Genomic DNA, 288358 nt, shown 5'->3' on the forward strand with positions numbered 1-288358 from the left:
CTCTTTTCCTATGCTCTTTTATTGCTCTTCAAACTCCGTCAACCACTATAACCTCTTCAACTATCTCTTTTTAAAGCTGAACTTCCTACAGTAAAAATATCTGAATAGTGAAGTTATCCTTCTTGAATACTTCCAAGTCCACAACTTATATTGGCTCTGCTTCTCCAGTTTAATTGATCAAGGAGGCAGGCTTGTTTAGGTGTAGTCAGCAGCAATATCCAAGAATGGCTAAAGATGATATCTCACATTGCTCACTCTGCCTGTACTACAGCTCGAAACAAATCATCAATCTTCCCACCAGAATACCTGACAACCCCCTTCACTCCAATTTGCCAACACACTTCACCTCTTCCTAACAAGTTCCCCATCCTGGTATACTGTGGTTAGCAGTTATTCTCTTGGAACTTGTCGCTACATGGGTGCTATCTGGTAGGATCTCCATCAATTCTATTCCTCCCTCTCTCCCCCTGTCCATTAACTGCTTCAGTTCTTCTGATCAAAACAGCTGCTCCGACCAGATAAGAGAAATCATCCACACAGAAATGAGGGATTTCATCTTTTATTCCACTCCAAATTCTCAGCCTCATGAAAGCCTTGGTTGCTCAAAAAAGTGTGTCAATGCTGTAAAAGAAAAACCTGTGCTTACCACGAATGGCTCAAAACGAAATCTCCTGTTGACACTGTGCCCGGACTACAGCTCTCAACAGTTGCAAAAGAATCATCACCAAGTGCAAGTCAGAATTTGAAAGGGCCAAATGCTACAAACTAGCGTTCTGCACAAATGGCAGTCCCTTCGTTTGATCCCTTGCTAAGGACATTGGGCCCAACTTCTAGCCACCGAGGTTTCTTCTACACTCACATTCGGATGGCACTGAAGTTAGTTTTTCTGATGACAACATGAAATTACTGGCATCGTGTCGAAGTGGTAACCGTATCGCGATATTTGGTAACATCGCTTCATGCCACTTCCCTGATAAGAAATGCACAAATTAACTTTAAAACAGTTCAATCACGAATGAGTACGAAAAATGATTTCATTAATTGCGACGCACTGGGACATATACATCTTCATGGATCAACGTGTGTGTGTTTCGTTGTTTTATTTGAATTTTTATGGCCCAAAGACATCGAGAGCCATGCTGGACGACGACACAGGTCACAGCAGTACATATGGTAATTGGAAAGAAAGACGATCAGAAACATCCACACAGAAGAAAGACTAGTGGGAACCTTTGATAAACTGTTCGTAGGGATAGAGAAACACTGCACACACCCCAGTCCTCTTTGGTATTTATTTGAATACCGATTTCTTCTGCATACAAGAAATGGATTATTCACCTCAATTTAGGTACCAACCATCCGAGTGGCAAAAATTCCTCTATTCACATTATAGTCAGCTTATTATGCAATTTGATCACATGAAGCACGTTGTTAAGCAAATTTGAAAAACGATGGTGGATTGAGTCCTACAGTTGGAAAAGGCTAAAGTCCATTTTCGTCTTGACGAGAAGAATCTTTATATGGATGTTTTCAAATAATATGAGTTAGTCGATCTTTTCAAATAATATGAGTTAGTAGATACTTGTAAACCAACAAAACAATGAAGAGAATAGAGAAAAATACAGAGCACTAAAAAATAAAGTTGACATGACATGACATGACTCAATCCTATGCAAAAAAGCCAAAGAAAAATGGTTAGAAGAAAAAGCCAAAGAAAAATGGTTAGAAGAAAAAGCTAAGAAATGCCAAGAAGAATACCAACAAAACAACGTGAAAGTCTTCCATGATACTGTAAGAGAAATTACAAAGGAATTCTCAGCAAAAGCAGTAACAATGATAAACAACAAGATGACTGAAACCAGGAATATTGAACATATAAGAAAAATCTGGTCAAACCATTTTAAGACTATCTTCCTCCAAGGAAACAAAACTACAATGCCAACAATAGAAGAAAATAATGATCACCCAAAAATTTTACAAGAAGAAGTTAGATGCGCAATAAAACAGATGAAAAACAATAAAGCACCAGGCACTGATACTATCCCTACTGAACTGTGGTCATATGGAGGCAGCATATCAATAGAATATTTAACAACCCTATTCAATAAAATACTACAAACAGGAGAGATCCCAGATAACTGGAGAACTGAGAGATCCCAGATGACTGGATCATCCCAATATACAAGAAAGTAGACAAAAGAGACTGCAGAAATTACAGACCAATCAATTTACTCCCTCACACCTATAAAATATTCATAAGAATTATACAAAATAGACTAAAAAACACCTACGAAGAAATGAAACAAGCTGGTTTCCGAGGAAACTATTCAACAATAGACCAAATTTTCACATTGCACCAACTAGCAGAGCTCAGCTGGGAAGACCATAAAGAACTATATTGTTGTTTTGTGGACTTTAAACAAGCTTTCGATAACATCAACAGAGAAATCCTTCTTAAAATTTTACTAGAAAAAGCAATAGACAAATATATAATACATTTTCTGATAAAATATTACTCTAAGACAAATGCATTAATTAAAAAGGACACACTCACAACAGAACCCATAGAGGTCCAAAAAGGAGTAATGCAAGGATGCCCATTATCCCCATGCCTATTCAACATATATCTAGAAGAAGTTGTAAAGAAAGCAATAGACAATGTTCCTGGAATCAATCTCAACGGTTTAAACATAAATAATATCAAATATACAGATGATCTCGTCCTTCTTACAAGAACTATAAATGAACTACAAAAGTTGATCAACAAGCTAAACGAAACCTGTAAAACATATGACATGACAATAAATATACAAAAGACAAAAGTGATGAAAATAGGGAGAAACAAAACTACCATCTCAGCCACCCTAAACGGAGAACAAATAGAACAAGTAGACAACTTCATATACCTTGGATCAAAACTAACAGAAGAAATAGATGAACTCAAAACAATCAAACACAGAATAGCGATAGGATGGACCACCATGGAAAAATTACAGAAAATCTGGAAAACAAACAAACAAGATCTAAACTAGCCAAAATCAAATTATATGAAGCAATAATTATACCAACAGTCATCTATGGAGCAGAAGCGTGGACAGCTAAAAAAATAGAGGAGAAAAAACTGCTGGCATTTGAAATGAAATGCTTAAGAAAAATAAATAGAACAAGTTGGATAGAAAAGAAAACAAACACCACAGTCAGACAAGAACTATTGTATAAAAAGACAATAATAGAAAAAATTAGAAAACAACAACTGAGATGGTTTGGACACACTGTACGCATGGACGCTGATAGACTTCCTAACGTCCTAATCAATACTTTTCCAACTGAAAAAAGAAGACCTGGAAGACCAAGAATTATCTGGCTGAAATTAATAAAGAACATCTCGGGATGCAGAACATATAAGGAACTTTTTCGAACAGCAAGGAATAGAGAAGACTGGAAGATCCTGCTCAAGAGAAGACTCAACCCGTCTTAGACGGAAGAGAAGACCGATCTTATACTCAGGTAGCAGGGTGTTTTCTCAGCGAAACTCTTGCATTTCAGTGTCCAAATCGGTCTTGAAAACAGTCGCAATTTAGAGACAAAAATACTAGTGGCGGTGCCCAGTAGATGATGTATGTGTAGATTATGATCGTAGTAGCGGGTCTGTGTAGTGTGAAGTCTAAATGTTGGAGATGGAGATTTGTAGAGTAGATTTCCCTGCATCGTTGTCCCTTTGGACTCTTTGGAGGTGTCATGTTCTATTACTACTATTATTAGTAATATTAATGAATCATATAAACGTCCGAGCACCACCAAACAGTTACACTGCATCAGTCATAAAGTGCAAAGTAGCAGACCATTACTTCACCGCTCTAAACCTGTGCACCAAGACAATATCCATGTAATATCCCACAGAAGAAAAGCGACAGAAAACAATAATAGACGAATAAATAGTCAACCACGAAATAAGAAAACAGACTGGGAACACTTGGCATCAGATTCAGCAGATATCTTATACAACAACATTAAACGTACACTGGAGGAAATATATAAGAAAGCTACAAAGAAAGTCAGAATTCGTTCAAAAACAACACAAAATCTTTGGATAACACAAAATTTAATCCTAGAAATACACAGAAAGGACGCTTTATGGAAAGAATTAAAGCGATATCCAAATAACACAGCTTTAAAAACTGAATATAAGATAAGAAGGAAACTCCTTACAACACAAATCAGAAATGCAAAAAGAAGCTACTAAGAAACAAACAAACCTCTGCACAATACAACATGAAACAAACCTGGCATCTGATCAATGAGATGCTAGATTTTGTTCCCAACACCACCGCCTCCGAAACCATAAAACACAGCTTCATGAAAGACGCAACACCTATCCAACAACTAGCAAATGACTTTAACCAATACTTTGAAGACTCCATTCAAGAACTGCACAGAAATATTTCCCCAATCACAAAGCGTGACCCTCCACTTGGACCACAATCTAAACAGACATCATGGTTCCCAACCATAAAAGAAGCAGAACTTCTATCTGCAATACATCAAATGAAACCAAACAAAGGCCCAAGAATAGATGGTATCAGACCTAAAGATATAAAGCAACATGCAACTAGTTTAAGTCCTATTCTACTAAAATTAATAAATAAAATATTTAAAACAGGACAGATACCAAGTATGCTAAAGACCGCCATAATCAAACCCATATTCAAACATAGAAAAAGAAATTTAATCAGCAATTACAGACCCATAGCAATATTACCAATTATCAATCAAATTATGGAGCAGATCATACTGAAGAAACTCACAGCATACACTGAGATCTTTCATATTATCCCCAAAACACAATATGGTTTTCAGAAAAATAAGGGAACAACATCTCTCTTGGAAGACTTTACATACATAATTAATACTGCCTTAGACAAAAACAAAATTGCCATGGTAGTCTTTATTGATCTAACTAAATCATTCGATGCACTTACACATCAAACCTTGTTAGAAAAGCTGAGGCATGTTGGAATAGACAGGCCTCTTCACAGGTGGTTTACATACTACCTTCAAAATAGAAAGCATATCACACGTATTGGGTCAAACCGAAGCAGAGAGCTACCAGTAACCTTTGGAATACCACAGGGAGCTGTATTCTCCCCAACTCTATTCAACATTTACACCACAATATTAATCAGCTACCACTCAAAGGTAAGATATTCCAATACGCAGACGATACAGCAATAATATCCATCCATAATAACGCAAGCATAGCCAAAACAAATATGCAACATGACATAAATCTGATTATACTGGCTCACGAAAAACTCCATACACCTAAACTCAGAAAAGACAAAAATTAATGATATTCAGAAATCCACTGACTCGACCAGTTGATAACAAATATATAACCATCCAACATCCACTTTCCAACAAAAAAAAAAAAAAAGAACAGCTAAACCACTACAATCACTCAGGTTGAAACAATACGATACCTTGGAATTTACTTCGATGGAGATATGAACTGGAATAGCCACACAAACCATGCACACAACAAACTCCGAACAATAAGTGGCAAACTCTACAGGTTAAAAGAAATAGTTCCCATACGCCTAAAAACACTAATATACACAAAGCACTATGCCAAAATATACTAAGATACGCTATAACAGCGTATGCTTTCTGTGCACCCTACAAATTAAATAGATTAATGTTGCTACAGTACAAAATGATAAAACTGATCTTTTGGGAACAAAGAGAAAATAACGACCTTATATACATTGCAATATCAGAACACAAAATACTGACAGCAAAACATTTATGTCACTATGCAGCTGTGCTGAAACATTATTTCGATGCCAACTACAGGACAGTCAGTAATACATACCTATAACAAGACCTCAGACTACTAATTATATCACATATAAATACAATAATCACTACGGAAAGGCCACGCGAAAATTCTACATCCCAGACATGATAAACAAATTACCTTTTGAATACAGAAACCTTACAAACTACAATAGCCTGAAAAGAGCTCTAAGGACATACTATGAACAAGAAACACGCACCCAAAATACCATACAAACTTAATGAAACACAATATATTCGCTCAGGTTTCCAGTTCAGCGACGCATCAATACATTCCAAGTTATTGTGTGTGTGTGTGTGTGTGTGTGTGTGTGTGTGTGTGTGTGTGTGTGTGTGTGTGTGTGTGTGTGTGTGTGTGTGTGTGTGTGTGTGTGTGTGTGTGTGTGTGTGTGTGTGTGTGTGTGTGTGTGTGTGTGCGTGCGTGCGTGCGCGCGTGCACGCGAGCGCGCGAATTTCTCAATCATAGATTTCGTAGCTTACCAACACAGCAAAAAAAAACCAATAAATAATAACCAACTGGCATCATCCTCATATAAGCTTACATATAAGCTTCGAGGATGAAAGCAGAGAAATTAGTTCTCATTCAAGATGTATCATATGTAACCAAGTCATGTAATGTACGTATCACATGTAAACCCAAGTATTTAATGTATGTATTATATGTAAACAAATATATGTAAAGTAAGTATCATATGTAAACAAATGTAAGTAATGTATTATAGATAATCAAATGTATGTAATAACTGTAACAAAAGTATGCAATATAGAGTGATTATATCCATTGATATTGTATACATTGAGTGTAAAATTGCAAAGAAAATCGGTGATAATCATCATTATGAATATTATAATAATATATGTTGTAAACAGTTATTGATATTATTATTATTAAAAACAAAAAAACTTTATGTACCAGAAAGTATTTATTAGGCATAATTGTATTCATATAATGTATGTAATTTATCTCAGAAATAATAATAAAAAAATAATAAAAAAAATTATTATTATTATTATTATTATTATTATTAAAGAGAAACCTGCCGGAAGTAAGGAGTCATCGTGGGAGGCCATATACTACACAAACCAGCTATCATTCTTATTCTTGAATTCATTCAGACTGCTTACACATGACACATCCAATGGCAATGCATTCCAATCTTTATGAGACAAAAATCTAGCCCTCATCCCCCTTTTTATCGGTCTTAATTCTCAACTTCCAAGGATGCCCTCTCGTCCTTTCCCCACCCTCCATAAATTGAAAAATTCCATCAATTGAAATACTTTATGATCCGTTCAGAAGTTTGTAAGTCTCAATCACATCTCCCCTCTTTCTACTGTTTGCTATTATGGGCACTGTAAAAATTCTCAATCTCTCTTCATAAGCAGTGTTCCACAATCCTAATATCATTTTTAACACTCTCATTTGTACTCTCTCCAATATATCAGAATCACAACGGAAACCAGGAGACCAGACCTGCGCTCAATAGTCCAAGTGAGGTCTTATCAAAACCTTGTAAAGAGGCAAAATTAATCTTTGTCATTACACGTGAACGTTCTTTTCAGCATTGCAATAATCTTTTTAATCTTAATATTTTAATCTTTTTAATCTTATTTGCAATCTTTGCTACTTGGCCTCTGAACTTCAACTTCCTATCTATTAACACTCCGAGATCCCTAACCTCATCACTTTCTTCTAGCGTAGTGTTTCTCAACCTGTGCTCCGCAGGATGACATAAATTAATTATATATATATATATATATAATTAATTTATATATATATATAAAGGATTTGGGAACTACTCTTTCACCACTCTGTGCATTAGGTCTAAATTCAAGAAGTAATTTATTTGTAACAGTAAATAATCATCTTGCATAATATCTAACGAATGACATAAATAATAATAATAATAATAATAATAATAATGGACATATAGTTCCTTGTGGAACCACAAGGAACTATCTGCTTTAGGAAGTTATTTGTTGTTGTTCTTGATGTGTGCGCCTTCATTTTGTAGTAAATAAAAAAGTTTTCTGTCTTAGATAATTGCGTGCTGCTAGTGTTCGTTATTTTGATGAGTGTTTAATTTGATTGTTCCATTATACGGAAATCGACGGCTAATATACAACCCACGACATCCATAATAGTATGACGTTGCTGTCTGCGTGCGGCGGATACAGTGTGGTCGTCCGAATTCCATCTGTCCCCCAACAACGACAGTACGTAAACAGTAAGAAATACAGGGGGGCTTGAATTGTAGGCTAGATTTGTGGTAGCAACACGAAACGAGAAGCCAGGGTCGCCTCGACACAGTAAGCTGACAATGTGTCGCATCGAGGCGCTTTCTTCAAGGATGCCAAAGCGAGTAGAAAAAAATAAATCACCTAAAAAAATTAGGTAACACTTTTTTATTCCCATATAGGGAGTAGGCGAGGCCGTTTCTGCCCTATCTAACTTAACAAGCAAACGCAAAAAAATCTTAATATTAGCGTTTATTAAATATAGATATGCACTAAATAGAAATAAATAAATACTCCAACTTTTAGCTGGTGGAAGCCCTAGACGAGCCGGGAGATCGTTTCAGGGGATGCCTTTACACTACCGACTTTATGTGACGTCTCTTATGTTCTTAAAGACGTAAATAGATCGATTTTTTCGTGTAGCCATAATAAGGTTTATTGCAGTTGCACTAAATTCGGTAAACGCCGGAATATTTCAGGGCCTACTTAGCAAGGAACAGAGTTTCAGAAGAGGAGTCAAAGAAGTCCAAATGTTGAATTTTTTAAGAACTTTGACCAATTTCGACCAAACGGAGCTACGGTTGGGATATGTAGCCTTTATCATTATTTCTATCTTCAGTATGGCAAGGAGGTGGATTGAAATGTAACTTATTAACTGTTTGTTTCGAATAAGCATTTTGCTGAAAGGTAGTAAGAAGAAACTGAAGCTCCTTGTTAGTATCTTCTTCACACACAAGTGAGCGAACACATTTACCTAGCGTAGAGATAATACCAAGTTTTTGAGGCGGATAGTGATGGGACTGTGCGTTGAGATATCTGATGGTGTCAGTTGATTTTCAGTAAATTGAGATTTTTAATTTCTCAGAAATGTGAGTAAGTCTCACATCCAGAAATGGGAGAGAGCCACCAATCTCCAATTCATCAGTAAATTTGATTTTTGGGTGTTGACTGTTAGGGTGGTCACGGAAGTTTTCTAGAGATTCAAGATGGTGGCTCCAGATTAAGAAGATGGCATCGATATATCTCTTCCACAATTTTGGTTTCAAAGGAAAGGAGGAGGTAGCATTTTCTTTAAAAGTTTTCAAATATAGATTACCTAGTATGGGAGATAACGAGTTACCCATGGATAAACCTGCTTTCTGTTGGTTTAGACAAAAAAAAAAAAGAAGAAGAATTTCTTCTTACTACCTTTCAGCAAAATGCTTATTACGTCGTGAAGAACATAAGAGACGTCATATACGGCAAAACAAGAGCTAGTGCTCTGTCGAATAATGTCTGAATTTTGCTCACACCAATGAGGAAATCACCATTCCTCCAGTCTTATGGGACAAATCTGAAAATATCTTTCGCTGCTATGATGAACTAGAAAAAAGACTTCTGGAATCCAAAGAAAATCGTCCTCAATCAAATCAATCTTAACATCAACCTCCGTTGTAATCTCTTAGACTGTCATTGCGCTGCCATCCAACTTTGTTCACGAGACGTTGAACACCAAAAATGAGGAGATACCCAGAACAGCTTCAAATAATAATACGCTGACGCTTTAATGTATACATTTTTTCCCGCAATTTTTTGTTGGTTGTTCCCTCTGAAGTCTTCAACAAATATGAAATTAATCTTGCTTAATTAAACAATATTTTTTACTTTTTATCTCTCGCTTTTCAGTCATTTAATGTCATGTCATCTTCCTTATACCCTCTTTTACCTTGCGGTATTGAGGGTCCATTAATCATCCGACCTCACTCCGTTTACAGGATAAGGTGGTCAGGCCTTATTCCCCGGTGTATCCTATGGCCTGTAGTGTTGAGTTCTGAAGGCCAGTTTTCCTGCTTTGTGGGATGAAAAACCCTAGAATAAACTGGGGAAAAAACCCTGCTGTCCACGCCCAAGACTGGCTAACTTGGCTATGGCTGAGGAAGATACTTCAACTCCTCACGTCACCGACGGGAATCGAACCAAGGACACGCCTTCCCCAAGCATATGGTTGCGAAGCGCATAGCCACTAGGCTAACCGACCGCGCGGACTCAGTCATTTAATCTTTTTAAAAAATATCTCTCAGCCGATAAAATCCGTTATGCCACACACACACACACACATACACACATCGTAGTAGTGCAAGATAAAGATAAAATAATGTTTCGAACTTATTATTTATTTCAATAAATTTTGCTTGATAGCAATTTTTCCTCTGGAATATTTTAAAACAATTGTTAACACAAGCGCGGAAATTAGCAGGAATAGTATTTCCAGACGTGTTACCCAATGTTTTATGTAACATGGCTTCTAAAGTGAATATATATATATATATACATTTAGTATATATTTATCTAGTAAAAAACACACAAGTACATTTACATTTAAAAGAGAGGAATGCGTGCTTGAGTTCCAAGTGACGTTGACTACATGCGAGAGCTAATATGAGATGAATCAAGCGATATTTCTCTAGATTCAATTATTTTTCTTTCAAGTTCATCATAGCACACATGGATATTAGAAGTTAGTGGCCAGTCTACGAGGTGTTGGCGGCCCTCATCGGAGTTGATAGAGAAGAGAACGTGGCTAGAGAGAGCGCTGGCTCTGATTCTGTTGTAGGAAATGTCTCTTTTGTGTTCTTCCACGCGTAAAAGGATGGATTTAGCTGTCTGGCTGTAGAAAATCAATTTCACCTATGAACTTGAATCCTACGATTGTCTCCCTTTTCTGGACTTAAAACGTACGAGATGCGCTGAAAATATCAAAATCTCCACTTTTAGGAAACCCACTCACACTGACAGATACCTTCATGCTTCTTCTCATCACTACCCTCCACAAAAGTTTGGTATCATTTCAACCCTGGCACTTACATGTGAAAGAGAAATTGATTACGAACTGAATTTTCTCAAAAGGGCTTTTGGTAACAATGGATTCTCTCTTAAGAAGATTAATAAATTTCTCTCTGTCCGCCGCTCAACTGCTGCTAAAGATTCTTCTCCACCAAGAGCTTTCATTTCGTTACCATACATCAGCTCTCTCTCCCCAAAACTTGCTAAAATGCTCCAGAAATTCAACATCAGAACTTGATTCACTACGTTTCCTAAACTTCGTTCCATACTCAGTAGACCTAAAATGAAACATCTCCCTACTCAGTATCCGGGAGTCTACAAGATTCTGTGTGATTGTGGCAGACCATACTACCGCCAGACAGCTAAATCCATCCTTTTACGCGTGGAAGAACACAAAAGAGACATTTCCTACAACAGAACCAGAGCCAGCGCTCTCTCTAGCCACGTTCTCTTCTCTATCAACTTAGATGAGGGCCGCCAACACCTCGTAGACTTGCCACTAACTTCTAATATCCATGTGTGCTATGATGAACTTGTAAGAAAAATACTTGAATCTAGAGAAATATCGCTTGATATTTCTCTAGATTCAAGTATTAACATTAAGATTCAAGTATTCATCTCGTATTAACAACAGCCTTAGCTATAATATCTCTGACGCACACGTTTCCACTATCCAATACTGGCGCACTCATGCTAGCTCTCGCACGTAGTCAACGTCAGTTGGAACTCAAGCACGCATTCCACTCTTTTAAATGTAAATGTACTTGTGTGTTTTTTACTAGATCTGTTAATGTATTTTATCATGTCTCTGTTATTTTTTATTTAATTCTTTGCCTGTGATACCTAAAGAAGTTGATGTATTCAACTTCTTCATTCTATATATACAGTATATATATATATACATATAAAGAAATTCAGCAGAATGTATATGTATATATATGCAAGTATATCGGGCTCTATGTGTGTAAATCATCAAATTGCTGACTGCTAAACATACTATGAATGTGTAGTGGTAGTGTGTTTAGCACCATGTATGTGTATTTTTTCCTCACGGAGGTAAGTATATACAAAATTTAACCTATGAATTTACAAATCAAAGAAGAATTATGCATTTCTGTAAGTATTTATTATAATTTTTTATTTATATTTATTTTTTATCTTGCCAAATTTTTGGTTCAATAATTTTTTTATTTCAGAAACCTACTTCTGGAACTGAATTATAAATAACTACTATATCCAATTTTCTACTGGTTTGAAAGTTTTCTGAGACAGTATTAATATCAATTACTTTATTTTACTGTTTGATAAAAGAAGTAAGCCAGCCAGTGTTATTGTTGCACATCCCTGGAAGCAGATACTTCTAATTTCTGACTTGTTATTTTGCAATCTCTGCAATCATTTCTTCAGCTGTTTTTGACGTTATTTTAAGTTTTTAAAAATTCTATTCTATAATTTCACCATTTCAAAACCGCTTATCTATCTATGCAACAAAAAAAAGAAAGCTGCAGTGTTAGTTCAAAAAATGATGACTTTTACTGTTGATGGAAATCCAACAAATAAATTATTTGTTGGATTCTGATTATGTACAGATTAGAGTAATTATTATTTGGTTCAGAATCCAGCATGATCTTCCATCACAAAGGCTAGACTTGTAAATATTATTTAATGTAAACAACTTATTTTACAATTTAATATTCATATAACTACTTTAATTTTGTCTAATATCTAATTATTTAATCAAAGATAAATGTATTAATAATGAAAAGACTGTATTAAATATTATTAAGCTATTTTAATTATTACTATGTTAATATTATAAGAACTTGTAATTGATAATTCAACTGCGCATTAATTGAAATGTTAATATTCTCTATTTATTCCTATTTGTAGAAGTTTAACGTTATGCAATAGCTCAATTTTATTATGTTTTGTTTTGTTGTCATGGAGACGTATGTAAGTAAGCGGGCGCGAGTTTGGAACACTACGTGAGGAGAAGGTTTATTGAAAAGAGTTTTAGAAAGAGATCACGAGAACAATTTAGGCGGGAAGAACGGATATAAAAAGGAAGAACGCTGAAAATATTTATTAGCTATTAGAGAGAGGAAAAAACACAGAGAGAGAGGATTGGCATTGGGTTGGAATCGGAGCATTGGGCATTCGGGAATCAGAGTGTAATAACAGCAAGTCGGTGAGTTACTCAAGCAGCTAATTTAAGTCTACTAGTTGAGAAGCAGTTGGCTAATAAGTTGTAGAATAACAATTATAGCAACGGAAAACAGCTGAGAGACTATTAAATAGACTAGCGATACTTGAGTTGAGATTTAAATTCAGCGCCGACCTTTCAAGGACATACGGAACCTTGAAGGAAATCACGAAGTTACTAGAGAATATAGAGCTGTAAAGTTGAAGTTTACCGTTAGCTGTGTTTGGAATTATAGTGCCTAAAGAATTATTTGAATGCAGGAGGAATGAACAACTGTGCATATAAAACCTAAAGTTAAGGAATTATTGTGTGTTGCCTTAATACATGAGTGATCAGTAGTACTTCATGCAAGAACGTTTATTTATGTGTGTAGTGACCGATGATTAATTCAGTTATTGCTTAGAAGATTTATTTAATGAGTGCCGTATACTGTTTAAGTGTTTACGTATAAGTAGATGAAGAAAGAAGATTATAGGTAAGATTATTCCAACCATTAATATTCCTATACAGAGAAGTGTGTGAGTTTCATCCTAGAATTTCCCTATACTATCAGTAACTATTGCGGAGAATTAGCTGAAGTGTAAAATTAAAAGTGTTTGTTTGTGAAGTGGTATTACTGCAATTTATATTGTATTTTGGAACTTAAGGAACTGTGAGAAGACTGTATTATAGAGATAACAGATTTACCTTTGTCTGAGTCTGTATGATTGAACTTATCAGGGAAGCTAAAATGTTTGTGATATCTTAATTACTGATTTGAACTTAAGTTATATGATTTGTGACTCTAAATTAAATGTTTGTTTTTGTTAATCTAAAGTTGTGTTTTGCCTGAATCTCTTTTACTGCACCATTCATAAAATCTTCGAACCAAGGCAGGAAAGATAAGTTAAATATACTCGGCCAGTATATAAAATAACAACATATAAGGGAAAGGTTGTTAACAGTTGGTTTATCTTCAATTCTTGAACTAATTCAGGCATAAAGTGGTGCAGTCTTTAAATATAAATTTTCTTTATATTTGAATTAGAAATCAACTTGCAACCTATCAATTAGTTAAAAACATCGTAATAGTAATCATGTCGAATCCAAAGTATAGATTGAGAAGAAGTAGGATTCAACAATATTCTTAATCATATGAAAAAACATTTCATACATCGCATGAAAAGATATTTTCATACGATGTATGAAAATATGCATGTCACGTTCTTATGCTAACGGATTGAGATCTACTGCTGTTGGTTGAGAACATTTATGTTCTTTGAGAACTTTCTGCTTTTATGAACAAGACGTTAAACTGCATTACATTCTTATTTCAAGGCTAATTTTAAAACATCTCAAAATCATATTCAGTAGTATTTCAAATGAACTTGTAAAATGAAACAAACTGTTATATTATTGTAATTGCTCATTTCAATAATAATAATGCTCTTTCTTTTATCGTTGTAAAATAATCCTCCGTGGGTAGAGGCAACATAAATAAACATGTATGTGATGAAGTTATCTGAGAAATGTTCTATACGTAATTGATTAATTTTTTGTTTGTTTTGAAGTATTCTAAAGCCCCATCTTCCCGCTGCCACGACCGCTCATAGTAACTGAATTATAAATGTCTTATTGTTAGGTTCCATCCACTCGTTTTCGACTACTGGACATTCAATGAACATACATTCTCCATTCAGATCTGTTCCTGTCCATATCTTTCAGAATTTCCAAGCGCATTCAGTTGTTTCTTTAACTCCATCCACCCATCTAATTCTTGGTCTTCCTCTTCTCCTGCTTCCATCAATTTTAGCAAGCATCATCATCTTCCCCAAACTGTTATTGCTCGCATAATATGTCCAAAATATGACAATTTTTGCTTGATCATCATACCTTTGAGGAAGCAATCTGGCTTTAGTCTGTCTATCACAGATTTGTTGGTTTGCTTTGTTGTCCATGGTATTCTTAGAACGTTTCCGAACCCATAAATGAAATGCATCAATCTTCCTCCTTTCACTCATTCTCAGGGTTCAACTTTCACATCCATACAGTACCAATCCCATTGTTTACATGATTCTGATTTTTGTTGCGAGGCTAATATCTTTATCTTTAAAGATCTTGCTTAAATTTGTCATTGCTTTCTTTCCGAGTAATAATCTTCTAACTTCTTCAGTACAACAACCATTCTTTATTAATTCGGGATCCTAGAACAAAAAATTGTTAGCTGCTTCCATTTTCTCCGCATCTACTTCGAAATCATTAAGTTCACATGCTGCCATAAATTTTGGCTTTTTGGGGGTTGTTTAAGACCATATTTATCACTTTCTTCTTTAACTTTCATAATAAGTTCCTCCATATCTTTTTTGCAGTCTGCTAGCAAGGTGGTATCATCTGCATACCTCAAATTATTACTATTTCTTCCACCAATTTTAATTCAAACTGAAGATTGACTCCTCCAGCCCTGCCATTTTTAAAATGTAATCGCTGTACAAGTTAAACAGGTACGGAGGTAAAATACGTTCTTGTTGCACTCCTTTATCTATTGTTAAACACTCAGTTTCTTCAAGATCTGTTTGGACAGTAGCTTCTTGTTCATAATAAACACTCCTCAAAATGACAATGAAATGCTCTGGTACACCCATTGTTCTTAACGCATTCCACAGTTTCACATGATCTACAGAGTCAAAAGCCTTACTATAGTCAAGGAAACAAAGGTAAACATTCTTGTGATATTCCTGTGCTCTTTCCATTATCCATCTCACATTGGCGATTTGATCTCTTGTTCCTCTGCCTTTTCGAAATCCTGCCTGTTCATCTGCCATTTCTCTCTTCATGAATGGTTCCAGTCTTTCTGAATGATCTTAAGTAACACTTTACTTGCATGAGAAATTACCACTATAGTTCTGTAATTTTCGCACTCTCTGGAATCGCCTTTCTTCATTAAAGTTATATAAACTGATTTTTTCCATTTCCTAGGCCATGGAGTTCTGATATAAATTCGCTGACATAGAGCTGTTAAAATTTTAACTGATTCTTCTCCCTTGGCTTTGAGAAGCTCAATAGGCATTCCATCTACCTCCTGGTGTTTTCTTACTGGATAGCTGTAGAAGTGCCCACCTCACTTCACTCTCCAGTGATATGAGCTCTTTGATGTCTGCAGCTTCTGTGAGATATCCTTTCCATTTACTTTTCAATATTATTACCTTGGCACTAAACTTCCCTGTTAGTTCTCTGATCTTTTTGAAAAGATCTCTTGTTTTTCCTTTCTTTTTTTCGTCTTCTATTTGTTGGCATTCCTCGTTACAGTATTTTTCCTTATCTCTTCTGGCTTGTCATTGAAACTCTGCTTCAAATGAATACAAAGTTACAGACATCACTGGTGTCATTGATGCTCAATTTCTTTGGATGAATGCTCAAGTTTATTTCCTAAAGAAATTTGTATTTCTGATGGATTTATTGTAAGATATGCATTGACAACAACACCATGTAGTTGGAAAGAATTACCTGAAAAAGTTAAGAAGCAGAATTCATGGTTAATTATATATAATCATCAACTGAAATAAGACAATGGTTCACAATCTGTGGACAAACTTAAAGATTCGATAATAGAATCAACATTCAAATACCAAATATTACTCGCCAATGGAAGAGAATAATCAAAAACATTAACGTTGTTAATAAGCAGACCTGTTCTTGATTTAAATGATATTGTTTGCCCAAAACGTGCATGGAAACATAAACAAAGTGCTTGTGCTAAGGAACAAGAACCATGCATTTTCCGGTTATTTACAGCAATTTGTTCTTTCAGGCCTTGTGCATGTCTGTGTTGTGCTGTTTTGTGTATCCCGTAAAGTAAAAAAAAATAAAAATAAAATGAGCGAACCCAAATCCCTTTGGAATTTTTCTTTCTTCAGGAAAATAGCAAGAGAGACAAATCTTGTGTAATATTTCTAGGTAATTATAATTACATGTTCTAAATTTCATTGTGAATAATATTTCAGTCAAATAAATGTGTATTTGTAAACTTAAATGGACAATTAAGGTATCGTTGGTGTGTTCTCCATATTTAAGAATATTTATTCTGCTTAGAATTTCTAACTGACATCCAGTGATTAATTATTTTAGAAAATGTGAACTTGAAAAAAAAAATTGTGTGTGTGTGTGTGTGTGTGTGTGTGTGTGTGTGTGTGTGTGTGTGTGTGTGTGTGTGTGTGTGTGTGTGTGTGTGTGTGTGTGTGTGTGTGTGTGTGTGTGTGTGTGTGTGTGTGTGTGTGTGTGTGTGTGTGTGTGTGTGTGTGTGTGTGTGTGTGTGTGTGTGTGTTGTACTGTACTGTTTCTTGAATCCCATAAAGTAAAAAAAAAACTCATTTCACTTGTCAGCATTCCATACTTTAACCATCACCCAGAATTCCAAACACAGGAAGTTGCACATACCCACAACAAAAATGCATTTTCACTTCAACTTTTCTGTCACTTTGGACAGAAACCTATAAGGAACAATAATCGAGTGCACTTTCAGTTTTATTTACGTTGCGATAAATAAAACTGAAAGTGCACTCGATTATTGTTCTTTCACCCCGCAAATTGTCTTGTGTGTGTGTGTGCGGGTTTGTTTGTGTTTGTTTGTTTGTTGTACTGTGAATATACGGTAATAATTCAATTATTTTGGAATATCTATTTGCATTCAGTAGTTCGTTAGTTCCAAGAAGGGCCATTCTGGAGATAAAGTAAGTAAATGTTTCTTTTGTGTAGCTTAAACATTGAGATTTTTTTTTGTTATGTACCCCCAAGACACGCAATATTTGTTGAGTGCAGTTACTTTATATAATATGTGTAATTTCAAATGATCACTACTCGTATGATTTTGGAAGTGCATTTCTAATTCTAATACTGAATACTTTTTTGCAAGGTTAATCATAGGGTAGATACATTAGAGACTTTCAGCATGTGCTACATAGCGAATTTTCATGTCTAAGTTACTAATATATGGAAAAAAGTTCATGTGCTTGTTTGGTGGGGTGAGGGGACACCAATGATAGTCTGTATATAATTGTTAAGAATATGTCTAAATGCTGATGCCATCTCTTGACTCTAAACTAAAAATTCCAATAGCCAAAAACTTTCTAATAAAGATAACATTTAATAGAAAGAAGTAATGAATTTTAGTATCTTAAAATTTTAGACAAATCAAAATATTCGGATGAGTTATGTGTATGGAAAAAAAAAAGAAACTGTGTGTGCTTGGGGGGTACAACAATGATATCCTGTAAATGTTAACAATATGTCTAAATGCACTCTAAACTAAAAATTCCCATTGTCAATAACGGGAACGAAATACCACACGTTAATATTGGAAAATTCGTGCTTCCACCCATAGACAAATATTTCCAAACACTTCCACAATCGAACTAAAAACCCTAACACTGGAACAAATATCCCCCAGAATTCCATACTCTAAACATCACTTGAACCAAAGACAAAACGTGATATCACTGATACATATATATCCCCAGGGAAATTCCAAGGATTCCATGCTCTATCTTATCTCTAACCATTACTCACAATTCCATACCCAAACCATTACCCAGAATACCATATGCGAACCAAGCACACGACGTGACGTCATGACAGATGTGTACCCCAGTGAAATTCCAAACATTCCATACTCTATTTTATCTCAAACCATCACCCACAATTCCATACTAACACCATTATCCATAACCAACCACTGAAAACAAGCAAAAACAAGACTCACAAAAATCTGTCACCCATGAAACACAGGAAGTCATTCCTGTGTTTCGTGGGTGACAGATTTTTGTCACCCACGAAACACACTTCCCACTTTTATAATTCCTTCCCACTGCTATAACCTCCTTTTCCACTTCAACTAGATGATGTCACTTATTTACACCTAACAAATTAGGTCACTTATCTACATCTGATAACAACACACACACACACACCCAAGATACTGACCTCACTTCCCCGCATTTACCCCTACCTCTATTTGGTTTAAACTGGCTGACCAATCGCGGCACGAATCCTTATAGGGGTAGGGGTAAATGTCTGACCAATGATGGCACATGTCCTGCGTCATATCCCGTACATTTACTCTACCCCTATTTGGTTCACAGTGTCTGACCAGTGACGTCATGAGTATGGAATATTTGGAATTTCTCTGGGCGAACAGCTGGCAGTGACTTCACATTTCCGCTGTCACTTTCCCTACCATTTACCCTACTCCTATTTGGTCGCTAGTGATCGATCTCCTACTAGCACCATATCGTCCTTTCTCATTTTTGGAAATGAGAATGTTCTTGGCAATGTACAGAGGCGGTAAGCCATTACCTTCCTCTGGAATATTTTTCGACTTTGCTTTCTAGATCCACACTGTTCTGTGAAAACTGGGGCACCTCTGGAAGGATGTGACTCTTTGCCAAGCAGTACAGTCTTGGTAAAGAAAAGGCTGTCTCTTTATTTGAGATGTATTGCGCATATCTTTACCCTGCAATAATTCCCAGTAAAAAAATTATCATTTACCCCCAAAAATAATTATCTATATAAATGTGTAAATATCTACTTTGCTATACTTTCGTATTTCATACTTTTCACAGTACAGTAGAGTAATCCCTCGATTAGTGCATTTTCGATTAGTGTCAATTTTTTTCGATACCTAAATTCGATTAGTGTGCTTATATACATCTTAAAAATAAATGTTACAGATTTTAAAACTTTTCTATCTATACATTTTTATGGCTAACTATTTTAAAAAATCACTCACCAGAATGAAATAATTTAGTTACTGATTTAAAACATTTTACAGAGTTATTTTATGTCACTAAATTTTGGTGAGTGATTTAAAAATCACTCACCAAAATTTATGTTGTCTGCTAAGGATCTCGAATCTCTGGGCATATTTCATATGCCCAGAGATTCGAGATCCTTCGACACTTCTGCGCATGTCACAAAAATGAGAATCCATTCCGATAAGAGGGTAATCAATCCGCTTCTGCGATGCTGTTTATTATTACACGTCGGAAAATTAACTTCTCTTTTATGATCATTGTAGTTTTTAAAGTGATAACTATTTTGCTTGTATAACAGTTGGGAAATTTTATCTACAAGCACGTGATTTCGCGTGTTGGCGACCAATTCGTATGCCCTTCACCCCTTCAGTGATAAAGTCCAATAGTTAATTAAATCTCATTCTGAAGAATTAAGTGATTCCGACCTCCTAAATTTAGATGCACAGCAGGAAGTTCCTGAAGAATATGAAGAAAATTTAACCACTGATAGTCAGCCAAGAGAGATTTCACGGAAAAAATGTGAAAATATTTTTCGTACAATCGAAGTTTTTAAGCAGCAATGCTTGTAGGCCGACTCTGATGAAGAGGGAAGGAAGCAGTAAAATTTTCAGACGAGTAGAAGAGGCAGTAGGGCCCTACCATACCGTCGGTTCTATGAAAAAAAAGAAAAAAATGCCTGCCAAACTACGTTAGCTCAATTCTTTGATAAGAAGTAGAATAATAAATTTGCATTCTGAATATGTTTTATTGTCTCTCAGCTTCGAGGTTTTCCTTTAACTAGACCCTGAGACATACCCTAATTCTTTTATAAAAAATTTAGGGATCGAAAAAGAAATTTGAAGAACGGATTATACATTTTCCCATAGCTTATTATATTCGATTAGTGCGTTTTCGAATAATGCGCCTGTTTTTAAGAACGTATTAGGCGCACTAATCGAGGGATTGCTGTATGTTCACTCACATTTGATATGATTAAAGATTTTCATATCATTAACTATAAAGCAAAGTTGTCAAAGTGAGCCCTTCAGCCATCTGTGATGTATTCTACGAAATTCAAAATTTCGTAGAATGCTTCAAACAAAATAACGTAATCTGGAACGACGAGAGCCTGATTTTTTCCCCCTAAATGTTTTAAATAATTATCTTGAATTAGTTCTTAGAGAACAAATAAAATGTATTGTCGCCTAGACAAAATTAGCACAAAAAATTAAAAATGACAGTTTTCCAAGTTAATGCAATATTCAAGTGAATAAAGCATGCAAGGATCTCTTATTTTGTCCTGACATTAAAAATTGTACAATAAAAGGAGAAGAAAATTTCTATTCAAATTAAGCGAATATTGAATTCAGCAACGCGGACCTTGTTGAACCTGGCGACGTACGAGCCACCATGGTATTCTGTGTTAAATCCTTCGAAATGAACGTTTAATGGGGTAAATTAAGGCAGATTTCACCCATCTCTTCTGTCTTCACCTGCTACATTCAGCTGAGCGTAGTGGGAGGGCCTTCACGCCTTGAACAGCCCTACCAGGAATAAGAATACTCCCGACGTGCTTCGCTTATCCTGCCCAGGGCATTTTCATTTCATTTCTATAATACCAGTACTAATATTTTATAATGCAGTCATTGTAATGTTAATAAATGAAATAATGCCTGAAATTTTAATAATTGACCCTAAAACACTTGGCAATTACAGTCGACTGTAAATGTTTCCAAAATAGAAAACAATATGAATTTTTCAAACGTTCTCTTGAATCTCATCAGATACCTTTTGCCAATGTAAGTTTTTAATAATGGCGAACACTTCTTCGAATGGTCTACTGCACTTCTAGAAATAGGTTGGATGATGTACAAAATCTTGTGGGTATGGTGTCATTTCAAACGAAACTAAACAACAGAGGAAGAAAAATTTGCGTAACGATAGAGCATCGTAAGAGATATGAAAAGGAAACAAAATTTGAAGTGATTATAAATGGGATTAGAAATTAGGTAAATCGCTCATAATTATAAATCGGTCTTTAAATTAACCAATCAGAATACTCTAATCGGTTCATTTAGGTGAAGTTGCCTCAAGGAATTTGCCAGTTAAAGTAGAGAAACGACTGTGTGCGTGATTAATTGATCTCATTTGCTCTTTTAGAATTGAGTTTCAGTTATATCCCCAAAGACACATTGTCATATAAGAAAAATATTTATTATAATATTTAAAAAAGCTTATACATTAAAAAGAGTATTTGTTAGAAGCAGTTATGTTATTAAAATATTCTCACAACTTTACAAAAAGGACTGCATTTTATTAAATTTCCGAAAGTGAACCACTTCAGGAGAAATTGCTTACCAAATAGAATTTGTAATTCACATTTAACGCGTAATAAATTGTCTGCAAAGCAGATGAATACAATTCTCATTTCACACTAAACTATAAAAAAAAGGTGAAACGTATGAAATGGTAGTGAAAATAAAAATAAAACTAACTAACTAAAATTTTATTCATTCAAAAAGTCACTGATAAAGTCCTCTTTGATATTTATGATGAAAAACATCTAAAACGCGTACACTGAAGTTGCACACTGCCCTATACTCGCTGCTGCTGTTTCCCAAATTTCATTACTTTCGTGTTTTTACCTAGTCTGACGGTCTTTAAACATTTGATCTTCAAAGGAGGATGGGTAGTGTGGATACACATTGAAAAGGTTTGGCAGAAACTTGTCACGGTTACTAGATATTAGCATGTGTTATACAGAATTCACCAGAGTTCTCGCCAAAAAACAGAAAAATAATCAGAGTGATCAGAAATATTTTTCATCTTCCTAGTATGAGAAGAACCAAGCTCTTCAAACACTTCTTTGAAACAGCTTTTTTGTTCTCGTTTCATCGTCAAGTGCGAAGCCATCGATTTAATTTAAACAACATGCGAGGATCCGACCAAATACCATCAAAAAAAGGAAAAGAAAATCGCAGTTAGTCGGTTAGGGTAACAGTGTATCCATTCCTTCAAGATAATTTTATTTCTAAATTGTAGCAAAAATTAAGCAAAAAAATAGTGAACCCTTGAAGTGACTTCCGAAAATCCCTGCTTGGTGTCAGCAGGTTCCCGTTACCGCATCTTTATTCAACGCAGAGCACAAAGCAACGTATACAAGAGTTCAATTTTTGTGTGATATTAAAACAGATTCAGTTCGCACTGTTTTGATAAATTTACGATGAATTTTCATTCAGTCCACGAAAATATGATATTTTGAAAATTCAAGTGTCACATGGAAAAGGAGTGCTATTCACTAATGCGTTTACTTATTTTCGAAATAAATAAACCTATTCACAAGGAATACTTCTAATTTGTGCTTAAAAGGGCGACTTAGATAAATGCAATAATATAATTGTATATATCAAGGATAGACGTTCACAAACCACTCATTGGCTATGTTGAATTCTCCAGTGGGTCACAAGATGTTCCTTTTGCGAAAATGTATTCCCCACGTTGAACAAGAGAAAGGATTCTCATCGATATGTATTCTTAGATGTCATTTCAGACTCGAACTGTCTGAAAACTTCTTGCAAATCTCATATGAGAAAAGTTTCTCTAGTGTGTAAATTTTCGTGTTGTCATTTCAGGTGATACGAGTCGAAAAATTTCTTGTGAGAGATTTTGCATGTAAAGGAGTAATCTGTGATATGCCTTTTCATGTGATTTTTAAGATAATCTTATTCTAAAAATTGTTTCTCACATACTTTACACCAAACAAAACTTTTCTTTTCACAGATGGTAGCGTTTTTGGTGCTTTTTAAGGGACTGTACAGCCGAAAACATAGAGCTGCATACGGGACAAGTGAAAGGTTTCTCACCTGTATGAACTAATAGATGTCTTTTCAGGCTCGAACTGTCTGAAAACCTCTTGTTGCAAATTTCGCATAGAAAAGGTTTCTCACCAGTATGAACTTTCAGATGACTTTTCAGACTCCAACTGACCGAAAACGTTTTGTTGCAAATTTCGCATAGAAAAGGTTTCTCACCAGTATGAACTCTTAGATGACTTTTCAGACTCCAACTGTCTGAAAATTTCTTGTTGCAAATTTCGCACAGGAAAGGTTTCTCACCAGCATGAACTCTCAGATGGCTTTCCAGACTCGAACTCTGTGAAAACCTCTTGTTGCAAATTTCGAATGGAAACTGTTTCTCTCTGGTGTGAACTCTTTCGTGTCTTTTCTGGTTAAACGAGTCGAGGAATTTCTCGTGACAGATTTCGCATTCAAAGGAGCAATCTGTCGTGTGCCTTTTCATGTGTTTTTTAGGATAGCCTGATTCAGAAAATTGTTTGTCACATATTTTACCCGTAGAAAACTTTTCCTCAATCAGATGGTAGCGTTCTTGGTGCTTTTTAAGGGATTCTATAGCCGAAAAACTAGAGCTACACACGGGACAAGTGAAAGGATTCGTACCAGTATGCACTCTTAGATGACTTTTCAGAGTCGAACTGCATGAAAACTTCTTGTTGCAAATTTCGCATAGAAAACATTTCTCGCCATTATGAACTCTTAGATGTGTTTTCAGATCCCAACTGTTTGAAAACTTATTGCTGCAAATTTCGCATAGAAAAGGTTTCTCGCCAGTATGCACTTTTAAATGACTTTTCAGAGTCGAACTGCGTGAAAATTTCTTGTTGCAAATTTCACATAGAAAAGGTTTCTCACCAGTATGCAACCTTAGATGACTTTTCAGACTAGAACTGCGTGAAAACTTCTTGTTGCAAATTTCACATAGAAACGATTTCTCACCAGTATGCATTCTTTGATGACTTTTCAGGCTCGAACTGACTGAAAACTTCGTGTTGCAAATTTCGCATAGAAATGGTTTCTCACCAGTATGCATTCTTAGATGACTTTTCAGACTCGAACTGCCTGAAAAGGTTTTGTTGCAAATTTCGCATAAAAAAGGTTTCTCACCAGTATGCACTCTTAGATGACTTTTCAGACTCGAACTGCCAGAAAACGTCCTGTTGCAAATTTCGCAATGAAATGGTTTCTCACCAGTATGCATTCTTAGATGACTTTTCAGAGTCGAACTGCGTGAAAATTTCTTGTTGCAAATTTCACATAGAAAAGGTTTCTCACCAGTATGCACGCTTAGATGGCTTTTCAGACTCGAACTGACTGAAAACATCTTGTTGCAAATTTCGCAGAGAAAAGGTTTCTCACCAGTATGTGCTCTTAGATGACTTTTCAGAGTCGAACTGCGTGAAAACGTCTTGTTGCAAATTTTGCATAGAAAAGGTTGCTCACCCGTATGCACTCTTAGATGGCTTTTCAGACTCGGACTGTCTGAAACCATCATGTTGAAAATTTCACATGGAAACGGTTTCTCTCTGAAGTGAACTCTTATCCCACTGATTACTGTGCGTTTTCTGATTTCGGTTCATATTACTTTGGTATACCAACTGCGTCTTGGATGACATACAAACGAAATACTTTTCCCTATTTTCATCTCAGTTAAGATATTTCAATAGGAAATGTGATTGAGCTTAACTGTTGGAGGATGAGATTTACTCGTTTTTTGAATTTGGGTCGTCAATTCCATTCTCATTTTGATGCTTTTCCGTTATGCCACTAGAAGTCCAACCTCCTTGGAATTATTTCATTTTTATTTCGCAAATCCAGCATGAAATATATCCTATACTTAATAGTCTTCATACATTTCTGCTTATCAGCTTGGTTTTAATGCATTAGTAGGCAAAATGTCTCATGGCAGTAACCCTATTCACAATCTGTAAAGAAAAACGATGTAATTAATGCTAAATTAAAACTCCATTTAGTAAATAAAATATTCTGAACATATTAACTAAATATTTGTAATGAATAGTGGAAACAAAAATAACGGTGAAACTTTCAATGGAAAATAACATAGTATTATCACTCTTAAAATGATTATTGTGACCTGATTTCGTTTGCCAAACGCATCATGACACAATAATAAGCTAAGCAGAGAGCCATGGGACCGTATTTTATTCTGAAGTTGAACATGTCCTCAGCAATAACTCTGAGGACGAAGTTAGATATGAACATATTCCTTGAACATGGAAACAGTAAAATAACGGTCAAAGTTTAAAAATAGCTTTTCAATCCTGGAGTGAATTTCTAAAAAAATACCACTTTATTCAGTTGGTTGTGTGTCAATTATTACTAGACGAGCCACTGTGATTTACAGCTGTAGGTAGCATGAACAGCCATTCTTCTGTTGATATTATTCTCTGTTCTTATTTCTTTGGATTTCCTTCTCTACATCATTCTAAGAGATAATCCCTGTGGAAATGCAGACATCTCTCCTCCAGATTACCCATTTCTGGCATTCCTCTTCCGAATAATGTAAACACTTCCTCTAAGAACGTGTATTTCGGCTATCCTCTTCTTCTTTTCTCAGGATTCTCTCTCCTTCCAACACGTCAATAATCCATTCATTGCTCTCATGTGTGCCAGAAGATGATTGTCTCCAATACCCCACTTTTATTTCTTGCAAAATTTATTCGTTAGTTTTATTTTCTTCGTTTTTACTAATCTTACTTGTATTAAATGATATATTTTTTCTTTAATACTTACTTTGCCATAGTAATTCTTCTTCGTATTTTCAGCATACATCTTTAATCATTTTCGATAATTCCTCCAAGATATGAGTGATAATATTATTTGGTCATTATTTTTACCCATAAATCACAGTTATTTTATATTCCTTTTTATATTATTATTTTTTTTGACATTGTCACCATCATTTTAGTTTTTGTATTTTTTGTAGAGTTACTGATTAGATGAAACCTCATCCACTCTATTTAAAGACTGTTTTAAATCCTGTTGATTCTCAGCTAATACAGCTACAACTTTCCTAGAAATCAAATACTTATACTACCCCACAGATTCCAGACCCATTCGACACTTCTGCGCATGTCACAAAAAGGAGAATCCATTCCGATAATAAGGTAATCAATCCGTCTTCTGGGGTGAGTTTGTTTATTATTACAGGTGGGAAAATTTAGCTTTTCTTTTACGAACATTGTAGTTTTCAAAGTGGAAACTATTTTGTTTGTATAACAGTTGGAAAAATGTACGTAGAGTATTAAGAAAATTAAAAGAGGTATAGCATAAAACCAAAAATTAACGAAATTTATTTTTAAGAAAGTTTTGTATAAAATAAAAATAATTATACAGAAAAACAGATTTTTTTTCCAAATGAACTTAGATATTCTAAACCGATTAATTATTTATGACTTGTTGTGACTCTTTTAATATACCCATGCAAAAAAAGGTTGAAAAAAAATACCATTATCAAATCCTTTTAATCTTTATAGTCATCTGAATCGGTGTCCGAATCGCCATCACTTTCACTTAAACTGATCACCAAAGGTTCGCATAATTCTTCGATAATTCCGTCTCTGTCACAATATATATTTTCCAATGAGGTGACAGGAGAGCAATATTTTCCCCAATTTTGAACTATAATACTTTCAATCGCTTGTTCTGAAAGCTTAAAGAGTTTCGACATGTCAATATCTCCAGTTACGTTGCGACAGCGAATGAAACTTCACTTCTGCCCCAACATGCTCAATAGCATTAATATCGCAATGATATGGTGGTAGCCTCAAAGCTAGAAATCCATGCTCTTTGAGCATCGTGTCGAATTTAAATAGTTTAGTTGTGGGCGAGTTTCTTTTGACCAAATTAAGCAATTCAATTTTTCGCATATCTTGGGAATGAGAAATGTTATTTGCAGAGAGCCAATCCATAAGAACTTGATTCTTATTCGACCAATTTGGAACTTTCTTTAATCGAATAGAGTGATATGAAGTTATCAATTATAACAACAGCATTTTAGGAAGGTTCGGAATCAGTTTTTCTTCTGCCTACTTTTCGAAGATTGTAGAATTCACATGCCCATGGTAATCTCCAGTAGTTAAATTGGCTTTGTATAGTAAGTTTGAATTCGAAAAAAAAAAATAATAATAATAATTTCTCCACCCGTACACAAAATTATTATGCGCCGGGCGGCATTTCCAGTTTGTAGCACTCCACATTCTTCTTTAGATTGCCAACATTTTCCAAAAATTAAATTACTATCAATCTAAGTTTAATCTAGATACACAGTCTGTATTTTCTCCTCTCTGAAACGTCTTATTGCTCTCAAATACTGCGTTCTAGATAAAACAATGTCACTTCGCTCCATGATAAGTTTCCTTTTATTCGGGGACTTTTTAAAACAAAATCCGATTTCATGAAGTATTTTCCTTAAAGTTTCTCTTTTCGAAGGAAAATTATTTTTTCTTTAAGCACAGGAATCAATCTCGGAACAGTTGGCACTCTTTTCTCGACCACGTAAAATTCGTGAATAGCTCTTCTTATAAGTGTACATCAAAATCATTCAAAGATACGGTTTCGATGGTTTTCTTTCTCTGGCGCTTTTTCTTAGGAGATTTAAATTTTACCTTCACCTTTTGATTCCCTAAGAATTCTTATAACAGTCGACCCCGATACGTCCGCAATTGCACTTGCACGTTTTATGACTTGAGAAAGGGGATCAAGGAGACTGCCTTTTAACGATTCTTTTTCATAGAATGTCAGCACATTATTCAATATTCTTTTGCAAGAGCTACTGAAACGTTTAACAACAGAACTTGTTGACTGTACTGGATCCATCATACAAATTAATAATAAAAAAAACTAATACAAAAAAGAGACAACAAAAATCAAGCGTACTAGTACAGCGACAGACAAGAAAGCACGTGATTTCGCATATTGGCGACCAATTCGTACATCCTTCATTTCTTTCTCCCCTTCAGCATGAATCGACTATTCTTGGCAGAAATCCAAGCGAAGCTCTACAAAGTGTGGGCGTAGTATATTAACCATAATCTAACAAGCGGGAATCTGGGAAGACGAAATCCGCAGACAAAAAACAACAATTCTTACAATTTCAGCAGGTGTTTCATCTGTTGCCGATCGGTTTTCCAGATAGGAAATTCCTTGATCGTCCTTTACATTTCTTCGTGCAGTATCCCTGATCCACGATTTCTTGTTCGGTAAGTTCAGTATTCATGTGTCCTTCACGGTATAAGTCTTCAAGATATTCTCTCTTTTTCTCTTTCTACTATCTCTCTGTTACCAGTAACTTTTTTTTTTTTAAATCTTATCTCCTTTACTTTTTTGTTTCGGGACGGACTGGAGGTGTGAGCAGCAATTATTCGATACTCCTCATCAGCACGTTTTCACATTTTAGTGTATATTTAACTTCTTTATGTTACTTGATCCAATTCTCTGCTATTTTCTTGAAGCCTTCTTTAATTTTGCTTCGTAGTCTTCGATAGTATTCCATGCGTTTTACAATTTTCTTTTACTTGCCCTTTTCTCATTCTTCTATTTACTGAAGTAACTTATTTGTAGTAATACAAGGGTTTCGCAGTGGTAATTTTGTAAATCTTAACACTTTGTGTGCTCATCTTTTTATTTATTTCCATAAGTTTTGAATAACCTGCAAGAGAAAACTAGATATAATTTATTATTTCTTTATATTTCTCTCAATATGCCATAAGCTTCGTTCAGGCAGAACACAGAAAAACTGGTAACAACATTTAAATTCTGAATACAAGAATGATTCATATAAAACATGCGTATAATATCACATGTGTGGGTCGCAGCTATCCAGTAGAAGGAAACACTATTAGAGTTCAGAGGCGTAGGAATTGATATATATATAATTAATTAATTAAGAAATAATAATAAATTCATTTAGAAATAATTACATAAAACATTAAAAATTACAACCAATTAACAGAAATCATTTCTCACAACTTACAAACAGGCATACAGTCTTTCCAATTAAGATTAGGACGGTGGCATAGAGCTTCACTTGATTAAAAAAAAATAGACAACCAAATTTCAACCTACTGTTGTAGCATCTTTTTACGGTTCTAGTGAACTCTATATCTAGTGTCAATTGCATGAGAAGCGAGGCCTGGACCTTCAAAATCATCTTATATAATCATGACGTTCTTCGATTCTAATAGTACCAAAACGGTCAATCTGTCCATAGCACTAAATATGAGAAGAACAGGATGTTTCATAGACACCAGGCAAGGATAAAGGTGATAATGAATCTTTGATAGGTGGTACAAAAGGTGACAACTTCTTGGCTGGCTGGTTTGAAGGTGGTGCACAAATTATGACCGAGAAAGTTCCTTTATATTTGTTCAGATGTTCCTCTAAGAAAGAGAATGAGAATCCTTTTAAGATTAGATTGTAATCTGGAAAGGGGCGATAACTATCAAATAATTTCTCTATCAAGGGCTCGCTGTATCTATTAAGTAATAGTGTTTCCTCCTAGTGGATAGATGCGATCGACACACGTGATATTATACGCAAGCTGCACGACTCATACTTGTATTCAGAATTTAAATGTTGTTACTAGTTTTTCTTTATTCTCCCTGAACGAAGCTCATGATATATTGAGCGAAATATACGAATAGGAGTAATAAATTGAAATTACTTTTCTCTTATGTCAGAAGCCGGTATATATAAAAAAAATGTATAACAGAATATTTAACACGTATGTTTCTATTAAACAATTTTCACGTTAATTTTATTAATTTCCTTGTTGACGTCGTCTTGTCCACTGTTATTTGCATGCAATCTCTTTGTTAAATTCATTTTTTATGAGTGTTGCAGTATTTCAATATTCAATTTTATTCTCCGCTTATTCAATGTATTTTCTCATTTTCTTGATATTTTGCAATAACGAATGTTTAGTCACTCTCTATTTCATCTCCGGTGACTGTAGTATGATTTGAGTTCGTTTTTGTATCAATTCTTGGCTAGTATGTAATTAATCTGTTTTCGTGGAAAACAGATTAATTACATCTCTTGGCGATTTCCGTGTAGAGCGTCTTCGTTTCGGTATTTCAAAAAGCGTATTGCCAACTATAAGATCATAGTATTTATAGAAATATAAAAGTCATTCTCCTCTTGCATTCTTCCAAATCCTTCTTTTATTTCACATTCAATGTCCTTTCCAACCACTGCATTAAAGCCATAACAACCAACAATTGCAGTGTACTGACATATAAATAAGCATGTAGCGAGGACCACATACAATCTCTAAAATTATCAAGCATTCTAAGATTCGAAGATCTAATACGAATCCAAGCATGAATCATTGCACAATGACCGTAAACTGTAACTGCAAAAACGTTTCGTTAGAAACCTTTATATATGAAATGAAATTAAATGCTTTTGGCTTTAGAGCGACTCGTAGTTTATGTTTACTGGAATAAAATACAAAATTTTCTCCAAAACAGGTTTTCGAGATCCACGCGGGTCTCGAATACCTCTTGATAAGGGTTATTAACATTTATAATATAAAGCAAACATTTTATCTTTAAAGATAATCTGTGTTCATTATCAGTGGGCTGCATGTGGTGATGCAATTATATTCCCCTTCCCCCATGCTGTTTATCATGTTGCTCCTACCTACGAAAACCTGGACAGAAGACAATTTGAAGTGGAACAGAAATAAATGCTTGTATACGGAATAACAAGTGCTCTAATGCTTGAATCCTACTAGAGACATGAGGTCTAGACACCATAAAGATGGTCGATTTAGCATTACACGTAGATCAGGATCTTCGTGAATGTTGCTCAATGGGAGAAGATTCACAACTCGATTGTGGTTTGAATGCTTACAGGACGAGCAACTTCAATAATACAGTTAGGTTTACTAGTGAGGAAGAGAAATGCCTGCTGTTCGGATATTCATGTGAACCACAGCAAGCATTGCAGAGCTATGGGAAGGGTATTTGCATTCAATGCGCAAGACTGCCCGAGGCAAGGAAAAGTTTGATTCCAGTCACCGACCAGAATTGAACTGATGACGGTAGGTTATGAAATGCTCTGTATGACATAGCTGTATTAGCTGTGATTGAACAGATTTAAGGTCGATGCTCTTTAAGATCAATGATGTCTATGTTTACGGAATTAAGATAAACACAACAACAAAAACGTGTGGACAGACTTATGTGTTCGTCGAACATGTTGTTTATTATTTTAACGGTATAATAGAACACAGAAACTAAGTAAATAATTAATTTATTAACTTGATGCTGATATTTCGCTGGTATTATAACCAGCATCTTCAGAGCACAAAAACACTGTTTGTCACAATACGCGAGACTAAAACAACATGGTGTACATTAACAAAATTGTAGCAGCAACACAAAGACTAGAGTCCTGAGTTTGGCGCCCTCTATCTGAAAAAAAAAAAAAAAAAAAACGCTATCATACATTGCTAGAGTCCTAGAAAAGTGCTAGTTTTTCCTTAATATGACTGTCTCCCAGATCTTCGGCAAGTTAATACAGCCATATTTGTTGAGATTTGGGGTATGTTTTAGTGCTTCTGTCGCCTCTAAGAATAATCTCTCTGATTTATATGGGTTTCTGTGTAGTACTTTTGTGTTTTTCCAGTTGATCCTGTGTGCAGGGGTATCCAGAGCATGGTCTGCTAGGCCCGACTTCCCATAATGATATTTCCGGACGTATCGTTTATGTTCGCTGATGCGGATATTCACAGTTCTTCCTGTTTGACCGTAGTAGGCTTGATTGCATGAGCAGGGTACTTGGTAGACTCCTGGATGTAATAAAGGAGGAATGCTGTCCTTGGGTGAGCGGATGAGGGTGGATAGATGAGGATTTCCATAAAATACATTATCAGAATCGATATTATTTCCTCCTGATATATTATAAAATAATAAATTCACCCCTGGTATGAACCAAAAATGCGAACAGACCTCGAAATATCTAAAAAAAATCGCTAAGTAATGTACACAATATAAAACCACAGACATAAGTATATCCAGAGAAACGTTGTTCAGAACCAAAAGGTATGACAAACATTTTCTAAAGTCAGATCGAATCATTAAGAGAAGAGCGCCATAATAAAAAAAAAGGAAATAACAAATTTTATTGACGCAGATGGTGACATAGCAGCTTCACTATTACCCTCTTTCACTTTTGCGTGGCCTCTGTCACCAATCATTGCCCTCTTAGATTGGTATAATGAACCACACCCATTGTGTAGACGAAATGAAGGTTTTAAAGTCAGCACTCCATCCTCCCTTCCCAGAAAAATCTCCCTAGAAATGAATATATTATTTCAAATTATAAAGACCAATTTGATTATTAAAATGAAAATATCCCAGTTCTTGTTTAATGCGAACATAATCCGCTTACTGATTTTTGGGGAGATTTCAGAATATGGTAGTGCTGTTATTTGAAATTAGTGTGTAATAACAAAAATAAGAAAAATTTTGTATTTAAAATGAAAATGTTTGATCTTTTTTCCTCTGAGAACTCAATTTTTCATTTAAAAAAGATATTTTATTTAAAGAAAAAATAATAAAAGAAAAAAGGGCGAGTTCATTCAAACGATGGCATTCTGGCGAGTTTCGTTTCGATTTGCCATTTGTTAGAAGAAAGCAATCGTGTTATTTTTAGCATATGCCAACCACGCATGCCTGTGCAGGGCGCAACTTGTAAGCTACGTAATACGATGCTTTTTCTCAATATTTGACAGTGAAAATATACTTACTGCTGATTTGCTAAATGCGTACTCGATTAAAACTGACTGTATTTTTCGGTAATATGTCTCTCAAGTGTCAGCGTTGTGTAGCCGTGTCCTCTCAGTTTGAGAAAGCCTTTTAGAGAGTTGTTGAAGGGCTATTTTTAATTAGTAAAATCACAAGAATGGGAAAACGATTACTACTGAATAATAAATTCAGTACAATAAACCTCACTCAATTTTAAAATGCAAAAATAGATGTTACTTGCATATGATTTGATATTTTTTTAAAAAAAAATAAAACTCCATATAATATTAAAGGTAACAATTCAAATACCCTCAAAAAGTATTAGGAACCATTTTAAATAGTATAATTTAAAACCATTAAATAATAAATAATAATAAATCCCCTGGGTGTGATAATACTCCGGCTGAGCTGCTGAGAGCTTTGACTGGCAATAATAACAACTATTTAGTGGAATCCATTCAGGACATCTATAAAACAATACAATTACCTGAAGTTTTTACAACATCTATCTGCATACCAATTCCAAAGAAATATAATGCACAAAATTGTGAGGATTACAGAACTGTGAGCATAATATCCCATGCATCTAAAATTATTTTAACCTTTGTTAACAAACAAATTGAAAGAGCCATAAGCAGTGAATTGAGTGGACAACAGAAAGGCGTCAGAAGAGGAATCGGAACCATTAATGCTATCCTGAAACTAAAAATACTAATAGAAAGATCACTTAAAAGAAATAGGAACATTTACATAATAATAATATGCTTCATAGATTTTCAGAAGGCTTTTGACCGGGTAAAACATAATAAAATGTTCAATACATTAGATAAATTAGACATAGAAGGTCATGTACTTAAGATTATAAAAATGATCTACACCAAACAGAAAATGCAGCTGTTTAACTCTGAGACTTCTGAAGTGAAAATAAAAAGAGGAGTTAGACAAAGGTTGTATCCTTTCACCAAATCTATTTAATATCTACAGTGAGACAGTGATGAAAAAGATTGAAAAACAAAAAACGGGAATTAGTATCAATGGTATAAAATACAACAATCTTAGATATGCTGATGATATCATTCTAATAGCAGAAAACAGAAACAAATTAATCAAATTACTGCAGCTGCTAATTGAAGAAGGTAAAGAATTTGGATTAGATATTAATGCAAAAAAAAATTATGAAAATCTCAAAAGAAAGCAGATCCGAGCAGGAAATATTCATAAACAATATGAAAATTGAACATACAACAGAATAGAAATATTTAGGCACCTACTTTACTGCAGATGGAAAGCAAGATAAAGAAATAAAAATAATAACAGCCATAGCTAAAGATGCATTCTGGAAAAATAAAGATCTGCTCAGAAGTTCTGTGAGTATCAAGACAAAGAAAAGAATGATAAGAACATTAGTGTGGCCAATTTTCACAAATGGAAATGAGACCTGGATATTCAAAAAGAGAGTAGGCAACCCATAATGGCCTTTGAAATGTGGTGCAATAGGAGAGCTCTGAAAATCCCATGGACAGAACATGTGACAAATACCTATGTCCTACAGAGAATGAGAACACGGAGATCTTTATTACAGGAAATGAACCAGAGAAAGATGAGATTGGCAGGACATGTACTGAGAGGTTCAGCAGGACAGAGGTTATTAACAGTTTTAGAAGGAAGGAAAAATTATGGGAAAAGGATCAAGAGGCAAAAAACGAAGGATATGGCTTAAAGATATAAGATCATGGACAGGATCACGTGGCTATGCAGAAATAAAAAGGAAAGTCATCAATAGAGAGAACTGGGAGGACATGGTGCTGCACCCTCTCACTGAGGAAGCTACATGAAGCAGAAGAAAACCATTAAAACGCATTACGCTGGAATCTTTCATTAGATTAGTGGCAGTCCTCCGGGGAAAGGGAGAGAGAATTGAGTTCGAATCTTGCAGAGAACATGGATTTGAACCCGAATGTTTGGAAGATGAATTTCATTTGCCGATACAAGACCGCTGGAGAGCTAACTGGGGGACCTGATGTAGCTCCAAAAATTTTTATCTCTGCTATCTAGAACACCGTTTCAGGGCTACAAAAATCCATCAAAAGCCTACAGAATAATATTAATAAACAACAGGAAAAGATAATTAGGCAACGCAAGGTAAGAAACTACTAGAAGTTTACAAAACCTTTTACGTAGCGGGAGCAAGATAAGAAAAAAAAAAAAAACACTGTGAATACTTTAAAATCCGTGAATCATAAATTGGAAGGAGGAAATAGCAGGATATATTCATTATATATATATATATATATATATATATATATGGGAATAAATTTTTAACTTGGGTATATTGTATATTAGGATAACCAAGCAATTAAAACAATTAAAATAACCAAGCATATAAAATTGCTTGGTTATCCTAATATATATATATATATATATATATATATGGAATAAATCAAAAGATAGTGGCGAATATTTAATTATTTCTACATAATGATTCTGCTGGATTTTGTTAGGGTTTGGAGAGGATACCCCATGGAATACTTGTACGCAAATTAGAACAAATGGGGGGATGGATATTAAACTGGTGATATGGTAAGAGAAGGGCTCATGGACAGATACCAAAAAAGTAGTGTATGGAGAAGCATAATCAGGATGAAGCAGATGACCAGTGGTGTGTCTCAAGGCTCTGTGCTCGAGCCATTATTGTTTAATTTGTACATAAATGACATAGGAAATGTCTTGAAGAAAGATATTCAGTTGCTTGCTGATGATGCAAAGTTAGGTAATGCAATAATTAATCAAGCTGATGTAGAGAGTGTGAAAGGATGATTTAAATAACCTGGCAAATGGACAAACGATAATGGATAACAGTTCAGTGTGGATGTAAAAAAATGTAAAGTTATGCATCTTGGGATTAAAATATTATAAGCAGTTTAACTGACGGAACTGTACCCCGAGGGATTGATGAGGCTAGGGAGTTGAGGGTGTTGGACAGAGAGTTGAAGTTCAGAGGTCATCGTAAACTCTTCTGGTGTTATCTGAAATAGTGCGAGTTCTACAGTCAGTTTTCCTTACAGAACTTCCTTTAAGGAAAAAATCCCACTTGCCTGTGCTGGAGGTCGATCATCTGGAGAACTACCTTCAAAAAAGTCCAGAACACCCTACTCAGCTGTTAGAATCATCCAGAATCATACAGCCTGCCGGCTCTAGAGTTTCTGGCACGCCGATGCAATTTTAAGTTGTGCGCCCCGTGCCTTTTTCTAATGTACTTAACATTTAGCGGTTAAATACTTCAAACATATATATTTATGTAACATTGTGTACTGCACTTTGAAAAATACATATATTGTCCTCCAACCTGACCAGGACGTCTATATTCGTCCAGCAAAATTAGACACGATGCATACCGTCTGCTGAAAGAACATGGATAAATTTGGTAGTCATGTTTATTTGAATGTGCGATAATCCTTGACACTGAAGAAAAAATTTAAAACCAAATTATCTCGTGATCATAGCTGTCTGTCTTAGTTGCCGATAACAAGAAACGCATTCCTTGTTCTATGCTGGGTAACTGGACTATTAGTTATATTGGATAGACTAGAAATATAGGAATTATTTTATTTGTTTTTCTCCTTTTATTTTCTACAATTTTTAAGGCCAGAACAAAATCAGTGATCCATGAATACTTTCTTCACTTAAATACAGCATCACCTTGGAGAACCAATGTCATTTTTAATTATTTCTTCTAATTTTGCCTGATCACTTACTCGGTAATACATTTCATTGTTCACGTTCTAGATTTTGTTATTTTTATTTTTGTTCAAAATTAAATTTCGTAGAATACTTCACAGATTGCCTGAAACGCTCGCTTTGACGACTTTTCTTTATTGATAATAATATGAAAATCTTTAATCATATCAATAAAAAGGTGTGAAATGTGAAATTAGAAGAAAGTAGATAATTATAATTCATTTACTATGAGTGGTTTTATTATTATTATTATAAAAACCTCCATGGAGTCAAAGACTCATCGTGGGAGGTCCACTGTTATACACACAGTTTATCATACCGCGCCTTAAATATATTCACTGTCTCTGCGCTCACCACACTCTCAGACAATGCATTCCAATCACTCACCACATTCCATGCAAAAAACCTGCTCCTCCTCACTCCCTTGCTCACACTCTCCTTATACAGCTTCCAAATTCCTTTATACTGCATATCACCATTCAGACCTCTCCAAATATCATTTACATACAAATTAAACAGCAATGGACCCAAAAACAGACCCTTGATGCACACCACTACTAACTTTCCTCTTCTGGTATGTCGCTCCTCCATAGACAACTCGCTGATACCTATCAGACAGCCAATCTCCAATCCAGTAAACCAATCTACTGTTCAGCCCCATCCGTTCCAATTTAATTACCAGCTTGTCATGTGGCAATTTATCAAACTCCTCTGCAAAATCTAAATATACCACTCCATATGCAATATCCTTATCTAATGCATTTGTCACTTTATTATGAAAAGTAAGCAGATTGCTAAGGCATGATCTTCCTTTAGTAAATACATGATAGCCGCCAAATAGTATTTTTCTGTTGTCAACCCAATTCTGAATCTTAGTCCTAACTAACTTCTCTAATACCTTGACCACAACTCCAGACACACAGACTGGTCTATAATTCAAAGCCTTACTCTTTTCACCTCCCTTATGAATTGGAACAATTTTACCCTCTTTCCATTCATTTGTAACTTGACCCAGTGAGAGACTCATGCTGAAAAGATATGCAAAAGCTGTTGTTAACTCTGGCATATTCTCTCAAGACGTGGTTAAATAGCATCAAGTCCCACAGCCTTATTTACATCAAGTCTATTCAATTCCTCATATACCTCCTGTTCACTTACTAACAGTTCCTCCTCCTCCTTCTTTCCCGCTGCTTTCAAGTTCTGCATGATGCCACATTCACAAGAATGAAATACCTTTAGAAATTGCTCACTAAATATTTAAACTATATCCTCCGTAGCGGTTATCATTCCTCCGTTTCCACCAATCCATCCCATCCTACCATAATCATTCTTTCTTCAACTGGCCACATATCGAAAAAACTCCTTAGGATTTTTTTTTTTGGCCGCTTTAGCTAACTGCTGCTCATACTGCATTTTTGCTACCCTTATCAAGCTATCACCTTCCTCGCCTGCTCTTTGTACTTCTCATGCAACTGGTTGTTATAAATGCTCATTTTATGTTTCTTCCATAGTACCTTCTTCTTCCATAATGCATACCTTATCTCTTGATTCATCCATTTTACACCCACTCTATTTACCCTCCTGACCCTTGGAATACACTCTGATACTGCCTCCACCAAACAGTTCTTCAGTATGGTCCAAACAGCATTGATATCCTTTCCATCCAGTTCCTCTTTCCAATTCATTATCGCAAACTGTTTCCTGAGCTTTTCGTAATTACAAGTCTTATAATTTCACATATATCCCTTTCTAACAGACGTTTGCGAATGACTAGTCACCCTGCATGTGATCACCTCGTGGTCACTCTCACCAACTGGTGGAAGATTTGACACCTCATTTACAATAACATCATCTGATGAGATGATCAAATCCAATACTCTTGATCCTCGTGTACCCTCCGTTACGTGCTGCCTAAGGAAATTATCTTTCAAAAACTCCAAAAATTTATTTTCTTTACGCCCAGATGCAGTCTCTTGCTTCCAGCTTATATTATACCATAATTAAAGTCACCCATAATGATAACTCGTTTCTTGCTAGCTAGGCCAATTTGCGTATACATTTCCTTCTCATTACCTACCATATTACCAGGTCTATAGCAACACCCAACTAAATATTTCATCCTGTTTACTTCTACCTCGCACCATACTGCCTCAAAACCGTGACCACTATTTGTGCCTTGCAAATCCACCTTAGACGGGCACAACGCATCTGCTACAATTAACAGTACTCCTCCTCCTCCCTTTCTTCCCTGTCTATCTTCACCAAAAATATCATATCCGTTCATCTCGGGTCCTGTCAGGATGTCATCCTCATCTAACCATGTCTCAATTATACCAACAATTTTGGGGCGAACAGACTCAAGCAAAGCAATAATTTCATTCTCCTTATTTCAAATACTTCTAGCATTAGTGAATAAACAAGAAATCATTACTGCCTCTACAAGGTATACGAACGCCATTCCTACGATGTGACTCTTCAATACCTTCCCAAGTCACTTCCTGTATATTACCACCAATTCTACAACTTTTCTCACACCTAAACTCTCCCCCACCCATCCCAGACCATTTCAATTTGTGTTTGCCCGCTTACACATTCACCTCTGAATCTAGCATCCGCATGTTTCATAAAGTGTCTCCTCGTCCACCCAGACTCCCCCCGTTTCCCTGTTTGTGTTGTACCTCCAATCTCTCATTTACTTCACTCATAATATTCACCTCCCCATTTGCAAATCAGCAAATATCTCTCCCTACCCTACTTTTTTGCTCTTTCATATCACTTCGCACCACCTCAGATGTATTCGTTACCTCTCCTGCCAGTAACAATCTCTCCAGTAGACTCACACCAGAGCTATTTAAATGCAGCCAATCTTCTTTATACAATTTTATCCGTCCCTCAAATTCCTCCCATACATTCACAAAATGCACTCCATTCTGCTCACATAACCACGCTAACATATCATTCATAATCTTTGCTCGCCTCCTCAATTCATCACTATCACACCTTGGCAACACACTGACTACCTTTCCTACCACACTGTTATCTTTTACTCTCCTTAATAATCTCCTTATATCCAATCTGGCATTTTCCGTGTTCCAATTCAAATCGTTTGTTCCTACTACAACCACCAACTCTAGTGCTTTCTTATTCCTCATGTAAAACGCTTCAATCACTCTCTCTCCATTCTACCACCAGGAATACAAACCTTATGCATCTTCTCATTCACCACACCTCTAATAATGGAATCTCCATAGAGAGCTACTCTCGAATCATTCGATATATCTTTTGCAATGGCCATCTTTCCTTCTGCTCTTTTTCACTCTTCCATGTACGTCTGTAATTCTTTCATTTCATTTCGCATGCAGTTCATCTCTTGCCTCATCATCATCAACTCTGCTTTCATGTCCGCATCCAATATATATTCCTGTCTGATATTTTTATGTAGTTTCATATTATGTCTTTGGATATTTTTGGTCGCGCAGCATCTACAGCAGTCCTCACACTGATGTTCTGACGAGGATATCCAATGATAATTAACTGACCCACTTTCCTTTTCCTGAGCTACATTCTGATCCTGTAGTGGAAGCTGCTGATCATGTATTTTACGAATGTTTGGAATAACAGCATTAGGTCCCAATGTATTCCAAGATATCGTCATCATGTGAAGAACTGGCACAAGGTGAAACTGCAGCTCCAGGTAAAAGAGTGAGACACCAGGTTCGATATCTTTTATCATACTTTGTTCAACTTGAAAAGAAGTAGATAATTCAGGTGATACAGAAGAAGGAACTAATATTTGGCTATCTGTACTTAGCCCTGATTCTATGTTATTTGAGTGAGTTTCAATTAACTTAACTGTATTAAGAATAGGCATCATATTGATTACTGTGATTGATGTTGGATCTTGGAGCAAACTGTCAAAAGATGTCACCGCCTGTGATTCCTCAATTTCTATTACTGTATCTTCACTTTGTTGTGATCCTTTTACCAACACTGAACTCTGCATAGATGGAAATGAGTTCTGAGTTGGACTAGGATATATATTTGAATTAGAAAATTAGAAACAGAAATCTCATTTAATGGATAATCAGTTCCTGACAGCTCTAACCTTCCTTCACTTGTGAGCGACTTTATTGACTTCTTGGTATCTTCTAGTGTGTCTAATTCATTTTCTTTTGATGACACATTGGCCTTCATGCCTTTACTGTTAGAACCACGATGATATCTATTTCGAGGTCTTCCTCTTTTCTTCTTACTTACCGGGAAATTCTGTGCTGCGTTTTTTCGGTTGCACTTCAGCAAGTAACAAGGCCTGGTTACTTGAGTCATGTTCACTCTACTCCTGAATATCAATACTGGAAGTATCCCGCTGTGCAACTTCTGTACAGATCTCAACATTCAGACTTTTAGTAGCACTAAGCAGGACCAACTTTACCCTTGTACATAAAATCTATTATCATTTTTAAATCCGTGTATTTTATATCTTTGAGAATAACAACTGCATATTTATAAGAGTTTTCAAGAAATATGCCATAAGAGAAAGAACTGCAGGCCGACAACACTATTTTGTGTGCTTTTACCTCCACCTACTAAAGTCACATCTACAAAAGTTTCAGTAAAAAGTAATTTATTAAAAGTAGTTAGTACATTGACATGGTGATTATTCCTTCTTAAACAGATCTGCTGAGCCTCCATCTTCATATCTAGTAACATTTTTTTTTAAGTTAACCAATAACAAGTTGGAAAAATGAAACTAGCATCTAAAATGTTATGTCTTTACCAGCAATACAATGGTAGTCATACAGGCGTAGAAAATTATCCGACATTAACTAATACGCCACCTGTGATTAGGGGGATTGGAATACTTCAAAACAAACATTAAATTTTAATCAATTCCGTATAGGACATGTCTCAGATAATTTCATCTTACATATATTAACAGCGTGGCAGGCATATTTCCGTACATCGTAGTATAGTATGCCCACGCTTTTGAGATCTCCACTTGGAAACTTGCCAAGAATAGTCGATTCATGCTGAAGGGGAGAAAGAAATGAAAGACGTACGAATTGGTCGCCAACACGCGAAATCACGTGCTTTATAGGTAAAATTTTCCAACTGTTATACAAGCAAAATCGTTACCACTTTAAAAACTACAATGATCATAAAACAGAAGTTAATTTTCCGACGTGTAATAATAAACAACCCATCCCTCAATAAGGATTGATTACCCTATTATCGGAATGGATTCTCCTTTTTGTGACATGCGCAGAAGTGTCGAAGGGTCTCTAATCTGTGGCGACCTTTTTTTATAGTGCAAGTTAAAATAAAAAGTAATATTCAAACCTTATTTATTGCAATACATTTTGCTTCACAGCATTTTTTTTTTTTTCAGAATATTTTAAAACAACTCTTTAATACAAGCAGGGAATATGGCAGGTAGTACCCCTCCAAATAAAAAAAAAAGGAAAAGAAAAAGAAAACACATGCACTATTATTTTTCAAGGAGTAACATTCGGACATTAAAAAAAAAATAATGAACCAAAAATTTGGTAAGACATAAAAGATAAATATAAATAAAAAAAAAAAAAATACTTAACGAAATGCAAATGAATATACATTCTTCTTTGATTTGTAAAGTCATAGGCTCAATTTTGAATATATTTACCTCTGTAAGAAAGAACTACACATTCGTGATGTCTTTATCAATCACCATTGATTTACAAACACACGTGCGCACCTGACATCTTAACTAACGAATGCGTGCTGCAGATATAAAAAGAAATTCAGTAGTGTAGTAAGGGCGCCCCCCTCTAAACCGTCGCTGCGGGCGAAAGCTCGGCCTGTCTAGTGTTTCCGCATACTACACAAACCTGAAAAAATGAAATATTCCATCGCTTAAAGAATTTGGTGCAACTGCAATAAACCTTATTTGGGTCAAAGGGAAAAACCCACCGAATCATGTCCTGAAGAACATAAAAGAGACGTCACATACCGTAGTGTAAGAGTTAGTGCTTTGTCGAACCATGCATGTTGAATGAGCTTTGCATGTAAAAAAAAAAAATTTTTTTTTTTTAAAGTCGGTAGTGTAAGGAGGCCCTTTGAAACGAATCACCCTAGATGAGCGCCTGGCCCGTCTAGTGCTTTCGCCAGCTCTATACTATGCACAGCGAAAAACAACTTGCAGTTTTTGCAAAATGTTATTAAAAGTCGCAGTATTTGTTACAATATATATAGTGCATATCCACATTTAATAAATGTAAATATTAAATGTGGTTTTATTTTCTTTTTCTACTCACTTCAGCGCTCTTTGAAGAAGACGCCCTGATGTGAAGCATCGCCTGAATAACGTGTAAACCGGATCTGTACTTAGTTATGTGCAACATCTATATACAGTGGACCGTCACAGAAAGAAATGCGATCTCAAAAACTTCACCCACAAAAATAATTCAAACCTTGTTAAAAAAAAAATATATATATATACAAGCATAAAAAATGAATATAAAAAATCCAACTAAACAACATATAAACACTATTACCAAAAAAAAAAAAAAGGAAAGAAAAGTTTCACATCTGCTTCACCAAACATCCATGGCCTAAACAGCAATATAAACTACGTGTACCGCAATCTAGTGTCGTCTGAACACTTATTACTGTTCCTGTTAAAACCTCAACTGCCTCGACTACCCATTACACAGCTCTTTTCATCACAAGGGCAGCAACTGCATTTAACAGAACTGACATCCCATGCCGGACTGGAAATCCTTGATTGACTACTGTTTGATCTGCCGTGGCTCAAAATTTCTCTATCAAATCAAAATGCACTTTTCATATGCTCCCTCTATTGCTCTTCAAGGTGTGTCAACCGCTCTGTCTAGAGCTGTAACTTATGGGGGTCGAAAACCGCAATAGTGAGGCCATTCTTCTTGGAGACTTAAAATCCACAAATTGAATTGGCTCCCGTTTCTCCGGTGTTTTGAATCAAGCAGGTAGAGATGCTGATATGTTTACCATCAGCAATGACCCATCTCATTGTGACCAATCCTTGGTGCTCAAAGAAGTGAATAAATGCTGTAAAAAAATACCTCTGCATATCATGAATGGGTCAAGACGAAATCTTCTGTTGCCCACTCTGCCTGTACCACAGCTCGCAACAGTCATAAAAGAATCATCACCAAATCGAAGTCAGATTTTGAAAGGCCCAAATGCTGCAAACTCGCCTCCTGCCAAATGGCAGTCGGTCTTTCTGGTCTGTTGCCAAGAGCAACTTCAGATACCCAGGGTTCCCATCACTCTCATATTCTGATGGTACATCAGTTACCTCACCTAAAAACAAGTTACTGGCATCACTCACCTGTTCAAATTTCTTCACTGGTGGTGGTAAGGGACATGGAGAGAGATCCCTTGCCTCCACCAACAAAGACACGATTCATGACATCCATAATGTTCTGACAAAACGAATCTCAAGATTCCTTACTAACCTGAACAAAAAGAAAGCTTCTGGCCTTGTTTGTATCCCGCCTACTGTGTTAAAAATTATGCCTCAGAACGAAGACCTTCACTGAGTTGCTACATCAGTCTATTATATTCAGCTGCCATCTACTTTACAACATGGAAACAGGAGACTTATCAACTAATGCTAACCAACGCTATGGATTCTACTACTCTCAATCTACAGCTGAATTTCTTTCTTTCACCATCCACCTCTAGACCCAAGCCATAAAAAAATTTGGAGAAGCTCACATGGTTTCTCTCGACATTTCAAATGCATTTTTAAAGAATTATCTAAGGAGCTTACTTAACAAACTGTCATCCTAATTTCTGCCTTACTCACTCTGCAACTGGATCACTAACTTCCTCACTGGTTCAACCTCATCAGATTTACTCACGCATGTAGGAGTTCCCCAGGATTCTGTTCTTTCACTTCCTCTCGTATATAAATGATCTGGTCTTTTTCAAACCTATCCGTAGCTTTACTGATGATGACGGGACACCCATTCCTCCTCTTCATTCGAAAAGCCTTGTAGTACTCAATTATTTGAATCCTCAATGTCTACTATGAGCAGTGACCTGATCTCCGAACTCATAGCTATATTCCAGCAGGGCAAGATCAACCTTATAAGCTTTAATGCCACCAAAACTCAGAAATGTCTGATCTCTCACAGGAAAGAGCTTGCATCATTCCATCTTACCTTCAATAATAATGAGATATCCAAACATGATCAGATTTTTCTTCTTGGACTGAATTGTACGTCCAATCTTTCCTGACACAACCACATTTCAATTACAGCTTCTTCAGCCTCCAAAATCGTTAGTGTATTTTTTTTTTTTTTTTTTTGCACAAGACACTACTTTACAACCACTTAAATCGTTCTCTCATAAACGTTCATTTTTTGCCCTGTGCCACTACTACAGATACTTTCATGCACAGTTTATGCTGTATTGACACAATTATTCCAGTCTACTTCAAAATCATTAGAACAACAGCCACTGCTAATAAATATTCTTTTAAAGTCTATCTTGACGCTCACCAAACCAACTTCCCTGCCTCTTCTTTCATTCCATCTGCTTCTGTCCTTTGGAACAATCTCGCTCATTATGGCTTCCCCAAAGAAAAGAGGAAATTGTTCACAACATGTGAACAATTTCCTCTTTTCTTCTATTCCTCTTGCCGACACAGGGGCGCTAATGTTGTGTCTTGTGGCATTTCGTTTGTGGATCGTATATAAAAAATTCTATCGGATTTAAATGTAATTAGTGGTTCTAATTGACAACCACTTCACGCATCCGATTCCATTCATTTGCCACTCGTGGCAAAACAATCTAAACCTTAAGTCTCTACTAACTATACTGTTACTCAACTTCTAACGGTGATCTCTTGCTCCTCTGTCTTAGGAATTTCTTCCACAGACCTAAAAGCATCTCCAGAGGAATTGCCATCGAATGCTCTCAACCACTTCTACATCTTGAAGAAATCCACTTACCAAATCTGAACACAAAATTCCATATTTGCATGCATCAAAGCTTATAAAGGGATAATAATTACTTATTCGTCCTAGTCAAAATGCTTTTAAGCACCCAATTGATTTGATGTGAGGTTTTCTCAATTTTTCTAAGATTATCTCTGAAAGTTGTAATCACATCAGACATGATCTCCATATCCTCTTCGAATTGATGAGGATATCCATGCTCACATTAATTACCAGAATTGAAATTTCATCAGTGCAATATGCAGATTGAAACTACATACATTAAAACCCGCTCTCCTTTGCCCACAATATCAGTGTATTCAGTAATCGTGGATGATTTTTATGCCTATTTTATTTGTCAGCATTGCTATAACTGAATATCTCCGCTATTATTAATGTAGTAAATAAAAAGCAATAGAATAATGAAGGAGAACACTGGATACACCACTGTATCCACTGCTTAATATTTGATGTATACTATTCTTTGATTTCAGCCACAAATTCTTCACCATTCGCGTAAGTTTACTTAATATATTAGCATTCGATATCCTATCCCCCCACACATCCAACCAAATGCTTTAGCAGTCCCGCAATACTTACTGTAGTTTATGCTTTCACTTTTATCTAACTTGGCCGTCACTCCAGTACAAGCCATGTTTCATCCATAAAGTACCACATCATTATCAGTCCATTTCAAATTCTGATTTAACCAACTTATTCTAAAACCATAATCACTACAACAGTATTAGCACTCCCTTACTTTCACTTAGTTAGGACTCTTTACCAGAGCTGAAGTTAAGTTAAACAGCGTGAAGAAAGTAAGAATATTTTTCATGCGTATTCATGTAATATACGCCCCCAGATCCAATCTATTTCCATGAAGTTTCCTATTGAGATTTTTTAACACCTCAAGCACCTCCATTTTATCTACCTCATAGTGACGTCCATGCCTGCCTCATGAGGTTCTGATTTACCTGCAGCTTGATGAAGAACATTGGAAAAATAATTACTCACTAATTTAATTCTTTCCTTAAGTTTTTTCTACCATCATACCAAGCAGAATTTTTAAGATCTACTTTTCATTAGAGACTTCCCTCTTACTCTGATTTTTTGGCGATAGAATGCTTTGGGGTTTTCATTCATCCTTGCAGCTGATTTCATCTCATAGTTTGTTTTTAATTTCCTTAACACGTATTAAGAAATTTGTTTTCTTCAAATGCCAACTGATTATTTCCTTTTCATTGCCAGCGTCTTTCTCTTGTACGGAAATGAAGTAATTGTGTACTCAGAACTGATCGTGCTTCAGATCCAACAAGATAATATTCCTTTTCAAAGTATCAGAGTTGTACAGCCGTGTCCTTTTCATTTCAGAATCTCATGTCGTCTTTCAGAGTGTTAACAAGGAATCATCTGTTGTTAAAATTACAATAATACGAATAACTTTTCTCGCCTAGTGAAGAATGAATTTAATAGAATGAACTTCTGTTTTTTTTTTTGTTTTGTTTTTTTTTGTAGTCAAACCTTATCTATTGGCATAACAGTTTTCTTTCTTTCTTTTTATTTTAAAAAAATATGAGCATTTAAAATTAAGGGGTCGATCAAAAAACCTAAAAAAAAAAAATAGGAATCATTTTAAATTATTTGTAATTAACATAGATTTCCTTTAAGACAATCTGCTGTTTAATTTCCTTATCTTGCATTGAATTATGTTCTGCATTCCATGTTGAGTAAAGAAATCTGTGCTACTTTTTTTTTAAGCTGTGCTTGTCTTTTCGTATTTTAATTTTCTTCAAATTGCATAAAACGAAGCAGTTGCCCACCCCATAACAGCACAGTACAGTGCAACGGACAATACAAAATTCCCTGCGACTGACATCTTAATAAAATATAATTTGTTAGAAGTCCGATGGAAAATTCGTTCCCCAGAGATGTTCTTCGAGAAGTGAGAATGTTTGTAACTGCCTCTGATTTATTTCATCCACCATACCTCTTTGCTTATCGATCGTTTCTCCAGACATCGGAACAAAAATGTTATTTTATTGGCTTCAAATTTATATATAATTCTTCAAATAAGATTTTCTCTTATAATTTTATTCTTAGGCTTGTTAGTTATTCAACATTAAAGAGATATTTTTATTTTTTCAGAGCAATCGGATTTCACAGTACCATCACAGGATTATGTAGTTGTGGGCATTCAATGAAATGTTCACTTCTATCCACATTCCTTTTCGTGGACGAAGAGATCATTCCCGAATTTCAACTACCTGAATCAAGTTCGTTCTTTTACTGACTAGAATACAACACAGGATATAAGACCTAATTCTTTCACGAAAGAAAGCGCATATTTAAATTCGTAATACTCGTTGTATCCCAGGAAAAATAATATTATCAAAGAATAGAATAATTTATTTTCGAACAGTATGCATTCAAATTCATTGCTTCACTGAATTTCATTATTTAGGGAGTTGAACAAAAGGGGAGAGGCAAAGTATGCTCTTTCTATTGAAGGTGTCTAACACGTGCTTGGATTCGAAAGGCACCGATTGGGAGCCCAATATTTCGATCTTTAGCGTGACATTTAGTAAACAGAAATAAAGGACATCGGATCTGAATACCACTTTTTAATATATTTTCTCAATTCTGTTGGATTGAAGAAAAACTGGGTATATAAATAAGCCAGTTAATTCTTATTTATAAACAAGGTATCTTTTGAAATCTTCCACATGAATTATTTTCTATTTCTTAACAAAATTAAGCACCAATATTTTGAAAATTATTAATATTATATAATAATAAAAATAAATATCAATCAGAGAGGGACCTTTGCAGGCATACGAATCGGCACACGTTGATATCGCTGCTCCAGTTTCTTCAGTTTTAAAATGGTTCTAATTCTAGTTTTTAATTTAAAACTGTTGCAGAGGAGTAATTCTACTTGTTACGCCGCTGAAGACATTGATATATAAATCATCAAAATCGGCTAAGCAGAATCCAAATGTTGAATGCTGTAATTGGAACACAGCGTGGATCGTGTGTTCACCAAGGAGCGAAGAACAAAGTGCCTGAAGGATCTATCGTCCGACGGAAATCTATATATATACAGTGGTGCCTCGCAATTCGCAGATGAATTTCGTGGGCCGGCATATGCGCTTGCATGGAATTGTGCGATGCCATTTGTTATTTGTCATTTCTTGTTGGGCTGCATTGGTGTTTGCTCGTGTTGTTTGTGCTTGTTTTCAATTCTGCATTTTTCAGAAAGGAAAAATTTTGTGCATCTGTAATTATTATTATTTTTTTTTTTGAGTGAAATTTAAGAATGGGTCCAAAGAGCAGTGAACAGAGAAATAATTCAGAAAAGAAGCACACTTGGTTGAGCATAGAGAAGAAGAAACTGTAGATAAAGTGCAGAAAGGTAGTACAATACAGATGTAACTCAAGAGTATGGCATTCCTAGCTCAAACAACTTTTTGGCAACAGAGAGAGAAGATTATGGGTGCTAGGGTGTCTGCTGCTGCAATGAAGATATCTGACAAGAATAGATCTTCAATCAATGAAGAGACTGTGGTAAGTTGCTTATCACCTGGATTAGAGAATGACAAATCAATGGAGATCCAGTAACTCAGGCAATGATCTGTGAGAAGTCTAGGTTAATTTTTGAAGAACTGCAGGAGAAAACGCCAGGATATATCCAAAATCAAATTGAGAATTCAAAGCAAGTTGAGGCTGGTTTCACAGATTCCAAGGTAAAACAGGCATCCATAGTGTTCTCAGACGGGGGGGGGGGAGCTGCTAGTGCAGATAAAGAGGCTGCAGAAAAGTTTGTTGGAAAATACGAAGATTTAATGAAGAAGGAAGGCTACCTGCTACAGAAATTTTTAACGGGGATTAAACTGGGTTCTTTTGGAAGTGCTTGCCAAATCGAACTTATATCACGCAAGAAGAAGTGAAGCTCCCAGAACATAAGCCTATGAAAGATACACTTACCTTGTTATGGATAGCAAACGCAAGCAAACCTTAAACTAAAGCCACTTCTAGTCTACCACTCAGAAATTCCTAGGTGCTTTCGGAAGAAAATCATTAAGTACAATCTGCCAGTGATGTGGAAATCCAATACAAAAGCCTGGGTAACCCATCAAGTTTTCAAATATTGTCTTTGAAAGCATCGCTGATCAAGATTTAGAGGACATTCCTGCAATTGACTTTGACTTCATTAAAGTTCAGTTCTTGCCTCCAAACACGGTGTCACTGTTCCAACCCATGTATTAGGAAGTGATTGCATGTTTTAAAAAACTAAGACTTTGTTCTCACGGTTTTAGACGTGATTCACTCCTCTGACAGGCACTGAAGGACTTCTGGAAGACCGAGTTCAACATTCTCCACGCCATTTCCTTTATTAAAACTGCCTGGGATGGAGTGACCGAGAACCCATCGTGCATCGTGCAAGAAACTCATTCCTAATTTTTCTCAGAATGACAACAGTGAAGAACAAGCAGCTGGAGAATCAGAAGCAGCTGCAGTTGTGTGAGAGATCATTTCGGCGGAAGAGAATTTCGACATAGAAGAGGTTGATGAGGCTGATGTAGAAGAGCTTGCGGAGGATTACGATGACGAACTGATCGTGGAAGAACTCAGAGCCCTCAGCGAACAGCAAACAAAGGAGAGAGATAGAGGAAGGCAGGGAAAAATGGCCGATGCCAACAGCTGCCATTAAAGAAGTTTTATTCGATTGGGAGAAGGTGCAGTTTGCTTGTTTGGAATGGCACCCCAACACTGCTGATGTGAGTAGAATGACAGACTTGTTCAACAACACCATCCTGCATCACTTCAAAACCATCTTGAAAAAGAGGGAGAGACAGTCCACCAGAGGAGACGAGAAGAGTTAGAACAGAATAAAGAAGACTCCCTTCCAACATCTAAGGTTCAACAGATTATAGGCATTGGGTATAGAATAGTGTATTTTGTAATTTAGTGTAATAATACTGCAGGAATAACAAAGAAACGCTGCCAAACACAACTCAGCCGATTATATCACAGGCAGAACCAAACCATAAATTGAAGAGGCAAAAAAAAAAAAAATAAATAAATAAAATAATACAGATAAGTCCTTTAATTTGAATTCTTTAAATATACTGACAGAATACGATCGAGAGACTATAAAAGCCAGCTTCAGATCTTGTCCAAGAACTCTTTGATAAGCAGAACGAACAAATAACAAACAAACAAAAAAAAAACGAATATGAGGATTAGTTTTAAAAAAATAATTCAGCAGTTGAAGCTTGCAAACGGTAAAAGACATCAAAATTAGTGTTAATGTAATGATAGGCAAACGCAATTTGATGAGAGACATCCGAACTCTCTCAAGAACTGAATTCCCTAAAACTACAATACGAACTTTTAAATCAGCAACAACATAAAGAAGATCTTGTCATAGAAAGTCTTCCTGAAACTGCACCTACAGAATACTTCAGAGACATCGTTATAAAATTAGGCCATGCAATTGACATCCTCCTACAGCATAACGACATTCAAAAAGTAAATCGGATTCCCTGTAAGAACAAGGCTTGCAAAGACCAGCAGCACCAGCCATAGTTCCTCTTACAAGAAATCAACAAGAGGCCATCTCATAAAAGCCAGCTGACTGGAAAAAAAACTAGCTGCCTAGAACTTGAACGCGTCGGAAGACACACACCAATCTTTCTATCTGAGTATTTAAGAATCTGTTGGCCAAGCAAGAAAAGAAAAACAGAAACAAATTGCCGATTTTTGTGAATTAGAAATAACAAGATATTCATAAAGAAGTCACAAAGATCAAAGTGGAAACCAATCAAAAGCTCGGAAGACATAGATGAGCTGCTACATGAAAGCAATACTCCTAATTAAATTGAAAAGAAGACCTCAACACAGCAAAAATGAAGGTGAACCATCAGACAAATATAATAACACCAGAATACATCAGCAATTGTATTTTTAACTCGCTCGTGCATGGAAACAAACGAGAGGACTCTCCATCCTGCATATTAATATCCGAAACATTAAAAGACATTGGTTAACGTCTTATCTGAAGAATTACCCCACTGTTATTGAAATATTCGTCCTAACAGAAGAATTCGTTACTAATGATGAAACAACAGCTTTCCAAATTCCAGGCTTCCAACAACATAGTGCCGCTAAACAAAAAGATGGATGGAATATTAATATTTATCCTACATAAATTAATAGCAAAAGAAATTGCTTTTTAGTATGAACATGCTGAAACCTTTTCATTCGAAATCATTAACGCCAGCAATCTATGCTCTTTACAGGCCACCAAACTTAAATGTCATCAAATTCTTGCACGAAAATTCAATGGCTGGCTTTCAAGCCAAGAATTATGGTGAACTGAATAATCAATGATAATCGAATAAAATATAAATATTGTAAACGACAACAATAACAACACTGAAATACCAAGATACGCTATCCATGTATAACCTAACACTAACCATAACATCATGCAAAAGAAGAAATAGTAGGAAATCAATCACTGCTTGCTTAGATCATATAAACATTCGGGTACTCCAAAATAGTGCCAAGTGGCAGACCATTATTTCACTGCTCTAAACCTACACAATAAAACAGCATCATGCAATGCTGCACATATGAAATGCAACACAAAATAGTAATAGACAAAGAAATAGTCAACCATGAAATAACCAAAATCAACTGGAAACACATGGCGAACAACCCAAAACCTTGGATAACAAAAAAAACATAATCCTACATATTCACAGAAAATACATTCCACGGAAACAATTAAAGCGATATCCAAATAACGCAACTTTAAAGACCGAATATAAGATAAAAAAGAATCGCCTTACAACGCAAATGAGAACTGCAAAAAAGAAAGTACTACAGAGACAAATTAACCTCTGCACAAACAACATGAAGAACACCTTGCAACTGATTAACGAGATGCTAGATTGTGCTCCCAATTCCACCGCCACTGAAATCATAAAACACAGTTTCATGAAAGACGCAAAATCTATCCAACAACTAGCAAATGATTTTAACCAAATGACTTTGTAGACTCCATTCAAGAACTACAGAGAAATATACCTGCAATAACAAAACGTGATCCTCCACGTTCTGTGATAAAACGTACGATAGCGCTGTCTTAACAGCGTACGTACTGGTAATTTTTGTCCACGTGGTGTGAGCCCAGGAAACTATATGCTTTCAGAAGTTATTTATTGTTATTCGTGATGTGTGTGCGTTCATTTTGTAGTAAATAAGAAAGTTTTCTGTCTTGATGCGTGTTTGATTTAAATATTCCATTGTACGAAAACCGACGGCTAATATACAACCCATGACATCCATAATAGTAAGACGCTGTTGTCTGTGTGCAGCGGATACGGTATGGTCGGCCACATTTTCCTGCCAGCGACCTTACGTTACCAGTACAAAATATAGGGGAGCTTGAATTACAGGCTTTGTTTGTGGTGGCAACAAGAAACGGGAAGCCAGGACCGGCTCAACACGGTAAGCAGACAATGCGTCGCATCGGGTCTCCTACAAGGGACGCTAAAGTGAGCAGAAAAAATTAAATCAGCTAAAAATTTGGTTAACAACTTTTTATTCCTGTATAGAAAGCAGGCGAGGCCCTTTATTAAATGTGGATATGCATTAAATATATTGTAATAAATACTGCACCTTTTAATAACATTTAGCAAAACACAAGTTGTTTTTCGCTATGAATAGTATAGAAATGGGGGAAGCACTACACGAGCAGCGTGCTCATCCGGGGCGATCGATTCAGGGGACACCCTTACACCGAGTTTTTTTTTTTTTTTTTTTTACATGTAGGACGCATCAACAGACATGGTTCGACAGAGCACTAGCTCTTGTTCTGCCGCATGTGACGTCCCTTATATATCCTTCAAGACGTAATTCGATAGATTTTTCAGTCTGATTAAAGTCAGGTTTATTGCAGTTGCACCAAATTCGGCGATCACCAAGATATTTTAGGTTGCCATGCTTTTGTTTGGGCGTATACTAAGCAAGGAAGTTTCTGAAGAGGAGCGAAAGATACCGGAAGTTGTATTTTTTAAGCACTTTGGCCAGTTCCGGCGAAACACAGCTGATGTATGGTAGGGATATGTAGCCTTTTTCACTATTTCGATTTTCAGTATGGCAAGAAGGTGGATTGAAAAGTAACTTATTAACTGTTTGTTTCGAATAAATATTTTGCTGAAAGGTGGTAAGTAGAAACTGAAGCCCCTTGTTAATACCGTGTTCCCACAGGAGTGAGCGCCCACATTGGTCTAGGTAAGAGATAATACCATGTTACTGAGGTGAATAATGATGGACTGTGCATGGAAATGTGTGTTCGCGCGAGTTGGTTTTCTGTAAATAAATTGAGATTTCTAATGTCTCAGACATACGAGTGAGTTTGACATCCAGAAATGGGAGGGAGCCATCAATTTCCAATTCAACAGTATATTTGATTTTGGGGTGTTCACTGTTGAGGTAGCCAAGGAAGTTCTGTAGAGATTCAAGATGGCGGCTCCAGATTAAGAAGATAGCATCGATATTTCTCTTCCACAATTTTGGTTTCACAGGAAAGGAGGAGATAGCGTTTTTCAAAAGATTCCAAATATTGATTAGCTAGTATGGACGATAAGGAGATACCCATGGTTAAACCCGATTTTTTTGCTTATACAAACAAAAACAAAACAAAAAAACAAGGAGTTTCAGTTTCTTCTTACTACCTTTCAGCAAAATGGTTATTCAACACAAATAGCTAATAAGTTACTTTGCAATCCACCTCCTCTCCATAATGAAGATGGAAATAGTGCAAAAGGCTGCAATGTCCCCACCATATATCAGCTCCGTTTCGCGTAAACTGGCCAAAATTCTTAAACAATACAACATCCGGACTGCTTTCATTCCTCTTCAGAAACTTCGTTCCTCGCTCACTAGTCCCAAACAAAAACATGGCAACCTGAAATTTCATGCACTGCAGTAAACCTTATTTTGACCAGACGGAAAAATCTATCGAATTACGTCTTGATGAACATAACAGACGTCACATAAGGGAGAACAGGAGCTAGCGCTCTATCAAACCCTGTCCTGAATTCTGCTGACACTAATGAGGAAAACACCATTCATCTAGTCTTATCAGACAAATCTGAAAATATCTTTCGTTGCTATGGTGAACAAGGAAAAATTGTGGAATCCTAAGAAATCATCCTTAATCAAATACATCTTAACATCAACCTGAGTAGTAGGGGAGTCACTTCTGACCAGATAAAGATCAAGATAAGGAATCGTGACGTGATTAGTTGATGACGTCATTGTGTGCGTGGCTTCATGGGTCTGGAATGTTTGGAATTTCCCTGGGCATATGTGTCACTGGCTTCAGTTGTTGTGTTTTGGTTTGCGTATGGGATTATGGGTGATGGCAGAGATAAGGATTCGTGTTGTGATTAGTGGTGCAATTCTGACAAGATGAAGATCAAGATTAGATAAGGAATGGTGACGTGGGTGTGTGTTGTTATGAGATGTAGATAAGTGATGTCATTTGTTAGTTGTAAATAAGTGACGTCATTTGTTATTTGTAAATAAGTGACGTTATTGTTTTGAATGGAAAGGATATTAGTGGATAAGAAATCGTGTCGTGATTGGTGGACACTTCTGACAAGATCAAGATTAGATAAGGAATCGTGACGTGAATGTTTGTTATAAGATGTAGATAAGTGACATCATTTGTTAGTTGTAAATAAATGTCATTTGTTATTTGTAAATAAGTGACATTGTTTTGGATGGGAAGAATGATTTTAGTGGTTAAGTATTCGTGTCGTGATTGGTGGGACACTTCTCACAAGATCAAGCTAAGATTAGGATTCGTGAGGTGAATGTTTGTTGTTGAGTTTGGAATGATAATTTAATTTAATTATATGCTATGTCGCACAACCATACAGTTTTTTTTAATCATGATGGCAACAGTCTTTCGAGGTTTTCTGAATAATTTAATTATATGCTATGTCATTCAAACATACAGTTTTTTTCTTCTATACATGGTTGTACTAATTTTCCAATACATTTGGGGTATTTCTTTCCTGTTAAAGTGTGGGAATTCTTAGAGAAGTCGTGATGGCTCTCGTGTTTCGAGTTTTTCTGAATAATTAATTATATACTTAAAAAACCTGTCCTTAAACAGACACATACATATTAGACATAAAAAATCGCTAATGCATCCATGTTGATACTCTAATATATACCCTATGATTATTCTTATGGAAAAAAAAAACTATTCAGTATTAGAATTACGCTTACCAAAAAACATACGAGCAGCTGTTATGTTTAAGTCAAAAAAGTACTTACAGCTTTCCAGATGACTCTTCTAAATAAGGAATATTCCAAAATAGTTGAATTTTATATCCACAACACAAACACAAAAAATGAAATTTCTGTAAATACTGTAACCTGAAACTAGTTACTTCCTCCTTTAGATTACAGACCATAGATGCTGTGATTTCTTCATTTGCAATATCCCCCAGCGAGCGGTTTTCTTCAAAAGGGATGACATGAGTCACATCGGTAAATTGGGGTATTGTTCAAAAGGTAGCATTTCCTCAAGTTTGGATATTTTTCAAATACTTACATATGACTAAGGGATTAGTATCCACATGTTTGAATGACACATATCCTAAAATTATTCATTCTTCGTTACCGTCAGAATTCATTGGTGTAGTAAATTAATGCTTACATTTAATTTTAATTTAGATTACTATCCGATTGTTTCTCTGTATTAATTCTTTTCCACTGTTGCTCAAGCTCGGTGGGAAAGTCTATGCGCCGTTTTGTTTAGGTTAAGTGTTATTTCTGGTTTCGAATTCCAATTGCTGTTAGAGTATGGAATTCTGACAAGCGAAATTATTATTTTTTTTTCAAATTGAATGGTTATTTTCTGTATTTTACTTTTAAAGGTCATATTCTAACAGAATAACTGAGCAGAATTAATAAATATATAGAGTATGTGAATTTATTTTCCAACACTGAATATTTCTCATTAAGTCTTATCTTAAACTTGCCCAAGCTTGGTGGGAAAGTCTATGCGCCGTTTTGTTTAGGGTAAGTGTTATTTCGGGTTTCGAATTCCGATTGCTATTAGAGTATGGAATTCTGAAAAGTGAAATTATTATTATTAGTTTTATTTTTTTTTTTCAAATTGATTCGTTATTTTCTGTATTTTACTTTTACAGGTCATATTCTAACATAACAACTGAGCAGAATTAATAAATATATAAAGTATATGTGAATTTATTTTCCAACACTGTATATATTTCTCATTAAGTCTTATCTTTAAGGTATCTATCTTATCCAGTCGCCTTTTGTTGTACGTAGGCGAAAAATCGTGTGTTATGGTTCGAACTCTTGGTTTCCATTGGGAAATTACTAATATAACTATTAATTTTACCTTCGATTCCTTGTGCTTTTAACCTATTTCTGTAAGTAGAATTTATTTATTTTATTTATTTTTTCTCTAGCATTAGTAAATTTTAAGTAACTGATGAGACAAACAAGGTTTTGAACTCTCCACAGGTTTTCTACAGCAATCTTTTTAAGAGTTTTTGTAACATGTCATTGGTTTTAAATATCTAATGGCTCTGTAAAATAACCAAACTCTAACAGTATTGTGACTTTTCAGGTGAAATCTTCACCACTAAAATTCTAGCTATTAATTTAATACCCGATTATTTCTTTTGCTTCCAAGATTTGACAGGAGTTTCTTGAAATATTTGAGGGCTTGCATGAACAAATAAGACTTTTAATTCAATGAATCAAAAAAAAAAATTCTCTGGTTACTTTGTGGCATGAAATTTCACAAGGAAAAAAAAATGTTATCTTCCTTCTTAAATTTGTATAACACATCTACGACACCCAATTTGTTCATTTAAATTTACACATTTTATTTGAACGAAATATTATTTACAAATTGTATTTACTGAATCTAACAATACAATAAATAAATAAATTGAAAAATACATCAAAGGTTCTTCCATGCTTGTGGAATTGCCATCGTATGGTTTTGACAATGTGACTCTCATCTGAAAGTTAATTTTCATTTGGTGGGAATTTATTACTGTAGTAAAATTAAGGGTTGCATATTTATATTTTCGAATCCAATACGTATACTTCAGAGAACTATTAAAAGCACAGAATCTTTCGTTATGTTTCGAAAAGCATTTAAAAGTACACGTTATGTTTTCACGTTTTGGGCATCAAATTTCATTTAAATCAAGAACAGGCCTCCCTATTAACTTTGTTAATGTTTTTTATTTTTCTCTTCCTTTGGCAAGTAATATATGATATTTGCATGTTGATTCTATCATCCAATCTCTTAGTTTGTCCAAAGCTAGTGAACCAATTTCCCACTTCAGCTGATGGTTATATTTTATTAACCAAGAATTCTGTTTAACTCTTTCAGGTAATTCTTTCCAACTACAAGGTGATTTTGTCACTGCATATCTTACAATAATTCCATCAGAAATACAAATTTCTTTAGGAAATAAATTTGAACTCTTATTCAAAAGAAATTGTACATCAATTATCCCAGTGATAACTGAAAATTCGTATTTTTCACCCACTGTCGATTTTTCATAATCGTTTTCCTTCATTCTTCTTCTTCGATTACTTCATATGGCACCACAAATAAATAGTTATTTATTATTATTTCACTGATTATTAGCTCTGATTGTATACTTTATGGTAACTTTCGTTTACAAAATTCTAAACAATTAGAACTTTTCACAAAGAAACTTTCAAAGAATTTGTGGCTCACCCATTATTTTTACATTACCAAACACAAATCACAAAACAGCAACTGCAGTGGATGAACGATTACCTTAAGTCCAAAGTCACTCGACTCTATGGTATTTTCTTATAGTACTGTTTACACTTACCTTCCCCTACCCTGACCGTTCCTTCAAAAATGAACCTTTTGCGCAGATGAGGAAGTAACTAGTTCAGGTTACAGTATTTACAGAAATTTCATTCTTTGTGGTTTTTGTGTTTGTGTTGGGTTGTGGATATAAAATTCAACTATTTTGGAATATTCATATTTAGAAGTCATCTGGAAAGCTGTAAGTACTTTTTTTAACTTAAACATAACAACTGCTCGTATGTTTTTTGGTAAGCGTAATTCTAATACTGAATAGTTTTTTTTTCCCATAAGAATAATCATAGGGTATATATTAGAGTATCAACATGGATACATTAGCGATTTTTTATGTCTAATATGTATGTGTGTGTTTAAGGAGTTTTTTTATGTATATAATTAATTATTCAGAAAAACTCGAAACACGAGAGCTATCACGACTTTCTCTAAGAATTCCCACACTTTAACAGGAAAGAAATACCCCAAATGTATTGGAAAATTAGTACAATCATCTATAGAAGAAAAAAACTGTATGTTTGTGTGACATAACATATAATTAAATTAAATTATTATTCCAAACTCAATAACAAACAGTTACGTCACGAATCCTAATCTTATCTTGATCTTGTCAGACCTGTCCCGCCAACCATGATATGATTACTTAACCACTAAATGATTACTTAACCACTAAATAAATAAATGTTGTCATTTGTAAACAAATGACAACATTTATTTACAACTAACAAATGACGTCACTTATCTACATCTTATAACAAACATTCACGTCACGATTCCTTATCTAATCTTGATCTTGTCAGAAGTGTCCACCAATCACGACACGATTTCTTATCCATTAACATCATCCTTTCCATTCAAAACAATAACGTCAATTATTTACAAATAACAAATGATGTCACTTATTTACAACTAACAAATGACATCACTTATCTACATCTCATAACAACACACACCCACGTCACCATTCCTTATCTAATCTTGATCTTCATCTTGCAAGAATTGCACCACCAATCACAACACGAATCCTTATCTCTACCATCACCCATAATCCCATACGCGAACCAAAACACAACAACTGAAGCCAGTGACACATGCCCACAGGGAAATTCCAAACATTCCAGACCCATGAAGCCACGCACACAATGACGTCATCACCAATCACGTCACGATTCCTTATCTTATCTTGTTCTGGTCAGAAGTGGCTCCCCTACTACTAACCTGAGTAATAATCTCTCACACTGCCATTCAAACTGGTGTTCACGAGGTGTTAAATGCATCCTCACACCCAACAAAGAGATACCCAGAACTGCTTCAAATGTCTTGAAGAACGTATATGCATACGTTAAAGCGTCAGTATACATTTTTATTCTTTCGTAATTTTTTGCTGGTTGTTCCCTCTGATTGTGAAAGAAGTTATTATGAAGAGAAATTATTCCTGCTTAATTAAACAGTATTTTTTACTTTTTATGTCTCTAGTTTTCGGTCACCTTAAAATCTTTTTAAAAATGTTTCTCAGCCGAGTAAATCTGTTATGCCATATATATAATGCCTACTGTATGCACAAAAAGAAATTTATATATGTTAAAGATACCAAGCTATTTTAAACCAGGTTTAAAATAGCTTGGTATCATTAACATATATTATACCCAAGATAAAAAACTTTTTACATCTATCTCTCATCCTGAGAATTTTATTTAATCAGGTCAAAGCACCGTATGGTAACTTGTTTTGGTAAAATACTTATAAGCTCTGTATTACTTAACCTTGGTATTACTAATCCTGGCTCCCACTGATGAGACCTCAATAAAGGTCAAAACCAATCTGGGTAGTGGCCTCTTGCCTTTAATGCATAGCATCATGCATCTGCTCAAGGAGATGTGCTTTGCATTAAGGGTAAATATTAAGAATAGTGATCAGAGCTTATTCCACCTTTACCACGAGTTGCCTAAGACTTGCACTACTTTGTGGGTCACCCATACTTGCACTACTTCCAGGTGCAAACTTGATTTACTTGTCTGTTTGCTTACTTGGGAAATGGATTAAAACCAGGTTTAAAATACCTTGGTATCTTTAACATATATTTATAACTTTCTATATATATATATATATATATATATATTGTTAAAGATACCAAGCAATTTTAAACCTGGTTTTACTCCATTTCCCAAGTAAGCAAACAGACAAAATGTCAAGTTTGCGCCTGCAAGTGATGCAAGTCAAGCTGATCCTACAGGCAGTGCAAGACAAAGGAAACTCGTGGTAGAGGTGGTATAAGCTCTGATCACTAATCTTAATATTTACCCTTAATGCCAAAACACATCTCCTAGAACAGATGTATGATGTTTTGTATTAAAGGCAAGGGGGCCACTACCCAGACCGGTTTCAACCTTTATTGAGGTCTCATCAGTGGGAGCCAGGCTAGAAATACTAAGATTTTAGTAATACAGAGCTTATAAGTATTTTACCAGAACAAGTTACCATCTTTTATACCACCTCTACCACGAGTTGCCTTGGTCTTGAACTACCTGTAGGATCAGCTAGACTTGCATCACTTGCAGGTGCAAACTCGACATTTTGTCTGTTTGCTTACTTGGGAAATGGAGTAAAACCAGGTTTAAAATTGCTTGGTATCTTTAACATTATTATACCCAAGGTAAAATACTTTCTACATTTATATCTCCTCCTGAGATTTTTATTTAATAAGGTTAAGAGCCTGTGTAGCTCAGTGGATGTGGCGTTTGCCAACCACGGCGCTTGGCCGCACGAAGGAAGACTTGGTTTCGAGTCTAGTCGGCGACTAGAGGAAATTTTTCTAAGCCTTTTTTCGACCGGTTCCCGAGTTAGTCGATCTCTGGCACGGGCAAGCAGGTTTTTCCTCCTGGAAACTCGGGTTTTTCGTCCTGTAAACTCAAGAAAATCGACCGTAGAACCCACATTATTTCAGACATTAAATATATTTTGTTAGGGTTAGGGATCACAAGATGGCAGCACATTTGAGCCGTCTCTCTTCACTGAGTACCGCTTAATTAGTGACAGCCATGGGCCATCTATCTCTGATTGGTACCAGTGGAGATTGAACTGCCCACTCAGTCTACAAAAGTTAGACAGGGCTAAATGGCCTCGCCTACTCCCCGTATACGGGAATAAAAAGGCGTTAGCTGATTTTTTTTTTTTTTTAAGGTTAAAACACCTTTTGGTAACTTGTTCTGGTAAAATACTTATAAGCTCTGTATTATTAAATCTTGGTATTTCTAGCCTGGCTCCCACTGATGGGAGGCGGATGCTAGAGATGAGATTCGAGAGTTTTTGAGTTCGCTCTCTTAAGGTTTTTGCCTTAAGGGAGCAATTTGAGTCGTTGGGGAAAGTGTTCTCCGGCACGGCACGATGAGGGGCTTTGTCGGTGAATGCTTTTCTTCGGAATTTGAGCGGTTCTGCTTGGCGGAGGGCCATCACTGAGTGGAGCCAACGCTGAGATGGACGGTCTTTCGCCAACAATTGAGTGACCTAGGGATCGTCCAAATTTTTAGAGACGGCTTTGCATAAGTAAAGCCGTCTGAGTAGTGGCCCCCTTGCCTTTAATACAAAACATCATACATCTCCTCTAGGAGATGTGTTTTGGCATTAAGGGTAAATATTAAGATTAGTGATCAGAGCTTATGCCACCTCTACCACTAGTTGCCTTGGTCTTGCAGTACCTGTAGGATTAGCTAGACTTGCATCACTTGCAGGTGCAAACTTGACATTTTGTCTGTTTGTTTACTTGGGAAATGGAGTAAAACCAGGTTTAAAATTGCTTGGTATCTTTATTATACCCAAGGTAAAATACTTTCTACATATATATATATATATATATATATATATATATATATATATATATATATATATATATATTCATCCCCCGACTTACGTCCCTGATCCCATAATGGAATAAATAACATTTTCAACTATACTTTCGAACAAGATGCAAGCGAGCGTAAAGTAAAAATATTTCTATTTAGCAACAATGAATCATGCAGTGGCAACAACAGAGCATTCAGCGGCAACCTACCTCGGCATTCAGCACGTCTTCACGAGTTCCTCCTTGATTATTTGTGTATTTATCATTAAATATTTTGCGATATTTTGTGCAACATGTCCCCTACACGCCCAATTGAAAAAGCTGGTGAAGAGTCACAGAGAAAGAGGCGAGCAATTGATTTTGAAAGGAAGTTCCAAGTTCAACGATAGTGACGAAGCTACGACAAGGTCCTATCGCTGATTGGAAAAGCTACTTCCATCGTGCGTAGAGGACCTGAACAAAAAGTGCATACATCTTAACACTATGGCCATAACTGCAAAGGTGGTAAGTCTCTTCAACATGTTGAAGGAGAAAGCAGGATCCGATTACGACTATGAATTCAATGCTTTTTCCTGTTGATTCATGAGATTCAAGCAGCCATTTGCACTGTGTAATATGAAAACGTATGGTGAATCTGCAAGTGCCGATGAGAAGGCTGCCAATGAGCTTGTGGACAAATTGGATAAAATTATTACGGAAGAAATTTATTTGTTACAGCAAATATATAATATGGAAAAGACCTTGTTTTGGAAAAAAATGCCCGAGCGGACAATTCATCCACAAAAACCTAAAATCTATGTCTGGTTTTTCAAAGCTCTTAAAGACCGTGTTACGATTCTGTTAGGGGGTAATGTGGCTGGATATAAACTGAACGCATTTGTGATATGGCACAGTGAGAATCCACGAGCCTACAAAAACGTTAGGAGGGATATGCTTCCGGTTCATTAGGGAATATAAGACGTCGTGGATGACTCAAAATTTGATTGCGGATCCCTTAATCCACTGTAAAGCGAGTAAAATAGAACGCGATTGTGTGAAAGAAAATGTAGAATTTAAAATTTTATTAATTCATATTCCTGGTCATCCGTCTTATATCGATGATCTTCACCAAGTTCAAGGTCATGTTTCTCCTTCGAAACCCTACTTCATTGATCCAACTGATGGATCAGGAAGTTCTTTTTTGTGTTTGAAAATTTTCACACACTATATTCAATGACTTCATTTTACTGTTTGATAAAAAAAAGTAAGCCAGTAATATTGATGTACCCGCCGAAGCGATACTTCTAATTCCGAACTTTTTATTTTGCACTCTACAATCATTTGTTCAGCTTTTTGTTGACATTATTCTAAGTTTTAGAAATTCTTTTCTATATTTTCAACATTTTAAAACCGTTTACATCTATGCAACAACAACCACAACAGAAAAAGGAAAGTCAGGAGTGGTAGTTTTTTTTTCCCCTTAAAAAATTCCAAATAGGACAACTTTTACTGCAGCTGGAAATAACTGTTGTCTTAACAATATTCACCTCAACTGCAGGTAAAGGCAAAAAGCTGCTGCAAAGGGAAGACCACTCCATTCGAAGTGACACTAAACAGCCTCAAGCAGTGTTGCGTAATATCAATATTTCAGCAGTGTCAATTCTTTCCTAAATAGGAAATACTGATATTTCTTTTACAGTCTGATACAATATTTATTTCAAAATAATTTTTTTAATTTGTGATAATCACAATTTCAATTTTATTATCGGAAACTTATAAATTATTTGATGCAGTTATTTAAGAAAGAAAGAAATATTTCAATTAAGAAAAAAAATTGTGCATGTGTTGCAGAAGCGTTCATTTTTTTTTTTTTCTTTTTTCGGGAGGAAGGGGGGGGGAGATGTGAGAGGACCTGCCCTATTCCATGCTTGTGTAACACAATTGTTTTAAAATATTTTGGAAAAAAAATGTTATCGAGGCAATAAATTAGTTCTAAACGTTACTTTTTATTTTATCTTGCATTATTACGATGTATGAAAATATGCATGTCACGCTCTTATGCTTACAAATTGAGATCTACTGCTGCTGGTTGAAAACAACTCTTTCTCCTTTTATGAAGAAGACGTTAAACTGCATTACATTCTTATTTCATGGCTAATTTTAAAATATCGCAAAATTGTATTCAGTAGTATTTCAAATGAACTTATAAAACGAAACAAATTGTTATTATTGTTAATTGTAGTGCTCGTTTCAATAACAATAACGCCGTTTCTTTACCACTGTAAAAAACCTTTTGTAATTGAAAGCAACATAAATATGTATATGAAGAAATTATCTGAGACATATGCATCCTATATCTACTCTTATATAGATCACGTTCGAACAACCTGATATCTGATTACGGACAAATAAACAACTAAAAAAAATAATTCACAACTAAAAACTTTATTTGTGTATTTAAAAATTTATTCATCACTTTTAATTATTTTAATACAATAAAAAATAAATAAAATAAATTGGAAAAAATATTTATTTATTTCTCTATCTTGGAAAACCAAAGTTAGAAAAAACAACAGATTGATTACAAACTCACAAATTACAGGAAATGCTGGTTGATTAAAAAGAAAAAAAGTTAATGTGAAATTTGGCATTGTTTGGACCTCGCAATATTTTCATAGTCAAGTTGACATGAAGAAGTGGCCAATCGCAGACAATCATCCAAATAATCATTTGTAATTTGGTTTCTTAATTGATTTTTTATGACGGTGATAAATATCACCGTCATAAAAAATTTGAAAAAGCGGATTCTGACAAGTATGTCGATCCGAAACACGACAGAATTTTTTGAGCACTAATTTTATTTGAAATTTCTGTGATGTTCAAGTTTTCTTGAAATGGATTATTAATAAAAGATACAATCATTTCAGTTTTATTAAAATCTTTAAATCTTGAATTTATTCCTTCCTCAACTAATTCTATTTCACGAATAAATTCTTTTAAATCATAGCTAAGCATTTCTTGATTTTGTTCAATTTTGTTTCTTGATGTCTAAATTCGCGGTCATTTATATTTTTCTTTAATAAAAGTAAGTATTGTTGGAAAGTTTTTATTGAACTTAACATGTCAATTAAATTTTTATAACTCTAAATTAAATTGCTTAATTTCGTACAGAAATCTACTAAAAATGATAAGTGTAACAACCATCTTTTATCACTCAATTGTGGGTAAATATCTCCTTTTAAATCAAGAAAAAATTTTATATCGTTAATTAATACAAGAAATCTTTCTAAAAATTGACTTCTGCTGAGCCAGCGAACATTATTGTACAACAGAAGTTCCCTATCATCATCTGCCTGTAATTTAAATAATCGCCTTTGCAGGGCTTTTCCTCGAACAGAATTTACAATTTTAAATGTAATATCCACAACATCTTTTGTGTTTAATCTTTTACTACACAGTACTTGTTGGTGAATAATAGAGTGGTACGTCAAAAAATCTGGAATTTGTCATCGTTTTTACGTAATGAAATGAAGCCTGATTTAGTACCTATCATTGCAGGAACACCATCAGTAGTAATAGACACAAGTTTAAAAAGCGGAAGTTCGTGTTGTTTCACAAATTCATCAAATGCCGAAAAAATGTCTTCTCCCCTAGTCCTTCCCAATAATGGTATAATTTTCAAAAGTTCTTCTTTACTTGAATAATCTTGAAATACCTGCGAATAAATACCATTAACTGAGCAATATCAGTGAAGTCGTTTGATTCATCAAATTGTAATGAAAACGCAACACACTTGTGAATGTCTGACATCAACTGAGTATTCAGATCGGCACTTAAAATTTCAACTCTTCTCATAACCGTTGTTCTTGGAAGTTGTAAATCTTTAATATTCGAAATGATTTCAATTTTATTTTTAAAATCAGGAGATAAAGATTCTGCTGCTGCAAGAAACGATTCTTTTATTAACTCTCCATCAGTAAAAGGCTTTTTTGCTTTCGCTAATAAATGACACACTTTCAAAGATGCAATAGTGACTGATATTGATTTATTTATTACTTTCGAAATCATATTTTGTTGTCCAGAAAGTCCTGCTTTTAAATATATAATTTTTGATTTACGTATTTTGGAATTTTCGAGATCTTCATCATATTTTGCATGTAGCGATCGAAAATGTCTCTCAATATTACATTTTTTTGGAATTGCTACAAATGAATTACAAATCAAACAACAACACTTTCCATTTACCATTGTAAATAAAAAAATCCGTTTCCCATGCCTTGTGAAAATGATACGTCTTCGATTTCTTTGATACACTCTTGATTGTCCTCAAATTAAACAAAACGCATACGATGTGCTTTTGTTATACGTTTACTTTTGCTATCCAGTCGTTACTGCGACATTGTAAACTTTTATTATTATTTAACTTTGTATACTTGTAATTTCTATTAATTACTTGTGATGTCTTTTACTCCATACTTTATTCTCCGTTATTCTAATTCACTGTGCGCGCTTTCTCTATCTCAGAATCTTTCTCTTGTTTATCTTATTATGTGCTATGTTTATCTACCTTTCGCATTACGAGTCTTATGCCTAAGATATTAGAAAATTTATTTAAAATGAGACTGCGCACTAATATCTTTGATTAGCAAAAAGAACCATTTATACGGCTGGTAGATTTCCCTCTCTCTTTCTCTAACACAAATTCCTACAATAAAAACTTTCCCAAACAGTCGTGGTCTATTCATTTTCTTAATTTCATGCTTTGGCTACCTCACTTAGATTCCCGCTCAACAAGTCCCATTTATTTTAGAAAAAGTGCAGTTGTAAATAAATAAACAAGCAGGCAGCACTCTTTTAACAAGAAAGTCAAATGACAATTATTTACATTGCTATGAAATATACACAATTTTAACGTTAGGGGGATTGCTCTCTCTATCCATCTATAAAAACTCTTTAGCAAAAATTAGAACCTTCTTTCTTCAACATTAAATACTTTTTTTTCACACATAAGGTTACCTGCTCTCAGTTTACAAATTTTTACTTATTAATCTCTAAACTTACTCGTAAAGAGGTTACCTAAATCTGTGTTAAGTTATCTCTACACATTTGATATTAACCTCTAACATGCCAATTGATTCTCTTATGGACATTTCTTAACACTATTAAACATATATCTTAAAAGGCTTTCCTGTGTCAACTACAACAGGAATTATATAAAAGTTCTGAACCTGCAAAGGCTCTGTATCTCACGTTCAGTCAAGTCTTTCACTAAAAGTTCTATGGCAATTCTTTAATCTCAGCTCTTCTTCAGGAAATTTTGGCTCGGCTGCATCTCATCGGGAACGTAGCGGGCTGTGGGCTCATTCAGCTCCGGCAAAAGGTTACTCTCCCTCGACGAAAAGAAAAACTTATGAGCGAAGGTGCTTTGGGAAATCTGCTTGCCTTTTCTCCTCTGCTTGGGCTCGCCGAAAATGCCTGGATGTCTGCCTTCATTTTCTGCTTTTTCAACAGCTAGAACTGCTGCCAACAGTTAACTGGATCCCTCTCTGGCCTGGAAACTTTTCTCTGGCAATTGGAATTCTTCCTTTCGGCAATTTGAAACCTCGTCTGTGGCCTAGAAGTAGTCTCTCTCTGTAGCGACGTCTCGAACCGAGAAGCTCCTTTCTGGAAGCAGGAAACTCCTCTCTCAAGCAACGTGGATCCGAGCAGCCTCTCTGACGGAGACTCTGGACCGGGCCGCCTCCTTTCTGACAGCAATTCTGGGACCGGGACCCCTTCTGCTTGCTTTAGTCCCTTTTTATTAGGCCTCCTCAGAGACCTCGCATGAAGTTTGGCAACTCCAAAGAATCGTTATGAGTCTTTCATCTTAAGTTTCAAGTTCAGCACGTCTTTGGTTCTCCTCTGCTTTCTTTTGATTGTAAGTTGCCGGCCATCGGAAACTGGTTTGATCTCTTTTTGACTGACTTCGGAGATGTTTACACTTAGAGCCTGCAAGCCTTTCTCATACAAGTTTCAATAACAATCTTTCTAATGTCGCCATGTACAGCTTCGGCGACAAAAACATTGCCTTTGTTTTTAACACTCTAACATATTCTCATTAAAGCAGTATATACAGTTAGCTTCAAAAGAATTATTTACAAAAACATCTAATACAAACTATACTGAGACAAACAAAGTTTATTTTTTTATAATATTCACATGGGATATCATGTGCTTCACATGTGATAATCGATGCCATGTGCTTTGGAATATTTAATATTTAAGCTACAATCGAGTTTTTACACTTTGCTTATAACTCGTATTCACTCGGCTCGCTGTTTGACTTCCACTGATCCAAATTAATTCATTTACCCGGACTTATTAAGAAAATTACTGATTTGACAATTTTAACCAAAAAATAAATAAATAATAGCAATACACTTAAAGTGAATTAAAAATAATATAAAATAATGATCTGCAACGACCGCTCATAGTAAATGTATTATAAATATCTACTTTCCTCTAATTTCACATTATATACTTTTCACAGAATGTTCACATTTAATATGATTAAAGATTTTCTTATTATTATCCACAAAGCGAAGTCGTCAAAGTGCGTCCTTCAGGCAATCTACGAAATTTGACTTTGAATAAAAATTAAAATAACATAATCTGCGAAGTCGACAGCCAACCCCCCCCCCCGAAAAAAAATTGAACGTAATTCAATTATCTTGAATTACGTTCTTTCAGAACAAATAAAATGTATTGTCGACTATATAAAATTAGTACATAAAATTAAAAATAACATTAGTTTTCTAAGGTAATAACAATATTCAAGTGAATAAAGTATGCAAGGTTCTCTTATTTGTCCTGGCATTCAAAATTGTACAATAAAAGGAATAAACAAAAATAATTATTTTTTTTGTCTATCCCATATATAAGTAAAAGTCCAGTAACCCAGCATGGAACAAGGAACTGCGTTTCTCGTTATTGGCAAATGTCATGCAGGGATAATCGCGATTTCTATTGAGCGTGAAGGTTCATCGCACGTTCAAATGAACATGACCTCCACACTGCAATTCTTGTCACTGTGCTTTCAACAGAGCATGCATCGTATCCAGATTTTGCTCGACGTATATAAATAGACGTTCTGGCCTGTTGGGAGGTTAACATATGTATTTTTCCAAGTACACATTTTTTCATTAAAAAATATATATAAAATACAAGTGTTCTCACCTTACGAATTCCCGCTTAACGAATTTTTATCTTTACGCATTTTTTGAATTGGAATTTTTATTTTAAATTGCAACCAAGACAAATATGAATCGGATGGGAAAATTGGATATCGAATGGAAAAGGAAGTGAACACGATACAGCAACATGGAATGTAGGAGCAATTAATGGGAAAGAGGAAGAACTTATTCAAGAAATAACGAAAAGAAACATTAAAATATGCAGCATAACAGAAACAAAAAAAAAAAAAAAAAAAAAGGAAATGAGATAATGAACACACAAGGCTATATATTTATATACAACTGAGTAAAAAAAAACAAAACTAAATAGAGCTGAAGCTGGAGTAGGAATAGTAATACATAAAGAGTTAAGATTAATAGTCAGGATAAAAACGGATAGATAAAATAAATATAATTACAGTATATATATTCCAGAAGAAGGAAGAAAGGAAAAAAAAACAGAAGCTTTTTATGAGGACCTACAACAAATAGTACAAGAAATAAAACCAAATTAAAAATTAATTATAATGAGAGACTTTAATGCGAGAATAGGAAATATACCAGTAAATGGAATTATGCAAAGATTTAATGAAGAAACAATAATCCAGGAGCACTGATACAATTCTGTGCAAATAAAAGATAAAAACAATACATTTTATCATGTTGAAAGTTTAATGCATAACATTAGACATATCTGCATGGAGATGTGTTTTGCATTATGGGAGATACTGAGACTGGAGTGATAGTATCTTGCTCCACCTTTGCAAGGAGTCGCCCTGGTGTTGCACCGCCTTACCCCAATCCTGAAGATACTTTCAGGCACAACTTTGTTTGCTCACACTTGGATAAAGGATTAAACTAAATTTATTATTTTATTAATACATTTTATCAGCATAAAAAAACATCATAAAATAGCATTTATTTGGAAACACAAGAGTTCAGGATTCAATAATAGATTATATTATATTATAGAATACCCATCAGAAATAGAAGATGTTAGAGTGCTATCATAAGCAGAAATTGGAAATGACCATAACCTGTTAATATGTAAACTATGACTTTATTAGAAATGGGTGAAAATAAAATTTAAAGAAAATCAACACAATGGCAAAATAAAATTTTAAGTGGAATTATTAAAAGAAGAAAGGATAAAAAAAAACAACAACATTATACCACAACAGATTAGAATAAAAGTTCCAAGAAAATTCACTAAGCAGCGAACAGCATGTAGATAATTGGAAGATTTTTAATACAAATTTAACTGAAACAAGAATTAGGGGTAAAAAAAAAATAAATTAAGAATATAGTTTCCATGGTTTAACGAAGAAATAAAAATATTAAAGAAAGAAAAATATCTACAAATGAAAACAACAGATAATTGGAACGAATATAAGGAAATAAAAAAATAAATTTAATCAAAAGAAAAAAGAAAGTAAAAATCAATTTTGGAAATCCTATACAAAAGAACCTGAATATCATTTTGTATTGTATACAGAAACAAATGTGGAGATTTATTAACACACAAAAGAAAGAAGAAGCAGAATATATTCCAATATTAAAAGTAGAAATAGAAGAATTAGAAAATTATTTTAAAAACCTTTATAAATAAATAGCTGAAATACAAGTAGAACTAGGTAAATACACAAACCAAGAAGAAATAAATACAACAGAGATAAAAATTGAAAAAAAAAACAAAAAAAAAAAACATTAAATTGAAAATGCAATTAAAAAACTCAAGAGCAGGAAATCACCAGGTCTGGAAAATATCAATAATGAATCATTAAAAATGGTACAGAAGTTATAACTCAAGAGTTTATATATACTATTCAATCAAATAATAAAAACAAATGAGATTCCTTTAGAATGGAAAAAAGAAAGTAAAATAATACCAATATTTAAGAAAGGAGATTAAAAAAAAAAAAAAAACTTATCTTCTTCTGCTCATGGCAGGTTGAGTTCCTTAGAGATGAATCTTTGCCATTTCTTTCTGTCTGCTGTCTTTTTATAAAGTTCTATTATGGAATTTAAGTGGGTGCTTTCTTTAATGATGCCAATCCATTTATTTCTTGGTCTTCCTCTGCTGGACTTCCTTCTACCCATTTAATAATATGTTTGGTAGTCTTTCTGGGTTCATTTTAGAAACCAGAAAGTTTCCTGTCCTTTTAGTACAGTAATTGTTTCTTTAAAGTTAAGTTCTTCTCTGACTTTTTCATTTTTCTTTCTGTCCAGTTTGTTTTATTGATTTTTTCTTAAGCATTTCATTTCAGAAGCATTGAGTTTATCCATTTCTTTTTTTCTTAAGATCGAGCATTCTGAGCCATAGAGTGCTGTGGGAATTATCATTGTTTTATATATCTTTAATTTGAGTTATTTCCTTAACCTTTTATAGTTCCACATTTTTGCAGTGTGCTCATTGTTATCCATCCATTACTGATTTGGTGTTTTATGGTTTTGAAATAGTCTAGATCTTCAGTGATCATTGATCCTAGGTAATTGAACTGCTTTAATTGTTCTACATTATTGTTTCCTATTTTCATTTGGATTGCTTTCCTTTTTCTTCCTTTACCATTAGTTTTGTTTTACTAAAATTGATTTTCATATCATATTTGTTACTTGTTTGATGTAGCTTAGTCAGGATATTTTCTAATTTTTCTTGGCTGTCTGTAGTGATAACTATATCGTCAGCATACTTTAAATGTGTTTCACACATCTGCAGTCCATAATCTATTACTTTTAGGTGCAGGTTGAATAAATATGATGACACTTCTTTTTTAATTGTTATTTGATCTGTTTATATGTAATTCACTATTGCTTGTGTTTCTGAATAGTAATTCTTGATACAATTTAATAGATATTTGTCGAACCCTGTGTTTTTAGAATTTAATATGTTTGCTTTTATTTATTTAGTCAAAAGCTTGTTTCAAGTCTATAAAACAGCAGTAGAGTTTTTATTTTTGTCTCTCATAAGATTTGCTAATCTGTTTAATGTGAAAATTGCATCAATTGTGCTTCTGCTATTTATAATCCCATTTACTCTTCTTCAAGAATCCTGATGAATATTTTATAGCAGTAGTTTAAAAGTGTGGTAAGTCTACAGTTATTACAGAATCTGATGTCTCTTTTTTTTTGTGGATGGGTATGATCTGGCCTGTTCTCCATTCTGTTGGTAAATTTCTTTTCTTTAGTATTTTCTTGAACAGTTTCATTAGGTAATTTATTATGCTTTCTCCTATTTTTCATTGTTTCATTTTTCAAGTATCATTTGTTCAATTGTTCTATGCATTTTTTCATTTAGGATGTCTTTTGTGTCAGAAGTTTCTTCAGGGTTGAAGGTATATCTTGATCTATGTTTTCTTGAACTGCAAATCTTTCTTTAAAATGATTACTCCATATTTCATTTATTACTTCACTGCTACTTGTTGTAGTTCCATCTTGTTGCAATATTGAAACTGGGTTGGGTGAGTATATGTTCTACTTATCTCTTTAACTATTTCATTAAATGATCTTGGGTCATGTTTCACACATTCTTGCTTTTTCCTCTAAATATGTGATGATTTTTGCTAAGCTGCAGTTTTTGTCAATTATTTTTTTTCAAATTTTTATATAATATTCTATCTTCTTTTGAGAGGTTAGTTTTAGATAATCTTTTTCTCTCCCATAAGTACAAAATCTCAGGTGTAAGCCAATCTTTATTTACTCTTGTCTGGTAGCCCCTGTGTTTTGTTGCTGTTCATTACTGTTTTCCAAAACTCCATGACTGTATCTAAAATAAGATTATTTAATTTTTCTTTCAATCATCTCTGATAGTTAGATCTGGTCAAGCTATCATTCAGTTTTGAGATATCTACCTTCTTTTGTGTTTGGTAGCTTTTTCTCTTTCTTTTGAAACTGAATTTTAATTTGGCTGATAGTAGTTCATGATGTGCATTCATGTCAATCTTTTATAATGTTTTGATGTTTTGGAAGGAATGTTTCCATTTCTTATCAATGATTATATAGTCTATACAGTTTCTAATTCCATTGTTTGGCGATGTCCAGATGTATTTTTGTAATGGCCTGTGGTTGAATAAGGTATTTGTGATTAACATTTGATTTATTTTGCAAAAATTAATCAAGTTCTCTCCTCTTTCATTCATCTCTCCATGACCAAATTTTCCCATTACGTCTACTTTATCTTCAGTGTACTGAAGAATCTTTGTATTAAAATCTCCCATAATAATTGGGATATCTCTTATAATTATTTGCCTGATTTCTTCTTGCATTGTTCAAGAAATTGACTATATTCAGCCAATTAATGTGATTGGTCTAGGGCATAAACTTCTATTATTTTTATGAATATTCCTCTTTCTTTTGCTTTGGATCTTACAGAGATGATTCTAGAGGAAATTGCTCTTACCTGAACTACTGAGTTTAGGAACCATTCCTTAATAATTAGTGCTACACTTCTGTGATGGCTATCCTTTCCTTTCTGAGTAAAATATGGTTGCATTTTTTATGTTGATTTTTCCCTCGCCTGTTCAATGGGTCTCTGCAACTCCCACTATTTCCCATTTGAACAGTTCGTGTTCTCTTTCTATCAGTTTTAATTTGCCAGGTTTGTAAAATGTTCTGATTTTGATGGTTGAAATATTAGATATCCTGTTTATGTTCCACATAGCCATCTTCTTGCCTACTCTATGTAAACTTGAGTTAGGTGCGTCGGCTCTGCCATACACATTAGCATTATTTCTGCTTCTATTTGCTGGCCAATTCATCTTTAAAGATTTTAGGCAATGAATGCAGGCAGCTTGCCATTCCTCTGCTGGATATCTGTTGGTCTGCAGGACCAATAGATATGCAGAAAATTATAGAGGGGCAAGACAAAATTATGGAGGGATAAATTTATTAAATACTTTGTTAAAAGTACTAACAAGAATTCTAAATAATAAAATAACAAAGGAAATTAATCTACAAGATGACCAACAAGGATTTTGAGAAGATAGATTATGTACAGATGCAATATTTATTATTAGACAATTGATAGAGAAAACAATAGAATACAATAGGAAATTATTTATATATTTATAGATCTGGAAACCATTTTACAGAATATTAATTCCAGATGTAATAGAAATATTGCAGGGAAGAAAAGAATCAGAAAATCTGTAAAATGGTTTCCAGATATTTATAGATCTGGAAACCATTTTACAGAATATTAATTCCAGATGTAATAGAAATATTGCAGGGAAGAAAAGAATCAGAAAACATAACACAAATAATTAAAGAAATATATGATAACAATAGTTGTATAATAAAAACACAAGGAAAAACGAGCAAAGAAATACAAATTAATAATGGTATTAGACAAGGAGACTCCTTAAGTCAAACAATATTTAATATAATAAGGAATGGAATAATACAAAAACTTAATAAAATACAAAATATGGGAGTGGAAATAAAAATAGAATAATAAGAACTATATGTTATGCAGATGATGTAATATTAATTGCAGAAAATGAAACAGTTAAAAATATTATGACTTGCATTTAATAAAGCAGCAAAATTATTTAATATGAAGATATCAAAAACTAAAACAAAATGTATGACAATATCACAAGAACCAGAAATATGTAAATTTGAACTGGAAGGTACTATTATACAGCAAATAACACATTACAACTATTTAGGTATACAACTGAACTGGGAAGGAAGACCATATCTAGAAGTCAGAGAACAAGTTGAAAAAGCTGCAAGAATATCAGGATGCTTGAAAAGGAATTTATAAAGCAGTAACAGGCCTATTATGACATATAATGCAGAAACAAGACAAATGTTAAACACTGGTGAAATGAATATATTAAGAAAAATAGTAAACTAAACTATACTAGACAAAATAAAAGATACAGATGTAAGAAAACAATGTGAAATACAAACAATAAGCAATTGGCTTTCGACCCGAAGAATAAAATGGATTGAACATGTACAGAGAAGAAGTGAAGAAAGAATAATAAAGCAAGTCTACAGTTGGAAACCAAAGAACAAAAGAAAAACAGAAAGACCTAGAAAAATATACCATAAAAGAAGATGAAGTGTTGGTCACAACAGATATACCTAATAATACGTGAAGAAGATAACGACGTAATGAACGAACCTGTCACTCACGAGGCTTGGCGACGAGAGTGTGTTATTCTTAGTTTTCTTCAATTACACCTGATTTTTTTTTATTTTGTTTTCTTTTTAACGATAATCCTTTCGCTCTTTCCAACAATGTCAAAAAGAAGCAACAGTGCAAAACCAGAAAATGAGCAAAAGAAACAAAGATAAACAGAAACTCCAGAGAAAAAATGCGAAATTATCACCAGTCATCAAGCGGGTATATAGCATTGTTAAAGCTCTTTTTAAGAAATTTCTCTCCCGCTTCTACAGTTTGCACCATTTTAAAGGATAAAGGAAAATATTTGAAAGAGTTAAAACTGCGAAATCTATGCCGTCCACATGGTTCATAATAAAGAAAAAGGTAGTATAATTTTTCATAAGGAAAATTAACTCCTGGCACTCGACTACTGAGCCCTTATCCTCCTCCTCTGTCAAAACGGTGCGTCACCTAATCCTTGAATGCGAAACTTCCATTTCGTCCCTTCTTACCCAGGCGTGACATCCGATTGCCAACGGAGACGAAGTACCCGTTCACGCAGTTATGCGTCCGCTTCGATCTCCAATAGACTCCCTTGTTAGAAATGAACGTTTGGAAGAAAAGAGTCCGATTTTAGGTGATCGTTTTTGAAAAATGATAGTTTTTGTTACAATTACAGTCAACGCTCCTTATAAAGTCTTATTATCATCGGCTATATCCTCGCATACTTTGCAGCGTATCGCCATTTCCTAAGATTAGCACCCGCCATGTACGTAGGCCAGGTTACTATTAAGGGCACATACATTTTCAGTTATATCGCATTGTAGTCGATAAGGTACATGACACACCAAAATTTACTTACTAATTCGCAGTTAACCACCTTAAGAATAAGTAAATTGGGAGGCTTCTTACAAATACTTCGTCACCTAGTGTTCAAATTGAAGACTTCGCTCCATTACCACAACAAATGACATCGACTTGTTTATTCCACTGCAATGCGCGACATCTATCGGAGTTAAATTTAATCAGATGAAGAACAGTAATATAATATAAAATTATATATTTTATACATAGGGTGAAGCGATTAATTCCGTGGTCTTGGAAATGTCAATATTTGAAATGTCTTGAAGAAAATAATTGCGCTTTCATTTTTACTCTCTTCCGGATAGTCCGAAACTCCATTTGCCAGTGCATATCCAGTGGGTAGGATACAGAACAAGAAATTATTTCCTACATTACTCGACCCATAGCGAAACAGACAATCAAAATTAGTCAAAACTCAGGAAAACAAGAGCACACAATTGTAAGTTGTTTATGCAAATTATTTACATAAATGATCCTTACATAATTTGTGATAAAGTGTTGTTCGAAATTGATGAAATTCACGCCAACCTACAAGCAAAAAATCACATCAGCTTGTTTATTATATTATTATGCACAACATTTATTCAATGGACCACAACCCAAAGAAATGCGATTTTACTGCGGATCTCAAAAATTCTTCCACAAATATACTTCAAAAACACATAAAAACAAAAAATCCAAACATAAAAAAATACATCAAAAATCCAAGCAAATAACCCAACACTAATTGTTATAAAAAAAATTTTCCACATTAACTTCACCAAACATCAATTGCCCAGTATAGACGATATACAGTGGCACCTATGGTCATGGAAATGAGAATAACTCTTCCTAAGAGAACCCCCTGGCAAACTATTCATTGCACAGTCTTTTCCCCCCAATAGCGGCACTTTTGCATTTACCAGAACCAACATACCATGCCACACTATAAATCCTTGAATATCAACTAATTGAACTGCACTTGCTCAAAATTTCTCTACTAAATCAATATGCACTTTTCATCTGCTCTCTTATTGCTCTCCAAACTCCATGAAGCACTTTAACCTCCTCAGCGATCTCTATCTAAAACTGAACTTTCTGCAGTCGAAATACTGCAATAGTAAGGTAAACCTTCTTGGGGACTTCAAATCCCAAATTTCATATTGGTTCTGTTTCACTAGTTTCATCGAATAATCAGGAAGGGACGTTGAAGTCTGTTCATCAGCAATGTCCTACATCAGATCGTCAATCCTACCAGAATATCTGACAACTCCCTCCAGTTTGCAAACACACCTGATTTCTTCATAACATGCTCCCCATTCAGGTATAATGTGGTTATCGGTTCTTTTCTTGGTAACTAAATAATAAAAGGGTGCCATTTAGGAGGATCTCAGTCGATATTCCTCCGACCGATTGTCCATCTATTGCTTCAGTTCTTCTCATCCAAAACCCCACCCAGACTGAATAACCCAAATCATCTTAACAAGAATGAAGAGTTTCATCTCTTATTCTGCTTGAAATTCTCAGCCACTATCAAAGCCGTGGTTCACAAAAAGTGCATCAATGCTGTAATAGAAAAATACCTCTGCATACTATGGATTGGTCAAGGTGAAGTCTTCTGTTGCTCACTCTCCCTATTCTAAAGCTTGCAACAGTCGTAAAAGAATCATCACCAAATCGAAGTCAGACTTTGAACGGGCCAAATTCTGTAAACTTGCCTCATCCCCAAATGGCAGTCGGTCCTTTTTGTCCATTTCCAAGGTCATTGGGAGCACTTCTGCCACCCAGGTTCCTATCACTCTCATATCCTGTTGGTACAGAAGTTATATCACATAAAGAGGAAGGCAACTTACTGGAGTCAGTTTTCTCTTCCAATTATTGCATTAATGATTTGGAGAAAGGGCACTTACTTGCGACGACATGGCCGTCCTTCATGGCTTCCAGAGTCTTCTGACAAAGAGAAATCCGAAGAATCCTTAATAATCTGAACGCGAACAAAGCGTCTGGTATTGATACTGTCCTACCTATTGTGCTAAAAATTATGCCTTAGAACACCTCTACTATGTAGCCACTTGAATCTATCCTGTTCAGCTCTCATCTACCTTGCAACATGGAAACAGGATCACATCCAGCCCATCCCCAAAGTAAAATTATTAACGCCAACCAACGATGTGCAATTCAATTAGTCTCACTGCTATTGTCTCTGAAAAAATGGAGGTTATCAACAACCAACTCTTGAACCATCTAGAGACATATCAACTAATCATGGCCAATAATATGAATTCGTCTACTCTCCATCTACAGCTGAACTCCTTGCGTTCACCAATCATCTCTGGACTCCGACCACAGATAAATTTGCAGAAATTGACATGGTTGCTCTCGACATTTTAAAGGCATTTGATTGGGTTTGATTAAGAAGCCTACGTAACAAACATCCATCTTATGGTCTGCCTTACTCACTCTGCAACTGGATCACTAACTTTCCCACTGGTTGCTGACTGCATATCATAGCAGATGGTTTATGCTCATCGTGTTACCAAACAGTGTAGAATTACCCCAGGGTTCTGTGCTTTCCCCTTTCTCTTCTTTGTATATAAATGATCTGGTCTTTTCCAATCCTATCCATAGCTCTGCAGATGACAGTACACTTCAATCCTCCTTTTCATTCGATTAGCCTTCAAGTATTAGAAAATCCTCAATATCTATCATGACCAGTGAACTGAAATCCGTTCCAATAGTTTTTCTAGTGAGGCAAGGACAACATTGTCATTGTCAATGCCACAAAAACTTAGATCTGTCTGATGTCTCACAAGAAAGAGCTTACATTTCTTCTCTCTTGCCTTCAGTAATATTGAGAAATCCAAACGTGATCAGATTTCTCTTCGTTCACTGATCGGTACGTTCGATCTTTCCTGGTACAACCACATTTCAACTATAGCTTCTGCATCCTCCAAAATACTGGTAATTTTTCGCAATAGACAGTACTTAAGACCTCCACAGATCCTTACACTATACAAATCCAGTATCCAGTTAGCCAGGGAATATTGCTTCTATATTTGGAGTGGTGCTCCTCTCTAAGATTGCTCGATTCTATCCAGAAGAGGAAAATCTAACTAATTAATTATCATTTTTCGAATACCCACTTCAAACCCTCTCTCATAGATGTTCAGTTTCTGCATTGTGCCTCATCTACAGATTCTTTCGTGCAACGTATAATGCTGACTCGACACTATTATTCCTCCAGCCTACTTCAGAATCATTAGAACAAGGAAACTGCTAACAAATATTATAGAACATCTGGACGCTCACCGAACTAATTTCATTGCCTCCTCTTTTATTCCATCTGCTTCTGTCCTTTGGAGCAATCTCGCTCATTATGATTTCTCAAAGAATAAAACCTCAGCTGTTCAAACAACATTGAACAGATTCCTTCTTTCTTCTATTCCTCTTGCCCATACACGGCATTAATAATACCTGTATGTCTTGTGGCCATTCGTTTCTGGACAGATATAAAAAATTATATCGAAGTTAAATTTATTTGGCGGTTCTTATTCGCAACCACTTCACTCATCCGCTTCCACTCATTCGCCACTCTGGTAGCAAACAATCTGAACCTTACATCCTACTAACTACACTGTTAATAAATTTCCAACGGTGATCTCTTGCTCCTTTCCTAGAAATTTCTTTCACAAACCTGAACGCATCTCCAATGGGATTGTCATTGAATGATCTCAACCACTTCTACATCCTGAAGAAACCCAGTGACCAAATCTGATCACGAAATTCTAGATTTGGATTCATCAAAGCTTTATTATGATGATGGAAACCATCTCTTCGCTACTAGGTGGCATGCTTTGAAGTACCCAATTCCAAATTGATCTGATGTGCGGTTTTGCCAAGTTTTCTAAGAGGATCTGTGAAATTCGAAGCCATGTCAGCCATGATCTCCATATCCTCATCCAATCGATGAGGATATGGAGATCGTAACTGCTTCTGATTTACTTTTAACCAACAAACCTCTTTCTCACTTGCTCGTTTCTTCTGAATTAAGTTTGTTCTTTTACTGACTAAAGCACAACACAGGAAATGAGCCCTAATTCTTTCACGAAAGAAAGCACATATTTAAATTACTAATATTCGTTTTTTCCAGTCCTGATAATATGAATTTCATCTGAAAATCATATTATCAAAGAAGAGAATGATTTATTTTTGAACAGTATGCATTCAAATTTTATTGTCTTATTGAATTCCATTATTTAGGAAGTTGAACATAGGGGAGGGACAAAGTCTGTTCCTTTGCCCCATCCCTTTGAATATGTCTAAAACGTTCTTGGATTCGAAAGGCACCAATGGGGACACCTGATATTTCTATCTTTAGCATGACATTTAGTAAATAGAGGTAATGGACATCAGATCTAAATTCCACTTTCTAATGTACTTTTACAAGTAGTATCATTCATAAATGGTATCGCACTTTTTTGCCGAAATTCTGATATTCCTTGTGGGACGGAAGAAAAACTGTGTATATAAATAAGCTAGTTAATCCTTGTTTATAAATATCATTTGAAATCATGCAGATGAATTATTTTATATTTTTAAACAAAATTATGCACTGATATTTTGAAGATTATTATTATTATTATTATTTAAAAGCGTTGCACTGTAATTCTACTTGTCACGCTGAAGACAGTGATATATAAATCACCGAAATCGCCTTTGTAGAATTCAAGTGGATTGCTGAAATTTGAACACAGTGTGGACCCTGGTCACTCACAAGCGAATAATAAAGCAACAGTTTCTCAAGGGAAGAGAGGTGAGTCATGAAGTGAAAGAAGTTCCTCAAGGATCTATCTTCCGACTGAAGTTCATATAGCCTGTGGGAAATGCATTAGGAATCTTCACTTCATGTTCCCACCTTTCAAAAACAACCTTACAACGTAAATCCAATTCAAAAATCGAGGAATGGGAGTGCCTATACTCAAGAGAGAACAAAGAAACGCTGCCACCTACGATGGTGGGATTCCTGAAACTGCACCTACACAAAACTTTACAGACGAAGTTATAAAATTAGGTCTCGCAATTGACATCCCCCTACAGCATAACGATGATGAGGCTGTAAATCGGATTCCCAGGAAGGGCAAAAAACAAGACTTGCAACGACAATCATCAGTCATAGTTCGTTTTAAAAGCAAATCTATAAGAGACAACCTCACAAAAAATCCAGCAAACTGAAAAAAATAAATGTCAAGGATGTGTACGAATTACAAAACAATACACCAGTCTTACTACTTAAATGTTCAACACTGTTCAACCAAAATCTGTTCTACCAAGTGAGAAAAGCGAAAACAGAAAAAAAAGTATCGATTATTCTGGATTAGAGATGCTAAGATATTCCTGTGGAGGTCACAACCTTTAAATTCGATACAAATCAAAATCTGAAGACATAGACAGGCTGCCACAGTAAAACAATAAATTTCTAATTAGATCAAAAACAAGACTTCAGCACAAAAACAATAACAACAAAAATGAACGTGAACATTCAGGCAGATGTAAATAAACCAGAATACATCAGCAATTGTACTTTTCAATACCACGATGCATGGAAACAACACAGTTTAAACGAGAGGCATCTCCCCCCTGTATATTAATATTAGACGCATCCGAAAATTGTTAATGCTGCAGGCTTATCTGAAGAATGCAACTATGTTATTGATTTGTTGGTCCTAACAGAAGTATTCGTTACTAATGATGAAGCAACAGCTTTTCAAATTCCAGGCTTTCAACAACATAGATTCTATCGCCAAACAAAATGAGTGGAGGAATATTAATATTTCTTGAACATAAATTAATAGCAAAAGAAACTGTTTATCAGTTTGAGTATGCTGACATCCTTTACATTGAATTAATTAATACAACCAATCGACAACACCCCTTAATACTAATTATTATTTGCAGGCCACCAAACTAAAACGTGATAAAATTCTGTGCGATCTCAATTTCGGGCTTTCACGCTGAGAATTATGCAGAACTGAATACCCAATGATAATCGGTGATATATAGATAAATATCACAAACGAAAAAGATATCATCGTACAATACCTAGAGATGCTATCTATGTATAACTTAATACTAAACCTAACATCAAGTACTAGAGAAGAGATAGTCAGAAATCTCTCACTGTTTCTTGCTTATATCATAAATATTCGGGCACTACCAAATAGTGCAGCAGTCATAAAATGCGATACAGCAGGCCAGCTCTTCACGACTCTAAACCTGCATACTAAGACAATATGCATGCAATGCACCAATATGAAACGCAACAAAAACAATAATAGAGGAAGAAATAGTCAACTACGAAATAATAAAAATTGACAAGAAACATATGGCGTCACCAGATTCAATACGTATGTTATACAACAACATAACATTTTCACTGTATGAAATATAAAAAAAAAAAGCTGCGAAGAAAGTCAGAATTCGTTAAAAACAAGCCAAAATCCGTGGATAACGCAAAACATAATCCGAGATATATACAGAAATGACATCATGAAATAACTGTGGGAACATTTAAAGCGGTATTCAAATAACGCAGCTTTAAAAACCATACCAATCGCCTTACAACGCAAATAAGAAACACAGAAGGAAACTCTTACAAAGACAAATTAAGCTTAATTAATTAATATTTAAAACCGGACAAACACCAAGTGTGCTGAAGACGGCCATAATCTAACGAAAGGTTGCAGCATAATGCGACATATGATGGTAAGATGGTAAAAATCTGAAATTCCGAACCCTGAGAAAAGACTGAGAACCCAACAATCACTACCCTCTGAAATGGTCAAGCGGAACATCGTGTAAGTCTCCATTTAAGACTGGCTAATGGATAGGAGTCAGGTATATCTGAGCAATTTAACTTGGAAAATTTTCGTTCTTTCAGCAAAGTCTGAAGCGTTGAAAGTTATATTATACGCGTTTTAGTGTCGCGATTGAATTCTCCAAACAGTACAACACTCAGCAGGAAAGATGAAGGCAGGGAAGTTTTGAAGAGTTGTATATGCTATTTAATGCTGATTGAAATGGATGTCATATAAACAGGGACGGCTCGTGCATAGGCAGTGCGGAACTGCAGCTACCCCGATTTTTATCGATATATAAATATATTTATTACTTTATATTTGCTTGTAATATTTAATTTTATCATCAACAATCCTATACAATTCTCTTATTTTGTATTAAAAATAATAAAAATCCATCTTGTAGCACTTTGTATGCATAGGACGCTAGCAGCACTGTGTTTACTACAGTGTCATATTGCTACGACATCAAGCATATGCATGTCATAGTGAGATGCGTTATGTGTAATGAGACACTGTCCGTCGTGCAGTTCCACTGTTGTTTATATGCAGTTTGCAGCAGTAGTAGAGTGTTCCTAGTGCTTATCGTGTTTAATCCGTCTGATTAAATATTTGGACATTCAGGGCCGCATTTATACTTTTTGAGGCCCAAAAGAACCAGTCTATTTCAGTTAATGAAATTCACACGTATTTTTTTTTTTTTTTAGTTTATTGAAAATAAAAGTAGACATTTCCATAAGAACTAATTTTAATAAACTAAAAATAACAACATTGGTATATAAATCGGTTCAAATTTAAATTAAAAAAGAAAAAATAATAACTAAAACATATTTTTCTGGCTTTTGTTTTAGCAAATATATCTATAATTTCATCATAAATGATCGAGTCCATTACATCTGATTCAATGCATAATAACGACAGGTCATTTGTTTTATTTTGCAAGTTGCTTCTTAAATTATTTATTCGTTTTAACACTAAAAATGAGCGTTCAGCACTTGTATTTGAAATAGGCATCGTCAAAAATGTTTTTAAAATTGTTTCTACGTTCGGAAAAGCAGACCTTAACCCATCGTTTATAAATTTGTACATATTTTAATTGAAAATTTTCTTCCTTTATCATTATTAAAAATTGCTTAATTTCACCAATAAATTTTTCTGAATCAATATCAGCCCCATAAGATTGTAAAATTTTGTTAATACTAGTCTTGAGCTATATCTTTATTAAAAATAAAAATGCCAAACATATCTGTCTAAATAGCTTTTTGCTCTTTCATTCATTTCCAAAATTAGCTTATCGCAAAGACATTAAAAGTATTAACAATGAAATTTTCTTTCCCATATGTAATATACGAGTAATCTCATCGTTCGAGTGTGAAATTTCGTGAGACATTTTTTCCCCCGTTTTTTAACTCTTTCCTTTTCATCTTTAAATTTTGTCTCATCTGTTAATAAATTCGCTTCTTAATTTACAGCAGCAAAACTATTTCTTATATCTAAAATAAAATCAACTAAAGACTGTAACAAATCATTACCTAAAAACAAATCCATATCGGCATCTTGTAGATATTTACTAGCAGCATTTATTCGTTGTAAAATTTTGTCCCACACAACCGTTAAAATTGCTGTTTCTTAATTGTCAAAATGATATCAGCCAATGATGAGCTCTAATTTAGAAATAGGTTTTTCATGAGGAGAAATGGATACTTCAAGTAATGCCTCTTTGATTTGTTTATATCCACGGTTTCAAAGCAATACAGTGTCAGCTCTTGTGGTCCACTTCGTTTCGCTTAATCTTTTAACTGTTAAAGATTTTTTTTTTTTCTAAATGTTTAAGGAGTATACTCCATCTTCTTGTTGAAGATGAAAAGTAATTATATACGTTTTGAATAAAACAAAAATACTGCACTGCTTCCGGACAAGATTCGGAGGCATAGTTGCCAATTCAATTTTATTGGATCAAAATTTCATCCACATTCTACTTTTTATCATGCAATTACCCCATTCGCCGTTAATCCCTGAAAGGCGATTTTAGAGCCATTAAGGGATTAATTGTAGTGGAACAACCTTTGACTTTAAGTGTACTGTGTTCCTTGGAATTTCCTTTACTATTCTACCATATTTGATTTTTTTTTTTTTTTCCTGCACAATTATTGTCTTTTCCCAAAAATAAAAATGAATAAAGAATAAATTCATTACTATTTCACATGTTGCAAAATACCGTTATATGGATCATAACAATTCAATTTTAGGAACGTGTTTTTTTTTTTTTTTTTTTTTTGTAAACAAATGATGTTTAACTGCATTACTCGGCGTTTCCGATTGTGAGTCTTTTTAATATAAAAAAAATTATATCCAATAGTATTTTATCAGGGACTCTTCGCCTTTGTCTTTTGATTAAAACTGCAACAGATTTTTTTTTTTTTTTTTTAGGATCCACATTACTATAATATCCAGTGTAACCACTGTAGATATGCTGAAAATATAACATGAAGGATATCCTATACGAAATAATTCAAAATTTATGTCATTTTGAAGATTTTCTACTGCATCTACCTCCCTTCTCCTCTCCTGGAACTCAATTACATAACTACTTTAAATTTCTAATGGTTTGAGAGCTTTCAGACAGGATTCAAAATCTGTTACTTCATTTTACTTTTGACAAAAAAAAATAAAATAAAATAAATAAATAAATAAATAAAATAAAGCAATAATATTCTTGTGCCGTCGAAGCTTCTAATTCTGTACTATTGTTTTGCAATCTGAAATCAGTTGTTCAGATTCAAATAACACTACTGAAATTTCAGTAGTGTTATTTTTTTTTTCTTAATTCTAAATATTACTACGTCTTCGAAATACTCCATAATAATCCTCTGAGCTGGAGGAAAAGCTAAACTTAGATTATCTCACTGCTATTGAGAAAGACAAGAGAGAAAGTTTCCCAAAAAAACACACTAAATTGCCTAGCTGTAGTGCAGAATACATCAAGAATGTCTTGTTTCGTGTTCCATTCTTGATTACCGACATCCTAACACAGAAATACTGATATCTTTTACAGGCTGATCCAATAATCATACCAAAATGATTTCTTAATTTATAGTGATCAGTTTCATTTCTATTATCAAAAAATTATAAATAATTTGATACAATTATCTTGGGGAAAAAAAAGATTTGAATTATTTAAAAGAAAAGGCGCATGTGTATTACATAATTATTTATGTTTTTTTTTTGGGGGGGGGGGATGATTATAGACCTATTCCTTTCTGCTCGAGTAACAGTCCGTAAGCTAACGAAAATTACTCAGAAAGTGAGAAACGAACAAGTCCAGTAGAAGAATTAAAATGTCCCTAACAATAGCCAGCTGAATACACACAGAAATTTATTTTATTTTATTATTATATTTTTCACCTTTCCGATTGCTTTGTAGATGTTCAAAACATTTTATTCTGATATTGCTTTCATAGGATGAAACTGCTTTTAAACATTAATTTCCCTAATATTACATAATTTAATGATTTATACTTATGAGGAAATAATATGAAAAAATATACAAAATTTGCTCATTTATAATAATTACAATTTAATTTCGGTATATTAAAATTTCTCTGGTACAATTACTTTGGAAAAATAACGAATTCAAACAAAAAGAAAGTGCACATATATTATCTAGCAGTATTGTGTGTGTGTGTGTGTGTGTAGTGATAATTTTGGGTGTGTGGGTGGGGTGGGGGGGGGGGGGAGTTGTATTAAAGGCGAATTCATTCTGTTATGCCCGGGGCAGAGCTGACTACTACCGGGTGCGTCCCCAGGTGGCGGATCGGGGAACAGCCTTCAGATATTGAGGTTAGCTGCGATATAAGCAGAGCAATCTGGCGAATAAGCAGCCGTGGACCAACAGCGACTGAGCTATCAGGGCGTGGGGGAGCAGAAGCGGTAACTCTGTTTCACTTAAAACCTCACAAAGCCCAATGACAACTCGGTGACATGGCGAGTAGTGCCGCCATTAAATAAGTACCTACTGGGTTTACCGCCCCTGACATTGGGAAGCAGCATTGTCAGTACTGACACAAGGTTGAAGCCAAATGATGACGGAAAAGCTTGTGATCAGAGATTTGCAGATGGCAATATGATTATATTGTGTACGTCTGTAATACTGCGGAGCAGAAAGCAAATGGAGAAACTACTGCTCTACCTTATCTCCAGAACAACCACCATGGCGAGCAAACCCTTACAATTGGCCCCAAGTTCCCGGCGTCCCTTAAATGGGACAGGGGTGCGAAGAATCTCCGGGCTCAAAATGGTGTCCACTTTTAAAATAGCAACTTGGAATGTCAGAACTCTGTATGAAGCTGGCAAATTAAGAAATGCCACAAGAGAAATGAAGAGGCTGGGCATCCGGATTTTGGGAATTTGCGAGACAAGATGGCCAGGATCTGGAAAGTGTCAACAAGATAATATGACAATGTATTACTCTGGGAATGATGAGAATAAACATCGACATGGTGTAGCTGTAATAGTAGATGAAGAAATCAATAAATCAGTAATAAATTGGATTCCATTTTCTGAAAGGATAATGCTGTTACAACTTAAGGGAAACCCCGTTAACATAAATATCATCCAAGCTTATGCACCCACAGCTTATAAAAGTGAAGAAGATGTTGAAGAGTTTTATGAACACCTAAAAGAGATTAAAAACCTAACAAAGAAACATGATATAAACATAGTGATGGGTGACTTCAATGCAAAAGTGGGAAGAGGGGGTGATGGAGAAATTGTTGGCGAACATGGCTTAGGCACCAGAAATGACAGAGGAGATCGCCTAGTCCAATTCTGTCAGGAAGAAGATCTAACAATAGCAAATACCTGGTTTAAACTTCCACCCAGAAGACTGTACACTTGGAAATCACCTCAAGATAACCAACATAATATTGTCAGAAATCAAATTGATTATATACTGATAAATAAAAGATTCCACAGTAGTATAAAGAGTGCAAAGACTTATCCTGGAGCAGATATCTCATCAGACCACAATCCCATAGTTGCAGAAATACGTCTTAGATTAAAATCAGCTAAAAAATCACAAAAGAAGAAAAAGAAAATTGATGTAGAAAAACTGAAAGACCCGAACATAAATAAAAACGCCAAGTCACAGCTTAACCTACGATTACAACAGATTAACATAGAAGAAAATAAAAGTGTGGAATCTCTTTGGAATAGCTTAAAGAATGCCATCGTAACAACAAGTATTGAAGAAGTAGGTTATGTGAATAATATAAAACAACAGGAATGGATGACAGATGAGATTCTTTCTCTTATTGATACAAGAAGAATGTATAAAAACAAAGACCTAGCCAGGTATACAGAAACACATAACATCATCAAGAAAAAAATAAAAGAAGCCAAGGAAAATTGGATGAAAAATTTATGTACTGAAATTGAACTGCTTCAGAAACAACATGATAATTTCAATCTGTATAAGAAAATCAACGAAATTTCCGAAAAACTGAGGAAAAAGCAAATAGTGTCTCTAAGAGACGAAAATGGAAAAATAGTTCTAGAAGAAGAGAATAAAGCACAGATTTGGATAAAATATGTAACAGAACTTTTCAATGATACTAGACAGAAGCCTATAAATATAAAAGATAACATTCAAGGACCAGCAATCATGAAATGCGAAATAGAGAATGCTATACAAACAAGTAAAACAGGAAAAGCCAGTGGACCAGATGGTGTGCAAACAGAATTTTTAAAATTAATCGAACCAGATAACATCAAACTTCTTGAAAAACTATTTAATAAAATATATGAAAGTGATGAATTTCCATCAGATTGGCTCAAATCTACATTTATCACTATCCCAAAGAAACCCAAAGCGAATTCCTGTGGTGACTTCAGACTTATTAGTCTAATGAGCCAAACATTAAAAATATTTTTGAAAGTAATTCAGAATCGCATTTATAGAAAAAGTGAAGGAACTCTAAGTGATACACAATTCGGCTTTCGGAATGGTTTTGGTACTAGAGAGGCCCTTTTCTGTACCCAAATATTGATACAAAAATGCATAGAAAAACAGAAATCTGTCTTTATATGTTTCATAGATTTTGAAAAAGCATTCGACAAAGTCAGACACACCAACTTAATAGAAATCCTTCAACAAATAAGGCTAGACGAACAAGACATAAGACTAATAACAAATCTCTATTGGAATCAGTCAGCTACCGTTCAATTAGACAACATTACCACCAGTGATATTAACATCAAAAGAGGAGTGAGACAAGGATGTGTGCTCTCACCACTCCTGTTCAACATATATGCAGAGGTAATCTTTAAAAAAGCATTGGAAGAATGTCCAGAGGGAATCGCAATAAATTGAAAAATTGTTAACAACCTACGATATGCAGATGACACCGTGCTAATTGCAGATAACATTATGGATCTCCAAAAACTCGTTGACAGAGTATACATAGAAAGCCAAAGAATGGGAATAAATATAAACATCAACAAGACAAAATACATGATCATCAGCAAACATCCAGTCTCATCAATGAAACTGACACTCAATGGGAAAAATATTGATCAAGTGTCAAGATATAAATATCTTGGTTGCTGGCATAACGAACGGTGGGATCCAGAAATAGATATAAAGACAAGGATTGAAGTTGCACGGCAGTCCTTCATGAAAATGAGAACACTATTCTGCAATAAAGACCTAAACATGGAAGTCAGATGCCGAATGCTGAAATGCTACGTGTGGTCTATTCTGCTCTATGGAGTTGAAACATGGACATTGAAGGCGACAACCATCAAGAAAATCGAAGCCTTTGAGATGTGGCTATACAGAAGAATGCTAAAGATATCATGGACAGAAAAAATTACCAATGAAGATGTCTTAAAATCCATTGGCAAAGCTAAACATCTTTTACAAATAATCAAGAAACGAAAAACATCATATCTTGGACACATCATGAGAAACAGCAAATACCAACTTCTACAAACTATTTTGGTAGGAAGAATTGATGGCAAAGGAACTAGAGGAAGAAAAAGAATATCATGGTTTGACAACATCAAGACGTGGACAGGAAAGAGCAGTGCACAACTGCTCAGATTAACACAAGATCGCAGTTTGTTCGCCAAGATGGTCGCTGACCTTCGATAGAAGATAGCACAATAAGAAGATTCTGTTATGAAAATTTCGGAAATAAAATTTCATTTTGACGCATGCACCTACACATGTTTCGAAAGATAAACTGCAGGGAAAATATCGCTACTTCAAAACTGTCGCATAATATCGAAATATGTACATAACAGTTGACTTCATAACTGCCGTTTATTTCGAGTGAGTGATTAGGGGGAAACCAAGAAAGTTGAAATGCAAAAACTTACAGATTACGTTATAAAAATTATGCATTACATGATATGATTCAAGATTTATGATTCTCTATAAAACTAAGATTATTCATAATCTTAGTTTTATAGAGAATTTACCTTCGAACTAAGATTATGAATAATTGAAAACTTAATTTGGAACAGATGGAGGTTGTATTCATTTTTAGATTCGGATTTTCATGAATTTATAAAATAATTGTTTGAGAAAAATTATTATCTTCAATCAAGTTCTGGGAGAATTTTAAAATGTATTGGCGATTAAAATAATTAGCCAAAAATTTGACAGTGACATTGATCTTCCAAAGTGATACGATATGAAGTGAAGAAAGTATGAAAGGATTTCTTATTTTGCGCTGGTATTAAAAACTATAATTATACGATAAAAACAAGCAGCAAAAAATGAATATAGCTCATATTTAGTTATAGTTACCTAATATAACTTAGATTCCGGTTACCGAGCAAACGGCAAGCAACTAATCTAGTTAAGTTTTCTTTTTAGCGTGAAGGATTATCGCACCTTCTAATGGACATGACGGTCAAACTACACTTCTTATCCATGTTCTTTCAGCAGGTGGACAGAATATTATCCAGGTTTTCTGAACGTGTATATACGTTCAGCAAAGAAATGGTATGCTTACATACATGAATTTTATAGAATACAGAGTTCCTGTTAGTTTTATATTCTAAGGAAAGAACAATGTATTTCAAATGGAAGCGGGAGGACTCACAAATTTTTCAGCAGCCTCTGGGTTTTATATTATGAATTTAATATTTAAAAATAAGTATTCTATTTTGCAACTATAACTACGGTGTTTATTTATCGTTCTTTGTGAGGAGTAAGGTTTTAAAATGTGCCCCCCTCATAGAGAGTGAGAGCCCCCAGCTTGCGCTTCATGCGCCTAATGGTAAATGCGGCCTTGTTTGTCCTATATTAGTTCAATATTAATTATTGGACAGTGAGTGGTTCATATGCAAATGTTCGAATATATCCAGTTGGTGTTGAATTTAAGGAAAATTATATATGTATCAAGAATTATATTGACACCGTACCATTCAGAACGATTTAAATACGAGTCGTAGACTGGACACGGGGTTGCATTTAAAGTATGAGTTAGTCTAATTCAACATAGATAAATGAAAGCAATATAAACACTCGGTATTCCATTGAAGATACTATGCAGCATCTCGTAACGGACGAAAAATTTTGGTGAAAACAAGGAATGGGGTGTTGTAAATCAAGTAAAAATAACTCCTTAACAAGCAAAAGAATTGATTTCGTTGGCTTGGATTATTTTGGATCAGAACCTTGAAAAAGGTTCGAAAAGAGATAAAGATAGCGGATGTGTAAAATGTTGGCAATAAGGATAGAGTCAGGGAATGGAATTTCCAAATTTCATAATAACCAGAAGGGGTGTTTTAGCCAAAAAATAAATTGTAAGAACAGCTTACCAGAGAGATAATTTTCCAAAAGTTGCAAATAATCAGAAGATAAGCGAAAGAGATTTTCCTTCAAAATTACGTAAAGGTGTTGAGATTAAGAGAGGGAGGCTTATACTGGCCTGGGAAATGTGGGATGAATACAAAGTTTTGTCAGATGAAGTTGCAAGAAGGTGGAGAGTGAATCTTTAAAGTATCACTGGAAATTTGCGTTTTATATCACTCTGTTTTCTTAGTTACCTTCCATGATGGGTCTTTGACTTCAATTTTTATTTATTTATCACATAAATATTGGCATTGCACATTCAGTATAATCCAACAGAGTAACATTCCAACACATACTTTTGCCATCCTCAGCACTGAACTCCTTTTTATCGTTTAAATTACATTTTCTGAAATAACAAACAATTTATGAACCTCTTTCATTAATTAAATGGATGAGCCAAAGCCATGGCACGTCTCACCCAATCTTGGTGCAGAAACATCCGTGAGATCCTTTCCGACAAACTGCATCTCAAAGCGATTGGAAAATATTTCCAAATTTCCAGAGATGGTGTCACGTGCTTTTTTATAGATGATATGTTAAACCATTTACTGAAGAAATGGTTTAACATGTCATCTATAAAATATCTACACGAAATATTTCACTTTCAAATTAACAAGCTACCGTTCGTAGCTTAAATAACAGTTTTTCAAGGTAGGATGCAAACCACTGATTTATTCAAAATAGTACGAGCCGCATGAAGTTAAACCTGTAATAGCTCTATGCTTTCACTGAGGTAAAAGTTAATCGTCAAAAGTGTAAAATACATTGCATATAGAAATACATATCATATATATATAATTATATATAATTTATAATATCATAAACAGATCATTAGACAACTGTAGTATCCAGATGATTTCTCATGTCTTTGTAAATATCATTACTGGCCTTAAAAAAATAATGCGTTAATCTAATCAAAGTTTACCATATTTTTGAAAAGGATAGGTAATCATTCCGATTCAAGTTACGGCGGTGAATTAAGGCTTCAGAACCCTCCTCGAATACGCCTTCGAATTTATATCGCCATGTATGTGGAAGGCGTGTTTCAGACACGACTGTTGTGGTCGGCCTCTATCCGTGTTCCACTACTCCAGATTTATCGGATTTGTCGTGAAGAATATAAGATTGATGTTCTTGTATTCTTTTTTCTATTGAACGATTTTCTTCAGTATATACGGGACCAAAACCCCAAGTTTCTGAGGGAAAGAAACTGCATGCCCGTGCCAGAGATCGACTAACTCGATAACCGGTCGAAGATAGGCTTTAAAAAATTCCTCCAGTTGACGACTAAACTTGAACCTAAGTCCATCTTCAAGCGACCGAGTAAAAGTGCACGCAAGTGCCACTTCTACTCTGCTACACAGACCACAAATGTAGTATAAATGATAAGAAAATTAATTGAAATCATTCACAATATTAGAGTAATTTTTAACGTGGTTAAAAATATCACAATAATGGGGAAAAAACGAAACAAATTACAGTCAAGGGGAAACAAGATGATAAACAGTACTGTGTTGCCTCATCCTCAACTTTTATGACCGTTCGTAAACTTTTGGGTATATTATTTACTAGCAGTTCAATCTTTAATTTTTTTGGATCAAAAGATGCCCATGTGGTCTCCAGACTAGAAACAGGTTCACTTTTGTCTCTTGGGATTACTTCTTGAAGGCGTTTCTTCGTAATTCCGCACAAAATCTCAATGGGGTTTAAATCTGGAAAGTTTGCTGGCCATTGATTTGCCTTTCTTTGAAGTCATCTACAACCACTACTGGAAGTATGACAAGAGGCTGAATCTTGTTGAAAAAGGAAATCCCGCGCTCAAATATTTGAGCGCTTTCTGTTAACGGCAGAAGAATTATGTGATGGGGATTTCCTTTTTCAGCAAGATGGTACACTTTGGAATTGGTTCTTTCGTACAAAACACACAGCCTACCTAGACCCTCTGCGATCATACAAGCCCATACAATGAACAGAGGTTGAAAATTTCACCGAATGTTTCATGCATTCTTTATCAAATGCTTCTTGCTTAAAATGCCAAATGGGTATCCTTTGATGGCCATGGGACACATATTGTGTGTCCCATCTAGTGTCTTATAGTTTTAATTGTAATTTTTCTGTATTTTACGGTACACCACATCCTTTACTCAAAGCACAAAAGAAATTATCAATTTCTAACATAGTGCTATACAACCTCAATGTTTCAGTATTAACTTCAGGAGCATCAGCGATCACCTAATTTAATGCATGTCTTAACGCTCTCGTGTTCTCCCCGTTATCCTATTCTTGTTTCCACGAATTTTTATATCTAAATTTAAATCTTTTAGTCTAAGAAGTGCGAGGATAAACCTTCAGACTTTGATAAATTTAGTTAGCTGTTCTGTTTCTCTTTTTCAAGTGTTTAAAAAATATTTGAAGCTCCATATAATTTTTTTGTCCCCTTTATACCCAAAAATTATTTTAAAGTTAAAAAAAGCATTGAACAAAAATTTGGTAAGACAAAAAAATAAATGTAAATAAAAATAATAATTACTTAAAGAAATGCACAAATTCTCCTTTGATTTGTAAAGCCATCGGTTAAATTTTGAATCCACTTACCTCAGAGTGAATTAACTACACATTCACTGTCTTTAGCAATCAAAATTTTGACGATTTACAAAACCACGCATGAGGTCTATTCTTCAAAGGACGCCTAAATATTACTTTGCAATAGAGATTAAGCTGGATACACGTACGCACTTCAGGTCCTAACTGGCAAATGCATACTGCATGCAAGAAAGAATGTCGGTAGTGTAAGGTTCCCCATGTCACACGATGCCCTGGACCAGCTCGGGACTCATCCATTGTTCTGCCAACTCTATACTACACATAGCAAAAAAATTGCAGTTTTGTAATAAAAAAAATAATAAAATACAAAAATCAGCTAACTCCTTTTTATTCCCGTATATAGGGAGTAAGCAAGGCCGTTTAGCTCTAACTTTTGGAGACTGAGTGGGCAGCTCAATCTCCACTGGTACGCAATCAAAGATTGTTGGCCCAAGGCTATCACTAATTAAGCAGAATGCAGTAAAGAGAGATGGCTGAATAAGTGCCGCCATCTCGTGATCTCTAATCCTAACATTCGTAGTTAATGTCTGAAATAATGTGGGTTCTACGGTCGATTTTTTTGAGTTTACAAGACAAAAAACGCGCTTGCCCGTGCCAGAGATCGACTAACTCGGGAACCGGTCGAAAAAAGGCTTAGAACAATTTCTTCAAGTCGCCGACTAGATTCGAAAGCAAGAAATCTTCCTTGGCGGTCAAGCGCTGTGGGGTGCAAATGCCATATCCACTGAGCTACAAAGGCTTAAATGTTATTAAAATTCGCAGTATTTATTATGATCTATTTAGTGCATATCCACATTTAATATACGCTAATATTAAACATGTTCTTATTTTATATTTTCCAATCACTTCAGCGACCCTTTAAGATGCCGCGATGCGATGCATTGCGTACTTACCATGTTATGCCGACCCTGCACACAAAACGTAATTTCATCGCCTAAAAGTACCTTTTTCCAGTCCTCTTGCCCCTACAAAGTATTTGATTACAGCAGCGCACTCTAGTCACCTTTTGCTCGGAAGTCAAAGTGCATCTTAGGCACACGTGATTTAAAACCTGGTCTGTGAATTTGTCCCAACATCATAGATTTAGACATATTCACAGAGTTCTTTCCATCTCCTATGAAAATACCTCATACTTTGGAAACGGTTTTCCTCAACATTCTTCAATCTCTTGATGTAGTTATTACCTTTCGATCGCTTCAACAGCAATCGAAAGGTAATAACTAATGGTCTGAAATTTCGTTTACTTTTAGTAATAACTGAAGGTAATAACGAAAGGTTTGAAAACTCCGGTGATTAAAATACTGTCTCAATACTCTATTCACGCTTGCTTGACAATGATAATTCCTTGCTAAAATCTGTGGGGTTTGGCCTTCTTTGTGTAGAGACCCTGGGCGAAACTTTTTAGCTTCCAATATGTCACTCTTCGACTAAGACCCATGTTTGGCAAATGATTAACTGAAATCCACACGCAAACGATTTCTCACACATGAGCCATCCCACAGCTTAGGAAATATATCCTATTTCTATGTTCGTCTCAAAACCGATCGAAGACTTTCGTTTCCATAAAACCACTGTTATTATTTTATAATGCAATGATTATATATATATATATATATATATATATATAAAATGCCTGTAATTTTAATAATTGACCTTAAAACAATTGGATTTGCATTCGACTGTAAATGTTTCCAAAATAGAAAATAATATGAACTTTTGGAATGTTCCCTTGAAACTCAGATACCTTTTGCCGATGCAAGTCACAACAGTGGCCAACACTTCTTCGAATGGTTCTGCTGCACTTCTACAAATAGGTTGGATCATCTACAAAATCTTGTGGGTTTGGTCTCATCTGAAATGAAACTAATCCATGGGGGGGGGGGGATTTGCATACCGATAGCGCATCATGAGAGAAATAAATGAGAAAAGGAATGGAATTTAAAGTGATTATAAATGGGATTAGAAATTAGGTAAATCGCCGTCATAAATATAAGAGACTACTCTCATCAGTTCATTTAGGTGAAGTTTCATCAAAGAAGTTGAAAGTAAAATTTCCATGAACAAAAAGTCGAAGAGAGAAGTACAAGTCTTATTTCGAAGTAGAGAAACAAGTGAGTGTGTGTGTGTGTGATTACTTGATCTAATTTGCTTTTTTAGAATTGAATTTCAGTATATCCCTGGGCAGAAATTGCCACATCCGAAACCTTATTATTATATATATAAATTTAAAAAGCTTATATAAAACGAGTATTTGTTAAAAGCAATTATGTTATTAAACTAGTCTCGCAACTTTATAAAAAGAACTGCATTTTATTAAATTTCAGAAAGTGAAATTTAATAAACCATCTCAGCAGAAATTTCTTAGCAATTACAATTTGTAATTCACATTTTACTCATAATAAATGGTCTGCAAAGCAGATGAAAAGAATTCTCATTTCACACTAAATTAAAAAACGAGCATATGAAATGGTAGTATAAAGAAAAATAACATATAAACGAATAATGAATAAAATTAAACTAATTAACTAAAATTTTATTCATCTAAAAAGTCACTGAAAAAAGTCCTCTTTGATATTTAAGATAAAAAAATTCTAAATCTCTTACGTCGAAGTTGCGCATTCTCGTATAGTACGTTCTGCTGTCTTCCCACTTTCATTAATTTTGTGATCTTACAAATTTTGACGGTCTTGAAACATGAACTTCAACGGATGAGGGGTAGTATGGCTACACATTAAAAAGGTTGGTTACTAGATATTAGCATGTACAAAATTCTCACAGAAGTACAGAAGAAAATAATCAGATTGATCTGAAATAATTTTCATCTCACTAGTACGTCGTACGAGAAAAATCAAGCTCTTCAAACACTTCTCTGAAACAGATTTTTTTTCTCTTTTCATCGTCAAGTGTGACGACATCGATTTCATTAAAAAAACACGCGAGGAACCGACCGATTACCATAAAAAAATAAGCTCGCAGGTTCTTTTAGGTCGGTTAGGGAAAGTGTCTCTATTCCTTCAAGAGGATTTTATTTCGAAGGTTGTAGAAAAATTAAGCTAAAAAATAGTGAACCTTGAAGTGACTTCGGAAAGATCCTTGCTTGGCATCAGCAAGTTCCCAGTGCCGTTTAGCACTAAATAGTGTCTACAAGAGTTCAATTTTTGTGTGATATCAAAAACCTTTCCATTCGCACTGTTTTGTTAAATTTGCGATGAAGTTTCCTTTAGTCCACGAAAGTATGATATTTTTTAAAACTCAAGTAACACTTGGAAAGACAGTACTTCTCTATAATGTATAATTTTTTTTCGAAAAACAAAAAATAATAATGAACCCATTCAAAAGGAATACTTTCAAGTTGTGCTCAAAAGGGAGGCTTGGAGAAATGCAAATATAATTTTGCATGTGACAAGGACACACATCCACCCACCATTCATTAGCTGTGTTGAATTCTAGAGTGGTTCACCAGATGTAACTTTCACGAGAATGTTTTCCCGCACGTTGGAAAATCGCAATGTTTCGCATCCGTATTTATTCTAAGTTGTGTTTTGAAATGCGAACTCTGAAACCTCTTGATGCAAATTTCACCTGGAAAAAGTTCTTCCTGGTGTGAACACTTACATGTCTTTTCAGGTGAGACCAGTGAAAATTTCTTGTGACAGATTTTGCATGCAAATGAGTAATCTCTGCTGTGAATTTTCATGTGACTTTTAAGATAGTCTTATTCAGAAAATTGTTTCCCACATATTTCGTGTAAAATTTATCTTTTATCAGATGGTGGAGTTTCTGGTGCTTTTTAAGGGAGTGCTTTTTTTTCTCGTGTCGAACACGAGACAAATGAAAGGTTTCTCATCAGTATGTATTCTCAGTTCTTTACAGACTCGAACTGAGTGAAACCGTTTGTTACAAATTTTGGATAGAAAAGATTTGTGGAGTGAACATCATCCTGTCTTTTCACCTTCGAACTCTGAAAATTTCTTGTTGCAAATTTCGCATAAAAAAGGTTTCTCACAAGTATGAATTCTTCGATCTTGTTTCAAACTCAAATTGCCTGAAAACGTCTTGTTGCAAATTTCGCACAAAAAGGTCTCCACTAGTATGAACGCTTAGCTGACTTTTCGGCTTAGAACTGTTTGAAAACATCTTGTGGCAAATTTCATATAAAAGGTTTCTCACCAGTATGAATTCTTAGATGTCTTTTCAGATTCGAACTCTCTGAAAACTTCTTGTTGCAAATTTCGCATACGAAAGGTTTCTCACCAGTATGAATTCTTTGATGATTTTTCAGACTTGAACTACCTAAAAACGTCTTGTTGCAAATTTCGCAGAGAAACGGTTTCTCACCAGTATGGATTCTTAGATGTCTTTTCAGATTCGAACTCTCTGAAAATTTCTTGTTGCAAATTTCGCATACAAAAGGTTTCTCACCAGTATGAATTCTTTGATGATTTTTCAGACTTGAACTGACTGAAAACCTCTTGTTGCAAATTTCGCATAGAAATGGTTTCTCACCGGTATGGACTCTTACATGACTTTTCAGATTCGAACTCTCTGAAAACTTCTTGTTGCAAATTTTGCATACAAAAGGTTTCTCACGAATATGAATTCTTCGATGTTTTTCCAGACTCGAACTGTCTGAAAACTTTTTGGAGCAAATTTCGCACAGAAAAGCTTTCTCACCACTATGAATTCTGAGATGTCTTTTTAGACTCCAACTGACAGAAAACCTATTGTTGCAAATTTCGCATAGAAAAGGTTTCTCCCCAGTATGAACTCTTAGATGACTTTTGAGATTCGAACTCTCTGAAAACTTCTTGTTGCAAATCTCACATACAAAAGGTTTCTCACGAGTATGAATTCTTCGATGTTTTTCCAGTCTCGAACTGTCTGAAAACTTCTTGGAGCAAATTTCGCATAGAAAAGGTTTCTCACCAGTATGAATTCTCAGATGTTTTTCCAGACTCCAACTGACTGAAAAGTTTTTGTTGCAAATTTGGCATAGAAAAGGTTTTTCACCAGAATGAACTCTTAGATGCAGTTTCAGTCTCGTACTCTTCGAAAACTTCTTGTTGCAAATTTCGCAAAGGAAAGGTTTCTCACCAGTATGTATTCTTCGATGTTTTCCCAGACTCGAACTGCCTGAAAACATGTTGCAAATTTCGAAGAGAAAATGTTTCTTACTGGAATGAACTCATATGTATTTTCCGTCTCGAAATGTTTGAAAACTTCTTGATGCAAATTTCGCATGCAAAAGGTTTTCATGATTAATGATCACATGCAAAATAGTTTTCACTATTTTCATCTTAGTTAATATATTTCAAAAGGAAATGTGATTGATCAAATTCTTCATTCTTGCAGGAGGAGAATTACTCATTGCTTTTTGAATTTGGTCGTCGATTCCATTCTCATTTTGATGATTTTCCCTTACGCCACTAAAAGTGCAACCTCCTCCTAATTATTTGATTTATATTTCGCAAATACAGCATGAAATGTTTCCAACAACTTCACAATCTTCATACATTGCTGGTAATCGGCTTGGTTTCAATGCAATAGTAGGCCAAATATCTCATTTCAGTAACCTATTAACAATCTGTAAAGAAAAACGAGATAATTAATGCTAAATTAAAACTCCATTTAGTAAATAAATATCCTCAACATATTATCTAATATTTAATAGTAATTAACATATGAATTTAAACTAGAAATATATTATTTGCAATGAATAGTGGATAAAAAAATAATGCTAAAACTTTCATTGGACAATAACACAGTATTATCACTCTTTAAAATGGAGTAAGAAAATCTGATTTCGTTTGCCAATGGTATCATGACAAAATAATAAGCTAAACAGAGAGCCATTTGGTCCAATTATAATCGGATGTCGAACATGTCCTCAGGAATTACCTAGGATGAAGTTCGATATGAACGTATTTCTTACAAACATGGAAATTGCAAAATATAGTCAATTCAAAGATGGCTTTTCAATCTGGGAGAGAATTTTTTACGAAATACCATTTTATTCGGTTGGTTGTATTTCAGTTATTACCAGACGATCAATTGTGATTTATAATTGTAGGTAACAAGAACAGCCATTCTGTGGTTGATATTATTCTGTTCTTATTTCTTCGGATTTCCTTCTCTTCATTATACTAAGGGATAATCCCTTTGGATATGCAGAGTTCTCTTCCAGATCACCCTATTTCTGGCTTTACTTTATACCATATTTGATTAATGTAAACACTTCCCTATGAATGTATATTACGGCTGTCCTCTTCTTTTCTCTAGTTTCTCGACTTTCAAGACGTCTATAATCCATTCATTGTCTCCTCATGTGTGCCAGGAAATGACCGTTTTCAATACTCGATTTTATTTCTTACAAGAAATATTTGTTAGTTTTCTTTTCTTCATATCTTTACTAAATTTACTTGTATTAAATGATATTTTTCTTTTCTTTAATATTTCTTTTGCCATAGGAATTCTTGTTCTTATTTTCACCACACATCTTCCATCATCTTGGATAATTCCTCTAAATACATGACTTATTTTACTTCATCATTTCTACCTCTAATTACAATTTTATCTTCTACTTTTTTTTTTTGACACTGTCAGTATTATTTTAGTTTTATTGATTTAAAGCCAATGATCAGATACAACATCATCCATTCTTTTAAAACTTGTTGAATCTCTGCTAATATAGTTAAAACTTTCTTAGAAAAGAAATACTTTCTAATTCTAATCTACCCACAAGGAATCTGAGAAGCCAAAATCAGGAAGATGCAACAATTCTTGCAACTTCAGCAGGTGTTTCATATGTTGCAGATCAGTTTTCCAGATAGCAAATTCATTCTCTTTTTAAATTTCTTCATGCGGTTTCTCTAGCCCAAGATTTCTTGTTTGGTGATTTCACTATTCATGTTTTCTTCACTGTATGGGTCTTCACGATATTCCATCTTTCTCTCTTTCTACTATCTTCCTGTTACCAGTAACTTTCCCTTTTTTTTTTTTTATCTTGTTATTCTTTACTTTTTGGTTTCGGGTCGGAATAGAGGTTAGAGGCCCAATTATTCGATATTCTTTATCACACGTATAATTTATATTTAATTCTTTATGTAATTTTACCCAATTCTCCTTTGCTTTTTTCTTGAAACCTTCTTTATTCTTGCTTCGCAGTCTTCGATAGTGTTCCTTGCTTTTCACAATTTTCTTTTACTTGCCTTTTTTCGTCCTTCTGTTAACTAAAGTAACTTATTTGTAGAATATAAGGGTTTCGCTTTGGTAATTTTGTAAATCTTAACACTTTGTGTGCTGATCTTTTATTTATTTCTATAGATTTTGAATAAACTGCAAGAGAAAACTAAATATAATTCATTACTCCTATATATTTCGCTCAATATGCCATGAGCTTTGTTCAGGAAGAAAACAGAAAAACGGGTAACAACATTTAAATTCTCGATTTAAGAATGATTCATACAGCATGCGTATAATATCACATGTGTGGGTAGCAGCTCTCCAGTAAAAGGAAACACTATTAGAGTTCTGAGACGTAGGAATATATATATAATTAATTAAGAAATAATAAATTCATTTAGAAATAATTACATAATATATTAAATTACTACCAATTAACAGAAATCACTTCTCGCAACTTAGAAACACACATGCAGTCTTTCCAATTAAGATTAAGATGGTGGCATAGAGCTTCACTTGAATAAAAAAAATAGGCAATCAAATATGAACGTACTGTAGTGTAGCATATTTTTACGGTTCTGGTGAACTCTGTGTTTTGTGTCGATGGCATGAAAAGCAAAGACTGAATCTTCAAAATCCTAACATCTTATATAATCATGATGCTCTTCGATTCTAATAGTATCAAAACGATCGATCTGTCCATAGCACCAAATATAAGAACAGGGTGTTTGATAAATGCCATTCAAGGATAAGGGCGATAATGTATCTTTGATATGTGGCTGGCTGGTTTGAAGGTGATGCACAAATTATATTATAACTGAGAAAGTTCCTTGATATTTGTTCAGATGTTCCTTTAGGGAAGGATTTGTTGATTTAACTTCAGATTGCAAGCTGGAAGAGGGACCATAACTATCAAATAATTTCACTATCAAGGACTCGCTGTATCTATTAAGTAAGTGTGTCCTCCTACTGGACAAATGCGATCCACACACGTGATATTATACGCATGCTGCACGACTCATACTTGTATTGGGAATTTAAATATTACCAGCTTTTCTGTCTTCTCCCTGAAAGCTCATGATATGTTGGGCGAAATATATAGCAGTAATAAATTAAACTTAGTTTTCTCTTATATATGAATTACTGGTATTTAAAAAAAAAAAAAAAAAAAAAACAGCATATCCCACATGTATGTCTCTATTAAATAATTCGCAAGTCAGTTTTATTTCCTTGATAATGTCCAATTTTCCACCATTATTTGATGCATGCAATCTCTTTTTAAAATCCATTTTTATATGAGGGTTGCAGTATTTCAATATTCTATTTTATTCTCTGCTTATTCAATGTATTTTCTCATTTTTTTATATATATTTTGCAATAGCCAATGTTTAGTCACTCTCTATTTCAGCTCCGGAATGGCTGTAGCATGACTTCATGATTTGAAGGTTTTTTTTTTTTTTTTTTTTTTTTTTACTACTATTGTAATTAGCCTGGTGTCGTGCAACATCTCTTGATGATTTTCTTTTATAGCAGCTTGGTTTGGTACTTCAAAAGGCGTATTACCAACTATAAGGTCATATTATTTTCAGAAATGTAGAAGTCGTTCTCCTCTTATGTTCTTCAAAATTCTTCATTTATTTCACTTTGTGTCCTCTCCAACCACTCCATTAAAGTCGCTACAACCAACAAATGCATTGTACTGATGTATAAATAAGCATGTAGCGAGGGGACCACTCACAATCTGTAAAATGGTCAAGTATTCTGAAATAGATTCGAAGTTCTAATACGAATCCATGCATGAATCCTCGCACTATGACCGAAAACTGTATCTGCAAAAAAGAGTTTCGTTAGAAACCTTTATATGTTAAGAGAAATGAAATGCTTTTGGCCAGTACCGTCAACAGGGTGTAAGATAGAGGCAGCTGCTTCACGGCGCCACTTAATAAGGGCGCTCGTTCAGCGCCCTTATATTTGCGGTAGGCGCCTTATTACGGCAACAAGATATTTTACAAATATACGGCGTTTAGTTTACCAAAAAAAACGGTCCAGTTCCCATTGCAGTTAAATATGTGCTTGTTATATTTTAATAATAATAATAATAAAAACATAGAGTCATACATACTAAACATTTTAGAACCCACTTATTAGATACTAAACGAAACAACCCATAAAGCAGCTTTTCTCAAACTTTTCCTACGACGAAAGACTTCACAAATCCTGAAATTTAAACGGAACATCTTGGTTATTTTGTAGGATTCTCAAAATATATTGCAAAATTACTTTCTTAATGAATTCCATGTTTTCAGGCATTTGAATTACAAGTTTGATTGACCAGACACAATATTAGAAAGTTGAATCAGAGTCACTAATTAAGTCAATTAGATTTTCATAATCACTTGTGCTGAAGCCTGCTGGCTTTGCTGTCGCTGTAAATGGATTCAGAACACTGGAATTTTCATCACCGGATTTTGGAAAATATTGTGGCAAGGATTGATTGTAAGTCATGCAAAGTGTTCTAAAATGTTCGCACACACGACTAGATACCTCCGTACTTCACTCGCGCGCGGAATTGTCGGAACCGCGTGCGGCTGTCAGCCAGCCGCTGAGTCAAAGCCAGCGAGCGCTGGTCTTAAAACACTCGGGAGCTCGCATCGGTAATTTCGCAGCGTACAATGCGGTATATCTAAGAGATACATTCATTATTAGAATGTGCTAAAATGCAAAAAAAACTGCAAATATAATACATGATGGTGCGAATTAAGTGAATATTAAATCCAACATTATTTCATAGCGAATATAGAAACTACAAGTTTCGTGGCGAATATATAGAAACTTAAAGTTTAGGCGAATGCAGGCATAAGTAGGGTCTTATGGGCAACTCGTAGTAAAGGTGGGGCAAGCTCCAGACCATTTTTCTTAGTATTTTCCATAAATGTAAAGCACATCTTCTAGAGGACATGTATGATAAAAATAAGCCTTTGGCTCTAGATATCAGTAATACATGATGGTTTATTCATTTTCAGTTACAATCTAGAATTATTGAAACAAAGAAATATAAAGAATAAAAATTTTTGTTACAAAATAACGCAAACATCGATAATGAAAGAAAATAAAACTAAACAAATGCATTTAACATTAATTAATCAGAATCTTCCATAGTTGGATTTATAAAACTGTCATAACAGTCATCGCAAACAATATTGCTATGCTGAAGGAATAAATACTTTTTACAATGCTCGCAAAAATATTTTGATAAGCAACTCGTTTTGGATGCATAGCACATAAAACATTTTTTTCTTTTTGTGTGTCGAGGGAGCCGTATCTATGTCGTCATTAGAATTTCCTTCAAATTGTGTCTGAAATTGATGAAGTTTCAGGTGTAAAGACATTTTCACACCAGTAGAGAATTCTGAACGTCTTTTTATTTGTTCTCACACTAACTGCATTACAAGATTTCTAATAAATATTCTGCGCCTCACATTGTTGTTCAGAATATGAATAATCTGAGCATTTATTCCTGCAATATTCAAAATTGTGTAGAATATAACCATAGGCCATCTTCTGGTGTTCCTGGCTAAATTATATGCACCAATCATTTTGTCAACAATGTCAACAAGACAGGAGTCTTAGTTTGATTGTAATATTCTATTATATCAGGTTTTTGGGAATCTAAATTCACGGTGTTATCAAAGTGCATACTTGGAGCTAAAATTACGTTTTTTTCCCTTTTTTGGTATATGAGATACAAGGATGCAATCTGCACCAAAAGCAAACATGTTGGATTTTTCGGACCAATTTTTAGGAGACACCAATTCAGGTGGTAGTTGGGATTTATTCTTAGGAGCAGTACCTACCTATGAAAGTCGCTTCTTTTTGAAGTCAGCAATAAGATTTATATCAGTGAACTAATTATCGGCTGTAATGTTACGTCCTGAAGAGTAAATGGGTTCTGCAAGTCTCTTGATTACGTCGACTGGTTTATTACTAATCAAGTAAGGCCCTTTGGTCTGCTTATCTGCATATATTTCAAGCTTTCCTGTATAAAATACTTTCGAATCGACCACAGCAAACATTTTTATTCCGTATTCATAGTTCTTTGATGGAATATATTGTCTAAACTCACATTTGCCTCTAAACCTAGGTTTAAAAGCAAATAACAATATATTCTGTCCCATAGAGTAGCATAATTTACAATTTTCTACAAAGAGTGAGAAAATGTCTCTCACAGCCGCTAATTTGTCAACTTTCAGGCGTGCTAAGCAGGTAAGTTTGTCATCAAACCTGATACAATTGTGAATGAATCTAAATCTCTGTAAGGTCATTGTAAATCTAAAAAAGTTCAATCTCACTACCATCTGTAGCCCATAAATCCTGCAAATTTAGCTGATTGTTGCGATGTAAACCAGCTAGATATAACAGGCCTAAAAATGCTTTGAATTCTGTTTTGTCTATTCTTTTAGCATCGCTTTCTCTTGAATACCGGTTCGAAATAGAATCGATGTATTTATTTGTATATAATAAGATTAGATGTAAAATATCACCAGTGATAAAGCAATTCCAAGTTTCAAGTTCTGTCTTCGCATTTTTTGCGTTTGGCCGAACTAGAGGAAGCTAATGCAAAATATTCTGCGGCTGTCTTCTAATTTTTTTTTTTTTTTATTGGATTTGCCCACCATTTTGATGCTTTATCCTTTACAAGAAAATACTCTTCATTCGTGTTTAATTCATCATCACTTCCTTCACTAGAAATCTTGTTCGGTATCCGAATCTTCTGAACAACCTTTCACATAATCATTATCAAAATCAGTTCTAAATCAGTTTCACTTCCGCATTCGAATCTATCATTCTCATCATCGGAATCAGTAACATTCGCCGAATCTCTTCAACAACTGATGGATTATCCCAGGGGTTCCCAACCCTATGCCCGCGGGAACCATGGAGCCCGTCCACCAATTTGTGTGTGCCGGCTGCTGTTCAACCGTGTGCCGTATAGTTTGAAAAAATCACGCAACAATTCATGGCATGCTATATGACGCATGCGTTAATGACACATGATGAGTATTAAACGCATACAATGTAAAGTAAACGCGCATTCGAAGTTGTTCATTCCAGTTTAAGAACTGGAATATGATCATATTCTCCTAATTATGAAGCACTGGCCAATGAAATGGAATGCCAAAGATCACACTAACTTACATATATATATTTAAATTTTTATATAATGTAAACTTATGTAATAAAACATTTAATTATAATGTAAACTTTGTATGTATTCATTTAACAAACGAATTAAAAAAATTGCTTGAAAAAAATAGGTGGTGCCTGTCACCCTACCAGTACTTTAGAATGTGCTCTAGGAAACAAAAAGGTTGGGAACCCCTGGATTATGATATGCAATTGATATGCACGTATTTTTCCAGCCATTTTCAGCAGTAAATAAAACAACTAAACCAATGCTATACTAACATCGGAGCTCGCGGTATCTCTCAGATACAATTTACTGTCAAATATCACAAGCCTTTACAAAAAAGGTGTTCAACCAAACTGATAGAAAACAAACAAAAAAAAAAAGTGCGAAATATCACTCGTAACATACGCACGCGCAGCTAGTCACGACCTTCAACCTATGCAATAAAAAATCTATGTCAATTAGCAAGTATCTGTCAGATCTCCCGGGACCGGTCAAATATCACAAATCTTTGCATAACACGTGTTAAACCAAACTGACAACAACAAAAATGCGAAATAGCACTTGTAATATACTCATGCACAGCTACTCATGACCTTCAATCTATACAATAGATAGGTTAAAGAATATTCATGTGAACAATTAGCATGTGTCTGTTGCGAGCTCCCGAGTGTAACAGTACAATCCACAAGCCAAGTTAGGAGCGACTGATTTTGAAACATGTTTGAACTTGTCACAGCATTTAAAACCATATAAACTCATTAATTTTGATAATTTTTCACGGAACAATTATTCACTTTCTGAGGTACATAGTTTGGGAAACGCTGCCATAAAGTAGCATGCGATGGGAATTTTATACTTTTATAGTCTATCCAAATATATAGTTAAATTATTATGTTTTTTTTTTTTTTTATTAATGTTTCTCTTGTAACAAAGAAAACAGCAATTGAAGATTTTCTTATAATCCATCAGGGGCGATATTTAATTGTTTGCCTCAGGGCGTGATCTTATCAGGCGAAGGCCCTGCTTTCGGCATTTTAGCAACTCATACTTTATGTTTACTGGAATAAATTACAATTTTTTCTCAAAAACAGGTCTTCGAGACTCACACGGGTCTCGAGTACCTGTTATAAGGTTTATTAACGTTTATGATATAAAGAATTTTATCTTTAAAGTTAATCTGTGTTCATTATCAGTGTGCATGTAGTATAGTAATTATATTCCCTGACCTGCGTGCTGTTTTTCATGTTGCTCCCACCTACAAAAAAAAGCTGAAGAGACGACAGTTTGAAGTTGAACAGAAACAAATGCTTGAATACGAATAACAAGTGTTCGAATACTTGAATCCAACCAGAGACATGAGGTCTACACACCATGAAGATGTTCCATTTAGTATTACAAATGGATGAAGATCTTTGTAAAGGTTGCTCAATGGGAGAAGAATCAAACTCGATTGTGGTTTAAAATGCCTACAGGACAAGCAATTCAATAGTACAGTTAGAAGGTTTACTAGTGAGGAAGAGGACTGCCTGGTATTTCGATATTCATGTGAACACAGCAGGCATTGCAGATCATCTATGGGAAGGGTATTTGCATTCAATGTGCAAGACCACCCGAGGCGAGGAAATGTTTGATTTCAGTCACCGACCAGAATTGAACAGATAACAGTAGGTAGAGTTACAGATATGAAATTAGTCTGTATCACAAAGCTGTGAGCCGATGTTCTTTTTAAGATGATGTTCTGTTTATGGAATTAAGATAAATACAACAACAACAAAAATTGATAAATGGTGACAATGACAACAGAACGAAGAAAGATAGCCAAATAGATAAAGCATGATGGGATTTAACTCAAGTCTGCAAACTTTTACCATCTAAAGATATTATGGGATTCAACAACTTAAATTATAAAGATATATAGGAAGTGCATAATTTTGAACTAATGAAGGATTGCTGTAAGTTGGACTTTTCTTGAAATATTATTTCTGTGAAAGAGTAGTCAAGTCTTTCACAGAATCAACTCCCAAAAAGTATGGTACCAATGTATGGTAATGGTCGTTTTTTTTACTTAGGCACAATATCTCTTTTTTTCTTATTATTATCAACTGTTTTATTATTTGTGCATATGAAACATGAAAAAAAAAAAAAAACGAAAGGTTTTTAATGTGAGATTGGAGAAGATGAAGAGGCACATTTTTCTTAAGAATTATAATAATTCATATCAATGGATAAACATAACATTTTATCATTGCATATATAGGTATATATAAACCTGAATGTTATAATAATAGTTTAGAATATTCTAAGAGTAATGCTGCATACTTCAGTTAGCTATATTAACCCTTTCTGACATGAATTTTTTTTCCAAGTGAAAAAAATTTTTCTTTCTATTTATTTTGTCTTTAGGTCTAAAAAAGCAAGAGTATCAAGTATTTTAATGAAAAATACATTTCAGGATACGAATTCTGATGGACTGATTCCATATGGAATCATTATATTTTAGTAGCAAATATTCAACTTCTGAGCTTATACTCTATAATCCAATATATTCATATTATTCTACTAAGTCATAAAAACTGATATTGGTAAGATTTATACATATAATATATACCTGTTATTATATTAAAGAAATGGAACTATGACGTATGATAATAATTAGAATCATTCGCCACGTAATATGGGCTACCGAAAGCCAAGACAGTTAGCGATTCCAATTGGAATCACCAGGGCAGAAAGGGTTAAGCATTTTATAGTGGAAATATTCTAAAGGAGAATAATATTCCTGAATATGATGAAAATCTCAGAGACAGAACGCCTAATAACATCTGTGTATCGTTAATTTTCACACATCAAAACCTTTCAATATTTAAGAAAGGGAATACCACTGTTTATGACAGGTCATAAAAATTGCCTGCAAGTGGATTATAACAATGGGTAGTGTATCATCTATTCTCCAAACTGAAGGAAATGACATCTATGTAGCAAATGTTAGTGACCAAGCAGCATATTTTTAAACATGGAAAAGTTTGCGAAACACTGTAATGTAATGCTTTTTTATGAAAAAAATTATTTTTATAATAATGCCCAGTTAGAGGTCTTTTGTGATATGGCTGGAAAAAAAATAGTGAATTAATTGATGGAAAAAAAGATTTAAATGAGAAGGAACTGGTACCATTAATAGATGACGTCAAACCAAATGGCAGGGAAAGTTCTCCGAAAGGTTATGACTGTGATGAATCCGTTAAAGAATCGAGTTTAAAGAAATTAGCAGGACTGGACTCAGCAAGAAAATTAGGAAGCTATTTTATGCATAATACTCCCTCATCGGAGCACTCCGGAAAATTCACAAGGCAATTGGATATTTGTTTAACTTCATATTATGAACTTAATAAAAAATTGCAGTATAGTGGTAAGCAAGGTCTTATTATTGATTTTTTGATAACTAAACCTGCAGAAGTATGCAACGAGAATTATACTAATGATGCCCAAGAGATTTCAGGTGAAGACGTCCTGCCGCTCATAAATAATGAACATCTATGAAATGCTCGTTTTGAAGACAGTGATGACGATTAAAATATGCACTTTATTTTATTTTGCCTATAACATTTATGCATTATGTGCAATGAAGTTTATGTACACAATTTTTATAATTTTATACTATGTATTTGTTTCATAGTATATGTTTTCTTAACTTACATGGTTACATGGTTACTTGAATTAAATAAAATTATATTTTTGTTCGATGTCATTGTTGTTTATGTAATAATAATAATAAATGATTTGACAAACAAGTTTTGTCAAAACTGAAGATCCAGAAAAGAAATGGGAACAAGTTAAAGAGAAAATAAAGAAGATTGCAGAAGAAGAAATTGGATACGTAAGAGCTAAAAGAATAAAAAAAAACTTTGAATAACTAATGAGATGATTTCTCTAATGAAAGATAGAAGAAAATGGAAAAATAAAGACACCCCAGAAAGTAAAATACAATATAGAACCCTGAATGACAAATTGAGAAGGGAAACAAAAAGAAGTAGAGAAGATTGGCTTAAAAAACAATGTGAAGAAATGGAATTCGAGCTAGACGTATAGAAAATACGAAAGGAGAAATCATAACTGAAGAAGACAAAATCCTAATGAGATGGATGGAATACATTGAAGATCTATACGACAAGGAAAATAGACCAAATGAGTTGCCATTAGAAGATATAAAGGTAAATGAAGATCATCTAGGCCCAGGGATTTTGAAGACAGAAGTAGAAATGGCCATTAAAGAACTAAAATATGGAAAGGCAGAGAGAATAGATGAAATCCCTGCGAATACCTGAAACTTCAGAAGAAAGGAACTGAAGAAATAAACAAAATAATAAATTTAATTTATAAAAAAATGAGAACTACCAAAAGATTTTATGATCTTAATATTTATACCAATGAAAAGTAATGCAGTGAACTGCAAGGATTTTAGAACAATAAGCCTCATTTGCTATACATCAAAAATACTTATGAGAACCTTAACTTGAAGAATTGTATCTAAAGTGGAAAAATTTTTTGGAGAGGTTCAGTTTAGTTTCAGGAAAAGTAGGGGAACAAGAAATGCGATTGGATCATTAGGAATAGCAAGTAAAAGAAGTCTGAAAGTGAATAAAGAAGCAAATATCTGTTATAAATTTTTTGAAAAAGCTTTTTACTTTGTAAAATGGGATAAGATGGTGGAAGTCATGGAAAAGATTGGTATAGATTGGAAAGAATGAAGGCTAATTATTTCACTATATATGGGACAAACTGCCATGGTGAGAGACATATGTAGTACAGAACCAGGTTTCATTGGACGAAGAGTAAGACATGGCTGTTCTCTGTCACAAGTTTTGTTTAATAACTTTGTATTCTGAAGCAGTGTTTAAAGCACTGAAGAAGGAATAAAGATTGGAGGTAGAGAGATATTTGCAATAAGATACGCAGAAGACAAGGCATTATTATCAACTACTGAAACAGGACTACAACATCTGTTGAACAGATTACTGGAATCCTGTATCAATTATGGAATGAAAATTAATATCAGAAAAACCAAGTTAATGAAAATGGCATGGAAAGAGGCAAATATGGATATTAGAATAAATGGGAAAAATTGAATCAAATAAAGATATTTATACATCTAAGAAATGTTATTAGTAGTGATGGAAGATGTAAAAAGGGACATAAAAGCAACAGTAGTGATGGGAAGAGATGCCTTTAATAGAAAATGGAATTTATTCAGAAGTAAAATGGATAGAAACCTAAAGAAAACACTAATAAAATATTATGTGTGGAGTGTTGCCCTCTATGCAGCTGAAACTTGGACAATGGAGAAAGAAGAAGATTTTGGAAAGCTCTGAGATGTGGATTTGGACAAGGATGGAAAAAAATCAAACGGACAGATAAAGTAACTAATGAAGAGGTCTTAAAAAGAGTAGAAGAAGAAAGAAGTCTGTTAAGCAGGATAAAAGGAAGCAAGAAAAACTGGATCAAACATATTCTGAGAGGGAATGGAATCCATTCCCTCTCAGAAATCATCAGAGATGCTATCGAAGATATAACAGATGAGAAAAAAACCAGAGGAAGAGTAAGGAAAACAATACTAAATGACATGCTATATGGAGACAGGTACACAACCTTGAAAGAGAAGGCTCAGAACAGAAGAGAGTGGAAGGAAAGTTTCTGATACTAAAAGAAGTAAACATTTATGCATTATGTGCAATTAAGTTTACGTGCAATTTGTAATTTTTATACTATGTATTTCTTTCATAGTTTCTTTGTTTTCTTAACTTACACGAATTACCTGAATTAAATAGGAATTAACCTGTTATTTTTATGAATATTCCTCTTTCTTTTGCTTGAGATCTTACAGAGATGATTCTAGAAGAAATTGGTCTTACATAAACTATTGAATTTAGGAACCATTTTTAATTATTAGTGCTACACCTTCCATGTGATGGTTATCTTTCCATCACATGAAATATCGTTAAATTTTTTTCGCTGATTTTTCCCTCACTTGTTCAGTGAGCCTCTGCAACTCCCACTATTTCCCATTTGAACAGTTCGAGTTCTCTCTCTATCAGTTTTAATTTGTCAGGTTTCTACAATGTTCTGATGTTGATGGTTGAAATATTGTATATGCTGTTTGCATTCAACACAGCTGTCTTCTCACCTACTCTATGTGGGCTTGAGTTAGGTGCTTCAGCTCTCCTTTATGGGGTAGCATTATTTGTATTACAGAGGGACAAAAGAAAATTATAGAGGGATAAAGTTATTAAATGCTTCGTTTAGTAGTAACAATAAATCTACATAATAAAATGATGGAAATTAATCTACTAGATGAACAACAAGGATTTAGTAAGGGCAAGTTTTTAAAAGGAGACGTGTGATTTTCCGACCGTCTGTATGTTTTCCTCCATCAGGCATTCCTTACATTTGCAGCCATTCATCTTTTTGAGTTTATAATGATAATTTGATTAAGCATCATGTTACCTGCGTAAAAGAAGGTTTTTAAATAAACCAAATCCGTGAAGACGTATTAAAAAGTTTCAATTGCTGTCGTGGGAACGAGCTCTCTTTTACATACTCATACTCAGCTCCGATATATAAAAAAACCAGGAATTCAGCACTTTTCCATGTGGTTGAAATGGCTTTAGGTATTTTCTTCTGATTTTCTTGAGTCTTCCAAAAAGAAATCACCTGGATAGGAACCTGTAGTCTGTCTTACATAATGCAAGTAAAAGTAGATGGATGAAATAATACAAAATGTTAATATAATACAAGGTACAGGAGTGGAAATAAAAAATAGAATAATAAGAACTACATATTATGCAGACGATGTAATATTAATTGCAGAAAATGAAACCCAGTTACAAATATTACTACATGCATTTAATAAAGCAGCAAAATTATATAATATGAAGATATCAAAAACTGAAACAAAATGTATTGACAATATCACAAGAACCACACAGATGAAAACTCAACACAATAGGTATATACCTATTTAGGTATATACAACTGAACTGAAAAGGAAGCCACATCTATAAGTCAGAGAACAAGTTGAAAAAGCTGCAAAAATATCAGGAGGCTTGAATGAAACAGTATGAAAAAATAAACATCTTAGAGTAGAGACAAAACCAAGAATTTATAAATCAGTAATAAAGCCTATCAGACAAAACCAAGAATTTATAAATCAGTAATAAAGCCTATCACTTGGAGGAGACCACATTCCTACCAGGCTCGTCCCCCGGGTGGCGGATGGGGGAAACCCAAATGGGTTGTTCTGAATAAAGAATAAAGAGCCGTGGACCAAAGGATGTAGCAGAGGCATGGCAAGATGGCTGCATTATTATGCCAGTAACTTTCATGAGCAGGAGAAAGTCTACAAACCGAGATATTTTTAATACAATCGTAAAATTAATATTATCCTCTGCGATATCGTGCTACCTACATCCTGTTAGAACACGACCCTACAAAAACACAAGCTAAGAAATTAAAAATCTTACTTAAAAAAGTAACCTCCTGGGCCCCCAGACGTCACGAAAAAACTTAAACCTTTCCACTCCCCCCCCGAATACACGGTTTACCAAAAATCCACAAACCCAATTCTCCACTCAGGCCTATAGTAGATGCCGCCAATGCACCTTGTTACAGACTGTCTAAACAGCTGGCCAACTCTCTGTCCCCCCTCACCGGAAATTCAGCTTCCTATATAAAAAACTCGACCCACTTTAAAGCCCTCACAGAAAATTTAACCTTGAATAATACAGACATATTAGTAAGCTTTGATATCTCCTCTTTGTTTACCAATATTCCCTTAATTGACACTTTATCTCTCTTAGAAAACGTTTTTCCCTCTGACATCTTAGATCTCTTTTCCTTTGCCATCAACTCTGGGTATTTCTTTTGGAAGAACAAAATCTACAAGCAGATAGAGGGAACTGCCATGGTTTCCCCCCCTCTCACCCCCCCTGCCAATTTCTATACGGAAGATTTCGAAAAACGAGCCATAAACTCAGCCCCACTCAAACCTTCTATCTGGCTAAGATATGTTGATGATGTGTTCTCTATTTGGCCCCATGGCCCAGACACGTTAGACTCCTTCCTCAGTCATCTCAATAGCCTACATCCAAGAATCCAGTTTACTATGGAAAAGGAAAAGAACAATTGTTTACCCTTCCTAGACACCTTAGTCACATGCCTGCCAAATGATATACTTGCCTTCACTGTATACAGAAAACCCATACACACAGACAGATACATTCACAAACTCTCCCACCACCACTCCTCACAACAATATGGCATCATTAAAACTCTTACCAAGAGAGCCCACAATCTTTGTTCCAGTGGAACCGCCCTCACTACTGAGCTTAACCACATACACAGAACTTTCCTCTCCAATGGCTACAGTGAACACAGTATCAAAAAATAATCAATTCCTCCCCCATTCCCCGTCCCTCTCATCAACAAGATTTTAAAAATTCCATCACCATACCCTACATCCGTGGCACTTCGGAAAAAATATCCAAGATACTAAAAAAGTATAACCTACACACAGCATATAAGCCCTACCGCAAACTTGCACCCTTATCCGTTCTACGAAAGATCAGCTCCCTCCTCTCTCTCTGCCTGGAGTTTACAAAGTACCCCGTTCCTGTAAGCTTGTGTACTTTGGACAGACAGGCAGATCAGCATCCATCCGCCTGGAAGAACACAAGTCGTACATTGTTAAACACAACTATGGCCATTCAGGCTTGGCTGACCATGTTTTGGACACCACCCACAGAGTATCATGGAAGAAAACCACCATGCTCCACCACAGCAAATTCAAGAAAGAGAGACTTTTCTTAGAAGCAGCAGCAGCAGCTCTCAGAAACCAACCAAATCTTAATAAATACGGTTGTATTAAGCTTCCGAAGATTTGGGAAACACTCATCACCAGATGTCCCACCTTACATTCCAGGCCACCTACTACCGTCCCTAGAGGGCGCTCCACCTAGATAGGACTTTAGTGTCACCCATGTAGTTAGGCTTAGCATTGTAAGTTTTTGTGTGCATGTTACATTAATTGTTTTTGTAATCCCCGTAGATGTCTTAGTGACTAGGACGATATATAGGAAGTATTAAATTTTATTTTAATTCTTTTTGAGTGTTGTAAAAAACCCATTAAACCTCCAACATAATAATAATAAACCGAGATAGTGCTACTGCGTACAGGACAACCAACATGCCTACTCAAAGACCACATAGAGTAGGTGAGAAATCAGCAATGTGGTCAGCCAAGGATGTGAAACATGTAACCACCCTCAACATAAGATCACTATACCGACCTGGAAAATTATAATTGGTCCAGGAAAATTTAAAAAGACTGAAATGGAGTATTTTAGGTTTATCAGAGACACAATGGTGCAGAGATGGATTCATGGATTTACCAGAAGGAAGACTGTACTTCTCAGGAAGAAAAGATAACATACACAGAGAAGGAGTTGCATTACTAATTGAAAAGAAACTCACACACTCAGTAATTGAAATAAACCCAGTGTCTCCTAGAATAATAACAGCCAAACTTCAAGCAAAAGAAAAAGGTCAAACAATTAAAATAATCCAAATATATGCACCAGACAGTAACCATTCAGAGGAAGAAATAGAAAATTTCTATGAAGAACTACAACAGGAAATAGATAACCCCAAAAATAGAGAACTCATGATAGTGATGGGAGATTTTAATGCTAAAATAGGACAGTTCACAGCAGACGAAAAAGATGCGATGGGGAAATTTGGATACGGAGAGCTTAACGACAGAGGAGAACAATTACTCCACTTCTGTAAAGCAAACGATCTAATGATTACAAACACATTGTTCTATCAATGCCCTAATAATAAATATATAAGGACATCTCCAGTTGGTAATATAAAGAACTGCATAGACTATATCATCATAAACAAACAATGGAAAAGATCAGCAAATAATGTACGAACATTAAGAAGTTTTGATTTTGACACTGACCACGAAATATTAACTGCCAAAAGTGAAGGTAAAATTCAACAGGAAAAATAATATCAGAAAAGAAGAAAACATCAACCTATCAAAACTAAAAGATAGCTCAAGCAGAAGTCGATTTTTAGAACAGATGTGCTTGAAATTAAAACCCTCCATCTTACAGAACAGCTGAAAATACTGGGAAGAAGGAAAAGAAACAGTGTTATCAATTGCAAAAGACACTCTAGGTTCCAAACCCAAAATAAACAAACAGTGGATAACCCAAGAAATCATAGCTACCATAGAAGAGAAAAGAGAGGCCAAGATACTTGTAAACCAACAAAATGAAGAGAATAGAGAAAAATACAGAGCACTAAAAAATAAAGTTGACATCCTAAGCAAAAAAGCCAAAGAAAAATGGTTAGAAGAAAAAGCTAAGAAATGCCAAGAAGAATACCAACAAAACAACCTGAAAGTCTTCCATGATACTGTAAGAGAAATTACAAAGGAATTCTCAGCAAAAGCAGTAACAATGATAAACAACAAGATGACTGAAACCGGGAATATTGAACATATAAGAAAAATCTGGTCAAACCATTTTAAGACTATCTTTCTCCAAGGAAACAAAACTACAATGCCAACAATAGAAGAAAATAATGATCACCCAAAAATTTTACAAGAAGTTAGATATGCAATAAAACAGATGAAAAACAATAAAGCACCAGGCATTGATACTATCCCTACTGAACTGTGGTCATATGGAGGCAGCACATCAATAATATATTTAACAACCCTATTCAATAAAATACTACAAACAGGAGAGATCCCAGATGACTGGAGAACTGGAAAGATCATCCCAGTATACAAGAAAGGAGACAAAAGAGACTGCAGAAATTACAGACCAATCAATTTACTCCCTCACACATATAAAATATTCATAAGATTTATACAAAATAGACTAAAAAAAACACCTACGAAGAAATGAAACAAGCTGGTTTCCGAGGAAATTATTCAACAACAGACCAAATTTTCACATTGCACCAACTAGCAGAGCTCAGCTGGGAAGACCATAAAGAACTATATTGTTGTTTTGTGGACTTTAAACAAGCTTTCGATAACATCAACAGAGAAATCCTTCTTAAAATTCTACTAGAAAAAGCAATAGACAAATATATAATACAGTTTCTGATAAAATATTACTCTAAGACAAATGCAATAATTAAAAAGGACACACTCAAAACAGAACCCATTGAGATCCAAAAAGGAATAATGCAAGGATGCCCATTATCTCCATGCCTATTCAACATATATCTAGAAGAAGTTGTAAAGAAAGCAATAGACAACGAGCCTGGAATCAATGTTAATGGTTTAAACATAAATAATATCAAATATGCAGATGATCTCGTCCTTCTTGCAAGAACCCCAAATGAACTATAAAAGCTGATCAATAAGCTAAACGAAACCTGTAAAACATATGACATGACAATAAATGCACAAAAGACAAAAGTGATGAAAATAGGGAGGAAAAAAACTACCATCTCAGCCACCCTAAACGGAGAACAAATAGAACAAGTAGACAACTTCATATACCTTGGATCAAAACTAACAGAAGCAATAGATGAACTCAAAACAATCAAACACAGAATAGCGATAGGATGGACCACCATGGGAAAATTACAGAAAATCTGGAAAACAAACAAGATATCTAAACAAGCCAAAATCAAATTATATGAAGCAATAATTATACCAACAGTCATCTATGGAGCAGCAGCGTGGACAGTTAAAAAATTAGAGGAGAAAAAACTGCTGGCATTTGAAATGAAATGTTTAAGAAAAATAAATAGAACAAGTTGGATAGAAAAGAAAACAAACATCACAGTCAGACAAAAACTATTGTATAAAAAGACAATAATAGAAAAAATTAGAAAACAACAACTGAGATGGTTTGGACACACTGTACGCATGGATGCAGACAGACTTCCTAACGTCCTAATCAATACTTTTCCAACTGAAAAAAGAAGACCTGGAAGACCAAGAATTACCTGGCTGAAATTAATAAAGAACACCTTGGGATGCAGAACATATAAGGAACTTTTTCGAACAGCAAGGAGTAGAGAAGACTGGAAGATCCTGCTCAAGAGAAGACTCAACCCGTCTTAGACAGAAGAGAAGAAGAGAAAGCCTATCATGACATATAATGCAGAAAAAAGACCAGACTAGTATGAAAACAAGACAAATGTTAAACACAGGTTGCTGTTGTCTTGTCCTTTGAAGAGTCAGATGTTTCCGTATGCTCTTTGAACTGCTTTGGCTATGTTGATGATTTTGTTTGTATAGAGCTGTTGTTCAGGATTAGCATCTATTTCTTGCAAGGCTGCTGTAATTGCTGGACAGGTAAAGATGTGAGTGGGTGACAGCTGTTGCAGTTTCAATATGTTCTCGTATCATTTGTAATGATTTTCATTCCTCTATAATGTCCTGTTCGTAGTCTTTGCTATCGTGGTAGAGGTCTTTCTGTCAGCAGTTAAACACAGGTGAAATGAATATATTAAGAAAAATAGTAAACAAAACTAGACTAGATAAAATAAACAATACAGTTATAAGAAAACAATGTAAAATACAAGCAATAAACAATTTGCTTTCTACAAGAAGAATAAAATTGAATGAACATGTGTGCAGTGAAGTGAAGAAAGAATAATAAAACAAGTCTACAGTTGGAAACCAAAGAATAAAAGATGAATAGGAAGACCTAGAAAAAGATTAAAAGAAGATGAAATCTTGGTCGCAACAGATATTATATCGAAGACGTGAGGAAGAAAATTGATGTAAAGAACGAACCTAAGTCACTCAAGAGTCTTGGCCTCTTCAGGCCAAGACTTTTTCCTCATAAGGAAAAACTCTTAACTCACTGAATCGGCACTCGAGTATAGAGCCGTTATCCTCCTCTCTCTGTGACAGAACTGTGTCATCTAGTCCTTCAATGCGAAACTTCCATTTCGTCCACTTCTACAGGTAACGTCACATCCGGTTGTGAACGGAGACGAGGAGCGCGCTCACGCAGTTATGCGTCCGCTGCCTAAAGAGTCCGATTTTAGAAATGGAATAATTCAAAATGTGCTAATGAGTCGTAATTATCTTTGGTTGCGTTGCGCTATCATAACTAAAAGTTAAGAAAGTGCATAGTATATAAATTTTGAAATTTAATACGAATCCGTAGCTGCACTGGTGTCAGGGCTGAGTGACACATTTGCCAGCGATCGCTATTCAGCAGTGGAATGCATTCCGATTCAGACGAAGGACTTGACCGCTGTTAGCTTGATTGCTCTCTAAATTTTCATGTAATACATTGATCAGTCAGTTTTCTCTCTTCTGATAATTTTTTTGTGCTGACTTTAACTCAGTTTTGCGCAGTAAAAATGATAGTTTTTGTTACAAATAAAGTTTACGCACCTTATAATAGTCTTGTTATCATCGGCTACTTCCTCGCATACTTTGCAGCGAATCGCCATTACCAAAGATTAGCACCCACTATGTATGTAGGTCAGAAGTTTATGGCAGTACTTGGAAATCTTTTTCATTGACTGCTAGGATACTATAAAGGGCACACAATTATCAGTTATATCACTTTGTAGGATAGTTGATAAGGTACATGACACACGAAAATTTACTTACTAATTCGCAGTTAACCACCTTAAAAATGTGTAAATCGGGAGATCCTCTTACTCATACTTTGCCACCTGGCGTTCAACTTGAGGACTTCGGTACACTACTGCAACAAATGACAGCAACATGTTTATTCCAATACTATGCGCGACATCTATTGGAATTAAATTCAATAACACTGTCAAGAACAGTATTATATTACTGTTAAGAACAGTAACATAATATAAAATTATATATTTTATACATAGTGGTGAAGTTATTAATTCCGCGGTCATGGAAGTGTCGATATTTGAAGTGGAAGGTCTTGAAGAAACTGGCGATGAAAATAACTGCACTTTCATTTTCACTGTCTTCGGGGTGGTCTGAAACTACATTATTTGCCAGTGCATATCCAGCAGGTAGGCTGCAGAAAAAGAAATCATTTCCTACATTAATCGAACCGTAGCGAAACGGGCGATCAAAATTCTTCAAAACTCAGGGAATGAAAAGCACTCAATTGAGAGTTGTTTATGTAAAATGTATACATAAATAATCCTTACATAATTTGCGATTACAGTACTGTTCGACATGGGATGAAATTTGCGACATGCATACAAGCAAGAAATCACATCCGCTTGTTTATTACATTGTTATGCACAACATCTATGCAATGGACCTCAACCCAAAGAAATGCGATTTTACTGCAGATCCCAAAAATTATTCCACAAAAATATTTGAAAATCCATAGAAACAAAACAAGAAAAAAAAAATCAAAAATCCAAGCAAATAACCCAACACTAATTCTTACCAAAAAAAAAAACTTTCCACATTAAATTCACCAAATATCGATGGCCTAAAAAGCAGTATAAATGATGTGCAGTGATGTCATGGAAATCAGAATAATTCTTCTTATGAGAGCCCCACATGGAAACTACTTATTGCACATGTCTTTTTGCCCCAAGGGCGGTAGTTTTGCATTTACCAGAACCAACATATCATGCCACAGTGCAAATAGTTGAATATCAACTACTTAAACTGCACTGGCTCAAAATTTCTCTGCCAAATCAACCTGCCCGTTTCATATGCTGTCTTATTGCTCTCCAAACTCCATCAAACACTGTAACCTCTTCAGCTATCTCTGTCTAAAACTGAACTTTTTGCAGTCGAAATACTGCAATAGTAAGTTCGACCTTTGTGGGGAGTTCAAAGTCCAAAATTCATATTGGTTCTGCTTCTCCAGTTTCATCGATCAATCAGGAAGGGATGTTGAGGTGTTTGTCATCAGCAATGAGCTATCTCAGATAGTCAATCTTCTTACCAGAATACCTGACAACCCCCCACTTTGCAAACACACTTGATCTCTTCATAACAAGCTACCTATCCAGGTATACTGTGGTCATCGACTCTCTTCTTGGTAACTAAGTACTATAAGTATAAACTGAGGCTATTGTACTATATTGTAAGTCTGCGCCATTGTAATATGTAGGATTATTCTCATTAATACCTTATGTTTTTATAATATTTGTGTGTGTGGGGGGGGGTGCTACTACACTTTGTAAACGTTTCTGGTTGTTGCTGCTCCATAGTAATATTTTCAATCTGTGCTATATTTTCCTTCTGCACTCTATATAAAATATTTTATTGCTATCCTTTTCTATGTATCTATTTCCCTTCCTTATACTGTATTAATTTTTTGTTCTTCCCATTATCTCTTAATGATAAGTCGCTTGGTGTCGCACGGATTAGATCGTCGGCTTGTCTAGAGCTCCTGAAAAGATCAGTATTATTTTGTGTTAACATTAGATATTTTACTAGAATTTTAAGTAGTATTGTTTGCTTTTTGTTTCTTGGTGTGTCTGTGCAATTTTTGCGTGTTTTCTGTTATTTTAATTATTATTTTTAAGAAAAGATAGCGTACACATGGCACCGATAAAGAAAAAAATGGCGGCCAGGTCGCCATGCTTGTTTAAGAGTTTCGATGTAAAAGAATTTATGCAATGTGCTGTGTGTGAGATGTATGCCTTGCGAAGAGCGGTAGGAGTCTGGTTAGAAAGTGATAGTGGAGTTAATATGTGTAGAAAGTGTAAAGAGAATGAGGACTTAAAGCGTGTTTCGTGTATCGAGACTGATATCGTTAACGGTAGTCAGAATGTAGAAAATGGCGGTGTGATAGAGAATTGCGTGGTAGTGCCAGATATGTGTGAGAGCGTCGCTGCAAGTGTAACTGAAGGTAGAAACACCGAAAGAATGGATGATTTGATCGATAATGAAAATGGTGACATAAATGCGAGTAGCGAAATTGCCCGTTTAAATGGCGCGATACACAGAGCCAAAAGACAACTGGAGCGTATGCAAAAATGTGTGTTGAACGTACCGACAAATAACCGGCGGAAGTCTGTGATGGCAAATAATAGAATGTTCGTAAACGTCAATAAAATGAAGGAGCGATTGCTGTATGGGGATTCGCTATTAAGAGGCGTAATAATTGAGAGTTTAACGAAGTCGTACCAGCCGGGTGCGAACATAAAGGACGTCAGCGAAACTATTCGACTGCAAAAACAGAGGGTGAAAGAGATGATAATCGTGGCAGGAACGAATGATTTGAAAGAGGACAAAATGGAAATGATAGAGGATGTGAGGGAGTTGTTTGAGGTAGCAAAAGAGAAGAGTGAGAGAGTTAGGATGGTGAGTATCTTACCGCGGTATGACAGCGAAGTGTTTAGGAGGGCCATAATTGCCAATGACTTTATGCGTGGGTTATGCATGGAGAGTGGTGTGGAATTTGTGGATATGTGGAATGAGTTTGATGGGCGAAAGGACTTATATAAGATGGATTGGTTACATTTGAATGGAGTTTGTAATGTACGGAGACTTGAAAGAGTGTTGATGAATGATGTGGAAGTGGATGTACAGACTCAGGGAAACTAGATTTATTAAGAGGGGGGGGAGTAGATATGCAGACTTTAGGGGGGGCAGTTAAGTGTATGAATGAGTATATTATGCCAGGGCGAGTACGACGGACAACAAATCAGAATGGGATCGTTAGTATAAGGAATCAAAGTAGGGATGGGACAAATGGGCTTCTGCGATTCATGTACACTAATGCCAGGAGTACTAGGAACAAGAAGGAAGAGTTTTTGGCCATGGTTGGCACTTCCAGGCCACAGGTTGTCGGTATTAGTGAAACATGGCTGACAGAAGATGATAAAGCTAGTGGGATTGAATGCGATGGGTATAGCGTGTTCAGGAGTGACAGGGTGAATAAAAAGGGGGGAGGAGTGTTATTGATGATAGCTGATGAGCTTCAGCCAAGGAGTATAGAAGTTGAACTGCAGGATGGGGAAAAAAGCACATTTGAGGCTGTTTGGTGTGAGATACAATCTAGCAGAACAAAATATACAATTGGGTGCTGCTATAGACCGGGTGATGGAGTGGATGGTGGGAATAGTATGCATAAGCAAATAGAAGAAATGAGTGGAAGGAGGGTAATTATTATGGGTGATTTCAATTATGGTAACATTGACTGGAAAGAGGAGAGGGCACATGGGAGGAAGGAATTGGATTTTATGCAGTTATTAAGGGACAACTATCTACAGCAACATGTATTGGAAAATACCAGGGGGCAGAGAGTGCTGGACCTAGTAATTGCAACTGAGAATGTAGCTGTAACGAACATGACCATGTTGCCACCAATTGGTGAGAGTGACCATAAGGTCATGACTTGGGAGGTGGCTAAAGGAGTCGAATTTACAATTAAGACAGGGTACATGTGGAATTACCGGGCTGGTAAGTACGACAAGCTTAGGTGTGTGCTTGGCTCAATGCCATGGCATGTAAAACTGCAAGGGCTGGATGTTGATAGTGCATGGGAGGTGGTTAAGAACTGTTTTCAGGAGGCAATGGTTGACTGTATACCAAGAGTCCGAATAATAAATCAGGTAGGGGTTAAATGGATGAATAACACTATTAAGCTTGAGCTGCAAAAAAAGAAACAATTGTGGAGGGAATTTAAGGAGAAGGGTGACCATAAGGTGCATGAACAGTATAAAGCTCAGGCCAGGATGGTAACAAGGGTGGTAAGAAAAGCAAAAGCAGATTACGAAAGGAAATTGGCCATGCAGGCTAAAGAGAATCCCAAACAGTTTTTTCAATATGTTGCAAGTAAAAGGAAAAATGCTCATGGTAGAATGATCTTAAAAAATGCTGAGGGTAGGGAGGTAACTGAATCAGTCGATGTTGTGGAATTACTGAGCGAGCACTTTGCAAGAGTATATCATCCAGGTGGTGACTTTGCGGAAATGGAAGAACCAACAGCTTATACTGGAATTGTGATGAACGAGGTAGAGGTAACTAGTCTATTACAGAACCTCAATGTCAATACATCTGTGGGATTGGATGGTATACCAGCTCGAGTCGTACGTGAAGCGGCCAAAGAATTGTCAGTGCCCTTGACCTTTTTGTTTAATTTGAGCCTCAGGACTGGGTCAGTCCTGAGGCTCAAATTAAGAGGGGAAAATAGTTCCACTGCACAAAGGTGGTTCCAAGGCTGCTGTTGAAAATTACCGGCCAATCAGCATAACAGGAATCATTACCAAGGTCTTAGAGAAAATAGTCAAGAGGAAAATACAAGATTGGATAGAAGAAAATGGGATACTGTATCGGGGACAGCATGGTTTTGTGAAGGGTGGGTCATGCCTCAGTAACTTGCTCACGTATTATAACACAGTGACGGCTGAACTGGATAAGGGTAATGGGTTTACAGTGATTCTGCTGGACCTTGCTAAGGCCTTTGACAGGATACCACATGGAATTCTAATCAGTAAATTGCAGCATATGGGAATGGACATAGGGCTGGTGAGATGGATAAGAGGGTGGTTGATGGAGAGATATCAGAGAGTGGTTTACTCAGGAGTAGAGTCCACAAGACGGCCTGTGACTAGTGGTGTACCACAAGGATCTGTTCTTGGACCACTGCTGTTTAATTTGTTCATAAATGATATAGGAAAGGATCTGAGAGGAACAGTTCATTTGTTTGCGGATGATGCGAAGTTGGGTAGGGCAATAGTGAATGCAGATGACGTCAAAATTTTGCAGGATGATTTGGATAGATTGGAGGTCTGGGCTTGGGAGAATGGTTGTCAATTTAATGTGGCAAAATGTAAGGTTATGCATTTTGGGGTGAAAAGATTGGAGGCAGTTTACTGCATTGGTGGAACTGTGCTCCAGGAAATTGATGAGGCACGAGATTTAGGAGTGTTGGTGGATAAGGAATTGAAATTTAGGGGACACATTGCAAAAGTGGCCAAATCAGCTCATCAAATCACTTGGTTGCTGAAGAATACGTTGACAAGCAGAGACAAGCAGGTTATTGTTCCTCTGTATCGAGCCTTGATAAGACCTCATCTCGACTACTGTGCTCAGATTTGATTACCTAGGTTTCTTCTTGATGGGGAGGAGGTGGAGAGGATCCAGAGGCGAGTGACCAAGATGATAGTAGGTCTGTGGAATGAACCGTATGAGAACAGGTTGAAGATTTGTGGGTTGCAAAAATTGGTTGATAGGCAGAGGAGGGGAGATATGATTGAGACATTCAAATTACTGAAGGGTTTCTATAAAATTAATTCAGAAGATATTTTTGAGAACAGGGATGGTTGTGGGAGGACTAGGGGACATCCATGGAAACTGGGCAAAAGTGTGGTTAGTAAAGGTGTTAGAGCTGGGTTCTTTACTTTTAGAGTAGTGAATGAGTGGAATGTGCTCCCTGAGTCTGTGGTGGATGCTGTGACAGTGAATGAGTTTAAGGCGAAGTATGATAGATACTGTATGAATGTCGAATAGTTGTGATGAAAATGATTTGGGGCCTCCCTCGATGAGTCTAATGACTCCCTGGAGTTGCCCGTAATAATAATAATAATAATAATAATGATATTAATTAATCCCATTAATGATATTTTTAGTTAATGACTGCGCCACTAGGAGTCCCGGCTTGGTATAAGAAATTGTACTAATTCCAGGAGGTCTCTAGCTAATACAAATCCTCTCTTAATTAAATTACAGTCGTGGCTTTCAATGCACTTCTTATCTTATCCATCAATTATTTCCAAGCTCAGAGGATCGAATTTATTTGGAAACAGTGCATAGCATATTAAGATCAGGCAGCACTCCTTGGATATAAATTACAAGCATGTTTATTAAACAATAAGTTTGATTATACAATAAATACAAAATAGGTAAATTGCTTATTCTAACTTTAGTCTAAGTTATGCTAAATATGACAAACTCTTATGGCAATTGCCCTCGAATATGCAATAAACTTACAAGAATCACTGTAATAGAATTTATAATTCCTTGTTTAAACTAACCACCATAGAAAAATTACTATGGCAATTCTACAATTAGCAACATAAAACATTAGGATTCCTTACAATTAACAACTAAACTTTTGGTGCAATCACTTCTTAGGAAATAGTTATGCTCTGGTCTACGCACATATTAATTTCATAAATTTGCATCAATTACTCTCAAGCATATATATATATATATCTTAGTACTATAAACTTAGCAGTCCATCTAAGATAGTTCTCTTACATCACATATAATATAACATGTAACAATTAACTCACATTAGATCTTCATCTCTTTAGCGCACTTCTTCTCAGTTCATTTCAGTCTTCTGATTCTTCTCCGTTTTGGGTTTTTGGATTTTCTTTCCTTAGAGGCTCTCGGAGCACCAGAATGTCATTCAGATCTGTTGGAAGGATTTGGAATGCAATTTTCTTGTGTCTTAAAGCTCGAGCGAAGGGTTCAGCGGTCGGAGCATATGTAGACTTCGTCAAAACAGCATGGCATATGGTCCGGCTCGGCTTGACTCCTCCATGGCTAATCGCTTCTGGTGACCATCATTTTTGATCTTGGAATTCTTGCGGTTGATCGACCTCCTTCGCATTTCTGTGTGTACTAGCAAAACTGTCGATGCTGATGGTTGAAGATCATTGCTTTATATTCAGTCTTCCATGCCACCTTGGGTTTAGGATTGAAACCCACGAATATTTCCTCGTGATTCTCTTGATCTAACATTTTGCCGACTTGTCTTTTCTCCCTTTCAGAACATTCTTAATCCGTTTTACCAGACTGTGGAACTACATATGCTTGAATCAGACAGCCCCTTTCTCCAATGACCTTGAATGTCGGCTTAGACTGAACTTATAAAAAAAGAGTTCTCTTACACTACAATGACGACTGTAACATCAAATAACTTTCCGAAGGCAAGGCATTGCCCTTCGATATACCATTTTAACATTGTTTGTTTATGAAATCGAGCAAGCAAATTCCCTTTGGGCCTTTAGTATTCTATTTACAATAACAATTAAAGTTTATCTTTGTGAATTTTGTATGTGACCCCGGTAAAAGTCGATGCAAATAAAAAAATGGAGAAAATTTAAGCTGCATCAAATTTTACACAAGGGTGCCATCTAGAAGAATCTCAGTGGATTATATTTTCCCATCCGATTGTCAATCTATTGCTGTAGTTCTTCTCATATAAATCCCTCCCCAGACTGAAAAACAGAAATCATCTTAATAGAAATGAAGGCTTTCATCTCATATTCAACTCGAAATTCTCAGCCACCATCAAAGCCACGGTTCTCAAAAACAGTGCATCAATGCTGTAAAAGAAAATTACCTATGCATATCATGAATGGGTGAAAAGAAATCTTCTGTTGCCCACACTGCCTATTCTAAACTTCTCAAGAGTCGTAAAAGAATCATCACCAAATCGAAGTCAGACTTTGAAAGGGCTAAATTCTGTAAAATCACTTCATGCACAAATGGCAAGCGGTCCTTTTGGTCCATTGCAATGCCATTGGGAGCAATTTCTGGCACCCAGGTTCCTATCACTGTCATATATCCTGATGATACAGAGATTATCTCACATGAAGACAAAGCTAACTTACTCGAATCACTCTTCTCTTCCATATTCTGCATTAGTGACCTGGAGAAAGGTCATTTATTTCCAACTACATAGGCGCTCTTCATGGCTTCCAGAATCTTCCAACAAAAAGAAATCCGAAGAATGCTTAACCTGAACACAAAAACAGCATCTGGTCTTGATACTATCCTACCTATTGTGCTAAAAAATAATACCCCAGAACTAACACCTCTACTGTGTAGCCACCTGAATCAAACCTATTCAGCTCTCATCTACCTTACAACATGGAAACAGGTTCACATCCAGCCCATTCCCCCAAAAAAATGCTAAAAGCCAACCAACGAAATGTAATTCAATTAGTCTCACTTCTATTGTCTCTGAAAAAAAAATGCAGGTTATCAACAACCAACTCTTGAACCATCTAGAGACATATCAACTAATCATGGCCAATTGTATGAAGTCTTCTGATCTTCATCTACACCTGAACATGTCGCATTCACCAATCACTTCTGGACTCAGACCATAGATAAATTTGCAGAAACTGACATGGCTGCTCTCGACATTTCAAAGGCATTTGAGCAGTTTTGGTTGAAGCCTACGTAACAAACATCTATTCTATGTGTGCTTTACTCACTTTGCAACTGGATCACTAACTTTCCTGCTGGTTGCTCACTACATACCATAGTGGGCAGTTTATACTCATCAGAGTTACCAAACAATGTAGGAGTATCCTAGGGGTTCTGTTCTTTCCCCTTTCTCTTTTTCTTTGTATATAAATAATCTGGTCTTTTTTAATCCTATCCATAGTTCTGCAGTTGTAGTACTATGGATAGGATTGTAGTACTATGTAGACGACCCTTGTAGTACTGAAGTATTGGAATCCTCAATGTCATGACCAGTGACCTGAACTTGGTTCTCTCAGCTTTTCCAGTTGGGCAAGGACAACATTTTAAGTGTCACTGACACCAAAAACTCAGATCCGTGTGATCTCTCGCAAGATAGAGCTCGCATGCCTTCAGTAATATTGAGATATCCAAACATGATCAGATTTCTCTTCTTGCACTTATCTGTACGTTCGATCTTTCCTGGCACAAACACATTTCAACTATAGCTTCTGAAGAACCAAAATACTTCTAGTATGTTTTCGCAAAACAGACTACTTCAGACCTCCACAGATCCTCATTCTATACTAACGTCTGTCAACTTTTCTAAGGCCAAGAACCAATAAAATGCCTAAAACAATTCTATGGACCACTAATTTACTGAGACGAAGCTGGGGGACGGGGAGCGGGGAGATCTGCTCCGGGCGGCACTTTATTGGCGCATGAGAAATCTTTCGATACTGTCTATAAAACAGAAAATGAGTGATGAAATAGACTTCGACAATGTCATCGACGATTGTGCTTACTGAAAAGCAAGAAATATAACATTTTTGATTGTTGGAATTAAAGTTTTACTTCAAACATAAACATAGTGTTTTTAATTTATTTTCCTATAAGTCGATTTGACTTTTTTAAATTTTGTTTAAAAAACTATGTAGGAATTACCAACATTTCAGAAAAACTATGCCATTTATAACAAAATAAATCTGAAAACATGTTTTGAATACATATGGAAACCTAATGAATTAAATTGGAAGTAAACGATTAATAGTGTATCATCATTGAGCAGAATTTTTATATTTATTAACAAATAAATAATACGATGTAATTATTTACTATTTACTTTTAATGAGATGTATGAGCTTCTCGGCCCTTGCAGAGTTGCTGGATATCTGGCTCAATATTTGTCAACTTCAGTTGAAGATCGGCACGCACACACACACACACACTAAGACGATTTCTGTATTTTGTTTTTATTTGAAGAAGCGATGAAAATCCTTTCTCACAAAGATTAGTTGTAGAAAACTGCATGACGTCTTCAATGTTGCTTCAGATAATTCGGGAAAATCACTTCTCACTGAAGGCGAGATCCAAAATCGAGCCAAACCAATATCAGGGAATTGCATTTTAAGTGCACTGTAACTTGAAAGTGAAATCAGCTGTTCTTTTTTCGATAACGAAAGGTCGTTCTCGTGACTGCAAGCCTGAAATGGATCCCGAACGCAGAGAAATTTCTTATAAAAATTACTCCGAAAACATGTTTCAAAATTTCGTTTCGGTTTTTGTGGTGGTCACAAACACTTTCCAGAAACTCAGAATCAACAAAAATATAATTTTCCACTAAAAAGGATTCCAATGTTGAAACAGGTGCAAATTGTCTGTCTTTTACTATAATTAATCCATAAAACGAGTTTTTTCTAGAATGCCTTTATTTTATAGCAGACATCAAGAACAGTTAAAGAATTTTCCTGAAGAGAGAGACTTACTTCATTTAATTTCGAAAAAAATTGTCTGAAAGATAGGAGTGTGTTGACAACCATGCTTCATCAACGAGGAGTGATGCAAAATTAGAATTACCTTCATTTACAAATAATAAAACTTCGTGTGTTAATTGAAATAACCTTGTTAGTACTTTTTCCCTGGAAAGCCAACGATTTTATTCTATCTTCTACTATTCTTTCATGCATAATTTATAATGTTTTAAGTGTTTTGAAAGGGAGTTATGAATCCAAATCATGTCTCCTGCTTGTGCTCTTTGGTCTCTGTTGACTCCACTGTATATCACATTAAAATTTTCGGTTCTCATAGTTCCTTTTAATTTCTTTTTTTGTTTCAGTGATTACTGAAAAAAAAAAAAAAAAAAAAATCAACTAACGCCTTTTTATTCCCGTATATACGGGAGTAGGCGAGGCCATTTAGCCCTATCTAACTTTTGGAGACTGAGTGGGCAGTTCAATCTCCACTGGTACCCAATCAGAGACAGATGGCCCAAGGCTATCACTAATTAAGCGGTACGCAGTGAAGAGAGACGGCTCAAATGTGCCGCCATCTCGTGGTCTCTAACCCTAACACAATATATTTTAATGTCTGAAATAATGTGGGTTCTACGGTCGATTTTCTTGAGTTTACAGGACGAAAAACCCGAGTTTCCGGGAGGAAAAACCTGCTTGCCCGTGCCAGAGATCGACTAACTCGGGAACCGGTCGAAAAAAGGCTTAGAAAAATTTCCTCTAGTCGCCGACTAGACTCGAAACCAAGACTTCCTTCGTGCGGCCTAGCGCGATGGTGTGCAAACGCCACATCCACTGAGCTACACAGGCTCCTATTTTAAAATTTCTTTCATTTAATAGTTGGTCTAATTCTATTTCTTTATATGCTATTCCTCTTACATTCCAGTTTGCTATGTGTATTATATTTTGTCGTTTCCATTTTTGTTTTACCTTTCCCATTCCAGGGTCGTTTTCCATCGATTCAATCCGATTATCTTTTTCTGTCAGCTTACAAGTAGAATTATGTTCTCCATGTCAGGGGACTAGCCTGACGATGGAATAGTTCAGTAGTAGGGCTGCTACCTTAAGGCTTCTGAACTAGCCTTCTTCCGAATTTAAACCCATAGGAGGAATAGGGTATATTGAACGGGGGAAGATTAGGTAATAGAAGAATTATAGTAAAGATTATAGAGAGGGCATAGTTGTAGGGCCAGAAATGAAAAGATCTCATGATCCTCGAGTACTCTAATAGCATCAAGGTCATAAAATAAGAAGAATTGGCTGATAAAGCCTTATAGGAAAGATTAAAGTAAGTGGATCTTCCTCAAAGTAGAGGAAGAAGAGTATAGATCCAGCTAGGGGTCCATGGCAGTGCCATTTCCCTTACAATCAAGATGATTGCCCCTTATGGCCCTGTTAGTCCACGAGACCTTATTCTTCAGTATATTCCGACCACCCCACCACATGGTGGGTTTCCCTATCCCCCACCCAGGGAACGCACTCTCTAGGGGTTACAGGTTCCCCCGAGAGAGGGACCCTGTAACCCGTAGAGAGCACATTTATTAGATCTGTGAAATCTTCCAAGAGTTTCGCTCCTCCTTTATTTTTTTGAGAGCCACATTGAGTTTTGGGGATGATTTGGAATTTTTCGATGCATGTGGAGAGTTTGCAATACGCAATGCGCTCTGATTTGGTTCATTACAGACAATGTGTCGATGAGTCTGTAATTACTTATAATGTTTCTTTTCCATGTTTATGTATGAGTGTGATTAATGCCGTCTTTGGTGTTTCAGGTATATGCCCCGTTTAGAAGATTTTATTTAACAGTTTCAGTATTATGACACAGGTTGGTTGAGTGGTTTTCGATGACTTTTGTTCTGATGCCATCTATCCCTGGTCCTTTGTTAGGGTTAATTTATTGTATTGTTAGTGGTAGTTCTTTTGTTTCTGTGGGGAACCACATCGACAGGGTTGCTTCTGGACCTGATGAATTACGTTTCTTTCTGTGAGGAGAGATCGTTTCCTGTAGTTTTTAGACAGAGTTCACGAAGTTCTGATTAATGTTTTTTGCCAACTGTCTGAGGCAGTGGTTCTGTGTGTATTGTCGAGCATATCACTGATCAGATGCCAGGTTTCCCTTATGTCGTCCTGAGCTGTTGTTAATTTGTTTCTATAATAGTTTCCTTTTGCCATTCTAATGTTGTGTGTTATTAAGCGATTCCGTTTTCTTTTGTATTCAGTCTGTAAAACGGTATTGTTAGGCGACTTTTTTAAGTTGTTTCCATAGGGCATCTTTCCTTTGTATGTCTATTAATATGTTGTTTGTTATCCGTAAATTCTGTCTACTTTCGGAGTGTGTTTTTATTTTTGTTAATGCTTTTTTATATTTTATTAAATGCGAGTTTAAGATTATTATATTCAGCGTCAATAGAGTCTAAAGATGCTATCTGCTTCCAGTCGGTTTTTCTGATTTCGTCGTTTACTATTGTTTCAGTTAGGATGCTATTATACTGTTTTGTGGTCTCAGTGAGTTTTGAGGATTCTAGTTCATTTACACACTGAACTAGAACTCTTAAAATCTAATAAGGCTTTGAAATAATGGTCTGCAGTTTGCATTATGACTGCTGCTGTGTGGCTGTTTGGAGGGGCCCTTATGTTTATGTGGTCAATACAGGATGAGGTGGTCGTATTTTCGACTGTCTCTTTTCGAGTATTAAACTGAATGGATGGGATTTTGTTATGTGCTGGTAAGAGGTCTAGGTATTGTTCTTGACATCCATTTCAAACAGCATTAAATAGCACGTACAACTATTCAAAACTTCCCTGCCTTCATCTTTCCTGCAAATTAATATACTATTTAGAGAAATCATTCGCGACACTAAAACGCGTACATCTTTCAACGCTTCAGGCATTGCTGAAAGAACGAAAATTTCCAAGTTAAATTGCTCAGATATACCTGTCTCCAATCCATTAGCCAGTCTTAAATGGAGACTTAAACGGTATTCCGTTTATCGATTTCAGATGGTAGTGATTGTTGGGTTCACAATCTTTTCTCAGGGTTCGGAGTTTTCGATTTTTCACTTCTTTCCTTCATTTGTCGCATTCTGCTTCAAAACATCGATTTATTACCTATGTTTGGTTTGATTTGATGTATTACAGAGAGAAGTTCTGCTTCTTTTATGGTTGGGAACCATAATGTCTGCTGTGATGGTGGTCCAATGGGAGGGGGATCCGGGTTTTTGATTGGAGGAATATTCCTGTGTAGTTTTTTGTTGGATCTACAAATCAGTGGCGTACTCAGGATTTAATCTTGGAGGGGGGGGGAGTTGAGTAGACGATTTGAGAATACACTCTACTCATTGCATACGAGCTATGACTGAGCATCTTCAATGATCGCCAATACATGATACACGTGATCTCCTCTGGCTAGTCTTGGGCGAACGAAGTAGCGCCCAAGTACTACTAAGTTCGCCTTGCGTTCACAGTAGCCAGGATTCCCGAGCGGTATAGGGTATTCCCACCTTATGTGATCGCTAATTCATAAGTAGCATAGAAATAGAAGACACGACACAACATAAATTAAAAAAAAAAAAAGAATTTTAATTAGGAAAAGATATTTGGAAATTTTTCTAGTGTTTTTTCTTTTGGGGGGAGCCAAGGCCCCTTGGCCCCCTCCCTGGGTGCGCCAATGCTACAGAGTACTGGTTAGAATAATTTGCTAGTTATTGGATACAACTTTCATGGATGTGTTGAAAGTTTATTTTTCACTTGGTTAGACTATAATAAATTTAGTTTAATCCTTTATCCAAGTGTGAGCAAACAAAGTTTGCGCCTGAAAGTATCTTCAGGACTGGGGTAAGGTGGTACAACACCATGGCACTCCTTGCAAAGGTGAAGCAAGCTACCAACACTCCTATCTCAGTATCTCCCATAATGCAAAACACATCTCCTTGCGGATATGTCTAATGTTATGCATTAAGGGAAGAGCCACAACCCAGACTAGTTTCGACCTTTATTGAGGTCTCTTCAGTGGGAGCCAGTCCCAAGTGGAGATACCACGCAGAAGTATTAGCAAGGTCATCTCTACCTATAGGGGTTGCCAAACGGTGTGCCACTTTTTTATTAAATTACTCTGGATTTAGAGAAAGATGTTCAATGAGATGTTGAATGTGTTTTATGGTTTCAGAGGTGGTGGTATTGGGAGTACTATCTAATATCTCATTGATCAGATGCCAGGTTTGTTTCCTATTATTTCCTGTGGAGGTTAAATTGTTTTTGTAACAGTTTCTTTCTGTGTTTCTTATTTGCATTGTAAGGCGATTATTTGGTATCTTATATATGGGTTTTTAAAGCTGCGTTATTTGGAAACCACATTAAATGTTTCCATAGGATATGATTTCTGCATATATCTAGGATTATGTTTTGCGTTATCCATATTTTGGCTGTATTTGAACGAATTCTGTCTTCCTTTGCAGAATTTTTTTTATATATTTCATTCAGTGAGCATATTATGTTGTAGAATATGATATGTATTGAATCTGGTGACGCCGTATGTTTCTGGTTGTTTTTTATTATTTCATAGTTGGCTATTTCTTCGTCTATTATTGTTTTTGTTGCGTTTCATATGTGGAGCATTGCATGGATGTTGTCCTAGTGTAATGTTCTGCTACATTGCATTTTATGACTGCCACTATTTTGCGTGCCCGAATGTTAATATGATATAAGCAAGAAGAGTGACAGATATCTGACTATTTCTTCTCTACTTCTTGATGTCATGGTTCTGTTTAAGTTACACATACATAGCGTATCTAGGTATTGAACAGCGATGTAATGTTTTTGTTTGTAATATTTAGGTTTATATCCCCGATTATCATTCGGTATTCAGTTCAGCATAATTCTTAGAGTGAATGCCAGAAATTAAGTTCGTGAAGAATTTTATCACTTTAAAGTTCGGTGACCTGTAAATAGCATTTAGTATTAAGGAGTGTTGGGCGGTATGAATTATTCAATGTAAAGGATTTCTGCATGTTTAAACTGATAAACAGTTTCTTTTGCTATTAATTTATGTTGGAGAAATCTTAATATTCCACCGACTCTTTTTGTTTTGCGATAGAATCTATATTATTGAAAGTCTCGAATTTGAAAAGCTGTTGCCTTCATCATTCTGTTAGTACCAATAAATCAATAGCATCGTTGCTTTCTTCAGATAAGCCTGTAGCATTAACAGTTTTCAGATGCGTCTAATTCTAATGTTAACATGCAGGATGAGAGGCCTCTCGTTTAAACTGTGTGTTGTTTCCATGCATCGAGGTAGTCAAATGTACAATTGCTGATATATTCTGGTATACTTACATCTGCCTGAAGGTTCACGTTAATTTTGTTGTTGTTGTTGTAGTTGTTGTGTTGAAGTCTTCTTTTTGATGTAATTAGAAATTTATTGTTATACTGTGGCAGCCTATGTCTTCTCAGATTTTGATTTGTATCGACTATAAATTTGTGACTTTTTCAAGAACATCTTAGCATCTCTGATCCAGAATAATAATACTTTTTTTCTGTTTTCGCTCTTCTCACTTGGTAGAACCGTTTTGGTAGAATAGCTTGAAAATTCTCACGTAATAAGATTGGTGTATTTTTTTGCAATTCGTTCAAGTCCTTGACAACTGTTGTTTCTTTCTGCTCGCTTTTATGAGATTGAGTCTGATGGATTTGCTTTTAAGACAAACTATATCTGATGCGTGTCGTGGCAAGTCTTGTTTTTTGACCTTCCTGGGAATCCGATTTACGCTTTAGTGTCGTTATGCTTTTAATGCAGGGTTTCCCAAACTATGTTCGGTGGAACACTGGTATTCCACGAAAATTGAAAAAGTTTTCCATGAAAAATTATCAAAATTGATTTGAGCCTGGAATGGTTTTAAATGCTGAGAAAATTTCAAATATGTTTTAAAATCAGTCGCTCCTCATTTTGCGTGTGGATTGTGCTATTAAGCCAATTGACATGCAAAATGTGGATTGGCTTAATAGCATGTGCTGGCCTTGACTCAGCCGCTCGCAGTTGTCAACACCTCTGATCGCGAGTGAAGTATGGAATCATATATTCTAGAAAACAAGCAAGGTCAATGCATTGCAGCCAGGCACGCCTGTAATGTGCGCTGTCGCATTTTTGCAATGTGATACAGCCTGCTTCGGCGATAGTATGCGCTTAGCTTTAAATCGAATATGAGACCGATAATACTGGACTCTGCTCAAGGTGTTCCGTTAAAATTTCAGGATTTGTGAAGTGTTCCATTGTAGGAAAAGTTTGGGAACCACTGCTCTAGGGGGATGTCAATTGCAAATCTTATTTTTTACCCTGCCTGGAACGATTTATGGCCTTAGTGTCGATATGCTCTAGGGGATGGCAATTGCAAGACCTAATTTTATAACTTCGTCAGTAAAGTTTTGTGTAGATGCAGTTTCAGAAATAATGTTTCACCATCGTAGGTGGCAGCGTTTCTTTGTTTTCTCTGGAGTATAGGCACTTCCATTCCTAGCGTTTTGCATTGGATTTACGTTGTCAGGTTGTTTCTGAAAGGTGGGAACATGTAAAGTGAAGATTCCAACTCATTTCCTACAGGTTATATGACTTCAATCGGAAGGAAGATCTTTCAGGCACTTGTTACACTTCATGACTCACCTTTCTTCCCTTGAGAAACTGTAGCTTTGTTCTTCACTCGTGAGTGACCAGGGTCTACATTGTGTTCAAATTTCAGCACTCAAAGTTCGGATTCTACAAACGCGATTTCGATGATTTATATATCACTGTCTTTAGCGTGACAAGTAGAATTACTGTGCAACATTTTAAAATCAAAACAGGAATTAGAACCACTTTAAAGCCATAAAAGAAGGGAGCAGCGATATCACCTGACCTGTATTGGCATACGAAAGGGTATCACAACATGGTATGCCTTCACAGCGCCCTCTCTGTTTGATACTTATTTTTTTAATAATAATAATAATAATAATAATAATAATAATAATAATAATAATAATAATAATAATAATAATAATAATAATAATCTTCAAAATATCGGTGAATAATTTTGTTTAAAAGTAGTAAATAATTCATCTGGATTATTTCAAATAATACCATATTTATAAACAAGGATTAACTGGCTTATCTATATACACAGTTTTTCAACAATCGAATAGGGAATATCAGAATTTCGGCAAAAAAGTGCAATACCATTTACGAATGATACGACTTGTAAAAATACATTAGAAAGTGGAATTTAGATCCGACGTGTATTATTTCCATTTATTAAATTTCACGCTAAAGATAGAAATTTCGGGTTCTCAATCGGTGCCTTTCGAATCCAAGAACGTGTTAGACATGTTCAATAAAAGGAACGGACGTTGTTCTTCCCCTTTGTTCAACTCACTAAATAATGAAATTCAGTAAGCCAATAAAATTTGAATGCATACTGTGAGAAAATACGACCGCGCGGTTAGCCTAGTGGCTTTGCGCTTCGCAACCATATGCCTGGGGAAGGAGTGTCCCAGGTTCGATTCCCGTTGTAGACGTGAGGAATTTGAGGATCTTCCTCAGGCATAGCCAAGTTAGCCGGTCTTGGGCGTGGTCAGTAGGGTTTTTTCCGCCAGTTTATCTGGCGTTTTTCATCCCGCAAGCAGGCAAACCGGCCTCGTGAACATACGCCTCTACAGTCAAAAAAATATATCCCCCCCCCCAGCGGCAGACCAGGCGACGGGTCGGTTGGGAGTAGTACTAACAAGAAGTCGTATCTAAGTAACACGCGTACCCTGCATAGGAAGCGGGAATAACGCGTAGAAGAAGAAGAAGACTGTGAGAAAATAAATTTTTGCACACTAATCTTCTTTGATGATATTATTTTCATCTTGGACACAACGAGTATCAGCAATTTAAACATGCGCTGTCTTACGTGAAAGAATTAGGGCTCATTTCCTGTGTTGTATTCCAATCAGTAAAAGAACGAGCTTGATTCAGGTAGTTGAAATGTCGGAATGTTTTCTTCGTCTACTAAAAGGAATGTGAATAAACGTTAACATTTTATTGCATGTCCAAAATTACTTCTGAGATGGAAATGTGAATTCGATTGCTCTGATAAACTAGAGATATCTCATTAATGTTGAATTTCTAATATGTATAGCAATCCAATCAATGAGGATATGGGGATATGGCAGGAAACTCTCCGAATTTCACAGATCCTCTTATAAAAATTGGCAAAACCGCACATCAGATCAATTGGGAGCTTCAAAGCATGCCACCTAGCATATAAGATGTAGTTTCCATTCCCCTTTTAAAGCTATGATGTATCCAAATCTAGAATTGCATGCTCAGATTTGGTCAGTGGGTTTTTCTTCAGGATGTTGAAGTAGTTGAGAGCATTCAATGATAGTTCATCTCGAGGAGCTTTCTGGTTTGTGGAAAAAAATTCCTAAGAGAGCAGCAAGAGACATGGTTGGAAATTCAGTAACAGTGTATTTAGTAGGGATGTAAGGTTCAGATTGTTTGCTACGTGAGTGGCGAATGAGTGGAATCGGATGCGTGGAGTGGTTGCCAATGAGAGCCACCATTTAAATTTAAGTCCGATAGAATTTTTTATGTCTGATCGAGAAACGAATGGCCAGAAGACACACAGCACATTACTGTCATGTGTGTGGTCAAGAGGAGTAGAAGAAAGAAGGAATTTGTTCACATATTGCTTGAACAGCTGAGGTTTTAATCTTTGGGGAAATCATAGTAAGCGAGATTGTTCCACAGGATAGAAGCAGATGGAATAAAAGAGGAGGTAGTGAAGTTGGTTCGGTGAATGTCAAGATGGTCTTTAATATTCTTTACTATTTGTTAGTAGTTGCTGTTATTCTAATAATTTTGAAGTAGTCTGGAGGAATATTCGTGTCAATTCAGCATTACACATTGCATTGAAGTATCTGTAGAAGAGGCACAAAGCAGAAACGGAACACCTATGAGAGAGGGTTTAAAGTGGGTATTCAAGAAATGATCATTCATTAGTTTGATTTCCCTCTTCTGGATAGAATCGTGAAATATTAGAGAGGAGCTTGGTGTATCACTCCAAATATAGAAGCAATATTCCCTGTCAGACTAGATTTTGGATTTTGTATACAATGAGGATCTTTGCAGGTCTGAAGTAGTGTTCTTTGCGAAAAAAACAAGTATTTTGGAGTATGCAGAAGCCATTGTTGAAATGTGGTTGTGCCAGGATATATCGGACATACAGATCAGTGCAAGAAGATAAATCTGATCATGTTTGGATTTCTCAATATTACTGAAGGAAAGAGGGAAGGAATCCAAACTCTTTCTTTTGAGAGATCAGGCGGATCTGAGTTTTGGTGACATTGACACTTACAATGTTGTCTTTGCCCCACTGGAAAAACTATTAGAACCGAATTCAGGTCACTGGTCATAACACTGAGGATTCTATTACTTTAGTACTATAAGGCTGGTAGAATGAAAAGGGAGAATGGAGTATACTGTCATCTGTAGAGATATGGGTAGGTTTGGAGAAGACTATACAAAGAGAAAGAGAAAGGGAAAAGAGCAGAACCCTGGGGGTAATCCTACATTGTTTGGTAACTCTGATGCGCATACACCGTTCACTGTGATGTGTAGTGACCAACCAGTGTGAAAGTTATTGATCGAGTTGCAAAGTAAGTAAGGTAGACCATAGGAGAGATGTTTGTTATGTAGGCTCCCTAACCAAACTCGATCAAAATGCCTTTGAAATGTCGAGAACAGCCATGTCAGTTTCTGCAAATTTTTCTATGGTCTGAGTCCTGAGGTATTTGGTGAACGTAAAAAGTTCAGCTGTAGATGGAGAGTAAAGGACTTTATACTATTGGTCATGATTAGTTGATAAATGTCTAGATGGTTCAAGAGTTGGTTGTAGAAAACCTCCATTTTTTTCAGAGACAATAGATGTTACACTAATTAGATAACATATAGTTGGTTGCCTTTAATCATTTTACTTTGGGATGGGCTGGATGCGAACCTGTTTTCATGTTGCAAGGTAGATGAGAGCTGCTTAGGATAGATTTAAATGGCAACACAGAAAAGGTGTTAGTTCGGGGGCATAATCTTTAGCATAATAGATAGGATGGTACAAAGATTAGATGCTTTGTTTGTGTTCATGCTCTTAAGGATTCTTCGGATTTCTTTTTGATGGAAGACTTTGGAAACCATGAAGAATGCTTCTATCATTGAAAGTAAGTGCCCTTTCTCTAGATTATTAATGCAAGAATTAGAAGAAAAGAGTAATTACAGTAAGTTGACGTTGTCTTTATGTGAGATAACTTCTGTGTCATCATGATATGACAATGATGGGAACATGTGTGGCAGAAGTTGCTCTTTTACGAATGTTGCGAGATTTAGAAGAGGCAGAGTGGGCAACAGAATATTTTGCATTCACCAAACCATCATATGCAGTGGTATTTTTCTATTACAGCATTGGTGCATTTTTTTTTTTTTTGTGAACCACGGCTTTGATCGTGGCTGAGAATTTCGAGAGGAACAAGAGATGAAAGCATTAATTCTTGTTAAGATGATTCTGTTATTCAGTCTTGGCAGGGGTATGGGCAATAGACGGACAATCGGTCGGAGGAATATAATCCAATGAGATCTTCCTTCTAAATGGCACCCTTTTATGTTAAAGTCACAATTACTTATTTACCAAGAACAGAAAAGATAACAACAGTATACAAGGATGGGCATCTTGTTACGAAGAAGTCAAGTGTGTTTTCAAACTGGACGGGGTTGTCAGGTATTCTGGTAGCAAAATCAACGATTTGAGATAGGTCATTACTGATGACAAACACCTCAACATCCCTTCCTGAATGATCGATGAAACTTGAGAGTGGTACCAATGAATTTTGTACTTTGAAGTCCCCAAAAAAGGTTGACCTTGCTGTTGCAGTATTTCTACTGCAGAAAGTTCACTCATAGACAGAGATAGCTGAAGAGGTTAAAGTATTTGATGGAGTTTGGAGAGCAATAAGAGAGCATATGAAAAGAGCAGGTTGGTTTTATAGAGAAATTTTGAGCCAATGCAGATCGATTAGTTGACATTCAAGGATTTGCACTGTGGCATGGTATGTTGGTTGTGGTAAATGCAAAAGTGTTAACGGCATTGGGGCAAAAAGACCTGTTCAATGAGTAGTTTACCGTATGGGGTTCGACTGCACAGCGTTTATACTGCTTTTTAGGCGATTGATATTTGGTGAAGTTAATGTGGAAAGATTTTTTTTTTGGTAAGAATTAGTGTTGCATTATTTGCTTGGATTTTTGACATTTTTTAATGTTTGGATTTTTGTTTTGTTTTTATGGATTTTTGAAATATTTTCATGGAAGAATTTTTTGAGATCCGCTGTAACGTCTCATTTCTTTGACTTGTGGTCCATTGCATAGATGACTGTAAGGCTATATCAAGGCTGCCCTCTATGCCAAGGGGCAGCCTTGACATAGCCCTACAGTCTTCCCACAAAGTTCCGACGATGACCGAAACGGTCCACACCCCGTCAACCCCTGTCCCAGTTTCCACATAAGGATACCCTTTCCCTTCTTTCCCCCCTCTCCTTCTCTTCCCTACAACAAAATAATATATATATATATATAGATTTATATATATGTTATTAATAGTAACCCGGGTTTCCAAACTTATCTCCCACGTCTAAAGCACACCCCTATGTCATTTCCCTCTTCCTCCCCCCCGTTTATAAACAACCTTCAGCAGGAGCTTGGATTTAGAAGGCATCATTAAACCAAAAACAAAGTATGTACAAATTTTTCGACATTTTTTATTACACTCCTTAACAAAAGCAGGCTACAATAGCCGTTAATTATATTAATAGTGTTTTAGAGGAGGAACATGGGAATTTCCCAGAAACTATACTTAATACTTTTATATTATATTACTGTTCTTCATCTGATTGAATTTAACTCCGACAGGTGTCGCGCATAGCAGTGGAATTATCTAATCGATGTCAATTGTTGCAGTTCTGTAGTGAAGTTCTCCATTTGAACATTGGGTTGCGAAGTATCAGAAAGTAGTTGTCGAATAGCATCCCACTTTACTTATTCTTAAGATGGTTAACTGCAAATTAGTAAGTACATTTTAGTGTGCCATGTATCTTATCACCTACAAGGTGATATAACTGATAATTTTTAGTGTGTCTATCTTATCAACTACAAGGTGATATAATTGATAATTTTTTAGTGAGTCATGTACCGTATGAACTACAAGGTGATATAACTGATAATTGTGTGCCCTTTATCAAAGCAGTCAATGAAAAAGATCTACAATCTCGAGTACTACCGTAAGCTGCTGACTTACGTACATGGCGGGTGCTAATCTTAGGAAATGGCGATATGCTACAAAGTATGCGTGGTACTAGCCGATGATAAGACTAAGATTTTTTTAACGATTTAAGATTTTTTTAAGATTTAGATATTATAAGGTGCGTAAACTCTAATTCTAACAAAAACTATAATTTTTACTGTGCAAAATTGAGTGAAAGTTAATATAATACAAAAAATTATCAGAAGACAGAGCTGACTTGTCAATCTATTACATCAAAATTTAGAGAGCAACTCAGCTCACAACGGTCAAATCCTTTGTCCGAAGCGGTATCAATTATCTGCTGACAGCGGTCGCAAGCCAATGTGTTACTCAGCCCTGACACCAGTGCAGATACGGAATCGTATTAATTTTCAAAATTTATATATTATGGACTTTCTTAACTTTTAGTTATGACAGCGCAACTAAAGAAAAGTAGGACTCATTAGCACATTTTGAAATATTCCATTTCTAAAATCGGACTCTTTTCTTCCAAACGGTCATTTCGTTAACACGAGAGTCTACTGGAGATCGCAGCGGACGCATAACTGCGTGAGCGGGTACCTCGTCTCCGTTGGCAACGGGATGTGACTCGCGTTCGCGCTCTGAGGCAAACAAGTAAATATTGCCCCTTAGGGATTATAAGACAAGAATATAAGAAAAGCCCCAAATGCTATTTGTTTTTATTACAACAGAAACATTAAAGTAAAACGATTACATAATAATATTAAGTAAATTTTGCTCTACGGTGATATTGCACAATATTGCACAATAAAGTTGTTTGAGCTCTTCTAAATTTAAATTATAAGCTATGTATGCCTCTATCGATATAGTTGCTAGACCAACTAATCCTTCTTGGATCATTGCTGTTTGAAAATAATTTTTAATCAGTTTAAGCTTGGAAAAATTTCTTTCCTCACTCGTTACACTAATAGGAATTGTTAGTGTAGCGACGCACCTACTTCCATACGGCTGAATGAGCGCTAGTATTAAGCCGCACCATGAGGCAGGCTGCCTCTATGCTACGCCCTGTTGACAGTACTGCATATTAATAATTTCCTATTATATTCTATTGTTTTCTCTATCAATTATCTAATTATAAATATTGCATCTCTACACGATCTATCTTCTCTAAATCATTGTTGTTCATCTAAATATTAAAATAACAAAATCTTATTTTAATATTTAGAATTCTTTGTAGTACTTTTATCAAAGTATTTAATAAATTTATGCTTCTCTAATTTTCTGTTGTCCCTCTATAATTTTCTGCATACCTGTTGGTCCCACAGACCAACAGATATGCAGCAGACGAATGCCAAGCCAGCTGCATTAATTTTCTAAAATCTTTAATGATGAATTGGCCAGCAAATAGATGCAAATGATGAATTGGCCAGCAGAAATAATGCTACTGTGTACAGGAGAGCTGATGAGCCTAACTCAAATCCACCCAGAGTAGGCGAGAAGATAGGTATGTGGAATTCAAACAGCATATATAATATTTCAACCATCAAAATCAGAACATTGTACAAACCTGGCAAATTAAAACTGATGGAGAGAGAGAGAACTCGAACTGTTCAAATGGGAAACAGTGGGAGTTGCAGAGACCCACTGGATAGGCGATTTGAAAATCAACATAAAAAATGCAACCTTATTTTACTCATGAAGGAAAGATAACCATTACAGAGAAGGTGTAGAACTAATCATTAAAAAATGGTTCCTAAACTCAATAGTTGAGATAAGACCAATTTCATCTAGGATATCATCTCTGTAAGATGCAAAGCAAAGGATAGAGGAATATTCATAAAAATAATAGAATTTATGCCCCAGACCAATCACTAGAAGAGGCAGAATATGAACATATGAACATTGTATTTGTTTACCTTATTTCTACTTGCAGTCTTGAACAACTGCAAATAGAAATAAGGTAAACAAATACAAGAGATATCCTGATTATTATGGGAGATTTTAATGCAAAGATTGCTCAGTACTCTGAAGATAAAAGTAGAAGTAATGGGAAAATTTGGTCATGGAGAGATGAATGAAAGAGGAAAGGACTTGATTAATTTTTGAAAAAAAAAATCAACTGTTAATCACAAATTCCTTATTATGCTGTAGGCCACAGAACAAATACACCTGGACATCACCAAACAGTTAAATCAAAAACTGTATAGACTATATAATCATTAATAAGAAATGGAAACATTCCTTCCAAACTGTCAAAACATTAAAAAAGTTTGACATGGATACAAAATATGAACTGCTATCAGTTTCAAAAGAAAGAGAACAAACCACCAAACACAAAAGAAGGTAGATAACTCAATGACAGCTTGAACAGATCTAACTATCAGAGTTCATTGAAAGAAAAATTAAATAAACTTGTTTTAGATGCTGTCCTGGAGTCTCAAAAAAAAGTAAAGAAAGTATTAAAGAAACAGCAACAAAACACCTGGGTTACCATACAACAGTAAATAAAGATTGGCTCACACCTGAGATTTTGGACTTATGGGAGAGAAAAAGAATATCCAAAACTAACTTCTCAAAAGAAGAAAATAGATTATACAAAAATTCGACATCTGCAGATTAGCAAAAATCACATTTAGAGGAAAAAGCAGGAATATGTAAAACATGACCCAAGGTCATTTATGAAATAGCTAAAGATATAAACAGAACATACTCACCCAATCGAATTTCAGTATTGTAACAAGATGGAACCACAACCATTAACATTGAAGCAATAAAAGAAATATGGACTAATCATTTTAAAGAAGCATTTGTAGCTTAAAAAAAAACATACATCAAGGTACCTTCAACCCTGAAGAAACTTCTGACACAAAAGACATCCTAAATGAAGAAATACATAGAGCAATCAAACAAATGAAACATGATACCAGGTATAGTAAACATTGAAAAATAACTTCTAGAAAAAGGGGGAGAAAGCCTAATAAATTACCTAAGGAAACTGTTCAAGAAAATATTAAAGAAAGGAAATTTACCAACAAAATGGAGATCAGACCAGATCATACCCATCCACAAAAACGGAGATGTCAGACCCTGCACTAGCTATGGACTTATAACCCTCTTAACCCACTGTTATAAAATATTCATCTGCACTCTTCAAAACAGAGTTAAACATTCCTATGAAGAACAGATGGAAAAAGGGCAAATGGGATTTAGAAATAGCAGAAGCACACTAGATGCAAATTTCACATTAAACAGATTAGCAGATCTTATGAGAGACAAAAATAAAAAAAAATTACTGCTGTTTTGTTGACTTCAGACAAGCTTTTGACTCGATAAACAGAAGCAAACTCATTAAAATTCTAAAACACAGGGTTCAACAAATACCTATTAAATTGTATCAAGAATTAATATTCAGAAACACAAGCAATAATGAAATACAAAAACATAGATATAGATCAAATAGCAATTATAAAAGGAGTTATGCATGGTCCGATCACTGTTCTGAGTAGTTCCTCATAATGTAAAACACGGCTCCTAGGAGATGTATTACAGTTCTACATTATGAGAAAAGGTCATGAGTGAGTAGGCAGACCTGAATAATACTAAGATGGTAGTGAACAGAACTTACATACTCTGCTATATGAATTGCCAAAAAGGTGTACCAATAAATTATTTAAAATAAAGACCCAAGAGGCTTCAATTCGGCAATGTAAAATTATTTACATTAAGGGGATCCCCATAATGTAAATAATTTTATGTCACTGATTCGAAGCTTCTTGGCTCTTTATTTTAAATAATACAATCTTTTTTGTTTTTATCATTTGATTGTTTAGTATATCTAAATGCTGAGTTAAAATTATTTTACTATTTTTCATGATTCATTATTGATATTATCACTAGACCTGGTGATTTCCTATTCTTCAGCTTTTTAATTCTATTTTAATTTTTTTTTTCCAATTTTCTATCTCTGTTGTATTTATTTCTTCTTCTTGGTTTGTATGTTTTCCTAGTTCTACTTTTATTACTGCTATTTAATTATTAAAAAAAAAAAAAATCAGCTAACGCCTTTTTATTCCCGTATATACGGGAGTAGGCGAGGCCATTTAGCCCTATCTAACTTTTGGAGACTGAGTGGGCAGTTCAATCTCCACTGGTACCCAATCAGAGACAGATGGCCCAAGGTTATCACTAATTAAGCGGTACGCAGTGAAGAGAGACAGCTCAAATGTGCCGCCATCTCGTGGTCTCTAACCCTAACACAATATATTTAATGTCTGAAATAATGTGGGTTCTACGGTCGATTTTCTTGAGTTTACAGGACGAAAAACCCGAGTTTCCGGGAGGAAAAACCTGCTTGCCCGTGCCAGAGATCGACTAACTCGGGAACCGGTCGAAAAAAGGCTTAGAAAAATTTCCTCTAGTCGCTGACTAGACTCGAAACCAAGACTTCCTTCGTGCGGCCTAGCGCGGTGGTGTGCAAACGCCACATCCACTGAGCTACACAGGCTCTAAACATTTAATTATAAATGTTTTAAAAAGAATTTTCTAATTCTTCTATTTCTACTTTTAATATTAGGATATATTCTGCTTCTTCTTTCTTTTGTGTATTATTAAATTTCCACATTTGTTTCTGTACACCATAAAAATGATATTCCAGTTCTTTTGTATATGATTTCTAAAATTGATTTCAACTTTCTATTTTCTTGGAATTTTTTGTTTTAATCTGTTGTAGTATAATGTTTTTATCCTTTCTTCTTTTAATAATTCCACTTTAAATTTTATTTTCACCCATTTCTTGTATAGTCTTAGTTTGCATATTAACATCTACTGATGTTAGCACTCTAACATCTTCTATTTCTGATGGGTGTATTACTTTATTGCATGTAATATAATCTATTATTGATTCCTGTCTTGTTATATTGAATAATATAACATTATAATGAATATATTGTATGCTGATACAATATATTCATTATTTTAACTTTTATTTGTACGGAATTGTATCAATATTTCTGGATTATTGTTTATTGTTTCTTCATTAAATCTTTGCATAATTCTATGTATTGGTATATTTCCTATTCTAGCGTTTAAGTCTCCCATTATAATTAATTTTTCATTCGGTTTTATTTCTTGTACTATTTGTAGGTCCTCATAACAAGCTTCTGTTTTTGATTTTCTTTTCTTCCTTCTGGAGCATTCTGTAATTATATTTATTTTACCTCTATCTGTTTTTATTCTGATTATTAATATTAAATGTTTATGTATTACTATTCCTACTCCATCTTCAGCTCTATTTTGTTTTTTTACTCCACTGTATGTAAATATAGCCTTGTGTGTTCATTATTCTATTTTCCTTTTTTTTTTTTTTGTTGTTTGTTATGCTGCATATTTTAATGTTTATTTTGGTTATTGCTTGAATAAGTTTTTCCTCTTTGTGATTAATTGCTCTCAAATTCCATGTTGCTAATTTTATTATTCCATATCGTATTCTTTTCCGTTTCCGATCGATATTTTTAAACTGGGTGTTCCACTTTTTACTTAAATATTTGTATTCATGCAGGTTGACTAGTCATTCGAGGATGCCTGTTAGAAAGGGATATGTGGAACTATAAGACTGGTAATTACAAAAAGCTCCGTAAACAGCTTGCGATAATAAATTGGAAAGAGGAACTGGATGGAAAGGATATCAATGCTGCTTGGGCCATGCTGAAGAACTATTTGGTGGAGGCAATATCAGAATTTATTCCAAGGATCAAGAGGGTAAATAGAGTGGGTGTAAAATGGATGAATCAAGAGATAAGGTATGCAATCTGGAAGAAGAAGGTATTATGGAAGAAACACAAAATGAGTATTTATAACCAGTTGCATGAGAAGTACAAAGAGCAGGCGAGGAAGGTGACTAGCTTGATAAGGGTAGCAAGAATGCAGTATGAGCAGCAGTTATCTAAAACGGCCAAAAAAAATCCTAAGGAGTTTTTTCAATATGTCGCCAGTAGAAGAAAGAATGATTATGGTGGGATGGGATTGATTGGTGAAAACGGAGGAATGATAACGCTGCAGAGGATATAGTTGAGATAATCAGTGAGCAATTTCTAAAGGTATTTCATTCTTGTGAATGTGGCATCATGCAGAACTTGAAAGCAGTGGGAACGGAGGAGGAGGAACTGTTAGTAAGTGAACAGGAGGTATATGAGGAATTGAAGAGACCTGATGTAAATAAGGCTGTGGAACTTGATGCTATTTCACCACGTGTCTTGAGGGAATATGCCAGAGAGTTAACAACAGCTTTTGTATATCTTTTCATCATGAGTCTCTCACTGGGTCAAGTTCCAAAAGAGTGGAGTTAGGAATAAGATTCAGAATTGGGTTGACAACAGAAAAATACTCTTTGGTGGCCAGCATGGATTTACTAAAGGAAGCTCATGCTTTAGCAACCTGCTTACTTTTTATAATAAAGTGACAAATATGTTGGATAAGGGTGTTGCATATACAGTGGTATATTTAGATTTTGCAAAGGCGTTTGATAAATTGCCACATGACAAACTGGTAATTATATTGGAATGGATGGGGCTGAACAGTAGATTGGTTTGCTGGATTGCAGATTGGCTGTCTGATTGGTATCAGCAAGTTGTCTATGGAGGAGCGATATCCCAGAAGAGGAACGTTACTAGTGGTGTACCTCAATATTTGGTACACCACTGTTTTGGGTCCATTGCTATTTAATTTGTATGTAAATGATATTTGGAGAGATCTGAATGGTCATGTGCAGTTGTTTGCAAATGATGCAAAGTTGGGGAGAGCTATCAGGAGTAGTGTAAATGCTGTAGCTTTGCAAGAGGACTTGAATACACTGGCTGAATGGGTAAATAAGTGGGGATGTCAATTCAATGTTTCAAAGTGTAAGGTTTTGAAATTTGGGAAGCACAGATGGGATGTAACACAATCGGTGCAAATATCTTGGAAGAGGTAGAGGAAATGAGAGATCTGGGAGTGATTGTAGACAAGGACCTAAAATTTTGGGGACATATTACTAAAATAGTGAAGACAACACAGCAGATGATGGGAATGATGCGGAGGACATTGACTTGTAGAAGTAAGAATGTTATGGTTCCTTTGTATAAGGCTTTGATCAGGCCACATGGATTACTGTGCACAGATCTAGTCACCTGGTTTTCAAAAAGATGAAATTGCATCGGAAAAAAGTTCAGAGGCAATTGACTAAGGTGGTTTCTGGTTTCTGTAATGTAGAGTATGAAGACAGATTGACAAAATGCAATTTGCAGAAATTGGTGGATAGAAGGAGGGGTGGGATATGATTGAGACATAAGCTGTTAAGAGGTTATTACCAGATTAATGTCAGGGAGGTTTTGCACAGAATGGGTGAGGATAGCAGGAGAACGAGATCATTCCTGGAAGCTGTATAAGGAGGGTGTGAGCAAGGGAGTGAAGAGCAGGTTTTTTGCATGGAGAGTGGTGAGTGATTGGAATGCTTTGCTCAAGAGTGTGGCATGTGCAGAGACAGTGAATATATTTAAGGCACAGTATGAACTGTGTGTATAACAGTGGACCTCCCATGATGTGTCTTTGACTCCATGGAGGATTTTATAATAATAATATTTATCTTCTATTATGACTTACCCCCTTAAGTAATTTCATAATCTAACATCAGAGAGTCATGTCTTAACTATCAATCTAGGCCGATGAGCAATTTTGCAAGATGTGCACGTGGGCTATGAAGACAATGGAAATGTCGTTAATTGGCGTCAATTCCTTTGTTTCAATTCTGGTACTGGTTCCTTTTTAATTTTAGCGAAAATTTATATTTATACTGTGCCACCCTAAAATGTATTTGATGAATATTTATTCATAGAACCAAAGTCTAGATCAGCACACTGCCTCGTAATTCTTAAACACTTAGCAGAGTATTCTCAATTAATCTCACTGTTAGGATTTATCTTGCAGTAGTAGCCCCCTATTTATGTTTGTTGTTCTTGCCTCCTGCCTTGGTTCAAACTTTTATGAACGGTTCAGTAAAAATTGAAATCAGGCAAGTCTTCATATTCATTTCAAAAGAAATTAACGTTTAATTCACTGAATAGACATAATACATGTTATAAGAAATTTTTACTGACATAAAATTAATCTTGATAATGTTGGGAAGTGTGTAGTTTCACTTATGATTGCTAAATCTTCTTTAACATATTAGATCATAATTTCATACCATTAATTCTAACAAAATTCTAACTCTCATCTATATATGATACCATTAAAGGCTATTCTTTCTATAATTAACATACATTCACAATTATATTCACTATTATTCCAATTAAAGTATAGAGTTCCTAAGTTTCAATCAGCATAATTCCTAAAGTTCTTTCAATGAGGGCTCAGTCCTGAGTTGAAGATTTTACCTATATCTAATTATTGTCCCCTACACAATTTTACATAACAAATAAGAGTCTACATTACCAGTAGTTGGGGATGCACTAGGCCTTCATGTGTATCCCTACAGCACCTTCAATTTCCAGATTACCTTCCAGATTTACCTCTGCTTTTCTACACATCAGTTGAATTCAGACGCATCAGACGGGGGAAGCAATTCTGGCTCCCCGCTTGCCTCATCAGTCAGCTGCGCATGAGTCTTCGATCTCCGTCGTGATATGGAACTTTACCGTGTCAGGTCATTCCATAGCCTAGAACTGCCCATGGATACTATCGCTTGCTGCGATGACCTCACAATGGACTTCTCTGCTGATGACCGCTCCAGTACTGGGAACGAGAAAAAAGCCACGAGCTAGCGCCGCAGTGCCTTTTAAAACATGTGCCCTATGTTTCTTGCCTATGTCATCCTGATTTCTCCCTTTTCTCATGCCGTTTCACTTTCAACCTTTCAGCACCTAGCGCCAATCTCTCCCCTAGCATGCTCTTCTGAGGACATCCACGTGCGCGTTCTATTAGGTGTACGTGTATGACTTCAGGCCATTTGCTGTATTAGCAGATTGTCCTTTGCCTTCAACATTGTAACAGCACTTACATAGATTACACATAGTTTAAACTTCACAGAACACTGAATTATTTTCAATATGATGCATTAGGTAAAACTTTCTTAAATATTAACGTAACTGATAAATTACAATTGGTTATTTTTCTCTTGATATATTAATACTGGCTCTGGAATTGATAAACCATATATCTGAATGAAGGTAAAGGGTTTGACTTTTCCTTTCATTCAGAGTATAACAACATCCAATTTTCCCATCCGATTCATATTTGTCTTGTTGGTTTCACGAACAGTATTGTTTTACCTCCAATGACTAGTTGCTAGCCCGATCACCAGATGCTTCCCACATTAGCCAGGAATATTGGTGTAGCTTTCATTCCTAGGGTGGCCCTTCAGGAAGACCAAGCTTCTGACATCTTCATTTACATCCCCCATTCATGTCTCCACCACGATGAGGTATGGGTAGGATTTAGAGAGGTATGGCATTATATACTGCCTAATTCCCTGTACATGCCTGATTGCCTTCACCTCACAAAATTTAAAATAAAAAATGCCTAAAGGTAAAAATTCGTTGAGAGGGTATTTGTGAAGTGAGAACTATTTGTATTTATTTTTTAATGACAAATTGTGTACTTGGAAAAATACATATGTTAACCTTGCAATGGGAGCTTTTGTAACTCAGTCAGTATTTGGTCAGAAAGACCTGGGTTCATTTCCCGCCAGTGACGTGAGAAACTTTTATTGGTCTCTTTTGACTAAAGGTGAGCTTGTTGGTCTCATACAAAAGTAGGATTTTTTTCAACCGGAAACTAGATTTTGTATCTCCCAGAACAGACAAACCTGCCCAGTGAACATGCATGGATTACAGTTATGAATTTGTCCCAGCCATATGCACTTCCCAACCCCGGATAAAATTTTTTTTTTGGGGGGGGGAGCAATGGTGAACTACCGTGTAAAAATCTCACCTGGAATACTTTGTGGGCAATGCCTACAAAGTTACCTATGGTCGGAAACAACTGAAAGGGAAATCAGGATAACCTCCCAACAGGCCAGAACGTCTATTTACGTACGTCCAGCAATGTCTGGATATGATGCGGGCTCTGTTGAAAGAACATGCCTAAGAAGTACAGTTTACGTGCGATAAGTCTTCATGCTGAAGGTTTAGAATTGGCGATTATCGCAGCATCTCATTTGCTGATAACAAGAAATGCAGTTCTTTGTTCCATGCTGGGTAACTGGACTTATGAGATAGACAGAAAATATAAAAATTATTTGTTTTCTCCTTTTTTTGTACAATTTTTAATGACAGGACAAAATAAGAGGTTCGTGCATAGTTTATTCATTTGAATATTGCATTAACTTGGAAAACTGTCATTTTTAATTTTTTGTGCTAATTTTGTCTAGTTGACAATGCATTTTATTTGTTTTCGAAGAACGTAATTCAAGATAATTATTTAAAGTATTTTTTATTAAAAAAATGGGCTGTCGACTTTCCATATTTTATTTTTATTCGAAATCAAATTTCGTAGATTGCCTGAAGGTCACACTTTGATGACCTTCAAGCAATAATAAGGCTTTGCTTTATAGAAAATAATATGAAAATCTTTAATCGTATCAGATATGAAGTGGATATACTGTGAAAAGTATATAATGTGAATTAGAGGAAAGTAGACATTTATAATTCATTTACTACGAGCAGTCCTGGTAGTGGGAGGGGGAGTAGAATTCTTCAAAACACACAAAATTTTAATCAATTGCGTATAGGATGCATATGTCTCAGATAATTTCTTCATATACTTATTTATGTTGCTTTCACTCAAGAACTATTTTACAATGGTAAAGAAACCGCATTATTATTATTATTGAAATGAGCACTATAAATAACGATAATAACAATTTGTTTCATTTTACAACTGCAAGTTTATATGAAATACTACTTAATATAATTTTGCGATATTTTAAAATTAGCTTTGAAATAAGAATGTAATGCAGTTTAACTTCTGGTTCATAAAAGGAGAAAGAGTTGTTCTGAAACAGCAGGAGTAGATCTCGATCTGAAAGCATAAGCACGTGACATGCACATTTTCATATATCGTAGTAGTGCAAGAAAAAATAAAAATTAATGTTTAGAACTGATTTATTGCAATAAATTTTGCTTGATATTATTTTTCAGAATATTTAAAATCAATTGTTTAACACAAGCACAGAATAGGGAAGGACCTCTACCATCCACTCCTCCCCCCAAAAAAAAGCTGAACACTTCTGCAACACATGCACATTTTTTTAAATTCAAATATCTATATTTTTCTTAAATAACTGCATCAAATAATTTGTTTTCGATAATGAAATTGATAAAAATCGATAAAATTGATAATTAGAAATGAAAAAATATTATCACACTAAAAGAAAAATCATCATCATGTAGCTTTCTCAGTGAGAACGTGCAGCACCATGTACTTCCAGTTCTCTCTGTTGGTGGCTTTCCTTTTTGGTTCTGCATAGCCATGTGATCCTGTCCATGATCTTATATCTTCAAGCCATATCTTTGTTTTTTGCTTCTTGATCCTTTTCCCATAATTTTTCCTTCTAAAACTGTTAGTATTCTGTCCTGCTGAAACACTCAGTACATGTCCTGCCAATCTCATCTTTCTCTTGATCATTTCCTGTAATAAAGATCTTTGTGTTCTAATTCTCTGTAGGATATCTGTTTTTGTCACGTGTTCTGTCCATGGGATTTGCAGAGCTCTCCTATAGTACCAGATTTCAAATACCAATGTAATGCAGTTTAACGTCTGGTTTATAAAAGGAGAAAGAATTGTCCTCAAACAGCAGAAGTAGATCTCAAGCTGTAAGCATAATCATGTGACATGCACATTTTCATACATCGTAGCAGTGCAAGATAAAATAAAAATTAAAAATCTGTTGTCTTACTTTCCCAAACTAATGTTCTCATCATTCTTTTGTTTGTCTCGATACTCACAGAACTTCTGAGCAGATCTTTATTTTTCCAGATACATCTTTAGCTATGGCTGTTCTTATATTTATTTTTTTATCTTGCTTTCCATCCGAGTAGTATCGGTGTCACTAGTGACAAGATCAAGATAAGATAAGGAATTGTGATGTGATTAGTTATTCATTTGATGATGTCATGAGTTTGTAATGTTTGGAATTTTCCTGGTGGCATCTGTGTCAGTCACGTCAGTTCTTGTGTTTTGGTTCGCATATGCCATTATGGATGATGGTAGAGATAAGGATTCGTGTTGTGATTGGTGGGGCACTTCTGACCAGATGAAGATCAAGATAAGCTAAGGGATCGTGTCATGGGTGTGTGTTGTTATCAGATGAAGATAAGTGACGTCATTTGTTAGTTGCAAATAAGTGACGGTATTGTTTTGAATGGAAAAGGGAGATATATTAGTGAATAAGGAATCATGTCGTGATTGGTGGGACACTTCTGACAAGATCAAGATATCAAGATAAGATAAGGAATCGTGACGTGATTTGTTGTTCATTTGATGACGTCCCGAGTTTTCAATCTTTGGAATTTCGTTGGGGGCATATGTGTTAGTGACGTCAGTTCTTGTGTTTTGGTTCGTGTATGGCATTATGGGTGATGGTAGAGATAAGAATTCGTGTTGTAATTGGTGGGGCACTTCTGACCAGGTGAAGATCAAGATAAGATAAGGCATCGTGTCATGGATGTGTGTTGTTATCAGATGAAGATAAGTGCCATCATTTGTTAGTTGTAAATAAGTGACAGTATTGTTTTGAATGGAAAAGGGAGATATATTAGTAGATAAGGAATCGTGGCGTGATTGGTGGGACACTTCTGACAAGATCAAGATAAGACAAGGAATCGTGACGTGAATGTTTGTTGTTATCAGATGAAGATAAGTGATTCATTTGTTAGTTGTAAATAAGTGACGTTATTGTTTTGAATGGAAAGGAAGATATATTAGTGGATAAGGAATCGTGTCGTGATTGGCAGTACACTTCTGACAAGATCAAGATAACATAAGGAATTGTGACATGGATGTGTGTTGTTATAGAGTTTGGAATTTCGCTGGGGCCCTCATCTCTCAGGGACATCACGTGGTGTGTTGGATTTACATAATGCATTGTGGTTGATATTTGGAGATAAGAATCGCGATGTTATGTGTTTGGAAATTTCTGTGGAACATATGTCTCTCTGTGATATTACATGGTGTTTTGGTTTGCATATGGAATTGTGGCCGATGTTTTTGAGATAAGATATCTTGGAATTTTCCCAGGGTGACACACATCCGCTATTGTCGTCATGTTTTGTCTTTGGTTGTTTATAGATGGGTGTACTAATTTTCCAATACATTTTCAGGTATTTCTTTCCTTTTAAAGGGTGGGAATGCTTAGAGTAGAATCACGATGGTAGCAGTGATTAGGCTTTTCTGAATAATTTAATTATATGCTGGTGTCCCTGAAACACACACACATTAGACATGAAAAGTCGCTAATGTATCCAAGTTGATATTACAATATATACCCTATGATTATTCTTATGAAAAAAAAAAAGAAAACTATTCAGAATTAGAATTACGCTTACCAAAACACATAATCAGTGATTATTGAAATTACAATTATTATGTTTAAGTTTAAATAAAATAACAATAACCATTAACTTACATTTCTTTCCAGAATGGGAACATCTTGGTACTATCTAGTTTTTCTGAATATTCCAAATTGTTGAGTTTTAACATCTATTCACAGCACAGAACACACAACACAAGTCTGAAAATGCAGTTGACTTTTTCATTATAGGTTACTGAGGCTAACATATATTCACAACACCTGTATTTTGCTGACTATTATATCCGCCAGTGACAAGTATTCTCCTTGTGAACTATTCTGACTGGGGGGATTGGAATTCTCCTGGTCTTACTTGAGGGTTTGATAATACTCCCCACACGACAATCCAAACGTCATCTTTTTCATGACTCATATTCTCCCTTTGATGTTTTGCCTGGTATTATCAGTTTGGAGAAATATGACTGTTTTTCTAGTGTAAAATTCTTATGACACATATCCTAAAATTATTCATTCCTGATTAAGGATTATATACAGTTATTGTTTTCAAGTAGATGGCTTGTTTGTTTACACTTTGTGTAGCTAGGAAATGAATTTATTTCAAATGAATATTAGCTCTCTAATATATATACTTTGTTAATTTCTATGTTTCCTTTTTATTTGACTGTAATATTATTAACAAATTGTATTTACTGAATCTAACATACAGAAATTAAATAAAGTGAAAAAGACTTTTTTTTTTCTTCTTATTCTTCTGATTTCACATTTGCACTGCTGTTCACAGTGTATAATTTCCCACTGGTGCTTACGTATAATTCACATGATTTTTCTCCATGTGACATTTCAAAATAAGTTGAACTATGGTTATTACATAGTTCAATTATGTAAAACTCATTTCTGTTAGTCCCAGATGACGGTTGTCCTCACAGCCCGACATTTATTTCACAGTAGGGATATTTATATATATTTTTTTAACACAATTATTATATTAGATATTCTTTCCAATACAAATAAATAATTATTTATTCTTATTTCAAATGAAAATTAGCTCAGAAAGAGCGAAATTAAGAAAAAAAATGTTTCCCCTCAAATAAATATTTATGATCACAACAAACAAGAAGTTCATCAGCCTTTTTCAAAGTTTTGGAATTCATGCAAATATTGTTTTCATCATTTGGTATCATTTAAATGAAGAATGGGTCTGGCTATTAAGTTCATTAATGTTTTAATTTTTTTATTTTTTCTTCCAATGATGAGTATTATTTGATATATACATGTTGATTCACTTGATTTTATCAGCACACTACGATACTTTTTTTTTTTACAGCAATCTTTTTAAGAGTTTTAGTAGCGAGTTGGTTTTAAATGTCTAATAGCTCTATAAAATAACCAAATTCTAACAGTATTGTGATTTTTTCAGGTGAAATCTTCTCCACTAAAATTCTGGCTATTAATTTAATACCCGATTATTCCTTTTCCTTTCAAGAGTTGACAGTTTCATGAAATATTTGAGGGCTTGCATAAACAAATAAGACTTTTAATTCACTGAGTCAAAAAAAAAAAAAGTCTGGTTAGTTTTTGATATGAAATTTCAAAAGGAGAAAAAAAAATGTTATGGTCTTACTTAAATTTGTATAACACATCAACGACACACAATTTGTTCATTTAAATTTACACATTTTATTTGAATGAAATATTTACAAATTGTATTTACTGAATCTAACATAGAAAATAAATAAAGTGAAAAATACAATCTATTTTTTTTGTTCCTTAATCTTATTGTTAAATTTGCACTATTGTTCAAGGATTGTTCCCATGCTTGTAGAATTGCAATCATGTGGTTTTAGATAATGTGACTCTCATCTGAAAGTTAATTTTCATTTGGTGATTGTTGGGAATTTATTACTGTAGTAAAATTAAGGGTTGCATATTTATTTTTTATGAATTAGCGGTCACATAAGGTGGGAATACCCTATAGCACTCTGGAATCCTGGCTGGTGTGAACGCAAGGTGATTGAAGTATTGCTCGGGAACTACTTCGTTTGCCTGAGGCGGGCCGGAGGAGATCACGGGTATCATGTATTGGCGATCACTGCAGATGCTCAGTCAGATTTGTCCCCCCCCCCCCCTCAAAATTTAAATCTTGAGTGCCCAGCCCCCTCCAAGATTAAATCCTGAATGCGCCACTGGTTATGGGTCAGGTGAACAGTACTATAAGGAAAAACAAATGAGTCCAGTGTCTGCAGTTGCAGCTGTTGTATTGTGTTGTGGTGTTTGGTATCCAGGAAAGTAAAGTAAAATAATGGGTGAGCCACAAAAGTCATTGAAATTTTCTTTCTTCAGGAAAATAGCACAAGACAAAACTCTTCACATAGCTCTAAAAGGATGGAAACCAATTATTATTTTAGAAGACACATACATTGTGATGTATTTATTTAGGACCACTTGTGAAAAGTTAAGCAGGAAGTGGTCTGATATCCTCGGCTACTTGCAAGGAAGAGTTGACTACAAAATGGACCTTGGTGAGTGTTATATTCTGAAATGCCAAGATGGGGAACTAATACTTGATGATACAGGAGCTGATGGAAGTAAAGTTTTTTCTATTAGTTGTGAAGAAGCTGAGAGATTTTCACCAAAAATGTACGACATTGATAATCATTTACTATTTTTGGAAACTGAATTACCAGCTATTCGTATCATGTGGAAAATTATCGCTAATCATTTATATTCATCAATGGTAAAATTAGACTTTCAAGATTTTATCCAATTTGATAAAGATTCTTTATTTTGGGACATTTACGTACATTTTATGAAAACTGTTTCTGTATATTTCGTGACAAAAGAATACACAGAATGTTTAGGGAGGCATGGTGTTATTTCCAGACTAACACAATATCAAATGTATGGAGGTGTGATTACCATGGTATCTGATTTAAAATCTCTTGTGCGATCAGCTATTTTGATGTAATGTAACCAAGAAACAGTGAGTAACAAAACTTTTATTCATTGAACTCTTTGGAAAATGTTAAGAATGTAAACTAAATATTGTGAAATATTTTTAGACGATTACATGTTCTGAATTTTTATAAGTGAATATACTTGTAAATAGTATTTCAGCAAAATAAAATATGCATTTGTAACAAAGATGTGTGCTTTTGTTGTGTTTTTCCACAGTGAATTTTTTGCTCATTTATTCTGATCAGAACTTGATATTTAAATCCACAATTTTATACCTTAATGCAATTCTGTTTAATAATTAAAAAAAAAAAAATCACTACTGTGAAATTAATGCCAGGAACGAGGGAAAAAAAGTGTTGAAGTGATTATTTTAGAAATTGTCTAATGCTACCTATTGACATTGTTTGAGTTATCTGAAAACAATTCGTTAACATAATCGAAAATCCGAACTGTTAGAATTTGGTTGTTTTACAGAGAGAGATAGAGAGCAGCTAATTAACCCAAAACGTGACTTTAACTCTTTAAATTTGGTATAGAAAAAATGTTTGTACTCTTCAGATAACATATATACAAATTTTACATTTCCCGACACAAAGTAAGATAAAAACACACCAACAGTATATCCAACGGTATGCGAAAACATGTCGTTGAGTCATATGTGCAAAAGGTTCATTTTTGAAGGAACTATTAGGGTAGGGCATATGGTAAGGGTAAACAGTAAGAAAAAACCATCGAGTTGAGAGACTTTCGACTTAAGGTAATCGTTCATCCAGAAAAATACGAATTTTCAGTTATCATTGGAATAATTGATTGTCAATTTCTTTTGAATAAGTCTTCAAATTTATTTCCTAAAGAAATTTGTATTTCTGATGGAATTATTGTAAGATATGCATTGACAAAATCACCTTGTAGTTGGAAAGAATTACCTGGAAGAGTTAAAAAAAAACAGAATTCTTGGTTAATAAAATATAACCATCAGCTGAAATGGGAAATTGGATGGTAGAATCAACATGCAAATATGAAATATTACTTGCCAAAGGAAGAGAAAAATCAAAAACATTAACGAGGTTAATAGGGAGGCCTGTTCTTGATTTAAATGAAATTGAATGCCCAAAACGTGAAAACATACCATGTACTTTTAAATTTTTTGAAACATAACGAAAGATTCTGTGCTTTTAATAATGTTCAGAAATGTATGTATTGGTTTCAAAAAAATAAATATGCAACCCTTAATTTTACTGCAGTAATAAATTCCCAACAATCACCAAATGAAAATTAACTTTCAGATGAGAGCACATTGTCAAAAACCACATGATGGCAATTCCACAAGCATGGTAAGAATCCTTGAACAACAGTGCAAATTTAACAATAAGAAGATTAAGGAACAAAAAAAAAATAGATTGTATTTTTCACTTTATTTATTTTCTGTATGTTAGAATCAGTAAATACAATTTGTAAATAATATTTCATTCAAATAAAATGTGTAAATTTAAGTGACCAAATTGGGTGTCATTGATGTGTTATACAAATTTAAGTAAGACCATAACATTTTTTTTTTCTCCTGATATTTCATACCACAAACTAACCAGAGATTTTGACTCAGTGAATTAAAAGTCTTATTTGTTCATGCAAGCCCTGAAATATTTCATGAAATTGTCAACTCTTGGAAGGAAAAGGAATAATCGGGTATTAAATTAATAGCCAGAATTTTAGTGATGAAGATTTCACCTGAAAAGTCACAATACTGTTAGAATTTGGTTATTTTACAGAGCCATTAGATATTTAAAACCAACACGTTACTAAAACTTAAAAAGACTGCTGTAGAAAAAAAGTATCGTAGTGTGCTGATAAAATCAAGTGAATCAACATGCATATATCAAATAATACCCGTCATTGGAAGATAAAATAAACAAATTAAACCATTAATGAACTTAATAGCCACCCCCATTCTTCATTTATATGATACCAAATGAAAACAATATTTGCATGAATTTCAAAACTTTGAAAAAAGCTAATGAATTTCTTGTTTGCTGTGATCATAAATATTTATTTGAGGGTAAACATTTTTTTTTTCTTTCTTTATGAGCTAATTTTCATTTGAAATAAGAATAAATAATTATTTATTTGTATTGGAAAGAATATCTAATGTAATAATTGTGTTAAAATATATATATATATATATATATATCCCTATTTGAAATAAATGTCGGGCTGTGAGGACAACCGTCAATTAGCACTAACGGAAATGAGTTTTACATATTGAACTATGTAAAAACCATAGTTCAAGTTATTTTGAAATGTCACATGGAGAAAAATCATGTGAATTATACGTAAGCACCAGTGTGAAATCAGAAGAATGAGAAGGGGGAGAAAATGTCCTTTTCACTTTATTTAATTTCTGTATGTTAGATTCAGTAAATACAATTTGTTAATATTAAAGTCAAGTAAAACATAACATAGAAATTAACAAAGTATATATATTACAGAGCTAATATTCATCTGAAATAAATTCCAGTTTCCTAGCTACACAAAATATAAACAAACAAACAAGCCATCTACTTGAATACAATAAGTGTATAAAATCCTTAATCAGGAATGAATAATTTTAGGTATGTGTCATAAGAATTTTACACTAGAAAAACAGTTGTACTTCCCCGAACTGATAATACCGCACAAAACATCAATGGGAGAATATGAGTCATGAAAAAGGTGAAGTTCGGATTGTCATGTGGGAAGTATTATCAAAACCTCAAGTAAGATCAGGAAAATTCCTATCCCCCCCAGCCAGAAAAGTTCACACGTAGAATACTTGACGCTGGCGGATACATTAGTCAGCAAAAGACAGGTGCTGTGAACATATATGTTAGCCCCGGTAACCTATAATGAAAAAGTGAACTGCATTTTCAGACTTGTTTGTGTTCTGCGCTATGAATATATGTTAAAAATCAACAATTTTGAATATTCACTAAACCTAGATAGTACCAAGGTGTTCCCATTCTGGAAAGAAATGTAAGTTAATTATTATTATTTTTTTTAACTTAAACATAACAATTGATAATTGTAATTTTAATAATCACTGATCGTACGTTTTGGTAAGTGTAATTGTAATACTGAGTAGTTTTTTTTTTTTTTTTTCATAAGAATAATCATAGGGTGTATATTAGAGTATCAACTTTGATATATTAGTGACTTTTCATGTCTAATGTGTGTGTGTGTGTGTTTGAGGGACACCAGCATATAATTAAATTATTCAGAAAAGCCTAATCACTGCCACCATCAAGACTGTAAGAATTCCAGCCCTTTAACAGGAAAGAAATACCCAAAATGTATTGGAAAATTAGTACACCCATCTATAGACAACCAAAGACAAAACATGACGACAATGACGGATGTGTGTCACCCTGGGAAAATTCCAAGATATCTTATCTCAAAAACATCGGCCGCAATTCCATATGCAAACGAAAACACCATGCAATATCACAGACAGACATATGTTCCCCAGAAATTTCCAAACACATAACATCATGATTCTTATCTCCAAATATCAACCACAATGCATTACATGAACCCAACACACCACATGTTGTCACTGATTGCGAAATTTCAAACATTCCAAACTCTATAATAACACACATCCACATCACAATTCCTTATCCACTAATATATCTTCCTTTCCATTCAAAACAATAACGTTACTTATTTACAACTAACAAATGATGTCATTTATCTTCATCTGACAACAACAAACATTCACGTCACAGTCCTTTATCTTATCTTGATCTTATCAGAATTGTCCCACCAATCATGAAATGATTTCTTATCCACTAATATATCTCCCTTTTCCATTCAAAACAATACCATCACTTATTTACAACTAACAAATGACATCTCTTATCTTGATCTTCATCTGGTCAGAAGTGCCCCACCAATCACAACACGAATCCTTATCTCTACCATCACAGATAATGCCATGCGGGAACCAAAACACACTAACTGATATCACTGACACATATGTCCCCAGGGAAATTCCAAACATTACACACTCATGACGTCACTCACAGTGATGTCATCTAATGAACAACCAATGATGTCACGATTCCTTATCTTATCTTGATCTTGTCACTAGTGACACCAAAACTACTCATCTGTAATAAACTAGGTGCCTAAATATTTGTATTCTCTTGTATGTTCAATTTTCATATTGTTTATGAATTATGAATATTTCTCGCTTGGGTCTGCTTTCGTTTGAGATTTTCATAAATTTGGCCTTTTTGCATTTATATATAATCCAAATTCTTTAACTTCTTCAATTAGTAGCTGCATTAATTTGATTCTGTTTTCTGCTATTAGAATGGTATCATCAGCATATCTAAGATTGTTGTATTTTATACCATTGATACTAATTCCTTTTTTTTTTTTTTTTTTTCAATCTCTTTCATCACTGTTCATCTTTTTCATCACTTATTTTCACTACAGAAGTCTCATTGTTAAACAGCTGCATTTTCTCTTTGGTGTAAGTCATTTTTATAATCTTAAGTACATGATCTTCTATCTCTAATTTATCTGATATATTGAACACTTTATTATGTTTTACTGGGTCAAAAGCCTTCTGAAAGTCTATGAAGCATATGTAAATGTTTCTATTTCTTTCAAGTGATCTATCTCTTGGTGTTTTTAGTTCCAGGATAGCATTAATGGTTTTGATTCCTCTTTAGTTCCAGGATAGCATTAATTGTTCCCATTCCTCTTTTGAACCTTTCTGTTCACTCAATTCATTGCTTATCGTTCTTTCAATTTGTATGTTAACGATGTTTAAAATAAATTTAGATGCATGGGATATTCGACTCACAGTTCTGTAATCCTTGCAATTTTGTACATTATGTTTCTTTGGAATTGGTATTCAGATAGATGTTGTAAAAACTTCAGGTAATTGTATTGTTTTATAGATGTCCTGAATGGATTCCACTAAATAGTTGTTGTTATGATAGGCTTCACGGTATAAAAGAACACAGATGGTTAAGCAAATAACTATTTATTAACTTAAGGCTAATATTTCGCTGGTCTTATATCCAGCATCTTCAGAGCACACAACACAAAGTTTGTTACAAAGGCAAGGCAACTACAATCCGGTGTAACAGTGGGGACAGTATAAGTGATTGCAGCATTCAACACAAGACTAAAGTCCTAATATGGTGCCATCTAGGTTAAAAAAAAAAAAAATTTCAAGTTTTGAAATAGAATCCAAATGATAAAAAATAAAAGTAATAAATATTAATTTGGTCTTAGGATGATTGTCTCCCAAATCTTTGGTAGATTTATACAGCCATACTTGTTAAGGTTTCGGGTATGTTTCAAGGCTTCTGTTGATTCCAGGAACAACCTCTCTGACTTGTAGAAGCTTCTGTGCATTACTTTTGTTTCTTTCCAATTGATCCTGTGTGCAAGGGTATCCAGAGCATGGTCTGCCAGACCCGACTTACCATAGCAAAAGTGTCGGATATATTTTTTGTGTTCACTGAGGCAGATGTCCACATTTCTTCCTGTCAGACCGTAGTAGGCTTGATGGCAAGAACAGGGCACTTCATAGACACCAGGATGTGATAAAGGTGTGCATTTGTCCTTGGGTGAACGGATGAGAGTTGCTAATTTTTTATAAGGTTTAAATACTGTGCGTAATTGGTGTTTGTTAAGCACCCTAGATATCTTTTCAGATGTGCCTTTAATGTATGGGATGGTGATTGTTTTGTTGTAATCTTCTGTGGTAGATAGAGGGGATTTGTGGGTAGCATTTAGTATGTTATCTATTTTACGGGGATTATAACCATTGTTTAAGAAGGTTTGACGTAGGTGAGAAAGTTCAGCAGTGAGAGCACTGTTATTGGAACAGATTGCTCTATGGGCTAGTGTTTTTAAGATACCATATTGCTGAGAAGGGTGATGGTGTGATTGTTTGTGTAAGTATCTTCCTGTATGTGTGGGTTTTCTGTAAACAGAAAATGATAAGGTACCTTCTGGAAGACGTGTGATCAGTGTGTCCAAGAAAGGCAGGCAGTCATTGGCTTCTAGTTCCATTGTAAAGTGGATTTTAGGATGCTGGCTATTTAGGTGCGCTAAAAATGTATTCAATGTGTCTGGGCCATGTGGCCAAATGGCAAACACATCGTCAACATAGCGTAGCCAGAGGCTTGGTTTGAGAGTGGCTGTGTTGATAGCTAATTTTTCCAGATGTTCTATGTAGAAGTTGGCTAAGGGGGGGAGAAAGAGGTGAACCCATAGCTGTCCCATCTAACTGTTTGTATATTTTCCCTTTCCATGTAAAATAACCTGCCTGTACTGTGAATTTAAATAGTTGGGATATATCTGGGGGAAATTGTGAATTTAGTAAGTTATGTGTTTCAATCAGTGGTACATTAGTGAATAATGAGGAGATATCAAAACTCACCATTAGGTCTGAACTATTTAAGGTGTGGTTTTCTAAAATACTTTTTATGTGGGTAGAATTTTTAACAAAAGAGGGAGAATTGTTTGTGTGAGTGGTTAGTAATTTTGCTAAATGTTTGGCTAGTTTATATGTAGGACTGTTTATACTATCTACAATAGGACGTGAAGGTGTACCTTGTTTGTGTATTGTTGGAGCACCATATACTCCAACAATCACCATCCCATACATTAAAGGCACATCTGAAAAGATATCTAGGGTGCTTAACAACCACCAATTACGCACAGTATTTAAACCTTATAAAAAATTAGCAACTCTCATCCGTTCACCCAAGGACAAATGCACTCCTTTATCACATCCTGGTGTCTATGAAGTGCCCTGTTCTTGCCATCAAGCCTACTACGGTCTGACAGGAAGAAATGTGGACATCTGCCTCAGTGAACACAAAAAATATATCCGACACTTTTGCTATGGTAAGTCGGGTCTGGCAGACCATGCTCTGGATACCCTTGCACACAGGATCAATTGGAAAGAAACAAAAGTAATGCACTGAAGCTTCTACAAGTCAGAGAGGTTGTTCCTGGAATCAACAGAAGCCTTGAAACATACCCGAAACCTTAACAAGTATGGCTGTATAAATCTACCAAAGATTTGGGAGACAGTCATCCTAAGACCAAATTAATATTTATTACTTTTATTTTTTATCATTTAGACTCTATTTCAAAACTTGAAAAAAAATTTTTTTTTTTTAACCTAGATGGCGCCATATTAGGACTTTAGTCTTGTGTTGCACGCTGCAATCACTTATACTGTCCCCACTGTTACACCGGATTGTGGTTGCCTTGCATTTGTAACAAACTTTGTGTTGTGTGCTCTGAAGATGCTGGATATAAGACCAGCGAAATATTAGCCTTAAGTTAATAAATAGTTATTTGCTTAACCATCTGTGTTCTTTTATACCGTGAAACCTATCATAACATGTCGGACGAACACATAAGCCTATCCACGCGTATAAATAGTTGTTATTATTGCCATTCAAAGCTTTCAGCAGCTCAGCCAGAATATTATAGCAATATAAAGAAATATCGGTATTTCTATTTAGGAAAGAATTGAAAACAAAACAAGACTGCTGATGTATTACGCAACACTGCTTGAGGCTCTTTAGTGTCACTTCTAAAAAAGTGGTCTTTCTTTTGCAGCAGCTTTTAGCCTTTACCTGCAGCTGAGGAGATTATTGTTAAGACAAAAGTTATTTCCAGCAGCAGTAACAGTTTTTTTTTTTTTTTTTTTTCATTGATGTAAACGGTTTTTAAATGGTGACAATATAGAATAGAATTTCTTATACTTAGAATAATGTGATCAAACAGCTGAACAAATGGTTGTAGAGTGCAAAATAAAAATTCAGGAATTAGAAGTATCTACTTCGACGGGTACAACAATATTACTGGCTTACTTGTTCTATCAAACGATAAAATAAAGTAACAGATATCGATAATTCTGATGGTCTGAAAACCTTCAAACCATCAGAAAATTAAATCGTGTAGTTATTTATAATTCAGTTCCAGGAGTAACATTCTGAAAGAAAAAAAAAATGATCCAAAAATGTGGTAAGATATATAATATAAATATAAATAAAAAATAAAAATACTTAAAGCAATGCATACAGTCTTTTGATTTGTAAAGTCATGGTGTAAATTTCGAACATACTTAGAAATAACATTCCTGGTGTGTTTAGTAGTCAACAATTCGATGATTTACAAACATAGAGCCTGGTACATGTGCACACTTCACGTCCTTTTTATACATGCAGCTCGAATTATATATGGCATAACAGATTTACACGGCTAAGAGACATATTTTTAAAATGATTAAAAACCGAGAGATAAAAAGTAAAAAAAAAATACTGTTTAATTAAGAGCGATTAATTTTGCCTTCAAAGAAGACTTCTTCAGGTGCACAATTAGAGGGAACGAACAGCAAAAAATTGCAAAAGAATAAAAATCTATACATTAAAGCATTAGCAGATTGACATTTGAAATGTTCTAGGTATCTCCTGTTTGTTGGGGGGCGCATACGTTCAACATCTCCTGAACACTAAATTTGGATGGCAGAATGAGAAATTATTTCTGAGGTTGTTAAGATATATTTCATTGAGGACGATTTCTTTGGACTCAACAAATCTTTCTAGTTCATCATAGCAGCGAAAGGTATTTTCAGATTTGTCCCATAAGACTGGATGAATGAGGTTTTCCTTATTAGTGTCAGCAGAATACAAGACATGATTCGAGAACACAAGCTCTTGTTCTGATGTCTCTTTTATGTTCTTCAAGGCGTAATTTGATGGCTTTTCCCATCTGGCCAAAACTGTGTTTATTGCAGCATTAAGGTTGTCTTATTCTTTGATCCTACTTAGCAAGAAAAGGAGTTTCAGAAGACGATTGAAAGAAATCCGGATATTTTATTTTTTGGAAAAAAACTTGCCAATTTAGGCAAAACAGCTGATATATGACAGGGACATGTAGCCTTTTTCACTATTTCTATCTTCAGTATGGCGAGGCGGTGCTTCCGCCAGCTGTATACTACAAATAGCGAAAAACAACTTGTAGTTTTTGCTAAATTTTTCAGAAAAGATGCACTATTTATTATTGTTTTGTATGTGGTCACTTAACATTAAAATTGAGGTTTTTTTTATTAGTTGATCATAATTATTAAAAGATATACATAATTGTCAACAAGTTCACCAGCTATTCTGTCTGATTTCTTCAGGAAAAATATGTCGGTACAATAACGTTTACTAGTGAAAAAGAAGAATGGAGTAACAGTCAAATCAATGAAAATTAAAACTGACGCGTAACATCATAAGCATAGAGCGTGGAGTCTCAATCATTATTTCTTGAGTGTGTTGTATGGTTTTTCGCCAAATGAAATTCTGGTAAGCTAGGTGAATTTGAGGCTTTTCCAGATGTCTTAGGCCAAACATCAAGAAGCCTAGAAATTCGAAAAAAAGAACATATAGGAGATGTTAGCAACAACAGAACAGACACTTCAGGATTAGCCCAGCAGTTCTCGATTTCTAACCACTCCATCAATGAGGATAACAGCTCCATGCCTTATATAGAAGAATATTTTAGATGTAAAAACTTCAAAGAAGCTGCAGTTTTACTTCGGACAGGAGTGAGTCTAAACAGAAGGCATGATACCGAAAGACATCTGGAAAAGCTTAATGAATTCGCTTAGCTTACCAGAATTTCATTTTGCGAAAAACTATACAAGATGCTCAACAAACAATGATTGAGACTCCACGCTCCATGCTTATGATGTTATGCATCAGTTTTAATTGATTTGACACTGTTACTCCATTCTTCGTTTTTACTAGTAAACGTTATTGTACTGACATACTTGTCCTGAAGAAGCCAGACAGAATAGCTGGTGAAACTTGTTGTCAATTTTGTATATCTTTTAATAATTATGGTCAAGTAATAAACCAAAAGAAAATAACTCAATTTTAGAAGTCCTATTTATTACAATCTATTTAGAGCATATCCACATATAATAAATGCATGTTTATTTTTTTTAAGTAGGAGACCAATGGCTTTGCTAAATAATTATTTAGCTGATTAAATCAGTTTAATAATTATGTTAAATAATTATTTAGCTGATTTAATTTTTTCTACTCACTTTGACACCCCTTGAAGAAAGTACCCCGATGTGACGCATTGTCTGCTTACCGTGTGTAAGCAGCCCTAGCTTCTCGTTTCATGTTGCTACCACAAATAAAGCCTGTAACTCAAGTCGCCTACATTTCTTACTGTTAATGTATGGTCGCTGGAGGGAAAATGCGACCGACCGCACTCAGACAACAGCGTGCAGCACCGTTGACAGGGTGTAGCATAGAGGTAGCTTGCCTCACAGCGCCGCTTAATTAAGGTCGGTCGTTCAGTTATTTCTTATGGAGGTAAGTATATTCAAAATTTAGCCTATGACTTCAAATATTAAAAAAAGAATGTATGCATTTCTTTAAGTTTTTATTTATATTTATTTTTTGGTTCAGTGAATTTTTTATTTCTTAATGTTACTCCTGGAACTAAATTGGAAATAACTAAATATCTAATTTTCTACTGGTTTCAAAGTTTTTACAGACAGCATACTATATCTGTTACTTCATTTTACTGTTTAATAAAAGAAGTAAGCCAGTAATATTGTTGTATCTGCCGAAGCAGATACTTCTAATTCCTGACTTTTTTATTTTGCACTCTACAATCATTTGTTCAGCTGTTTGTTGATATTATTCTAAGCTTTAGAAATTCTATTCTATATTTTCATTATTTAAAAACCGTTTACATCTATGCAACAAAAAAAAATAAAGAAAAAAAAAAACGAACAGTAATGTTCTGTTTTTTTTTTTTCTTACAAATTTCCAAATATTTTTCTTTTGCTGCTGCTGAAAATAACTTTCGTCAGAAGAATATTCTCCTCAGCTGCAGGTAAAGGCTAAAAGCTACTGCAAAAGAAAGACCACTTCTTTAGAGATGACATTAAAGTGCCTGAAGTAGTAGTGCGTATTACATGAGCAGCCTTGTTTTTTTCCCGTTATATTCTAAATAGAAATTTCGAGATTTCTTTTACTGTCTGATACAATATTTATTTTAAAATTTTTTTGATTAGTAATAATCACAATTTCAATTTTCTTATTGAAAACATAAATTATTTGATGCAGTTGTTTAAGAAGGAAAGAAATATTTGAATTCACAAAAAAAAAAAAAAATCATGTGTTGCAAAAGCATTCAGCAATTTTAGGTGGAGGATGAAGTGCCGTATTCAGCGCCTGTGTTAAACAATGGTTTTAAAATATTCTGGGGGAAAAATGCTATCTAGCAAAATTTATGCAGTAAATAAGGTTTGAACATTACTTTTTTATTTTATCTTGCACTACTACGATGTATGAAAATATGCATGCCACGTTCTTAACATTCGTGGGTGGAAGCAACATATATAAATATACATAGGATGAAATAATCTCAAACATGTCCTATATGGAATTGATTAAAATTTTGTTTGTTTTGGAAGTTTTCTAATCCCTCCCTGCCCCACCCACAACCACTCATAGTAAATTAATTATAAATATCTACTTTCGCATTTCCCACATTTTCACAGAATGTACACTTCACATTTGATATGATTAAAGATTTTCATGTTGTTATCTGTAAAGCAAAGTTGTCAAAGTGCATCCTTCAGGCAATCTGTGAAATATTCTACAAAATTTGATTTTGAACTAAAATAAAAATAACAATCTGGAACGTCAGCAGCCCGTTTTTTTTTTTCCTTCAAAATATTTCGAATAATGATCTTGAATTAAGCTCTTCAAGAACAAAAAAAAAAAAATATTGTCAGTAAGTAATTACACAAAATTGGAAGAAACAGTTAAAAATTACATTTGTTCTTCAAGGTGATGCAGTATTTAAGTAAAGAAATTATGCATCATCTCTGATTTTGTTCTGGCATTAAAAATTGTACAATAAAAGGAGAAAACAAAAATAAAAATTTGTATATTTTTAGTGTATTCAGTATAACAAACTCCAGATACCCAGCATGGAACAAGGAACTGCATTTCTTGTTAGAGGCAACTGAGAAGCAATTATGATCACTAGATAATCTGGTTTAATATTCTCTTCAGAGTGAAGGTTTATCGCACCTTCTAATGGACATGAAGGCCAAATTTATTGATGTTTTTTCAAAAGATGCATCATGTCTAGATTTTGCTTTACATATATAACATCCTGGCCAAGTGAGAAGTTAATGTTTGGAATTCTTGTTGAATTTTAAGTACTGGGAAGTTTTGAATAGTTGTATATTCTAATAAATGCTAATTGAATATGCTATTGTTGATTATAATGGATGTCATATGGACATGATTAGCTGTATTGCATTCATTTGGATATTCCTACTTTAGTTTTCTTTTTATCAAGAACTGTAACACTAGCCGTTCGAAAAAATGACTGAGAGCGATGAAATGTTTTAAAACTCATTATGAACAAGAACTTTTTGCAAAGGAAATATTTGCATAAACAATTTCTCAACATTGCTTCATTTTTGTTCCATTATTTTTAACGAATTTTCGTGGTCAGTGTTAACACTGATGGCAAAATGTGATCAAGACTTCATTTTGCTACCATCTGCAGTTTATTTCATGGAGTGACTAGTGCCGGCTGATTTGATCCTGATGACAGTAAAGCTCGAAGTGCAACTATTTTCACCATCAGTGTCTTCCAGACCATCCACTTGAAATGTCAACAATTCCCATTCCCCAGATGGAGGTCATTTCATTCATTTATTTGGTCAATGATTCTCGATTCTTTTGTGAAATGAATAGTTTAAGGAAAAGTAGAATACGCAAGAACAAGCAGAATGAAACAGAAAAACAAAGTAGCCCATGCATTAGCATTGAATGAATCCTCAGCGTTTCTCTTCTTTCATGTTTGAAAGAAGAGAAATGCTCTTATTTCATTTACACAACAAGGAATGGAGGATCATAACAGAACTCATGGCAAGAATAACAATCAGCAAATATTTTAAAGAAATACTGTGAAAAGTACGAATGGTTTCAAATGATGCTATTTAAAACGGTTCCTAATACTTTTTGAGAATATTTGACCTGTTCTCCTTAATATTATATGGCAACTTATTTTTTTTTAATATCAAGTCATATGCAAATAAGATCTATTTTTGCATTTTAGAATTTGAAGAAGGTTTATGGTACTGAATTTCTTATTCAACAGTAATCGTTTTCCCATTCTAGTGATTTTAATAATTAAAAATAGCCCTTGAACAACTCTCTAAAAGGCCATAGGCGTTCTCAAAATGAATGGACAAGGTTTCACAACACTGACACTTGAAAGGCATAATACCTTACAATATAGTCAGTTTTCATCAAGTACGCATTTATCAATTATACAGAAAGCAAATGTGCAGAACGTAGTTTACACGTTGCGCACTGCACAGGCATGCATGATTGGCATAGGCTAAAAGTAACACGATTGCTTTCTACTAACAGATGGCAAAGCGGAACGAAACTCGCTAGAATGGTATTGTTTGAATGAACTCGCCCTTACTGCAGATACTTTCCTAAGACAGCAGTGGGAGAAACAAAAAAAGACTTCATTATTATCTAGCAAATGTCATGATTTTTAGCAAGCATAGTGATGCGAAAGCAGTGTGGAAGAAGTAACCTGAGTCTCCATATTCTATTGGAATCATAAGCATTTTATTGTGCTTATAGCAACTGCATTGTCCAAGGAACACCATTTAGAATGGTATGGCATAGTGGAACAAAAAAGTGGGTTGTTAATTTGCAATCTGGAGACATACGTGTATTCAATTAGCCATGTGAATCTAGTTCGCTCCAGTAGGTAAGTTCGGCAGTTTTCAGTTAATGTGGTTTATTGGACGACCATTTCCAAAGACTGAAAAGGTGAATGTTGATTTAATTGTGCTCCAAATTGTATTCCAGCAAACAGTCCTGGAGGAACAGCAAGCAACTCACACACAAGAATTGAGAATAAAAGATACTTAATAAATGCAATTCAGACTTTTGTGTTTCATTTATCAGTAGTAGTAGTAGCACCTTCCCCCTCCCCCACTGTTAAATGAAATATGCTTTCTACTCCTTTGAATAAAACATCTGGGAATATATCTTCAGAATTTTGGAGAAAAGATGCATAGGTCTAGAGAAAACGAATCCGAGCAGAAACGATATAGGCTGAATGAATCTAGCTAAGCTACTTCACTCTTTTATTCCAGCTCATTCAGAAGTGAGACTGCCATTCTTAGAAGATACTTACATGATTCAAAAGATACCACCAATGATTCACAGATGAGATCTGCAGATACATCAGTCACTATGGTGTAATTCAGTGTACATTCATGTACAGGTGAACAATCTTTCTCAGAATTTGATGATGCAAGCAGAAATCCTTGCAGCATGAATGTGGATCAGAATGAAATACTGCAGAAACTTGGATACCTGCTGTTAGCAATACAAGAGCTCTTATACCTGAATCTATATCTACATGCAGTTTCAGGCATGCTGCTTCAGTGATATAATTTCGTAACGGTACAGGATAAAGCATAATGAAAATAAAGAAGTCCGTTGTCCTGGTTTACTACTCATATGTCTCCAAATCCTAGTTGAAGAAAGCCTCTGCAGCGAAGGTGATGGACACATCAGTAGCTGTTTTCCAGTTCATGAGCAGAGTGCCTGCGTATTATCTGATTGGACAATACGGTCCTTAACACTATATTGCGAAAAAAAGAAATTAAATAAAAATTCTGAAAATCATTTTTCTTATTTAAATGTTATATCTTGTTTTGATGAAAAATTGTTCTAAGAGGACAAAAAGATCAGAAACATTACATTTTTATTTTAAATACAAAATTATTTTTATTATTATACACTAATATCGAATAACAGCACTACCCTATTCTGAAATCTCCACATAAATCATTATGTTCGTATTAAACAAGAACTGGAATAATCAAATTGATCTTTAGAATCTGAAATAATATATTCATTTCTAGAGAGATTTTCTGGCAAGCGGGGATGGAGGGCTGACTTAAACCGTTGCATAAAACTTCCATTTTGTCTAAAATTGGGTGGAGTTGGGTATACCAATCTAAGAGCCCAATGATTGGTGACAGAAAGTGAAAGTGCATAATAGAAAGCTAGGATGTCACCATCTGTGTCAGTAAGTTTCTTAGATTATTTCCATTTTAATTATGCTGCGCTTCTATTAACGATTCGACCTGACTTTAGAAAATGTTTGTCATACCTTTGGGTCTGAGCGATGTTTTCAGCTGTTCTTATTTCTCTGCATATAGTTATTATATTGTATGCATTACTTAGCGATTTTTTAGACAACTAAGGTGCATTAGCATTTTTGAATGATTCTAGTGATGAATTTCTTGCCTTTTAATGTATTAGGAGGAAATAACGAATCACGAAATGTATTTTTGAGGAGTATATGGGGAGGGGGTTAAATAGCATGGTAAAGGCTCATCTCCCCAAAGCCGTATCTATCCTATATCATACTCGTGTTCATCAATACCAGACTGGAACAACATAAACCACAGCAGTGTAAGGGAAAATTGCCTAAGTAATGTTTTGATTGTAGCATCAATTTCGTAATTTTGGCATCCTCATTACAGCCCATTTAGAGATGTTGATTCGGGAAGATCTTAATTACTCTTCTTTTTAGTTTTTACTTTTAAGTTAGTCATTATTGGTTATTTTAATTTAAAAATTAGATTAAATTTCGTAATTATCAGCTATTGAAAATGAATAAAAACTAAATAATACATAGAAATTCAAGTTAGAGGGACATTTACTAAACTTTGGATTTTCAAAGAATTGAAAATCCAAAGTTTAGGGCAGGGCAAAGAGAATCACAAATATCTTTCTATTTCTAGCGGATAAGAGGAGAAATTATTATGGAAAGATAACTTTAAGTAATTCTGCAGGTATGAGGGTAACCGAAACTACAGAAATAATTGCATTCATGAGTGAATATTTTGCGAAGGTTTTACGTCAGATTGCAGTTAAGTCAGTTCCTGATGTGACAGACAGACAGTGATATGATCTTTGAGAAACTACGAGCTGGTAATATATGAAATGAAGGTGCATGCAATATTGCAAAGTCTGAAGTGGAATTCTGCCACTTGAGATTTTGCACTTGATGGGATATGAACGCTTGTTTCCTTTGACTGATGTGCAATTTACGTGTTAGATCTGGTACAGTTCCAGGAGATTGGAAGGAAGGCAGGTGTTACCTACAGGCAACACGAGAGGCTGAAAATTACTTTTTAGTGAAGAGGTGATTAAAGTTTAGAGTTCAAAGACCAAATTCAAAAATTGTTATATCAGAATGTCGTACGCTATAGTGGGCATTATGTCTGTATAGAGAAGATGGATTGTGTGTTTAGTAAAATTGGACAGGAATGTTGTTGCCAGAGAGAAATCAAAGAGTAATCCATGATGGTGTGTAGTCAAAAATTATTTGGTGACCAGTGGTGCATTGCAAGGCTCTATTCTTCCACATTCCAGAGAAGAGTGCATTCCTGTTTAATTTCTCCATCAACGATACTGAAGATAATTTAAAGAGTGATATTTAGTTTTTTGCTGATGATGCTAATTTGAGGAAGACAAGAGTAAATAAAACAGACATAAAGATCTTTCAAGATGACTTGAATAAGCCGAAATCGTGTGAACATTAGAATATTCTATCAATGTGGCAAAACATGGAGTTGAGTACCTTTTGGTTGAAAAGGGTTCAAACTTCCAACTGGCCAGGACGTCTATGGACGTCCAGTTAAATCTGGATAGTCTTCAGACCATGTGTTGTGAAAGAACATGGAGAAGAAAGGAAATTTGTAAATTTGCCCTTAGAAGGTGTGATAATTTCTCCCATTGAAAAAAACATTTAATCAGATTGTCATGGTCGTAGCTGCATCTCAGTTGCCTATAACAAGAAACGCAATTCCTTGTTCTATGCTGGGTAATTGGATCTTAGTTGTATTGGATAAACTAAAAATATAGGAATTAATTTTATTTTTGTTTTCTCTTTTTATTGTAGAATACAATTTTAATGCCTTCACAAAATAAACATCCTTGCATTGTATTTTTTTTTTTTTTTCACTTAAATGTTGCTTTACCTTGGAGAACCAATGTCATTTTTAATTTTTGTGCTAATTTGTCTAATCACTTAGTCGATAAAGCATTTTATTTGTTCTCGAAAATTTTAATTCAAGATAGTTATTTGAAATATTATTTAAAAAAATGACTTCTGATATTCTAGGTTATGTTATTTTTATTTTTGTTAAAAATCATATTTGGAAGAATACTTCACAGATTTCCTGAAGGATTTCACTAGGGCGACTATCTTTAAATAATTTCTGGACAAATTTAGCAGAAGAGTACCCCAGAGTGTCAAAACTAGTTATTCTTGTTTTACTTCCTTTTACAGCAACATATTTATACGAGGCAGGATTTTCATATCATGCTGCAACCAAATCAAAGTCCAGGAACAGACTCGACGTTGCACCAGAAATGAGAATTCAACTTTCTAATATTGTATCAAAAGAACTTGTAATTCAAAGACCCGAAAATATTGAAGTCATTAAGAATGTAATTTTACTATATATACACGCTAGTTTATTTTGCTATTTTTATGTGTTGTTTCAAATGTTAATTATTTATAATTAACATTTGAGAATAAATGTTTGTGTTTTACTCATTTATTTTATTTATTATTTATGAGCCACCCTAGAAATAACCAAGATATTACGTTAAAATTTCAGGATTTGTGAAGTGTTCTTCGTAGGAAAAGTTTGATAAACGCTGCTTTATGAATTGTTTCCTTTAGTATCTAATAAGTGGGTAAAATGTTTAGTTTTAGTATGACTATAATTTTTTTATTATTAAAATATAATAAGTACATATTTAACTGCAATGGGAAATGGCGCCGTTATTTTTTAAAAAACTAAATGCCATATATTTGTAAAATATCTTTTTGCTGTAATATGATGCTTACTGCTAATATGACTGAACGAATGCCCTTATTAAGCGGCGCCATGAGGCAGGCTGCCTCTATCTTACACCCTTTCGATGGTACTGGCCAAAACATTTCATTTCTCTTAACATATAAATGTTTCTAACGAAACTTTTTTGTAGATACAATTTTCAGTCATAGTACCAGAATTCATGTTGGATTCGTATTAGAACTTCAAATCTATCTCAGAATACTTGACGATTTTACAGATTGTAAGTGGTTCCCTCGCTACATTCTTATTTATATTTCAGTACAATGCAATTGTTGGTTGTAGTGGTTTAATGGAGTGGTTGGAGCAGATACTGAGAGTGAAATAAATGAAGGATTTGGAAGAATTTAAGAGGAAAATGACTTCTACATATCTATAAATAATATGTTCTTATAATTGGCAATAAGCTTTTTGAAGTACCAAAGGAAGACGCTATACATGGAAATCACTAAGAGATGTTTCACGACACCAGGCAAATTACATAGTAGTCAAGAAAAGATTTAAAAAAATATAAAAAAAATCTCAAGTCATACTATAGCCTCCCCAGAACTGAAATAGAGTGACTAAACATTCGTTATTGCAAAATATATATACAGGGTGTTCGGGATAAATTTGACATATTTATAATTAATTATATTTTTCCGTAAGTTATATGTATTAACACACACTTCTCTTCATTTAAAAGTTTGGACCCTTCTTCATTCATATACAAGATGTCAGAAAGGATGGATAGCTGGAACCCACCTGAATCATGGAAGAGAATAACTTGTATCATGATGATTCGTGCCCGCCATCAAAATAAGGATATTACGACTGCTGCCCAATGCTCCCTGAATACAGTAAAAACAATCAGGCATGAACTAGAGACTTGCAATGGTGACTACGAGGATGTAGCAAGAAGAAAGATCCCTAGCAGACGATCTGATTGCGTTCGTACAGCAGAATTCCTCGCAAATCTGCAGGAACAGGTGTTGAAGAACCCTGGCATTGGAATTCGGGCTTTGTTCGTGGAGTTGCTAACTGTAGTCAAGCCCTGGATAACAAGGGTAGCCAATGGTAGGCCGTATGTATGGCAGCAGGATTCGGCCCCTTGCCACACCTCTGGGAAAAGTCAAAAATGGTTGTCTGAAAATTTCTACGACTTCACCAGTCCACATGTTTGGCCTCCAAACTCCCCAGACCTTAACCCCATGGATTATTTTGTATGGGGCGCAGTTGAAAAAGACACCAATCGCACTTCCAGTAATACAAAAGCCCAGTTAATGGATAAAATTAAAACAGTTTTTGCGGCCCTTCCCAGGGAGACTAGCATCAGCTTGTTCGAGGTTCCGAAGCAGAATTGAAGCTGTGATCGATGCTAATGGTGGTTATTTTGAGTAAATCTTGTTGATAGTATTGTAATTAACTCTGCCTGTAATGTTTTTTTGTCAATTCATTAAATTTAATAGATACAAAGAAGATTTTCTTTTTCCTTACGAAACTGTCAAATTTATCCCGAACACCCTGTATATAAAATGAGAAAATACATTGAATAAGCTGAGGATAAAATAGAATATTGAAATACTGCAACCCTCATGTAAAAAATGAATTTAAAAAAGAGATTGCATGCATGCAAATAACAGTCGAGAAGACTGGACGTTATCAAGGAAATAATTCAACCAACTTGTGAATTATTTAATAGACATACATGTTAGATATACTATTTTCTTTTTAATACCGGCAACTCACATATGAGAAAATTAATTTTAATTTATTACTCGTATGTATTTCGCTCCATATATCATGAGCTTCTTTCAGGAAGATGACAGAAAAGCTGGTAATATTTAAATTCTGTGAGTCGTGCAGCATGCATATAATATCATGTGTGTCGGTTGTGTCTGTCTAGTAGGAGGAAACACGTACTTAATAGATACAGTGAATCCTTGATAGAGAAGTTATTTGTTAGTTATCTTCCCTCTTCCAGCTTGCAATCTGACATTAACATCTAAACCTTCCTAAAAGGAACATCAAGGACCTTTCTCAGTTGTAACATGCGCACCAGGCAGCCACGAAGTTGTATTTTTTGTACAACCTATCAAAGATTCATTATCACCTTTATCCTTGCCTGGTGTTTATGAAACACTCTATTCTTCTCATATTTGCTGCTATGGACAGATTGGCCTTTTTGATAATATTAGAATCGAAGAACATCATGTTTATATAAAATGTTTGGATTTTGAATGTTCAGGCCTTGCTTCACATGCAGTCGACACTGGATATAGAGTTCACTGTAACTGCAAAAAGATGCTACACGACAGTACGTTCAAATTTGATTGTCTATTTTTTTAATTAAGTGAAGCTCTATGCCACCATCCTAATCTTAATTGGAAAGACTGTATGCCTGTTTCTAAGTTGCGAGTAGTGATTTCTGTTAATTGGTTGTAATTTTTAATATTTTCTGTAATTCTAAATGAATTTAATATTTATTAATTAATTAATTATATATCTGTTCCTACGCCACTGAACTGTAATAGTGTTCTTTTATTGGATAGCCGATTCATATATGAGATATTATACGCATACTGCATGAATCATTCTTGTACTCAGAATTTTAAATGTTGCCAGCATTTCTGTCTTCTCTGTGAATGAAGCACATGACATATTGAGTGAAATATGAAGAGGTAATAAATTATATTTAGTTTCCTCTTGCAGGCTATTCAAACCTTATAGAAATAAATGATCAGCACACAAATTGTTAAGATTTACAAAATTACCAAAGCAAAACCTTGCATTTTACAAATACATTACTGCAGTTAACAGAACAACGAAAAAAGGGCACATAAAAGCAAATTGTAAAAAGCAAGGAACACTCGAAGACTACGAAGCAAGGATAAAGAAGACCTCAAGAAAAAAGCAAATGAGAATTGGATAAAATAACATAAAGTAATTAAAAAGTGTCATAAGGAATATCAAATAACTGATTCTCTAACCTCAGTCAGACCCGAAAGAAAGAAGTAAAGGACGAGATAAAAAAGGAAAGTTAGCGGTAACATTAAGATATTAGAAAGATGGAATATCTTGATGTATGCTGTGAAGGAAACATGAATAGGGAAATTACCGAACAAGAAATATTGAGCCAGAGAAACCGCATGAAGAAATTTAAAGAGAGTACAATGAATTTGCTATCTGGAAAAGTGATTGCAACAGATGAAACACCTGCTGAAGTTGTAAGAATTGTTTTGTTGTACTGCCTGATTTCGTCTTCCCAGATCCTGTCTGGATAGATTAGGATTAGAAAGTATTTGATTTCTAGGAAAGTTATAACTGTATTAGCAGAGATTCAACAGGATTAAATACAATTATTAAAAAGAATGGATGAGGTGTATCTGATCATTGACTTTAAATCAAAAAAACGAAAAGAAAAATAATGGTGACAGTGTCAAAAAAAAAAATGTAGAAGATAAATTAGAGGTAAAAATGATCAAGTAAAATAAGTCATATCTTAAAGGAATTAACCAACATGATGGAAGATGTGCGGTGAAAATACGAATGAGCATTCCTATGGTAAAAGAAGTATTAAAGAAAAGAAAAAAGATCATTTAATACAAGTTAGATTAGTAGACATGGAGTAAAGTAAACTAATGAATAACTCTTGAAAGAAATGAAAGAGTAGAGTATTGAAAACAGTCATTTCCTGGCACACATGAGGAGACAATGAATGGATTATAGGCGTGTTGGAAGGGGAGATTCCAGAGAAAAGAAGAGGACAGCCGAAATATACATTCTTAGAGGAAGTGTTTACATTAATCAGAAGAGGTTATTAAGCTCTTAAAGAGGAAAGTCGGAAATAGGGGGATCTGGAAGAGGGAACCCAGCATATCCACAGGGATTATCCCTTAGAATAATAAAGAGAAGGAAATCTAAAGAAACAGAGTATGATATCAACCACAGAATGTGTTCGTGCTACATACAAGGGTAAATCACAATTGCCTGTCTGGTTATAACTTACAACTAACTTAATAAAGTGGTATTTCTTAAGAAATTCACTCCCAGATTAAAAAGCCATCTTTAAACGTTGACCGTTATTTTGCAGTTTCCATGTGTGCAAGAAATACGTTCATATCTAACGTCATCCTTAGTGTTATTTCTAAGGACATGTTCAACTTCCGATTATAATCCAATCCCTGACTCTCCTCTTAACTTATTATTTTGTCATGATGCCTTTGGCAAACAAAATCAGATTTTCTTACTCCATCCTTTTAAAAATTGATAATACTCACTGTTATTGTCCATTGAAAGTTTTAGCATTATTTATGACCACTGTTCATTACAAATATTAAATTTCTAGATTACAATTCATACATTAATTGCTATTAAATATGAGATATGTTGAGAATATTTTATTTACTAAATGGAGTTCTAATTTAGCATTAATTACCTCGTTTTTCTTTACAGATTGTTAATAGGGTTGACATGAGATATTTTGCCTATTAATGCATTAAAACCAAGCTGATGAGCAATGTATGAAGATTGTTAAGTTGGAAAAATTTTATGCCAGATTTGGAAATAAAAAAAAATTAAACAAATAAATAAAAAATAATAATCCAAGTAGCTGCACTTCTAGTGGCATAAGAAAATTTCTTCAGAATGAGAATGGAATCGACAACCCAAATTCAAAAAGCAATGAGTAATTCTCCTGCAACAGTGAAGACAGCTTAGTCACATTTCCTAGTGAAATATCTTAACTGAGATGAAAATAGTGAAAATATTTCGCTTGTGATCCTGCATGAAACGGTTTGTATATCAGAGTCACCTAAACAGACATCAGAAAATGCACAATAATAAGTAGAAAAAAAAAAACTTTATGTACAAAGTATGCCACAAAGCCTTTAAGCGATCAGATCAACTTAAAACGCACGAGACAACTCATAGCAATCGAACAATAACAGACTCCAGTAATAAACAGCCATGCGAAAAATGTGGGAAAAACTTTCGTCTCTGTGACAGCCTAAAGAGGCACCAGGAAGTGCACGCGAAAGACGAAGAAAAACATTCCTTCTGTACGACATATGGGAAGAATTTCCTTGATTCAGCAAATCTTCGAGAGCATCCGAAAACGCACTCAATCGAGAAGCAATTTCCATGTGAAAATTACAACAAAACCTTTTACTTGCTTACACACTGAAGCAGCACAAAGCTACAGTGAACTGCAATGAATATACGTTGACATGAAATATGCGACAACCGGTTTTCCAGTTTATATTATTAGAAGATACACAAACTTGTAGTTCACGCATCGGTATATAAAGTGCGAAAAATTTAGACCTATCGCTTACAATCCTGTCTTCAAAGAACCTAAAACTGGCTTATACTGGGGAACGTTTTCCTTTATCCAAATGTTAAAAGTAGTTTTCCTATTTTAACTTTTGAGCTGCATTTGAGAAATTGTGAAACTACAAACACTTCCCGGTTAAATTACCAGGTATACAGAAGACAATTACAGCTGACCGCAAATCAATCTGCAAAGTTCCTATTGGAGAAAGGTGTGTTTCATGTGAAGAGAGTGCCAGATCATTTCCCTCAAAGGCATTTCTTAAAGACATTCCTTTACTCACATGAATGAATAGCCTTTTCAATCACAAATATACCACAAGACCTTTGCTTTCTTTCAGGCATAAGCTGCGACATAGGTAGTGTGCAAATAAACTAGAAACATTTCACCTGTGAAATATGTGACAGAGCCTTTTATGAAAAAAGAAAGCTTTTGTTTCACATCAGAAAGGTTCATGGAAAAGAGCAGTACGAGTGAAATTGGTAGAAAATCACATGGTTAAAGACAAAGCCTTAAAAAGTATCTCAGACCTCACACTGAAGAAAAACATTTTAATTTCTCGTGTAGCTCTAGCTACTCAAACCTACAGTCCCTGAAAAGGCATGAAGATCTTCATGCATTCACTGAAGAAAAGTTTTTTGTGTAAATTACGTGGGAAACAATATTCCAAATCATAAAAAGCACGCTAAAGATAATTTCTCGTTTAGATCCAAAATCTGTTACAAATTCTTTGACCCGTCTCACCTGAGAAGTCACGAAATAGGACACCAGAGAGGGAACCATTTCCACGCAAAATATGCTACAAATGTTTTAGACAGTTTGAGCGTGAAAAGACGACTACTGTGAGAAACGTACACTTGTCCCTTTGTAGCTCTACGTTTTCGGGTATATAGTTCCTTAAAAAGCACCAAAAACGCTACCATCTCGCTGATGAAAAGCTTTTTACATGTAAAATATGTGGCAAACAATTTTCTGCATCAGGCTCTTTTAAAATACACATGAAAAAGCACACCACAGATTGCTCTGTTTCATGCCAAATCTCTCTCTCGAGAAATTCTTCGACTCATTTAAACTGAAAAGACGCAAAATAGTTCAACCAGAGAGTAACCATTTCTATGCGAAATTTGCAACATGATGTTTTCAAACAACTCCAGTCTGATAAGTCATCTAATAGTTCATTCTGATGAGAAACCTTTTTTTTGCAAAATTTGCAACAAAAGGTTTTCATACAGCTCAAGTCTCAAAAGTCATCTAAGAATTCACACTGGTGAGAAACCTTTTCTGTGCGAAATTTGCAAGAAAAGGTATTCAAACAAGTCTAGTCTGCAAAAACATGTAAAAACTCATACTGGTGAGAAACCTTTTCTCTGCGAAATTTGCAACAAGAGGTTTTTAGAGAGTTCGAGTCTGAAAAGTCATCTAAGAATTCACACTGGCGAGAAACCTTTTCTCTGTGAAATTTGCAACAAGATGTTTTCAGAGAGTTCGCATCTGAAAATACATCTAAGAACTCACACTGGTGAGAAACCTTTTCTGTGCGAAATTTGCAACAAGGGGTTTTCAAACAGTTCAAGCATGAAAACTCATCTAAGAGCTCATTCTGATGAGAAACCAAAACCTTTTCTTTGCGAAATTTGCAACAAGAGGTTTTCAGTCAGTTCGCATTTCAAAAGTCATCAAAAAATTCACACTGGTGAGAAACATTTTCTTTGCGAAATTTGCAACAAGAGGTTTTTAGACAGTTCGAGTCTGAAAAGTCATCTAAGAAGTCACACTGGTGAGAAACCTTTTGTCTGCGAAATTTGCAACAAGAAGTTTTCAGTCAGTTCGAGTCTGAAAATTCATCTAAGAATTCACACTGGTGAGAAACCTTTTGTCTGCGAAATTTGCAACAAGATGTTTTCAGACACTTCGCATCTGAAAAGACATCTAAGAATTCATACTGGTGAGAAACCTTTTCTGTGTGAAATTTGCAAAAAGAAATTTTCAAGAAGTTCCCATCTGAAAAATCATCTAAGAGTTCATTCTGATGAGAAACCTTTTCTTTGTGAAATTTGCAACAAAAAGTTTTCATACAGCTCGACTTTGGAAAAACATCAAAGAATTCATACTGGTGAGAAAAAACGTTTTCTCTGCGAAATTTGCAGCAAGACATTTTCAGACAATTCGGGTCTCAAAATACATCTAAGAATTCACAGTGGTGAGAAACCGTTTCTCTGCGAAATTTGCAACAAGATGTTTTCAGAGAATACACATCTGAAAAGGCATCTAAGAATTCACACTGGTGAGAAACCTTTTCTGTGCGAAATTTGCAACAAGAGATTTTCGATCAGGTCGAGTCTGGAAAAACATCAAAGAATTCACACTGGTGAGAAACCTTTTCTCTGCAAAATTTGCAACAGGAGGTTTTCAGTCAATTCGCATCTGAAAAGACATCTAATAATTCATTCTGGTGAGAAACCTTTTGTGTGCGAAATTTGCAAAAAGGGGTTTTCAGACAGCTCGAGTTTGAAAAAACATTTAATAATTCATTCTGGTAAGAAACCTTTTGTCTGCAAAATTTGCAACAAGGGGTTTTCAGACAGCACAAGTTTGAGAAAACATCGAAGAGTTCATTCTGATGAGTGTGCGAAATTTTCAAAATGAAGTTTTGAAGTAGTTCGAATCTGAAAAGACATCTAAGAATACTGATGAGAAATCTTTCACTTGTCACGTGTTCAGCTCTATGTTTTCAACTCTAAGCTCCCTTAGAAAGCACCAGAGATGACACCATCTAACTGAAGAAAAGCTTTTATCTTGTAAAATATGTAGGAAACAATTTTCTGCATAAGAATATATCTTAAAAATCAAATGAACATGCACACCAGGAATTACTCCTTTACATGCAAAATCTGTCTCAGGAAATTTTCGCTGGTCTCACCTGAAACAACACGAAAGTGTTCACACAAGAACGAAACTTTTCCATGTGAAATTTGTATCAAGAGGTTTCACAGAGTTCGCATTTCAAAACACATCTAAGAGTACTGCTGATGAGAAACAATATTTCACTTGTCCAACGTGCAGAAAAACATTCTCGCGAAATTAACATCTGGTGACCCACTGAAGAATTCAACATGACAATTGAGTGCTGGGTGAATGTGTGTCCTTGTCACATATGTATGTTTATATATTTACATTTCTCCAAGTTGTCCTTTTAAGCACAACTTACAAGTATTCCTTGTGAATGGATTTATTATTATTTGTTTTTCGAAAATAAATAATACATTAGTGAGAAGGCACTGCCTTTCCAAGTGTTACTTGAATTTTAAAAATATACTTATTATATTTATGGCTATTTTGCATGCTTCTGTTTAGTAGTGCCTCTGTTTTAATGTCATTGTTTTTTTACTCACGAATTCTTAGGGCATTGTACATGTATATTTACCAACAAATATATGTAGCATAAAGGAAGAAATTTACACATACCTTTTTCTTGGGTGTTGTGGCTGGTCTTCTTTCTGTGGTTTGCAAACTAATAGTGTTTGAAAGGAATGGAGGGGTCTTAGGCAATGTGGGAGAATTAAATTGAAAAACCCAGTTTTTTTGTATAATATATTATTATATATATACTTATATGATAAAGATACCAAGCTATTTTAAACCTGGTTTTACTCAATTTCCCAAGTAAGCAAACAGAGAAACAAGTCAAGTTTGCACCTGCAAGTGTTGCAAGTCTAGCTGACCCTGTAGACTTGCAGGTGCAAACTTGACTTGTTTGTCTGTTTGATTACTTGGGAAATGGAGTAAAACCAGGTTTAAAATAGCTTGGTATCTTTATCATTTATTATACCCAAGGTAAAATACTTTCTACATATATATATATATATATATAAAATCATTATTGAGGTGGGCAGGCAGAGCGCTTTTTTATAGGATGGGAAAGGAGGAAAGCAGTTGAAAATAGCAACTGATTTTTAGAGGGGGAGCAGAGGGTTATGGGAAAAGATGGTTGACTGGGTCCATACCATTGTTTCGACTATGCTTGGTCGTCGTCTGAACTCATAGAGGAAGTGGATGCTGTCAAGTCGGTTAGGTGTTTCTGCCTTTGAAGTGTTTGTGTTGTTGGGGTTGTGACTTCAATTTTACGTTGTGAAGCTTCCAAACCTTGGTGATTATGTAGGGCTGGTGGACGTTGATAGAGTTCGTGTCACATTTTATGGCTATTGTTTCTGATATTCTAAGCATTGTCTTGTTTGTCTATTATGGCCTTGTCAATTTGCAGGGTATGTTTTTGTTCAAGGGCATGAACAGGTATTTCTGTTTTCCCTGTGCTTTGTATTCGATTTTTCTCTGATGTTGCATTTCTTAGTGTTTAAATTTAAATGTTCTGGAATGGGGATGTTACAGTCATGGAAGTGTCCTTGAAGTCTTGCCCATAAAGACCTGATGGTGGACTTTATGGGCAAGACTACTAAAACCCACTAAATCTCACACACAAAGAAATATTTGAATACCACAACGTAGTCTAAAAATTTCCCTGCTCGAAAGATTGTGTATGATATCACCTACACAGGTTCCACCATCAGGTCTTTATGGGCAAGACTACAATGACTAACATCCCTATTTCAGAACATTTAAACACTAACAAACACAACGTCAAAAAGAAAAATCGAATACAAAGCACAGGGAAAACAGAAATAGCTGTTCACGCCCTTGAACAAAAACATACCCCGCAACTCGACGAGGCCATCATAAGAGACAGACAAGACAATGAAACAATGCTTAGAATATCAGAAACAATAGCCATAAAATGTGACACGAACTCTATCCATGTCCACCGGCCCTACATAATCTCCTAGGTTTGGAAGCTTCACAACATAAAATTGAGGTCACCACCCCGACCAATAGACGACAACACAAACACTTAAAAGGCAGAACACCTAACCGACTTGACATAGCATCCACTTCCTCGATGAGTTCAGACGACGACCAAACATAGTCGAAACGGACCTCACCCCATCAACCCCCCTTTTCCCATAACCCCCTCCTTATAAAAAAAAAGTGCTCTGCTCATCCCCAATAATGATATATTATACAAAAAACCGGGTTTTTCAATTTAATTCTCCCACTTTGTCTAAGACCCCCCCCCCACACATACACTCCCTTCCAAACACCATAAAAGCAGTAGTTTGCAAACCGCAGAAAGCAGACAAGCCACAACATCCAAGAAAAAGATATGTGTAAATTTTCTTCCTTTATGCTATATGCTACATATATTTGTTGGTAAATATACATGTACAATGCCCTAAGAATTCGTGAGTAAAAAGCCAATGACATTAAAACAGGGGCACTTCTAAACAGAAGCAGGCAAAATAGCCATAAAACAATAATTTTTAAGCGGAATAACGTGCGGAGTTTTCCCAGAAATAATACCCATATCATAGTTATATCATAGTTATGTGGACTAAAGGAAAAGTCATCGCAAATTTATCAAAACAATGTGAACGGAATGGGTTTTAATACCACACAAAAATTGAACTCTTGTAGAGAGTGTTTAGTGCTATGCAGTATTGAGAATCTGCTCACACCAAGCTGGGATCTTTCCGAAGACACTTGAAGGCTTTACTATTTTTTACTTAATTTTTCTACTACCTTCAAAATAAAATCCTCTTGAAGGAATGGAGACACTGTTTCCCTAACCGACTACCTGCGATTTTTTTTTTATGGTATTTGGTCTGTTCCTCGAATGTTTTTAAATTAAATCGATGTATTTGCACTTGATGATGAAAACAGAACAAACATCTGTGTCAGAGAAGTCTTTGAAGAGCGTGATTTTTCTCATACGAGGCAGATGAAAATTATTTCCTTCTGTGAGAACTCTTGGTTGAACTTTGTACATGCTAATATCAAGTAACCATGAAAAAGTTCGCTCCCAATCTTTTTATGTATAGCCACACTACCCCTCGTCCTTTGAAGTTCATATGTTTCAAGACCGTCAGAGTAGGTAAGAACACGAAATTAATCAAAGTGAGAAGACAGCAGAAGCTACTATACGAGCATGTGCAACTTCACTCTACGCGTTTTAGGTTTTTTTTTTATCATAATTATCAGAGGACTTCTTCAGTGACTTTTTGGATGAAAAAATTTTTAGTTAATTGGTTTATGTATTCATTATTTGTGTTTACACTACCATTTCATATGTTCCACGTTTTTTAAATTGAAATGAGAATCGTTTTCATCTGCTTTGCAGGCAATTTATTACGCGTAAAATGTGGATAACAATTTCTGATGAGATGGTTCATTTCTAAAATTTAATAAAATGCAGCTCATTTCGTAAAACTTTGAGAATATTTTAATAAAATAATTGCTTGTAATAAATATTCGTTTAATGTATAAGCTTATACAATAAAGAGGTGTCAGATATGTATGTATCCAAAGATATAACAAATCAATTCTAAAAAAGGAAATTACATCAAGTAATCACACACATACACAGTCGTTTCTCTACTTCAAAATAAGACTTGTACTTATCTCCTCGACGTTTTGTTCGTGGAAATTTTATTTCAACTTTCTTGAGGAAACCACCAAAATGAACTGATCAGAGTATTCTCTTATATTTATGACAGCGATTTACCTGATTTATAATCACTTTAAGTTCAATTCTTTTCTCATTTATTTCTCTCATGATGCTCTATCGGTATGCAACCCCCCTTCCCATGGATTAGTTTCATTTCAGATGACACCAAACCCACAAGATTTCGTAGGTGATCCAACTTATTTATGCAAGTGCAGCAGAACCATTCGAAGAAGTGTTGGCCACTATTACAACTTACATTTGCAAAGGATATTCAAGAGAACGTTTGAAAAAGTTCATATTAAAGATACCAGACTATTTTAAACCTGGTTTTCACTCCATTTCCCAAGCAAGCAAACAGACAAATAGCCTGGTTCCCACTGAGGGGCCTCAATAAAGGTCGAAACCGGTCTGAGTAGCGACCCCTTGCCTTTAATGCATATCTCAAGGTGATGGGCTTTGCATTAATGGTAAATATTAAGAATAGTGATCAGAGCTTAATCCAACTTTACCACGAGTTGCCTAGACTTGTATTACTTTATGGGTCACTTAGATAGATTTGCATTACGTACAGGCGCAAACTTGACTTATGAATTAATTATCTGTTTGCTTACTTGGGAAATGGAGTAAAAACCAGGTTTAAAATAGCTTGGTATCTTTAACATATATTAAACCCAAGGTAAAAACTTTCTAAAAGTTCATATTATTTTCTATTTTGGAAACATTTATAGTCGACTGTAATTGCCAAGTGTTTTACGGTTAATTATAAAAATTTCAGGCATTATATCATTTATTAAATAGATATTACAATCATTGCATTATAAAATAAAACTGATTTTATTGAAACGAAATGAAAATGCCACCGTCATACTGGCCGCAAAGAAAAAGCAAACTACTCAAGTTAAAACTCCAGTTGCACTGCTCACTACTTCAATCCTAACCCCAAAACAATATCAGCGTGTCACATAAGTGCACTACATTCACTCAATTACCTTAAGTGGTGATTGTTATAAACATAACAGTCACTACTTAAAAGTCACCCGCAGATTCAATTCACTCACTTGAGTGAATTCACTTAACGTAATTGAATGAATGTAGTGCACTTATGTGACATGTTGATATTGTTTTTAGGTTAGGATTGAAGTAGTGGGCAGTGCAACTGGAGTTTTAACTTGAGTAGTTTGTTTTGTCTTTGCGGCCTGACAATGGCATTTTCATTTCGTTTCCATAAAATCATTTTAAGGTTTAAAGCAGTGACTGTTATTCTACTTTATTGCAAAGAATAATTATTACAAAATATGAATTAGCATCGTCTAAATCTACTTACTTTGTAGATTATATAACCATTTAAATCATATATATGATTTAAATGGTTATTTGAAAACATTCAAAAAACTAGAATAATTTTTAATGTGACTCAAAATATTACAATATTCCAAATTTCTTCGATCGGTTTTGAGGAGAGCATAGAAATAGCATGTATTTCCTCAGATGCGAGATTACTCGTGTGAGGAATCGTTTGCGCGTGGATTTCAGTTAATCATTTGCTAAACAGGGGTCGAACGAGTGCATATCTGAAGCTAAGAAGTTTCGTACGGTGTCTATGCAAAGAAGGAATTGACATTGTCAAGCAAGCGTGAATAGAGTATTGAGACAGTGTTTTAATCACCGAAATTTTCAAACCTTTAGTTATTACGTTACGAAATTTCAAACCATTAGCTATTACCTTTCGACTGCTGTTGAAGCGATCGAAAGGTAATAACTACATCGAGAGATGAGAGGAGATTGAAGAATGTCGAGGAATAACCATTTCCTAAGTATGAGGTATTTTCATAGGAGATGGAAAGAACTGTTTGTGAATATGTCTAAATCTACGATGTTGCGACAAATTCTCAAACTGGGTTTTGAATCACGTGTGCCTAACACGAGGCCCTTTATGACTTCCAAGCAAAATGCAGCTAGAGTGCGATGGTGTAAGCAAAGATTTTTGTAGCGTCAAGAGGACTGGGAAAAGGTTCTTTTATGCGATGAAATTGTGTTTTGTGCGCAGTGTCGTCAATATGATAAACAGGCAACGCATCGCACCGCGGCACCTTCATGGGCCGCTGACGTGAATAGAAAATAAAATAAGAACATAGCGTTTATTAAATGTGGATATGCACTAAATAGATCGTATTAAATACTGCGAATTTTAATAACGTTTAATACAAAACTGCAATTTTTTTTCGCTGTGTAGTATAGTTGGCGGAAGCAACGGATGACTCCGGAGCTTCCCCAGACCAACCTGTCACGGAGAACCTTACACTACCGACATTCTTTCTTACATGGAGTGTGCATTCGCCAGTTAGGACCTCGGGCGCGTACGTGTAGCGGGCTTAATCTCTATTACGAAGTGACATTTAAGCGTTCTTTGAGGAATAGACCTCACGCGTGGTTTTGTAAATCGTCGAATCTTTGATTGCTAAACACACAGTGAATGTGTAGTTAATTCACACTGTGGTAAGTAGATTCGAAATTTAGCCTATGTCTTTGTAAATCAAAGGAGAATTTATGCATTTCTTTAAATATTTATTATTTTTATTTCATTTATTTTTTATGTCTTAATAAATTTTTGGGCATAAAGGGGACGAAAAAAATTATATGGAGCTTCAAATAAAATGAAAAAAGAAAACCGGAATAAGAACTTGAAAAGGAGAAACAAAAAGAACAGCTAACTAAATTTCTCGAAGTCTGAAGGTTTATCCTCGTACCTCTTAGACTAAGAGATTTAAATTTAGATAATAAAAATTCGTGGAAACAAGAATAGGATAACGCGGCGAGACGAGAGCGTTAAGAGACACATAAGCGCAGCATACATTAAATTAGGTGCTGGCTGATGCTGCCTGCTGAAGTTAATACTGAAACAGCGAGGTTGTATGTATAGTACTATGTAAAAATTGATAATGTCTTTTATGCTTTGAGTAAAGGATGTGGTGCACTAAAATACAGCAAAATTATACTTAAAACTTTATAAGATATTAGATGGGACACACGTACACACAATATGTGTCTCATGGCCATCAAAGGATACCCGTTTAAAGAAAGTTAAAGAAATATATTTGATAAAGAATGGTGAAATTGGCAACCTCTGTTCATGGTACATGGTATAGGCTTGCATGACCGCAGAGGGTCCAGGTAGGCTGTGTGTTGTGTACGAAAGAATCAATTCCAAAGTGTACCATCTTGCTGAAAAAGGAAATCACCATCACATAAATCTTCTCATGCCGGTAACAGAAAGCGCTCAAAAATTTATGTGATAGTGATTTCCTTTTTTCAGCTAGATTCAGCTTCTTATAACACTCCCTTGCGCTTGTAGATGACTTCAAAGAAGGGCAAATTAATGGCTGGAAAACTTACCAGATTTAAACCTCATTGAGATTTTATGGTGAATTACGAAGAAATGCCTTCAAGAAGAATTCCCAAGAGATAAAAATGAACCTGTTTCTTGTCTGCAGAACACATGGGCATCGTTTGATCAAAAAAAAATAAAAAAAAGAGAACTGCTAGTAAATAATATACCCAACCGTTTACGAATGGTCATAAAAGCTAAGGATGAGGCAACAAAGTACTATTTATCATGTTGTTTCCTCTTAACTGTAATTTGTGTGCATTTTTTTTTTTTCATTATTCTAATATTGTTAATGATTTCAATTAATTTTCTGATAATTTATACTACATTTATGGTCTGTGTAGCAGAGTAGAGTGGCACTTGCATGCTCTTCCGCTTGGCCGCTCGAAGATGTTCAAGTGTAGTCGACTGGACGAACTTTTTCTAAGCCTATTTTCTCGACCGGTTGTCCAGTTAGTCGATCTCTGCCACGGGCAAGCAGGTGTTTTTTTTTTTTTTTCCTTCTTCTTCCTCTTGGAAACTTCGGTTTCCGGCCCGTATACTAAAAAAATCGACCGTAGTACCCATATTATTTCAGACAGTAACATATCCTGTTAGGGTATTTACCTACCTGATGATCACGTGTCTAAAGCTGTGGGATAATGAATTTTCAAAATTTATTTTCAGAACGCAGCAAACTGCATGTCTGATAAATTTTCACGACGTTACAGATTTATATCTTTCTCATTTGTACGAAGTGTAAACAGGTCATCTCCGTGTAAAAGTTGTTACTGGCGAGAATTGTTCAACTATTAAAAAAAAGCAGCCGAAAAACCAATCGATTCTATTTCCCGACTGGAGGCGCTTTTTTTTCGAAGCCGTTTGACCACTTCTTGCTCTCTATCAGGAAATAAAATTCCTTAGATTTTCTTTTTAAGTTAGTAGCTACTTATATTCCTATTAATATACTATCCAAGTATTTCCTATCTTCTAAAGATAAATGCTCAGCTATGTCTCTTCATGGTGTATATACCAAGTTCCATGTGAATGCCCATCTTTCTTTCTTTGGACAAACCGAACGTTCAATAGAAAAAAGAATAAAAGAACATCAATCTTATATTCTTCACAACAAATCCGATAAGTCTGGAGTAGTGGAACACGAATAGAAGCCGACCACAACAGTCTCTGGTCTGAAACACGCCTTCCACGATGTCGGTATAAATTCGAACGCGTATTCGAAGAGAGTGCTGAGGCCTTACTTCACCGACCTAAGAATCGAAATGACTACCTATCCTTTTCAAAAATGTGGGAAACTTTGAAAAACAATAACGTCACTATGACGTTATTGTTTCCATTCCTGGATTTTTCTGTTGTAATCACTTTTGTCCCAGATGCTTGCGTACCTTCAATAAACCAATATCCTCACACGTCTGCTCAGATATTTGTCAGAGATGTCGGACCAAAAGATGTAAGAGTCCTGTTAACATGGTAAAATGCCTCGACTGTCATTCATATTTTTATACAGGAAAGTGTTTTGAGAATCTCAAAGCTACAGTATGTGGTTTTCTAGAGAGATGTGAAGAATGCTCGACGGTTCTGGAGAGGAAGACCCTCCATACATGTAAGGTTCGATGTGCACATTGTGGACGTTTACATACAGACAAATGTTATGTTTTGACACCTGCAAAAGAAAAACGTTCAAAGAAACGAAAACATTACAGACGTCTGTATTACGATTTTGAAAGCATAATATCAGATGAACATAAGCCCATTCTATGTATAGTGAAATTTCAAGGGAATCATGATGGTGAATTTGTTGAAAAAGTATTTTTGGGAGTGCATCTGATTTTATATCTTGGTTGCTATCATCAGACCCTGTGACAGGTTTTTGTTTATTTGAAAACACGTGTTGTATAGCTCACAATGCAGGTTCATACGATTCCTATCTAATTTTTTAAGAACTACATGCACGATAGTTACTACCAGATATAATCACGAGGGGATGTAAAATGCTTATGACAATTCCAGGACCTCAAATCAGATTCATAGGCAGTATGAATTTTCTAGGAAAAAGTTGTGAAAAATTTTGTCAACTATTGCTACAAACAGATCAGTTGGACCCCTTCGAACACAGTTTCACGTGACCTCAATTTGCTTTTATAGTCTTCAAGACTTATTTCTTAAAATCAGGAATGCTAGGTGTAGTACCCCATTGAGGATATCGACTCAGGGAAAACCAAAGTAGACTTGGTAGAATTTATTTCCAGTATTACCAAAAAAATATGTCTTTACAGACGTGTGATTCGCTGCAAGGAGAATACAAAGTAGGCCGTTTTCGCATCGATGCCATTTCTCATGCTCAAAAAATAATTGTCGAAGTTAAATGCTCATCCTAAATGCTGTAATCCACGAGTTTTGCACCCCCCTCTAAAGACAATACGAACAAGGAAATTTATGAAAAACAGTTGATCGCTCATCTACAATTAAACAAGATCTTCCAGATTACACATCATGAAATTTGGCAATGTGAGCTGCAAGAAATTAAGAAATGTGATCCTGTTTTCCGTTCATTTTGTGAGGATGAAGACAGTTTTCCTCCCTTTATTTCATCCTGCGATGCTTTGTATGGAGGAAGAAGAGATACAATATGTTTATATTTTCGAAACCACAGATTCTATCCTTTTGTCAATGTCAATAAAAAAATGAGGTATCCGAAGAAACATCCTCAAATAATAACAGAGACCTTCCCTTATGAAATCGATCGTTATTTTGGAATCATATGAGCAAAAGTGCTCGCCCCTGGTAATCTATTCCACCCTGTACTCCCCTTAAGGACACAAGGCAAGTTTGTCTTTCCCCTGTACCTAACTTGTGCTGAAAAGATGCAGAGTTCGATATGTGAACATACTGACAATTTGAGAGCAATCACTAGTGTTTAGACTTCTGTAGAACTTTACACAGCCATGAAATACGGATATCAACTGTGTTTAAGATTTATGAAATTTGACATTACTCCGAAACATTTGATGTAGGAGAATTATTTGGAGGTTATATCGATCGTTTTCTCGCCAGGAAACACGCAAACAGTGGGTTTCCTTCGCACGTGCAGAACTCTGAAGATAAACAAAAATACTTGTCGGAATTCAGGAAATGTGAAAACATAAACTTGTCTGTTGATGAAGTATAATTTAATCCAGGTTTAAGAGCTATAGGAAAGGTCCTCTTGAACCAGCTGTGGGGCAAGTTTTGTCAATCAAGTGAACGCACAAAGGTGCAATTCGTTGACGATTATGAAACTTCTGCAATTAGTGACTGATACGTCTCGATCAATCGAAGACATTCGGTTTGTGTCATCGGAAACATTGGTGCCTCACTGTTCTGTATCAGAGTGCGTAAATTCTAATGTTAACGGGAACTGTGTAATAGGTTCATTTGTTACGTCATATGGAAGACTGTTTACTCGAAGAACTGCAGATATTGCAAAAACGTGTTCTTTATTTTGACACAGATTCTATTCTTTTCACTGTAAAAGAAGGAGAATACATTCCTACTTTAGGCAACCATTTGGGTCAGTTAGTGGACGAAATCGTCCGAAAACTGGTGGAATAATGCATTTTGTGGCTGTGGCTCCTAAAAATTATGCACTATGTTTACGAAACTGAAATACGATAATCAAAGCAAAAGGCTTTAGCCTGAGAGGACAAGCAGTCAATATCAATACTTTTGACTTCATGAAATCAGTTTTAGAAGAAAAAAATAGTTTCCATTCCTGTTAAAGACCAGATAGTTCGAGATAAATAAATATATTGCAAAGTTATTAAATAAAGATAGAGTGAACAAATTCAGTTAATCATACGACAAACGTTACATCGATTCTACCACCCAGATTACTTACCCTTATGGATGGCAGGATTAATCCATCCTCTACAATAGCAGATTTGTTTACAAAAAGAAGCCATCATCGTAATCTTACGGTGTTACTGATCACTCAGAATTTGTTTCCAAAGGAGAAAAGCAAGAACGATAAGTTTGAATGCTTCATACATATTTCTTTTACCCAACCCGAGAGATAAGTCTCAGATTTTTTACCTTGCAAGAGAAAATTTTTCCCGAACTTCCTTCTATATTATTGCAAGCTTACAAAGATGCTATTTCATCAAAACCACATGCATATCTTCTGATCGATCTCAAGCAAACATGCGCAGAAGATTCGCGATTAAGGTAAAAAATATTACCCGAAGAAGAAGTTTTTGGTGCTTCTTTGTGTAATTCTGATAAACAACATAAAGCATTAATTTAAGCTGCTGGCAGAGAAGAAATCTGCGGTATTTGTGAAGTTTGTCTAAATTTGCTGAAAGGTACGTTATCCATTTCCCATCATCAGAAACATAAGTTTTCAAAATTGAAGACTCTGATTCGTCATCTCGCGAATAAACGTATCTCTCTCGCCTCCAAAAAGAAAGTTTTGCAAAAAGGAGGAGGATTTCTGGCAGCTCTCATTCCTCTTTTAACACTGTTGCTCAGAAGTTTAATAAGTTGCTGATGGATTCCGTGATTAAAACAGTGCTCCACGAAAAAAGTGCCAAGTCTTGAACGTCGCGAAAATTTTAAAAATGCCTTCGGTGTCTTCTGATGAAAAAGACAAGTTATACATGGACACCCTTTGTAAATATCTGTTATTTAAAGGGAAAAAAATCAGTTATTAATCCAGTTCCTGTTATCAGTTTTCAACAACCAAGTGTGATGATATTTTACTACGATTATCATGAAATTTGCATCAAAGTGCGCGTTTACTACTGTCCTACCTTAAAGTGAAAGGGGTCGACTGATCTTCTGATGGTTCCATTCAAGTGAACAGTTTGCCTCTGCCTGATGTGAATATGCGTGAAATATTGGAAGTTTTGAAAAAACCAGGTTAAAAGGAAAGAAAACATTTACCACCCGAATACGGACAATTACAATCTGTGGTTAAAGATTTCCCTTTTATTAATAATAAGAAATGGATGTCATACTAAAAAAAAAACTGTATCTATTATATATATATTTATATATTAGTATTATCTGCATTGTATGTCTAATATGTTTGTAATAAATATTTCATGTCTTATTATGTTTTCTTTGTTTATTACAAAACTAATCACTATACACACATAATCAGTTTATAGTCTTTTATTTTGAAAATAATGCATACATTACATTAACATGGATAACACTAATAAATCGTTATAATGCTGAGAAATAGAATACACCTGAGATAATATTTCTGTTGAAGAATTCAAGAAACGTCTTGTCTGGCTTACTTACATACACTGAGTAATCAAAAGAACAGGAATATATCCCTTGCTTTTACTCTTTGATGCTTATGACTACCCAGTGACGGCCAGGTAAATAAGACTCATCTGTATTACAAATGACTGTGAAATTCCCCTCTATGTTTTTAGGAAGATGATCTTTCGGTAACACAGGTATCCCTTTAGTAAACTTATCTAAAGATAATAATTGTTCCAAATCTAACGTATTCAGTTTTTTTTTTACACTGAGTAATCAAAAATAATGTCACGCTGGTGTGAGATCTCCAATAAGCTTCTGAACTCTGACAATAGTATAACAGTGACGTTCTGTGTTAAGGGTTTGGCAAATTTTATACTCAATAAAAGATTACCGTCGTGGATAGGGGTAAAGGCTTCGCTATCAGACTGTTTGCTTGGGGTCAGATCAATATCAAGCCGCGATCTTCAAAAGCACCTTCATCGCGTTGATTAGCGCATAATATTCCCTTGTATAAACGTTCATGTCGAAAAGCGGTGAGAACGGACGACTAGGAATTTGTGTGTTTTCGGGTTGAAAGCATAAAAAAGTCCAAATCAAAATTCTGAAAACAGTATGGATTCTCGCTATAACTCCCGTTAAATCCATTAGAACTAACTAATCCTAACACAATTCTTTGAATTTTTCCCAGAAATAAATAATCGCGAGTAACATTCGTAAGTCCTTTGTTTATTGAAAATGTTGACTTCCGTACGTACCAAGGGATATTTGGCTGTTGCTTTTTGTAGAACATCGGCATGTGCTTGTAAAATGGAAGGTGAAATCTTAGCTTTTCGCACAAATAACGTTGCTTCTTCAAAAACAATTTTGTAGTTTGGTTTAGCTTCAGTAGAAATCAAGGAAATTCAGTATTTGCCCTTATAAGTCGTAACCTTAGACAAACTTGATTAATTAAATATTTTGCTTGGCTAAACAAATCGAGAAGCAGACGTCCAATCATTTCTATTGTGGAGCTTTTTTCCGTAAGTTTTTTTCGTTGTTGTAATCCAGATGTCGGAGTCGTTCCGCCATTCTCTAGAAAGTTTACATCAGAAGGATCGTTTTCTTTGTAAAACATTTCACAAGCCATATGAGTTCTCTTTGCTTCAGATCCATAGTTCAATAAACTTTCCAAAAAGGCACGATATCCATAACAGTTATTACTGGAACTTATTAGTGTGTCGCCTAAAAATAAATCCACTTGGGAAAATAAAGAGTACGGAAATAAGTTCGCAGGAGCGACTTTGGCATTCTCTGATAGAGATGAACCGTCAGCATTCACAATCTTAACGCGTAAAGACAAAACTGATTTCGATAAATCCAGGTAATGCGGGTCTCCACTTACAAAGAATTCTAACGGACCGGTTTCGAAACTCGAAAGGGGATGATATTCTGCATACGAACTCTTCTCGTGTGAATAGTCAGTTGGCGGTACACAAAAGATCTCGAGCTCTGAACTCACACACTCTGAAGGCATTTTTTAATCGAATATATCGCGGGTCGTGTTCTCTCGACAAAGACGTTTCTTCTTTTTGCAAGTTCGCTTTATACCAGATCCCAGTTGTTTTTCCAAAAATTCCTTTGACTGATTAAGTAAATCTACACCCGCCTCCTGCGCTCGGTTGACTCACAAATGTTCTGACCAGACACTACATCTCCTATTATTTGTTTTTCTGTTTTCATTGCTTGTTTTGAAAGAGCACGTGCTTCTGGTTTAACGAAAGGGGTCAAAAACCTGAACACACTTTTAAACAAACCCCCTAACTCCCCCCCCTCCACGTTACAAAGTAGGATCCTTGAACACGTTCGAGTTTATTCGTAATCCTGATTGATTCCTATAGTATTCTAAGTAGCTCACCCTCGGTTTTTGAAGTGGAGTTTATTCATCGATTTCGCTGAACGAAATAAGAGAGGTTCCCCACTGTCTGATCTTAAATTAATTTCTACAATTTCAAAATTTTTTTGTAGACACCGGAAAGTAATCTATCTTGTTGTACATTTTAGAAATAATATCACTTCCATCATAAGTAGCAGGAATTATTCTGAGCAGAGGTGCATGCGGAGACACCAGATTGCAATAACAATATATTCCGTAAACTCCATTCCTTATGTCAGTTATGTACTTTCCTTTGACTTCTCCAGAAAGTGGGCGACCGATTTGAGATCCGTCCATCCCCAGTAATCTAGCAAGTCCCAGATCAGCTTTAGGAAATCGAAGATTAGTATTATTGGGAATAATTATTTTAACTTTTCCCATCTGCTTCTTGTAGAAACGTAACTGCTGTGGGCTTTTCTAAAGTATTCAACAAATCGAGGGGGTAGGATAATATCCAGGCATAATAGAAACCTTTTTTGTCTCAATTTTTCCAATTCTCGTTACTTTTCGTATCTGAAATGGCATATTGTAGGCACTTTTAAGTTCAGTTATAGCACTAGCATCGTGATTGATCCTGATTTTTTCCAACCGGTGTAAGCCTCTCCAGAAGGGATTGCAGGACCTCCCAACAATTGAGCTAAATCCGAGGAAAGTCTGATCTGATAACCATGTAAGGTATGTATAACAACATTCCATCTTCCCTTCCTTTTTTTACCATCCACAGTAAACATCACATAAGGCTTATCATCATCAGAACAGCCTTGTTCAGCTGTCTTGCCAGCTGCTCTGCATTCCCTATTGTAGGATACGTATCAATTGAACAGCGAATAATCTGGTTTTCACCCTTAGTTTCATATGAAATTTCAAGTTTATTGACAGACTCATCTACATTATTAAGAACAGCAGGGATTTGAATTTCAGCTAAAGCCATCATCCATTCACCTGAACCGAGATCGACAGTGTGTGATAGTCTTACAGAATAATTTCCTATTTTGTTCTCTGGGAATATATCCATAGAAGCTGTACTGGGCAAGATTAGATATTCCATAACATACAGAATACTTTGATATCAAAACCTTTTCCAACAGATGAATATTCTTGCAATCTGTTAACCACGCTTCGACGATGTAGAGTGAAGCAGGAAGCCTTTTCACTCTCTGTTAAAAACGATTCGATATGGCTGCTCCCAGCTTCTAATACTTCTACAAGATTTACATGTGATAGGGCAAGTGCTAAATGAACAATCACATCCCCATCACCACAATGAATGCATCTCTCTGTATGTGTGTGTGTCCTTAAAATGAGGGTAAATAGCATGGCAAACAACATCCAATAAAGCTTCATTCAGAAATCCTCTATTCCGAGGTCGTATTTCTAAAACTGTCACTTGCGTTAACCCTCCAGGCAAATGCAAGTAAGGTATCTCTGTATGTATTGACGGAGTCGTGCACCCCTGCTTTTCCAAGTACTTCGGATCTGAAGTCAGATATTCCCCGAGACGATATTCCCAAGTGTTTCTCGAGAGCAGATACTTACTCGTCTTCGAAAGTTTGCAGCATCGGATAACCAGCAGCCATATCTGTCCCAGGAAGGTATAGTGAAAATTTCAGGTGGTAGCACGAATTTTGCACTCTTGAATACTTGCTTCTGTTTAGGTGAGGATCGATTTATACTCATCGAGGTTACAACTATATCACTGAACGAAGCGTTACTATATCCTCCAAACACACACATACCAATTACTGAACAACCCACGCTCTTACCTCTACCGTCTCAAATTATACAGTTCTCACCCTCAGGGAGAACGACCTTGTTTACAGGAGATAAAACATAAAGAATCACAACAATACCACAGAGAGCTGTTATAAACGGAATACTTTCGCTTGCACGAACCCAACTCGGGTCCGGATAAGATCGCCATTTCACTAGCAACTTCGGAATAACGCTTCTAACTTTTCGTTTCAACGCTTTGTCAACAACGTAAAATTCATGTCTGGCTACTTTTTGGATTTCATCGGCAGAAAAACGACCAGAAATTTCTTTTCCGCTTGTATCTTCGAGTCGATAGGTGACAGGATTGGTAATAAGAACGGTCTTGATGATAAAGATTTCCTCGGTCAACGAAGGTGTGGATTCTTTGTCAAAAAGAATTTTTGTCTGGAGATACGCACAACGCCACCTTTCTTAAACAGCACAGGACTCAGTTCTTCATTCAGACTATATAACCGTTCGTATACTTTTCTCTCGTTCCCTTGATTCACTTCTTCAGGAGCCATCCCAATAGATCTATGTTTAGATAAATTGCACCCTCTTAAAAGTTCAGGTAACGCATCAACATAAGTGTGTGTATTTTTATAAGTGAAATAACACCACATGCGACCTCGTAAAGTACGGTGAAGTACGTAAAGTACGTAAAGTACGTAAAGTACGGTGACACCAAAGCACTATCGATGCTTTGGTGTCACCTTTAGAAAAGATGTATCCTTCGTTTTTCAAGTAAACCACGTACATGTTTATTCCAGAATTCTTTTCCTCTGTCAAACTGTATCTGTATAGGATCTTCTGCATCCAATAACAGCTTCTACATAGCTCCGGATACTTCTAAATCTCCTTTGCTTTTGAGAGGGTGAACCCAAGCTTTACGAGAAAATACATCAATCATAGTTAATAAATATTTAAAACCATTATTAAATCTAGCAATAGTACTTAAATCCATCAAATCACATTGACATTGGTGAGCAATTCCAGCTACTTTTGTTTTCAATCGTCTAAATTTACGTTTCACTGGTTTATGTATTGTATAGGTAGGTTGCTCTTGTAACCTACGTTTAACATCTCTGATATTATGTCCAGAAATTCTTTGCAAAGATGATATGCTTCCAAACCCTCCCGGGTTCGACAAATCATATATTTTACTTAAATCAGTAGACACCTTAACATAAAATAAACATAGACAACCACTGGTTCAGGTTAAATACATTTTTATTAAGCAAATATTTAAATGGAAGACAATAAAGAACGCAAATAACTGTGTCGAAAAATCATTACATAAAAGATACTATACATCTGTAAGGTACATTCCACACCTTCTTTACTACACAACAATTCACATTCCTCTATCATCGAAAATGGAGAACATCATTTCATCAATGAGGAGAGCACTTCCAAAAACTGTCCACCCGTCAGAGAAGATTCCAAACCCATCTTTATAGAAACATCCTTGAAATTGTATAAAAGAACTTCTGACATAAGACGAAACACGTTAGCATTTGCTTTTAAAACATCAAGATGTTGAGAAATACTATGTGCACGATCAATCAACGTTAATATTACATCTGGACCACAATGTATCACTCTAGCGCCTCCAAGAAAATGAACAAGACCTCTTCCACTCCCTCAGTGCAGGAAGAAAGAGAAAATTCCCCTCCTCCATTTTCCTGTAGCCATCGTTTGATTGTAGAAGCTGGTATCTCAGTTTATCCCATACATCAGAACCATCAAAAAACTATTGTAGATGAACGGGATTCAAGACATATTTCTGGATCTAGCCCTGACACAGATAAATACAGACATACTCCGTTAGTAAGAAAGTACTTAACAGTAGCTTTAGACATATTTAGATGATTTCACGAAAACTAGACAGAGGTTCAAGAACTAGACCGAAGTTCTTATTTATAAAAAACACAGTCACGTAGTTCTCTCTCCATTGAAGAAAAATATATGTGGCCTAACTGTAGACAATCAATTTCTCGAGTACCTACTTCAGTCCCTCTGTCATAGATGTTCAGTTTCTGACTTGTGCCTCTTCTACAGACACTTATATCATTATCATTATGCGTATATCAAGAATTTAGGCCTAGTGTGGCCTGTTCAGGCCTTAGAAGTCATCGTTCAAGAGGACGTCATGTTTTTCTTTTTCCTAATGCCTTGTACATTAAGGCTTGTTTTGTTATATAATCTTTCTGTTTTCATTCTTTGAACGTGTTCCATCCATTTGTGTTTATATTTTATAATTTTTTCTATTACTGGGTCTTGGTTTAATTCTTTCATAATTTCTTCGTTTCTTTTGTGATCAAATAGGGTATACTTTGCAGTTTTCCTCATGAACTTCATTTCTGCTGTTGTTAATCTTTGTCTTTGTGTTTTATTGTCCAGATTTCGCTTCCATACATTAAGACCGGTAGGGCTAATGTATTCTGTACTTTTAGTGTGGTTTGTTTTTGAACTAGGTATGGCTCAAATATAAAGTTAATTATACCTGTTATTTTTAAATATTTTGCAATTTTTACGTTTATATCTTTTTCATTTTCATATGTGATCATACATCCCATGTAGTTAAATGAATTCACCTGTTCTAAGATCTTGTTATCTAATACTATTTTAGTTCTTGCTGGAACTTGTCCTTTAAAGGCCATAGTTTTTTTTTTTATTTTTCTGTTGATATTATCATATCATAATCTTTGGCTATCTCATTCTATAAGTTATCTTCAGAATTTTAAAAAGAGTTGCTGAGAGGGGACATCCCTGTCGGACCAGATGGTTTATCTCTCTTGTATATGATAGCTCGTGATTTAATCTTATTTGTATTTGATTATTTTCATATATACTTATGACAGCTTTTAGGATATTATTTGGTATTTGCCTTTCTTTTAATTTGTTAAATAATATGTATCTTTTAACTTTGTCAAATGGTTTTCGCAGTTAGTAAATGCAATATGTGATTCTAAATTGTATTCTCTTCTTTTCTCTATTATTAATTTTAGGCAAATGTCCGGGTCTATACACGATAATCCTTTTCTAAATCCCTTCTGTACTTCTAAAATAAAGTTTTCGGAATATTTCATTAGTTTACTATTTAAGATTCTGCTATATATTTTGTAACAGGAATTTAGTGTACTGATACCTCTATAGTTTTTAGGGTCATCTCTATTACCTTTCTTAAAGATAGGAATCACAATTGCTTTTTTCCATTCTACTGGGGGATACCAGTTGAATAAATTTTATTTAAAAATAATAACACACTTTCTTTGAATCTTGTTCCTGCGTATTTATATAGTTCTGAACATGGCTTATCTTCTCCAGGTGATTTTCCGTTTCTTGTTTCTTTCAGGCTGATTTCTAATTCTTCTTTAGTTATTTCCTTTTCATTTTCGTTAATTGTTTGCCAGTTGTCTTTTTTAAAATATTTGTCTCTCCACAATTCTCTGTAGTAATTTAGAAATTCTTCTAATTCCAATTCGGTGTTTAATTTTATGCTTTCTTTGGTATATGCATTTAAGTGTTTCAAAATCTTATATACATTGGGTCTTATTTTATATAAATCATGTTCTAAAAAACAACTTTCATTAGCAAATTGGATACTTTTATGCAAGTAAAATGCTAAATTAACACTAATGTTCCTCCAGCCTACTACAAAATCGTTAGAACAATGGCAACTGTTAACAAATATTAGACTATCGTGACACTCACCCAACCAACTTCACTACCTCCTCTTTTATTCCATCTGCTTCAGTCCTTTGGAACAATTTCGTCCACTATGATTTTACCAAAGATTAAAACCTCAGCTGTTCAATTAACCTTTGAATAGATTCCTTCCTTCTTCGCATCGTCTTGTCCACACACAGCACTAATGTGTTATATGTCTTGTGGGCATTCGTATGTGGATCGTATATAAAAAATTCTATTGGATTTAAATTTAACTGACGGTTCTCATTGGCAACCACTTCATGCATCCGTTTCCACTAATTCTCCACTCACGTGGCAACCTTACATCTTTACTAACTACATTGTTACCCAACCTCTAACGATGATTTCTTGCTCCTCTCTCTTAGGAATTTCTTCCACAAACATGAAAGCATCTCCAGAGGAATTCCCATTGAATGCCCGCAACCACTTCTACATCCTGAAGAAACCCGCTGACCAAATCAGAGCACAAAATTCTAGATTTGGGTGCAACAAATCTTTATAAAGGGGATGGGAAGTACTTCTTCGCTACTAGGTGGCATGCTTTGAACTAACCAATTGATCTGATGTGCGGTTTTGCCAATTTTTGTAAGGGGATCTGAGAAATTCGGAGAGATGTCAGCCATGATCTCCATATTCTCATCCAATCGATGAGGATATGGAGATCGTAACTGCCTCTGATTTACTTTTAATCAAAACCTCTTTCTCTCTCTCTCTTTTCTCCAGACATATGAACAAAAAAGTTTATACTTCTTACTAACAGTAGTTGTCTTTTGATGTCAAAGAAGATTTTCTCTTATAATTTTATTGCTAAACATGTTAGTTATTCAACATTAATAAGATAGCCTTAGTTTTTCGATCGCGTTTACAATACCATCGCAGGAGAAATTTTTGGCATGCAATGAAATGTTAACTTTTATTCACATTCCTTTTCGTGGACGAAGGAATATTCTCACATTTCAGCTTTTGGAATAAAGTTTGATCTTTTACTGACTAAAGCACATAATAGGAATTGAGCCCTAATTCTTTCAGGAAAGACAGCGCATCTTTAAATTACTAATTCTCGTGTTTTCCAGGTGAAAATAATATTCTCAAAGAAGAGAATGATTTATTTTCGAACAGTATGCATTCAAATTTTATTGTCTTACTGAATTCCATTATTTTCGGAGTTGAACAAAAGGGAGGGAGAAAGTCTGTTCCTTTCATTGAAATTGTCTAACACTTGGAATCGAAAAGCAACAATTGGGAATCCGATATATATTTCTATCATTAGAGTAACATTTACTAAATGGAAATAATGGACATCGGATCTAAATTCCACTTTCTAATACATATTCACACTTCGGATCATTCACAAATGGAATGGCACTTTTTTTGCCGAACTTCTGATATTCGATGTTGGATTAAAAAAAACTATGTATATAAACAAGTCAGTTAATCCTTGTTTATAAATAAGGTATCATTTGAAATCATCCAGATGAATTATTTTCTATTTTTAAACCAAATCATGCAATATTTTGAATATTATTATTATTATCATTATTATCACACTATTTTCAGACATTAAAAATATTGTGTTAGGGACCGCCAGATGGCGGCATTTACTATCCGCCTTCACTGCATGCCAATTAAATAGTGATAGCCTTGGGCCACCATTCTCTGATTAGCTACCATTGGAGATTGAACTGCACACTCAGTCTCCAAAAGTCAGATAAGGCTAAAAAACGGCCTCGCCTACTCTCTGTACGGATATAAAAAGGCGTTAGCTGATTTTTTTATCATTATTATTATATTATATAATATATTTATTATCATCATCATCATCATGGATTTAGGCCGAGTGGCCTGTTCCGGCCTTAGAAGTCATCGTTTAAGAGGACGTCCTGGTTTTCTTTTTCCTAATGGCTTGTATCTTAAGGCTTGTTTTGGTAATCTTTCTGTTTTCATTCTTTGAACGTGTTCCATCCATTTATGTTTATATATTTTAATATTTTCTATTACTGGTTCTTGGTTTAATTCTTTCATAATATCTTCGTTTAATTTGTGATCAAATAGGGTATACTTTGCAGTCTTTCTCATAAACATTTCTGCTGTTGTTAATCTTTGTGTGTCTTTTTGTTTTATTGTCCAGATTTCGCTTCCTTACATTAAGACCGGTAGGGCTAATGTATTGCATACTTTTAGTCTGGTTTGTTTTTGAACTAGGTTTGGTTTAAATATAGAGTTAATGACACCTGTTATTATAACTAAGATGAAAAGCCAAACGGCTATTTTTTTCTGGCGAAGTTAATTAAATTAAGGGGATAAGAATCCTTTATTATTTTACAGCCAGTATGCGAAACGCTAAGATCGAAAATTACGATCTAAGAGTTTCATGCCGACGAACTATCAGCGAATCCAAGCATAAGTGACCACCTGGACCCACACCAAGGCAAATCGAAGCAAAGGTGGAGCAAGCTCCCCCACTATCCTTGATATTTTCTCATAATGTAAAAACACACAGCTCCTCGGAGATGTAATACTGCTTTACATTATGAGAGGAGGTCACGACTAAGCCCGGTCTCAACCTTTTTTGAGGTCTCATCAGTGAGTAGCTAGACCTGGATAATATAAAAGTTTAAGTGAAAAGGACTTACATACTTTAATTATAGTGAAGGTAAGAAACTAAGGAAACTTAGGTAAAGGTATGAACTTACATACCTTCACTATAGTGAAGGTATTAGTGAAGTTCTTTTCGCTCAAACTTTGATATCATCCAGGTCTAGCTACTCACTGATGACACCTCAAAAAAGGTTGAGACCAATCTGGATAGTGACCTCTCCTCATAATGTAAAGGATTATTACATCTCCTAGGAGCCGTGTGTTTTTACATTATGAGAAAATATCGAAGATAATGAGGAACTTGCTCCACCTTTGCTTCGAGTTGCCTTGGTGTGGTACTACCAGGTGGTCACTTATGCCTTGGATTCGCCGAAAGCTTGTCGGCAAACTCTTAGATCGTAGTTTTCGATCTTAGAGGAGTTTCGGATTTTAGGATATTATTTGGTATTTGTCTTTCAATATGTTAAATAATATGTTTCTTTTAACTTTGTCAAATGCTTTCTCAAAGTCAATAAATGCAATATGTGTTTCTAAATTGTATTCTCTTCTTTTCTATATTATCAATTTTAGGCAAAAGGCCGGGTATATACATGATCGTCCTTTTCTAAACCCATTCTGTACTTCTAAGATAAAGTTTTCGGAATATTTCATTAGTTTGCTATTTAAGATTCTGATATATATATTTTGTGACAGGAATATATTATACTGATAACTCTATAGTTTTTAGGGTGATCACTATTACCTTTTTTAAAGATAGGAATCACAATTGCTTTTTTCCATTCTATTAGGGGAATACCAGTTGAATAAATTTTATTTAAAAATAATAAGAGTCTTTCTTTGAATCTTGTTCTTGCTTATTTATGTAGTTCTGAACCTAGCTTATCTTCTCCAGGTGATTTTCCGTTTCTTGTTTCTTTTAGGTTGATTTCTAATTCTTCTTTATTTATGTCCTTTTCATTTTCGTTAATTGTTTGCCAGTTGTCTTTTTTTAAATATTTATCTATCCACAATTCTGTGTAGTAATTTAGAAATTCTAATTTCAATTTAGTGTTAAATTTTATGTTTTATTTGGTATCTGCATTTAAGTGTTTCAAAATCTTATATACATTCGGTGTTATTTTATATAAATCATGTTCTAAATTAGAAACAATTTTTTTTTTTATTACTATTTCGGGCAACTCCAATGAGTCAACAGACTCGTCTAGGGAGGCCCTAACATCATGTCAAGAACAGATATTCGACATTCACATTTAATATCTATCATACCTCGCCTTGAACTCATTCATGGTCATATCATACCTCGCCTTGAACTCATTCATGGTCATAGCACCCACAACAGACCCTGGCAGCTTATTCCACTCATTCACCACTCTCCAAGTAAAAAACACCCCTGCTAACCACATTCCTGCCCAGCTTCCATGTATGGCCCCCTAGTCCTCCCACCATCAGTCCTATTCTCAAAAATATCTTCTGGATTAATCTTATAGAAACCCTTCAGTGATTTGAATGTCTCGATCATATCACCCCTTTTCCGCCTATCAACCAATTTTTGGAACCCACAAATCTTCAACCTGTTCTCATAAGGTTTATTCCATAGACCTGCTATCATCTTGGTCACTCGTTTCTGGATCCTCTCCACCTCCTCTCCATCAAGAAGAAACCCTGGCGCCCATATCTGGGCACAGTAGTCTAGATGGGGTCTTATCAAGGCTCGATACAGAGGAACAATAACTTGTCTCTGCTTGTTAAAGTATTTTTCAGAAGCCAAGTGATTTGATGAGCTGATTTAGCCACTTTTGCAATGTGCCCCCTAAACTTCATCTCCCTATCCACCAACACTCCCAAGTCCCTGGCCTCATCAATCTCTTGTAGTACAGTTCCACCAATGTGGTATACTGCTGCTAATCTTTTCACCCCAAAATGCATAACCTTACACTTTGCCACATTAAATTGACATCCATTTTCCTTAGCCCACGATTCTCTGTCTTTTTCTGACTTCTAAAATGTTATCTATAGTTCTTATTCTTTTATATTCTATTGAATCTTTTAATCTTTTATTGCTTAACCATTGTGATCAGCTTCTTTTTTCGTTTTGATTGTATCATCCCAGATCTTGTTTTTTCCTTTTATTGAATTTTTTGGTCTTTCCTAAGCTTTCATTTGCTGTTGCATTTAGTATCGTTTTTATATTAAGCCATTTTATTTCTATTTCTTTATTTTGTTTCATTTTATCGAGATATTGGTTAACTCTTTGTTCAAATAGCCATTGTACATTTGTGTCATTCAATAATCTAGTTTTATAAACAAATGTTTCAAATTTTCTTTCTGTTCTTATTACTTGTAGCCATTTAGGTGGTAGTCTTAATTTTATTTCAACAAGGAAGTGGTGACTGCCTCTGTGAACTCTAACATCTAGTCAAAATTTTGACGTCTTTTCATTTAATATAAAATAATATTGATTTCCATCCTCTTGCTGCCCAAGTATATTTATGTATGTCACTACGTTTATAGAAGGAATTCATTAATTTTAGGTTATTATAAACTTCAAAGTCAATCAATTTTTTACCATTCCTGTTTAGAGTATGTTCTCCACGTATTCGTATATTATTATTAATTTTCGTGTTTCCAATCCTTCTATTTTTTAAATCTCCTGCTAAAATTACGTAATCGTTTTTATTTATTTTATTACATATGTTTTGTAGATGATTATAAAAAACAATATTATCCTGTTCTCTTCCTTCTTCTGGGTCATATAAACCAATTATTGTTAAATAGGCTCTATCTATTTTTATTCTAGCTTGTATTATTCTTTCATTCCATAATTTATGTTTTAACTGTTTTGAAAGGGAGTTATGAATGCAAATCATGACTCCTGCTTGTGCTCTTTGGTCTGTCGACTCCACTGTATATATGACATTAAAATTTTCGGTTCTCATAGTTCCTTTTAATGTTTCAGTGATTACTGTTATTTTAAAATTTCTTTCATTTAATAGTTGGTCTAATTCTATTTCTTTATGTACTAATATAATACAAAATATAATGTTTATTATATTTTGTCGTTTCCATTTTTGTTTTACCTTTTCCATTCCAGGGTCGTTTCCCATAGATTCGATCCGATTATCTTTTTCTGTCAGCTTACAAGTAGAATTATGTTCTCCATATCAGGGCACTAGCCTGACGATGGAATAGTTCAGTGGTAGGGCTGCTATCTTAAGGTAGCAGCCCTACCACTGAACTAGCCTTCTTCCGAGTTTAAACCCATAGGAGGAATCGAGTATATTGGGGGGGGGGGGAGTAGATTATAGAAGAATTATAGTAAGGTTTATAGAGAGGGCATAGTTGTTAAAGCCAGAAATGAAAAGACCCCATGACTCTCGAGTACTCTAATAGCATAAGGGTCACAAAATAAGAAGAGTTGGCTGATAATGCCTTACAGATCTTAGATACAACTAGATCCAGCTAGTGGTCCATGGAAGTGCCACTTCCTTTACAATCAAGATGATTGCCCCTTATGGCCGTTGGTCCACGAGTCCTTATTCAGTATATTCGGACCACACACACACACACACACATGGTGAACTCCCCCTATCTGCCACCCAGGGCCCGCGCTCTCTAGGGGTTACGGGGTACCCCCAGAGAGATAATATATTTATAAAAATAAATATCAATCAGAGGGTGCTGTGTAGGCATACAAACGGATATTGTGATACCCTTTCGTATACCAACACAGGTAATATCGTTGCTACCCTGATTTTATGGCTTTTATGTGGTTCTAATTCCTGTTTTTAATTTAAAAATGCTGCTCAGTAATTTTGCTTGTCAAGCTGAAGACAGTGATATAGAAATCATCGAAATCGCTTTTATAGAATCCAAATTTTGAGTGCTGAAAATTGAACACAGTGTGGATATTAGTCACTCATGAGCGAAGAACAAAGCTACAGTTGCTCAATGGAAGAGAGGTGAGTCATGAAGTGCAACAAGTGCCTGAAGGATCTATCTTCAGACGGAAATCATATATCCTGTAGGAAATGCGTTAGGAATCTTCATTTTACATGTTCAATTCTTTCAGAAACAACCTGACAAAGTAAATCTAATGCTGAACGTGAGGAATGGAAATGCCTATACTCCAGAGCGAACAAGGAAACGCTACCACCTACGATGGTTGCACAGTATTCCGGAAACTCTACCTATACGAAACTTTACAGACGAAGTTATAAAATTAGGTCTTGCAATTGACATCCCCCCCTCCCCACTGCAGCATACCGACACTAAGGCCGTAAATCGAATTCCCAGAAAGGGCAAAACTCAAGACTTGCAACGACATATCAGTCATAGTTCGTCTTAAAAGCAAATCCATAACAGACAATCTCATAAATGCCAACAGACTGAAAAAACAGTTGTCAAGGGCTTGAACGAATTGCAAAACAATACACCAGACTTCCTACTTGAGTATTTAACACTATTCAACCAACCGAGAACAGCGGAAACAGAAAAAAAGTAAACTTGGAAGAAGAAGTATTTTTGTGTTTGTACCACACAGCAGATACAGCCGTAAGTAGAGTTTTAAAAATTACAAATTTAAAACTGTTTTTCTAATATTATTTATTGATTTGCTTCTGATCAATACAATCTATACTAGTCAAACACGATTCAAACCCTATTTAAAAAATTATAGGAAGAAGAAACGACAAAGATCAAGTGAATATGAAAGAAGAAAAATAACAAATTAAAAAAAATGAGAGAAGCTGTTACAAATATGTCGGAAGCTATTATAAATTATAGAATATTGAACTCAATACAGCAGAAGCAATAGAAAAACTGGTAAAGAACGTCAATAGTAGGAAAATTGAACGGACAAATACCAATGAAATATTCTGCTATGTTGCTGCTTGGTCAATCCCAGTACCAGATGAAATTAAAATTGATATTGTAATAGGTTTCACGGTATGATAAGAACACAGATGGTTAAGAAAATAACTATTTATTAACTTAAAAGCTAATATTTCGCTGGTATTAAAACCAGCATCTTCAGAGCACAAAACGCAAAATTTGTTACAAATGCAAGACAACCACAATCCGGTGTAACAGTGGGGCTAGTAAAAGTAATTGCAGCGTGCAACACAAGACCAAAGTCCTAATATGGCGCCATTATACCGTTAAACCTATTACAACATGTCTGACGAACACATAAGCCTATCCACGCGTGTAAAATTAATATTATTAAGCAAGGAAGTGAAGTGTTTTAAAATAAAGATGGACCTTTGATGCAACATACAGGTCTGGAATAGGAATTAAAGGAGTTCGTTGCCAAGTTACATCATGGTTTTATAAAGAACTACCAAATGGCGGAAATGTTCTTAGAACTTGGTGGTTTATTCTTAGATAGAAAAAAAAAAAAAAATACTGTTTTTGTTGCCGTTTTTTTGCCTGAGGCGATACAATTTAGAGTACCGAGTATTGTGAATGGTTTTAATAAATGGTGGAAAATAAATCCAAAGATTTCGCAAAATGAAACTTCGGAAGAAAATCTTAATTGCTTAGAAATGTGGAAAACTTTGGCTACAAGGCTAAAATTGAATACGATTGTACATGAAGTTACTCGAGCTCAAATTATTAAGGAAAATACAAGAACGAAGGGTGTATTGAAGAGAGTTTTAGGTGGAATTCTCTTTTTAGCTCGTCAAAATCTTACTCTTCGAGGTCATCTCCGAAAATAAAGGAAATGTTTTGAAGTTAATTCAGTTTCTATCATATTATGACCGTGTTCTAAAAGAACATTTATTAAGAACTGAACATTCTGCTTTAGATAATAGGAGATACAGCTCACACTTATCTCCCAGATTCCAAAATGAATTCATGAATTTATTATGAAACCATGTAAAAGACAAAATATTGGCTGACAAAAAAGACTAAATATTTCGGGATCCTTTTCGACAGTACTCCTGATGTATCTCACATGGATCAAATGTGCGCAGTTATCATATACGTGCGCATTGAAAATGGAAAAGCTGAAGTAAGGGAGTGATTCTTAGGTGTTTTTTTCTACCTCAGGAAAAATCGCAAATGATATTCCTTCTTACATTCTGTAGGCAATTAGAAGAGGACACACTTGGCATCAACCTATGCCATAGCCAGGGTTATGGTAATACTGCAACTATGTCTGGAATTCATGGTGGAGTTCAACGTAAAATGAAACGTATCAATTCTAAAGTGTTATTTATGCCATGTGCAAATCACTCTTAATCTTTGTGGAGTTCAAGTTTTTGAAAGCATTTCTACTTGTGTAACATTTTTCGCCGTTTTGGAAAAATTATATTCATTTTTTTTTTTCAAGTTTAACTCACCGTTGGGAAGTATTCAAGGAAAATGTAGGATTAACATTAAAAAGATTATCAGACACAAGATGGAGTGCTCACTATGAAGCAGGTTAGACTGAAAGATATAATATCGAAGTTAATTTTATGTTTAGAAGCGCTAAGTGATATAAAGAATATATTGACAAACTGGGATCAGCTCAAAATTTACTTGGTGAAATTTGCGATTTTACTTTTTGTGTTATGTATATTTTTAGAATGATGTTTTAGAAGAAGTAAATGGTACTCAAAAATACATGCAAACTATTGGAATAAGTTTAGAAAAATGCAGTGCAAGACGAAAACCTGAAACCCTTTCTTGAAAATGAACGAGATGGAATGGTGAATAGAGCAATCGAATAAGTAACAACAAATTGCACATTCGTATAGAAAAAAGGGGAAGAATAAGGCTAAAAATAAAATGCCGAGACAATTGTTGGACTTGTGTGCCACGATCGCTTTTTTCTAGAATTATGTAGCCAAAACGAAGCAATGGACGAAATAATGACGATTTTTAGAATTCTACGACCCGCTATTTTAATGCGTGGTACGGAAAAAGATTTCGAAAATTCCAATTTAACAAATGCCTATGATGAATTTCAAGGTAAAGATATAATTCCTGAAAGAAAAAGACTTCAGCGACATCTGACAGCTGTTTATATCAGCAAACAAGAATGAAAAATGGACAACTCTTCAATTATTACAGTTAATTGTTGAGTGGGATTTTATAGAATCTCTTCCAAATATTTCACTGTGTTTAAGATTTTTTTTTAAAAGTATTTGTATGTCAGTGGCTTCTTGTGAAAAAATTTTTCTAAATTAAAATTATAAAAACTTGTCTGCGATCCAATTTGACAGAAGAGAGACTAAGTAATTTTACCATACTTTCTATAGAAAATAATTATGCCAGCAAGTTAAATTTTGACAATTATTGAACGTCAATGTTAAGTGAGACAGAATGTAAAATAAAATGTGTGTTGAAAGGTAAAACAGATGTTTTTTATTATTTTTTATTTTTGGAGGGGTGGAGAGGGGGACCAAAAATTCCTCCCTGGGTACCAACGATTCTGGGTACGCCACTGACAGTAATCCAAGAGATTGATGAAGGGCTTTTGTGGGTATTGATGAATAGAGAGTTGAATTTCAGAGGGCGTATTTGCTCAAGGTGCCCAAGATGACTCATAGGATTACTTGATGTTTGAAGAACTCACTAACATGCAGAGATAAAGGGCTATTATTCTTTTTTATAAAGAGTTGATAAGTTCACATTTGGATTACTGTGCTCAGGTCTGATAGCCTGGACTCCGTGGAGATGAGGAATTGGTAGAAAAGATTCAGAGAAGAGTGACGAAATTGGTGAGCGGCATAAGGAATGCCTAAATTGATAGATTAAAAGTTTATGGATTACAGAGGGCGGTTTTATAGGCGGATAGAATAGAAACATTTAAGTTACTTAAATAGTTTATAAGATTGATGCAGGGGAAAATAATTAAATTATGGCTACAAACAAGTTACCAAAAGTACTCGAAATCTGCTATAAAAACTTGCAGAAGCCTAGACATGTGGGAAGAAGAATGGAAAACATCAAAAAACGGATCAACAACAAAAGAATTCTTGCCAAGCATCAGAAGCAGACTCCGACTGAAAAAACACGCCATTTCTCCAGGTTTAACCACGCTACTAATCAGATATGGAAAACTAAGACACTACTTACACAGATTCCATATCCTGGAATCACCATCATACATTTGCAGTCCACACCTTCAACAGACTGTTGACCACATACTCTACGACTGTCAGCTATTGGACTCCATGCGGATGCCCCTAATACAATACGTCATCACTTCCGGAGACAAGTGGCCAGTGTCAAAACATAGACTTTTCGAAAAGTATTACATAGAATTAAATTTGCCAATAAAATCACCTTCTAGTCCTTGTAATCTAACATAAATACTGTCATTATATGAATTATACTGCAGAGTGTTAATGTATGTATATATAAAAATATAAATGTAAATATGAAAATTGATACAATATATTGAATAAATTACCTCCTGGTAGGGTTACTAGAAAAACGAAAAAAAAAAAAAAGAAAAAAAAACCTGGATAACTTCCAATGTCGAGACGCTTCACTGAAATGGAAAGCCTTAACTAATATTGTATACAGTATTGTGTTTCATATATTAAAAAAACATATCCGTGTTTTAAATTTGAAACCACTTTCTGCTACTAGGTAAGGAAGTAGAGTAGAAGCAATAAAGCCACTTAAAAATAATATCAAGGAAATTTACCAGGTGCTTTTTGATATTACGGAAGATGAAACTGAAGATATCGATTCTAGAGTTCAGGCAGACAACTTAATTTCAAAGATTTATTCGTTTAAATTTATTTGCTCTGTTCATGTTTGGTACGAAATGTTAAGTCTCGTAAATGTTGCAAGCAAAAACAAATGACTGTGTAGCTCAGTGGAAGTGGCGCTTGCATTCTCTGCTTGGTCGCTTGGAGTCAGACTTAAGTTCAAGTCTAGTCACCGACTGGAGGAGCTTTTTCTAAGCCGATTCGACCGATTTCCGAGTTCGTCGATCTCTGGCATGGGCAAGCAGGTTTTTCCTCCCGGAAACTCGGGTTTTTTATCCTGTAAAAACAAGAAAATTGACCGTAGTACTCGCATTAATTCAGATAGTAAAGTGCTGCCAAGAGATGGCAGCACCTGTTTGCCACTTCATCGGCAGCTGCTTTAATTAGTGATAGACATGGACCAGCTATCTCTGATTGGCTACTGCTGGAGATTGAACTGTCCACTCAGTCTCCAAAAGCTAGATAGGGTATAAACGCCTCACCTACTCCCTAAAAGGGAATAAAAGGCATTAGCTGATTTTTACTTTAAATAATGCAGAATCTGAAATTTGATATAGGAAAAATTACAAAAAATCTTGATCATGTTATACAAGAATTAAATACTCGCCGAATTGACAAATATTTTGAAAATATTATTAGAACTGCAAAAGAAGTGGCAAACGATCTTAATATTGATTCTATTTTTCCAGACATTCACAAAAGAACAAGAACAAAAATGTTTGGTTATGAAGCATCAGATGAGACAATGCATGATCCTAAACAAAATTTTAAAATAATTTTTTTCTTCGCGATCTTAGACATGACAATAACTTCAGCCACGGAAAGATTCATACTCTTAAAACAACATAGCGAGGACTTAAACGTTATAAGACATTAGGAAATTAAAAGATTGGAGCAATGAAGATTTAATGAAACATTGTAAAGATTTGCACTTAAAACTGAGCAACAATCAAGATTCCGACAATCGCAATATTGATGGTATGACTTTATTTGAGAAATTAAAGACTTTGCAATGATTTTTTTAAAAAGATTCGGCTCCTCAGGATGTTTTCAATTATACGAAAATTAAACAACACCTTTTGGAATATTGAGATTGTGAGGCGTATTTATTTAACACTCAAATATCCGTAGGAAAGAGGTTTTTCAAAACTGAAACTATTAAAAAATTATTTGCAGTCAACAATGTCTGGAGAGCGTCTAACAGATTTATCAATTATATCAATTGAAAATAATATTATGGATTCATTAGACATTAGAGATATTAATAAAAATTTTGTGTTGGCTAAAGCAAGATGGATAAATATGTAAATATATATATATACAACAGTATTTATATATACATATATATTCATCAAAGCTTGATTTGCTTCCTTGGTCTTAAGAAAAGGCTGGTTATATTCCACTAATTCGAGCCCTACCCAAGGGCCTATGAGTTGTGGAAATACTTTCTGAATATGAAAGCTGTGCTGAACAAAACGGCCTTTTGCAGCTGCCCAATTTTTAATCCAACTAACTCGAGTGCTTCTAGATGTTTTTTCAATGTTTTCGGGATGGCGCCTAAAGCACCTATTATTATGGGAACAACTTTCGTTTTCTTTTGCCAGATTCATTCAACTTCGATTTGCAAATCGCGATATTTTGTAATTTTTCATTTTCTTTGTTGTCAATCCGACTATCTTCTGGTACTGATATTTCGATAAACGTAACTCCCTTGTTTTCACTTTTTTCAACCACTGTAATATCGGGTGTATTACATTCCAAGCTTTTGTCATCTCGATTTTGAAATCACAAAGTATTTTATTTTAGCTTTTTTTCATTCTCAACCACTTTCTGGTGAACTTGATGCTTGCAATAGTCTTTAGATACTTCAAACGCATACTTTTTACATAAATGCCAGAGGATTATTAGGTGGTGACATTGCAGAAACGAATAAACCAGTAGATTATACGGGAATTGTGGTTAATGAAGTGGAGGTGAGTAGTCTATTGCATAACCTCAATGTCAATACATCTGTGGGATTGGATGGTATACCAGCTAGTGTTGTACGAGAAGCAGCTAAAGAATTGTCAGTACCCTTGACCACATTGTTTAATTTGAGTCTCGGATCTGGGTTAGTCCCGAGCGGGTGGAAAGAGGGGAAAATAGTCCCACTGCATAAAGGTGGTTCCAAGACTGCTGTTGTAAATTACCGACCGATTAGCATATCAGGAATCATTGTCAAGGTCTTAGAGAAATTAGTCAAGAAAAGAATACAGGATTGGATAGATGAAAATGGGATATTGTATGGGGGACAACATGGTTTTGTGAAAGGTAGATCATGCCTCAGTAACTTGCTCACATTTTATAACACAGTGACGGCTGAACTGGATAGGGGTAATGGGTTTACAGTGATACTACTGGACCTTGCCGATGCCTTTGATAGGATACCACATGGAACCCTAATCAGTAAACTGGAGCAGATGGGTATAGATATAGGGTTGGTGAGATGGATAAGAGGGTGGTTGAAGGAGAGATATCAAAGAGTGGTTTATTCAGGAGTGGAGTCTAAAAGACGTCTTGTGACTAGTGGAGTGCCACAGGGCTCTGTTCTTGGACCATTGTTTTTCAATTTGTTCATCAATGATATTGGAAAGGATCTGAGAGGAAGTGTTCACTTGTTTGCTGATGATGCAAAGTTGGGTAGAGCAATTGTGAGTGCACAAGATGTCAAAATTTTACAGGATGATTTGGATAGTTTGGAGGACTGGGCTAGGAAAAATGAATGTCAATTTAATGTGGCAAAGTGTAAGGTTATGCACTTTGGGGTGAAAAGAATAGCAGCAGTATATCGCATTGGTGGAATCATATTCCAGGAGATTGATGAGGCCAGGGATTTGGGAGTGTTGGTGGATAGGGAGTTGAAATTTAGGGGGCACATTGCAAAAGTAACTAAAACAGCTCACCAAATCACTTGGCTTCTGAAAAATACTTTAACATGCAGAGACGAACAAGTTGTTGTTCCTCTGTATCGAGTCTTGATAAGACCCCATCTGGACTTCTGTGCCCAGCTATGGGCACCAGGGTTTCTTTGTGATGGGGAGGAAGTGGAGAGGGTCCAGAGATGAGTGACCAAGATGATAGCAGGTCTGTGGAATGAACCGTATGAGAATAGGTTGAAGATTTGTGGGTTGCGAAATTGGACGATAGGCAAAGGAGGGGTGATATGATTGAGACATTCAAATTACTGAAGGGTTTTTATAAGATTGATCCAGAAGATATTTTTCATATGACTGGTGGTGGGAGGACAAGGGGCCATGCATGGAAGCTGGGCAAGAGCGTGGTTGACAAGGGTGTTAGAGCTAGGTTCTTTACTTGGAGAGTGGCAAATGAGTGGAATAAGCTTCCAGAGTCTGTTGTGGGTGCTACGACCGTGAATGAGTTCAAGGCAAGGTATGATAGATACTGTGTGAATGTTGAATAGTTGTTGACATGATGTTAGGGCCTCCCTCGATGAGTCCATCGACTCCTTGGAGTTTCCCGGAACAATAATAATAATCTTAGCTACGTTATCCTGCCTTTTAAGGTACTCAATTTGTACGATTTTGCTGCATCCACTTATGTGGTCTACCGTTTCTTCCTTTTCTTTGCACAATCTACATTTACTGTCTTCTTGAATTTTTTGTATTTTTGCTTTCATAACGTTGGTTTTAATGGCCTGTTCTTGTGCTGCAAAAATTACTGATTCTGTTTCTTTCTTTAGTGCTCCATTTCTCAACCATTGCCAGGTCAAGTTGCTGTCGGCACTGTCCTCTATGCTTGAAGGTATTTCCATCATTCAGTTCTAACTTTTACTTGGTTGGTTTTGTATTCAAATTTTGTCAACATGGGTTTAAATAAGCCCTCTTTCCTTACCTCAATTAGAAACTTTTCCATTGTTTGCTGCAGATAATAATTTAAATTTCGTTTTTGCTGAATATCTCAGAACAGGTATGGCCCAGGTATTAATTGCTTTTATCAAATTTCCAGCATTAAGCATTGACTTAAGGAGTTTTCTTAATCGTCTTATGTATTCTGCTCTAGTTCTTTCTTTGATCTTACTGTGCAGAATTTGTGATGCTTCTAAAATCCCCAAATATTTGTAGCTGTCTTCGAATTTTATTGCTTTGATTATTTCACCATTGAGCAGCTCGATTTCGTTCATATCTTCAAACTTTCCTCGTTATTCCAGCAATTACACATTTGTCTAAGCCAAAATCCATTGATATATATATATATATATATATGTATATATTGTATTAATATATTAACGAATTTCAGTGATTACAATGTTCTTTTGTTCTATTACTGTTAAATAAAATTTATTTTTATGTATGCATATAAACTGTTTTATACTTTTAACAAAGTAAATTTTTTTGCAAAAATTTTTCATGGAAACTTATTTTATGGGGGGGGGGGGAACTAAAAAAAGTTTTGCACAAGGGCGCCTCTCATCCAAGACACAGCACTAGATACATATTTGATTACATTTTTCTTTTAAAAAATGTATTTTTTTATTATTATTAAAATTATGATTACATATTGTGATCACATATTTACAAGTTTAATTCTGTTTTTTTTTTCGGTAACAATGAAATTCGTACGGATTTTTTTTTATTCCTGCATAATGTATTAATAATAATAATAATAATAATAATACAGCATTTATCAATGAGTTTTATATATATTTACAATTTTCATTTTTTTTAGTATATTTAAGTTCCATAACTACACCACTTAAATGTGATATATAGATTTGGAATTTTTTCCCTTTTTTATTTTATATTATTTATTTTTATTGATCTTGTATGAGATGTAATTTCTCAGCTTTCATCCTAGAAGCTTTTTTGTTAAGCTTATCTGTGGAATTTTTTTTTTTTTGACATTGACAAAGTCTTATTTTCCTCATCACATACAGAACATTCACAAATATACAAATGAAGTATTACTATCACATTTTCTATTCACTGCAAATATTCAGTTCAGAAGATTAGCTAAATAACATAACATTATATAAATATGCATAAATATTAATATTTTTTTACATTTTTTCACAATTTTTTAATATAATAAATTTTATGTATTTATTTATATTTTTTAATAAGTATAATTTATTGCATTCTTTTTTTATCTTACATAGTAGTATTATTTTAATGATATCACATGATAATAATATCTTCTCTATTGTTATATCTTTACTAACTGTTTTATTACATAATCTGCATTCTCTGATTATAAGGATTGCATGTAGCTGAGTGATGAGAGTCAATCCCACCTACTTCAAAGTTTGGATTAGCTTTTATGAAGAGAGTGGGATTTAGGCTTCACTATTTATGTTACTGTTTATGTATGGGGTGAAGGCATTGGATGCTGGTGATTTGCGATGTGTATATTAATGTTAATGGTATATTTTCCAGAGTTCCAATTTTAATGTTCTGTAGTTATCTACATGTTTTAACATTCTTGGTAGGTTGTTGAGTTGTGTGGGTATCTGATGTGATCCCACAAAAGAACAGTATGAAGTGCTGAAGGGTGTATGGATATAGAGTTGTTGTAGATCGTGTTATACGATGTCTCTGTTGTTTCGATAGGTGATGTAATTCCTTGTTAATGTCATGTAGGGTTTCAGGATGCAGTGTTGCCATGTGCTGGTCGGAAAGGTCATTTCGTCTAAGGTGTCCAAATCACTGTTGACACAATTTTCCTCCATGTTTCTAATTTGATGTGTTTGCATAGACTGTTATTCCATATCTGAGTAGGGATTTGCAGACACATGATATATAGGAGTTTTTTTATGTTGGATGGAATAATGTCTTTTACTTGGAAGAGTTTTGTTGCGATGATCCGGAGTTTGGTATGTAGGTATTCTATGTTTTGTCCATGTAGGGTGGCAATCTATATAGAGACCGAGGTATTTTGCATGTATTACAGATTTGATTTCAGATATTGGCAGGTATTTTTGTTGTCAATACAGTGGTATGTGTGACAGTGTATGGATAGTGGTGCGAGGCATGATTCTTGGGTTGTGTATTATCAACGTGTTTTGGTGCCATTGATTAGAATTGCGTTTCGGTGGAAGTAGTGAGGCATCAACTGCGTACTGAAATATTTGACTTCTTATGGCCATGTTATGAACATCGTTAATGTATAGGTTGAATAGTGAGTGATAATATGGCATCTTGAGGGACACCGTGTTTTATTTGTATGCCCCAACTGACATGTACCTATTTTTGTTACTTGTGTTCTGTTTGAGATAGTTCCTGAACTATGTATGGTGTTCCTCTTATACCTATTGAGTATAGTTTGGTGAGTAGCATGTCATGTTCAAGCGTATCAAATGCTTTGGTTAGGTCAAGCAGTATAAGGATGGCATACTTGTTTTTGTCAAGGGCTTTGCTTATTGTGTCAGCGATCTCTTCTAATAAAGTGGTGGTGCTTTTTGTTTTCTGAAAGCTGTATTGGTTTTGTGAGATAATGTTGTACTTCTGTAAATAGTTCTATAGTCTGGTGTTATTTTTTCTAGAATTTTTGAGTTGACTGGTAGGGTAGTTATTGGCCTGTATTTCTGAGTATCATTTCTTTTACTGTGTTTGTATATTGGCATAATTATTGCAGTTTTCAATTGTTGTGGAATAATGCCTGTGTTGAAATTATGTTCACGAGTTTCAAAAGTATTGGATTTATTTGTTTCAAGTATTATAAGATCTGTGAGTGTTATTTTGTCTATTCCTGGAGTGGTCTTTGGTTTTAGTTGTAAGAGTGCTTCTTTCAGTTCCTGTTTTGTTACGGGTGGGAAATATATCGTTTGTTGTTGACTTTGTGTCGGTAGTTTTTTTGTTGATCGTTAGTAGTTTGTCTTTTTTGAGTTGTGTGATGTTTGTGAAGACATGGTTGAATGAGTTTACTAGTTCCTCTTGGTTTGTGTCCTGACCAAAGCTTTTTGCAATAAAATCTTGTGCTGAAGTTTTCTTTTTTCGAGTTACTAGTTCGTTGAACGTAGCCTATGTTTGATTCATGTAGTCTTTATAATCCATGAATTTTTGGAAGCAGTAGTCTTTTTGCCATACGAATTTGTTGTTAGTTGATTTCTTGTATTTTTGTATAAGGTTTGAAATGTGTGTTACTGGGTAACTTTTTTCCAGATTTTCTTTTACAGTAATACTATTTAGTGTGTTGAAATTTATCCATGGATTGTTGTCTGTTTGTCGCATCGTTTGTGTGGGCTTTGTTTCCTTTTTGTATATTTCTGTGAACTTCAGTTGAAAATTCTCGTATAATGTTACAGGATCATTTATTTTATGTAGGCAATTGCAGTCTGTATTTTGGTTATCGACAATGCTCTTTAATATGATCGAGTTTTTTGTGGTAGTGGTGTAGGTAACATAATAAAAGGAAGTTGAGGCAAAGTAGTGATCGGCAATTTTGACGTTAATTAATGATGATGTATATGTATGTATGGATGGGAGCCCATATGTTGATATGATCAATGCATGATTGTGTGTTAGTGAGTATTTCTTCTCTTGTTGGGGAGTTAATTATAGGGTTTATGTTGCACTGACTTAGTATATTGAAGTCTAGTGGTCGAAGAAGCGTGGTCAATAGTATTTATGTTGATATCTATTAGGATGAGCCTGTGTGTTGTATGGGGGTTCGAGGCCGTTTAGCCATGCTTCTAATTCATGAAGAAAGCTGAGTGGATTTTTATCTCGGGATCTGTATTTGTATTTGATACTATGTTTGTGGTTATTTGTGATTTCCAAAATTAGCGATTCCGCATGTTCGAAATAAATTTGTCTTTCAGCCACATTGCATTTTTCTTTGATAAATGTCACGATGCTGCCTCCTCTTTTGTTTGGTCTACATAAGTTGCAGGTTTGGTAATTATTAGTGTTGTATGCATAAACTTCTGTGTCGTTTATTGCAACTTCGGTCAGTATATATAATAATAGTAATAATAATGACATTATTATTATTATTTCTTGAAACCTCCAAGGAGTCCAATGACTGACCGGGCAATATATATCTGCTGGATTGTCACAGAAATCAGAAATAATTCACATTTATTTTGTTTTGAAATTTTTGGACATTTAGTTAAATTAATTTCTGTGTAGTTCATGTATACAGTTAGTTTGTGATATCTCCTCGCTTCTCCCCTTTTCCCCCCTCCTAACATCCACAGCTTAGTTAATTAATGCAGTTTCCCCACGAAATTTTGCATCATGTTAAGCTTGTACATAAAGCGCGAAAATGCCCACATCTTCACACTGAATTCTTTCATATAAAGTTTTATTTTTAAATATTATATTTTAAATTCTGATCATTACAAAATATTTTTATTAATGTTTCTGCTTTTAAGAAAATTTTGCTTTATCGATTAACAATAAAAAAATGCATAAGCACTCAGATCATTTTCCCCCATTAAATGTGTTAACTATTATAGAGAAGCCTATCCACTTTCCCTGCAGTAGTTGCCTAAGTATTTTTGATGAATAAAAGTTGTCAAGATAAAGATTAGTGGAAACTACCACTTTAAAATAAATATAGAAAAATAATAATAAAAATAAACCACTTCAAATTTTGACCAAAATGCCTTTAGTTTAGATAGCAAGAAATGCAAACACTCGAAGTGTGTGATTTGTTACCAATTGCATTTCTCATCACGTGAAAATGTTTCTGCTGTTTAGTTGCTTCCTCTTTGCCAAAGAGAATTGTTATTCTATCACTCAATGTTAACTCATTCTGCATTTTTCTGACGTTAAGACACTTTAATATTTCTTATCCCGTACCTCGTTCGTGATTTCTGTTTATGTAGGCATGCGGCTTTTTTATTCTTGTTTTTTTTTCCCTCAAGCAACAAACTGGTTTGAGAAAAGAGGCTGTCGATAATTCCTTTTCTCGTTTCGTCTAGAAAATGTTTTCTCCTCCCTTTTCATACCCCCATTCAGGTCTGTCCAAAACCGAATCATATTTTTGATTTTTAAATACCTGCACTCTTATTTTAAATACCTGCACTTTTAAATACCTGCTGTTTAGTTGCATCCTCTTTGCCAAAGAGAATTGTTATTCTATCACTCAATGTTAACTCATTCTGCATTTTTCTGACGTTAAGACACTTTAATATTTCTTATCCCGTACCTCGTTCGTGATTTCTGTTTATGTAGGCATGTGGCTTTTTTTATTCTTGTTTTTTTTCCCTCAAGCAACAAACTGGTTTGAGAAAAGAGGCTGTCGATAATTCCTTTTCTCGTTTCGTCTAGAAAATGTTTTCTCCTCCCTTTTCATACCCCCATTCAGGTCTGTCCAAAACCGAATCATATTTTTGATTTTTAAATACCTGCTGTTTAGTTGCATCCTCTTTGCCAAAGAGAATTGTTATTCTATCACTCAATGTTAACTCATTCTGCATTTTTCTGACGTTAAGACACTTTAATATTTCTTATCCCGTACCTCGTTCGTGATTTCTGTTTATGTAGGCATGCGGCTTTTTTATTCTTGTTTTTTTTTCCCTCAAGCAACAAACTGGTTTGAGAAAAGAGGCTGTCGATAATTCCTTTTCTCGTTTCGTCTAGAAAATGTTTTCTCCTCCCTTTTCATACCCCCATTCAGGTCTGTCCAAAACCGAATCATATTTTTGATTTTTAAATACAGTCAGAAAATTTTTAGCTTTAAGTTGCGTTTTAGTCCATACAGTTAGCCTAGTGGCGATGTGCCTTGCAACCATATGCCTGGGAAAGTGTCCTAATTACTTAATTTGATTTGACGTGAGGAGCTTAAGGATCCTTCTCAGACATAGCCAAATTAGCCGATCGTGGGAAGCAGGTTTCTTCTCTCCAGTTTAACGGGGGGGGGTTTGTCCTCCTGCAAGGAGGCAAACTGGCCCCGTGAACACACGCAGTTACAGCCATAGAACGTACCGGGAGTATTAGGGGTAGTCACCTTATCCTCGGGACGGGTACAAGTTATAACGGCTTAAGATAGCTCTGTACCAGGCCAGTAGGCCTAACACCTAGAAGGGAAAAGAGAAGTTGCATCTTTATACTTCTCTCTCTTAATAGCACAATTGTGGATGCAATCATGTCAGCAGAATGTTTGTGAGCTCGCTTAGTAGTACATCAATTACCGTGTGTGTCCTAATAATGAGGACACTTCGTATATACCGAACATCAGTATTTCGAAAGCAGTTTCCACATCTGTTCTGACCAGTGACCAGTTGGGAACAAATTTTGAAAATGATTTCTGGTCACTAGACGATTATTCTTATATCTACACTTGCTTGGTGCTGTAGGCAAAGAGGTAAAAGGAGTGATGTAGCAAACATGATTCAGCAAATTAGCTCAATGAGTGCAGGTTGAGTAATTATTATGGGGATTTTAACTTCAGTGATATCGACTAGAAGGAGGAAAGGTCACGTGGCAAAAAGGAAATGGAATTCGTACATCTAAGAGAGAATTACTTGAAATAGCACACAACTGAAGGGACTCGGTGTGAGAGTATTAGATCTGGTCATCAGTTCAGAAGAAAGGTGTCCATGTTACCTCTGACTGGTGAGAGTGATCATGCTTTATTGACTTGGGAGATGGCCAAATTTGTGGATTTCTGTTAAGAAGGGCGGTATATACAGAACTACAAGTTATGTAATTATAGCAAGCTTCGAAGGCAGCTTACTGCTGACTAATTACATAAAAAAAGCTCACGAGAAAGATGTTCTTAGAGAATGGGATATAATCAGCGTGTATCTGAGGGAAGCAATATCAAAAGGCTTTTCCATGGTCATATAAAATAAAGATAAATAAACTAAGCTTAGATGGATAAGTAGTTGTATTATGATTGATCTGCAAAAAAAAATGTTATTGAGAATTTACAAGGAGAAAGGCGATCAGAAAGCTTACACAGAGTATAATGCTCAGGCTAGAATATTGTCTGGTTACCGATATAGTAAGAAAGGCTAAATAAGACCTTAACCAAAAAGGTTTAAAGGAAATTCCAAAGAAGTCTTCTACTGCATGGCAAGTAAAAGAAGGAATGACTTTGAAAGGATAACTTTAATGGGCGCTTATGGTATCGAGACAAATGAGTCAGATGTAATAGCAGATTTACTGAGTGACCACTTTTCAAGTCTATCACAGGAGTGAGGATATTTCTTTGCCTTCTGTAGCAATCACTCGTATGATAATTGAAGCTAATGAATCAGATGTACTTTGATTGCAGAATTTAAACGGAAATATTTTGTTGGTTTAGATTTTGGATATCATCTCGAGTATTACGTTATTGTGAAAAGGAATTGTCAATGCTTATTATTTCGCTGTTTAACTTACATCTGAGAAAAATAGTTCCTTTGCATAAAAGGGGACTATAAGACTGCAGTTGAAATTACAAAATTCAGGAATGAGTGGATAAGAATATGAATTTCTATGGGAGCAAAATGGTTTTGTTAAAGGTTGGTCTTGCTTCAGCAATTTATTAACTTTTTATACTAGAGTGACAGCTGAGTTAGACTGTGGGAATGGCTAAACTGTAATATTCCTGTAAATTTTTAAGGCCTTGGACAAGATACCCCCCATGGAATACTGCTACGCAAATTAGAACAACTGGGGTTGGATATTAAACTGTTAATATGGGCATGAGAATAGCTCATGGACAGATAAAGAAAAGTGATATGGAGTAGCCAAGTCTAGGATAAAGAAGGTCATCAGTGGTGTGCTGCAAGGCTCTCTGTTTGGATTATTATTGTTCAATTTGTACATAACTGATGTATAATAGAATATTTAATGAAAATTTGAAAATATACGATGAAGAAATATTATTAGGTTGTCAAAATAGGTTTAGAAAAGAATGCTCTACAATGGATGTATCTTTTTGTTTAAAACTACTTCTAAAAAAATAAGAGAATTTAATTTAGAAAGTCATCTTTTGTTTATAGATTATGAAAACGCATTTGACAAACTAAAAAGATATGAAGTGTTTCATATATTACAAAGAATAAATATACCTAATATTTTACTACATGCAGTACTAAATATATACAATGATAAAATAAAAATAAATGAAAAGAGCCTGTGTAGCTCAATAGAAGTGAGTCGGTGCTTGGAATCTGACTAGAGCAGATGTGTTTAGTGGAGCTCCATGTTTTGAGTGTTTGGTGTTTTCTATAGTAAGTGGGTGCGGCATAACCCGATTATATATATGCTAACGCCATGCGATCGCTTCCTTCCCGGAAAGATGGCTAATGTCGCTGGTACATCCAGTAATTCTACGGTACATGGTATGGCCGCTGCTAATGAGAAGTCAGGCCAAATAAATGGTCAGAAGAAAACTTCATTGGAAAAACCTACAAGCCCTTCCATGGAAACCAACGTGTATATCTTGTCATCTATAAACCTACCTGAAGAGCTAGATTTGACTAAAGCCTGCATACTACAGTGCAAACCAACTCGAGCCCCATACACTGAGGAAGACATAATTGAAAGCCTCAAAACCAAGGTAAGAGGCTCCGATGTTTGGCACCTCGGTGTCCTCAAATTTAATTATATTTTTGTTATTAGTTTTAAGTCCCTTATTGTAAAAGAAGTCATTTGTAAATCTTAAAGACCAGTAACACCAGGGACAAAGAGTGGGCACATGTCCCTTCTAATAAAAGAAAGGTAACCATCACACTGAATGAAGGGACCAAAACAGAAGAAATACCTTGTTATAAAGGTACAAAAAATGTCAGTATTAGTCATCATCTCAGGACGCCTCCCCGCATGCTTTCAATGCAGAAAGATTGGCCATTTAAGAAAAGATTGCACTGCACCGAAATGCGAGCAGTGTAATCGAATTGGCCATAACATGAAAGAATGTCCTGGGCAGACATATGCTTCCATGTTAGCAAAACGAACGGCCGTGGACCAGCCAAACATACAAAATGAGCTCGAAAAAGCAGACGATGTTCAAGAAAATAGCACCTGCTTAGAAGTAAACGAGGAAAATAACCTCCAAAAATAGCAAAACAGTACCACCAAAATCAAGCAAGCTGCAAGAAGAGGGAACACCCTGTGCAACCTCTGAAGAAGATAGAGGACATCACAGAAGATAAGGAAAATGCCGAAAAGGATGAATATAAACTGCAAGAAGAGGAATCACCTTGCATATCCTCTCAGAAACAAAACTGTACAGAGGACATTGCAGAAAAAAAAGAACATGTCAAGAAGAATGATGAAAAGCAGCCTACATGTCTGGAAAATCTGGGGAAAAACAAAACAAAAAAGCCCAAATGCATTCACCCCAGTGAGAAGGAACAAAATGAAATTTACGCCTAATGTAAAAGGAAAAAGAGATAAAGATAAAGTAAAACCTCAGAGAGGAAAGATCTGCCAATGTCAAAAAAATTACGAAGAAACCAATCAATATAGTGAGCATTAATTGCAATGGGCTAAACAGCAAGCAGTCACAGAAATTATTAAGAAACACGATACATCAGTACCACACAGACATCGTAATGCTACAAGACACAAGACTACATACAGACTCAGAAACAGAAAGAAAATTTCACAGAAGCCTGCAGTTTCATTACTACATCGTTGGCGAGCCAGCACAAGGTAATGGGATTGCAGGTTTATCAGCAATCATCAGAAAAAGAAGCAACATACAAATAATATCACACAGCACCATAATAGAACACAGAGTGCTCGAGGTTGAAATAGCCTGGGGAGACCAAATAGTATCATTAATCAACATATACGGCCCAACTGAACACAACTACAAAAAACATTTCTGGGATACACTTGAAAATAAAATGATAAACATAAAAAATATCATAGCCGCCGGGGACATCAACTTCAGAGAAAATGACAAATTAGACAGGGAAATTAAAAACATTTAAAAAAAAAATAATAACTTCACACACATAATCCAGCGATGTCTTATAAAGGACACATTTCGCATACTATATCCACAGAGAGAATATACATGCTTTTCCCCCACCAATGCCTCGCGGCTAGACAGAATATACATAAGCCAGCATCTAAAGTCCACTGTAAAGGAAGTTTGCCACACACCACTAACTTTTAGTGACCACCAGTTGTTCAAGGCCAAACTGTCCCGTGAGATGTTAGACAGCAACACATACACAAACAGAAATTACCCACTATGGAAACTAAATAACAGCATTATTAACAGAACAATTTACATCAAAAATTAAACAAATACTAGATGATATAAAAAAAAAAATAAACTCAATGGAGGCATGGAACAAATTCAAAATGCAAGTAAAAAAAGCCGCCATAAAGATAGGGAAACAAAATATACAACACAAACAAAGAACTAATACAGAGATACAACACAGACAGAACTCTCCCAGAAAATAAAATAGCAATTAAAGCATACAACGCAAAACTAACACAAATTGAAACAAAAGAGGCTGAAGGGGCCTGGGTTTGCGCTAGAATCAAAACAATGGAACAAGATGAAGGGGAAGAACCAAAGCTGTGTGGCTCTTTGAAGAACAAAAAAAAAAAAAAAAAAGCGAAATTTAATAAAATAACACACGAGGGGAAAGAAATCGTAGGAGATGCAAATCTCTGATTCTTCCATTCACAGTACACAAAATATTCTCTGAAAAAGAATATGATGAAACAGAAACACAACACTTCTTGAAACAACTACCAAGACTCGCACCCCAAGAATCCGAAAACATAGACTTGCCAATCACGCCATCAGAATGCAAGAAAATTATAAAATCCCTATCGTTACACAAATCCCCAAGACCTGACGGCCTCACTGCAGAATTTTACAAAGCCTACTACCCACTGTTTGAGACAATATTTGTAAAAATGCTGTCCGAAGTACACAATTCGGACAACATCCCAGGATATTTCCACCTCGGCTACATAGCATTAATACCAAAAAAAGAAAAACACAACAAACAATGAAGAGATACAATGGAGAGGAATCACTCCTCAATACAGACCAAAAAATTTTTAACTAAAATTATTTCTGAAAGAGTGCAGAGACACATACACAAGTTCATATCCAAATCCCAAACCTGTGGAATAAAAGGCCGAAAAATAGAAAATACTATCCCACAAATTCGATGTATATACGAGCACTACCAGGCAACACAACAGCAATGCCTACTGGTAGGTCTCGACATTGAAAAGGCCTTTGACTCAGAAAATCATCATTACTTAAATGAAGTCATCAAATCTGCAGGGTTTGGGGAAAAATTTCGAAATCTGATCTAATATCTACACCACAGCATAGTCATGCCTGATCATAAATAAAAAACTGTCTGTACTGGTCAAGCTTAAATGCTTGGTCAGACAGGGAGACAGCTTCTCCATGATTCTCTTTGGCCTTGCCTTAGAACCGGTTTTACAAGAAATATCAAAACTGGCATAGCGGGCACTCACATAGGAGGTGAAGGAAAAACAAAAGTGCTCCCTTACACCGACGATGTGACACTAACCGTAACTACAGCTGAGTCCTTCACACTCGCTTACAACATACTTAAAAAATTTGAAACAGTGTCAGCATTTAAAGTAAATTTGCACAAATGCCATGTGATGTTCGACGGCAGGTGGGCAAACAGGCCACCCATGCCGAACGGCATAAAAATAAACAACCACTTACCACTTCTGGGGATCATCATAGGGGAACAAATCCAACACAACACACAATGGGAGCTTGCACATACAAAAATAACCAATAAGATTACACAGATGAGACAGACAAGTATCACTACAAAGTAAAGCTAAACTTTGCAATCAAACTACAACAGTAAAGAAGTAGACAGAATACACAGAGAGTGCGCAAAATTCATCTGCAGATCCTGATACGAGTCCATCAGAAGATCCACAATATTCCACGACATTGAGGCTGGAGGACTTGGCTTAATAAACATCCACCTAAAAACTCTAAGTGCGAGAGCAAAAATCATGGAGAGAGCTTACACAGAGGAAAGAGCGTGGAGCACATACATACTATACTATATGCAGAAGATAATGCTCAACAAAGTAATATGTTCCCTTCCGCATTCAAGTGGTAAAACACCAAAAATGTTCCACGAGATCGCAGAAGGTTACAACTTTATTAATAAATACATAGGAATAAACGAATTTTTAAAGATGAGACCTAAAGCTGCACACACCAAACTCATGTGCACAGTTATACCCCACCACACCACCGGGAGATTGAAAGAGGCATATTAAGACTATCAAATGCACTTAAAAAGTTTTCGATCTGCCCATAAACCCCAAATTAAAAATCTTCTATTACAAAGTACACCATGCTTGTTTGCCCACAAAAATATGGTGCACAGCGAAAGGGATCCTGCTTCAAGACCCCTCCACATGTCAGTTTTGCCCCCGACCAGAAACACTTTATCGCTTAATGATGTATTGCCCACACACCTCCCGAATATGGAACACCATCAAACACAAAGAACCCATAACAGAACACACATTATTCTGGTTAAACGAAGGTACCATTAACAAAACTAAAGCAATCATCATCATAACAACCATGTACTCGATATGGACATATAGATGCGACAAAATTTATGGAAGGGAAACACGACCAGACATACCCAGGAAAATAAACAACATATTAAAAGACAATCACAGAGACCATAAACAGAAACAAAATAACCAAACACCAATGGTGGAAAATGGTCTCATCTCAGAATTCGAAGAACAACTGCAGATCATAGAAATAAAAGACCCACCATAAATACAAAAATTAAAACAAAACCATACAAAACTTCTTGTAGAGCATGAAGAAATAAAATAAATATACATAAGCAAAAGAAACACATAATATACTTTCTCATTAAGCTGTATAACCACCTAAATTAATTGCTTTATACTATAATTGGTTGTAGCTTTGTGTATAACAATGGTCAATTATGGAGGTTGCAATTTAGCTTTATGTTTCAAAAATGTCAATGACAATAATGGAAGAGCTTGACCACATTTTAATGATATATGATATGTGAAGTAATTATATGTATTTGTTTAAATATGATATATGTAAACAGCACTTAAAGTTCTACGTTAAGTTCATAATGTATGAAACAAATCTTTACATTTTAAAAACAAGAATTACACAGGTTTATTAGAGAAGAAATTATTTAAGAAGTGCTTCCTAACACGACAAAAAAAAATATAGCACACACCCGAGAAGGAAGATGTAATATACTACCAGCAAACAGTGTAACTACATATAGAAACAAATAGTATTTATGAAATAGTAATCAAAATGTTAATGAGTGCTTAAATTAAAATGACAATAATTCAGATAGAATGCTAGAATGTATGACACACTAAATTAGAAAAAAAATCAAAAGCTCAGATGAAGTATAAGGACTTTAGGAAACACAAAGCACTGAGTAGATTAACATGTAAAAAAAGATTGTATGAACACAGATAATATACACAATGTGAAACCATAAAGAAATGTCAAAGAAATATGCCAATTAGAATGAGCATACTATGTACAGCATGTATATAATTGTAAATAGATGAAAAATAGGATGTATGAAATAGTGACACACCGAAGAAAAAAAATGCTCAGATGAAGTATAATGACTTCAGGAATGCAAGGCACTGAGCAGATTATCATGTAAAAAAAGATTGTATGAACACAGATAATAGACACAATGTGAAAAAGAAACTATAAAGAAATGTCATAGAAAAATGCCAATTAAAAGTGATAACTAATATTTAAGGAATTGACAGCGTATACTAGAAATATAGATTAAATAAACTTTAATATATACTTTCCGATATTTCGGCGAACGTCACGTTGCCATCTTCCCGGGAACTTACTACAAGGACACGTGCACACAAGTACTAATAACAGCAAATGAGACTGAAGCTAGGAAGCTGGCGTTTCCTAAAGTCCTGATGGTGCCCCCTGGCGGGCTATACTGGTAGTTTTTGGCCTTTGGGCTGAAGTTCTTCTGATAAAAGTTTCCCAAAGTTGGGGCAGTTTTATGCATCCAAATTTGTTGAGGTTTGGCATGTTCCTAAGGGCCGAGGCTGATTCCATGAATAGTCTTTCATACTTGAACTTGCTGCGGTGTATTACTGTGGCGAGTATCCAGAGCGTGGTCTGCAAGCCCAGAGTGGCTGTACTGGTGAAATCGGATGTAATCCTTGTTTTCTGAGATTCTGATATTTGCTGTCCTGCCTGTTTGGCCAAAGTAGGACAGTTTACAGCTGCAAGGGACCTGGTATACACCAGGTAGGTCTAGGGGAAGTGGTTGGTCTTTGGTGGAGCGGATAAGGGATGCCAGTTTTCTATGTGGTCTGTAACAAGTGGTCAAGTCATGTTTTTTTAGGATTTTATTGATTTTTTCCGAGGTGCCTCTGATGTAGGGAATAGTGATAGATTTAGAGTAATCTTTTTTGTGAAGGGGAGGGGGTGGTGGGTTGTGGATAACTGGGTTAAGTATTTTTTGGATTTTTTGGAGGGAGTAGCCGTTGGCTGAGAAAGTGTCACGGATGTGATTTAGTTCAGTGGTTAGGGCTTGATCATTAGAACAGATTATTTTTGCCCTGTTGAATAATGTTTTAATAACTCCATATTGTTGTGATGGGGGGGGGGGGATTGTTGGTGAATGTATCTGCCTGTATGGGTGGGTTTTCTATAAACTGAGAAAACCAAGGTTCCATCAGGTTGGCAGGTGACTAGTGTGTCTAGGAAGGGGAGGTTATTGTTTTCCTCTTTCTCCAGGGTGAATTTGATTCTAGGGTATTGGTTGTTCGAGTGTGTTAGGAAGGAGAGGAGTGAATCCGGGCCATGTGGCCAAATAGCGAAAACATCATCAACGTAGCAAAGCCATATGGTAGGTTTTTGTGGGGCTGAGTTTAAGGCTTTCTCTTCAAACATCTCCATGAAGAAGTTGGCCAAGGGTGGGGAAAGTGGTGAACCCATGGCTGTCCCCTCTATCTGTTTGTAGAATTTTTCCTGCCAAACGAAATAGCCTGAGTTCATTGTAAACTGAAATAGGGCTGAGATGTCGGGAGGAAATTTAGCTTGGATTAGCTCTAAGGTTTCTTTGAGGGGGACATTCGTGAATAGGGAGGAGACATCAGAACTGACCATTATGTCATTATGTTGGAGTGTAAGGTTTTCTATACTGGCTTTGAAGTGGGCTGAGTTTTTTATGTGTGATGGTGTATTGCCAGTATAGTGTGAGAGCACTTTGGCTAAATGCTTGGCTAGTTTGTAAGTGGGGGAATCAATGCCATCCACTATGGGACGTAATGGCACATTTTCTTTGTGTATTTTTGGGAGCCCATATATGCGGAGGGGGGGGGGGTCTAGAGTTATAGGGTTTTTGTCTGTTGGTAATCTCCACAGGCCAAGAAGTGACCTTCTTAAGGAGCCTATGGAGTTTTCTAATTTGTGAGTTGGTGGGATTGTAATCAATGGGGAGGTAAGTAGAATGATCTAATAATAAAGCCTTGAGCTTACCTGTGTAATCTTTAAGATTAAGTACCATTCATTTGGCAGGAAAAATTCTACAAACAGATAGAGGGGACAGCCATGGGTTCACCACTTTCCCCACCCTTGGCCAACTTCTTCATGGAGATGTTTGAAGAGAAAGCCTTAAACTCAGCCCCACAAAAACCTACCATATGGCTTCGCTACGTTGATGATGTTTTCGCTATTTGGCCACATGGCCCGGATTCACTCCTCTCCTTCCTAACACACTTGAACAACCAACACCCTAGAATCAAATTCACCCTGGAAAAAGAGGAAAACAATAACCTCCCCTTCCTAGACACACTAGTCACCTGCCAACCTGATGGAACCTTGGTTTTCTCAGTTTATAGAAAACCCACCCATACAGGCAGATACATTCACCAACAATCCCCCCCCCCCACAACAATATGGAGTTATTAAAACATTATTCAACAGGGCAAAAATAATCTGTTCTAATGATAAAGCCCTAACCACTGAACTAAATCACATCCGTGACACTTTCTCAGCCAACGGCTACTCCCTCCAAAAAATCCAAAAAATACTTAACCCAGTTATCCACAACCCACCACCCCCTCCCCTTCACAAAAAAGATTACTCTAAATCTATCACTATTCCCTACATCAGAGGCACCTCGGAAAAAATCAATAAAATCCTAAAAAAACATGACTTGACCACTTGTTACAGACCACATAGAAAACTGGCATCCCTTATCCGCTCCACCAAAGACCAACCACTTCCCCTAGACCTACCTGGTGTATACCAGGTCCCTTGCAGCTGTAAACTGTCCTACTTTGGCCAAACAGGCAGGACAGCAAATATCAGAATCTCAGAACACAAGGATTACATCCGATTTCACCAGTATAGCCACTCTGGGCTTGCAGACCACGCTCTGGATACTCGCCACAGAATATGATGGAAGAAAGCCACAGTAATACACCGCAGCAAGTTCAAGTATGAAAGACTATTCATGGAATCAGCCTCGGCCCTTAGGAACATGCCAAACCTCAACAAATTTGGATGCATAAAACTGCCCCAAATTTGGGAAACTTTTATCAGAAGAACTTCAGCCCAAAGGCCAAGAACTACCAATATAGCCCGCCAGGGGGCACCATCAGGACTTTTGGAAACGCTAGCTTCCTAGCTTCAGTCTCATTTGCTGTTATTAGTACTTCTGTGCACGTGTCCTTGTAGTAAGTTCCCAAGAAGATGGCAACGTGACATTCGCCGAAATATCGGAAAGTATATATTAAAGTTTATTTAATCTATATTTCTAGTATACGCTGTCAATTCCTTAAATATTAGTTATCATGTTTAACCAGCGTATAAGCCTCTCAACAAGAATAATGATCATCCACGGAGATCTCTTCGCACGCAAGGCCCGCCATTACGGCAAACTAAAGCTGAAATTATCCAGACAACTTAACCGTCTGGCATTCCTAAAACGCTGCCGGGATAATCATGTCATCCCGAACTGTGTTAAATTTAAACACCGCTTCATCTCACAGAAAGCTCTCAGTATTTACAACCGCGCTAGCCAGGCATTACTTCGGGAGCAAATTACCGCTACACGCGGTTCCCTAGCCGACATAAACAGCGCTATATCAACGCTAGAAAATGAGCTTTCACTTACGCTGAATCACGAGCTTTGGTCGGTCCTACATGACGTCTCGTGTATGGCAGCTAAAAAAGAATTTGAACGAGTACGAAGCCGACATATCAACAAGTTTGATAAATTAACAAAGAACTCGGCGCCCAAACTACAAACCAACACTGTTGTTAACCTATCGTCAGCTACCTTAAAGCCAGAAGCACTCCACGCTCTGTCACGTGGTCACAACTTCGCCATTGCTCCTAGGAAATTACCGGCCGAGGAATTAATGATTCAAATTGAACGCGGGATTCGCCAACTTCCTAACCACATCGCCAACGATATCAGATTGGATGTAGCCTGTGTTCTCAACAAAGCAAAACCTCCAAAATCCAACATATCCAGTAGTGAATACAAGGCACTACAAGAATTGAAAAGAAACAAAAAAAAAATAGTGATCACCAAAGCGGATAAGGGAAACGCCACTGTGGTACTTAATCTTAAAGATTACACAGGTAAGCTCAAGGCTTTATTATTAGATCGTTCTACTTACCTCCCCATTGATTACAATCCCACCAACTCACAAATTAGAAAACTACATAGGCTCCTTAAGAAGGTCACTTCTTGGCCTGTGGAGATTACCAACAGACAAAAACCCTATGACTCTAGACCCCCCGCATATATGGGCTCCCAAAAATACACCAAGAAAATGTGCCATTACGTCCCATAGTGGATGGCATTGATTCCCCCACTTACAAACTAGCCAAAGCGATCTCACACTATACTGGCAATACACCATCACACATAAAAAAACTCAGCCCACTTCAAAGCCAGTATAGAAAACCTTACACTCCAACATAATGACATAATGGTCAGTTTTGATGTCTCCTCCCTATTCACGAATGTCCCCCTCAAAGAAACCTTAGAGCTAATCCAAGCTAAATTTCCTCCCGACATCTCAGCCCTATTTCAGTTTACAATGAACTCAGGCTATTTCGTTCGGCAGGAAAAATTCTACAAACAGATAGAGGGGACAGCCATGGGTTCACCACTTTCCCCACCCTTGGCCAACTTCTTCATGGAGATGTTTGAAGAGAAAGCCTTAAACTCAGCCCCACAAAACCCTACCATATGGCTTCACTACGTTAATGATGTTTTCGCTATTTGGCCACATGGCCCGGATTCACTCCTCTCCTTCCTAACACACTTGAACAACCAACACCCTAGAATCAAATTCACCCTGGAAAAAGAGGAAAACAATAACCTCCCCTTCCTAGACACACTAGTCACCTGCCAACCTGATGGAACCTTGGTTTTCTCAGTTTATAGAAAACCCACCCATACAGACAGATACATTCACCAACAATCCCCCCCCCCCCTCACAACAATATGGAGTTATTAAAACATTATTCAACAGGGCAAAAATAATCTGTTCTAATGATAAAGCCCTAACCACTGAACTAAATCACATCCGTGACACTTTCTCAGCCAACGGCTACTCCCTCCAAAAAATACTTAACCCAGTTATCCACAACCCACCACCCCCTCCCCTTCACAAAAAAGATTACTCTAAATCTATCACTATTCCCTACATTAGAGGCACCTCAGAAAAAATCAATAAAATCCTAAAAAAACATGACTTGACCACTTGTTACAGACCACATAGAAAACTGGCATCCCTTATCCGCTCCACCAAAGACCAACCACTTCCCCTAGACCTACCTGGTGTATACCAGGTCCCTTGCAGCTGTAAACTGTCCTACTTTGGCCAAACAGGCAGGACAGCAAATATCAGAATCTCAGAAAACAAGGATTACATCCGATTTCACCAGTACAGCCACTCTGGGCTTGCAGACCACGCTCTGGATACTCGCCACAGAATAAGATGGAAGAAAGTCACAGGAATACACCGCAGCAAGTTCAAGTATGAAAGACTATTCATGGAATCAGCCTCGGCCCTTAGGAACATGCCAAACCTCAACAAATTTGGATGCATAAAACTGCCCCAAATTTGGGAAACTTTTATCAGAAGAACTTCAGCCCAAAGGCCAAGAACTACCAATATAGCCCGCCAGGGGGCACCATCAGGACTTTAGGAAACGCTAGCTTCCTAGCTTCAGTCTCATTTGCTGTTATTAGTACTTGTGTGCACGTGTCCTTGTAGTAAGTTCCCGAGAAGATGGCAACGTGACGTTCGCGAAATATCGGAAAGTATATATTAAAGTTTATTTAATCTATATTTCTAGTATACGCTGTCAATTCCTTAAATATTAGTTATCATGTTTAACCAGCATATAAGCCTCTCGCCAATTAATAGGAGCATACTATGTACAAAATGTTATATAATTTTAAATATATATATATATATATATATATATATTCATTCCTATTCAGATTTGTACATAGATGTTTTGTTGTTAATAAATATATGTACCTCAGTAGAAGTGACGTTTGCACTCTACAGTGCTTGACTGCACGAAGTTAGGATTTGGTGGTTCAAATCTAGTCGCCGACTAGAGGAAATTTTTCTAAGCCTTTTTTTGTCCGGTTCTCGAGTTAGTCGATCTCTGGAACGGGCTAGCAGGTTTTTTTTCTCCTGGAAACTTGGATTTTTCATCCCGTAAACTCAAGAAAATCAACCATTGAACCCACGCTATTTTCAGACATTAAAAATATTCTGTTAGGGACCACGAGATGGCAGCACTAGCTTGCCGCCTTCTTCACTGCATACCGATGAATCAGTGATAGCCTTGGGCCAGCTATCTCTCTGATTGGCTACCAGTGGAGATTGAACTGCCCACTCAAGTCTCCAAAAGTTAGATAGGGTAAATGGCCCCATCTACTCCCTATACAGGAACAAATAGGTGTTAGCTGATTTTTTTTATGAAAAAAAAGTCAGAAAAAAATCTATAGGGACTTCTTTCTCCAACACTTTTCATATTTATATTAATGAAATATTAATACAGTGGAACACCTTAAACAATCAAAGTATACAAATTTACCAGAATAACAAAATAAACATGCTATTATGTGCAGATGGTCAAGTAATAATATCAGATAAGGAAGACGATTTACATAGAGCAATATATAATTTAAACTGTATAGTAGAACAGTTTGGAATGAAAATTCTCTCCAGGACCTTCAGCAACTCTAGATCAGTCTATAATTTGAAGCTGCAGCCTTATCACCACCTTTATGCAGTGGAACAATTTTACCTTCCTTCCACTCCCTTGGAACCTGTGCTGTTGCAAAACGTTTCTTAAACAGGCATGCCAATGCTACTGCCAGTTCCCTGGAACATTCTCTTAAGATGCATGGTGATATTTCATCAAATCCTATTGCTTTATTATTACCAAGGTTATTTATTTCTTCAAATACCTCCTGCTCACTCATAATTAAGCTATCCTCTTCTATGTCCTCTACACTTAAGTTCATGATTCCACCCTGATCAGGATGAAACACACTTATAAATTGATCACTGAATACCTCAACAATGTCTTCTGCAGCAGTTACCATTCTACCACTTTCGTTCCTTAACTTCATATCATTTTTCCTTCTACTTGCCACATATCTAAAAAACTCTTAGGGTTTTCTTAGCCTGATTTGCCAATTTCTGCTCATACTCTACTTTTGTTTTCCTTACTGAGTCATTCTCCTGGCTTGTTCTTTATATTCTTCATGTGACACTGATTACCATTATTCATCTTGTACTTCCTCCAAAGGACTTTCTTTTTCCAGATTTCATGCTTAAGCTCCACATCCATCCATTTTACACCAACCTTACTCAGCCTTTGGGATACATTCGTACATTGATTCTATTATGTATTTCTTTGTAAGATCCGATGCAGCATTTATTTCCTTACTGCTCAACTCCTCATTCCATGTTATAGCTCGAAGTTGTCTCCTAAGCTTGTCATTATCACCAGCCTTATAATTCCACATACATCCTTTCCTCGCAAAAGGCTGCATATGACTAGCCACAACACAGGTGATTACTTCATGATCACTTTCACCAACTGGAGGAAAATGTCAAACCTCTCTAACAAATACATCCTCTGATGAAATCTAGAGCTCTTGATCCTCACGTGCCTTTCTTTACATGTTGCTTGAGATAATTATCTCTCAAGAACTCCAGAAATTCACTTTCCTTATTCCCAAATGCTATCTCTTCATTCCAATCTATATTGCCATAGTTAAAACCCATAATAATCACCTTTCCTTTGTTCACTAATCCAAGTTGTTTATACATTTCTTCATCACCACCTTCCACATTCCCAGGCCTATAGCTTCTTCTCAACCTCCACTTTACACCACACTGCCTCATAACCATTGTGACTATTTCCCTCTTTCACATCTATCTTATGTGGACTTAATCCCCCAGCTATCATCAGCAGCACTCCCCCCTCCCTTCCTATCCTCACAAAAAATACTGTACCCTTCTATCTCTATTCCTGTTACGATATCATTTTCATTCAACCATGTTTCACTTATTCCAATGATTTGGGGGAAAATAAACTCTGAATCACTGAAACTATCTCATCCCCTTTATTTGTGATACTTCTGGCATTTGTAAACAAACACAACAGTTCATTTTTAGGTCTATAACCAGTCCAGTCCTATCCAAGTCATATGCTGGTTGTGATTTCGCTGCTAATGCCAAAAATTCCTCCCTCTTATTTCGTATGTTTCTTGAATTACTGTACAAAAGCTGCAGATCCCCTTTACTTCTTATACCAACTTTAGAACTGATATTCATTCTGCTAATTTTAGTATTCACAATAGTCCCATGCTGATTTTTATCCACTCCATTTATTAGCCCACTATCTATAATGTTAATTTTATGTGAACAATTAATCCCAAATTCACAGCAATTAATGATCTTAGTACTATTTACAGCTGACTCTATCACCTGCCTCCCTAGCAAACCCCGTTTCCCTGTTTATGACAATTTCCCCTATCCTTTATCAATAAAATGTTCTAAATGCCAAGCACCCAATCCATCTCTCTTAAAATACTCATTCCTTTTATCAAACTCATCGCAGACATTCATAAAATGAATATTCAGTTTCATTACTTGATTTAATTATATCCCCAGACCCATGTGATATCTGAAACCTATAAATTATAATTTTTTAAAAAGCTTATTCATTGACATGAGTATTTGTTAGAAGCAAATGTTATTAAAATATTCTCATATTCTCACCACTTTACAAAAATAATTGCATTTTATTAAATTAAAGATAGTGAACCACCTCAGCAGAAATTGCTTAGCAATTACAATTTGTAATTCACATTTAACATGCAATAAATTGTCTGCAAAGCAGATGAATACAATTCTCATTTCACACTAAATTAAAAAAAAACATGGAACATATGCAATGCTAGTGTAAACAAAAATAAAATAACAAATCAATAATGAATACAGTAAAGCTAATTAACTGAAATTTTTTTCATTTAAAAAGTCAATGAAAAATACCTTTGATATTTAAGATGAACGAATCAAAAATGCATAGTAAAATTGCACATTCCTGTATACTAGCTGCTGCTGTCTTCCCACTTTCATTATTTTCATGTTCTTACCGACTCTGATGATCTTGAAACATAAACTTCAAAGGATGAGGGATAGTATGGTTCCACATTAAAATGGTTGGGTGGAAACTTTTCATGATTACTAGATATTAGCATGTATACAGAATTCATCCAAGAGCTCTCACAGAAAAAGTAATCAGAGTTATCTGAAATATTTTTCATCCTTCCAGTGCCTTGTAGGAGAAACCAAGCTCTTCAAAAACTTTGAAACAGCTTTTTGTTCTCTTTTCATCGACAAGTGCAAAGCCATCGATGTAATTTAAACAACATGCGAGGAATCGACTGAATACCATAAAAAAAACAAAAACAAAATTGCATGTAGTCAGTTAGGAAAAGAGTGTATACATTCCTTCAAGAGGACTTTATTTCTAAATTAGTAGCAAAAAAATAGTGAACCCTTGAAATAATTTCAGAAAACTCCTGCTTGGTGTCAGCTGGTTATCAATACAACTTTCTTCAATGCATAGCAATAAACAATGTCTATAAGAGCTCAATTTTTGTGCAATATTAAAACCCATTCAAGTTCACACTGTTTTGATAAATTTACGATGACTTTTCCTTCAATTCATGTATGATATTTTCAAAACTCAAGTGTCACTTGGAAAAGCAGTGCTAATCAATAATGTATTACTTATTTTTTTTTTTAATTTAAAAATAATAAACTCATTCAGAAGGAATACTTTTAAGTTGTGTTTAAAAGGGCGACTTGGATAAATGCAATAATAATATAATTATACATATCAATATCAAGGACACACATTCACCCACCACTCATTAGCTGTGTTAAATTCTTCAGTGGGTCACCAGTTTTTCTTTGTGAGAATGAGTTTCAGCAGTTTGCACAAGTGAAAGGGTTCTCATCAGTTGTACTCTAAAACTAATTTTCAGATTCAAACTGTCTGAAAACCTCTTGTTACAAATTTCACATGAAAAAAGTTTCTCTGGCATGAAAATTTTCATGTCTTTTCAGTTGAGACAAGTCGAACAATTTATTGACAGATTTTGCATGTAATGGAGTAATCTGTGGTGTGCCTTTTCATGTGATTTTTAAGATATTCTTATTTAGAAATTCGTTTTCCACATATTTTGCACAAAAAAAGCTTTTCTTTAGTCAGATGGTAACATTTTTAAACTTCTTAAGGGCTCTATAGCCAAAAACCTAGAACTACACATGGGAACAAGTGAAAGATTTCTCACCAGTGTGAATTCTTAGATGTCTTCTTTCCGATCTGTTTGAAAACTTCCTGTTGCAAATTTGGCATAGAAAAGATTCTCACTAGTATGAATTCTTAGATGACGTTTCAGATTCGAACTGATTGAAAATTTCTCATTGCAAAATTCACATAGAAAAGGTTTCTCACCAGTATGAACTCTTAGATGTATTTTCAGACCCCCACTATTTGAAAACTTTTTGTTGCAAATTTTGCATAGAAAAGGTTTCTCACCAGTATGAATTCTTAGATGACGTTTCAGATTCGAACTGTCTGAAAACTTCTTGTTGCAAATTTTGCATAGAAGAGGCTTGTTACCAGTATGAACCCTTAAATGTCTTTTCAGACCCTTACTGTTTGAAAACTTCTTGTTACAAATTTCACATAGACAAGGTTTCTCACCAGTATGCAACCTTAGATGACTTTTCAGACTATAACTGAATGAAAATTTCTCGTTGCAAATTTCACATAGAAAAGGTTTCTCACCAGTATGGACTTGTAGATGTCTTTTCAGACTCCCATGCTTTGAAAACCTCTTGTTGCAAATTTCGCATACAAAAGGTTTCTCACCAGTATGCACACCTAGATGACTTTTCAGGCTTGAACTGTTTGAAAACTTATCATTGCAAATATCGCATAGAAAAGGTTTCTCACCAGTATGAACTCTTAGGTGAATTTTCAGCCCTCCACTCTTTGAAAACTTCTTGCTGCAAATTTCACATAGAAAAGGTTTCACACCAGTATGCAATCTTAGATGACTTTTCAGGTTTGAACTGAATGAAAACTTCTTGTTGCATATTTTGCAAAGAAAAGGTTTCTCACCAGTATGAACTCTTAGATGACGTTTCAGACTCGAACTGTCTGGAAACTTCTTGTTGCAAATTTCACATAGAAAAGGTTTCTCACCAGTATGAACTCTAAGATGACTTTTCAGACCTGAACTGTGTGAAAACTTCTTGTTGCAAATTTCGCATAGAAAAGGTTTCTCACCAGTGTGCACTCTTAGATGACTTTTCAGACTCGAACTGATTGAAAACTTCTTGTCACAAATTTCACAGAGAAAAGGTTTCTCACCAGTATGAAATCTTAGATGAATTTTCAGACTTGAACTGTCTGAAAACTTCTTGTCGCAAATTTCGCATAGAAAAGGTTTCTCACCAGTGTGCACTCTGAGATGACTTTTCAGACTCGAACTGAATGAAAACTTCTTGTTGCAAATTTCACACAGAAAAGGTTTCTCACTAGTATGAAATCTTAGATGAATTTTCAGACTCGAACTGTCTGAAAACTTCTTTTTGCAAATTTCACATAGAAAAGTTCTCTCACCAGCATGAGTTCTTAGATGTCTTTTCAGATTCAGACTGTCTGAAAACCTCATGATGCAAAATTCACATGGAAACAGCTTATCTCTTATGTGGACTCTTTCATGACTTCTCAGGTGAGATGAGTCAAACAATTTCTTGTGTGATTTTGAATGTAAACGAGTAATCCTCTTTAGCATGCCTTTTGATGTTTTTATGATTGAGAATATTGTTTGCCACGTATTTTACACGAAAAAAACTTTTCTTCGATGACGACATGAAGACCTTGGTGCCTTTTAAGGGAGTAGTTTAAAACTTAGAGCTATGTATAATAATTAAAAGGTTTTTCTTTTGTGTGAGATCTGCAATGATTTTAAGGTTTTGTAGATAGCCATATGATTTCCTACAAATTTTACACTTAAACAGTTTCTTTTCCAGTGAACTGCTCTGATGTGAAAGAGCTTTCCTTTATCATAAAAGTCTCTGTCATATATTTCAGAAGTGAAAGGTTTTCTCTTGCAAGTGCAAACTATTTGGTGTTTTAGTTTCTGAGGGAGAGCAATTGTTTTGTGGCATATTTGGGATTAAAAGGCCCCTCATCATGTGAAGAACAGAATGTGCTTCGAGAGATGCTGTCGAGGAAAATTATTTGCCGATCATTTCACAGGAAACACATTTTTCTCCACTAGAAACTTTGCAGATTGATTTGTGGAGGCTGTATTTGCTTTCTGTGTGCCTGGTAATTTAATCGGGAATTGTTTGTAGTGTTCACAATTTCTCAAATGCTACTCAAGAGAACTAAAATAGGAAAGTTCGTTTTATACATTCAGAAAAATGTAAACGTTTCCCAGTCTGAGCCAGTTTTATGTCTTTGAAGACTGTAAGCAGTGTGTTTTCTTACATTTTTCACACTTGAAATGGTGTTCTGATGAGTGAACCAAAATTTGTGTATCTTCAAATCATATAAACTTGAAAACTGCCTGTCACATATTTCACACGTAACAGGTTTTCATTGCAGTTCACTGTAGCCTTGTGCCTCTTCAATGTGAAAGCGAGTAAAAGGTCTTGCTGTAATTTTCACATGAAAATAGCTTCTCAATTGTGTTTTCAGATGCTCTTGCAGACTTGCTGAATCAAATTAATTCTTCTCACATGTAGTGAAGGAATATTTTTTCTTCCACATGGATTTTAGGCTGTTCTTCCCACATTTTTAGCATGCCCGTTTACCTCTGGAGTCTGTTATTGTTCGATTGCTATGAATTGTCTCATGTGTTTTAAGTAGATCTGAACACCTAATGGCTTGTGACATACTTTGCACAGATTTTTTTTATTGAACTGATTAGTGTGTGTTTTCTGATATCAGTTCATACTACTCTGATAATATACAAACTGCATCTTGGATGATGCCCAAGCGAAATACTTTTCCCTATTTCCACCTTAGTTAAGATATTTCAGTAGGAAATGTGAATGAGCCATCTTCATTGTTGCATGGGAATTACTCATTGTTTTTTGAATTTGGGTCGTCAATTCCATTCTCAGTTTGATGATTTACCATTATGCCACTACAAGTGCCATCTCTTTAGAATTATTTGATTTTTATTTCTCAAATCCAGCATAAAATGTTTCCTAAACTTAATAGTCTTGATACATTGCAGCTTATCAGCTTGGTTTTAATGCATTAATAGGCAAAATGTCTCATGGCAGTAACCCTTTCAAAATCTGTAAAGAAAAATGATAATTAATGCTAAATTAAAACTGCATTTAGTAAATAAAATATTCTCAACATATTAACTAATATTTAGTAGCAATTGATGTATGAATTTTAATCTAGAAATTTAATATTTGTAATGAATAATGGAAACAAAAATAATAAAACTTTCAATGAACAATAACAGTGAATATTATTGCTCTTAAAATGATGATTGTTAGGACTCTGCCAGAGCTGAAGTTAAGTTAAACAGCATGAATGAAAGTAAGAATATTTTTCTTGCATATTCATGCAATACGTGCCCCCAGATCCAATTTCCATGAAATTTCGTATTGAGATTTTTCAACAGCTCAGGCACCCCCATTTGATCTACCTCATAGTGACATCCATGCCTGCCACATGAGGTAATGATTTACCTGCAGCTTGATGAAGAACATTGGAAAAAATAATCACTCACTAATTTAATTCTTTCTTTATGTTTTTTTTATACCATCATATCAGCAGAATTTTTAAGATCTATTTTTCATTAAAGACATTCTTTTTACTCTGGCTTTATGGCAATAGAATGCTTTGGGTTTTCGTTCATCCATGCATCTGATTTCATCTCATAGCTTGTTTTTACTTTCCATAACACATATTAAGATATTTGTTTTCTTCAAATGCCAACTGATTATTTCCTTTTCATTGCCAGCATCTTGCATATTCATGCAATACGTGCCCCCAGATCCAATTTCCATGAAATTTCGTATATATAAAAATAAAGGAGTTGTAAAGCCGTGTCCTTTTCATTTCAGAATCACATCATCTTTTAAAGTGCTGACGAGGAATCCTGTTATTGTTAAAATTACAATACGAATAACTTTTCTCGCCTAGTGAATACTGAGTTTAATAGAATGAACTTTACTACCACCACTGGTAGTCGACTACCGCTGACTACCAGTGGTGGTAGTCGGCGGTAGATGGCGTTGGTGTTAAATAATGAAAGTTGTTGGAGTAGTGAGATGAAGAGTTGTAGAGTAGATGCCCTCCCTCGATGAGTCTTTGGACTCTCTGGAGGTGTGATGTAATAATAATAGTAATAATAATAATACATAGTGCGATGTATACTCGGTTACACGTTGAATAGGAATTATGAATTATGTAAATGAAATCTGCACTACTTTGTATTTTTTAAGCTATGCTTATCTTTTCGTATTTTAATTTTCTTTAAAATGCATAAAATGACGCAGTTGCCCACCCCACAGCAGTACTGAACAATTGAAAATGCAAAATTACCTGCAAATAACGTCTTTTTAATAAAATATCATTTGTTAAAAGTCCAATGGAAAACTCATTGTCCAAAGATGTTTCTCCACAAATGGGAATGTTTGTAACTGCCTCTGATTTATTTCAATCCACCAATCCTCTTTGTTTATTGATTGTTTCTCCAGACATAGGAGCAAAAATGTTTTTTTTATTGGCAGTAGTAGTCTTCTAATGTTAAAAAAGGTTTTCTCTTATAATTTTATTCTTAGGCTTGTTATTCAATATTAGAAAGATATTTTTAGTTTCTCAGAGCAATCGGATTCATGGTACTATCAGAGCAGAAATTGTGGGCATGCAATGAACTGTTAACTTCTCTCGACATTCCTCTTCGTGGATCAAGAGAACATTCCCGAATTTCAACTACCCGAATCAAGTTCATTCTTTCACTGACTGGAATACAACACAGGAAATGAGCCCTAATTCTTTCATGAAAGGAAGCACATATTGAAATTATTAATACTCATTGTATCCAAGGCACAAAATAATATTATCAAAGAAGAGAATAAATTATTTTCGAACAGTATTCATTCAAATTCCATTATTTAGGAAGTTGAACAAATGGGGGGAGGGGGGCAAACTATGCTCCTATTGAAGGTATCTACCATGTACTCGGATTCGAAAGGCACCGATCAGGAGCCCGATATTTCGATCTTTAGCATGATATTTAGTAAATAGAAATAAAGGACATCGGATCTGAATACCACTTACTAATATATTTTCTCAATTTGGGTCATTCATAAATAGAATTTCACTTTTTTTTTTTTTTTTGCCGGAATTCTAAGTTTCCTTGTGGATTGAAGATAAACTGTGTATATAAGTAAACCAGTTAATCCTTATTTATAAATAAGGTATCTTTTGAAATCTTCCAGATGAATTACTTTTTATTTTTTAATAAAATTACACACGAATATTTTGAAAATTATGATCATATAATAATAATATAATATATAATGTAATATAAAAATAAATATTAATCAGGGAAAGTGCTGTGTAGGCATACGAACAGGCAGACAGTGATATCGCTGCTCCCGTTTCTTCAGTTTTAAAGTGTTCTAATTCCTGTTTTTAATTTAAAAAGTGTTGCAGGGTAATTCTACTTGTTACTCTGAAGACAATGATATATAAATCATCAAAATCAGCTAAGCAGAATCCAAATTTTGAGTGCTGTAAATTGAATGCAGCATGGCCCATATTCACCAAGGAGCGAAAAACAAAGGATGATGCCATCTCTACAATTGCTCATGGAAAATAAGATGAGTCATGTGCAACATGTGCCTGAAGGATCTATCATCTGGCAGGAATCATAATATAGTGGTGCCTCACAATTCAACCGTTGAATTTCACAGGTTGGTACATGCGCATGCATGGAATTGTGCGATGCCATTTGTTATTTCTTTTGTTATTTTCATGTTTGCTCATGCTGTTTGTGGTAGTTTTCAATTCTGCATTTGTCAGAAAGTAAAAATTTTGTGCATCTACAGTTTTTTTTTTGGAGTGAAATTTAAGAATGGTCCAAAGAGAAGTGAACAGATGAATAATTCAGAAAGGAAGCACACTTGGTTGAGTATAGAGAAGAAAGAAATTGTAGATAAAGTCCAGAAAGGCGGAACAATTACAGATGTAGCTCAAGAGTATGGCTTTCCTAGGTAAAGTGTGGCAACAGAGAGAAGATTATGGGTGCTAGGGTGTCTCCTGGTGCAATGAAGTTTTCTAATCTTCATTGATTGAAGAATAGATCTTCAATCAATGAAGGGATTGTGATAAGTTGCTTATCACCTGGATTAGAGAAAGACATATGAATGAAGATCCAGTAATACTCAGGCAATGATCTGTGAGAAGGCTAGGTTAATTTTTGAAGAATTTCGGAATAAATGCCAGTATGTACCTAAGATCAAACTGAGGAATTCAAAGCAAGACGAGGTTGATTTCACAGATTCCAAGGTAGAACATGCATCTATAGTGTTCTCAGACAGGGGAAAGCTGCTAGTGCAGATAAAGAGGCTGCAGAAAAGTTTGTGAAAAAATTTGAAGATTTAATCAGGAAGGAAGGCTACCTGCTACAGGAAACTTTTAATGGGGAAGAAACTGGATTATTTTGGAAGCACTTGCCAAATCGAACTTACATCATGCAAGATGAAGAAGCTCCCAGGATATAAGCCTATGAAAGATAGGCTTACCTTGTTGTTGGCAGCAAATATAAGCAGAGACTTTAAACTAAAGCCACTTTTGGTCTACTACTCAGAAATTCCTCAGTGGCTTTGGGAAGAAAATTATTAAGTACAAACTGCCAGTGATGTGGAAATCCAATGCAAAAGCCTGGGTAACCCAGCAAGTTTCCAAATACTGGAGGTCTTAGGTGTTTACCATGAGCATGATGAAGTTCCTTACTGACAAAAATTTGTCTTTGAAAGCATTGCTGATCAAGACTTAGAGGGCATTCTTGAACTTGACACTTGACTTCAAAGTCCAGTTTTTGCCTCCAAACACGACATCACTGATCCAACCCATGGATCAAGAAGTGATTGTGTGTTTTAAAAAATTTAAGCCTTTGTTCTCACAGTTTTTCAACGTGACTCACTCTTCTGACAAGTCACTGAAGAACTTCTGGAAGACCGAGTTCAACATTCTCCACACCATTTCCTTTATTAAAACTGCCTGGGATGGAGTGACACAGAGAACCCTTCATGCATCATGGAAAATACTCATTTCTAATTTTTCTCAGGATGACAACAGTGCAGACCAAACAGCTGGAGAATCAGAAGCAGCTGCAGCAATGCAAGAGATCATTTTGATGGCAGAGAATCTTGGCATAGAAGAGGTTGATGTAGAAGAGCTTTTGGAGGATCAATGATGATCTGACTGTGGAAGAACTCAGAGACCTCAGCAAACAAAGGAGAGAAAGAGGAATTTCGCCTGAAGAAGAGGACGACAGGGAAAAAATGCCAACAGCTGCCATTAAAGAAGTTTTATTCCACTAGGGGAAGGTGCAGTCTTTTTGCAAATCTAATGCAAAAAGTGAGGAATGAAAGTGCCCATCAGCAGTGTTGGAATGGCACCCCAACACTGCTGATGTGAGTAGAATGACAGACTTGTTCAACATCATGCATCACTCCAAAACCATCTTGAAAAAGAGGGAGAGAGTCCACCAGAGGAGACAAGAAGAGGTAGAACAGGAAAAAAAGAAGACTTTCTTCCAACATCTAAGGTTCAATAGATTGTATGTCTTGTATATACAATAGTAATTCAGTATGTTACATAATAAGAAAATATGCAAAGTAAAGTAAATAATATGGATGGGTTCCGACAATGAATTAATAGATTTTCCATAGATTTATATGGGAAATATTGTCCTCCAATTCGATATTAGTTTGGTGACGGGATAGTGTCAAATTGCGAGGCACCACTGTCTGTAGAAAATATCTTGGAAATCTTCACTTTACCCAGTTCCTGCCTTTCAAAAACAACCTGGTAATGTAAATCTAATGCAAAAAGCGAGGAATGAAAGTGCCTATACTGCAGGGAGAACAAAGAAACTCTGTGAAACATGGCTCAGTTGATTATATCACAGGCAGAACCAAACCAAAAAACCATATCTGCAGGGAGAACAAAGAAACTCTGCGAAACATGGCTCAGCTGATTATATCACAGGCAGAACCAAACCATAAAATGAACAAGCAAAAAATACAGGTGAATACTTTAATTTAAATTCTTTAAATATACTAATAGAAAATGTTCAAGAGACTATAAAAGCCAGCTTTAGATCTTGTTCAAGAACTCTTTGATAAGCAGAATGAACAAATAGCAAAAAAAATTTAGCGAATATGAGCATTAGCTAAATAAAACAATTCAGCAGTTTAAGCAGTCTTGCAAATGTAAAAGACATTAAAATTAGTGTTAATGTAATGATAGGCAATGCAATTTGATGATGCATCCAAACTCTGTCAAGAACTGAATTCCCTAAAACTACAATATGAACTTTTAAATCAGCAACAACAAATCGTTTTTGACAAGAAGATCTTGTCAAAAACGATCCTCCTGAAACTGCACCTAGAGAACACTTCAGAGATGTAGTTATAAAATTAGGATATACGACATCCCCCTTCTGCATAATGACATTCAGAATGTAAATCGGATTCCCAGGAAGAACAAGGCTTGCAACGACCAGCAGCACCAGTCATAGTTCCTCTTACAAGAACATCAACAAGAGGCAATCTTATAAAAGTCAGCTGACTGAAAAAAACCTACCTGCCAAGAACCAGAACATGTTGGAAGGCAATACACCAATCTTACTTTATCAGTATTTAAAAAAAGTCTGTTAGACCAAGCAAGAAAAGCAAAAACAGAAAAAAAAATACCAATTTTTGTGGATTAGAAATAACAAGATATTTTTGAGGAAGTTACAAAGATCAAAGTCGAAACAAATCAAAAGCTCGGAAGACATAGATAAGTGGCTACAGTGAAAACAATTAGATTAAAAAGAAGACCTCAACACAACAAAAATGAATGTGAACCATCAAGAGAAACGTAATAACACCAGAATGCATCAGTGATTGTGTTTTTAATGCACTTGATGCAAGAAAAAACACACAGAACAAACAAGAGGTCTCTCTTCCTCCTGCATATTAATATCCGAAGCATTAAAAGACATCGTTAATTCCTTATCTGAAGAATTACACCAGTGTTATTGATATATTGCTCCTAACAGAAGTATCCTTAACTAATGAGGAAGTAACTGTTTTCAAAATTCCAGGCTTCCATAAACACAGATTATGCCACCAAACAAAAAATAATTAATAACAAAAGAAACTGCTTATTAGTTTGAGCATGCTGAAACCTTTTGCATCAAAATCATTAATGCCACTAATCAATGGAATCCCATAATAAGTGCTCTTTGCAGGCCACCAAACTTAAATGTGATAAAATTCTTGCACGAACTCAACTGCTGGTTTTCATGCCAAGAATTATGCTGAACTGAATACCCAAAGATAATCATTAAAAAAAACATAAATATTGTAAATGACAACAATAACAACTACTCTGTACAATAACTAGTTACGCTAACTATGTATAACCTAATACTAACCATAACATCATGCAAGAGAAGAAATAGTGGGAAATCAATCACTGCTTACTTAGATCATATAAACATTCGGGTACTGCAAAATAGTGCAGCAATCATTAAGTGCAAAAGCAGACCATTACTTCATTACAGTGAAGATATGTCCATATCTTCACTGCTCTAAATCCTCCATACAAGAAGACAACATCCATGCAAGGCTGCACATGAGATGCAACACAAAACAATAATAGACAAAGAAATAGTCAACCACGAAATAACAAATTCTATACCTACCTTATACAACATTAAATTTTTAGTGTATGAAATATAAAAGAAAGCTGAAAGCCAGAATTCGTTCAAAGAGCAAGCCAAAACTTTGGATAACAAAAAACATAATCCTAGTGGCAACATAAATGGGAAGCCAGAACCAGCCCAACATGGTAAGCAGCCAATGAGTCACCTTCAAGGGACGCTAAAGTGAGTCAATAAAATTAAATCAGCTAAAAAAATTAGTTCTTTCTTTCTTTCTTTCCAGGCATATTGGCCAAGGAGCCTGTTCAGGACTCAATTCCATCTTTTTAAGGGTTTTCCTCTGCATCGAGTAGCTTTTGGGTGGTAATTTATAATTTGTTTAGGTATTCTGCTTCTATTCATTCTCAATATGTGTTCTTTCCATTTTTCTGTATAGCAAATAACTGTTTCATATAGGGAAGTTGTAATTCCAAGTTTTATCTGATTTCACTGCTTTTCATTTTGTCCATTATTGCGACTTCTTTTGTTCTGCACAGAAATTTCATATTGGATAATTCAATTCTTCTTTCATTTGCGTTTTTTATTGTCCATATCTCACTGCCATAAATTAGGGTTGGTTTAGCGACTGTATTGTCGATTCTTATTCATGTGTGTTTTTGTACATAATTGAGTTTAAAAATTTTATTTATAATGAATGTTAGTTTTAAAAAGTTTGATATCTTTGGTTCTATATCAGCTTCATTTTCATATGACATTGTGCAACCTAAATATTTGAATATATTTACTTGTTCTATTATTTTGTTGTTTATTACTATTTTGCTTCTTATTGGATTAGCACCTTGACTTTTGTCCATGGTTTTGTATTGTCTGTTGATATTTCCATACTATATGTTTTTATCAGATTATTTAGACTGCATAATGATTTTTGTAGTTCATCTTCATTGTTTCCAAGGATTATTTGGTCATCAGCAAAAAGTAGAGTAGTTAATCTGGTGTTACAGTTTATCTTGAATCCTCCTTCATTAGTTATCTTCCATTCTTTTATGATTTTATCTATGTATATATTAAATAAAACCGGTGAAAGAGGGCAACCTGACATACTCCTGTATTTATTGGTTTCCAGCTTGATGTTAATTATTCTACTTCACAGATATTTTATTATCTTGACATATATTATATGAGGCTCTAAAGAGTTGAAAATTAGAGTATAGTTAACATCTTTTTATTCACGTACAGGGAGCAAGCGAGGCCATTTCGGCCTTATGTAACTTTAAAAAAATCATTTTAATGTTTGATTTATTATGTGTAGATATGTACTAAATATATTGTATAAACAGTGTGTCTTTTAATAACATTTAGCAAACACTACAAGATATTTTTCGGTGTGAATCTGGTGTTACGTATAGAGATGGTAGAAGCAATAGGCGAGCAGCGCGATAATCTTGGGTGATCAATTCAGAGGAGGGGATGCCCTTACACCGACTTTATTTATTTTTTTACATGCAGGATGCATTCAACAAAGCACGAGCTCTTGTTCTGCAGTACGTGATGTCACTTATGTTCTTCAAGACAATTCGGCTGGATTTTTCCATCTGGTTAAAATAAGGTTTATTGCAATTGCACCAAATTCAGTAAACACTGAGATATTTCATGTTACCAAGTTTTTGTTTGGGCGTACTATGGGTGTTATCCATCCATTATTGATTCAGTGTTTTATGGGTTTGAAATAGTCTAGATCTTCAGTGATCATTGATCCTAGGTAACTGAACTGCTTTACTTGTTCTATATTATTGTTTCCTATTTTCATATGGATTGCTTCCCTTTTTCTTCCTATTGCCATTAGTTTTGTTTTAGTAAATTGATTTTCATGTCATATTTGTTACTTGTGTAATGTACCTTGGTCAGGATATTTTCCAATTTTCTTGGCTGTCTGTAGTGATAACTATATTGTCAGCATACTTTAAATGTTTGAAAGTTTATTTTTCACTTGGTTAGACTATAATAAATTTAGTTTAATCCTTTATCCAAGTGTGAGCAAACAAAGTTTGTGCCTGAAAATATCTTCAGAACTGGGGTAAGGTAGTACAACACCGGGCAACTTGCAGCAAAGGTGGATCAAGCTCTCAGCACATCTCCTTGTGGACATGTATACTGCTATGCATTAAGGAAAGAAACACTACCCATACTGGTTTCGACCTTTATTGAGGTCTCGTCAGTGGGAGCCAGGCCCAGAGTGGAGATATTAAGGCAGAAGCAATAGGAGAGATCATCTTACCTATAGGAGTTGCCAAACGTTGTGCCACCTTATTATTAAATTATTCTGGATTTAGAGAAAGATGTTTGAAAGTTAATTTTTCACTTGGTTTGACTATCATAAATTTAGTTTAATCCTTTATCCAAGTGTGAGCAAACAAAGTTTGTGTCTGAAAATATCTTCAGGACTGGGATAAGGTAGTACAACACCAGGCAACTCGCAGCAAAGGTGGATCAAGTTCTCAGCTCCTAGTCGCAGTATGCTTATATGGCTTTGCTTGTACTTTGCTTTATTTCTCCTTGCAGTTGTTCAAAAAATTGACTATATTCTGCCTCTTCACGTGAGTGGTCTGGGATATAAACCTCTAATATTTTTGTGAATATTCCTCTTTCTTTTGCTTTGGATCTTACGGAGATGATTCTAGAGGAAATTGGCCTTACCTCAACTATTGAGTTCAGGAACCATTTTTTAATGATTAGTGCTACACCTTCTCTGTGATGGTTATGTTTCCTTCCTGAATAAAATAATGTTGAGTTTTTTATGTTTATTTTTCCCTTGCCTGTCCTTGGTATTTTCCAACAACTCCAACTATTTCCCATTTGAACAGTTCTAGTTCTCCCTCTCCATCAGTTTTAATTTGCTAGGTTTGTACAATGTTCTGATTTTGATGGTTGAAACATTATATAAACTGTTTACATTCTACATAGCTGTCTTCTTGCATACTCTATGTGGACTTCAGTTAGGCACACTGGCTCTCCCGTACGCAGTAGCATATTTTTGCTGGCAAATTCATCTTTAAAGATTTTAGGGAATTAATACATATTGGGCAGAGACTGTGCATTATGAAGGAGGAATTGAATCTAGCAATTCAAAAGATGAAAGAAGGAAAATCCCCTGGAATAGATGGTATACAGATAGAACTTATAAGGAACATAGGTGAAAAAGGTATGGAAGTGTTATGGCAAATTATTAACGGAATTTATGAAGGACAAGAATTACCAGAGGAGTTTAGAAGATCAATTTTTATCCTCATTCCAAAAAAGATGGGAGTTTTAGACTAACAATTTTAGAATGACAAGTCTTATAACTCACACAGCAAAAATTCTGGTGCAAATAATTTTAGAGAGAATTAGGAATAAAATAGAAAAAGAAATGAATGAGGAACAGTTTGGATTCAGAACCAACAGAGGAACTAGAGAGGCTATAACTTGTCTAAGAATTATTGGGGAGAAAACACTAAACCATAGTAGAAAGTTGTTTTGGGGATTTCTAGATTTTGAAAAGGCATTTGATACAGTGAAACATGAAAGGCTTTTTGACATTCTGGAAAATACTGATATTGACTCTTATGACTTGAAAATTTTAAAGAGATTATATTGGTCACAAATAGTGTCAGTATGTGTAAATGGAGAGGAAACAGGAGAATTCCCGGTGGAGAGAGGAGTCAGACAAGGATGCAAGTTATCACCATTATTGTTTAACTTTTATAGTGAACAAATGTTTAGAGAGGCACTTGAGGATGTAGAAGGAATAAAAATAAAGAAGAATCATTAATAACTTAAGATATGTGGATGATGTAGTAGAGATGGCAGAAAGTAAAAATGGGTTACAACAAATTATTCAAAGAATTGAAAACTCTTGTAAAGAGTATGGACTAAGAATTAAAACAAAAAAGACCAAGATAATGATAATGGGTAGAAAAATAGGAGATAATGTAAAAATAAGATGTGGAGGAAAGATTTCAATATTTAGGTAGCTGGATCTCAGAGAAATGAACTTTAGAGCTGGACATTAGAAATAGAATAGGCAAAGCTAAATTGGCATTTACGGAAATGAAGAGAATTTTAATAAACAAGAACACTAAAATAGGCGTTAGAATTGGAATAGTTATAGCAACAGTTTGGAGTATTGCAAGTTATGGAAGTGAGTCATGGACACTAAGAAAGAGAGATATGGAAAGAATTAATGCATTGGAAATGTGGTGTTATAGAAAGATGGAAAAGATTAGCTATACAGAAAGAATATCAAATCAAGAAGTTTTAAGATGAGTTGGGATGGAAAGAACACTGTTCAAGAATATTATGCAAAGAAAGACTAGATTTGCAGGACATCTTCTGAGAGGTTCTTCAGGACACCTGACAAGAACTATATTACAAGGGAAAGTTGAGGGGAAGAGAAGACGTGGAAGACCAACTAGAGAGTGGTTTAATGACATCATAGAATGGACTGGTTTAAAAATGATGGAAGCAACAGACAGAGAGAAATGGAGAAGAGCTGCTCACCTGCTGCAACCCTCTTGCTAGAGGATGCTACCGGACGATGATGAGGGAATTAATGCAGGTGGATTGCCATTCTTCTGATGCATATCTGTTGGTCTGCAACAGAAAATTATAGGACAAGACAAAATTATGGAGGGATAAATTTATTGAATACTTTCTTAAAAAGTATTAATAACCATTCTAAATATAAAAAAAAGTAACAAAGGAAATTAATCTACTAGATGAACAACAAGGATTTAGAGAAGATACATCATGTATAGATGCAATATTTATAATTAGACAATTGATAGAGAAAACAATATTTACATGCTTCATAGACCTGGAAAAACATTTTACAGAATATTAATTCAAGGTGAAATAGAAATATTGCAGAGAAGAAAGTATCAGAAAACATAACATATAATTAAAGAAATATATGAAAGCAATGGTTGCATAATAAAAAGACAAGGAAAAACAAGGAAAGAGATACAAAACATTAACAAAATACAAAGTACAGGAGTGGAATTAAAAATACAACAAGAACTATAAGTTATTATTATTATTCCAGGCAACTTCAAGGAGTCTACAGACTCAACGAGGGAGGCCCTAACATCATGTCCAGAACAACTATTTGACATTCACACAGTATCTATCATACCTCGCCTTGAACTCGTTCATGGTCGTAGCACCCACAACAGACTCTGGCAGCTTATTCCACTCATTTACCACTCTCCAAGTAAAAAACCTAGCTCTAACACCCCTGCAAACTATAATCTTGCCCAGCTTCCATGTATGGCCCCTAGTCCTATTCTCAAAAATATCTTCTGGATTAATCTTATAGAAACCCTTCAGTAATTTGAATGTCTCAATCATATCACCCTTTTCTGCCTATCAACCAAATTTTTGCAACCCTCAAATCTTCAACCTGTTCTCATAAGGTTCATTCCACAGACCTGCAATCATCTTGGTCACTCGTATCTGGTTCCTCTCCACCTCCTCCCCATCAAGAAGAAACCTTGGTGCCCATATCTGGGCACAGTAGCCTAGATGGGGTCATATCAAGGCTCAATACAGAGGAACAATAACTTGTTTGTCTCTGCTTGTTAATGTATTTTTCAGAAGCCAAGTGATTTGATGAGCTGATTTAGTCACTTCTGCAACGTGCCCCCTAAGCTTCAATTCCCTATCCACCAACACTCCCAAATCCCTGGCCTCATCAATCTCCTGGAGTACGGTTCCACCAATGTGATATACTGCTGCTATTCTTTTCACCCCAAAATGCATAACCTTACACTTTGAGACATTAAATTGACATCCATTTTCCCTAGCCCAGTCCTCCAACCTATTCAAATCATCCTGTAAAATTTTGACATCCTGTGTACTTACAATTGCTCTACCCAACTTTGCATCATCAGCAAACAGGTGAACACTTGCTCTCAGATCCTTTTTGATATCGTTAATGAACAAATTGAAAAGTAGTGGTCCAAGAACAGAGCCCTGCGGCACACCACTAGTCACAAGCTGTCTTTTCGACTTAACTCCTGAATAAAATCACTCTCTGGTATCTCTCCATCAATGACCCTCCTATCCATCTCACCAACCCTATATCCGTCCCCATCAGCTCCAGTTTACTGATTAGAGTTCCATGTGGAATCCTGTCAAAGGCCTTTGCAAGGTCCAGTAGAATCACTGTAAACTCATTACCCTTATCCAGTTCAGCTGTCACTGTGTTATAAAATGTGAGGAAGTTACTGAGGCATGATCTACCCTTCACAAAACCATGTTGTCCCCCATACAATATCCCATTTTCATCTATCCAATCCTGTATTCTTTTCTTGACTAATTTCTCCAAGACCTTGACAACGATTCCTGATATGCTAATCAGTCGGTAATTTACAACAGCAACCATGGAACCTCCTTTATGCAGTGGAACTATTTTCCCCTCTTTCCATCCCCTCGGGACTAACCCAGACCCGAGTTATGCAGACAATGTAATATTAATTGTAGAAAATGAAACCCAGTTACAAATATTACTACATGCATTTAATAAAGCAGCAAAATTATATAATATGAAGATATTAAAAACTAAAACAAAATGTATGACAATATCACAAGAACCACAAAGATGTAATTAGAATTGAAGGGTACTATTATAGAACAAATAACACATTACAACTATTTAGGTATACAACTGAACTGGGAAGGAAGGACGCATCTAGAAGTCAGAACACAAATTGAAAAAGCTGCAAAAATATCAGGATGCTTGAAAATAAATTTATAAAGTAGTAATCAATCCTATTATGACATATAATGCAGAAAAACGCCCAAACATTACAAAAACGAGAAAAATGTTAAACACAGGTGAAATGAATATATTAAGAAAAATAGTAAACAAAACTGGACTAGACAAAATAAAATATACAGATATAAGAAAACAATGTGAAATACAAGTAATAAACAACTGGCTTTAAACGCGAAACATAAAATGGAAATACCTTGGTTGCAATAGATATTATACTTAAAGCATGAAGAAGATAACGACGTAATGAACGACCGTATGTCACTCACGAGCCTTCCTAACGCGAGTGTGTTATTCGTAGTTTTCTTCAATTACACCTGATTTTTTATTTTTAACGGTTACCCTTTCAACAATATCAAAAAGAAGAAACAGTGCAAAACCAGAAAATGAGCAAAGAAACAAAGAAAAGCAGACTGGGGGGGGGGGGGAGATATGCGAAATTTTCACCAGTCATCAAGCTGGTAGCACTGTTAAAGCTCTTTCTGAAAAATTTCTCTGCCACTTCTAGTTTGCATCATTTTAAAGGATAAAGAAAAATATTCGAAAGAGTAAAAAATGCGAAATCTATGCAGCCTACATGGTTGCATAATAAAGAAACAGGGTAGTATAATTCTTCATAAGGAAAATCTGTTAACTCCTTGAATCGGCACTCGAGTAGCGAGCTGTCTCCTACTCTGGCAGAATGGTGCATCTCCTAGTCCTTGAATGAGAACATTACTTAAATTAAGGGGATATGAAATCCCACATAGTTTTAAAACCGAATAAGAAACTCAAAGATAAAACCGAATAAGAAACTTTAAGTAACTTGAATGAGAAATTTCCATTTCGTCACCTCCTACAGGTAACGGCACATCCGGTTACCAACGAGGAAGAGGAACCCGTTCACGCAGTTATGCATCCGCTGCGATCTCCAGTAGACTCCCGTGATAACGATATGACCGTTTCGAAAGAAAGAGTCCGATTTTAGAAATGGAATAATTCAAAATGTGCTGATGCGTGTCCTAATTTTCTTAGGTTATCTGTCATAACTGAAAGTTAGGAAAGTGCAGGATATTCAAATTTTGAAATTTAATAATTCCTTAGCTGCACTAATGTGAGTGCTGACATATTTGCCTACGACACTTGTTCAGCAGTAGAATGCATACCGCTTTGGACAAAGGACTTGATCCTTGTGAGCTTAGTTGCTCTCTACATCTTCATGTAATACATTGGCAGGTCAGCTTTCTGTCTTCTGATAATTTTTGTATTCACTTTCACTTAGTTTTGTGCTGTAAAAAGAATAGATTTTGTTACAATTAGAGTTTACTCACCTGATAAAGTCTTGTTATCATCGGCTAGTTCCTCGCAAACTTTGCAGCGTACCGCCATTTCCAAAGTAATAAAGGGTACACAATTATTAGTTAAATCACCTTTTAGTTGATAAGGTACATGACACACTAAAATTTACTTAATAATTCGCAATTAAGCACATTAAGATTAAGTAAATTGTGAGGCTACTTACTGGTACTTCGCACCTAGTGTTCAAATTGAGGACTTCGCTACACTACTGTAACAAATGACGTCGACTTGTTTATTCCACTGCTATGCGCATCACCTATCGGAGTTAAATTCAATCGGATGAAAAACAGTAATATAATATAAAATTATATATTTTATGTATAGTGGTTAAGCGATTAATTCCGCTGCCTTAGAAGTGTCGACATTTGAAATGGAAGGTCTTGAAGAAACTTGTGATGAAAATAGGTGCACTTTGATTTTTGCAGTCCTCGGGATGGCCTGAAACTCCATCATTTGCCAGTGCATATCCAGTCGGTAGGCTGCAGAACAAGAAATCATTTCTACGTTATTCGAACCGTAGCGAAACGGACGGTGAAAATTCGTCAAAACTCAGGAAACCAAAAGCAAACAATTTTGAGTTGGTTATGCAAATTCTTTCCATAAATAATTCTTACGTAATTTCCGATTACAGTGTTATTCGAAATGGGATGAATTACATCCTCTTGTTTATTACATTGTTATGCACAATCTGTGGAATGGGCCACAACCCAAAGAAAAGCGATTTTACTGCAGATCTCAAAATTCTTCCATAAAAATATTTCACAAACCCATAAAAACAAAACAAAAAATCCAAACATAAAAAAGCATCAAAAATCCAAGCAAATAACCCAAAACTGATTCTTACCAAAAAAAAAAAAAAAAAAATCCTTTCCACATTAACTTCACCAGATATAGGCCATAGGGCCTAAAAAGCAGTATAAAGGATGTGCAGTACCACCTGTGGTCATGGAAATCAGAATAACTTTTCCTATGAGAACTCACTACTCATTGCACAGGTCTTTTTGCCCAAAGAGCGCCACTTTTGCATTTACCAGAACCAACATACCATGCCACACTCTTTGGATATCAACTAACTGAACTGCAATGGCTCAAAATTTCTCTACCAAATCAACCTGTCCTTTTCATATGATCTCTAATTGCTCTCCAAACTCCATCAAACATTTTAACCTCTTAAGCTACTATATCTGTCTAAAACCGAACTTTCTGCAATCAAAATACTGCAAATAGTAAGTGCAATCTTCTTGGAAACTTCAAAGTCCAAAATTCATAATGGCCTCACTTCTGCAGTTTCATCAATCAATCAGGAAGGGATGTTGAGGTGTTTGTCATCAGCAATGACCTCTGAGATCGTTAATCTTCCTATGAGAATAACTGAAAACCCCCTCCAATTTGCACACACACTTGACTTCTTCGTAACAAGCTTCCGATCCTTGTATACTTGTTATCGGTTCTCTTCTTGGTGACTAGGTAACAAAAGGGTGTCATCTAGGAGGATCTCGGTGGATTATATTACTCCATCCTACTGTCTGTCTATTGCTTCAGTTCTTCTCATCCAAACCCCAGCTCAGAATGAATAACAAAATTCATCTTAACAGGAATTAAAGCTATCATGGCTTATTCTTAAAAAAAAAAAAAATCAGCGAACGCCTTTTTATTCCCGTATACGGGAGTAGGCGAGGCCATTTAGCCCTATCTAACTTTTGGAGACTGAGTGGGCAGTTCAATCTCCACTGGTACCCAATCAGAGACAGATGGCCCAAGGCTATCACTAATTAAGCGGTATGCAGTGAAGAGAGACGGCTCAAATGTGCCGCCATCTTGTGGTCCCTAACCCTAACACAATATATTTAATGTCTGAAATAATGTGGGTTCTACGGTCGATTTTCTTGAGTTTACGGGACGAAAAACCCGAGTTTCCGGGAGAAAAAACCCGCTTGCCCATGCCAGAGATCGACTAACTCGGGAACCGGTCGAAAAAAGGCTTAGAAAAATTTCCTCTAGTCGCCGACTAGACTCGAAACCAAGTCTTCCTTCGTGCGGCCAAGTGCGGTGGTGTGCAAACGCCACATCCACTGAGCTACACATCTCCTTGCTTATTCTTATCATCTCTAAATTCTCAGTCAACATCACAGCCAAATAGAAAACTACCTCTGCATATTATGGATGAGTGAAGGCAAAATTTTCTGTTGCCCATTCTGCCTGTTCTAAACCTCACAACAGTCGTAAGAGAATTATCACCAAATCGAAGTTAGACTTGGAAAGCCCAAATTCTGTAAATTAGCTTCATGCCCAAATGGCAATCGGTCCTTCTTGTCGGTTGCCAAATTTGGGAGCAACTTCTGCCACCTAGGTTCTTATCACTCTTATATGGTGTTTAGCTCCTGAACAGATAAGTGATATTTTGAGTAATAATTAGTGAATTTGCATAGTATTTACATAGTACTGTTTACTTTTAGCATTTTAGCGTGTCTGGGTGATTTTTGTGTGTTTTTTGAGTATTTTAATAGCAAACTGATATATACGATTATCTGTGCACATAGCTTCCACAAAGAGGAATACAAAGATGTTGTCCAGGTCGCCATATTTGTCTAAATATTTTAACTTAAAGGATTTATTCAGTGTACCGTTTGTGAAGTGTATGCATTGAGGAGAGCGGTTGGAGTCTGGTTAAACAATGATAGTGGAGTGAATGTGTGCAAAAAGTGTAAAGAATGTGAGGATTTAAAGAGTGTTTCAGGTCGTGTGATTGACATCGTTGTTTATAGTGGGAATCTAGATAACAGTGATAAGCAAGGTATGAATGCTGATATTTGCGAGGTAGTACCTGATAGCTGTGAGAGTGGCGTTCAAAGTGAGAATGAAGGTGAACATACAGAACGATTGAATGAATCATCGGAGAATAAAAATGATGACCCTAACACAACGAGTGAGATCGCTCTATTACACGGAGCGATACATAAGGCAAATCGGCAGCTGGAGCATTGGCAAAAATGTTTATCAAGTGTACCAACTAATAATTGGCAAAAGTATGATAGAAAAATAAGGGTATGATAGCAAGTCTAAATAAAATGAAAGAGCGTGTGTTGTATGGAGATTCCTTAGTAAGAGGTGTGTTAGTTGAGAGTTTAATAAAATCGTACCAACCTGGTGTGAACTTTAAGAATGTAAGCGAGTCAATTAGAATGCAAAAACAGCGGGTGAAAGAATTGATAGTGGTAGCAGGTACAAATGATTTGCAAGGAAACAAAATGACTATGAGTGAGGATGTGAAGGAATTGTTGAAGTAGCAAAAGAGAAGAGTGAGAGAGTTAGGAAGGTGAGTCTGTTGCTGCAGTATGACAGTGAAGAGTACAGGAGGAGGGCCATAATTGCTAATGACTTTATGCGTGAATTATGTTTGATGAGTGGTATGGAATTTGTGGATGTGTGGAATGAGTTCGATGGGTGAAAGGATTTATATAAAATAGATGGTTTACATTTGAATGTATTTGGTGTATCGAGACTTGAAAAGGTGTTGTCGAATGTAGTGGAAGTGAATGTGCAGAATCAGGGAAACTAGAGTTATTAAGGGGGGAATTCAACTGTCTCCCTAAAGTCTGCATAACTTAAAGATATGCAGATTTTAGGGAGACAGTTGAGTGTGTGAATGTGTGTAATATGCCCAAGCGAGTAGGAAAGACCAGGAATCAGAATGGGATAGTTAGTATAAGGCATCAAAATAGGGATGGGACAAATCGGCTTCTGCAATTCATGTATTTGGCCTTGTTTGTCACTTCCAAACCACAGGTTTTTGGCATTAGTGAAACATGGCTGACAGAAGATGACACAGCTAGTGGGATTGAATGTGAGGGGTATGGTGTGTTCAGGGGTGACAGGGAGAATAAAATGGGTGGAGGAGTGTTATTAATGATAGCTGATGCGCTACAGCCAATGAGAATAGAAGTGGAACTACAGGATAGAGAAAACAGCACATTTTAGACTATTTGGTGTGAGATTGAAACTAGCAGAACAAAATACAGTATAGAGTTAGGTGCTTCTATGGACCAGATGATGGAACAGATGGTGGAGATAATACACATAAGCAAATAGAAGGAATGAGTGGAAGGAGGGTAATTATTATGAGAGATTTCAACTATGGTACCATTGATTGGAAGGAGGAGAGGACACATGGGAGGAAGGAATTGGATTTTATGCGGTTATTAAGGGATAACTGTCTGCGACAGCATGTAATTGAAAATACTAGGGGTCAGAGAGTGCTTGACCTAGTAATTGCATCTGAGAATTTGGCTGTAACGAATATGACAACGTTGGCACCAATTGGTGAGAGTGATCATAGAGTCTTGACTTGGGAGGTGGCTGAGGTGTGGAATTTACAATTAAGCTAGGGTACATGTGGAATTAACTGGCTGGTAAGTATGACAAGTTTAGGAGTTTGATTGGTTCAGTGCCATGGCATGTACAACTGCAAGGGCTAGAAGTTGATAGTGCATGGGAGGCGGTTAAGAAGTGTTTGCATGAAGCAATGGCTGACTGTATACCTAGAGTCCGAATAATAAATCGAGTAGCGGTTAAATGGATTAATTGCACCATCAAGCTTGAGCTGCAAAAAAAGAAACAAATATGGAGAGAATATAAGGAGAAAGGTGACTGGCAGGCACATGAACGGCATAAAAGCACAGGCCAGAAGGGTAACGAGTGTGGTAAGAAAAGCCAAAAAAGGATTACGAAAGAACATTAGCCATGCAAGCTAAAGAGAATCCTAAACAGTTTTTTCAATATGTTGCAAGTAAAAGAAAAAATGTATATGTAAATGTATAGGCAGAATGATTTTAAAGAATGCCGATGGTAGGGAGGTAACCGAATCAGTTGATATAGTTGAATTACTGAGCGAGCACTTTGCAAGAATATATCAACCAGGTGGTGACATTGCAGAAATGAATGAACCAATAGATTATATGGGAATTGTGGTGAATGAAGTGGAGGTGAGTAGTCTACTGCAAAATTTCAAAGTCAATACATCTGTGGGATTGGATAGTATACCAGCTCGTGTCGTATGTGAAGCGGCTGAACAATTGTCAGTACCCTTGACCATTTTGTTTAATTTGAGTCTCGAGTCTGGGTTAGTACCGAGGGGGTGGAAAGAGGGGAAAATAATTCCATTGTATAAAAGAGGTTCTATGACTGCTGTTGTAAATTACCAACCAATTAGCATATCAGGAATCGTTGTCAAGGTCTTAGAGAAATTAGTCAAGAGAAGAATACAGGATTGGATAGAGGAAATGAGATAACGTTATGGGGGACAACATGGTTTTGTGAAGGTAGATCATGCCTCAGTAATTTGATGACGTTTTATAACACAGTGACGGCTGAACTGGATAAGGGTAATGAGTTTACAGTGATTCTACTGGACCTTGCCAAGGCCTTTGACAGGATGCCACATGGAACTCTAATCAGTAAACCGGAGCAGATGGGGATGTATATAGGGTTGGTGAGGGGTATTGGAGAGTGGTTGATGGAGAGATACCAGAGAGATGTTTATTAAGGAGTTGAGTCCAAAAGATGGCTTGTGACTAATGATGTGCTACAGGGTTCTGTTCTTGGACCACTACTTTTCAATTTGTTCATTAACTATATAGGAAAGGATCTAAGAGAAAGTGTTCACCTGTTTGCTGATGATGCAAAGTTGGGTAGACCAATTGTAAGTGCACAGGATGTCAAAATTTTGTGGGATGATTTGGATAGTTTGGAGGACTGAGCTAGGGAAAATGGATGTCAATTTAATGTGGCAAAGTGTAAGGTTATGCATTTTGGGGTGAAAAGAATAGCAGCAGTATATCACATTGGTGGAACCGTACTCCAGGAGATTGATGACGCCAGGGATTTGGGAGTGTTGGTGGATAGGGAATTGAAGCTTAGTGGGCACATTGCAAAAGTGACTAAATCAGCTTATCAAATCACTTTGGCTTCTCAAAAATTCTTTAATAAGCAGAGACAAACAAGTTATTGTTCCTCTGTATCGATCCTTGATAAGACCCCATCTAGACTACTGTGCCCAGATATGGACGCTAAGGTTTCTTCTTGATGGGGAGGAGGTGGAGAGAATCCAGAGACGAGTGACCAAGATGATAGCAGGTCTGTGGAATGAACCTTATAACAACAGGTTGAAGATTTGTGGGTTGCAAAAATTGGTTGATAGGCAGAAAAGGGGTGATATGATTGAGACATTCAAATTACTGAAGGGTTTCTATAAGATTAATCCAAAAGATATTTTTGAGAATAGGACTGGTGATGGGAGGACTTGGGGCCATACATGGAGGCTGGACAAAAATGTGGTCAGCACGGGTGTTAGAGCTAGGTTTTTTACTTGCAGAATGGTGAATGAGTGGAATAAGCTGCCAGAGTCTGTTATGGGTGCTAACCGTGAATGAGTTCAAGGCGAGGTATGATAGATACTGTGTGAATGTCGAAGTTGTTTTTGACATGATGTTAGGGCCTCCCTCGATGAATCTGTCGACTCCTTGGAGTTGCCTGGAATAATAGTAATAATAATATCCTGATGGTACAGAAGTTATATCACATAAAGGCAAAGGCAACTTACTGGACTCAGTCTTATCTTCCAATTCTTGCATTAATGATCTGGAGAAAGGTCACTTACTTTCAGCGACATAGGCGCTCTTCATGGCTTCCAGAGTCTTCTTATAAAGAGAAATCCGAAGAATCCTTAATAACCAGAACACAGCATCTGGTGTTGATACTGTGCTACCTATTATGCCCCAACACTAATTAATGGTCATTTCTCGAACACTCACTTGAAACCCTCTTTCATAGATGTTCACTTTCTGGCTTGTTCCTCTTCTACAGATACTTTAATGTGCAGTGAAATGCTAATTTGACCCTAATGTTCCTCCATCCTTCTTCAGAATCATTATTACAACGAATACTGCTAACAAATATTGAAGACCATCTTGTCGCTCACCCAAACAACTTCAGTGCCACCTCTTTTATTCGATCTGCTTCTGTCCTTTGGAATAAACTTGACCTCTATGATTTCCTCAATGAATAAAACCTCAGCTGTTCAAGCAATATGTGAACAGATTTCTAATTTCTGTTATTCGTATTGTCCTTACACGGCATTAGTTTGCTGTATGTCTTGTGCCCATTCGTTTGTGGATCAGAGATAAAATATTTTAACGGATTTCAATTTAATTGGCGGTTCTCATTAGCAACCACTTAACACATCTGATTCCACTCAATTTTTCCACCCTCGTAGCAATCAATCTGAACCTTACATTCCTACTGACTAGAATTTTACTGAATTTCCAACCGTGATCTCTTATTCCACTCTTAGGAATTTCTTATACAAACCTGAAAGCACCTTCAGGGAAACTACCATTGAATGGTCTCAACCACTTCTTCATCCTAATGAAACTCACTGACCAAATCTGAGCACAAAATTCTAGATTTGGAAGCAGGAAATCTTTATAAATGGGATGGGAACTACTTCTTCTCTACTAGGTGGCATGTTTTGAAGCACCCAATTGATCTGATGTGCGGGTTTGTCAATTTTTGTAAGAGGATCTGTGAAATTCGGAGACATTTGAGCCATTATTTCCATAACTTGATCAAATTGATGAGGATATGAAGATCGTAACTGCCTCTGATTTAATTTTAACCAACAAATCTCTTTCTCTCTTCGCTCGTTTCTCCAGATGTATGAACAAAAAGGTTTATTCTTGTTATTTGAAGTAGTAGTCTTCTAATGCAATGAAGGTTCTCTTATAATTTTATTGCTATACATTTTGGTTATTCAACATTAATGAGATCTCTTTAGTTTTTCAGAGCATTTGAATTCACATTATTATTGCAGGAGTAATTTTGGGCATGCAATGAAATGTTAACTTTCTTTCACATTCCTTTTCGTATACGAAGGGAATATACTGACATTTCAAATAGCTGAATCAAGTTTGTTCTTTGACTACTGAAGCACAACACAAGAAATGAACTCTAATTCTTTACGAAGGAAAGCGCATATTTTAATTACCAATACTCGTTTTTTCCAGAGGAGAATACTATTATCAAAGAAGAGAATGATTATTGTGAAAAAGTATGCATCAAATTTTATTGTCTTACTGAATTCCATTATTTAGGGAGTTGAACAAAGGGGAAGCACAAAGTCTGTTCCTTTTATCGAACATGTCTAAACAGGTTCTTGGATTCAAAAGGCAGCGATTGGGAACCCGATATTTCTATCTTTGGCGTGATATCTAGTAAACGGAAATAATGGACATCGGATCTAAATTCCACTTTTTAATATATTTTCACACTTCCTGTCATTGATAAATGGTATCGCACTTTTTCCCCGAAATTCTTATATCACTTATCGAATTGAAGAAAAAACTGTGTATATAAATAAGCCAGTTAATCCTTTTTTTTTTTATAAAGAAGGTGTCATATGAAATCATACAGATGAATTATTTTCCATTTTTAAACATTATTATTATTATTATTATTATTATTATTATTATTATTATTATTATTATTATTATTATTATTATTATTAAGGCATGTGTAGCTCATTTGAAGTGGTGCTTGCATCCTCTGTGCCTGGTTGTTCGAAGTCAGACTTAAGTTCAAATCTAGTTGCCGACTGGAGGAACTTTTTCTCAGCCTTTCTTCTACTGATACCTGAGTTAGTGGATGTCTGGCATGGGCATGCAGGTTTTTCTATACTAAGACCTTTCTCAATATTAATTCACAGTCGTGACTAACTCTTAACTTTACTCTGTACGTCATTTTAAACTCCCCGCTCACAGGATCCCGTTTATTTAGAACAATGCATTGCGTAAAAGATCAAGCGGCACACTTTGTAATTAAAACAAACTTATGCTGAAACATCATACAAATTCACAGGATCCCGTTTATTTAGAACAATGCATTGCGTAAAAGATCAAGCGGCACACTTTGTAATTAAAACAAACTTATGCTGAAACATCATACAAATTATACCTTACAGAATGCTTCTTGTTACTCCTCTCTAAGTTAAGCACTTTAGAGGAAACTTTCTCTTAGAACATTTTTCGTTAGCATGCAACAAAATATCAGTAACACAAATAAATAAGCAATTAAATGAGATAACTATCAGCCCATTTACAATCTAGTAATTATCATGCTTTGATTAACTATAACCAAAAATTCCAGCCTTCGGTGAATATATAACACTCTTTATGCAAACTACTTCTCATAACACTATATATAGTAATTCTATATTCTTATCAGTTCTTCAAAAGAGTCTTTTACAATAGACAAAATTACTTTAAAAACAACTTCTCTCTATGCAAAGAAATTCTCATTCTACTGTATATAGTAATTCTATAAAATCATCAGTCCCTGTAAACAGTCCTTCACAACATAAGAAAATTTACAACAAAAATTAACTCGCATGAATCCATCAGTATAGTGCACTTGCACGTACTTCCTTCACAGATTTCCTGGATTCCTATCTATGTCAAATCTTGGGCTTTCACTTTAGAGGATATCGCCTGTATCGCCTGTATACGAAGTATGGCTATACAGGCGATATCGCTGCTCCCCTGCTTTTAGGGGTTTAAAGTGGTTCTAATTCCTGTTTTTAATTTAAAAGTGTTGCACAGTAATTCTACTTGTCACGCTGAAGACAGTGATATATAAATAATCGCAATCGCGTTTGTAGAATCCAATATTTGAGTGCTGAAATTTGAACACAGTGTGGACCCTCGTCACTCACGAGCCAAGAACAAAGCTACAATTACTCAAGGGAAGAAAGGTGAGTCATGAAGTGCAACAAATGCCTGACGGATCTATCTTCCGATTGAAGTCATATAACCTTGTAAAAATTCGGTGCAGCATAAATTTCCTTTTTTTATTGCATCGACTTTTACCACGGGTCACATCCAAAGGAATTCACAAAAAGTAAACTTGTAAAATTTTTATGTAAATAATACTAACAGCGCATATATTGAAACTCAGAGGAATTAGCATGAACAATTGTATAAATAGAAGATATATGAACATATTAAGTTCAAGGTATTGTAATTTTTCTATGTAAGTAATACCAAAAGCCCATGTATAAAAACCCAGAGGAATTAACATGCTAAATAGGGAAAATTGAAGATGTCTTAAAATAGAAGTTCAAGGGCAATACTTTAGAATTCGGAAATGTATTTGATGTGCTAGTATTTAGTATATAGGAAACCTTTTGTATTCAAAGCCAGTCCGATACAGAATTCAAGGTCAATAGCAAAAGAGAGCGGTATACACAGGAGTGTGTCCGCTATGGTGTAAAAGGATTAAACGTACTCTTCAGGGAGAGCTAGAACTCTGTGCCTTCAAGAAAATTAAGAAGTTGGGCGTGAAAGTACGGCGGTCGCAGACTTTAATTCAAAGTTTGCACGGAAATATTTGGGGTTCCCAAACCTTTGTCCAGGATCCCACGGAGAACCAAATATAAGGATCATAGAAAAGAGATCGACATTCGAGCATCGGCAGAGTTGACACCAAGAGAAAAAGAGGAGGCAGTCGATCCATGGACTACGTCGAATCGGATCAGGTCGTGGAGGGAAAACCGGAGGCAAAAACCTACAGAGCAAATAGCAGCCCAGGACCAGGATGACCAAGCTTGATCGTCAGACCGTATGTTCGAGTATCTATAACGCCGAAAAATCGCGATCCACCCCCCGCGTTCCACTCCAGAGGAGAGCACAGTATCTATGAAACCTCTAAAGTGAAAGCCCAAGATTTGACATAGATAGGAATCCAGGAAATCTGTGAAGGAAGTACGTGCAAGTGCACTATACTGATGGAGTCATGCGAGTTAATTTTTGTTGTAAATTTTCTTATGTTGTGAAGGACTGTTTACAGGGACTGATAATTTTATAGAATTACTATATACAGTAGAATGAGAATTTGTTTGCATAGAGAGAAATTATTTTTAAAGTAATTTTGTCTATTGTAAAAGACTCTTTTGAAGAACTGATAAGAATATAGAATTACTATATATAGTGTTATGAGAAGTAGTTTGCATAAAGAGTGTTATATATTCACTGAAGGCTGGAATTTTTGGTTATAGTTAATCAAAGCATGATAATTACTAGATTGTAAATGGGCTGATAGTTATCTCATTTAATTGCTTATTTATTTGTGTTACTGATATTTTGTTGCATGCTTACGAAAAATGTTCTAAGAGAAAGTTTCCTCTAAAGTGCTTAACTTAGAGAGGAGTAACAAGAAGCATTCTGTAAGGTATAATTTGTATGATGTTTCAGCATAAGTTTGTTTTAATTACAAAGTGTGCCGCTTGATCTTTTACGCAATGCATTGTTCTAAATAAACGGGATCCTGTGAGCGGGGAGTTTAAAATGACGTACAGAGTAAAGTTAAGAGTTAGTCACGACTGTGAATTAATATTGAGAAAGGTCTTAGTATAGAAAGCAAACTTTACTGGAAGTATTGATATTTCTTATGCCGCAAGAAGACCTGTAGTGGCAGAGTCTTTAATCTAAACTAATTTCTAGAGATCTCCGGTGTAAGGAAGGAATACTGAAGGTAGAGCAAAAGAGATGAAAGTTAACAGAGTAGATGAAAGGAAAAGATAAAGTTAAAAGGAGGATTAAATAAGTTTAATGAAAGAATAGAGATATAGAAGTAAAGTATAATAATAAATAATCAGAGTGTGCAGGTAGATACAGTAGAGGTTACAAAGGTGCAAGCTATAATAATATTAATATATAGAGAAAAATAAGAATAATATTACAATACAATAGACAACAAAAGCAACACAGTTTACAACCTGTAGGAAATGCGTTGGGAATCCTCACTTTACATGTTCCCACCTTTCAGAAACAACCTCACAACGCAAACAAAAAATCCCATGCAAAACGCGAGGAATCGAATTGCCTATACTCCAGAGAGAACAAAAGAAACGCTGCCACCTGCGATGGTGCCAACGGTATTCCCGAAGCTGCATCTGCACAAAACTTTACAGACGAAGTTATAAAATTAGGTCTTGCAATTTCCCCCTACAGCATATCGACACTAAAGCAGTAAATCCGATTCCCAGGAAAGGCAAAAAAAAAAAAGACTTGCCACTACACGCATCAGTCATAGTTCGTCTTAAAAGCAAATCCATGAAAGACAACCTCACAAAAAATCCAGCAAACTGAATAAAAGAAATGTCAAGGACGTGTACGAATTACAAAACAATACACCAGTCTTACTACTTAAATGTTTAACAATGTTCAACCAAAATCTGTTCTACCAAGTGAGAAAAACGAAAACAAAAAAAGTATCGATTATTCTGGATCAGAGATGCCAAGATGTTCTTGAGGAATCACGAACTTCACAGGATACGAATCAAAATCTCGGAAGACATACAGGCTGCCACAGTATAACAATAAATTCCTAATTCAATCAAAAAGAAGACTTCAGCACAACAACAACAACAACAAATAAACGTGAACCATCAGGCAGATGTAAATAAACGAGAGTATCTTAGAATTGTACATTTGAATACCTCGATGCATGGAAACCACACAGTTTAAACGAGAGGCCACTCCATCCTGTATATTACATTAGACGCATCCGAAAACTGTTAATGCTGTAGGCTTATCTAAAGAATGCAACGCTGTTGTTGATTTATTGGTCCTAACAGAAATATTCCTTACTAATGATGAAGCAACAACTTTTCAAATTCCAGACTTTCATTAATATAGTTTCTATCACCAAACAAAAAGAGGTGGAATATTAATATTTTTTGAACATAAATTAATAGCAAAAGAAACTCTTTATCAGTTTGAGTATGCTGAAATCCTTTACATTGAAATAATTAATACGGGCAAACGACAACACCCCTTAATACTAAATGCTATTTACAGGCCACCAAACTTAAATGTGAAAAATTCTGCACGAACTCTTCACGCTAAGAATTCTGCTGAACTAAATACCCAATGATAATCGGTGATATAAACATAAATATTACAAACGAAAACCATAACGTCACTGTTCAATAGATAGCGTATCTATGTATAATTTAATCCGAACCAATAGCATCAACTACTAGAGAAGAAATAGTCAGAAATCTCTCACTGCTTCTTGCTTATATCACGTAAACATTCGGGCACCACCAAATAGTGCAGCGGTCATAAAATGTAATGCAGCAGACCATTACTTCACGGCTCTAAACCTGCACACCAAGACAACATTCATGCAATGCTCGACATATGAAACGCAACAAAAACAATAATAGAGGAAGAAATAGTCAACTACGAAATAATAAAAATCGACTACAAACATATTTCGCCACCAGATTCAATACATACCTTATACGACAATAATATTTTCACCGTATGAAATATATAAAAAAGCTGCAAAGAAAGTCAGAATTCGTTCAAACATAAGCCAAAATCCGTGGATAACGCAAAATCTAATCCTAGATATATACAGAAATGATATCCTATGGAAATATTTAAAGCGGTATCCAAATAACGCAGCTTTTAAAAACCATAAATAAGATACCAAGGAATCGCCTTACAATGCAAATAAGAAACACAAAAACTGTTACACAGACAAATTAACCTCCGCAGAAAATAACATGACACAAACCAGGCTTCTGATCAACGAGATATTAGATTGTGCTATAAATAGCACCACCAGTGAAACTATAAAACGCATTCATGAAATTTCTATCCAACAACTAGAAAATTACTCTCACCAATACTTTGTAGACTCTATCAAAAAAACTACACAGAAATATCCCTATAATCAAAAACCTGTTCCCTCCACCTTTGACCAAAATCAAAGCAGACATTATGGTTCCCAGCTATAAAAGGAGAACATTCTCTCTCTCTCTCTCTCTCTCTCTCTCTCTCTCTCTCTCTCTCTCTCTCTCTCTCTCTCTCTGTCTGTCTGTATGTAATACATCAAATCAAACCAAACAAAGTCCCAGGAATCAAGGAACAGGCAAATACAATAGACCCTCTCCTACTAAAATTAATAAATAAAATATTTAAAGCCGACTTTTATCATTCATAAAACAAAGAAATTTCGATAATAAATAATGTTCTTTTGCTGCTTTTTTTCCTTTAGGTGTTTAGTGAAATTTTTGTAGTCGTGTTCAAATATTAAATTGTTGGGATTTTTCCTATGCTTCTGTTAGAGCTTCTCTTTTGCCTTATATTTTAAGTTCATTTGTTATCCAGTGTGTCCGAACATCCCTTTTTTGTGGTAACTCTTTTATAATTTTGCGATTTGCTGTCTGCATATTGCTGTCTGTGTCTAATATGTTGGTCTGAGGGGGTTGATAATTTTTTATGTAGTTCTCAAATTTATTATAATTGGTGCCGATTTCGAGTTTTTTATGACTAACTACACAGCTCGCCAACGCTATTAAGTAAGGATAGCTTCAACAGTAGCAAATGGTGATTGATCAGTTATTTTGCTAAAGTAGATTGCAGAAATTACTTCATAAGTAATCCTGTTTCTTATGAATATGTGATCAATACAACTTTCTGAGCTGTTCGCTTCTCTCCCATTGCCATCGATGTCAGCAAGAAACCCATGAGTAGATAGCATATTTTTATACTCTTCAGTTTTACTATTATTCTATAAAGGTCTAAATTTTTATCCCCCGCAAGTAGGACATTGTCGTGTTTTAAGGATTTAGGACATTATTTAGCTCTGATAGAAAGATATAAACTGGGCCATCGTGTGCACAGTATATATATAGCAAATATAATATTTGGTATATATTGTGCAAATATTCATTGCTATGACTTACGACACAGCAAATATTCATTGCCGTGTTGTAAATCATAACAGTGTCAGCGCTTTGCATTTTTGATTCAAGTCTATGAAATTTATAAATAATTTTCCTAGCATATACCACATGAACCATTATAGTCGCGACAATCATAATACCTGTCATAATTTGGGAGAGAATAAAGATCAACCTCAAGTTGTTTGAACAATATTTTAATTAAGACCAGTACATCTATATATGGTTGGATTTCTCTGAAAAAGTAACATTAAATTATTAACATTTGACCTTATTGACATGACATGTTGTAATTCTTGGATGAGTTTGTAGTGCCGTCAATATATATATATATATATATACAGGGTGTTCGGGATAAATTTGACATATTTATAATTAATTATATTTTTCCGTAAGTTACATGTATTAACACACACTTCTCTTCATTTAAAAGTTTGGACCCTTCTTCATTCATATACAAGATGTCAGAAAGGATGGATAGCTGGAACCCACCTGATTCATGGAAGAGAATAACTTGTATCATGATGATTCGTGCCCGCCATCAAAATAAGGATATTACGACTGCTGCCCAATGCTCCCTGAATACAGTAAAAACAATCAGGCATGAACTAGAGACTTGCAATGGTGACTACGAGGATGTAGCAAGAAGAAAGATCCCTAGCAGACGATCTGATTGCGTTCGTACAGCAGAATTCCTCGCAAATCTGCAGGAACAGGTGTTGAAGAACCCTGGCATTGGAATTCGGGCTTTGTTCGTGGAGTTGCTAACTGTAGTCAAGCCCTGGATAACAAGGGTAGCCAATGGTAGGCCGTATGTATGGCAGCAGGATTCGGCCCCTTGCCACACCTCTGGGAAAAGTCAAAAATGGTTGTCTGAAAATTTCTACGACTTCACCAGTCCAAATGTTTGGCCTCCAAACTCCCCAGACCTTAACCCCATGGATTATTTTGTATGGGGCGCAGTTGAAAAAGACACCAATCGCACTTCCAGTAATACAAAAGCCCAGTTAATGGATAAAATTAAAACAGTTTTTGCGGCCCTTCCCAGGGAGACTGTAGCATCAGCTTGTTCGAGGTTCCGAAGCAGAATTGAAGCTGTGATCGATGCTAATGGTGGTTATTTTGAGTAAATCTTGTTGATAGTATTGTAATTAACTCTGCCTGTAATGTTTTTTTGTCAATTCATTAAATTTAATAGATACAAAGAAGATTTTCTTTTTCCTTACGAAACTGTCAAATTTATCCCGAACACCCTGTATATATATTACGGAGATTGGATAATGCAGTTTTTTTTTTTTTACAGTTCACAGTTGCATCAGAATCTAAATTATTCATGTGGAATCTTAAATCCATTTAGGTATTCATTATTCCAGTTCTTCATAGGTAAGATTTAGATTTACTGCCTTCTTTGACTGCGTTCGTTGAGGTAGTCTGGTGTGTTTATCCGCATCGGTTTCGTGTTTCGTTTTCTCATGAACAGTTTACCATCTCTTACCCATACATACTTGACTGCAACACTAGTTTTCTTTTGTTTTGCTTCATAAAGATGTTGCTTATTGTGTTTGGTGAAGTTTTCGTTTATATAGACGGGCACAAGTTTTAACTATTCATTAAATTGTTGAGCTGGGATTTCGAGTTTACTTTCCTCTGTCATTCATTTATTCCGACCAAAATATCATCAGTCAGTTGAGGGTTCCTTTCGAAGAAGCTTGGTTGTGTAATTTTTCCATCTTTCAACAATTTTGCCCAGGGCATTTTCATTTCGTTTCCATAATAACAGTTCTATTATTTTATAATAGAGTGATTGTAATATGTTAATAAATAAAATAATGCCTGAAATTATAATAATTAATCCTAAAACACTTGGCAATTAGTCGACTGTAAATATTGCCAAAATAGAAAACAATATGAACTTTTTTAAACGTTCTCTTGAATCTCATCAGATACCTTTTGACGATTTTAGTTATAATAATGACTTAACACTTCTAGAAATAGGTTATGTACAAAATCTTGTGGGTATGGTGTCATCTCAAATGAAACTAAACAATAGGGGGAAATAAAATTTTGCATACCGATAAAGCATCATGAGAGTAATGAATGAGAAAACAAAATTTCAATTTAAAGTGATTAAAAATAGGATTATTAATTAATTATATCGCTGGCATAACATAATTATAAATCGGTCTTTAAAATGAACCCATCAGAATACTCTGATAGGTTCATTTAGGTGAAATTTCTCCCAAAGAAGTTTTCAGTTAAATTTTGATGAAAAAAGTCGAGGAGGAAGTACAGGTCTCATTTGGAAGTAGAGAATCGACAGTGTGCGTGATTACTTGAATTTGCTTTTTTAGAATGGAATTTCAGTTATATCCCCAGAGACACATTGTCATACCCGAAACCTATTTATTATAATTTTTTAAAATAATTTTTTAAAAAGCTTATACATTAAAATGAGTATTTGTTAGAAGCAATTATGTTATTAAAATATTCTCACAACTTTAAAAAAGAACTGCATTTTATTAAATTTCAGAAAGTGAACCACCTCACCAGAAATTGCTCAGCAAATACAATTTGTAATCACATTATATGCGTAATAACTTTTCTGCAAACCAGATCAATACAATTCTCATTTGACACTAAATTAAAAATAATAATAAAACTAATTAACTAAAATTTTATTCATTTAAAAAGTCTTCTCTGATATTTATGATGAAAAAATCTAAAACGCGTATATTGAAGATGACTGCCATATATACTAGCTGCTGCTGTTTCCCAACTTTCATTACTTTTGTGTTCTTAAGTAGTCTGACGATCTTTATACATGTACATGTGAACTTCAAAGGATGAGGGGTAGTGGGGCTACACATTAAAAAGGTTTGGCAAAAGTTGTAATGGTTACTAGATGTTAGCATGTAGAAAATTCACCCGAGAATTCTCACAGAAAAATATAATCAGAGTGATCTGAAATATTTTTCATCTTCCTATGCTCGTACAAGAAAAAAGAAACTCTTCAAACACTTCTTTGAAATTGCTTTTTGTTCTCTTTTCATCGTCAAGTGCAAAGCCATAGATTTATTTAAACATGCGAGGAACCAATCGAATACTTCAAAAAAGAAATCGCAGGTAGTCAGTTAGGGAAACAGTGTATCCATTCCTTCAAAAGAATTTTATTTCGAAATTAGTAGCAAAAAAAAAATAGGGAACCCTTGAATTGACTTCGGAAAATCCCTGCTAATTTTAAGCAGGTTCCCGATTCGCATCTTTATTCAACGCATAGCATTAATAATGTCTACAAGAGTTCAATTTTTGTGTGATATTAAAACCCATTCCGCTGGCACTGTTTTCATAAATTTACGATGAATTTTCCTTCAATCAACGTAAGTATGATAATTTTAAAACTCAAGTTTCACTAGAAAAAGGAATGAGACTCACCAAGGTATTAGTTATTCTCGGGGAAAAAAAATAAACCTATTCACAAGGAATACTTTAAGTTAAGCTTTAAAGCACGACTTAAACAAATGGCATTGTATAATTATACATATCAAAGACCACTCAATAGCTGTGTTGAATTCTTCAGTGGGTCACCAGATATTCCTTAAACGAGAATGTTTTCAGCACTTTGGATAAGTGAAAGGGTTTCCATCAGTATGTATTCTTAGATGTCTTTTCAGACTCGAACTGGGTGAAAACCTCTTTTTGCAAATTTCGCAGAGGAAAGGTTTCTCACCAGTATGCACTCTTAGATGTTTTTTCAGACTCGAACTGATTGAAAACTTCTTGTTACAAATTTCGCATAGAAAAGGTTTCTCCCCAGTATGCACTCTTAGATGTATTTTTAGACTGGAACTGTTTAGAAACCTCTTGTTGCAAAGTTCGCATAAAAAGGTTTCTCACCAGTATGAACTTTTAGATGACTTTTCAGACTCGAACTGAAAACTCCTTGTTGCAAATTTCACATAGAAAAGGTTTTTCACCAGTATGAACTCTTGGATGATTTTTCAGACTCGAACTATATGAAAACTCTGCTGCAAATTTCGCATTGAAACGGTTTCTCCCCAGTATGCACTCTTAGATGTATTTTTAGAATGGAACTGTTTGGAAACCTCTTGTTGCAAATTTCGCATAGAAAAGGTTTCTCACCAGTATGAACTCTTGGGTGACTTTTCAAATTCGAACTGTGTGAAAACCTCTTGTTACAAATTTCGCATGGAAACTGTTTTTGTCCAGTATGAATTCTTCTTTTGTGTTTTTTTTTGTTAGAGTCGAGGCATTTTTCGTGACAGATTTTGAAAGGAAAGGAGCTATCTCTAGTGTGCCTTTTCATGTTTATTGTAGCCTGATTCAGGTGCATTTTGGTGCCTTTCATCGGAATGTATAGGCGAAAACCTAGGCTACCACAGGACAAGTGAAAGGATTCTCACGAGTATGCACTCTTAGACGACTGTTCACACTCGGTCTGCCTGAAAACCTTGTTGGGAATTTTACATGGAATCGGTTTCTATTTGATGTGAACTTTTTCGTAACTTCTCAGGCGACACGAGCTGAAGAATTTCTTGTAACAGATTTCGGATGTAAATGAGTAATGTGCCTCTTGATATGGTTTTTATGATGGTGAATATTGTTTGCCATGTATTTTACATGAAAAAAAAAAACTTTTGTTCAGTCAGTGCATGAAGATCTTGGTGCATTTTAGGGGAATGTAGAGCTACACATGATAAAAGGTGTTTTCTTCAGTGTGAAATCTGAGATCTCTTTAAGGCTTTGTCTATAGACATGATTTCGTACAAATTTTTCACATTGAAATTCCATTCTCATTTTGATGGTTTTCCATTATGCTTCTAGAAGTGGAATCTACTAAGAATTATTTGATTTTTATTTCAGAAATCCATCATGAAATGTTTTCTACAATTTAAGTCTTCATACATAGATGCTTATCAGCTTGGTTTTAATGGATTAGTAGGCAAAATGTCTCATGCAGTAACACTATTCACAATCTGTAAAGAAAAATTATGTAATTAATGCTAAATTCAAACTCCATTTAGTAAATAAAATATTCTCAAAATATTATCTAACATTTAATCACAATGAATATATGAATTTTCATCTAGAAATTTAATATTTGTAATGAATAGTTGAAATAAAAACAACGGTAAAACTTTCATTGGAAAATAACAGAGTATTATCGCTCTTAAAGTGATTGTTTTAACAAACCTGATTTTGTAGAAAGTATTTTACCTTGGATATAATAAATGTTAAAAATACCAAGCTACTTCAAATCTGGTTTTACTCCATTTCCCAAGTAAGCAAGCAGACTTTTTGCTTACTTGGGAAATCATGTTTGCACCTGCACGTATTGGAAGTCTAGCTGACCCTCAAAACTTGACTTGTTTGTCTTTTTGCTTACTTGGGAAATGGAGTAAAACCAGGTTTAAAATACCTTGGTATTTTTAACAAACCTGATTTTGTTTCCCAAATGCATCATGACAAAATAATAACTAAGCAAAGAGCCATGTGGCCATATTATATTCTGAGTATGAACATGTCCTCAGGAATAACTCTGAAGATGAATTTAGAAAAATCCTTGCACACATGGACACTGTAAAATAACGGTCCAAGTTTAAAAATGGCTTTTCAATCTGGAGGTGAATTTCTTAAAAAATACTACTTTATTCAGTTGGTTTGTGTCAGTTATTACTAGACGAGCAATTGTTCCCAAACTGTGGGCCGTAGGTTTTGTTGAGGAAGGCTGTGAAATAATGAAAACAAATTTAAAATGTTCTAAGACTAAGAAGATTTTTTATTTTAAAAGAAACGTATTTAATTTTTATTATTTATTATTTCTTTTTTGTTATTTTTTATATTTTAATGGAAAAATTCACACATTGGTGTTGGTTCAAAAACTTTGCTTCCTGTGTATTTCGGCACTTAATGAATATTAGTAAATACTGCTTTTTCATGTTTCATTTCGAAGCAGTGGTTAATTGTATTTACTTCGAATGCTCTCCAGGGAAGCTCCAAATCTTCCTGTCCCTTTCATCACGCGTTCGTAATCAGGGACTGTTCATATTGACTTTATATACATATCAAAACTCGTTTCATATTATCACTGTCATCCGAGCTAGTTTTCTGTTACCAATAAAAGTTTCGCATATACTTCACACATGAAAAAAGCTTAAACAAGTTCATGTGGGGAGATAGTAACTGCTTGCAATGGTAAACAACACGCCCTCTCTAACAGTCACTATACTGCAGAGGCAATAAAAACAAGTACTTTTATTATGCCAGTGAATAAGTAGGAGGAGTCTGTGTAATATATTTCTCAACAAATAGTGCAATTAGAGACAACTGGGATAAAAACACACTAATTAATGAATCACATGTCCCCTCATACAGAAACTATGCTGTATAGACTAAAACAAAACCATATGTTGCATGGGCAAACACAGTAACTAAACACTATTGTTATTAATTAGATGTCTGAGAGTTCGATTTCCCAAGGCAGCAATAAAATTCAACCGAACGTGTTAAAATTCGTAAAAGTGTTAAAACTAAGTAATATATATATATATATATATATATATATATATATATGTAGAAAGTATTTTTACCTTGGGTATAAATATGTTAAAGATACCAAGTAATTTTAAACCTGGTTTTACTCCATTTCCCAAGTAAGCAAACAGACTAAAAGTCAAGTTTGCGCCTGCAATTGATGCAAGTCTAACTGATCCCACAGGTAGTGCAGGACCAGGGCAACTAGTGGCAAAGGTGGAACAAGCTCCGATCACTAATCTTAATATTTACCCTTAATGCCAAAGCACATCTCCAAGAAGGGGATGTATGATGTTTTGTATTAAAGGCAAGGGGCCACTACCCAGACCGGTTTCGACCTTTATTGAGGTCTCGTCAGTGGGAGCTAGGCTAGAATTAGAAATACCAAGATTTAGTAATACAGAGCTTGTAAGTATTTCGCCAAAACAAGTTACCATAAGGTGTTTTAACCTTATTAAATAAAAATCTCTGGAGGAGATATAAATGTAGAAAGTATTTTTACCTTGGGTATAAATATGTTAAAGATACCAAGTAATTTTAAACCTGGTTTTACTCCATTTCCCAAGTAAGCAAACAGACAAACAAGTCATGTTTGCGTCCTGCACTACCTGTGGGATCAGTTAGACTTGCATCAATTGCAGGCGCAAACTTGACTTTTAGTCTGTTTGCTTACTTGGGAAATGGAGTAAAACCAGGTTTAAAATTACTTGGTATCTTTAACATATATATATATATATATATATAATGAATGTTATGGCAGTTTCACATATGGAATTCGTTTGAAGAGAGTTAGCATTTCAACAATTGTCAGCTATGCTTTTATCATTCGGTTGCGCGATCTTTCGTTAATAATACCCCACCAATCATATGAAAGTTTTAATAACCAGCTTTTGCTGTCTGTTTCGCGTTAGGCTTAATTACCTTAAAGGGAGAAAAGTCACAAAAGAGAAAAATGTTCCTGGTCCAGGGATTCCCTTATTCAGGTAATATTCACTAATTTCATGTTATCAGTCTGGTGTGCCAGTATCGGTAAGTGGTGATATTATTTGATCTATTCTATGTTAAAAAATTTAACCCCCTGAGATGGATAAGTGGCTGATAAAAAATAAAAAAAAATTCCCGCGAACAATCAGAAGCAGAAACAGACAAAAAAAAAAAAAAAAAAAAAGGGACAGTATTTCATATTTTACCAGAACAGCCCGCATCGTCTTCAGAACCAAACGGTAAGAGGCAAAAAATGTAATATATGCATTTGATTTTTGCAATATTTGCTGTGTATGTTTTATATTGAATATAAATACAATAAATATTATAATAATATATCTCTCTATTACGATTTTTTTTCGAGGGGGCGCCGTGAAATTTTTAATTTTTGCAAAGGGGGCCCTGACATTCAGAAGTTTGGGAAGCACTGCTCTACATCATTCTAAGGGATAATCCCAGTGGAAATGAAGAGCTTCCTCTAGATCACCCTATTTCTGGCTTTCCTCTTCCGACTAAGGTTGACACTTCCTCTAACATGTATTTCAGCTGTCCTCTTCTTCTTTTCTCGGATTCGCTCCTTCCATCCCGTTTATAATCCATTCACTGTCTCCTCATGTGTGTCAGAAGATGATTGTCTTCAATACTCGACTCTTATTTCTTGCAATATTTATTTATTAGTTTTCTTTTCTCCATATCTTCACTAAGTTTACTTGGATTACATGATTTTTTCTTTAATACTTATTTTGCCATACTAATTCCTCTTCTTCGTATTTTCGGCGTGCATCTTCCATCATCTTGGATAATTCCTCGAAGATATGAGTGATTATACTTGGTCATTATTTTACCTGTAATGACAACTATTTTATATTCCTTTATATATATATATATATATATATATATATATATATATATATATATATATATATATATATATATATATATATATATATATATATATATATATATATATATATATATATATTCCTTTATTTATTCCTTTATTCCTTTATATATTCTTTTATATTCCTTTATATATATATATATATATAAAGGAATATAAAATAGTTGTATAGTTGTCACCACAGCCCGTACCAAATTTCCGAGTATTGGAAGCTCCACAACATAAAAATTAGGTCACGACTCCGAACAATAAGCGATAACACAAGGGCCTCAAATGCTGATCCTCCCCAACACTTATCCCGAAATATTCCGATGACGATAACATGATCGAAACGGCTCGCACCCAGTTAACGCTCACCCCTCTCCTGTTTTCGCATAAAACCCTTCTCCAAGAAAAGCGCCCTTAAATATAATATATATTTTTAATTAAAAAAATCGTTTTCTAATTAATTTTCCCACCATGCCTCAACCCTCCCACATTTCATAACACCCCCCTTTTTAACAGCTTAACAGCAGAAGTACGGAGAACGAAGACATCCTAACATCCAAACAAGGTGTATGCAAAATTCCTTCCTCTATCAGTCTGCATATACTGAAAATACACGTTCTTCCAGAACATATAAAATGTACAGTTGACTACACAAAATTAGCACATAATATTCAAAATGGCGTTCGTTTTCCAAGGTAATGCAATATTCAAGTGAATAAAGTATGCAAGGTTCTCTTATTTTGTCCTGGCACATTAAAAATTGTGCATTAAAAAAACAAAAATAATTTCTATATTTTTTTGTCTATCCCATATAAGTAAAAGTCCAGTTAACCAGCATGAACCAAGAAATCACGTTTCTTGTTATTGGCAAATGAGACGCAGCAATAATCAAGAATTCTCTTCAGCATGAAGGTTTATCGCAAGTTCAAATGAACATGACGTCCACATTGCATTTCTTATACCTGTTCTTTCAACAGAGCACACATCGTATCCAGATTTTGCTGGACGTATATATAGATGTTCTGACCTGTTGGGAGGTTAACATATATATTTTTCCAAGTACACATTTTTTAATAAAAAACAAAATGTAAAAAAAAAAAAAATACAAGTAGTTCTCACTTTACGAATTCCTGTTCACGAATCTGTACACATTTTTTGGATTGGAATTTTTATTTTAAATTGTGTGAGGTGAAGGAAATTAGGAGCATGTATGGGGAAATATGCATTATATAATGATGTACTTCTCTAAATCCTACCCACACCTCATCGTGCCAGAGAGGTGAACAGGAAATGTAGGTGAAGTATGTTGGAAGCATGGTCTTCCAGAAGGGCCAGCCTAGGCATGAAGGCTACATCAATATTCCCTGATAATGTGGGAGGCGTCTGGTAACTGGACTAGCAAACCGTCACTGGATGTAAAACAATACTGTTCAAGAAACCAAACCAAATATGAATCAGATGAGAAACATAAAAGGAAAAAAATACGATGCGCAGTAATAAAACTAGCAAAATGGAATGTAAGCGCAATTAATGGAAAAGAGGAAGAACTTATTCAAGAAACAACCCAAAGACACATGAAAATATGCAGCATAACAGAAACAAACAAAAAAAAAGGAAATCGAATAATGAACATACAAGTCATATACAGCGGGGTA

General features: G+C 35.2%; 3 protein-coding genes across 5 annotated transcripts; 1 reads left to right on the forward strand and 2 right to left on the reverse strand.

Moving 5' to 3' along the window:
* Positions 1 to 22156: 22156 nt before the first annotated feature.
* Positions 22157 to 121434, reverse strand: LOC150093462 (uncharacterized). The gene is made up of 3 exons (XM_090413625.1): positions 121271 to 121434; positions 99615 to 101043; positions 22157 to 25316 (listed from the first exon to the last, which is right to left on the reverse strand). Exons 2-3 carry the CDS (start codon positions 100600 to 100602, stop codon positions 23659 to 23661), a joined length of 2646 nt encoding a protein of 881 aa, XP_090269751.1. The 5' UTR covers positions 100603 to 101043; positions 121271 to 121434; the 3' UTR covers positions 22157 to 23658.
* LOC150093463 (uncharacterized) lies at positions 91885 to 187225 on the forward strand. Of its 2 annotated transcripts, XM_090413835.1 has the most exons (3): positions 91885 to 92000; positions 143741 to 143895; positions 183071 to 187225. In XM_090413835.1, exon 3 carries the CDS (start codon positions 185079 to 185081, stop codon positions 186591 to 186593), a length of 1515 nt encoding a protein of 504 aa, XP_090269961.1. In that variant the 5' UTR covers positions 91885 to 92000; positions 143741 to 143895; positions 183071 to 185078; the 3' UTR covers positions 186594 to 187225. The 2 variants fall into 2 exon arrangements, with proteins under 2 accessions (XP_090269961.1, XP_090269962.1); XM_090413836.1 differs by lacking the exons at positions 91885 to 92000; positions 143741 to 143895 and adding an exon at positions 175757 to 175788.
* A 56879-nt stretch (positions 187226 to 244104) lies between these two features.
* On the reverse strand, positions 244105 to 263676 carry LOC150093464 (uncharacterized). Of its 2 annotated transcripts, none has more exons than XM_090413424.1 (2): positions 263636 to 263676; positions 244105 to 248718 (listed from the first exon to the last, which is right to left on the reverse strand). In XM_090413424.1, the coding sequence occupies exon 2, from the start codon at positions 247197 to 247199 to the stop codon at positions 245697 to 245699; it is 1503 nt and encodes a 500-aa protein (XP_090269550.1). In that variant the 5' UTR covers positions 247200 to 248718; positions 263636 to 263676; the 3' UTR covers positions 244105 to 245696. The 2 variants fall into 2 exon arrangements, with proteins under 2 accessions (XP_090269550.1, XP_090269549.1); XM_090413423.1 differs by having other exon boundaries at positions 263445 to 263642.
* Between the last annotated feature and the right edge of the window lie 24682 nt (positions 263677 to 288358).

The sequence above is a fragment of the Typopeltis vanoorti genome, chromosome 24, assembly GCF_054136105.1.
Source record: "Typopeltis vanoorti isolate ZY-2024b chromosome 24, IOZ_Tvanoo_1.0, whole genome shotgun sequence".
In the NCBI taxonomy this organism is placed as follows: Eukaryota; Metazoa; Arthropoda; class Arachnida; order Uropygi; family Thelyphonidae; genus Typopeltis; species Typopeltis vanoorti.

Coding starts and splice junctions, on each gene's coding strand:
- LOC150093463 (XM_090413835.1), top strand. CDS start 185,079: ATGATGTTTTCAAACAACTCCAGTCTGATAAGTCATCTAATAGTTCAT.
- LOC150093464 (XM_090413424.1), bottom strand. CDS start 247,199: ATGCTAAAGAGGATTACTCGTTTACATTCAAAATCACACAAGAAATTG.
- LOC150093462 (XM_090413625.1), bottom strand. CDS start 100,602: ATGTTTTCAGGCAGTTCGAGTCTGGGAAAACATCGAAGAATACATACT. Junction 25,317..99,614: donor TACTGGTGAGAAACCTTTTA/TATGAAATTTGC, acceptor CCAAAGTAATAT/GAACCGAAATCAGAAAACGC.